Raw genomic sequence first — 288,358 nt, 5'->3', positions numbered from 1 at the left:
AGAGGCCTGAAGTTAATACAAGGATCTCTGATTGATGGAATTATTTGATGCTTCCATGAGCAAGTATAGATCTCTATGCTCTCCTGTTTCCTAGAAGGGGATTGGAGTGTACTTTTGTTGTAACTGTGTGTTATTTCCCAAATTGTATATTATCATTCCCTAGGATTCTGTAAATCCAAGAAAAATATGCCAGCATATGCAAAGAATAAACAACTGGATTTCCTTTTCTCAGGGGCATAGTCATAATCTAGCTATATATAAGGACTGAATGAACTCCGAATGCCTTTAACTTTATTCATCTTAAGTCCAAGAAAGAAAATGGGGAAAAATGTGCTTGTATTACTAAACTGCTTTCCATTTTAGCTAGCCAGAATATTGAGATATGCCATTCACAAAAGCTATAATAATGGCTTATATTTTAATGTGTACCTGGATAATTTAGAAGAAAAGGAAGAAAGGAAAAAAGAAAATCCTACTATACACCAGCACTATTCAATTGAACATCCTGGGATGTTGGAAAGTTTCTAAATCTGGACTTTCCAATATGGTAGCCACTACCCAAAGGCAGCTGTTGAACATATGAAATATATAGCTATATAGTATGACTAAGGAACACTTTAATTTTTTTAAATTATAAAAATTTATATTTGAATAGCCATATATGACTAGCGGCTACCATCTTAGTACAGCTACGGACACAAAAACAGCAAAGCTCCATTTTGAAGTTGGGTTCAAAAGGGATACATATTTAAAAATACCAAGAATTTCCAAGTTTGACTATTTTCTAATACCTAGTGGAGAAATAATCCTTATGTTGCAATTTTAGTACCATCATTCAATTTATTCTAGTTAATGATTAATGTACCTAGACTGTACTTCCTTAACAGATTGTAAAAGCTACCAAAGAGAACTAATATTCCTAAAATGTACCTCTAATGTACTGTAACCCACTTTAGACATTTAAATATTTATTACAACAATTTGCTTGGGAAGAGTATAGTGTATGCCTTAAACAGATAAAGATAATTTAGACCAGCAAAATGTCTAAATGTGCATATTATAAAAATAAGGAAATGATCTATAGCAAACTGCATATTCTTTATGAAGTCCTTGTGTCTGTGTGTGTCTGTGTGTGTCTTTGTGGTGTGTGTGTGTGTGTGTGTGGTTATTAACTGTGTAAATCTAAAGCAGCAGATAATTTCTTTCCAGAATACCTGGGATTTTTGTTTTTTTGTTTAGCTTTGGCAAAGCTGTATGACTGTATTTATGCTTAAAGTGATCACTTAAAAAAAAAAAAAAAAGAAGCAGCAGTTTTATAGTGGCCTTAGACTTCAGAAGTAATCTTGAACAAATCAGTAGTTAATAAAATAATAGTAGTCAGAAAGTCTATTTATTATAGTTCAAATTACAGCTTGTGACCTCTTCTATTAAGGTTCATCTTTCTATGATATAGCTGACAGTAAAAAAATGTATGTTTCATATACTTCTTGAGTTAAACCAAGTAACAATTGCTTCTCCACACGGCCTTTTGTTCCTTGCCTCTCTGAGCACTGCCTGGGGTCACCACTCACTTTATCATAATTACCCCCCAGTGCTCGCTTCGGCAGCACATATACTATCATAATTACCCCCCAAAACACCAGTGCCACTATCCCTCTATTATCATGTTGCAGTTGTCATATAAGGAAAGTCCCATTTCTCTTTAGTGCCCTCTCCCATAATTTCTTGTAACTCCACCAAGAACAACAGGTTACAGACTCAGTGAAGACTTCATGACAACCAATAAGGGGAAACTGTAGTCTAGAATAATGGTATGAGGGTGGACAGGAAACCTAAGACTGGATGTGATGTTCAAGAAAGAGCTATATAACCTCTAAAAGATCCTGCATGGGCTGACTGTCCTCTTAGTCTTATTTCCATCTGGAGTACAATCTCATGTCATCCTCTCAGAGAGTGGTTCCTTGAAAGCTTCACCCCTAACCTCAAGGTTAGAACCTGCCTCAGGTTCTAAAATCTGTTTTCTTCCCAAAATAGACAACCCTCGGGCCCCAATCATCCACAAGGTCACATTTGTTTCCTTATTATCCAAGATACTCAGAATAGCCCAGGATGGCTTTTTCAGGCTTAAGTAAAGTCCTTCTGTGATTCTATCTCCAGTGTGACTGATCATCTTTGGGGTGGATCCAGTTCTTTCCACTGGATTTTGTCCTCCCACTTCTTTCTCAAGTGAAAATGAAAAAAGCAAATCTCTGTATTTGACAATATTTTTCTGATAGTTCTATGGCTTAGTTTTCTGAAATCTCCTGATAATTCTTAAATCCATTCAGATTTACAACTGGAGAATAGAAAAAAAGCCATAGGATAAGAAGAAACTGAAAATCTGACCGCAATAACAAATGACTGGTCATAAAAGAAAACGACATAGCTGAAATGGAGCAACATAAATGTCTGGCAGAATTTTTGGTAAAAAGAGAAAGATATGCCTTACACATAGGATTATGTCAAGCATGGGGGAGGGATAAAAGAAATGGCTCCATACTGTAGTCCACAACTGATATAAATTAATTGCCCTGGGTCATCAAGTAAAAGCTTAATTACAGTTAACATATTATCTTTATTTAGGCAAGGAAGGATATAATGAACTTTATGAGGAAACACACACACAAAATATTCTTGTACCTAAGTTCTGCATAATTTGGTTGTTTTAACATTAATTTATGTGATTATGTGATTATAATATTAGCTGAATAGCTTCTGAACTAGTTAAAGTGGTTTTTTTTCCCTCACTGTGACTCATGCTGACATTTAATTGTGGTGTGTAACAAATTACCCTTTTAAGCTGTAAGATTCACTTATTTTTCTTGAAATATGTTTGTTACATTACTATTCAGTAATTACTAAACATTTACTTAATTACTAAATTGCTATTAGTAACTTGTAAATTTTTGGTAGTTTAATATATTTCTATCAAGTTGGTTTTACTTACTGTAGTTGAAACTTCAGTAAGTCCAGAAATATTCTATTACTTGTCATTCTCTCAGCATGCTCTAAGTTAGATACTTAATTGAAACGGAAAGCAGCTATTGGCCGTAAAGTATTCTGGTGTGTCAAGAAGCGAACTCCTAGCTACATCTTAATCTTGTCACTAATTACCTGACATGGAAATTATTTAGTTTCCCTGTGTCTCTGTGTCCATTCAACTGGAAAAAATAGGAACATTTTCTCTCTTAATTTCAATGTTGATGTGAAAATGCATATGAAAGAACTGTATTTGAAACTGACAAAAAAACAGATGATCATTTAAAAAAATTATTTTAAGGGGTCAGAGGAATATAGCTCTTACCTAATGAAAACAGAAGTTTTCTCCATCCTTTTCCTATCCAATTTTTTCTTACAATAGAAGTGGTGCAAAATATGGTCAGAATCCCAATTGGTAACTTTCATAGCAATACTGTAGTAACAGATAATGGCAGTATATTATCAGGATTTCTAATCCACTTGAACTTCTAATGGAAAAGAATTGCCCGCCTACATTGCAGAGTGAATTTTCCATGATTCTGCCTTTTTTATGTATGCTTAAAGTGGGGCATAGTAACACTCTTGAAGGACAGGGAATTACTATTTGATAATTCTGCCACTTATATAATAACAAATTCAACAATTTCTATTGAGAGCCAGATCCTGCTAAATGCTGTAAAGCATACTATTATGAGTGAAGAAAGACATATGAATGTAAAACTAACAATAAAAATATGTAAAATGGGATGTTATTAATTTTATCTGAGGGCATTGAAGAAAACTTTGTATCTGAGGCAGTAAGAGATCTGAGTCCTGAAGACTGATTTTGGATTTTAAAGGAAGAGTGAACAGAGGGTTTCTACTTCTATATTACAGAAGTATATAGAACTACACAGAATACAGATTATATATTCTAGTTACATATATATGCAATATAGTGTATATTATATGGAATATGTTCTATATTGTATGTTGTAGTTATATATGTGTGTATGTATGCATATGATTGGAAATTAATAACATGTTTGTGGAATCATTAGAGATTTAGTGGGTCTGAAAATTCAGCAGGCTTATGAAGAAAAGCTGTGGGAGGGGCGCCTGGGTGGCTCAGTGGATTAAAGCCTCTGCCTTCGGCTCAGGTCATGATCTCAAGGTCCTGGGATCGAGCCCCGCATCAGGTTCTCTGCTCAGCAGGGAGCCTGCTTCCTCCTCTCTCCCTCTGCCTACTTGTGATCTCGGTCAAATTAACAAATAAAAAATCTTAAAAAAAAAAAAAAAAGAAAAGCTGTGGGAGACAGACTGGAAAGGTGGATTAAAGAAGATGAGATTGTAGGAGTATCCTTCTGAATGTCATATTTATTTTGGACTTTATTTTGAGTAATGGATAACTATTGGCACTTCTTGATTATGAAAGCAAGATTTTTGTGTTCAAAGCAATTTATATTTTAGGAATTCAGTCAATGCCTGACTGGATGAGGCTGGAGGGAGCTATAATCATCTGCAAAAAGTTAGAGACTAACCTGATTGCTCCTGGTTTATAGGGTAAGGAGGAGATATGACTAAAGGAAATGATCAGGAAAATGATCAGTAGAACTTCTTGGCATATTGGACATAAGGTAAAAGAGAAAAAATAATAAAAAATGATGGATGCAACTTTTGTAGCAACATGGACGGGACTGGAAGAGATTATGCTGAGTGAAATCAGTCAAGCAGAGAGAGTCAATTATCATATGGTTTCACTCATTTGTGAAGCATAACCAATAGCATGGAGGACAAGGGGCGTTAGAGAGGAGTAGGGAATTTGGGTAAATTGGAAGGGGAGGTGAACCATGAGAGACTATGGACTCTGAAAAACAGTCTGAGGGGTTTGAAGTGGCGGGGGGGTGGGAGGTTGGGGTACCAGGTGGTGGGTATTATAGAGGGCACGGCTTGCATGGAGCACTGGGTGTGGTGAAAAAATAATGAATACTGTTTATTCTATTTGTGTACTGCATTTCCAAATAAATTCACCCCAAGGGGAAAAAAAAAAAATGACGGATGCCTGATAGATTAGATAGCTGAGGTAAATGATGATATCATTTAGTGAGATTAAAAATCCAGAAAGAGGAAATTGGCAGGTGTGGTTGTGTTGTATTCACGTGTATCCACCTAGCATGAAATTTGACCCTTTAAAAGTGAAAAAATCTATATCGTGGTTCTGTGATTGGGATTTTGAAGAATTATAGTAATAGAGGTTTTAGAAGAAAGAAGTTTGGGGTGTCAGATGCATCATAAATATTGAGTTCATCAATTTATTGATAAGGTGATAGCAGGAGATAGGCTGGAAACTTTATCCTAGGTGATGATTTTTGAAATTTCTACTTTTCAGTCACATCCTCTAAGTTCATATTTCTCATATCATGGCCACTAGGACAGCAAGCACTAGGTGATTTAGAAGTTGTTCAAGATACAACATCTTAGACCCTACCTATTACTACTAAATGCTGGACATTTAGAGGCTAGAATCTGTTTTAAGAATCACACCATGTACAGCTGGCGAATTATTGAACTCTACATCTGAAACTAATGATGTGTACTGCATGTTGGCTAATTGAGTTTAAATTAAAAAAAAAAAAATCCCACTACATGATTCTTATTCACACTGAAGGATTTCAACCTTGATTGCACATTGGGATCACCTGGGGAATCTTTAAAATATACTAATGCCTGGACTACCTTTTCTGACTCTGAGATAGTCAGGTATAAGGCCTGGTCTTATGGACTTATGGACTAGGGATTTTGAAAGTCTCCCGGGTGATTCTAATGTGCAGCTGTTGGGCTGAGAACTATTGTTTTGAAGAATAACAATAAGGAAATACCAATGTTTCTTAAAATTCAAAAGTGCAAACCAGTCATCTTAAAAATGCAGATTCTAGTAGAATAAGTTTGAGTGCAGCCTTTGAGTGCATTTCTAGTCCTCTCTTCTGTAAACTTGACCACAGACCACACTTCAAAGAGCAAAGCTCTAGGGAATAGTCATCATGCATGTATGATACGTCACTCAGAGATATGAAAAGACAAGGGATTATTAGCTGGGGATGATTTGGCTGGCATGGGAATCAGTAGCACAGGAAAAGAGATGAGAGTAGGAGCCAATCAAATTTATAAAAATACTAATTTTTACAATAGTTTTAGATCAAGTTTTCTAAACCCACAAGTGCTTCTTAAAAAGACTAATTCTTAAAATTAAAATACTGGAACAAGCTAACCTGAAGGGCTCAAAATTAAATTTTTTGTAGGTAGGCTCCAAGAGAATCATTGGATTATCTTATGTCTTCCATGTTTTTCTGGAAAGGACATGAGTACATATTTCTGATATAACTTTGACAGTCTTATTAATTATTATTCTGGAAGGATTAACCTACAGGGGCTCATTTCAGTACACTCACAAACCAATGGAAAGTACTTTCTATTTGTGTGTCCTTTCCTGTTAGTACAACCTTTAATTTTGGAATATTAGAACCATGGGGAAAGAGATCCCCAAAAGGAATATGTAGACTTCCCTTTGTTGTTCCATTTTTTTAAGATATCTGCCTTTATGGATCACATGAAAATTCATTTTAAATGTGTTTGCCGGAAATCAATTGAGCCTGTCCCCTTTTACCAATGATAGTAGTCAAATCATTACTTGTCTAATTGGGCTAAACAGTGTCCTAATTAGCAAAGGGTTGATCTGAGCCTGACGTGACAGCATACTCTTTGGCTCTTGAATTCTGGCTGCTTCTTCATTAATCAAAAGAAAAAAAATAATCACATATGTTAGAATGATTAAATAATACCTCTGTCTTTCTACTGAACCTTTAGTGTTTAGTGAACCTTCTGGTGTTAGGAGAGATGGACATTATTTTTTTTCTTGCAAATTGCATTCTGGTTTTCTTCACTGATTAATGAATGAGTGAACTGATCTTGGGTGGGAAAGGTATGAGAGATTAATAGTAGTTAGTCAATATTAAAGGGAAATGGGTCAAATTGAGTCAGGTACCATATAGCCCTACTATGAGTTAACCCCTATATTCCATTTACAAGAAGATTCAAAAGGAGTTTTTTTTAAACTCGCTCTACTATATTAACATTTAATTATATATATAAAATGGTTAAATATCAGCTTTTAATATTTAAATTGTTAAATAAGTTATGAAATGTATTCAAAATCAAAAGTTATATAATTAACAAGGTGCCTGGGTGGCTCAGTGGGTTAAAACCTCTGCCTTCGGCTCAGGTCATGATCCCAGGGTCCTGAGATCGAGCCCCGCATCGGGCTCTCTGCTCAGCGGGGAGCCTGCTTCCTCCTCTCTCTCTGCCTGCCTCTCTGCCTACTTGTGATCTGTCAAATAAATAAATTTTTAAAAAAATCTAAAAAAAAAAAAACCAAAAAAGTTATATAATTACCTTATTAATATAGAAATATGTTTTTTCACATTTCTCAAAAATATTTTAGCCAAGTTCTCCATACACATCTTCTTTTTTTTTAATTAACATATAATGTATTATTAGCCCCAGCGGTACAGGTCTGTGACTCACCAGGTTTACACACTTCACAGCACTCACCATAGCACATACCTTCCCCAATGTCCATAACCCAACCACGCTCTCACTACCCACCACCCCCTGGCAACCCTCAGTTTGTTTTGTGAGATTATGAGTCTCTTATGCTTTGTCTCCCTCCTGATCCCATTTTGTTTCCTTCATTCCTTTCCTAACCCCCCAAGCCTCCATGTTGCCTCTCAACTTCCTCGTATCAAGGAGATCATATAACTGTCTTTCCCTGATTGACTTATTTTGCTAAGCGTAATACCCTCTAGTTGCATCCACATTGTTGCAAATGGCAAGATTTCATTTCTTTTGATGGCTGCATTGTATTCCATTGTTCCATATGCATCTTCTAAAATAGTCTCATCATCATTAGAGCCGCTTGTTGTATCCTCTAATGCTTTTGTCGAAAGCACATTTTATTGGTCTACATTTTTTTTTAGATAAAACCATTTTGGATCTGTATATTATATTCTCATTGGAAAATCTATCCTAACTCTACACACCTATACAACCAAGAAACATGAGTACATTTTTTTTATATTGTCCTATGTATATGCATTTGTGATCTCCCCAACACAAGCACTTTTTGCTTTGCTTTTTAGGCAAATTTTAAAAGGCCTATTTATAATCAAACACTTGTAATTGTGAAGTCATGCTCACTAGAGTAATAAAGAAATCTGTATCAAATTTTTTTTGGGGGGTGTCTGGGAGCTAAGTCAGTTAAGCGGCTGTCTTCAGCTCAGATCATGGGGATCGAACCCCACATAGGGCTCCCTGCTTAGCAGGGAATCTGCTTCTCCCTCTCCCCCTCCCTGCCACTCCCCCTCTTTGTTCTCTTGCTCTCTGTCAAACAAATAAGTCAAATCTTAAAAAAAAAAATTTTCTTGCTTTGTCACCAACTAATGAATCACTTAATACTAGGAGTGACATATGTAGTTTCAGGAGTGTATTTTTTTCCCTAAACAGAACTTGATTAGTCAAATTTAGTAAACAGAGAGAGGACCTGCAATAAGTAGACTTTGTAAGACCTGGATATAAAGTAACTATATCCTGTTATCTGCGGGTTAGTATTTTAGGAGAAAAAAAACTGTTTGCCTTATATTTGAACATGCCCAACAATAATAATTTTTAGTTCACAGAAATTGTTTTAAAACAAATTCATACTAATTATCAGTGCTTCTGAATTCTGAATTCAATTTTATTTTTATTTGTATCTAAAACTGATTATGATTGAGAAAAAATTATAAATACAATTTAGGAAATTCTCAAAAGGTTTCCTATATTATATAAAAAGTGAAAGATATGCTATATACTCTCTTACAAGATTGAGGCCCCTGTGGACTCTATTTCTTTTGCTAAAATATATTTCTGTAAGGAGAAGCAAATTACTAGGGATGGTGTCTGGAAGTAAGATTAATTCAGTCTTAATTTAATCTTAAGGATTTTCCAAATTTAATAACTTCTAAATTTAAGCCCACTTTAAAAAGTTGTTCTTATCTGTATATTAGCCAACTTTGTAAATGGCGGCAACAAAATTGCAGCCACTTTCACATTGCACGGTTTTTATTGTTGTGGGCATAATTTGGAGGCTGTTCTCTGCTGGACTCCACTGGGTTCAGCCCTGATCCATGAGTCCTGTCGCTCCTGAATCCCTTCTAAAGGAGGAGCCACCATCTGTGATACAATGTTCTCATGGCACAGGACAGCTGCTCAGGTGGGACAGAGCCAACCCAGGCAACACATTTAAAACTTCTACTTGAACAAATGTATACCACATCCACTCTCACTCCAGCGACCAAAGCAAGTCATATGACTAAACCAGTGTTAGTGGGCAAGAGATTGTTCCCTGCAGATTAAGAATCATGGCAAGGATGGGGAGGAGACAAGTAATTGTGAACAAATAATACAACCCACCACTGAGAATCACTTTACTGACCATCTTGTAATTTGTAACACTTGTTTAATCGTCATTAGAACTAGAATTAATGTCAGCAAGTGTGAAGGACACATACTGCTTTTAGGTACCTACAATGGCCATGAAATTGGATGCAGATCAAGCATGTAAAAGTTAAGAAAAGCTATTCAATATGTTTTCTAAAGTAATTTTAGTTTCTGTTGATACTATTATTAATACTTCCTTTATGCTTTTTAAACTTCTCAGAATAATTTTTATTTATAAGTCCTTTTTCAGAGTTTCTCCTTTCTCTACCATTTCTGTCAGTGTAGCATCCAAGTCTGGTTCTCCTCCAGCTCTCCCAGAGAGTCAGGAGATTTTTAATTTCCCTTAGTATTTCTGCTAACTAGCTAGACTAAACTCTTTTCTATATATATCCTATGGAGTTGATATGTATCTTTAAGAAGCTAATATATAAGAAGGTACCTAGCATATGGTATGCATTTTAAAAAGTCACATCACTTTTTAATCCTATAATTTCATTTTGAAAATGTTGATATATTTGTTTCTTTAAAAAATAATTTATTGGTTTTTTTTATCATGATACTCTAAAAATTCTTAAGAATTGCTTACCTTAATTTTTCTCATTTTTTCTGAAAGCTTGGGGATGGTAATGGACCTAAGTTGACAAGCAGTTTTTCAAAAAAAATAAATAAAAACCAGTTTTTCCACCACTTTTTGAAGATGTTTCTAAACCAATCATATATCCCAGATTATCCAAAACAATTCCAAGTTAAAATAAGCTGCTTCACTGTACCCATAAGTGTACTTTTATATATGACATCCGTGTTTCATGTTCTGGTTCACAAAAATACTTTATCCTGGGAACTTCTGGGTTGGTGAACATGTAGAGTTTCAGGAAGTAGCATACTAGGAAAAAGTATGGAAACTCTGGGCCCTTTTCCCCTCCTATGCCCTGTGCATCTCTTTAATCTGGCTTAGTAATTTCTAAGTTACATCCTTTTAAAATCTAATAATCTAGTTTTAAGTTCTGCTTCCAGGTGGTGTTTCTTTTTAGGCAACTCAACAGAAGAATTATAAAAGAATCCAGAAAGCAGTTTATGATGATTACAAATTTGTCACTAAGACAGACCTTGAAAATTTAGGGCTCATCCATCTCATTTTCACCACGAATGTATGCATGAATTTTCCTGGATGTTAGACTCTGTCACAGGTGAAACTGACAGTAAAGTGATTTGCATATGAAGAATATAAGAAAAATAAGATCTGATAGAAGACAGATGTTGTGCACAGAGTCCAGTTAAAGGGTTGCCAGAATTTAACAAAAAGCTGGCACTTAAATTAATTGAAGAGAAAGAGAAGCAAAAATCTACTTGGAAAAAGAAAATTAAGAGCCTTTATAATATTCTTACCAATGATTGGTTTAGAGTTGTTCGAGAACACGGACTTCAAAGTAGAGAAAGAAAGTAAAGAATTTAAGCTTTTGAATCCAGTTGTTTAAAAAGTTAGTGAAGAAAGACGACTCTTAGAGTAACAAATACTTTATGAAAAAAAGAAAAGAAGAAAAGACTAAAAGGAAAACTGTGTGATGCAGAAAGTTCTAAGAATTCAGATGACGAAAAAGACTAAGTTGAAGAGGAAAGAATGACTGAGGGAGAACCAGCAGACAGTCCTCAAGCCCCCATTTTATGTTGTCAAAGCAGGAGAAATCAGAAGTTTCAAAGATTCTGCCACAAAGCAGAAGCTGATGAATAAAACCCTTGAAGATCATTTGCAACTTGAAGCAAAAAAATGGAACATTGAGTGTTTCAGAAGCCATGGTTGTCAGCAAACAATTAGCATTCATGTTAAAAAGTTCAGAACAGCAGAAGCAACAGGAGGTTGAAAAACTAAACCAGGAGAAGGAAACATTTTGTCATTCAGCAGTCACTGGAAGTCAAGACACAAAAGAAGACTGCTGTTTCATTGAATTTAGAAACAATCCTACTCCTTATTTGGAAGGAGCACTTCTATTCCAAATTGGTCAATATCATGATCAAATGCATTATTAAGACACATTAGAGTATCTTTTTTTTAAATTTTATTTATTTAGTTGTCAGAAAGCACAAGCAAGCAGAGAGGCAGGCAGAGGCAGAGAAAGAAGCAGGCTCCCTGCTGGACAAGGGTCCTGAATCGGGACTCGATTCCAGGACCCTGGGATCATGACCTGAGCCAAAGGCAGCAGCCCAACTGACTGAGCCACCCAGGCGTCCCTAAGATACATTAGCGTATCTTAAACACAGATAAGGAAATGCACATTTTAAAAGTTCCACTGGGTGTGGTGCATAAACAATGAATTTTGGAACACTGAAAAAAAATTTTTTAATTTAATTTAAATAAATAAATAAAAGTTCCATGTAAATTCTTGATATATCTACACAGGTAAATATTTGACAACTTGTCCCTGTGCCTTATGGGTAGGACTTTGAAACTGGTCCCCTACCAGCTGGTCAATGCATGACCCCTGGCTGCTTTCCATAACATTGTTCTTTTCCCCCTGATTTTAATCAGGTATTATGAAATGAATTTTAATCAGGTATTATGAAATGAATATACATTGTGAAATGTATACTATGAAATGAAATGTTCTCCTGTGCTAAAAATGAAGATTGATCATATTCTAGGGAATATTTTTCTTATAACACCTGCTGCCATTCATGATTAAACCTTTCAGAAATATCATTTCTGTCTTACATGATGTGTATATATTGCCATGTTTGTGTTTATAGGTATATGTTACTTATGTGTGCTTGAGATATTTTTAAATATGTTTTATTCCAAGAGAATATAATTTACTGATAATAACAACTTGAGACCAGAAGTGGAAGCTACTGGTTATTCTTCTAACTTTTCAAAAGGTTACGGATTTTTTATTTGTTACTCAAGTTTAATTAAAGACAAATTGGCTGGAGAAGACATTTATTAAAAGCCTTCATTTGAACAACAAATATACTATCTTTAAATATAACTCTTTCAGTTGAATATGAGGAAAATCTAACTTCAAAATCTGTCAACCTGTTAATATTCTGGATAGATTTGGCATTTGGTTTATCTGATTGATACTATTTATGCCATTCCTGAAGCAGAATGTTGAAGGGGACCATGGACACAAATACTGAAGAATTGTTATGCAGCCAAGTTGTCTGTTCTCCCTGTGAGAGCCTCCAGACTAAGTGGGTTGTGTTAATTCAGTGGCCCAGGCTGGTTATGTGGGAGGGAAGGTAAGTAAAGAAAAATGACAGGAGAATGGGATCTATAACGACTGTGGTCCTCAGGTATTCTCTTTAGAGTGCAAGTAATAGGCATTTATTTTTACAATTAAAAACTCATTCATTTTATATAAGATGTTCCATATTTCAGATGTACTTTTTTTAATTTAAAAAGAAAGATCGGTGCCTGGGTGGTATAGACAGTTGAGTCTATAGCTCAGGTCATGATCTCAGGGTCATGATATCAAGCCCCCACAACCAGCTCTACAGTGAGCCCAGAGTCAGCTTAAGATTCTCTTTCCTTCTTCCTCTGCCCCTCTTGCTCATGCTCTCCCACTCTCCCCACCACCCCCACACTCTCTCCCTCTCTAAAATAAATAAATAAATCTTAAAAAAAGAAAAGAAAGGTCACTACAGAAAATCTTATTAGCATTTTGGGTTATGTATTTTGAGATCTTTCTCTGTTAATGCATGTTTATTTTCTTTAAAAATGATTTCATACTGTATATATTAGTTATTAACTTGCTTTTGTTGGGGCACCTGGGTGGCTCAGTGGGTTAATAAAGCCTCTGCCTTCAGCTCAGGTCATGATCCCAGGGTCCTGGGATCGAGCCCCACATCAAGCCCCACATCAGGCTCTGTGCTCAGCAGGGAGCCTGCTTCCCTTCCTCCCTCTGCCTGCTTCTCTGTCTACTTGAAATCTCTGTCTGTCAAAATAAATAAATAAAATTTAAAAAAAAAAAAAAAAAAAAAACTTGCCTTTGTTACCTAACGCTCTAACTTGGATATATTTCCCTACAATATATTCTATTACATCATTTTGATGATTGCATAAAGTATTTTACCACATGCAGATTACACAATTTTTTAAACCAGCTTATTTGCTTATTTTTCTTTCATATATAATTTTTCAGCATAAATATTTTGAGACAAGAGTTTTATAGCTAAATCTTGGGAAAATGCCTATTTATTTCTTAGGATAAATTTCTAAAAGTGTAAATCCTAGATAAAAGATCATACATATTTTTCAATTTTAAGAACAGATTATGGAATCTTTCTCTTGAAAATTGACATTAATTTACATTCAATTCAGCAGTATTCATGAGGGGATCTGTTTTTCACTCCTTCACTGATTATCATTCTTTGTAACCTTGACCAACATGAAAGCCAGTTAATAATGAGCTGAATTTTCTTTTTTAAGAAACTATTTTCCAGGGGCACTTGGGTGGCGCAGTCGGTTAAGAGTCCCTTCTGCTCAGGTTATGATCTCAGGGTCCTAGGATCTAGCTCCATATTGGGCTCCCAGCTCAGTGAGGGTTCTGCTTCTCCCTCTCCCCTCCCCCTGCTCTCATTCTCTCTCTCTTGCTCACTCTCTTTCTCAAATAAATAAATAAATAAATAAAATCTTTAAAAAAAAAATACTTTCCATTACCCCTATTTCCATTTTCTGTCTTAGAGTCTATGGAAGAAGAGGTTAAAGTCTCAGTGGCTCTTCCTATTCATTCAGTGGCCTGAGCAGTAGGACTTGCAGACCAGTCTTCCATGACAGGCTGAGCACTCTAATCTTCGGTAAGAAACTACTGGATGGGCACAAAGGGAACCTCTGTACCTTTAGACCAGCCTGAGATTTCAGGTTGAGTTAGCAGGAAATTTAGGGAGCTGGAGCAGTCCACTCACCCTGAAATTCCTTCTTGGTCACAGGCTTTTCAGCAGCAGCCTGTTCTCTTTACTCTCTCCAGGATATCTGTTAAGTAGAGATCATGCATTACCTCCCATGGATGTCCAAGGGAGATCCTGCCATGCATGCGCAGAGCTCCCTGGGCCATCATTTACCATATCAGATTTGCAGAATGAATTCCCTTCTTGCATGGAATGGCAATGTCCACATAGTGCAGAGCAAAGTCTGTGTTACGGAGAGCAGCAGTAGGCAGATTAACACAACACACCTCTGTGATAGGCTACCGGTGAGCCCCAGGATCAGTAACTCCTACAAGTCACAGCTCCCAAAGGCTGGATCTGGTTGGCAAAGTTTCTAGGAGTGACCAGCAATAGGAGTGACTTCAGTGGTGCAGCAAACTTCAGTGCATCTCACCAGTCAGTATTCCTAGAGGATATGGCACTGGTATCAGCTACATTTTCAATAGTACAAACTGCCAGCAGAATCTTCTCCCAGGTTCTCTTCAGATTTATCATATAGATGCTCTCTTTTCCCTTGTAGATGTACTATTCCATTTGGAAGTCAAGTCTGGCACATGTCCTGCTACAAGAGATTTGAGGACATTGTCCTCCTTTATTTGTGGGATATCAAAGGTTCTAGATATTGTAAAAAATTTACCTTTAATTATAATGGGAACCCAGAATATCATATGTACCCCTTTCTGGGTAGCATAGAAAGGTGTGAGTTGTATTTTAATTTACATTTCCATTATTATCAACTTAGAATTTTTTTTTCATGTGCATTGTCTGTTTATATTTCTTCATTTGTGAATTACCACTTGTGATATTTTCCCATTTTTCTTTGGAGCCTTTTGCTTATAAGTCGCAAGCATCCCTTTTGTAGTAACAAGTTTAAAAAGTAATAATGCAAATATATTGCAAATAAACTTGCTATTTAGGTCCTTCTTTTTAAACCTGTTTAAGGGTGTTTAACGAGCAGCTTTCTATTTATGTTTTTTGTAATTTGGGGTCAAAACTGAACTGTTAAAAATATATTTTAAGGAAAACTAATCTGGCAGTGGTAGGCAGCTTCTTTAGACAGGGAAAACTCAATTAGGACATTAATTTATAATCAAAAACTGAAATAGGTCTGCAGTCAGAAGCCAGCAATAGAAACAAAGCAGAATGAATCAATTTTTAAGGGAAAAAATGGTAAGGATTGGTTGAATGTAGGGTCTGTACCAGTGCTAGAAATATAAACATTGGAATGCTCTATCTTTGAGTCTCAATGTTTGTTTTAATTTCAAGTAAATTGAGTTTAAGATAACAATCTACAAAATGAACACAAAATTTCTTACAGTTTTTTTTTCTACTACATCTTTGATGAGTGTTTTGAAATAAGCACTTACGTTTTTTTTCTGTTTCATTATTTAACCAATAGCTATGTTGTCAGCTAGTAGCCACTTAGGTAAAGAGGATTTTCTCAGATTTCCAACTTCCTACTATGGTATATTAATGTTCCTGCCCCGTGATGGTCAGGGTTAGGGGTGAATGGTTGCAATTAAATAATTGCATCTCTGTCATCAGACTCTGGTATCCAGTCTGCTTCTGTCCCTTTCCCTATGTTTCTGAGTCACCCAGTACTGTATCTAAACTACAAGTACATATGTGGGATCATGGGCAATGGCAAATGGTTTGACTGCTCAAGGGCCTGTAAAGAAAAGATTAAAAGGTCTTGAGGGAGTTTGAAGGATGTCTGGGGTAGAGACATGTTGTTAGACAAATGAGAATGGGCATGAACTGTGAAGAATAAAAAGCACTGATACATTGCTCCCTCTGGACATAGGAATGTGATATCCTGTTTATGAAAGGTTGTCATAGGAATCTCATAGAAGGATTTCTCTGCCTAACAACACCTTATCCATAATTCCAAAAATACAAAGATCTCTGAAATTCAACAGTTATTTTTCTTCTTACATAGTTCTCATTGTATAATTTTAATTGAGACAAAATTGACATATAACATTATATTATTTTCAGATGAACTAGGTAATCATTTTAATATTTGTACATATTGCAAACTGATCACCACAGTAAGTGTAGTTAACCTCATCACCACACATAATTACAATGTTAAGGAGCTTACTGCCTATGTTTTCTCCTAGGACTTTTATGGCTTCAGATTTTAAGTTCAAATCTTTAATCCATCTTGAGTTCATTTTTTAATATGGCATAAGATAGTGATCCAGTTTCATTTCTTTGCATGTGGCTGTAAGGTTTTTTCAATACCTTTATTGAAGGAACTGCCCTTCCCCATTGTATGTTCTTGATTCCTTTGTCATAAATCAATTGACCGTATGTGCATGGGTTAACTTTAGGATCTCTATTCTGTTCTGGTTTTAACTATTATTAATAAAGCCAATAAATTAAAGATCCCAAAGATACATCATTTTCCAACACAGTAAGGATGACATTAGTGAGAGTAGCACCAACATTACTAAGAATTTAGGTGATGGCTCTCTTCTATGGGAAGGGGAGGACAGGGGGACTGAACTCACTACTAACAATAGAAAATGAATAAGATCCCCAAACAACAGAGGTCAGTGGCATTGGTTAACCATCAGAAACCTGGTACATGCAATTGCTCATAACGACCCTCAAGTCATCTGTCACTGTTGTACCAGTGCCTCTTTTTCTGCTCACACCTGTGGCTGCAACAGAGATGCCTTATAACCAGTGATGGAAAGGTTTGCGTTCTTAAATGGGTCCACTTAGTATGTGGACATAGATGAGAACTATATATGCATAACAACTGCATGAAACCCTCATTCAGGGTAAGATAGTAGTGATGGCATAAGATATTTAGGAATTAGCCTAACTAGAGAGATTAAAGATCTATACTCTGAAGAATATAGAATACTTATGAAAGAAATTGAGGAAGATACCAAAAAATGGAAAAACAGTCTATGCTCATAGATTGGAAGAACAAATAATTTTTAAAATGTCTACATTACACACAAATCAATCTACACATTCAATGCAATACTTATCAAAACACCACCAGCATTTTTCACAGAGATGGAACAAACAATTCTAAAATTTGTGAGGAACCAGAAAAGATCCCTACTAGCCAAAAGAATGTTGAAAAAGAAAACCAAAGCTGGAGGCATCACAATTCTGGACTTCAAGCTGTATTACAAAGCTGTAATCATCAAGACAGTATGGTACTGGCAAAAAAACAGACACACAGATCAACAGTATAGAACAGTATAGAATAGAAAAACCAGAAAAGCAGGAAAGAATACCCAATCGAAGAAGTCTCTTCAACAAATGGTGTTGGGGAAACTGTACAGCCATATGCAGAAGAATGAAACTGGACCATTTCTTTACACCATACACAAAAACAAATTCAAAGTCAAATTCAAAATGGATGAAAGACCTCAGTGTGAGACAGGAATCCATCAAAATCCTAGAGGAGAACACGGGCAGCAACCTCCTTAACTTTGTCCATCAATTTCTTGCTAGACTCGTCTCCAAAGGCAAGGGAAACAAAACCAAAATGAACACTTGAAACTTCATCAGGATAAAAAGCTTTTGCACAGCAAAGGAAACAATCAATAAAACTAAAAGGCAACCTATAGAATGGAAGAAGATATTCACAAATGACATCAGATTAAAGGGCTAATATTCAAAATCTGTAAAAAAAAAAAACCAAACAAACAAACAAAAAAAACACTTAGCAAACTCAACACTCAAAAAATATTTCTCCAAAGAAGACATACAAATGGCTAACAGACACATGAAAAAATGCTCAACATCACTTGACGTCAGAGAAATACAAATCAAAACCACAATGAGATACCACCTCACACTGGTCAGAATGGCTAAAATTAGCAACTCAGGAAACAACAGATGTTGGCAAGGAGGCAGAGAAAGGGGAACCCTCTTACACTATTGGTGAGAATGCAAACTGGTGCAGCCACTCTGGAAAACCGTATGAAGCTTCCTCAAAAAGTTGAAAGTAGAGCTACCCTATGACCCAGCAATTGCACTACTAGGTATTTATTTAAAGGGTACAAAAATAGTGATTCAAAAGAGTATATACACCCCAACGTTTATAGCAGGAATGTCCACAACAACCAAAATATAGAAAGAGCTCTGATGTCCTTTGACAGATGAATGGATAACGAAGAGGTAATATACATACATATATATGTATATATATATGCATATGTATGTATATGTATATATATAATATATTCCATTATATATGTATTAGTAATATACATAGAATATTACTCAGCTAACAAAAAATGAACTCTTGCCATTTGCAATGATGTGGTTAGAAGTAGAGGGTATTATGCCAAGAAAAATAAGTCAGACAAAAACCATATGATTTCACTCATATGTGGAATTTAAGAAACAAAACAGAGAACATAGAGGAAGAGAAGGAAAAATAAGATAAAAACAGAGAGGGAGGCAAACCATAAGAGACTCTTAACTATAAAAAACAAACTGAAAGTTGCTGGATGGGAGGTCGTGGGGTGGAGGGAGATGAGGTAATTTGGAAATGGGCATTAAGGTGGGCACTTAATATAATGAGCAGTGGGTATTATATGCAACTGATAAAACACTAAATTCTACCCCTGAAACTAGTAATACATTGTATATTAACTAAACTGAATTTAAATAAAAAAATTTTTACAAAAATAAGAAAACAACACATAAAAGAAAATAATAATGGTGATGGAAAATCGTCCCATTGAGCAGAGGTTCAGATAGTTCCCTGGTAATCTACTTTATGTAAACAGAAACGTGGCCGAAGCTTAGTGTATGTATGGAATAATGGGCAATGATAAATGGCTTGACTGATCAGGGGCCTAGAAAGAGAAATGAAATGAAAGATCAGTTTCCAGGAGTTCTGGGTAGAGGCCTGTACATGGACATATGAAAATAGTCATGTACGTGGGGATCTTCGTATCACACCATACTGGGCACCAGCAGTCCAACAACATGGAAGAGCCAATAAACACCCTGATCAACAAAACTGAATGGGCTAATTGAAATGAGCCAGCCTCTGGTCAGCAACCATCCCCATGGTGACACAATGGAGACCTAAGAGAAGTATCCATGAGAACAGAGATGCAGGTTATGCATGGGCCAATAATATGGGCTGCTACTTTCCAAAGCCTTAGACTGTCCAACCTGTCAGCAAGAGAGACCAGAGCTGAGCCTTCTTTCTATGTGGCATCAACTAGCTACTTGGTGGTCAGCTGAATAAACTGGATCTCTTCCACCTTGAAAATAATAATAATTCATTTTGAGAAGAATCAATACATATTATGGCTATGGAGTTGTATTTCCTAGGGATGGAGCCCTAGGAAAGGAGACCTAGGAGACCACTGTCCCAGGGTCTATAAAACATCATCTCTCGGGGCACCTGGGTGGCTCAGTGGGTTAAGCCTCTGCCTTTGGTCCAGGTCGTGATCCCAGGGGATCGAGCCCTGCATCAGGCTCTCTGCTCAGCAGGGAGCCTGCTTCCCCTCCCTACCCACTGCCTGCTGCTCTGCCTACTTGTGATCTCTTTCCTTCTGTCAAATAAATAAATAAAATCTTTTAAAAAATCATCTCTCACCATATAATATTGGGTTGAGTCAAAGGACCCACTTGATAGAACAGGGGGTTTGCAGCTGATCCGTAACACATGGTCCACCAGCCATCTTATATGTCATGTCATTTGAAAGATGCTGGCCAGATAGAGCAATGAAATAGCCTGCTAGAGGCAAAGAGTTAGTTTATCACTTTACAGTGATACCATTTTCTCCAGGACAGTATCCCTTTAATTCAAAGACCTTTTTATGATGTTGTGCCTCAATAAGAAAAATATGTTGGTCCAGGAACCAAAGTGTAGAAGCAGGATTAATTCCATTTACTATCATCCTCAGTGACTCACTTGGCAAATTTGTGCTTCTCATCCCTGTCATTCCAGGTGCTTTTCTCTCAAAAGGGGAATCTTTCCATCAAGACACACAGCAAGACCCCTGTTTAACTATAAGCTAATAATTGCCTCATAAATATTCCATGCTTCTCTTGCAAGTGACCAGAATGCAAGTGGTAGCATATCGGTAAGGGTAATTGACATTTTTCACTAGTAGAAGTAATCAAAGGGGACAGGAAACAATATTTTTAATATGCAGATAATCATTTTGATACCTCTTGGTACCCCCTCGCCAAGTTTTGATGTCTGATGGAAGAATTCAGTAACCTTTTTCTGAAAAGTGCTTGGTGACCTAAGTCTCAGGAACCTTGGTGAGGGTGGTCTGAGCAATGCCACTGGAATGAAGGATTTCTTCTCTCAGCTGCTGGAAAGTTTGCCAGAAGAAGGCCTCCCAAGTGTCAGCCCTTTTTGATCACAAAAAGATAACAGCACCTAAAATCCTTTTTTCCAACAGCAGCCTCTATTCAATGACTGGTCAAAATGGAGGGTATGAAAACTCATCCTCCTCACTCAAATTGAGACGACTCTAAAGGACTGCACCAAGTCAAGAACTTCCCATGTGGTTTCCTCAAGCTCTTGTTGGAACATTCCCCTCTGCTCAATCCTGTCTCCTTCAATTCTCTTCACCGGGTTTTGGTCCCAAGAGTATATCCAAATAACATCCTTCCCTATACCTGTCACAGAGTCTGATTCTTATAGCAAGTAGCCCGAGACAACATATTTATTTAAGGGCACTACCTTAGACATTGCTGAAAATGTTATGTTCTATATGATATAACTGCCATATTTGGGGTTTTTTTAATCTGAAAAATTTTGAATTCTAAAACACAGTTGGCTCCAAAGTTTTAGATAAGGGATAAGGGACCTGTGTTTACCAAACATAATAGTTTGTTGTTGTTGTTTTAAGATTTTATTTATTTATTTGACAGAGAGAGAGAGAGATCACAAATAGGCAGAGAGGCAGGCAGAGAGAGAGGGGGAAGCAGGCTCCTCGCTGAGCAGAGAGCCCAATGCGGGGCTCGATCCCAGGACTCTGGGATCATGACCTGAGCCCAAGGCAGAGGCTCAACCCACTGAGCCACCCGGGTGCGCCAAACACAATAGTTTTAATAAGGAATAGAGACTATGAATCTTTTATGTCTGCCTGTGACCAACACTTTCACCCTTTGAATCTTCCTTCATCTTTGAAAAAAAAAAATTCGTTTTCTTCTACTACTGCTGGGCTCAAGAATCTTTCATAACCTTTGCTCTCCAAGAAGGTTCACATTTCCTTCTCATAATATTAAACAATCGATATTTAGAAGATTTAATATTCATCTTTACATTTTATTACATTATATCTTTCCCAGCACAAGTAAGTATTTTCTAGGGAATAACCTTTCTTAAATTTTCTAGATTATTAAAATAAAAATTACCAAATTTTCCTCCCCTAACAGTTCGGGATTATTATATATAGTTTTCTCTTTGACATGTTATAGAAATTGCTTGATGACAGGAGAAGGTAATCGCTAGAATGATCCCAACCAAGACTTCGAATGATACGTTTTATTCACATCTCTCATAAAGATCGCTTCCTTGTAAACATGGTGGTTTTTGAAGTGTTCTCTGGCATTCTGGCTCCATCAAGTGGTAAAATTGACACGAAGCTTTCAGTTTCATTTCCATGCTAGAATTTCTATAAAGGCTCTATCTGTAATAATATGTCTTTGTTTCAAAGCACAGACATTTTTAACTTGGAAATTCTAATGATTTTTTTTTTATGAACAGAGAAATGGATTTTTTAAAAACTGTTGGTATAGAAATTAAAGAATCCCATTTTTCCTACTACTTGTAATTTGATTCTTTGAATATCTTTAAACTACCATTTGCTACTCCAAAAGGGTGTTGTTAGAGCTCGGGTCCTCACTGACTTTTGGCCAGAGACAGTTCCTTACCACAGGGGTCTCTTCATATGACGGCTCACAACATGGCATCTGGCTTTTCTCTTTGAGCAATGGATCCAAGAGAGAAGGAGTAAGAAAGGAAAAAAGAGTAAAAAGGAAGTCACAGCCTTTTTGTGGCCTAATCTCAGAAGGGAAATCCTATCACTTTTACATTTATTTTTCCTCATTAGAAATGAATCACTAGGTCCAACCCACATTCAAGGGGCGAGGGTTACACTATAGCCTGAACACCAGGAAGCAGGATCATTGGTCACTATCTTAGAGGCTGCCTACTACAAGTGCTTTCCTGAAATAAATGTACAACCTCTAAAATGCTCATACTGTACAAAAGTTGAAATGCATTATCATTCACTTGCGGAAATTACTAATTTTATTATTAATAATAGGGTTTACTATGTTCATATATCATATATTTACCCATTGTTACAACCCCATATTTACTCACTAATTGTTACAATCCTAGAGGCTCCTGTGTGATTCAGTGGATTGAGCATCTAGCTCTTGAATTTGGCTCAGGTCATGGTCTTAGGGTGGTGGGACCTAGACCAATATCAGGCTCCACACTGAGCATGGAACCTGCTTAGGATTTTCTCTCTCTCCCTCTCCCTCTGCCTCCCTCCCCATGCAAGCATGCACGTACTCTCTCCCTCTCTCTTAAAAAAAAAAAAAAGTTACAACTCTGTAAGGTAAGTACTATTGTATTCCCATCTACCAGATAAGAAAACTGAGATGCAGAATAATTAAGTAATTTGGCAGGATTTGAAATTCTGCCATCTGTCTCTAAAGGAGAATATAAAGTTTGACACAATTTTTAATTGTTACAAACAGAAATTGTAAATGGAAGATGAGAAAGTCCACTGAGAATAGAAATACAGAATTTTAGGAATAAGTCTCAGGTTTCCATTACTCCAGCTGATACATTTTTGTAATATAAATATCATGATCTACTGCTGCTTTGCTTTTGATAGCCCTCATTTATACTGATATGATTGTTACCAATAATTCTTCACCCTCGAAAGTGTCCAGGTTTGGGTGATAAATCATTAATCTTAAATATAAGGCTATCAAAGTGTTTCAACATATTGGAAGAATATTTAACATTTCATTATTAGAAAAAATTTAATCTTCCCACCATACCTCCAAGTGATTCTGACATGGTCCTAATACTAGGCTGATAACCACTGTTCAAGATGGAAAATATAAGGAACAGTAATGGGAAAATAGTATCATAGTACAGTTTATCTCAGTTAGTGAGCAGCACAAATCATTTAACTAATTCCCACACACATGTAGAGTCAGAAACTCAAACATATTGAAAAAATAAATTTTAACAATACCAAGCTGTTTTAGAACTTCTCTATGACTTTGTCCTTTATGAGTGCAATGTCAAATGTGAATCTGGAAAAAAAAATGTGAATCTGGTAAATTGATTAATTTTTTTAAAGATTTTATTTATTTGTTTGACAGACAGAGATCACAAGTAGGCAGAGAGGTAGGCAGAAAGAGGAAGGGAAGCAGGCTCCCTGCTGAGCATAGAGCCCCGATGTGGGGCTCGATCCCAGGACCCTGTCATCATGACCTGAATTGAAAGCAGAGGCTTTAACCCAGTGAGACACCCAGACACCCCAAAATTGATTAATTTTATCAGTAAAAATATCCCAACTAGATAGATTATGCTCCAAGATTAAAATTTAAAAAAAAAAAGAAAAAAAGCTGCTTATGTTTGTTAAACTAAGTTAGGCAGGTGAATGCCTATATCATCAATAAAACATATTCATTTTTAGAATTAATAAGGAATAAATATATTTAAAATTGTTGAAAGATGCACTACAACGTAAATATATAGAAAAGAACTAAGAACATGTAAATTTCCAGATAATGCTGTAGTAGGGAGAAAGGGTGTGCATTGATCTTTAGCCAGGAGAGGGCGTTACATGACTGCCATATGATGGTGTGTTCCCACATTTTTAAAAATCTGGAAGACTAAATCTGTGAAAAAAAGTGATGAATCATAGTATCCAAACACTATACACTGAAATCATTTAATGAAGATATTTTCCAAATTATATTGTTTAAAGTATTCAGCTTTCTTTCTGAGAATTTAATAAGCTTTATTTCAATATACATATGATTTATTAGAGTCAAGGGTTTAAGATGGAGGAGGACAATTCAATTGTTAAAACTTAAAGGACAGTAAAAGCCCCTACTCTAAGCTCTTCATTCTACCAATGATACGACTAAATTTCCAGAGATGATATGTGGTATGCCTGCGATCCAAGGCAGGCACTGTCATCTGAAACTGAGTCTCCTCTAACTACCCGTCTCAGACTGGCCTCCATAGTCTTCAGCTCACGTCACATCAGGGCATCACTCTGGACCCTGACATAGGCTCTTATCTCAGAACCTGAGGGAGCACTGACAGCACCAGAAGTGCCAATTCACTCCTAAATACTGAAGTTAGTGCAGTTGGAATATAAACATTTTTATCATGCTTATACTTAAGAAATAAGTAGAATAAAACATAAATTCCCCTTTCCTGAAATGAAATCAAAATGCTCCCCAGTGAAAGGGGGACCGCACAAGAAAAGAGAGCAAAACCCTATATCAGTCTTCTACTGGCCCAAATAATGTTGGTCTCTGGTCGTAGAATGGTATCATTACAGAACTAAAAAATTAGCAATCAGATTGTGTCTCTTATTTATAAATATTTTATACATAAAGAATCTAAGGCCCTTGGAGGTTAAATGGTTGGCTCGAGAACACAAACCTGGCAAGTGCCAGAGTAATAGATCACTTAAGATCTGTGGAAGGCAGAATTCTATGATGACCTTCTCTGCTTGTGTTGCTTAAATAATTAAATTACCTTATAGGGCAAAAGGAGTTTTGCAGTGCAATTAATGTTACTAATTATTGACCTTAAAATGGAGAGTATCCCTGGGCACCTAGGTAGCCCAGTTGTTTGAACATTTGAGTCTTGATTTAGGCTCAGGTCATAATCTCAGAGTCATGCGATGGGGCCCTGTGTGGGCTCCGTGCTCAATGGGGAGTCTTCTTCTCTCCCTTTCCCTATGCCCCTCCCCCACTCATTCTCTCCTTGCCCCCCCCAAAATAAATGAATCTTTTTCTAAAATTAAAAAAATAAAACAGAGATTATCCAGGTGGGCTTAACTTAATCACATAAACCCTTTCAAGGAGGATATCAGAGATGTTTAAAGCACGAGAGAGATTGGACATGAGGAACAAATGATGTCCATTGCTGAGATGGAGGATCTGGGTGATGTGAAAAGCAGAGACTGAGAGCAGTCCCCAGCTGACAGCTGGCAAAAAAATGAAGACCTGTAACTGTAACTGAATTCTGCCAACAAGGTGAATTTGGAAGCAGATTCTCCCCCAGTGCATCCAGTTAAGAATACAGCCTCAGCGGGCACCTTGCTTTCAGCCTTGTGAGACCCTAAATGGGAAATCAGGTTGAAGCCACATGGAATTTACCTGTAATTATGAGATAATAAATGAATGTTCTTTTGATCTGTTAAATTTGAATAATTTGGTCTATAACAACAGAAAACTAATCTCAAATGCTTTCTCCTTTCAGGTCTAACCTGGAAGCAGAAAGCATTTGAGATTTTAAGAAAAAGGAACTTTCAGCAAAAGCATTTTGTTACACAAAGGATAAATGAGGAAGGAAGCTAAACGGAAGACAGGAGATAACTCTGAGTGTCAACTGCAGAAATCACCCCCAAATCAGAGGGGTGATGGGAAGTGTGCTACCAGAGTTCCAGGAGTGAAGTCACACAGCTGAAGTTGGAGCCACAACAGCCTGTCCAGTGAGCACTGAGCCATTGCATGAGCTGTGGAAGCTTCTAGACACCTAGCCTGAAGCACAGAAATGTGTGCATCTTCTTTCTTGTCACCTTCCAGTCTTCCACTAAGGTCTCCCATTGGCCAGACTCTGCTAAATACTGGCGGATACAGGAGCCTGAGAAAGATAGCCTGCAGAGTCAGCCTTCTGTCACACACAGCAGAACAAGGAAATGACAAGAAATGAATCTTAAGGCAAATAGGCTTAAGACAGGCACAGATGGCATCAAAACCTTCAAGAAGCCAAGGCAGTTGGAGTTCAGGCACTGTGCCAGATTATTTATTTACGTTCTCTCTCTTAGTTCATAGATGGTATTAATTTTCTTCTTCTTCTCCTTCTCCTTCTTCTTCTTCTTCTTCATCTTCTTCTTCTTCCTCTTCATCATCATCATCATCATCATCATCTTTTTTATATTCCTGTTTTACTGACTAGGAAATTGAGGTCCAGAGAGGTTAAAAAATGTTCCCAAATTGTGTTGCCTTAAATAATAGGCCTGGTTTTAAACACAGGTTTACGTAACTCTCACTAGCCAACTTGCAGGCGTAACTATGAGCACTACAGATGCTTACCATTTGAAATAGTTGGAAAATATGAACAAGGCAGAAAAATTACATGCAGTTTTATAGTTTACTTTCTTAAATAAAGGACTTTCATTTGACTGAAAAAGAAAATATATTTTAGATTGTTACTTTCAATAGTTCAACACTTCAATACATAACATTTTGTGTTCACCTTTTGGGGTTAAGTTTGTGATTTCCTCAGTCATGATATGTTTCCTCTTACGATGACAGAATTAAATCTGCATGAATCCTCACAAGATTAATTTGTACACACATTCTCAAAGTTACTTTCTCAGATTTACATTCTGAAGATTTACGTTGCAGTAATCTAGTGTGAAGGTACTACGTGCTTCTTTTTAGCATTAATTATAAAATATATTAACAATAAAATATGCCACAATAGAAATACAAGGATAGAAGAAATATTTATTGTATAGCAGGCATGCCACATATCTCTGAAACTCAGTTGTATCATTGGTAGAATGAAGATCGTACAGTAGGAGACTCTTAGTGTCCTTTAAGTTTTAATAATTGAATTATCCTCCTCCATCTTAAACAGTTGACTACAATAAAACATAGCAACCATATGTATCTTGAAATAAGGTTTATTAAATTATCAGAAAGGTCATCAGGTATAAACAACTTTGACAGTAGTGGGGGAAAATATTCGTACTTCTACTTATGTTTTTTTTCTAAAATGAGAAAGTATACTCTTGAATATATGGATTGATGCTGGCTCCTTCATCTCTGCTCTGCAAGGTCAGATCCTTGCATAGCTACCACAATCCTTAAAACATCCAGGGCATCCTGACATTTTGAAAGCAACATTCTTACTTTTTGGTCTTTTAATACAAGCTCGTCAAGTATTAAAACCTTTCTGTCCCCATTAAATGTTTATAGAAACATTATATCATATAAACTGCACTAATCCTAAAAAATTAGACAAGTAGCTTAAAAAGTTCCTTCAGTAAAATTGTTGTTTATATATAGCTCTGATAATGCAAGTATAAAGAGAAAAGTAGTAAGAAAATGATTGACCTGATACTTCTAATATTAGCTCTTTTTTAGACATAAGGAAATAAAATTCATGATGATTTAATTAAATATACCAGGTCAATCACATCATTCTCACAGAACTATATTCTTACTAATCATAGTTTTATTGAAAGGAAAAATGATTATCATTACAAATAAACACAAATCATTTGACGTATCATATTTTATATATTTTTTCTTTATCACCTGTTTTTGTATTTCTATTTTCCATGTGTTTTACAATATGACAATACATGAGTACCGTTGCTACTGGATACAAAAGAAACTAAACTGGGTATAAATATTAGGGTGCATACTCAAAATATGTTGGGAGAACCTTGTTTAGAGAATCTTAAGAATACAGAAATACCAAAGAATAATCTGTAGTTTTTACTTTTATTAGCTAATGGTTAATTCGTTAGTGTGACTTAGAAGTGTTATCTAATAGCATATCTTTTATTTTTCAGATAAGCCTTTTATGTAGAGAACCTGTGAGTTAGAAATGACTTCCTTTCTTCATACATATGAAATGTTTTACACTATATAATATATATAATGTACTAATTTATTCATTTATTTTCACACATTCATGAAGTACTTACTGAATAATGCCTACGTCCCAAGCAGTGTTCTAAGTGAGACAAGATAACAGTAATCAAAATAAAGCGTCTAGTCTTATGTAACTTTCTAATACTTTCTAATATCAGACACTATTTTAGTACAGTCAAGCTGCTAATGGACTGAGTAGCTTAAACAACAAATATTTTTTTCTCACAGTTCGGAAGGCTTGGGAAGTCCAAGGTCAAAGTACCAGCAGATTTACTGTCTGGTGGGAGCTCACTTCCTGGTCCATGGGTGGCCATCTTCTCATTGTGTCATCACAAGGCTGGGGTAGGTAGTGGGGGGGCGGGGATAAGGAGAGGGCTCTCTGGAGGTCTGTTTTATAAAGACACTAATCCCATTTACAAGGGTTGTGCCCTTAGAATCTAAACACCTCTCAAAGGCCTCATCTTTTTTTTTTCCCCCAAAGACTTCATCTTCTAATACTGTTGCATTGGGGTTTGGGACTTCAGCATAAAAATTTTGGAGGGGTGCAAATATCCAGTCTATAACAGACACCAGCACTTTCTAACCTCATTTTGCCTTATAGTTACAATTTTCACACCATCTTTAAATTTATTTAATTAATTAATTAATTAACTTAGTGCTGAAATTTTTTTTATTCAAAACCTTATAATCAATCATAATAGATTAAGAAGAAAATTCTGATTAAAGAAGGGTCTTTAAGTCTCATTTAGTTTGATAGTCATTTGCCAGAGAAAGTGGCTGCTGAGGTAGAGTTGCAAGGAATTCAATTTGAATACCACTGCTCTAAATTATAGTTTTCTTTTATAATTCAAGTGATTATGCTGTTGCCTACAGAATATTTGCTTTTTAATAGATTCAAATCTCTTACACCAGATTTGTTTTTGGTTTTTTTTTTTTTCTTTAATAAGGTGTGAAGGGTGTGAGATTAGGGGAGGACTAGTTGTTAGAAATTTCCTTTGAGTGATTTCTGAGTACCTTAACTTCTAACCTGAGCATAAAAATAACCAGAGAAAAATGACCAGTCTTTTTCTGTGTGAACTTTATATTGCTGTCCACAGCAGCTTTCCTTCTAAATTAAGTGTTCTCTTTTGACTCTGACCTTAAAAGCTCAATCTAAATGTCATAAAAAAAAAAATAGTGGCTTCAAGTGCTGGAATCTGTGCACTCTGTTGGATCTTCACTGTCTTTTAGGTCTAAGACTAAGAGTATTTTATAGCTTTATGCTCAGCTGGCCACAGCTCTGACTAACACAAAATTGGATTATTGTGCCATATAATGAAGATAGCAAGGAAGGGATATCTGTGAATTGCTCTTATAGATTTGTTGACAGCCAGCATTTGAGAAAAACTTCTAGTCTTAGAATCACAGAATTTTCAAGGCAAGAAGTTTTAAAATCATTTATTCCCTAGAGGTAGTAAGTGATGTACTGACATAGCCAGGAAGTATACAAATTGTGATTGCCTTAGGTCTTATTTTACTACTCTTTCTTCCATCCAAATGATCCTTAACTTTTGTTATTGTTGTTTTTGTTTTTGGACTCCCTTGTGAATATAAGGAAAATCACAAACCCGACCCCTGGATAAAATATATATGTACAAACATATACCAGAGTTTACACAAATCACCTAGCTGAGAATCTCCATTAACTTGTCCATAGATCTAGTTTGAAGATGAGAGAAGGCTTCCTTTCTTCAAAGTGCCAGTGAAAGAGCAGAATATTGTAAGTTCAGTCTATTTTTAGTGAGATATATGGTGCTAAGATATCAAGGACACCTAATTTTTCTTCATTTGAGAAAACTAATATATATTCTTGTTGACGAAGAGCTCATGTGGCTACAGGAATTAGGGAAGCAGTGTTGCAAACAAGGTAAGCAGTTCAGGAATGTGATAATAGAGTTAGTTAATTGTATTGTAACCAAATTTAACATTTACCTAGATATGTTATCTTAAAATTCTAACAACCAAAATACTCTAAGGAAAAAGGAAAGAAGAAAGAAAGATGAAAAGTACGGCCTAACTTCAGCAAATGAGTTTTAAAAAGTAATTACAAAGCAGTTGAACCCTAGATTATAATATTATAAACTAAATTTGATTGTCTTTTAATAAATTGATTGTGACTGTGAAGGAAATCATCACATCAAAAGTACAGCAAGTCTCGTTAAAGATGTCCAGGCAACAGTGAGTGATGATCACAGTATATTAGGAAGAAAAAAGGCAAAATCATGGAAAATGTAAAGAAAAATTAAATTTGAACAGTATTTAAACCCATAATTCAAGAAAACTTCCCTGAATTAAAAGACAACTTTATCTATAAATTGAAAAGGCACACCTTGTATCCAGGAATATTTACCCAAAATTCTTAACACTGAAATATACTCTAGTAAAGTCATTGGACTTCAGATAAGGGAAGAATTTTTTGAACATTTGGGTGAACATAAGTCACTTGTAAAGGAAAATAAATCAGATTGGGGTTATACTTCTCCCTAGCAACAGACAGTTGCAGACAGTGAAACAGGTAACATCTACAGGATATTTAAGAGAAGAGAGAAGAATCAATGATTTTTATATCCAGACAAGTTTTTGCTACATATAAGCACGACACACCATTTTAAATAGGAGAGAATTCAGGAATTATTTCTCATAGGAGACTTTTCCAAGAAAACTGGAGGACAAGTTCTTTCAACACTTTAAGTATTTCACTCAACTCTCTCCGTACTTATATGGTTTCTAAAGATATATTTGATGTAATTCTTAACCTTGCTCCTATTTCATTCCTTCTGGTTTTTTAAAAGATTTTTGTTGTTTTCTGTTTCCTGCAGTGTGAATATATTTCTAGGTAAAGATTTTTGTTATTTATATTGCTTAGTTTTTGCTAAATTTCCTGAATCTGTGGCTTGGTGTCTATCATTAACTTTAGAAATTTTTCACTTATTATTGCTTTCAACATTTACTCTATTCCTTTAAATATGTTGAGTCATATTTGCATCCCAGGCATAAATCCAAAATGATCAATTTTTGCTTCTGAATTTGGTTTCCTATTATTTTATCAAAAATGTTTCCATCTTTATTTATCAGGGATATTGGCCTGTAGTTTTCTTTTTTAGTAGTGTTCTTTTCTGTTTGGGGTACCAGGATAACGCTAGCCTTATAAAATGAGTTTGACAGTATTCCTTCTTTGATTTGTTGGGAAGAGTTTGAGAAGGATAGGTACTAATTTTTCCTTAAATGCTTGGTAAAAATCACCTATAAAGCTATCAGGTGCTGGGGCTCCTGTTTGGCTCAGTGGTTTAAGCCTCTGCCTTCAGCTCAGGTCATCATCTCAGGGTCCTGGGATTGAGCCCCACATCAGGCTCTCTGCCCATCAGGGAACCTGCTTCCCCCCATTTCTCTTCCTGCTGTTCTGCCTACTTGTGATCTCTCTCTCTCTCTGTCAAATAAATAAATAAATATATTTAAAAGCTATCAGGTGCTGTGCTTTTCTTGGTTGGGAGGTTTTTTTTTTTTTTTTTTTTCAGTGTTCCAGAATTCATTATTCATGCACCCAGTGCTCCATGCAATATGTGTCCTCCATAATACCCACCACCGGGCTCCCCCAAACTCCCACTCCCATCCCCTCCAAAATCCTCAGTTTGTTTCTCAGAGCCCACAGTCTCTCATGGTTGGTCTCCCCCTCCAGTTTCCCCCAACTCACTTCTCTTCTCCATCTCCCTATGTCCTCTATGTTATTCCTTATGCTCCACAAATAAGTGAAACCGTATGATAATTGACTTTCTCTGTTTGACTTACTCCACTCAGCATAATCTCTTCCAGTCCCATCTATGTTGGATACAAAAGTTGGGTATTCATCCTTTCTGATGGAGGCATAACACTCCATAGTATACATGGACCATATCTTCTTTATCCATTCGTCCACTGAGGGCATCTTGGTTCTTTCCACAGTTTGGCCACTGTGGCCATTGCCGCTATGAACACTGGGGTACAGATGGCCCTTCTTTTCACTACGTCTGTATCTTTGGGGTAAATACCCAGTCGTGCGATCACAGGGTCGTGCAATTACAGGGTCATAGAGTGGCTCTATTTTTAATTTCTTGACGAATCTCCACACTGTTTTCCAAATTGACTGCACCAACTTGCATTCCCACCAACAGTGTAAGAGGGTTCCCCTTTCTCCACATCCTCTCCAACACATGTTGTAAATATTTATGCCCCCAATATGGGAGCAGCCAACTACATAAGATAACTGTTAATAAAGATAAAGAGTCATATTGATATGAATACATTAATAGTAGGGGATCTTAACACACCACTCTCAGTAATATACAGATCATCCAAGAAGAATATCAATAAAGAAACAAGAGCATTGAATGACACATTGGACCAGATGGACTTCATAGATATATACAGAACATTCCACCCTAAAACAACAGAATACCCATTCTCGAGTGCACATGGAACTTTCTCCAGAATAGACCACATACTGGGTCACAAATCAGGACTCAACCAATACCAATAGACTGAGATTATTTCCTGCATATTCTCAGACCACAATGCTTTGAAACTGGAGCTCAACCACAAGAAAAAGTTTGGAAGGGATTTAAACACCTGGAAGCTAAAGACCATCGTGCTTAAAAGAATGCTTGGATCAACCAGGAAAGCAAAGAACTTAAACAATTCATGGAAACCAATAAGAATGAAGACACTTTGGCCCAAAACCTATGGGATACAGCAAAGGCGGTCCTTAGGGGGGAAATACATAGCCATCCAATTCTCCCTCAAAAAATTGAAAAATCCAGAATACACCAGCTCTCTTGACACCTTAAAGAACTCGAGAATCAACAACAAATTAAGCCAACCCCACACACAAGAAGGGAAATAATCAAGATTAGAGCAGAGATCAATGAGATAGAAACTAGAGATACAGTAGAATGCATCAATGAAACTAGAAGCTGGTTTTTGAAAGAATCAATAAATTCAATAAACCATTGTCCAAACTAATCCAAAAGAATTAATAATTAATAAAATTATGAATGAAAAGGGAGAGATCACAACTAACACCAGGAGATAGAAACAATTATCAGAAATTATTATCAATAGTTATATGCCAAAATGTTAAGCAACCTAGACGAAATGGATGCATTCCTGGAAACCTATAAACTTCCAAAACTGAATCAGGAAGAAATTGACAACTGGAATAGACCAATATCTAATAATGAGATTGAAGTAGTGATCAAAAACCTCCCAAAAAACAAGAGCCCAGGACCTGACGAATTCCCTGGGGAATTCTATCAAACATTCAAAGAAGAAATAATACCTATTCTCCTGAAGCTGTTTCAAAAAAATTGAAGGTTGGGAGATTTTTTAATACTGATTTAGTCTCCTTACTAGTAGTTGGTCTATTCAGATTTTCTCTTTCTTCCTGATTCAGTCTTGGTAAGCTGTATGTTTCTGAGAATTTTCCCATTTCTACTCATTGTTCAACATGTTAGCATATAGTTGTTCATAGTAGTTTCTTTGAATTTCTGTAGGAACCATTGTAATGTGTCCCTTTTCATTTACAATTTTGTTAATTTGAGTGCTGTCTTTTTCCTTGGTTATTCTAGCTAACAGTTTGTTAATTTAGCTTTTCAGAGAACCAATTCTTAGTTTGGTTAATTTTTTCTATCGTTTCTCTCTCCTCTATTTCATTCACTTCTGCTCTAATTTTTATCATTTCCTTTTATCTGCTAACTTTGGGTTTAGTTTGCTTTTCTTTTTTAAATTCATTAAAGCACAGATAGGTTGTTTATATGGAATCTTTCTTGTTTCTTAATATATGTATTTATTGCTGTGAATTTCTGTCTTGGAATAACTTTTGATGCATTTCACAAGTTCTGGTGTGTGTGTTTCCATTTTCATTTGTCTCAATAAACCTTTTTTATTTCGTTTTTAATTTATTTTTTGATCTATTGGTTGTCTGGGAAGAGTTGTTTAATTACTGTGTTCATGAATTTTCTGGTTTTCCTCATTATTGATTTCTAGTTTCATGCCATTGTGGTTAAAGAAGATACTTGATATGATTGCAGTCTTCTTGAACTTGCTAAGACTTGTTTTATGGCCTAACATATGATCTTTCCTAGAAAACATTAAATGTACACTTAAGAAGAATGTGCATTCCATTGTTATTGAATATACTGTTCTGTATCTGTGTGTTAGGTCCATTTGGTCTGGAGTGTTGTTCAAGTGCACCATTTCCTTATTGAGTCTCTGCATGATTTATTCACTTTGAGAGACAGTCTTTAATTATTATTGTATTACTGTTTATATGTTTTTTTAGCTTTGTTAGTTTTTGCTTTGTATAGTCAGGTGCCTCAATATTGGGTACAAATTTACAATTGTTCTATCTTCTTGATATATTGACCCCTTTACCATTATATAATGACTTTCTTTTCCTCTTTTTAAACCATTTTAAACATCTATTTTGTCTGATGCATATATAACTACCTTTGCCTTTTTTGGTTACCATTTGATTGAAATGTCTTTTTCCATTGCTTTACTCTCAGTCTATGTATGTCTTTAAAGCTAAAATTACTCTCTTGTACACAGCATATTGTTGGATCTTATTTGTTAATCCATTCAACATTTCTGTGTTTTTAATTAGAGAATTTAATCCATTTACATTTAAAGTAAATACTCATTGGTAAGAAGATAGATAGCAGATAGGTCTATGAATTTTTTCCTTTCCTGGCAGAGCAGCAAGACTCAGTGTGTGTATAGCCCATTGCTTAGAGACCTTAATCAGGCCAGAGTGTATACTGAATGCTGTGGTCAGGGGAGGCTACCACTTTTGCTCTGCAGACCAAATAAACATGGGCTGCGTTCCCTGTTTGGGTGCCACTGTACATAGGGCTATTGAATCAGCTGTGCAACTTTCTATGTCCTCTGGTTAGGTACTTTCATCAGACAGGCTGAAGGTTGCAAAAACAATGAGTGGAGTTATGAGTTAGATTTCCTGCTTTGGTACAGTGAGAGAAATAGCTCTAAAGCTGGTAAAACTTTTTGTTGTCTTAACTCAAACTGGCCATCTTCCAAACAGGGCCATGAACAAACAGGGCCAAACAAAACAGTTCTGTGTTTTAAAGAAATTTGGAGGAAAACAGGGTTTATATTTTGCCAAACCACTTCTGATTCTCTTTATTTCTTTCCAAAGATATGTATTATTTATATATGATTTTTCAGCTTGAAAAACATCCTTCAGTAGTTCAGGTTGTATGAGTAGGATGGTGATCAGTTCTCAGTTTTCTGTGTCAAAATGTGGTTTTATTTTATTTTCATTCTTGAAGAAAATTTTAGCTAGATAAAAATTCTGGATTAATTTTATTTTTTCCTTATTTCAGCATTTTTGTCACTGATTTCTTGCCTCTCTAGTTTCTGACCAGGAAATTGTGGTCATTTGAATTTTTGTTTCTCTTTATGTAATGAGTTACATTTTGTTTTGTTGTCATTCTAGTTATTTGCTGGTTTTTCTTGTATGTTTGTTTTTCAGTAATTTGACTCTTATGTGTCTGAATGGGTTTTTTTTCTTCTTTGTAATATTTGTTCTTAGAATTTACTCCTTTGTTGAATCTATAAATTTATGTCTTTCACAAATCTGAGGATATTTTTGTCATTGTATCTTCTAATATTTTTCTACTTTACTGGGACTCCAATAAATATATGTCATCAAATTATGTAGGTTTTTAATCATTATTTTCTCATATATTGTTATCTGCCTTTTTCTTTTTGGTTCTCTCTTTTGTGACTCCAGTTACACATGTTATACCTTTTGATATTGTTCCACTTGTTTCTGAGGCTCGGTTTTTTGTTTTTCCGTTCAAATCTTTTTCTCTTTTCTTTGAACCAAATGACTTGAATTGATCTATTTTCAAATTCACTATTTCTTGTGTCAATTCCATTTTCCTGTTAAGGCTTTTTGGTGAACTTTTAATTTCAGATATGGTACTTTTGTTTCTAGAATTTCTATTGGTTATTTTTTATAGTTTATATTTCTCTCTTTAGAGTTCTTATGACTTCATTTGTTTTAAACATATATTCCTTTATACCATATTCCTTTATACCATTGACCAAGCATAAATATAATATCCTTCAAAATTCATTTCTGTTAATTACATCTCCCTCATCTATGCCATTATAGGGTTATTAAACCTTGATAATCATTTCTTTTGAGAATAAGTCATATTTCTTTGATTCTCCATGTTGAGTGATTTTAGATTTTATTCTGGACATTGTAAATGTTATGTGTGGGGAATCTATGTTGTGTTATATTATCTGAAGACTTTCATTATTATTGTCATTGTTGGTTGGTTGGTTTTACTTCTTTAAAATTGAATTGTTGGCTGATTACTTTAATAGACTATTAAATTGGTTAGACCATATTTCTTGGGTGGCAGGTAAAACCTCAGCACAGTTTAGCTGGACTCCCTAGACTCTACTTTCATGTGGTAGCTCCACTTTCACCCAAATACTGGGGAAGTTAATAAACAGAATTGGGGGTACCTCTTCCCTACTTCTTTCTTGCGGTCTCCCCACACTTTTCAGCAGTTTTGTTTTTCCCAATTCTGTTGTCTTGTTCTTCAAACCAGAAAGAGTAAAGGAAGTCTATAGAAAATTTACCCATGCCACATGATTAAGACTCTGTGTGCCCTCATGCTAGGTGCCATGACAACAGGAAATTTATCCAGTACTGTTTCATACTTCCAAATGTGTCAACTCTGTGTCAAGGAAGACAAAAGGAAGAGGACCTGCTTTTGTCACTCTCTAGTGCCTAAAAGCAGGGTGTTTTTTGTACATCATCTCAAGTTTTTATCTGCTAGAGGGCAAAATGATAATTTACTTAGCTATTACTGAGGACAAAAATTCTGCATGCATGTTCAAAAGATACCTTTTTTAATTATAGAATTATAGTTTGGCAGTTATTTACTGACAACATATTAAAGATATCATTATCTTCATTCTGGTTTTTATTGAGAAGACTGCTGTCAAGTTATCTTTTTTCTCTGTTCTTAGGACTTTTTCTTGTTTTTGATATTCTAGAAATCTACTTCAATGTATAAAGGTGTCAGTTTCTTTGTATTTATCCTGCTTTCTAAATATTTGACTTTATGGGCTTGTGTTGGGGTTAATGTACAGCATGAAATCATCCATAATACCTGGCTTGGTAAAATGTGACATGTGAAGGGGTTTAGTTTTCAGAGAAGGGCTTAGGTCTTTGGAATACCAAGGCCCTTGTAACCACTTGGCCATAGGAATGCCGTAGGGAGTTGCCTTCCCCAAAGCTTTCCTAGCCCAAACACCTGCCCTGTGATCTAAGAGACATATGCATTGTCCCCTAGGCTATGTTTGGCAGAGTTTAGATCACAGAGATTAGCATATTATATCATTCCTGTAAATACATCCTCCTAGTTCCAGTAAGACCCTTTGACACACATCACGTGCTTGAGAAACAGTGATAAAGTTTTGTGTTTATCCTGAAGGACCGATAAAAGCAGAAGCAAAGAAGGGCAAAGGGTCTTGTCTCTGAGCCTTGACTCCCACCCCCCCACACACCTTCTTTCTTTCACAGCAAAGTTTAGAGTAACCTTACATCCATTGGTACAGGGATTGCTGTCCATTCTTGGCGGGTTTGAGGATTTCTGATTTTTACCAGTTTTGAAAATTTCTCTTCTTTATCTTTTCAAATAATACTGTTCCTTTACTCTCTTATCTTTTTTCTTTTGGGGACTCCAGTGAAACCTTGATTACAACTTGTATTTTCTCTTCCTTGACAATTTACTTTTCTGTTTTCTTTCTCTCTCAACTGCTTGCAAGATAATTTTACTAGAAATATTTTCTCTTTTACTAACTTGCTATCAAGTTTTGTCTATTTGATTATTTAATGAAAACATGTAAGGTTTTCTAAGTAATATTTTTAGAATATGAGTACCCAAAACTCACCACTTGAAACAAAAGCCAGGAAACTGAGAGCAATCCTCATCCAAAAATGTGGGCACCCCATCCTGTTGCCATACATTCTACTTCTTGAGGTAAACCATTACAGTCACTTAATTTCCATTCTGTATGGTGTTGTTGAATTTGTCTGTATTTCTAATAACTATATATTATAATTCTAACATAATTTTATAAAACAGATAATCACTATATCTATCTATCTATATATCTATTTGGGGAGACTACTTCTAAAATAAATATATTGCCATCCATTTATTTTTTAATTACATGTTGAATATTTAACATACTGATTTTTAAATTTCTATACAGTAAAATTCACACTTTTTTTACAATTTTGTGAGATATGACAAATAGAAAGAGTCATGTAACTATCACCACAATCAGAATATAGAACAGATTCCTCATCTTCAAAAATTCCTTTACGAAAAAAAAAAAAATTCCTTTACATTACTTAATTTTCTGAAAAGATTTTACCTATTTATTTCAGAGAGAGAGAGAGAGCTAGTGTGAGTGGAGGGAGGGACAAAGGGAGAAGAGAGAGAATCTCAGAGTCCACACTATGCACAGAGCCAGATGCAGGACTCCATGTCACCACCCATGAGATCATGAACATTGGCCAAAATCTGGAGTCTGATACTTAACTAACTGAACCACCCAAGCACCCCTATGCTACTTAATTTTTTATCAAATGCACCCCCCCAACCCTAGTATCTGGCAACCACCTATATCTTCTCCAACTTCATAGTTTTAGTTTTTACAGAATTTCATATTAGTGGAATCATTTAGTAAGGGACTTTTTGACTCTGGTTACTTTCACTTGGCATAATACACTTAAGAGACATCTAAGTTATATTTTTATCACTGAGTTGTATTCTATTACATGAATGTACCACTTGTTTATCCACTAATTCACTGAAGAACATTTTGTTATTTTGAGTTTGAGGCCATTATGAATATAATTGCTATAAACACGGGCATTTTGTGTGATTATAAATTTTCATTCTTTGCAGTTAACACATAACAGTGAGATTGGTGAATCTAATGGTGAGTGTATACTTAAATTTTTAAGAAACTATCAAACTGTGTCCCAGAAAGGCTCTATAATTTTGCATTCCCATCAGAAATATATGAATGATGTAGTCTTGAACTTTTTTATTCTTAATATAATATTACAAACTAAACTGTAATGATTAGTCTTCTTGCCTACCTAATCTACATCAGTCATTTTGCATGCAGAAAGAATAGAGAACTGCACCATTCTAATAAAGAATAAATCAATTGTGGTGATACAACCACATTCTGCTTTTGATTTTAACTTTGTCATTACAAGGGTGCTATGTTGCCCAGCTTTATATGGTACCACTCACATCCTAGTCTATAAAGTTTTCCCCTAATCATTGCTTTTAGGTTTTTAATAAATGCATACAATAACTAGAACCATCATGTAGATGCATTTTTAATTTAGATAGTATACTCTATTGAAACAGATAAAACCATCAAAAACAGCTTCTAAAACAAATTTTAGAGGCCTTAAAACATATACATAATACAAATGTGCACAACAACATAGTTTTTACAACAAAGTTTTTACTAAAAATCAGTGTTACAAGATGTTAATATGTTTAATTTGAAGTGTGTAGCATAAGAGGGAATCTTTGGTTACATAAGTTTGGAAAAACATCATTAAACAAATATTTTTTTAATTCTTTTAGTATTCAGAGAATTTAATATTTTATTTTAAAAAGAGAACTAGCCAATAGATGATTTTCCAAACTTACTCTATCAAGGGACCCATCTTAGGAATCTCATAAAAATTTTGAACTTGCAATGTAAGGAAATTAGAGAGAACCATCAGAGGAAAATCCTAATAGTGTTCCAGGTAATCAATTATTATCTGGCTCAATTTAGTGTAGACCATCTGAGAATGATATTACAAATTGAATGTAAAATATGAAGTACCTGCAGGAATAAAGTGGACTGGTTATAAAGCGGGGGCATTAGTAGATAGCACCAATGCATAAAAAGCATAGCCAAGTGTCAAAAACAATTTACAGAATAGTTTGCAGCTTATAAGCTCTGGTTTTAGATGACATTTCTATTGACACTTTCTATTTTCGAAAACATTTCTGTGGGCTGACAGAAGATAACTCTTACTTAGAAAGGCAAGGATTTCTGCCCCCTGAAGTGTCTAAGGTGTTAAGCCCATTATATCCAATTCAAGAGTTAGATTTTAAAAAGTACTTCAGAGGGTAAATTTGGGAGGCATTCACTCCACTCTTAAGGTAAAGCCTAAAGGTTCTGTTGTCAAAGAGAGAAATGAAAGAAACATTTTAGATGTCTCCATAGATAATGTAGTACTTTTAATTGTGTATTTCTTTTTAGGTGCTCTGGGCATGAAGAAAGGCAGAAATGTTTTTATAGGGTTTTGTTTATTTTTTCTAAATGAAGATTTGAGGGCACCTGGGTGGCTCAGTGGGTTAAAGCCTCTGCCTTCAGCTCAGGTCATGATCTCAGGGTCCTGGGATTGAGGCCAGCATCAGGCTCTCTGTTCAGTGGGGAGCCTGCTTCCCTTCTCTCTCTCTCTGCCTACCTCTTTGCCTACTTGTGACCTCTCTCTCTGTCAAATAAATAAATAAAATCTTTTAAAAATAAATAAATAAATGAAGATTTGGTAATACTTGCACCTACAGGTATTTATGACTTTGTGTCATTTATTAGACTTACGACTGCATGTGATTTAATAGTTTCTGCTTTTCAGAACCTTGGATTTTATGTATGTATGTATGTATCTTTTATTTCTGGTCTTTTATTATCAACACAATCTCTGATATTAGAAAAGAAAAACAAGGCCATGTATTGTTAAACATTTTACATAAATTTCTGTCTATATGTCTCTGTCTCTTTCACACACACGCACACACACACACACACAGACTTTTTATTTAATTAATGCTGCTCTTGGACTGTCAGATTTATTTTGTAAGGCTTACATGATGAAATACTCAATTGTGAAATTGATCAATTTTGACATAATTTGTGTTAAAACTCTATCCACTGAAAGTAAGTGATATAACATGTATTTGAAAATGAAGTTTGGAGAAATGGATAAAAGATCTCAATGCAAGGCAGGAATCTATCAAAATCCTAGAGGAGAACACAGGCAGTGACCTCTTCTACATCGGCCACAACAACTTCTTTCAAGACATGTCTCCAAGGACAAAGGAAACAAAAGCGAAAATGAATTTTTGGGACTTCATCAAGATCAAAAGCTTCAGCACAGCAATGGAAACAGTCAAAAAAAATAAAGAGGTAACCCATGGAATGGGAGAAGATATTCGCAAATGACACTACAGACAAAGGGCTGATATCCAAGATATATAAAGAACTCCTCAAACTCAACACACACAAAACAGATAATCACATCAAAAAATGGGCAGAAGACATGAACAGACACTTCTCCAAAGAAGACATACAAATGGCTAACAGACACATGAAAAAATATTCATCATCACTAGCCATCAGGGAGATTCAAATCAAAACCACATTGAGATACCACCTTACACCAGTTAGAATGGCCAAAATTAACAAGACAACAAGTAAACAACAAGTGTTGGAGAGGATGTGGAGAAAGGGGAACCCTCTTACACTGTTGGTGGGAATGTAAGTTGTTGCAGCCACTTTGGAAAACAGTACAGAGATTCCTTAAGAAATTAAAAATAGAGCTAACCTATGACCATGCAATTGAACTACTGGGTATTTACCCCAAAGATAGACATAGTGAAAAGAGGGGCCATCTGTACCCCAGTGTTCATAGCAGCAATGGCCATAGTCATCAAACTGTGGAAAGAGCCAAAATGCCCTTCAACAGATGAACAGATAAAGAATATATGATCTATATATACAATGGAATATTATGCCTCCATCAGAAAGGATGAACACTTGACTTTTTATCAACATGGATGGGACTGGAGGATATTATGCTGAGTGAAATAAGTCAAGCAGAGAGAGTCAATTATCATATGGTTTCAGTTACTTATGGAGCATAAAGAATAATATGGAGGACATTGGGAGATGGAGAAGAGAAGTGAGTTGGGGGAAATTAGATGGGGAGACAAATGATGAGAATTGTGGACTCTGAGAAACAAACTGGAGGTTTTGGAGGGGAGGAGGGTAGAGGTTTGGGAGGCCATGCTGGAGGAGGGCACAGATTGCATGGAGCACTAGGTGTGGTGCTTAAAAAATGAATCTTGGAACACTGAAAAAATAAAATTAAATTTAAAAAAAGGAAAAGGGGCTTGGGGTTAAACTCATAAATTTTCTCTTTAAAGGTGAGTGAAAATTGAGATACAACATGTAGTTTTAGTAATAGTCTCACAAGTCAAAACCAGTTTATATTATCAATTTGCTCTCTGCGGTGTTTCTACAGTAACATCAAACCCAATAACTTGATTATGATCCTTTTATTTTCTCCTTTATTTAACACTTAGGCTTTTGTAAAAATTGATACGAATGCTGAGAAGAAAGAGAAAAATTAGAAGAAGGAGTGGGAGGAGAAACAGCATTTATAGAAAGCTAAATATTTACACCTTTCACAATAGCTATCAGTTTTACTTTTTCTTTTCTCTCTCTGAAAAACATTCATAATTTAACAGTATTTAATATTATTCAAAATTTACTTAAAATTTAATATAAATATTAACCATTAATGTATTAACAATTGCTAACAATAGATTTATAATTAAAATTATAATTAATAAGTTAAGTTAGAGATGGAGGCAGCAAATTTACCATTAGCCTCTAATATTTTTCTTATGTTGAATTCTGAAGCATGAAGAATATATTTCTTTCCAACACCAGTTCTTTTTTTTTTTTTAATGTTTTTTTTAACATTTAATGTATTATTAGTCCCAGGGGTACAGGTCTGTGAATCGCCAGGTTTACACACTTCACAGCACTCACCATAGCACTTACCCTCCCCAATGTCCATAACTCCACCATCCTCTCCCGATCCTCCATCCCGCCTCCAGCAACCCTCAGTCTGTTTTGTGAGATTAAGAGTATCTTACAGTTTGTCTCCCTCCCGATCCCATCTTTTTTCATTTACTCTTTTCCTACCCCCCAAACCTCCCATGTTGCTTCTCGACTTCCTCATATCAGGGAGATCATATGATAGTTGTCTTTCTTAACACCAGTTCTTTAAAAAGACTACTAAAATAGGTAAACTGATGGGAAAACTATTTAAGGAATAAGAGAAAAGAAGGCACACTTTATGGTGCTAAACTTGCAAACAGACAAAATGACAATTTTCTGAAAAGAAAAAAAAAATCTGTAGGAAGTGGCCAAAGAAGAAATATGAAACTAAGTAAACTTGAGAATAACGTAAAGAAGTCAACAAAATACTATCCTAAAATCTTTATTTCAAAGCAACAGCATTCAGATAATAATGGCCATGTGATTCTTTCCTTCTTAATAAAATATAATAAGTTTGCTGATTTATATGTTCTATTGGTTTGGACAAATGTATAACATGTTTCAGCCATTATAGTGTCAGACAGAACAGATTCCTCTATACTTCAACTGTTCAATTCTTCCTCCTCCCTAACCCTTAACAGCTGATTTTTTACTGTCTCCAAAGTTTTGCCTTTTTCATAATGTCATATAGTTGGAATCATACAGTATGTAGCCTTCTAATAGGCTTTTTATTTTTAATTTAATTTTTTCAGTGTTCCAAGATTCATTGTTTATGCACCACACCTAGTGCTCCATGCAATCCATGCCCTCCTTAATACCCACCACCAGGCTCACCTAACCTCCCACTGCCCTCCCCTACAAAACCCTCAGTTTGTTTCTCAGAGTCCACGGTCTCTCATCATTCATCTCCCCTTCTGATCTCCCCCAAATCACTTTTCCTTTCCTTCTCCTAATGTCCTCCATGTTATTCCTTATGCTCTACAATTAAGTGAAACCATATGATAATTGACTCTCTCTGCTTGACTTATTTCACTCAGCATAATCTCCTCCAGTCCTGTTCATGTTCATAAAAAGTTGGGTATTCATCCTTTCCGATGGAGGCATAATATTCCATTGTATATATGGGCCATATATATTTTCTTGATCTGTTGAAGGGCATCTTGGCTCTTTCTACAGTTTGGCAGTTGTGGCCATTGCTGCTATGAACATTGGGGTACATATGGCTCTTGTTTTCACTACATCTGTATCTTTGGGGTAAATACCCAGTAGTGCAATTGCAGATAGGCTTCTTTCATTTAGTAATATAATTGTTTCCTCCAAGTCGTTTTAAGACTTGACAACTAATTTCTTTGTAGTATTGAATAATATTTCATTGTTTGGATATACCACAGTTTGTTTATACATTTACCAGCAGAAGAACATCTTGATTGCTTCCAAGTTTTCACAGTTATGAATAAGCTGCTACAAATATCCATGTGCATGTTTTTATATGAATATAGTTTTCAACTCCTTTGGATAAATATCAAGAAGTGCAACCAAAACAAAGATAATAATAAAAAATAAATAAAAGCCCATAAATAAGCTTAACCAAGGAGGCAAAAGGGCTATACTCTGAAAACCATAAAAGAGTGGTGAAAGAAATTGAAGATGACACAAACTCATGGATTGGAAGAACCATTATTATTAAAATATTCATACTACCCAAGGCAATCTACAGATTTAGGGTAATCCTTATCAGAATACCAGCAACAGTTTTCACAGAACTAGACCAAATAATTTTAAAATTTGTATGAAACCACAAAAGACCCTGAATTGCCAAAGCAATCTTGAAAAAAGAACAAAGCTGGAGCTATCATAATCTCAGATTTCAAAATATACTGCAAACCTATAATAATCAAAATAGTACAATACTGAAACAAAAACAGACACATAAATTAATGTAACAGAAAGAATAGAGAGCCTAGAAATAAACCCACATTTCTCTGGTCAATTAAAATATGAAAAGGGAGGCAAGATTATACAATAGGAAAAAGTTTCTTCAAGAAATGGTGTTGGGAGGGACGCCTGGGTGGCTCAGTTGGTTAAGCGGCTGCCTTTGGCTCAGGTCATGATCCCAGCATCCTGGGATTGATCCCACATTGGGCTCCTTGCTTGGCGGGGAGCCTGCTTCTCCCTCTGCCTCTGCCTGCCACTCTGTCTGCCTGTGCTTGCTCTCGCTTCTCTCTCTATGACAAATAAATAAATAAATAATCTTTAAAAAAAAGAAAGAAAGAAAGAAATGGTGTTGGGAAAACTGGGCTGCTACATGTAAAACAATAAAACTAGGCCACTTTATTACACCATACACACACACATACACACACCCTCAAAATGGATTAAAGTCTTAAATGTGAGACCTGAACTCCTAAAATTCCTAGAAGAAAACATGGGCAATAATCACTTTGACATTAGCCATAAAAACATTTCTCTACAGTCACATTGGCAAGAGAAACAAAAACAAAATTAAACTATTAAGACTACACCAAAATAAAAAGCTTTAGCATAGCAAAGGAAACCGTCAACAAAATAAGAAGACAACCTACCAAATGGGAAAAGATATTTGCAATTGATATAGCCAATAAAAGGTTAATATCCAAAATATATAAAGAACTTACACAAGTCAATACCAAAAAATCCAAATAATCCAATTAAAAATGGGCAAAGGACATGAATACACTCTTTTTTTTTCCAAAGAAGACATACAGATGGCCGACAAACCCATGAAAAGATGCTTAAAATCATTAATCCTCAGGGAAATGTAAATCAAAACCACAATGTTATATCACCTTGAATCTTTCAGAATTGTAAAAACAAAAACAAAAACAAAAAAACAAAACTAGAAACAATAAATGTAGAGAGGGGTGTGGAGAAAAAAAGCTCTTGTGCATTGTTGGGAATGCAAGCTGATGCAGCCATTGTGGAAAACGGTGTGGAGGTTCCTCAAAAAGTTAAAAAACAGAATTATTATATGATCTAGTAATTCCACTATTGGGTATTTACCCAAAGAATGTGAAAATACCAATTTGATAAGATCTAAAAATTTTTTTAAAGATTTTATTTCTTTATTGGAGAGAGAGGGAGAGCTCTGAGGGAGAGTGAAATGAAGAAGCAGACTCCCTGTTGAGCAGGGAGCCTGATGTGGGACTGGATCCCAAGACCCCAAGATCATGACCTAAGCCAAAGGCAGACACTTAACCAACTAAGCCACCCAGGCACCCTCTGGGCTTTTTTTTTTTTTTTTTTTTTTAAAGATTTATTTATTTATTTATTTGAGAAAGAGACAGTATTGGGGGAGAGGGAGAGAATCTTCAAGGAGACTCCCCACTGAACATGGAGCCAGGGCTTGATGCAGGGCTCAATCTCACAAGCTATGAGATCACAACCTGAATCAAAACCAAGAGTCAGGGACTCCTGGGTGGCGCAGTTGGTTGGACGACTGCCTTCGGCTCAGGGCGTGATCCTGGAGTCCCGGGATCGAGTCCCACATCAGGCTCCCAGCTCCATGGGGAGTCTGCTTCGCTCTCTGACCTTCTCCTCGCTCATGCTCTCTCTCACTGTCTCTCTCAAATAAATAAATAAAATCTTTAAAAAAAAAAAAAAAAAAAAAAAAACAAGAGTCAGATGCTTAACCAAATATACCACCCAGGCACCCCAGATATCCTCAGTTTTTATTTGTCTGAAAATGCCTTTATTTCCTTTACTTTTGATGAATACTTTTGAAGGGTACAGAATTCTAGGTTGGTGAGTTTTTCCTCTCAACACTTTAAATATTTCAATCCATTCTTCTCTTGTTCTCATGGTTTCTGAGATGTTGGATATACTTTGTGCAGTTTTAGAATTTATAATTTTTTATAGTTTCCATTTCTCTGCATTGATTCCCTATTCATTCACTATTAATTTCCCTTATTCATTCCCTTAATTCCCTTTAATTCATTGAACATGGATCCATTTCATTCATTGATTATATTTGCATTAGTTACTTTAAAGCTTCTTCAGCTAAATCCAACATTTAGGGCACTTCAGAGTTGTTTTCTGGTGACTGGTTTTCACCTTGACTATGAGTAACACTTTCCCCTTTCCTTGAATGTTCTGTAATATTTTATTACATGCTGAGGATTTTGGATATGTTAAGGCTTTAGACTGTATTATCTTCTTCTGAAGAATGTTTAGTTTTATATTAGCATGAGATTCAGTAATTGGCTGATCACCTGAACTTGTTTACATTTGAATTTTCACCTTTTTAGGGCTAATCTGCAGAAAGGTAGTTGTGCTGCCCAAACCCTACTTGGCGTAGAATCATAGCAAGTGGTAGCAGTCTTACCTTTTTTCTGTAGAGACAAATGTTGTAGTTGGAAGCATCTAAAGAAATTGAGAATTGAGGCAAAGAATCCCAAAGAGGAGGAAACTACTTGGGAAATGAGGTACTGAATTTGTAACCTCCTCCTAAGTACAACTCTAAAGCTGCAAGCCCAGGGTGTAATTATAGTAATCCCAGCAGAAGACACCATCCAGGAAGCCAAAGAGCTGAGCCAACATTGTAACAGGCCTTCAGGAAGGAGAGAAAGAGGCTGAAGCTCAAATCCTTTGGACATAAGCATCTCAACCTTGCCTTGGAGGGCCAGAAAGACCTAAAATAAAGTAGCCTGAAAAACAAAAACAAAAACAAAAAAACTAAAAGGACATCAGCAAGATTAAGGTGATTTGCTTGCTTGCTACCTGTCAGAAGAACAGGAGGAAGATAACATTTTCCTATATCTTTTAATCTACAACGTCTAACATCTGTGGAGAGTCCAAGATGCTGGCATAGGAAGAGGCTGAAGTCACGTTTTCCTGTGTACACAACAAATATGCAGATATATATGGAACAATCCCCTTTCAAAAGAACCTGAGACCTAGATGAACAATTGCTTTGCAACAAAAGATAGAAAGACTTCACTTCAATGAGTAGGAGGGGCAGAGACATACTCTAACCAAAAATCATACCCATGTTGCTGTAACCCACAATTGGGAGTGATCTCAAACAAACGAACGAACCCCAGAGCTTTTCTCTAACGAGCAAGGGATTTGTACGTGCCAGCAGGCATCCCAACTCTTGGGTCCTACACCAAAAGGATGAGCCCTCACTATGTCTGGCTTTGAAAACCAGCAGGGATTACAGTTAGGGGAAACCTAGAGCTGTAGGGAATGAAGATTTCACAGCCTCTTAAAGTTAATAAGATTTAGGTTCCATAAAAGCTAGATCTGTCCCTTTCCTATGTCATTGGATTCCTATGTGTGTGTGTGTGTGTGTGTGTGTGTGTGTGTGTGTGTGTATGGTAAAGACAACACATATGAGACTCTGCTTCAGATTCTGGGATCCAAGATAAACAGTCTTTTCAAAAGAAAATTTTAAATGGCTAATACAAAAATAAGGAGAGGGATATGAGAGACAGTTCCTAAATTTAGGCTTCATAAGCTTCATGGGAAAACTGCCTCTACTATAAATATTCTTTTTCTCTTTTAGTACAATTTATATCTTTTTCCATTTTGCTTTGTCATTTAATTCTCATGCATCATAATTTATTTTAGTTTTTAAAATGTGTTGTTATTTTTTCTTGCAATCTAAAGAACAAAAACTAAACGGTTTTTCTAATACTAAAAGTCATACAAATTTTGGATAAAATGGATTAATTACATTTTCAGAGGTGATATCTCTAATCAAAGAACTAAATTCCTACATCCAAATTTAATGTCATCTTTTCATAGATACCGTGTACTTTTCTACATGAGATATCTGTATTTAAAAATATTTCCTTTCTTAAGACCACATGATGGCAATATAACTCCAGTGACTTAGTTTCATTTTTAGGTCCCTACATCCACAGTGATGCTGGAAGGAGTTATGATTTCCATTTTTTCAGATATCAAGAGTTTCCTATCAAATAATTTGCCAGCATTTTGCCCTAGGGTTTGGTGTTATTTATTTATTTATCTATTATTATTTTTTTTACTTTACCACAGTTTGTAACATATCCGGGTATTTTTAAAAGTTAAAGTTTTTGTTTTTGTTTTTTTAATTTTTTTTGTGAATATTGCGTTGTCTTTGGGCAAACTTGCTCAGGGTAAACCAGTCTGGTGTCAAGGGCCTTTATTAAGATAAAGGATTTTCACTGGAACATGTGACTATGGAAACACAAAGATGGCAAGAATCATTCTTATTTAGTCTCCCTTTTAACTCCATATACAGTTTCTTCAGTCATTTTCTGGAGTGTATCTTGAACAATTAGGAAGAAAGAACCACCTGATATGGTGAGCCAGAGAAACATTTGCCACAAAAAGAAATGTAAATTTGAAAGTGACAAGTGCGGTGAAGGAAAGTACAAGATTTTGACATCATATGAAGGATCTAGGAAGGTTAGTCAGACGTCAGTTGCTTAAAGCAATGCTGATTGTCCTAAAATTGGAAGGATCAGGTAGAGCTAACCAGCTGAAGTTCAATGTGGAGAAAGGAGAAAAAGTAGAATAGAACATAAAGAGTTCTGAAATTAGGCTATGCCCACATTGATACAGGGTTTAGGAAACCACAGTCTGTGGCATATTTAGACACCCCTTCAAAATAAGGGATAAGTTACCATAATTTGTAACTTCTAGTACTAAGAAAAAAGTATACAATGTTTTTTAGGCCTCCTTGGATTTTGGAAGGAACATATTGTAAAACTGGGAACTCTGATAAAGCTAACTTTGAATGCATCTCAGAGCAAGAAAATTTTCTCAGCATTTCCAAGCTGTGGTTCAGGCAACATGCCTCTTTGGCCATTTCATCTGGCAGATTCCATGATGCAAAAGGTATCTATGGTAAAGCTATCATTTTGAGCCCTAATATTGAAAGTTTTAGCACAGATTATTTGAGTTTGGGGCAACATCATGCCATCTGCAACAAAGTAACATTTTTAGCATTATATTCGACCCTAGTAGAGACAGAGTGTCTGACCCTTATACATGAAATGACTATGTGGTCAGAATATCCAATTATGAGCATGTGCTATTAGATCCCCCAAGTCAGGTAGGCTTGGCTTCATCTCAGAGTAATATGGAAGTAGCACATATGTTCATGTTCAAAAATGTCCAAGGGCAAAGGTTAGCTGAATGAGTACATGCCATGTCCCTCATGACACATAGTTCTATTGCATCAATGCATCAATACCTCTCCTTTGGCACAATTCATCTATGGCCTCATGGGGGTTTCTTATTGACTATTTGATTGAGGAGAAAAAAGTTCAAGCTTGGTATACAAATTGATTGACCTGTCATGTAGCATCAAGGAGAAAATTGCACTGTGATGCCACTGCTACCATGGGGACTTTTTAGAATATACATGATATACACTCCAAGTAAGATCTTCCCTGTGGATAGAGTTTTGTGGAGTGTTTCCAATCTTCTCATTTGTGTACAGAGAGGGGTGACACAATATAAGAATTCACATAGACTCATGAGTACTGGAAATGTCTTAACAGGTCAGAAACCCAGGATGAGCAAGATTGGAAGATGAAGTGTAAGAATATTTGAGGAAGAGGCATGCGTATGGACCTGTGGGAACTGGGACAAGCATGTGAATTGCCAATCAAAGGACATCTGGAGAGGTACTGAACAACCATATAGATAGGATAACTTTACCTGTAATGCCAGCTCTCTTCTGACCTCAGCCATCCCAGCCCAAACTAGGCTCATGAATGAAAGAAACACAGTAGCAGAAATGGAGCCTATGCCAGCAAGATGGAATCCCTCCCACCCTTACTTCTTCCTCCTGCTCAATCTGATCTAGCTATATCTGCTGCTGAATATCTGACCTGCCAGCTAAATATATCAATGCTGAGCCTCCAGAATACCACAATTCCTCAAGAAGTTCTGCCAGACACAAAGCAGGAGGTTGATTACATCATATCCTTCAATTCTAGAAAGAGCATTAATTCATACTGGCTGGAATTGTCTTATATTCCACATATGAATTATTTTTTTTCTTGCACCCAATTCTTCAGTCAGTGATACTACCTAAAGACTGACAGAATATCCAACCTGCCATAGAGGGATCTAGCATAACATTCCCTCTGACCAAAGGATTCATGTTTAAACAAGAGTTATGGCAGTGCACCATGAAAATAGGATCCTGGTCCTGAACATGCCAGATGCTAATTCTGCCACTTATCATACCTACCATAACCTGCCAGACTTACAGGGTAATGAAACTGTTTTCTGAAAATGTTGCTGAGATGCCAACTTGGAGATGACATCCTGTGTGGATGGATGGTGTACTGTATTTGGCACCTGCCTTCAGCCAATGACAATTACATGGTATTATCTCAAGTAGTACAACATACTAGTTCTGAAAAACAGATGAAGTCAGTAATGGCCCTATCATATTATTCACAATTTTTGCTTGGTATTCCAGAATTTTAGGGTTTGTAATTCTATGGTTCTGGGGGACTGGCTCCACCAAGAAACATACCTAAGTCATTTCAGAGTCATTATTTTAGACCAGTGGGCAGAAAATGAAAGCACTGTTCTGACAGGGCTAATTGAGTTTGATCATTATGCAGCAGTAAGGTAGAGGCAGGGAGGACTATCTTTGGAATTCACATTATCCACTTGAGTGTCTCTTCATATTCCTGTGTTTAACTGTAAATGGACAAATACCGCAATTATATTCTGCTAAGGGTGTGGAAATGAGAAACTCAGAACCTTTAGGGGTGAGACTCAGTTCAGTCCACCAGCCAAGTCATTGTAGGGAAGGACAAATAATTTTCCCTCACCTTTCCAGATTCTTGGCTGAGCCACACCTCTCCACCCCTAATAAAAGACAGATTAACAGGAGAGGGGAAAATTACATATGTATTTACCTGCAAGAGCACCACAAAAATAGAAGATTCAGAAGGCAGCCAGATAATTGATGATGCTTAAATACCATCCTGAGCTAAGGAAAGAGATGGGGCTCTAGGGCTTCAAAGAGGGGAAGACAACTCATGGTAAAGTGAGAAGAGGAAATATTTGGTAAACAAAAGTTGTCCTACAATGTTGATAAGTGTTTGTTAAAAAATTATCTCTGGTAATTGGTCTTCATTGGGTGTAGGCCCCCTTTTAATGTAAATTTCCTTTATAAATGTAGATTACTCTTTCAAATAGGCCACTTCTATTCTGTTTTCAGAGTTTCTCCTGTATTTCTAGTTTCTTAAAAAGCAGCTCAAAATAATCTTTATACCAAGAAGAATATTTTGGGGTAGCATAGGCTGCTACTCTTCATGACCCAAACCAGCAGAACTGCCAGCCAAAGGGTAGGGAAATTCTACAGGTGTGACCATAAAGTATGGAATCACAGCAAATCTAAATGATTTTATTGTTATTATGTTATAATACATGGTATGTTGAATATTATATGGTATGCTTTGTGAGTTTTCACTTGTTAACTATGTAAAATTTTCGTCAGTCCCTGTACTTGTAACTATGATGTGTTACTTCACTGATTTTCGTTAAAAGAAAAAAATTGCCCCTTTAGCATACCACAGATATTAAAAAGGTGATTTGGTCTGTTAAAGGAGAGACATAGAGATTCCTTATGTTACAAGGTTTTATGGCCACCATGTGGCATGAATGGTAGAGATAGGAGATAATTATTATCAGTGATAGCCTCAGAACTAGATGCAGCTGTTGGTGCTATAGTTTGGCTGACTAACCTCTTCTTGTAGATTTCCTCAGAAATTATGACCAAGCAGGTTGCTGCAGAAACTGTGCCTAAATGGAATGTACTTAATATAAGAAGCAAAAAGTCTAGGTGATACAAAGGATAGCCTGTGGCAGACACTATTGAATTCCCACTTAGATACCCTTTATTAGTAGGTGCACCCATTCTCCAAGTGCCTTGGGTGTGGACTAATAATACTTCACAGCTGCCTCTTTCTCTAGAGAATTCTACTCAGTTAAAGCCAACTCATTCATCAAGCGCCCCATCTCTACTTATTCATGAGGAGGCAGACCTCAGCCAATGACTAACTGACACAGGATATGAAAGGCTGGCTTCTTTCCCTCGAACGGGAATTAATTAGGTGTAATTTTTGCTTGAGAAATTTGCCTGTGGAATTTCCCTGTGGAATCAAGCTGAAAATATTCTTTGTTCCAACCACATACTTGTTTAGTTTTTAATCCTTACTACTCTCCTGCCTCCTTCATTCCTCTTATCTGAGACACTCCCTTCTATTAAATTACTTATATTTCTCTGTCTCTACCTAAGGAAACCTAAGACAACTGGTTAGTTTAGTGCATTTTATGTACTGATATAAAGGGTTATGTTTGTTCCTAGTTCTGTCATATTTTATTTATGCTTTCTTGTTTTATAGCTGTTGTTTTTATGTATTTCATTACATAGACTACTTTACTTTGATATGTGTGTTAGTTTCTGTTATGGCAGATAACCAGTGTAAATTTATACACTCAATCCTCCACTTTGTTAAGTAGAATCTATAAGCAGTGTCAAAATCTGAGTATTTCCTTTTCCCTGTCTTCTTTCAATTTTCTTCTCCCATAGTCTTTTTGTGAAAGCAAACAAACAAGATTTGTGAAAACATAAGATGTTCTCATGTGTACATACATACATATAAATGCAGATGTATAAATGTGTGTTTAGGTATTCCTTCTATCTGAACTCTCATTTGAAGTTAGTTAAAAATGGGCTTAGATAAATGTTTGAAAAAAATGCTATCTTAATTCAGGAACAGAATGCCATCAAATATCAATAATTGTATAATGCCATCAAATATCAATAATTGTATAAATATACTTTCTCATATAAAACTACTTTTGTTTCATTATTTTGGGGGGATACTGAATTATAAATATTATTTGTCTTCCATATCTACTATTTTTTTCTCTATAACTCTCAACTTTGTGTAATTTTTCTTTTTTTTTTTTTAAAGATTTTATTTATTTATTTGACAGAGAGAAATCACAAGTAGATGGAGAGGCAGGCAGAGAGAGAGAGGGAAGCAGGCTCCCCGCTGAGCAGAGAGCCCGATGTGGGACTCGATCCCAGGACCCTGAGATCATGACCTGAGCTGAAGGGAGCGGCTTAACCCACTGAGCCACCCAGGCGCCCCAACTTTGTGTAATTTTTCTCACATTTTTTAGTTCTAATCAATTAACCCTTACTGTGTTTAGTGGAGTTTCCTCCCCTTTGTGTTGCTTCTGATATGTACCTTCATTTACATAATTTTATTATTTTCCTCTCCTACTTCTTTCCTAAACCCTAAAGTATGCATTTCATCTCCTTCTGTTATCAAAAAATCTCTTCCCTGAGTTCTGTTTTCTTTGCTTTGAGTTCTTGTTTTATAATAAATATTTCATTATTTCTCCTACTTATTTCAGATTTATTTTTCTGTATTTTTTTAAGATTTTATTTATTTATTTGACAGACAGAGATCACAAGGCAGGCAGAGAGAGAGAGGAGGAAACAGTCTCCCTGCTGAGCAGAGAGCCCCATGTGGGTCTTTTTAAAATGGAACCTTAGGTCACTAATTTTAGACCTTTTTTATTTTAACAAAAGCACTTAAAGTGTTTATTTTTCTCTAAGCACTGCTTTAGCTGTATTTTACACATTTCAATATATTGTATAGGTATCATCCTATTTGAAATATATTCTGATTTCAATTGTAATTTTTGTATGCTTCATGGGTTACTTAGAGTATGTCACATAATTCCCAATTGGGGTGGCTTATTCCTCGATATCTGCTATTCTAATTTATAAGTCCATTGTTTCTAGTACACATACTCCGAGTGGTTTTGATTCTTATTATTGAAATAAGAATCGGCCATTTTTATGGCCCAGCATATAGACTATCTTGATGAATTTAGTATGTGCATTTAAAAATCATGCTCTGGGGGCACCTGGGTGGCTCAGTGGGTTAAAGCCTCTGCCTTCGGCTCAGGTCACAATCCCAGGATCCTGGGACCGGGCCCCACGTCGAGCTCTCTGCTCAGCGGGGAGCCTGCTTCCTCCTCTGTCTCTCTGCCTGCCTCTCTGCCTACTTGTGATCTCTCTCTCTGTGTCAAATAAATAAATAAAATCTTTAAAAAAATAAAAATAAAAATCATGCTCTGTAGTTGTTGGGTATAGCATCCTATAATTATCTACTAGATTGTGTTACATAGAATAATGGTTTCCAAAGATGTAAACATCCACATCTTTGAAAACTGTAACTCCGTTACCATTTGTGACAAAGGGGAACTGAAGATCTGATTAAGTTAAGGATTTTTTGATGAGGATATTTTCCTGGATTATTTGCCAGGACCCAAAGAAATCACAAGGGTCCTAATGAGAGGGAAGGAACTAGTTAAGGAAAAAAGGCAGCCTAATAACAAAGGCAGAGAAGTGTGTAAACGTATTAAGCTGCTGGCTTTGAAGGGGCCAAGCACTAAGGAATGCAAGGAGCCTCTAGAAGCTGAAAAAGGTAATAGAACTCTTAGAGCCTCAAGAGGAGGTTCAGCCTAGATAACAGCTGAATTTTTTGTTGTTGTTTACATAGTAAAATCTATTTTGGACTTTTTATTCCCAGAACTGTCAGATAAAAATTTTATTGTTTTAAGCCATTGTGGTTTTTTTTGTTTGTTTGTTTGTTTTGGGGGGGGGTTTGTTTGTTTGTTCATTTGTTTTTAACAAGAGAAGGAGTGTGTGTGCACTCTAGTAGGCAGGGGAAGGATGGGGGGAGGAGCAGTGGGAAAGGGAAAAAGAATCTTAAGCAGGCTCCAAGCACAGCATGGAACTGATGTGGGGCTCAATCTCAGGATCCTGAGATCAGGTCCTGAGCTAAAATCAAGAGTCAGAGGCTCACCTGACTGAGCCACTCAGGTGCCCTGATTTTTTTTTTTTAATAATTTGCTACAGAAGTAATAATTTATATATAAGTCAAGGGGCTTATTATTAGTGTTCAGATGAACTTTATTTTACCAAGTTTGCCTAGTTGTTCTTTCAGTTTCTCAGAGAAGAATGTTAAAATCCTTATGGCTGTCGAATTGTCTTTTTGTTCCTTTAATTCTGACACTTTTTATTTTATGTAAATTGAAGCTCTATTATTAGATACATAGATATTTATGGTTGGATTTCCACTACAAATTCTGTCTTGAGCAGCAAGTCATATCTCAACTTAGCTATCTTATATTTAACTGAGGTCGTTTCCATTTCTGCATGTTTCTGAGGTTAGCCAGAAATTACCAACAGAATTTAGAGTTTGTCTGTTTGACTGTCTCCTATGCAGGATTCCCATCTCTGTTTCCAAAGTGTGGCTGCCCTGAGTGCTATCTTGTTTTTCACCACACAGACTAGAACCCTTGTATAAAAGTTTTAATTGCCCCATTCACCTGTGCTGCCTTCTGCCTGACCTCAACTAATGCCATTAAAATGGGTACTTAGCCCATATAATTCCTTTTTGCAAATATTGATTCCCCTCCAGAATCTGTTAATGTAACCTAATCATAGGAATGATAACTTTTCATATTTACAGTTATCATCCACACCCAAGGGGAGGATTATATCAGGCATGTACACTGGAGGGGGGAGAATATTGGGGGACTACTTAGAATTCTATCTGCCAATAATTGCTATGCAAAAAGTAAAGTCAACCCTTCGAATTTTTACACAAATCCCACGCCATGATTAAGAACCCGTCACAAGTTTCATTTCCTTTCTCCATCATGTTATCAACTTGTAAGATAATAAGATATTTAGATGCATTTATACTCTAAAGAATAAAAAATAATGCTGTTATTATATTTATTTCCTCATATTTAGGAAATAAATTTAGGGGATTAGGGCATTTTTTTCTTTTGAGTTCTATTCTCTATTTTTACTTCTTTATCTTCACTGCTTCATCCCTGACCACACATCAACTACCCTTTTTAAATTGTACTTTCCTTTTGTTTTCTTTCCTTGTGAATAATGCTTATATATTGTAATACTTACACCTGTAAGTACACTATAGTATACTTAAGGCAAGTTGACTGTTTAGTGTTATGTGTGTGTGTGTGTTTTTAATGTATTTACTTGAGAGAGAGGGAGAGAGAGAGAACATAAACAGAGGCCTGGGGGGAATGGAGCCAGTAGGGCAGGTAAGGTGAGTGCAGAGGGAGAGGGAAAGAGGTAAATCTCAAGCAAACTGCCTGCTGAGGGACGCCTGGGTGGCTCAGTTGGTTGGGCAGCTGCCTTCGGCTCAGGTCATGATCCCAGCGTCCTGGGATTGAGTCCCACATCGGGCTCCTTGCTCGGCAGGGAGCCTGCTTCTCCCTCTGAAAAAAAAAAGAAAAAAGAAAAAAAAAAAAACTGCCTGCTGAGTGCAAAGCCTAATACAGGGCTCAATCGCAGGACCCTGAAGTCATGACTTGAGCCAAAATCAAGAGGCAGACACTCAACTGACTGAGCCACCTTGTTTAGTATTTTTAAAACCAAATTGAGTTCATTTTCTAAAATTGCAAGTGTAAATTGATTCCATGGATTTATAAGTTATTTGAAAAAAAATTACTGTGATATGTAAACTAGAAGCATTCTAAAAGTATTAAAAACAGTTTCCAATAATTATTCTTTAGATCTGAGAAAGCTGTGTACAATTTACACTATTCTTCTTAGGAATGTTATTGAAAAGACAGTACACTGTAGCTTTCATGTAGCTTTGGGGGTGTTTACAATGCTGTATTATTGCTCAGGGATCAGCTTTGTTCTACCCAAGAACACAAGATACACATCCTTTTAAGACAGTTTCCTTATCTATTTGAACCCTTAAAGCTACTGTTTTAAACTAATTCCATAACACTTTTTAAAAGATTTTATTTATTTATTTGAGAGAGAGAGAAGGTGCAAGCTGGAGGTGGGGCAGAGGGACAAGCAGACTCCCAGCTGAGTGCAGAGCATTTGGGCGGCTTGATCCCAGGACCCTGAGATCCTGACCTGAGGTGAAGTCAGATGCTTAACCAACTGAAGCCACCCAGGTGCCCCTAATTCCATAATATTAAAAAACCTGATAAGTTCTTAAACTTGAGCCAGTTGATAGGGCTCAATGTCCAGGAATAAGATCAATTTTAAGTACTTCATTTATTTTAACATAATAATTCTTGTCCTACATCTACTAAGATACTTGGTAATGAAAAACAATCCAAATTAATGAAGTAGTGAAAATTCTGACTTTCACACCTATGAACATTGCTTTTTATGTTTGTTTTAAGATTTTATTTATTTACTTGGGGGAGAAGGAGAATGCGCACAGGTTGGAGAGAGTTCAAGCAGTGGGGAGGGGCAGAGAGAGGGGGAGAAGCAGACTCCCCACTGAGCAGAGAGCCTGATGTGGAGCTCAATCCTGGGAACCTGGGATCAGGACCTGAACCAAAGACAGATGTTTAACCAAGTGAGCCACCCAGGTGCCCCTGAACATTGCTTTTGTCAAATTACAAAACTAAAACAATTAAAAAAGAGTTGATGTCCTTTATTCAAGGGAAAACAATCCATGTAGTAGGGAAGTACAGTGCTTCACAAGCAGTAGTGCACTCTTCTAGAGGGAATTTGGATAAGAGTTTTATAGAGGCATGCAGAAACATGGCATGATTGGCTAGGAGTTCAGGTTTGTTTTTGTTGTTGTTATTTGTTTGTATTAAATAAGGCTACAGGTCCTATTTTCTAGGGTAGGGTAAGCTAGCTAAAGCTGAGCTGGAGGTTTGTTGATTGGTATGTGTTAGGTTTTCTTGATGTTTTCCAGAAGTGCATGCTGATTTAGGTTTAGATTTGCAATGTAGGCCAGGCCACTGATGCAGCCATTGGATTGGGGGTCCTGATATTTGCATTAACTTAATTACTTTTGTAGTAGCTGCATAAACTTGTATCATTTCAGTGGTACAAGTGACTTAATTTTTCAGATGAGAAAAGTGAGGCTGTGAAACAATCAAACTAGAGGATTACAGAGTCAGATTAAGCAGTTTCAATAGATCTTTACTCCCAGTTCATCCTCTTTCCACCATTGTTCAAAACATATCTATAAGGCTATACATAACTTTTATAAATTGACCCACTAAGAATTTAAAACCATTCTTGGTAAAATGAATAAGACTCCCTAATTCAAAGTTAGCTTTGATAAAAGTCTAACAAACCTACCTACTACTAGGATTCCTCAGATGTTTCAATTTCGAAAATACTAGTTGCAATGGAAAAGTGAACAAACGTGCTTAACTTTTTTTTTTTAAAGATTTTATTTATTTATTTGACAGAGAGAGATCACAAGTAGGCAGAGAGAGAGAGGAGGAAGCAGGCTCCCCACTGAGCAGAGAGCCCGATGCGGGACTCGATCCCAGGACCCCGAGATCATGACCTGAGCCGAAGGCAGTGGCCCAACCCACTGTGCCACCCAGGCGCCCCCGTGCTTAACTTCTTTTGCCGTTTGCTTTAGCTATAACCCTTTCTTCTCTCAAAGGTCTTTCCCACTACCAGGCCCTTTAACCTACTGACACAGTTAGCCTTTCTCAGAAATTGGTTGATCTATACTTTTCCTGGCAAGGTGCAGAGACAGTCGATATTTAATTGAATTCTGAATTGGGATTATGTATATTACTTAAACCTGAACTTTTTAATGAGGAAGGTGAGGTGGGGAGGCAGCAGGGTTGATATACTAAACTCCCAAATAGGTCTCTTTTTTTTTCTTCTTTCTCTCTTTGCCTATTTATCTGGGAAATACACCCTGGAGTAGCCTTTTTTTTTTTTTTTTAAAGATTTTATTTATTTATTTGACAGAGAGACTGCAAGAGAAGGAACACAAGTAGGTGAGTGGGACAGAGAGAAGCAGGTTCCTGCAGAGTAGGGAGGACATGAGGTTTGATCTCAGGACCCTGGGATCATGGCCTACGCAGAAGGCAGATGCTCCACCCAGGTGCCCTAGTCTTAGAAGTCTGTAAAATGGTGGCAGAATATCTAAGAAATGAACAAATGTTTGAATATTTTAAAAAATGTATTTAATCTGTACAGACTAAATTTGTTTTCTTTCTAATATTTAGTAAACACTCCAAACATGTATTAAAAATTATTTATATGAATGTAGTTGAATGACTTTGCCTATAAAATTTAATTTAGAGGATGAGATATCTTGGATAAAAGAAAATGCATGGACTCAGAATAATTGATTATGTTCCTTGACTCCTTATAATCTCAGTGTGTCCTTGGACAAATTAATTACTCTCACTTTGCAGTTTTCTCTGAAGTGCAAAAGGATACTCAAATATAATTACCTAATTTGGTTGTATTAAACAAGGAAAGTATATGTAGAATATTTAGAAGTTTTTTTTAACTTTAGATATTTTTATTAACAGAGTTCCCTTTTGGGCCTCATGTCCTAATGTTTTTTAACTCCTAGATTAATGGTTCTATGAATTTAAGTCACATAATTTATTCTCTTGTAGACTGATAGATGACAAACCAATTTCTAATCATGAACAGTAGTCATCCACTTGCCTTTAAATGGGGGTACATATATTTGAAAATAGTTTTATGTGTCTGTAGTACAATATGTGTTTGTCCAACTTTTAAGTTAAGATTTTATTATTGTTATCATAATTTAATTCTTACTGTCTAGTCTTCCCAATATCTACCAATACCTTATATCTGAAAGAGTGAAATATTTAAAGAATGAATGTCCTAAAGACAATCAGATACTTGACAAAGATACAATGATCAAAGAATCATTAACCTCTTTCAATTTCATACAAACATTTATATTCCATAAAAGGAGAGTTTCTTTGCTTAGAGTTAGTTTAGATACAATTAAAAATTTTAATAATTATTTTATATTATGTTAAAATCCCCTACAACCTCTTTCTTAAAACTTTTTTTTTTTTTAAGTCTACTTGTATGACTAGAAACCAACATCTGAAAAAGACACATTTGAAATTGGTCATCTTAGTCAGAGAAAATAATTAGTTGGATACTGTTAGTTACTTAGTTCTATGTTAAATGCTGGGAGAGACACTGAATAAAATTATATAATTTAAGTGAATAAATGAATAATATTTATGTTAAAAATGCACAAAAATGTGGAATTGTTTATAAATAAAATACTCTGCTAGAAATTCAGTATTTTAGGCATACAGAAAAAAGGAACTAAGCAATTAAGTGAAGAAGTTGGGGGAGGGAGAGTCCATGGAGGCCTTCAGGTTCTCAGGTCTGAATGTGAGAAGTGTTGGAGAGGGAATTTGTTTTTTCTTTTAGCTCAAGATATATGGTATTGTGACAGAAATGTGGTATCCACTGGAGTAAATGCAGGAGACCAGGATGAAGGGTTGAAGTTTAGTGAGAATTTTAACTGAGGAGTGAGACCCTCCCAGTCATTAACATTGAGTTTGAAAGATGAATGTAAATGTAGTTTCAATAAAAATAAGTTGAATAAACATAAATTTTTTTAAATGGTTATGATCCTAAACTATTTTTCTTAAATTTTTATTTTTATTTTTGAATGAAAACTAGATCAAACCACAGTGATACGTTGTTTTAGTCTTCTCTGGCTGCTATAACAAATTACCATACTAGATAGGGTGACTTAACAGATTACTGTTTTTCATAGTTTTTCATTACTGAAAAATTACTGTTTTTCATAGGAGGCTGGGAAAACCAAGGTACTAGCAGAGTTGGTTCAGAGCGAGAACCTTATTTTGGGCTTGTAAACGGCCACTATCTCTATGTGTCCTCAAATGGCAGAGAGGGAGAGCAAGAACATGGAAGCAAGCTCTGGTCTCTTCCTCTTCTTTTTTTTTTTTTTTTAGGATACATCTATAATTTTATTACAAAATCATTCTTTTGGCATTAGTTGGTTACAGTGATAGCAAGATACTGTGAGTGTGACATAGCAGCTCTAATGTAACATTGCATTCCCTGCTTCCTGAACCCAAATTTAAGTTATCTTATATCCATTACATACAAGTTACCTGCGTTCATTAATGGTGCAAATCCTGATGCATAGTTCCTTTAGGGAGGAGCTGATGCTAAGGGATTAGAGTAAATGTTGGTAAGTCTACAAAAGTTCCTTCATGAGACTTTCTGTTTCTTCTCCCTCCCCCCAAATTACTTTGCTTTAGAATCAAATTACTAGTCTGAATAGCAGCAGCACCCAAGGAGCATCACACTTAGTTCTTGTTAAAAAGCAATTACCTGTGCAATTACACGTTTTACACCACAGGCAAAGGGAATGACTGCTTTAGTTTTAAACTCCTGCATTAGAGTCTCTTAAAAAAATAAAAGCATTCCATTGAGTTCTTCCAGATGGTGTTATTGCTGTACATTTGTTGGTGGGTCACTCTCTGTGCTGTGTTTACTTTGAAGGGATCTTCCAATATATCTCCAATATTCCTTTCTTATAGTGTCCTTTTCTTTAGCTAGAATTTCACACAACTCTAATGCTTTATTAAGAATGTCCTCCTTGTTGTCACATTGGTTTTCTAGCATGTCTTCATAGATATCCACGAGAAAGGCAATTAGGTAAGGGGAACTGTGACTTGGTTGTAAATCAAGTAACTGATTTAACAGATTCGGATATTTGGAAAGACCACGATCCTGTAAAATCCCTTTCAAATAGTTCCATGCACTTTCATTATGTGGTACTAGTTTGATCATTTCCAGAGTGTACTGGACTTCTCTCTCCAATATAGCACGATCATTATAGCCAGTGGTGTTAGAAATTACAAAGTATCTTTGGTTCCAGACAGAGTTATTTCTCACATCCTCTTTAAGAAGTTGGTCTACATACTGCAGCTCATTATCCCAAAGTTTAAATTCCTGAATAACCCATTGTCGATGTTGCCAGGCATGATAATTCTTTGCATCCTGATTAAGAATATCAGCAATAAACTCAAGCTCCTGAGATGGATCTTTTAGCCATTCCACTAAAACTCGCCTATGGTGCCAAACTTGATAGTTTTTGGGCTGTTCCTCAATTATTGCAGTGATGTAGTTCATTTCCTCATGTAGATCCTTTTGCAGTGACTTTAAGAGAACTCTCCGAAAATGCCAAACTGTATAATTGGCTGCATTTAACTCAATAGCATCTCTGGTTAGTTTAAAAGCTCGTTCACTTCTTTCATCACGCTGCAGAACAGCCCGGAAATAATCATAAACATCTCTAAATTTTTCACTGTAAATGATCTGGACCACTGGATTGGGGCCATCATTCTGCGGTACTGGATCTATATCAGCCCATTCTGCTCTGTCCCTGTACAGGACATAGGTGGGCGAGTCCAGGCTCAGGAACCCGTCGTCCATAGGGGACGCCACTGCTTCTCCGGGCTCAGCCGCCATAGCTTCTTCCTGCTGCTGCTGGGGCGGCGGAGGGTGTGGCTGGGGCGGTGGCGGCTCCGGCTGACCAGACTCGCTGCCCTGCGCAGCCTCCCCAACCCCCTCCGTGGCGGCCATCTCGCCTGGTCTCTTCCTCTTCTAATGATACTAATCTCATCATGGAACCCTACCCAGATGACCTCATCTAAAATTAGTTACCTCCCATAGGCCCCTCTTCTAACTGCCGTCATCACTTGGAAAGTTAGGGCTTTGAAAGTTGAGGGTAGTGCAAATATTCAGTCCATAATGTGCGTTGAAGGATAATGTACTCAATATCTGTGTAACCTGACAGGTTCCACAATTATGTAAACAATGTAATATTTGTGCATGGTTATACAAGGATGAACAAGAATCAAAATCTTTTAGGATAAGAGATAATTTGTGCCTAAAATCATAGCTAAAAATATCTCAAGTATAAGTTGCAGATTCCATAACTCTTATTGTAAGGGAACTTCAATATTATCCCCCACCCAATAGATTTTTTTATATAAAACAGAATATCTCAGGAAGTAAAGGAGACAATAACTTAATACAAGTGTGAGGTTATTCTGATAAATGCTGAGGAACAACGGGTCAGCAGGAGCCTATTCCCTGGTGCAAGTAAAGGCAACTCCCCAACTGCACTCTATCAAGTAGACAGAATAAGGACTTAAATGGTCCTTCCCTTGTCAGTGGCCTGGTTCAGGGAGGAAGGGGGAAGGGGTTTACTGGAAAACTATACAAATTTCCAAGTCAGGATATACAGACTGCAAATATGTAATAGATATAACCCTGATTTTATTCATTTCTTTCATGGGATTAAATAAATTTTCAGTTTTAATAATCCCATTTAAATTCTATAATCATGAAAAGGAGAAGATTAAAAATTTAAATATGAAAGTTGTAGCTTTGAAATGGTTCCTGTTTTTGAATAATTTTAATCACAAAGAATTTCTTCTAATGTGATGCACATAATTTCATAAAAATAATGGAATATCTGTCAGACTGAAAAATTTTTTTCTTGGATGGAATTTAGTGTAGGGTGCAGTGCCCTTTACATTTCCACCAAGAAAAATATATTAAAATATTTTTTTAAACATTGAGGTTGACAGAATATTTTTTTGTAATTAAATAATCTTCCTAGAATATGGTAAAACTCAGTGTATGCTAGAAAGTAGATTTTGTGAAGTATGCAATTTATTTTGTGGTAGTATACACTATTTTATAAATCTCAGCCATTTACTTAGGCAATGTTATGAATGCTCTCTAATGTGGGTGTCTGAAGAATGTACTGTGTTAGATGCCAGATAACCTCGTTTTGATTCCATTTAAGTTATTCTTGGGATTACCCTAAAATCAGTAGGTGAACAAAGAATTGTAAGGAAAGTCTTAGGAATATTTAATAATACTGACTGTGAGAAATATGTATCCTCAACTATATGAAGAAATTTTGCACTATCTTAGCAATGTGAGACAAAACAGTATAGGATGAAGCCTGTGTAATATTTGTATTATGTGCTGTGCACTGCTCCTATGTCTACATTTTCTAGAAGTACTCCTTAGACTAGGCTATCTTACATTAAGTGAGCTAAATTACATTAAGAAGTTTGCCCAGTAATTGATATATAGTTGGCAAATCAAATGTCATTTCCCTTTTCCCACACTTAAATAACTTGGTAACTCAGCCTTTGTTTAAATATGTAGTATAAGCATATTTGTATCACATTGAAGACATTTAAAAATAAATTTTATTTAAAGTAACAAATTTGGAGGGGGCGCCTGAATGGCTCAGTCATTGAGGGTCTGCCCTTGGCTCAGATTGTGAGGTCCTGGGATCAAGCCCTGCATGGGGCTCCCTGCTTGGCAGGGAGCCGCCTTCTTCCTCTCCCACCCCCCCTGCTTGTGTTCCTTCTCTCTGTCAAATAAATAAATAAAATCTTTTTTTTTTTTTAAGAGAGATCACAAGTAGACAGAGAGGCAGGCAGAGAGAGTGGGGGTGAAGCAGGCTCCCTGCCTGGCAGAGAACCTGATGCAGGGCTCAACCCCAAGACCCTGAGATCATGACCTGGGTTGAAGGCAGAGGCTTAACCCACTGAGCCACCTAGGCGCCCCAATAAATAAAATCTTAAAAAGAAAATAAAATAGCAAATGTTTTTCTTCTAAATTTTTATTTTAATTCTAGTTAGTTAACAAATAGTGTAACAATTGGTCTCAGGAGTAGAATTTAGTGATTCATCACTTTCATATAACAGCCAGTACTCATCATAACGAATGCCCTCCTTAATCCCCATCACTTATTTATCCCTTTTCCCATCCACCTCCCTACATCAACTCTCAGTTTGTTCTCTATTGTTAAGAATCTTTTTTCTCCTTCCTACATATTCAACTGTTTTGTTTCCAAATGTCCACAAATGAGTGAAATCATATAATATTTGTCTTCCTCTGATGGCTTATTTCACTTGACATAATACTCTCTAGATCCATCCATGTCTCTGCAAATCTTTTTAATGCCTGAGTAATATTCCATTATATTTATACACCACCTCTTCTTTATCCATTCGTCAGTTGATGGACACTTGGGCTCTTTCCATAGTTGGCAATGTTGATAATGCTGCTATGAACATCACAGTGAGGTGCCTGGGTGGCTCAGGTAGTTAAGCTACTGCTCTTCCCTCAAGTCATGATGGCAGGATCCTGGGATCAAGTTCTACATCCGGCTTCCCCTGCTCTGCAGGAAGCCTGCTTCTCCCTCTCCCTCTGCCGGCTACTCCCCCTGCTTGTGCTCTCTCTCTGTCAAATAAATAAATAAAATATTAAAAAATAAAAATAAACATAAGGGTGCATGTACTCTTTCGAATCTGTATTTTTGTAAACTTTGGGTAAATGCCTAGTAGTCAGTTGCTGGATTGTATTATCGTTCTATTTTTGACTTTTTTAAGAGCTTCCATACTTTGCCAGAGTGGCTGCACCAGTCTGCGTTCCCCCCAACAGTGTAAGATTCTTCCCCTTTCTCTGCATCTTCACCAACATCTGCTGTTTCCTATGTTGTTGATTTTAGTCATTCTGATGGTTGTGAGGTGGTATCTCTTTGTGGTTTTGATTTGTATTTCCCTGATGATGCGTTATGTAAAATAATGATTTTTTTAATGTACTTTATTTTTTTTCTCCAATTTATTTATTTTCAGAAAAACAGTATTCATTATTTTTTCACCACACCCAGTGCTCCATGCAAGCCGTGCCCTCTATAATACCCACCACCTGGTACCCCCAAAATAATGATTTTTAACAACCAACAGTAAGCAACTGAGTGAGAGCAACCATTAAAATCTAAGGCCTCGAAAATGAAGCTGTCAACATTAATATAAAAAACCAACAGCAGGTGGGGTGCCTGGGTGGCTCAGTGGGTTAAACCTCTGCCTTTGGCTCAGGTCATGATCTCAGGGTCATGGGATCGAGCCCCGCATCTGGCTTTCTGCTCAGTGGGGAGCCTGCTTACCCCTCTCTCTCTGCCTGCCTCTCTGCCTGCTTATGATCTCTCTCTCTCTCTATCGAATAAAATCTTTTTTAAAAAATCAACAGCAATTAGGTTTATGAGAATATTCTTTTTTTTTTTTTTTTTTTTTAGAATTTATTTATTTTTAACAGAGAGAAATCACAAGTAGGCAGAGAGGCAGGCCGAGAGAGGAGGGAAGCCTGCTCACTGAGCAGAGAGCCCAACCTGGGGCTCAATCCCAGGACCCTGAGACCATGACCCGAGCCGAAGGCAGAGGCTTCAACCCACTGAGACACCCAGGTGCCCCGAGAATATTCTTTAAAATAGTCAAACAACAAGGCCCTATAGCTCAGAGGTTAGAGCACTGGTCTTATAAAATAGTCAAACAATGAAAATTCCCAACAAAAAATTAATGTGGTTTTAAAAAACTGTTCATCTTGGGCCCAGAGTTCTCTCATATAAAGGGAAAGCTATTCAGATGACCTATGTGATTAGGTTCAAATTTTTTGCTGGAATCTGATTCCTAATACAATAAGGTTCTTAGAAGGTCTTATGAAAATAGAGACAAAACCATTTTTCAAACAAGCCCGAAACCACAAGGACGGCTAACAGAGAACAAGATACAGACATCTTCTTGCTTACATTTGTCCTGTGCACATTTTAAGTTACTCATGCAAGACAGCAATGTAGGCTATTTTCGTTTCTTCCTGTTGCCTATGCCTCTCGCAACAATATCTGAGACGTAAGCTCAGTTTATCTACCTGTACACATTGTCTTCTCACTACTTAAAGACAAATGTCACAACTCACACTTGAAATTTATGAAATAGTATCAACCATTTTGCCTGTTAATGCAATAAAAAGTCATTTTTGGTATGTAGTGCTTCCATAAACAACTTAGAACAACCTTTAAAAACGGGATTCAGGGACGCCTGGGTGGCTCAGTTGGTTAAGCAGCTGCCTTCGGCTCAGGTCATGATCCCAGCGTCCTGGGATCGAGTCCCGTATCGGGCTCCTTGCTCGGCAGGGAGCCTGCTTCTCCCTCTGCCTCTGCCTGCCTCTCTGTCTGCCTGTGCTCGCTCTCTCTCCCTCTCTCTCTGACAAATAAATAAATAAAATCTTTAAAAAAAAAAAAAAACGGGATTCAAACTTATCATTTTATGAAATTGTGTATCCTGCATAACTCCACGTCTTCATCCATTTCCTAAAAGACCCCAAAGTGATACAGAAGGAAATAGACACTTCAGGGTAAAACAAAATGTATCCATCACAGTTCTCTTCTGTGGACAGCAGGAGAGGCTGGGAGCCTACGGGTTTCCCTTGCCATGGCTATTGCTCTTCCCTTAGAAGGGGATTTTTGCAGCAGCTCAGGTGTCCCACACATTTTGCCAAATAAAGGTTCTTGTTCTTCACAACAAAAGACATTAAGATACTTAGGGTGGATTCTGCGTAGCTATAAATTGTCTGGGATTCCTTTAATAGTTTTTTCCCCTGACAAGAAGACATTATCTACAGATTCCATCTCTAGACGGATATGGGGTCTTTTTGGTAATTAAGCTCAGTAATTCAGCTCCTAAGTATTACTTTTGTCTCTAGGATGTTAACCTTAAGTTATCTGCCTCTGAGTAACTTGGGGTATTGAAGTTCTGTCCTAAGACAGAAAGTGTGGGTATGGAAAGCAGGGTCCTTGGTGTAATTTTCTCTAACAAGTTACAGCACAAATGAGATCAATTTTCTTTTTTTTCTTTTTTCAAAGATTTTATTTATTTATTTGAGAGAGTGAGCACAGGCAGGGTAAGGGGCAGAGGGAGATACAGACTCTCCACTGAATAGGAAGCCAAATGTGGGGCTCAGTCCTGGGACTGCAGGATCATGACCTGAGCTGAAGGCAGACACTTAACTGACTAAGCCACCCAGGCATCCCAAGATCAGTTTTCAATAAATTGTATATCATATGTTTATATTCAACAGATTTTATAAAATAGATAGTTATTCATGAATAAGCTTTTGGTTTGATAAAAGCTAGTAATGGCACATTAAAAGACAGCTTTCTTGTTAAGGAATATGAGCTATGTAAGTTGTGATTAGATAACATAAAAGTATGATGGGGAAAGTTTGTACATAATGAATGGATCACAAATATTTCATAGTAACTGTACCAAAAAAAATGGTGATATTTGTCAAGGGAACTTATGGTTTCCCCTTTGACATGTAAACTGCTTGCAAATATTCCAAATATTCCCCACAATTAAAAATAAAAGGCCGAATGCTCTATAAATTAACAACTTAGATCTGTCAGAATTGACGTCACAGGTCAAATCACTGCCCTAAAGATTGTAAAGGCTGGCAAATTCAGAAAATATAGATCAGCTTATCTGAAGTAGAAGCTGCTGGAGCCAGTAATGGGTAGAAACATTAAATGATAGATAGCTCAGTGCATTGCCTAGGGCTAAGTGTGGGGTCGCTCAAGAGTGAAAAGAAGGGCCATCTGTACCCCAATGTTTATAGCAGCAATGGCCACAGTCACCAAACTATGGAAAGAACCAAGATGCCCTTCAACGGATGAATGGATAAGGAAGATGTGGTCCATATACACTATGGAGTATTATGCCTCCATCAGAAAGGAGGAATATCCAACTTTTGTAGCAACATGGACGGGACTGGAAGAGATTATGCTGAGTGAAATCAGTCAAGCAGAGAGAGTCAATTATCATATGGTTTCACTCATTTGTGGAGCATAACCAATAGCATGGAGGACAAGGGGCGTTAGAGAGTAGTAGGGAATTTGGGTAAATTGGAAGGGGAGGTGAACCATGAGAGACTATGGACTCTGAAAAACAGTCTGAGGGGTTGGAAGTGGCGGGACAGTGGGAGGTTGGGGTACCAGGTGGTGGGTATTATAGAGGGCACAGCTTGCATGGAGCACTGGGTGTGGTGAAAAAATAATGAATACTGTTTTTCTGAAAATAAATAAATTGGGAAAAAAAAAAAAAACAAAACTCATGGCAACACAGTGTCACAGTCTAAGGGGCTATTTTCACACTTTGATGAGTTTAACATCCAGGAGCCCTACCAGGTTCTCCTGGTAAAGACAGGAAAACAAAAATAACAAAACCCCTGTGTTTGGCCACATAAAGGGTAATGTAACATTTTGGAAGTGTGGAGGCTTTCCCACAAGGGCCTACCTAACACAGGGGAAGATTTTATCAGAATCTTACTGGATTTGGGAGAAGTGCTGGAAACCCAACTTCAATCCCCTCTAGCCTTTCTGTCACCCCCTAAGAAGGGAGATAAAAAGCTGAAAAGGACATGTGAAGGTCACAGCCCAGGGAGATAGACTTTGAAAAGTGGATGATGAATTAGAACTTGTACATGTCTCTTTTTAAGCACCCATAAGATATCAAAGGGTAACTATGCAGTGACTCTATATGCACAGACAGCTTAGGAGAGCAATCTGGGTAGATACATTCAGTTTGGGAATAATCAGGATAAAAGTAGTATTTGAACCCATGCAAAAAGTATGGCCACACAAGGCAAGGTAAGGGTGAGAAGCTAAGGCATCCAAGAGTTGAGCCTGAGGTAATACCAGCTCTTAAGGAATTGTGGAGGAGAGCCAAATGGAGAAAAATAGAACATTAAGATATATCAGATAAGAAACTAAAGAAAAAGGCCTCTTGAGAACTGAGGTAAGTATTGGAATATTCATTGCAGGTGTGGTGATGGACTAGTGGCACATGAACTGAGGGCATAGTTAAGAGATTAATGCGATGGGCCAAAGAGTTTTAGATAATGTAGGGAAGGACATAAATGCAAGACTGGAGAAACATGAAGTCAAGCGACAAAGAAACGTTGTGGCTAGACAATGTGGTGTGTGAGTTTGAAGTTTCAGTTCTTATCATAGAGAATGGCTGCTGCCAATGAAGATCTTTACTAGAACAGAGAAAAAGGTAATTGGAATTGAGAGAAGTAAGGAACTACAAGCCAATCGTGGACCAGTCCTCTGACACTGACAGTGACGTCACTGAGGGAAAAGGAAGGAAGAATGTGATACAAGGACAACTGACGTAGTGACTGAGGTACTTTGATTTGGCAATAATAAAAGATAACAGTGAAAGTTTCTTCCTCGTTTCTCTACCTTTCCAGCTTGAAATCATGCCTTTTAAGTAAGATCATTTGATCTCTTTAGATTAACAAGAGTATCAGATCTTGGGACGCCTGGGTGGCTCAGTTGGTTGGACGACTGCCTCCGGCTCAGGGCGTGATCCTGGAGTCCCGGGATCGAGTCCCACATCAGGCTCCCAGCTCCATGGGGAGTCTGCTTTGCTCTCTGACCTTCTCCTTGCTCATGCTCTCTCTCACTGTCTCTCTCTCTCAAATAAATAAATAAAATCTTTAAAAAAAAAAACAAAACAAAAAAAAAAAAAACAAGAGTATCAGATCTAAATTCAATGTATAGGTTTGTTTTTTGTTTTAGCTAATATATTTTTAAAAACCAGATTATCTGTTTTTAAGTACTTTTATGAATTTAAAGATGAAAAGCATACAGATGATCTTACTTAAAAGGCATATTTTATACTCTAAAATATCTTCTCTGTAATTCAATTGATAAATATTTTGAGCTTTAAGGAAAAGAACATGAACTCTGGTATTAAAGTAGAACTTGTAAATTAAAATTAATCTATGTCTTCAAGAGTGAAACTCTGATTTAGGCAATTTGAAAATATAAAATATAAAAACAGTTATAATTTTCATGATTCTTATTTAATTAGTAATCTACATTGTTTTCATTCCATAGTTTGTTCAGTATACTGTGAAATTGAGTATATATACAGCTAAGTCTCATTATTCACAGTAGTTATGTTTTAAATATTGCCACAAACACTGACTTAGCAAACCATTCCTCCTAGGGGAAATACAGGGCTAGGTTCCTACAAACCTCTGGTCACAACATTTATCAACTAATCAATACGTAAACTTTTTAATGTGTGATTCTGTTTAAAAGACATTTCCTTTAATATATATTTTTTGATTAATTAACTTTGAACTCATGGCCAACAGCACTTTCAACTCATATTTCAGTGAAGATTAGCTAACATATATTTTCTCCATAGGCATATTATAGCCTTCTTACATACACAAATGCTGCATGCATTTTACCACTTTACTTGGGACATTTTCAACTTCAAAATTACCAACAAAAGGCACAAAAATGCAAAAATACATGGCACTATACAAACTGTGAGTAGGACACTTAAGCTGAAATAGGAAGACCATCCTTGTTTGACTCAGTTGGGAACACACTTTTTGGACGTCTCAAATTTTTGGCTGGTCTGTACATGTCCCTGAATATGTGAGAAAATGCCATGAGTATTGATTTTGATGTTAGAAACAAATTTTAGTGATCAAGCTAAACTACAAATATGAAATCCATGAATAATGAGGATTGACTTTTTGTGGGTATGTGTATGGTATATATACATAAGTATAATGTTTCATAGGATCTGTTTACAACATTCCATGGTTTAGCAAGTCCTTTTGTCTCCCCCCACACACCAAATATATATATATATAGGAAGGGCCTTTAAGTCTACTCAAGCTAGTAAGAAGGAATAATCCTTGACTTTATCCATAGCATGGAATGTAATTTATTGTCAAGTGTTTGTTGGGATACTTTTGGTTGTATATGGCAAAATCAACATGAATTATTTTAAATATGGAGAGTAACTTTTATAAACATCTCCAATGCAACTCAAGACAAGAATCAATTGGGTTTCCATGTTGAACTGTAATGAAGGTCTTCAGTATCTTCAGGTTCTTTCTGTCCTTTTCATGTTTCTACTTCTGTCTACACCTTTTTTCTTTTTAATGATTTTATTTATTTATTTGAGAGAGAGAGAACATGAGCAAGAGAGAGAATCTCAAGCAGACTCCACACTGAGCATGAAGCCTGATGCGAGGCTCAGTCTCACAACCCTGACATCATGACCTAAACAGAAACCAAGAGTTTAATACTTAAACTACTGTGCCACCCAGAAAAGGTCAAACTTATAAGTAAGCTTTCTGGAACTTAGTCAAACAAGATAAATTTTTATTCTATGAATATTGCAAGAATAGTTTTTCATTGCTAACTGTAGACTTCTCATTTCTACCCAACTGTTGTCCTGAAAGAACATGGGGCAGTCATACCAGGCAGTTTTTTAAAAGTGCTTTAACTTTCAGGGTGCCTGGGTGGCTCAGTGGGTTAAGCCTCTGCCTTCAGTTCAATTCATGATCTCAGGATCCTGGGATCAAACCCCACATTGGGGATCTTTGTTCAGTAGGGAACCTGCTTCCCCATCTCTCTCTGCCTGCCTCTCTGCCTATTTGTGATCTCTGTCTGTCAAATAAATAAATCTTAAAAAAAAAAAAGTGCTTCAACATATTGGCATACTTCTGCTTTACATAATTATCACACTGTTACTTACGTATCTACCCATCACATCCTAGTTTTTCAAATTACAAGATATGTTACTTGAAATCTGAAATTAAAACAAAGACAACCACGAAATCTTATTAGCTCATGAGATTTTTAACTGAGATTTTACTGATTTAGAATATATTTTTGTTTCTCTAATATAAACTGGATAGTCAAAAAATATAATTTTTTAAGCTTTTTACTTCAAGAAGGATCATCATCATTAAAATCACCTTAAATTCAATGTATTTTCATTTGGGAACAAAAGCCTATAATAGCATATGGTAAAATTCTGAGATTAAAATAGTACACTTTAGGTATAATCCTTATAGCATTGTTATTAATATTATATTAAAAATTAGAGCAAAAAATTAGAATTAATTCTTTATTATAAAGCACATTGCATATGAATAGATGAAATTATGTACTTTTTCTCAAATTTAGTTGCCTCTTGATAAACCATGTATGTATATAATTCAGTTTGTGCATTACTTGTGTCTTGTGTCTATTTTTTTTTTTTTTTTTTGGATGTATACCTATCCCAAGGTGGCTTCTGTTTCTCAGGATTTCCGCTTATAGATTATGCTCCCAAACCACAGTAAGTGTCTATTAAGGGAAATAAACTAATGAAAACATTAACATATGAGTATATTTTCATAAACATATAAACAAAAAGTGCCACTTAATTTAGGAATAACCATATAACTACCACTTATTCTGTCCATTAACACGGATAAACTAGTTGCTTATAAAAAGATGTTCAAATCAAAAGTTTTACATTTGTAAAACTTACGATAACCCCCTTCTCCCATTCCTAGCTATTTGTCTTAATTCCCAAGATTTAGTAATTATAATTGAGGTCGTTAACAGCTAACCTTTTGCTACAATCCATAAAAACAAACAAAACTCAGAATTTATACAGTTTTTTTTTCTAATAATTAAGAAATTCTGAGGTCTTCACACCAACATTTATGCTGTAGGGTTACAGTTTGTTTTGAAATTAATCACTGAATTCACTCCAGTTGAACTTTGATAGTGTTTTAGGAAGGGATTTCTACCAAATGAGAACCTAAGCACCATTTACACCACCAGAGATTTTTGTGCTTTCCCAGGAATATCTCTGTTGTGACTTGAAAGTCTGCAGCCAAAAACTAGATTGCAAATGCAGGGAAAACTAGATAAGAGAGAGGAAGGGCAAATAAGTTTCCCTGACAAGCACTTAATTAGCATCTTAATGGGTTATCTACACTCCCAAGAAGAAGTTGTGCTGATGCATGCTCCATCTTCTAAGAGCAGGGAATCTAGAGTTTCTTTTTTCCTTTTGTAGGAAGCTCTAGGTTCTTTTTCTATAGTAACAACTGAATGTAGAAATAGTATTTAGATAACTTCCTTAAAGATGAATCCCTTTGCTGCTCAAAATCACTGGAATCATTAGCAATAATTGTCAGGGTAGGTAGAGAATTAAGGGAAGTAAACTTACTGGGAAGGTTTTTAATGTTACTGAGTGTTAGATCTATATTTTCCTTGTCCTTTCACTTGTGCATTATCCTATATGAATAACAACTTCACTGAGCAGTCGAAAGAAATTGACAGTCTCCCACCATGGTAATTACCTACATACCTGTGTCAGTGTCCCTAAACTTGAACTGCTTTCCTGTTTTTAAGAAAGAACGCTTCCTACATTAGGTTTTTTTTTTTTTTCTAACACATCATACCATGAGCATACAAACATATTGTATTTCTCCCATCCTAAGACAAAAACAAAATGACTGCTCCAAACTGTCTTTTATCTCCATCTCCCAGCTCCTATACCACTTTAGAGCAAAACTCCTTGAAAAAATTCTCCATGCTGACTGCATCTCCTCATATTGTCTCTTGAATGTACTCAATTGATTTTTTTTTATGAACCCACTGATACATCAAGACTCAGTCTTAGTGAGGTAATGATAACCTTTCCTACACTCATTGTAGTTCTCAGTTGAGGCTCCATAATAAAAGACAGATTAACAAGAGAAATGTTTACTAACATATGTATATGACACATGTAACACATGGGAATATGCAGATATGAGTAACTCAAAGACATGGCTTAGAATCCTGGCTTATACTGCAGCTTCAACAAAGACAGTAAATTTAGAGGAATTACAGGACAAAGTAGTTTTAAGCTTCCAAGAGCAGCAAACTGGTGAGGTAAATATATGGGAAACTAGTAGATCAAGGCTGGTCAGTGACGTTTGTTATGTAGATTCCTCCAGGGCAGTAAGTCTGATAATGATCTAATATGGTCTAGGGTGACTAACTTTCCTTCTTCCTGGTAGGGAGGGGAGAGGAAAGGACATCTCTGAAAATGTATGCCCTGTTTTTAGATAAATGAGGGCAGGGAATGGTGCTTTTCTTCTCAATTGCCTTCAGCTCAAAATAATCCTTATGCCAAAGTGGCACATTGTGGGGTGATATATTCTGGTTTTCTTCAGCCTCCACATTGCTAAATCTTATACTCATTCCCAATGCTCAACTTTCTTGACTTGTCAATAGCAATTGACATAATTCGATTTCTCTCTCCTTTTGACACTTGCTTCAGTTGGCTGCCAGGATACCACATTCACCTGCTTTGACCTTTTTAGTCCTTTTGCTGTCTTTTCTTTTTCTCTCAGACATGTTAATGTTGAGAGTCTCTTTATTCTGTTATCCCTCATCCCCCTTGTGATCTCATCCAGTCTCAGGGTTTAAAAAACTGTGTATATGCTGATGACTCCCAGATTAATATCTCCACCTTAAACCTCTCCGCCTGAATTTCAGGTCATCCGCCTGTTTGATATTTCCATTTGAACGTTCAATAAGCATCTCAAACTTGCCATGTGTTCCCATGTGTTCGTACTTAGTTCCTAATATTTCCCCCAAAACCTGTTCTTCTATAGGTTTCCTCATCACAATTTCTGGTAACCATATACCTGTAGTTGTAAAGATCAATAACCTTGGTATTCTCTTAGAGTCTTCTCTATCCTTTCACCCCAAATTTGAGGCAAGTTCTGTTGACTATACTGTCAAAATATATCCATAAGTCACCTACTTCTCCCTACTATCCTCTCTTACCACTACCATGATTTTATAACCGAACCAAAAGAGAATTCATCTGCCCAATGTGCAGCAAGCTAATTGACATCGCATTTTAGTAGTGAAGAAAAATAGCCTATTTATTAGTGTGATGCCATCCAGGAGAAAGGGGAGTTATTGTTCAATGTCCTAAACTCCTTGATGGCTTATCAGTGAGGATTTTTAAGGGCAAAAATCAAGAGTAAGGAGGTCAGTGTTTGTGGTTCTGATTGGTTAGGGATTGAGTAAACTTCAAGATTGATTGTCTTTCTGGCACTGGTCTTACTGGTGTCATCAAGATTGTGGTTGGGTGGTCGTTCCCTTCTCTGGTCTGTGTCAAAACTTCTCAGCAATGTGTGTCAGTGATGCTATCTTTGTTAGCAAAAGCAGAGGCCATATGCCTTGTGACTATAATGACTGTGCAGGCTATTTCATTTCTTGTTCCCTTGGGCTACATTTTCATATCTTAAGCCAAGTAGCCTGGTATTCTTTCCAATAACTACAAGCTACATGCATTTCTGCAGACTTAATTCTGTTGGCAATCTCAGTTTAACCACACATTTCTCATCTGAATTATTACAATAACCTCCTAACTGATAGATTTCTACTTTTGACTCCAACCCACCATAAGCTGAGCAGAGTGAAATAATAGAAGAGGTAATATGGAAAGGGGAGAGGCAAAGAGGGTCTTGCAGGTGTATTAAAGACTTTGGCACTTACCACAAGTAAAATGACAAACCATTATTGACTTCTTGGTATTGGATGACATGATTGAACTTCTTTCTCTCTGTCTCTCTCTTCCTTACTTCCTTCCTCTCTCTCTCTCTCAATACTCTTTTTGCCTACAGTTCCCTTCACTGAAATATCCACGTATTTCAGATCTCTTATTTCATTCACATTTCTGCTTTAGAGTTGCCTGCTGAAGAAAACCTTGACTGGTCACTCTGTCTAAGCTAGTAATAATATTCCTCAAGTCCATCTTCCATATTCTTTATTCTCTCTGCTCTACTTTTCAGTATTTGCCATTGCATTTTTATCTTTTTTTTTTTTTTGTCTGACCTCTCCACTAGGATGTAATAGAGGAGAGAAATTTTTCTAATATTTCCTATAATATCTGGCATATTGTATTAAATATTTTTTGAATAGGACAGTAATGAATAACTAATTATTGCTGCTATTTATTGGATTTGTGCACATAATCGAGAATGACAGCTGGGTCCATAAGTAATGCAATGTTTATAATTGGGTAGGTTTGCTTGCTCACAAAATCTAATTAAAACCCCTGGATTCACATAAATAAAAATATTGTTGCATTCTGGTAGCATTTTTTTTTAAAGATTTTATTTATTATATCAGAGAGAGAGCACACTCCGGGGAAACAGCAGGCAGAGGGAGAAGCAGGCTTCCCATGGAGCAAGGACTCAATCCCAGGGTCCTGGAATCATGACCTGAGCCAAAGGCAGATGCTTAACTGACTGAGCCACCCAGTGATCCCATATTCTGGTAGCAATGTTAAGAAATGAAGCAAATGGCTGCAATTGATAATAGCCTTGTTACATACAGGTAGAATAACTTGCCACCAAAATCAAACTGGCTACATTATCAGAAATTTTTACATGTAAACACATGAATGTACTAATGATAAATGTCATGATAATGGTTCAGTTAGCCTGTGTGGGGGAGAAAAAATAATTTTCCCCTTACCTTTCTAGGTTCTGTGCTGAGATAGCCCTCCTCCACCCCAAAATAAAAGACAGATTAACAAGACAAAGACAAAATTAACATATGTATCTCGCATATACATGGGCGAAAACCAAGAAAAATTAGTAAGTTCCTTGAAATGTCTTAAACCATCAGTTTAAATGCAGTCTTCAGCTAAAGAGGAAAAATAGATGACGGGGGGAGGGGCAAGGCCAGGTCAGTTAAGGGAGGTTGCCATCAAAAGCACAGTAAAGAAAAAGCACAGTAGAGGGTATAATGATTATGTAGATTTAAGTCAGATGCCTTATTCCTTGATAAGAATTTCCTATGACTTAGTCGTCTTTCTCCTTTTTATAGAGAGGGAGATGCCTTACAAATGGAAATTTTTCTTAAATGTAATTTTCCCTTACAAAAGGATAACTTCTATAATACCCACCACCAGGCTCAACCAACCTCCCACTCCCCTCTCCTCCAAAACCCTCAGTTTGCTTCTCAGAGTCCACAGTCTCTCATGGTTCCTCTCCCAGTCCAGTTTCCAGCTCAGGGCATGTATTGCATGGAGCACTGGGTGTGGTGCACAAACAGTGAATTCTGGAACACTGAAAAGAAATTAAAAAAAAAAAATTAAAATTAAAAAAAAAAAACAAAACCCAAAAGGAAAACTTTTGCCATTTTCAGAGATTTCTCCTGTATCTGCTTTTTCTCAAGTAACCAGATCTAAGTATTCTTTATGCCAAAGAAGCATATTCTGGGGTGGCATATTCTGCTATCTTTCATTGACCAAAAAATAAACAAATAAAATAAACAAATATAATTCAATTCAAATAACTTTATAAAGAATGATTTCACAGAAAGAAAGAGAGGGAAACAAGTTGTAAGACTTTTTTTTTTTTTTTTTAAGATTTTATTTACTTATTTGAGAGAGAGAAAGAAAGAGCACAAGCAGGATGAAGGGCAGAAGGAGAAGCAGCCTCCCTGCTGAACCGGGAGCCCGATATGGAACTAGATCCCAGGACTCCAGGATCATGACCTGAGCCAAGGCAGATGCTTAAGGAGCTGAGCCACCCAGTCACCCCCGCTGTAAGAGACTCTTAATGATAAAGAACAAACTGAGGGTTGATGAAGGAAGGTAGGGAGGGATAGATGGTTGATGGGTATTAAGGAGGGCACTTGTGATGAGCACTGGGTGTTGTATGTAAGTTATATGTAAGTAATGAATTACTGAATTCTAAGCCTGAAACCAATATTGCAGTGCATGTTAACTACTAGAATTTAAATTAAAAAAAAGAAAAGTAAAGAAAAAATCATAAGGAAATGTAAAAAAAATAAAGAGTGGTTTCAATAAAAAATAGAAACTTCTCAATTCTCTCAAAGCATTGTAATGCTGTTATTTCATAGGATACATTTGATGAATACTGCTTATGATTTACTGTGTTTAACTTTTTGAATCTGGATCCAATGTGGCCCTGCTACCTGCCTATCACCATATTTTCTGTCTCCTCTCTTCTACCCACATTAAAGCCTACAGAGAGGGAAATGTAGTAAAGAGCCCTTTCCTAGCTCATCTAGGCTTCAGTTTATCTGCCAGAGTAGACAGTGGCCTCTTTGGTTTTCACATTGTATACGCTTTTTGTGCTAGTAACCATACCTCCTCATAATCCTAATATTATATGGTATGAACACCTATTGTGTTCAACATTTTCTTTGTAGATTAAAATTTAAGTATTGTCTTCCAAATAAAAAGAATTTGATTGTTTGCTGAGCTTGCTGAGTGTTTGACAATGCATGCCCTTGCCAAACAATAACCAATGAGAATAATTACAGTAATTATAACTTTAATTACAATACTTATTTATTTGTTTCTTTGTTTAAGATTTTATTTATTTATTCGACAGAGAACGAGATCACAAGTAGGCAGAGAGGCATGCCGAGAGAGGTGGGTAAGCAGGCTCCCTGCCGAACAGAGAGCTCCATATGGGGCTCGATCCCAGGACCCTGAGATCATGACCCGAGCCGAAGGCAAAGGCTTAATCCACTAAGACACCCAGAACCCTAATTACAACATTTAACGTTAAATCTTTTAGGCTATAAGTCAAAGTAGGCAACTGAAACTGATATTAGCTAATACAAGCAAATATATAAAGTACATGAAGTAAAACTTCAAATACAGATATTTTAAACAATTTCAGCAAGTATTAAAATATAGTAATCTAAGTTTTAATTTATAAACCCAGCTTATAAAGAAAAACTATGCAGTTCTCACCTCACCGTGCTGGCTTTCTTAGTTTTAAAAGACAATATAAAAATCCAGCGTTGTATTAGTTTCTTATCACTGTTGTAACAAATTACCAAAAACACAAGAACTTGAAACAAAACAAATTTATTATCTTACAGTGCTGTAGGTCAAACATCTGACACAGATCTCACTGGGCTAAAATCAAGGTGTCAGCACAACAGTGTTCCCTTCTGGTGGCTCTAGGGGAGAATCTGTTTCCTTGCATTTTCTAGCTTCCAGAGGTTACCAGTATTTTTTCTCCTTATGGACCCCTTCCTCCTCCTTCGAACTTAGCCATGCAAGTCAAGTCCTCTTCACATCACATCACTCTAACCTTGCTTCCATTATCAAATTTGTTTCTTTGACTCTCTTTTTTTTGCCTCCTTCCACTTTTAATAACCCTTATGATTATATTGGCTCTACTTGGATAATCCAAAATAATCTCCCTATCTAAAGGTTATTGATTACCAACCTTCATTCCTCTTCTCCATGTAACTTAACATATTCACAGATTCTAGAGGTTAGGGTTTGGGCATCTCTAATAAGATATCATTTTGCCTACTGCAAATATTATCTTTACTAAATTCATTTTGAATCAGTAGATACTCAAAATAAATACAGGATCTAGAAAGGAAACTTGCATAAAATTATTAAACAGGTAACATTATATGCATTTTCCAAGTAAGGCACTGCAGTTTCCAAAAGAAAATGTTGCCATTTGTCCAATCATTTGAACTCATTTAAACTCACATCTGTCCTAATCTGTAGTATGTATTCCTTCCACTAATTACATTACATTGTATAGCGTTTGTTTCTATAGAATGTGTTCTGGAAATGTATTAGTTAACTTCTTGGTTACTTAAAACTGTCCTTAAGCATTCATGACTTCATATATCAGTGGCAATAAATGTCTTCTCCATAGTCAGTCTCAGTGAGGTCAGTGGATTTGTTTAAGAAGCTTTTTGTTGAAAAACAGAGATTCAATCTTTCAGTGTTTTATCATGGTATAGTTAAAACATTAATTCTGTCGCATTTATAATGGGAACTTTGTATGAAAGAATACAAAACACTCCTTGACTTCTCTCTTGCAGGGAGAGTTAGTGTGCTCTCTTGTTTGTCCGGGGTTAACTTTAATCAGCAACTTAACAGAGTCATTTTGGAGATCTCACTTGCTGATACATAAGAAGCAGGCACTTATTTGCATAATGCATCCTGCCAAGTTCAAGTGAATACAATAGCATAATTGAACACACTTTAGTGAAATAAGAGAATAGAGAAATCCAAAAGAACAAATTTGTCAAGAACAAACTTTTTCAGTATTCAAAAGAAACGATATTTTTTATATGTAGTTCTCAGAATTGTTTGTGGTAATTAAAAATACATATATCATAGAAGTATTCTGTAATGGGCCTCTACAATTTTATAAATAACTGGCATGTCACATCTATAAACTGAAATTTTGTATCTGAAATCAATTTAATCCTAATGTCTTAGTAGAAATCTAGCACACTGCTTTGTGTATTAGAGGTACTCTATAATAGTTGAAAATTAATACTTAAGCTCAAAATATAAACCTAAGAAAGAAGATATTTATATTAACAAGGCTAATATTTACAAAAGAAATTCAACTAATGGGTCAAATGAGAAATGAAAGAGAAAGTAAAAAATACCTTGAGATGAATGAAAATGGAAAAGTAACATACCAAAATTTTTGGAATGCAGTAAAAGTAGTTCTAAGGGAGATGTTTATAGAAATAAATACCTACCTCAAGAAACAAGAACTGCGCTGGGTGTTATATGCAACTAATGAATTTTTTAACACTACATCAAAAACTAATGATGTACTACATGTAAGCTAGTTGAACATAATTTAAAAAAAGAATGAGGATTGAAAATGATAAAAAAGAAAAAAAGAAAAAAGAAAAGTCTTAACTTTACACCTTAAGGAACTAGAAGAAGAAAAACAAAAAAAGCTCAAGGTTAAAAGGAAGGAAACAACAAAGATTAGAGTAGGAATAAGTGAAATAGAGACTTAAAAGACATTAGAAAAGATCAGTGAAACTAAGATCTGGTTCTTTGAAAAGATAAACAAACTTGGCAAACCTTTAGCTAGAATCACCAAGAAAAAAAAAGAGAGGGCTCAAATAAATAAAATCAGAAATGAAAGAGATATTACAACTAATACTACAGAAATACAAAGGATCATAAAATAACTGAACAATTATATGCCATCAAACTGGACACTTGGAAGAAATGAATAAATTCTTAGAAACATACAACCTACCAAGATGGAATCAAGATGAAATAGAAAACCTGAACAGCTTGATTGCTGATTTGATCTCTTCACTAGTAATCAGAAACTTCCCGACAAACCGAAGTCCAGGACCCAGAGAACTTTACTGGTGAATTCTAATGCTTAAAGAGGAATTAATACCAAAGCATCTCAAACACTTGCAAAACATGGAAGATGAGGGAAGTTCTCTAAACTTCTTTTACGAGGCCAGGATTACCCTGGTACCAAAGTCAGATGAAAATATTATAAGAAAAGAAAATTATAGGCCAACATCCTGATAAACATTGTTGCCAAAATCTTCAACAAGACATTAGCAAACTGAATTTAAAAATACATTAGAAGATTTATACAGTATGATCAAGTGGGATTTATTCCAAGAATGCAAAAATGGCTCAATATCCATAAATTACACAATGTGAAATACCAAATTAACAAGATGAAGTATAAAAATCATATCACCTTAATAGATGCAAAAAAGGTACTTGACAAGATTCAACATACATTTATGATAAAAACTCTTGGCAAAGCAAGTATAAAGGGAACATACCTCAAAATCATAAAGACCGTATATGTCAAGCTCACAGCTAACATCATATTGAATGGTAAAGAGCTGAAAGTTTTTTCTCTAAGATCAGGAATAAGACAAGGATGCTCACTTTTATCTCTTTCAATCAACATAGTATTGGAAGTCCTAGCAAGAGCCATTACACAAGGAAAAGAAGTAAACAACACACAATTGGAAAGGAAAAAGTGAAACTGTCACTATTAGCAGATGATATATCATATATAGAAACGCTGAAGACTTTATCAAAAAACTGTTAAAACTAATAAATGGATTCAGTAGAGTTGCAGGATATAAAATCAATACACAAAAATCTGTTGTAATTCTGTACACTAATAAACTATCAGAAAAAAATCAAGAAGAAAATCCCATTTATAATTGCACCATAAAAGGGAAAAAAAATCCTAGAAATAAATTTAACCAAGGAGGTAAAAGACCTATATATTGAAAATCACAAGACTTTAATGAAAGAAATTGAAGAAGACACAAATAAAGAGAAAGATATAATGTGCTTATGGATTGAAGGTATTAATATTGTTAAAATGTCCATTCTGCCCAAAGCAATATAAAGATTCAATGCAATCCCTATCAAAGTCCCAAGGGCACTTTTCACAGAAACAGAATAAAAATCCTGAAATTTGAATGGAACCATGAGAGATTCCAAATAGCTAAAGCAGTGTTGCGAAAGAACAAAGCAGGAGGCACACACCCTTTGATTCCAAACTATATTACAAAACTGTAGTATGAAAACAGTATATTTTCATAAAAACAGACATAAATCAATGGAACAGGATGAAGAGCCCAGAATTTAACCTAGATATATATGATCAATTAATTTTTGAGAAGGGAGTCATGAATATACAATGGAAAACATCGCCTCTTCAATAAATGGTTTTAAGAAAATTGGGCAACCACAAGCAAAAGAATCAAACCAGAGCACTATCTTATTCTTCCACAAAAATTGAGTTAAAACAGATTAAAGACTTGAACATGAGACCTAAAACCATAAAACTCTTAGAAGAATATAGAGAGAGTGTAAGCTCCTTTGGCATAGGTCTTGGGAATGATTTTTTTTTTAAATCTGACACCAAAAGCAAAAGCAACAAAAGCAAAAATTAATAAGTGAGATTACATCCAACTGAAAAGCTTCTGCATACTAAAGGAAACCAAGAAAGGAAAAGACAACTTACAGAGTGGGAGAAAATACTTGCAGTCATATATCTGATAAGGAGTTAATATTCAAAACATATAAAGAACTCAAACAACTGAATAACAAAAAAAAACACTTAAAAATGGGCAGAGGATAGATATTTTTCTTTCCTTGTTTTTTTTTTTTTTTAAGATTTTATTTATTTATTTATTTGACAGAGATCACAAGTAGGCAGAGAGGCAGGCAGAGAGAGAGAGAGAGAAGAGGAGGAAGCAGGCTCCCTGCTGAGCAGAAAGCCTGATACGGGGCTCAATCCAGGACCCGGGGATCATGACCTGAGCCGAAGGCAGAGGCTTTAACCCACTGAGCCACCCAGGCAACCCGAAGATAGACATTTTTCTAAAGAAGACATACAGATGGCCAACAGGTACATGGAAAGTTGCACTGCATCATTAGTCATCAGGGAAATGTAAACAATACTACAATGAGATGTCATCTCATACTTACTAGAATGACAGATATCTATATCTCCGAGAAATAACAATGTTGGCAAGGATGTGGAGGAAAGGGAACCCTTGTGCACTGTGGTGGGAATGTAAACTGGTACTACCACCATGGAAAGCAGGATGAAGGAACCTAAAAAAATTAAAAATAGAAATACCACATGATCCAGTAATTCCATAGCTCGGTATTTATCTGAAGAAAACCAAAAACTAACTCAAAGATATATGCACTACCGCCATGTTCATTGCAGCATTCTACAATATCCAAGAAAAGGAAACAAACCAGTATCTATTGATGGATAAATGGAAAAGAAGATGATGTGGTGTGTATGTACAGTGGGGTATTATTCACCATAAGGAGAAGAAAATCTTGCCATTTGTGATATGGATGGACCTCAAGGGTATTACACTAAGTAAAATAAATCTGACACAGACAAATACCGTATGATCTCTCTTATATGTAGAATTTTTAAAACAAACAAGCTCAAAACTAAGCTCGTTGATACAGAGAACAGGTTGGTGGTTGCCAGAAGCAGGGGTTGGGGGGTATAAGAAATAGGTGAACTGTTCTGTTGTTGTTGTTTAAATAAATTTAATAAACAAGCTTAAATAAATTGAACAAAAAATAAAAATGAATGATACTGATACTCTTTATGAAGTTAAATGTTTATGTGTTAGAGAAAATTGGAGAATATTTTTATAGCTTAGTTGTGAGGAAAATATCTAGTAGCTGAATTTCTCTGCATTATTCTGAGCACATGAAATCATCAACTGCCAAAGGCCTCACATTACAACTGAGGAATCTATTAGGACTTTCACTGGTAAAGACATTGACTTTTAGATTTTTGAAGCTGTTTAGGGAAGTTTTCAAAAGTTTACTATTGCAGCACAGTTAGACTTCACTTTGAATCATGTCAGCTGTGAGCACTAACACACAAAATAGCTGTAAGTATAAGAGATAAGAGAGAAATACAGGTGTCCACTGTGAGACTGGATGACAGGTATCTACTTACGTAAGATCCAAAAAAAAGGGACAGTTCTCTGATTGAATGTTTTTTTTTTCCACTGAAGTAAGAATTAATGAATTATCCCATAATATAAAAAGAAATGGAAATTTCTTATAAGATGGCTGTCCACTTCAAATAGGGAGGAAATGCCTTGTTTCATAGTAATTTAATTATTTAAAGAGAAAATACCAAGTTTTATGGATAGGGAGCTGGGAAACTTCACTTTGGTCTTTTTTATTTTTCAAAGGAAACAAAAAGAAAACTTGACAAGACATCATACTCTGTCTTGGATATTATGGTCATTCCACAAGGATGCATGGATTACCTAAATATGACAGGCCGTAGTCTTCATTAAGAGCCTGCTGTTTGCTAAGCTGTGCACTTGATGCAGAAGATACAATGAACACCACCAGTCTCTTACCCCAAGGAGCTTATAATATACAGATGCCTACTTGGGCAGAAGATACAGAGATAAGCATGTACACTTGCACTTCCTTTTCTTAAGAAATCACCTTGAAAGGATACCAGAAAGCTTTCAAAATGGCTTTCTTTGGAACTTGAAGCACATATTGTAGTATTCCAAATGGAAGCATATGACAAATTTTCTCTTTATTTCTCCTCTGTGCCTCAACTGAAACCTGGCTGACCTCCAAATACCTGACTTCACTGTATTCCTTTTAAGAACAAGCTTGTATATTCTCCCACATACCAAATTCCTAAAGAAATTTCAGCATTCTCCTAAGTTTCTCTTCACCAGTTCTAGCTCACTATTCTATATTCATGCAAGAAAAACCCCTTCACCCTTTATAGTTTATGGCATCCAAATTTGCTATCCTCTAAACTGATTCCTTTCAGTCCCTTTTCTGACAAATGAGTCCTTCTCTGTATTCATTGAGGGTTTTAGCCATCTCCTTTTTCTCTATTTTTCTGAAAGATTTCCATATGTAAGCAGATATCCTGCCGCCCAGTCACACGAATTTATTTGATCTTCAGATCTGATCACTTTGATCTCTATTGATTATCAGTAGACATTCCCAGGGCAACACACTGCACGTTACCATCTGAAAGTTTCCCAATCCAGGAGCTTTAATATCCCAAGACCCTTCATACATCTAAGGTCATTCCCTTCTACCTTCCCAAGTCTCTTTCTAAGTATTCTTGGTCTTTGACTGAGTTGATGCTTTGGTCACTCTACCTTTCCCCTGTTCTGCTTCTTTCTCTACACTTTGGAGATTCTGAGGTTCCTAACTTCCCATACTTTCTCTGAGGCTCTTATAAATCCTCCCCCTATGTATCTCTTCTTTGCTGACCTGCTGATGTCTAAACCATCAGTGTTCCTCTCACCTCATCAGCTCTCCTCACCTTGCTGCTGAGCAATGCTAGAGAAAATGTCACAACTACACGGTTGTTGGTCCCCAAAGAACATGCTCTGTAATCTCAGCTGACCTTTCAATTCAAATAAAAAATAAGCACCGTAGGTCAGCCACTTCTTCCATTTCTTCCCTCTCTCTTCCAGTTCCCACAGGTACCAAGGCACTCTTCTAATAACTCTCCTCTTAATCCTGCCTGACCAGGCTTTCTGTTAGTTAGCTACTCTGCTTTATATTGGGGGTCAAGTCTCTACTCCTTATTATCTTATTTTCCCTTTTAGGGAAAAAAAAAAAGTGGCCAATAATCTGGATCCAATGCATCTCCTCTCCAAAGTTGTTTTGCTGTATTATTTATCTCTTTATCTGTTAGATTCTTTCTTAGCGTGTGTAAATATGTTTATCTCTTCCTTAGACAGAGGAGGGGTGTGTCTGTCCTTAACAGCCATCCTTATAGCACAAAAGTTTTTGTTCTTTGGTTTTTGTTTTCATTTGCTTAATGAGATTTCTTCAGGCATAATTACATACGGTCACTGTATTCCCTCATAAATCACTCACTTTTCATTTTCTAAGAAAGTGTCTCTATACCCAAAATACCCCCAATTTTTCTCTGGGGCCTTTGCTGTGATTGGAATGCTTCTTGGGCATCTCTTTTCCATATGACTCTATATGAAGAAGCACTTACTGTACTACATTGTAATTTCCTGTTTGCCTGTATCACTTAACAAACATGCAGGAACCATGTTTTAGTCAAAATTGTAGTCTGTCTGATGGCACAGTGCCGTATATCACAGCAGGTGCTGGAATCATACTAGAATGAGTGAGTACACAACCACAGAAAATGAGCCTAATGTGCATTATTCCTATGAATGCATAAAAAAATCTCTCATTTAAAGTGTGTTATGATCATTTAAGCTAAGTTTCCAATTTTCTAAGAAACCCTACAAGCCTTATCTCTGCTAATTACATAGTAGTAACCTTATAAAGTCATTTCATTTCATTGCCTTACAGGTAAAATCAAAAGACTGGAAGAGACTATAGTCCCAAACTGTTTTGAAATGGCCTTGTTTCACATATAATTTTCAAACACAACCATGTGCCACTTGTGTAAGTGAACGTTAGTCTACTTGCCTGAGGCAAGGTCAAGCTGTGGTCATTTAATTAGACTCCTTGATTCCTATCTTTGGAGTTCTTTAGAGCAGTTGCCAATGAATCAATGGTAGTTGCTAGATTTGCTGCCAATTCAGAAGTTCTAATTTTTTCTACCTCATTTCATATTGTGCGTTGCAAATAGAGAGATAAGAAAAAATTTTTTTCTTTTTTTTTTTTTTTTTCTGAGAGAGAGAGAGAGAGAGGAGGAGGAAGCAGGTTCCCTGCTGAGCAGAGAGCCCGATGTGGGGCTCAATCCCAGGACCCTGGGACCATGACCTGAGCCGAAGGCAGAGGCTTTAACCCACTAAGCCACCCAGGCGCCCCGATAAGAGAAATTTTTAAACCTTTTGTAATTTTGTGAGAATGAGAGTGATGAGAGGAATAAGATATCATAATCAAAATATTGCAATAAAATGATTTTGTTCCAAAGGAGTTTTAATTTTATACAAATAAACTAGGAAATACAAGAAAAATAGATAAAGAATTTTAAAAATGTATTGCACTATCTTAGTTTAAAATCTAATTTTCTTTGTCTCTGCAGATTGGACCCTGTTCTATTTTTACTGCTCAGGCTATCACTTTCCTAAAGCAGTTGAATAAGCCCCAGAGGACAAAGGTATCACTCTGAAGGGCGTGAGCTATGCAGCAGGGAAGCTATTGGAATTCTATTCTGTTGACTCAGTGTCTCCTCAGATCAGATGAGTGAGAGAAGCTGAGACTGTCAGCAGATTTTTGCCCATTGCACACACCCATACCAGTCAAACAGGGCAAGAGTATCCCCAGAAGTCCCAGTTTATGGACAATATCTCCAACTTGAATGGTAGCCCCATTCAGTGATCTGCAACAATTCTCCCTTTTAATATGGATTTTTATGGAAGAATGTATGTGGCTTAAAGCAATGATGGAATAGTAATAAGATTGATGTTCCATAAGATGGAACACAAAATATCTAACCCCATTATTTAAATAGAATCATACCCAAATGCACATTGTCTAAAAATACAGGACTTTAAATTTAGGATTAATAAACTCGATGTACTGCAAGTTCCCGAAGCTTCAGTGAAAATGAGATTATATTCAAGTGCTATATTCTGTGAAATATAAATTGCTCCAGTAAGTTTTAGAAAAAGTTTCAACAATGATAAAGGGTGACCTAACCTTCCATAATGTAGATTTTTCTACTTAACCCTTAGCTAACCAAACAACTAAGTTGACACCATATTTTCCGAGCTTTCAAATTATATACAATTTTATTGTACTTTTCAAGTTCAATAGTAGTGGATCTGAGACTCAGTGTGGAAAGGATCAATAGAACAAAGAACATAAAGTTGATTGTGCCTGCACCAATTAAGTTCGCACCTTACAAGGTAGGGTCATTCTTCACCCTTCAGACAGAATTCATTTAAATGGGCAGAAAAGTAGAATTATATACTTACTAACTATTTCTATGGGAGAAGAAACCAAGAATCCCCATTGTTATCATTGATAAATGATAACTCTGTCTGAAAGCCTCAATTATCAGGAAAATTCTGTATTTTTCAGTGGAGTAGAATGACTCATGAACAGTAAATACACTTGATACCTTAAAAAATAATTTCCTGTTATCCTCACTCTTTCACCCTTCAAAGGTCCCAACTCCCATAATTTTTTGTTGATACGTAATTGATATATATTAGTTTCAGGTGTGCAATATTCAATATTTATATATAGTGTGAAATGATCACCACAATAAATCTAGTTAACATCCATCACTACACAATTATAGATCTTTTTCTTGTGATGAGAACATTAAGTTCTACTTTCTTAGCTTTCAAATATATAATAAAGTATTATTAATTATAGTCCCCATGCTGTGTATCACCAGGACTTCTCTGTTTTAGAACTGCAACTTCAAACCTTTGACAAGTTTCACACAATGGGTGTTTCTCAGTCATTTTCTTCACTTATAAGATTAAAAAGTCACAACCAGAGATGTCAGCCCAGCTATTTTCCATTCATCTCCTCTGTCCCATAATTATTTATTATATATACTGTATTTCTTGTTATTGTTTTTCCCCTAAGTGGAATACTTGTATTTTATAGATACGGTTTCTTTTCCAATTTGTTCTTTAGTTTACTAAGGTGATTCGGAGTTTTAAAATGCTAACCACATCATAGAACAGAATGAGACTCACGTCATAAAAATAGTGCCAAAAGCATCATGAGGATTCAAAGAATGGAGATGTCATTTCTATCTGTGTAGATCAGAGCAGGCTTCACAGAATAAAATCTGAGCCAGAGGAGATAAGATTTGTCAGGCAACAAAGACACAGGGCAGAAAACATTATAGTAAGAATGTAGGCAAGTACAAAGGTATGAGAATGCTGGGTGTTTAGAAGAAAGATTAAGTTATTCAGTTTGCCGTTAATATAAAATGAATAGGTTAAGGAGGTTCAGTGGAAGATTATTGATTTTTTATCAAAAATATAAAAATATAATGATGTATTTCCTTCATTGCTCATATGAAAGAAGAAAATACATAAAATGCAATTTCTGGTTACGTTTCTGAGATGAGCCCTCAAGAAAATTGTATTCATTTTGAGATAATAAGTTCTGATTACTTGGAATAAGGCAAATATTTTGACACTTTCTTTTAGAGTATAAGGAAAAGTATATAGAATTCTTCAGTGACACTTAGGAAAGCAATAAAATATTTAGCAATCCACTTGTGTTTGGGTACCTACAGTATTCATATAATTTGCATCTCTTGCTGATAGTGGTTTATTCAGTTTAGGTATCTAGTTTAAGGATCAGAAGACAATTAACAATTAATAACAAGCTCAAATAGCTTACCTGATATCCTCCTATGGTATTAGCTGCTTGTTTCAGCCACTTTACATCAATACTGCTAAATCAAAACAAAGGTTACTAAACAAGTAAAGTACAAGGATACTTTTAAAAATCTGCAATATCTGGGGTTTTTCCTTGTTGTGTAATTCTTTTTAAGGTTACAGAATGAGTAATTCTTAAATACTCCAGTTCCATAAATGATGTGAATATCACTTGGATTAAGTTATTTTTAATAATTGGAAAGGGAGGGGCGCCTGGGTGGCTCAGTGGGTTAAGCCACTGCCTTCGGCTCAGGTCATGGTCTCAGGGTCCTGGGATCGAGTCCGGCATCGGGCTCTCTGCTCAGCAGGGAGCCTGCTTCCTGCTCTCTCTCTCTCTGCCTGCCTCTCTGCCTGCTTGTGATCTCTCTCTGTCAAATAAATAAATAAAATCTTTAAAAAAAAATAATTGGAAAGGGAAATGTTTATCAAGACATACTGAAATTAGTGCTTTACTATTACTATTTTAAAATTACTATCTTAATTTTGTCATTTTTTTGCTTGTTTTGACATATTTAGAAACACTGTGATAAATGATGGAGATGGTATCATTATGTTTAATATATCCTAGGACTTCCTTATCTACTTCCCCAAATGATTAATCATCTGGACTTAAATATATGTTCATTAATGTTTTTTCTTCCATTTTCCTATGCAAAATTTATTGCAAACAAACAAACAGAACTTGCTTTCACTGGGTTTTAAATTCCAAAAGAAGCAAAACACATGCTAATTCACAAATGAAAATGTGCTCATATTAAGATAATGTGTGCCAAACAATCGAGTAAAAAACCTCTAAAACAAAAAATGTCTTCAAGTTCTGTTTCTGTTATTCTTTTTTAGAGATGATGCAAGAAGAGCATGTGCCAGCTATACTGTATATAAGAGCTTTCTTACAGAACACCATTGCAGGGGCCCCTGAGTGGCTCAGTCAGTTGAGCGTCTGCCTTCGGCTCAGCTCATGACCCCAGGGTTCTGAGATCAAGCCCCATGTCAGGCTGCCTGCTCGGTGTGGGGCCTGCTTCTCATTCTCCCTCTGCAGCTTCCCCCTGCTTGTGCTTGCCCCCTCTCTTTCTGTCGAATTGGTAGATAGATGAGAGATAGAGAAGAATACCATTACATTTGGGTTGATACCATCTTGACATTTCAAGAAGTAAAAGACACACTTTACTTCAGTATCTGAATTTTGAGTATAACATGAATTAGAGATAATTTTGGCTTAAAGAGACCTGGCCATAAGAATATTTTAGTTTGGAATATTGCTATTGTTTTCACTTATGTAATATAAAAAAAATGAGCCGGGCGCCTGGGTGGCTCAGTGGGTTAAGCCGCTGCCTTCGGCTCAGGTCATGATCTCAGGGTCCTGGGATCGAGTCCCGCATTGGGCTCTCTGCTCAGCAGGGAGCCTGCTTCCCTCTCTCTCTCTCTCTCTGCCTGCCTCTCTGTCTACTTGTGATCTCTGTCTGTCAAATAAACAAATAAAATCTTTAAAAAAAAAAATGAGCCAACAATAATTAAGCAGCTGCCTTTCTGAATGAATCTTAGTAATAAATGTTCTACTGAAAAGGAAGTGCCCAGTTATGATGCAACAAACTTTAGGTATTTTTATGGAAATGAGAAAATAATGAAAACAAAAGATCTGAACCATTCATTCATTTACCTCAAAATATTAAGCATCTACTATGTGCCTAGCATTGTGCTAGGTGACAAGCTGTAAATTTAAGACCATGCTGACTTTGGGGGCTCTTGGGTGGCTCAGTTCATTAAGCATCTGCCTCTTGGTTTCAGCTCTGGTCATGCTCTCACAGGTTGTGGGATGGAGCTCCCTGGTCATGCTCCTTGCTCAGAGAGGAATGTGCTTCAAAGATTCTCTCCCCCTGCCTCTCTGCCCCTCACCAGCTCATGCGTGCCTCTAAAAAAATAAATAAATTTTGAAAAAAAAGAGAACATGCCAACTTTGTTTTATGAAACAGTAACTATTGTTATCTTTTTACTTATAGGATGGAATACTTAAGAAAAATAGCCTGTAAGTAAAAATGGTTGATCTATAATCAAATTTCTCTTAGGCACTTAAATTCATTAACTTAATTTAGTTACAATCAAAATCATCACTTTGGTCTACATGTTTGATCATTTCAAAGAGCAAAAAACGGTTGTTTCATGTCAGAGATATATTTGTTAAAAAAAAGTTATCATTAATAAAATGCTGTCAATTGAATAATGCCTAAAATCTTAACATTTCAGCAAATAGATCATAAGTACCCTAAAAATAAAGTAGTTACAGATAAATATGTTTAAAATAAATAGTTGCTCAGAGTTCACCTTCCTCTGCATACTCAAGCATTGTTTAAAGTAAAATAGGTGTTTGTCTATACAGATGAGATGTCACCTCTAATTTGTGACAAGTAAGACTGAGAGCCATATTAATTTTTAAAGCCAAATTAAAAGAACAAATATGGGCCACCTAATCAAACCAAATCAAATCAAATAGGAAATTTCTTTATAAAAGAATTGATTACCTATGAAACAAGTTAAATAGCTTTTTGTATAAATAAATGCTAATAAATGTAGATTAATAACTAAATATGATTTTGAAGAATGAGTTAAGAGATTGGACTTTTAGACAGTTTTGGCGCATATTCTTATGCTTCCACTTAATTCCTGTATGTCCTCAGGTACATTATTTACCCTCTTGTGCCTTAGTTTTATCAACACCCCAGCAGCCTAGATTCAAGCATTCTGAAGGACGAAATGGCACTTACATTCATACTGGTTGCTGGCTTAGGACCTATATTGCATCCTGTAGGAGCATATCTCAACTTTATAGAGAATATTCCTCCACATATATTTAACAGAGCCTTCCTTGTTACCAATATTATATTATTCTTTCCATTTTCCTGTCTCCCAGCTGGGTGAAATTGCTGAACATAAGTAGGCCATTCTGTCTAATCCAGTAAGTTAACACTAGGTATGGGAAATATAGTAAGTCTACCAAATTCTATGGATATGAGCCCATTGCTACATTTTGCTGTAAAAGGTTGGTTTAGCTCTATCTGATGTTGAGACACCATGGCAAATGGATGAGGCTTACTGTAAGCAGATGGTGTTGTTGGCAGAAGGTCTATGGATAGAGATTGCCTATTAAAGCTAGAATCCATGCCTGTCTCAGTAAAGGCAATTTTATGTCCCTTCTGTATTAGAAAAGATCCCATAAAATCAATCTGCCACCAGAGGTCTAGCTGGTTCCCATGGGAAATGGTGATATTCAAAGCTCTCAGGGGTAGTCTCTGCTGTTGGCAGGCTGTGCATTTAGCCCCAACTGTAGTCACATCAACTTTGGAAAAGGAGAGTCCACATTCTTGAGCCCATGAACAGCATCCGTCTCTGTAACAATAAGCACTTCTTCCCTAATGTTAGAGCTCATTAGGCAAGTAACAGGGTGGTTGGAGGAAGAGATTGACAAACATCCAAGATAGATCATTGAGATCTTCAGGCCCATGCATTTTTCAGAATTCAACTTAAGACTTAATGGGGTTCCTCAGCAGGTCTCTATAGCTCTCTCTCTGCCACTTCCTACTCTCCTGTCTCCTTCTAAGTGAATTCTAGACTTCTTGCCTCCTCTCCTGCCTGATTCCCAGCTTCTTCAACTCAGAGAGGTTTCCAGGAGTCTCCTCCTGGCTTCACATTGTCTCTTCTGTGGTCTGGAAATTCTCTCTAAGCAGTCATCTAGAGTGATCAACTACTTGCCACTGAAAGAAGGAAAGAAGGAAGGAAGGAAGGAAGGAAGGAAGAAAGGAAGGAAGGAAGGATTTATTTAATTCTTGGATCAAAGAGAAAATTATAAAAGTCACAAACTATGAAAAAATAATAATTAAAATATTGTGTATCCAAACAATAATGTGATCTAAGCTCTAGTTAGAGGTAAACTATTAGCTCTAAATTGCTTTTCTATCAATGATGAAAAAATAAAATGAATAAATCTTATGTTTAATATAAGAAATCAGAAAGGAAATAATAATAAAACCTAATAGAGAAAAAATATAAATAATGATTAAAATACAAATGAAATAAATAAATACAGTTCTTAAATTAAAAAAATACAACTCAGGATTTAAAAACCATGCATTAACAAAATGAAAAATAATTACTAAAAAAATTTTTTTTGGGGGATGCCTGGGTGGCTCAGTTGGTTGGACGACTGCCTTCGGCTCAGGGCGTGATCCTGGAGTCCCGCATCGGGCTCCCAGCTCCATGGGGAGTCTGCTTCGCTCTCTGACCTTCTCCTCGCTCGTGCTCTCTCTCACTGTCTCTCTCTCTCTCAAATAAATAAATAAAATCTTTAAAAAATAAAAAAATTAAAAAAATTAAAAAAAATTTTTTTTTGGCTAGTGGCCTGGCATTTTACTAATTTCCCATATTTTGTAGTTCTGTCTTTTCATAGTAAGTTCACAAATATAATCAACTACTTTTTCGTAGTGAACTTTTTCATCTGTCCCTGTTATTAATTTCTAAATATTTATTTTTTTAACCTTGAATATTTATTATAGTCCATTTCTATAACAGAGACCATGTCATTTTTAATCCCACCAATATGTTATTTTTTGTTCTCCATTTGACTTTTTGCTTTACAAGTCAAGTCTCCATCTTGAAGTCAGACTTTGAAGTAGACTGGTTAGAGTATGTGCTTTAGTGTGACTGATCTTAGCTAGGACTTTAGTTCTGACAATCATTGCCAACTTGAGCAAGACCCTTCATATTTTTGAGACTTAGTTTTCTGACAGTTTAAGTAGAAGTGCTAATACTTATCAACCAACCTTGTAATTCTGTCTAAATAAAACAGGCTCTACCAAAGAGCCTGACTCACAGTAAATTGTGATTAAATATTAGTTTCTTTTTTCTTTACCTTTATTTACCTTGATGATTTTTTTTTTGATGCCACTACTTTGAGTCCTTATTTATACTTTTTCTCCGTATGAAACAGGTACTTGTACTATTAATCCCTCTCTTCTGAACAAGCTGACCTCATATCCCAACTAACTAATGCATCCTTTTTACCTAGCTTTCCTCCCTCCACCCATTATGGTTATCCCTCTTTAAAATAGCACTTAGATTTTCTCACTTTCTAAACCAGACCATAGATCAGTATGCAGAATTAATGCAATATGTAATCAAGCATGATTATGCATTTTTAAATAAAAATATATCCAGTGTTCACTTTTCTTGTTAAAGATTAGAGTCATTGGATGACAAATTACATTCGGAGATGCAATGATCAGAGAAATAAAGAAAACAAGATTTGCAGTCAAGTAGATTTTGATTTTAATATAAGCATAACCAAACCATCTTTTGCTGCATTATACCGATTATTTTACCTCTGTGATCCTCAGGCTTTTCTTTTAGAAGAAAAGGAAATAACACTTATCTTTTGAAGTTATTGGGAGGACTAAATAAGTTAATGCATGAGGAACATGATTATAATTCCTATAACAAAGACAAGATACCTTGATCCCCTTTATATTTATTTGAACAGGAAAGCCAGGTTCAGGAGTTATTTATTCTTTCCTCACTCTTCCAACCAAGAATTTACTTGGAACTACCATGTGCCAGGCCTTGTAATGAAGCTCTTAGAATTCAGTTGTGAGTAATTTCTGTTTCAAAGAGCTTGCAGTGCAGTGGTGGGAGGAAGGAGGCAAGAAACTAGTCATTTACAATTTAAAAATACTCTAAGAATCTGTTGCCTGCCTATTTAAGCAACTATCTTTTTTTTTTTTTCCCCAAAGATTTCATTCATGGAGTGCCTGGGTGGCTCAGTCAAGCATCTGCCTTCAGCTCGGGTCATATCCTAGGGTCCTGGGATGGAGCCCTACATTAGGCTCCCTGATCAGCGGGAAGCCTGCTTGTGTTCCCTCTCTCCCTGTCTCTCTCTCTCTCTCTGTCAAATAAATAAATAATCTTAAAAAAAGAGATCTGATTCATTCATTTGTCAGAGAGAGAGAGCACAAGCAGGGAGAGCAGCAGGCAGAGGGAGACCTAAGACAGACGCTTAAAGGACTGAGCCAGCCAGGTGTCCCTATGCATCTAAATTAATAGAAATATTAAGTAAGCCACATATAATTTCAGCTTTTCTATTAGCCGTTTTGAAAAAATAAAGAAAAAAATTGATTAAGTGTATTTGATTAAACCAAATAATCATTTGAGGTGTAATCAATATAAAAATCATTAATAAAATATTTTACATTTTTCTTTTACTACTAGGTCTATATTTATTTTATATTTACATCACATATTAATTCTTGCAGCTACATTTCAAGTGCCCAGTAATCACATATAGCCAGAGGCTACAGTATTAGCACAGTTCTAGAAAATACCAAGATATATGAGATATGCTTCTGGCCTTCAATAAGTTTACTATGTTATAGGAAAAAATTAAGAGATCTACTTAAGTAGCTATAATACCATGTATGTAATATATTATATCAATGGTACAAATCAAATCAATTTATTATTTGTATATGTCAATAATTTCTGGAGATGATAATAATGATAATTATTTACCACTTATATGCCAGGAACTGTGTTACATATAATACTCTTATCCTCATAAAACCCCTATGATATGTACTAATTTTACAGAAGAGAGAACTGAGGTCCACAGAGGGTAGGTATCTTTTTTTTTTTTTATTTGACAGAGAGAGATCACAAGTACGTAGAGAGGCAGGCAGAGAGAGAGAGAGGGAAGCAGGCTCCCTGCTGAGCAGAGAGCCTGATGTGGGACTCGATCCCAGGACCCTGAGATCATGACCTGAGCTGAAGGCAGCGGCTTAACCCACTGAGCCACCCAGGCTCCCCGAGGGTAGGTATCTTGACAAAGCCACAGAGCTTTCAGTGGAAGAGCCAAGAATTTAACTTCAACATTCTGATTCCAAAGTTAATGTGCTTATTTGAGACAGTCAGCCTTCAAGTTGTATACCTGAAACTAACTTAACACCGTACATTAATTATACTAGAATTAAAACAAAAACAAAAAAAACACAAGCCCAATTAGGAAATACAACCCAACTACCTTACACTACTCAAAGAATTTGAGTTTAATTGTTGTACTTTTTAAAATGGCTTGTAAACCCTACCATATCACATAGAGTTGTATCTACAAGGACTGAGTTCAGTTCAGAGTAACTGAAACTCCACTCAAAGAATGGTTTAAACCAATAATAAGATTATTTTTAATGTAACAAAAAAATCCAGAGAAAAGCAGGGCTAGAGCTGATAAAGTGGCCTAGAAATGTCCATAGAAATCTAGGCTCCTTGTATATTTCTTCCTGGTTAACCTGAATTTGTGGTGTTTATCCTGTGGTCTGAAGATGACTCTTGTATCTCAAAGCATGCTTCTGTGTTCTTCATGTGCAGAGAGAACAGCAGAGTGAAATGACACAAGAATTAGGCCAAGAGAATTGGCTCATTGAACAGCTTTCCCTGAAGTTCCATAGTATGAATTCTGCTTATATTTCTACCTAGAAATCTGTCACAATGGACACTTGTAGTTTTAAGGAAAACAGGAAAGTGTGTGTGTGTGTGTGTGTGTGTTTTCTACTAGGTACAATACTTCTTTGTCCAAGTGGGGAAGAAGGAAAGAAAACCCTAGTAATATCTCTACACAGTGATCCTGTATTCAGCAAACTTACCCTTATTAAATTTTATCAACATTTGTGAGAGTGTGTGGTTATCTGTACTAGTTGTTTTATTATCCCTTTTTTAATTGTGATCCATAGTAAATAGTGCATTTTATTTTGCAACAGTTTTTATTTCATTTTCAAAGACTGATGTCATGGATTTAATTAATTGAGATGGTGTGACTGAAGAGAAAATGTAGGTCTTAAACACTCTAAACCTTGACTGGGCTTAGATTATCCTATTGGCAGCTAAACACTAGGATAGAAATAAGAAAAATCTGTGTTTAGCAAGTTAACAATTTAACATTTGATCTGAAACCTTTGCACAAAAGAAGTAATAATAATCACTAAAGTCAAACTAACAAGAGTTAGTTTATCTGTCACTCATTTCCCATCTGTCCACATTAAATCACTTTTCCTGAAATTATACTTCAGGTCCACCTGCTTTTAATACTTGACACCCAGTTTTTTGCCAGGCTTTATATCTCTCTGCCCAACATAGGAATTAATGCAGTGATGAGATTCACTTTAACATCATGAAACTAGCCATGTTTTATGATTCCATTTTCATGAAGCTTGTATTGATAAAGTAGAAGTCCTTGCATGTGATAGACTAAGGAAACTAGTTCTTATAGCTAGAGATAGATAGTTGTTACAGGTAAACACAGACATATTGATAATTGGGCCCCCATTTTTACCTAACCTTTCAATCTTATCAGAGAAAGCAAGGTATTTAAAACATTTACTCCAGCTATAAGACTATTATTAACTAATAATATGTATCAAATAATTATTGACTAGTACTGATCTAGTTTGGAGGGCCTTTTTTCCCATTACTTTGAAAAGAAGTTTATGCATTATTTTTTTTAAGATTTTATTTTTATTTATTTGTCAGAGAGAGAGCACACAGGCAGGCAGAGTGGCAGGCAGAGGCAGAGGGAGAAGCAGGCTCCCTGCAATGCAGGGAGCCTGATGTGGGACTCGATCCCAGGACATTGGGATCATGACTGGAGCTGAAGGCAGCCGCTTAACTGACTGAGCCACCCAGGCATCCCAAGTTTATGCATTATTGTACAATGATAGAGTAGAAGCAGAAGGTAAAATTTTTGTTAGTTGGGTCTTGTCAGGATTCTCAGTTAACATGAATTAATTGCTGCTTCCTCAAGATCAACACTACCAGAATAAAAAGACTGTCAGAAACCTATGGAATAAAGAAGAAAAGAGTAACTGCAGAGGAGAGAGTGCTTCTTAGAATGATGTGTGTAGGAAAAGCGTGTAGAAAGCGTGATAGGAACTTTGGCCTGGAAAATAAGGAGGCTGTAGCTGGTAATGGAAAGATAATTTAGGAAAAAAGCAGTTTCCAGCTTTGACTATTCACCAGGCCTTCCCACTATCCTTGTGGTACCTTGACAGTAAAAAATGCGTAACCCTCACCTCAAGAATTAGAGCCAGAGGCTCAATCATTTGGTACTTCCTTCTGGGTAAAATCTGGCCAATGATCCAGACCCCATTGGGGAGGGGTGTGGCAGTGAAAAGTGATGAGGCCAGAGCATTCACAATCTGTCCCATCTCTCTTCATCCAACTACCCAGTGGTGCTTTTTCACAATTAAGAGAATGCCTTTGTTAGCGTTGCTTTTCCCAGAGAGAGGCTGGGAGTGGCCCAAGAGTCAGTGGTAGGAAGGACTGATCAGCTGTGGTTTCCTGGTGCCTGGGCTCTCCACCCTAAATCTTTCCCCCATCTTTTCTTCAGCACATCTGGATTATAATAGATTTAGGTCTTTCATCTTTTCCAAATATATATTGCTGGACAGAGTAGCCAGTATACCCAGCGGAATATGAGTTGACCATTTAAAACAAAGAGATGTGTAAGGAGTATATATATATAAAAAAAATAAAATAGGGACACCTGGATAGTTCAGTTGGTTAAGCATCTGACTCTTGGTTTCAGCTCAGGTCATGATCTCAGGATTGTGGGATTGAGCCCCATGTCAGGCTCTGAGCTCAGTGGGGAGTCTGCTGAAGATTCTCTCCCTCTCTCCCTCTGCCTCTGCCCCTCCCCCACTTTTGCTCGCTTGCTTTCTCTCTCTCTCTCTCAAATAAATCAATCTTAAAAAAATAAAATAATTTTTTACAGATAACAACAGAAACAGGTGCTTTTAAATACACAAAATTTAAAAGAGGCATAATAAACACTTAAGAGATATAGGCAGTAATGATATGAAACGAGAATAAACTCTAAGAACATCAAGTAGAAATATTAGATATGAAAGTATTAGATGGGCAATATTAGATATTAAAAATAAAAAAGAGAATATTTAAAAAATAGAATAGTTGTAGAAAAGAAGTAAGAAAGCTAGGAGATCAGGTTGAATAATTTTCCTAGAAGAAAGCAGGCAAGGATAAAGAAATGTTAACAAATATAGATCCTATATAAAGAAATATCAATAACCATTTAATAAGGATCACAGAAAGGAGAAAGTAAATAAAAGCAGAGAAGATATTTTTTAAAATTTCTTTAAAAAGAAATATCTCAGCACTAAAGAAAAATAAAAGATCTTGGATAAAAAAAGGACTGTTGTTTACCAAAAGGAAACATAAAGAAAAATCATATTTAGACATAGTGAAAATTAAAAATATTGAAAAAGTTTAAAATTCTCTGTAGTGAAAGAACAGATAACATATAAAGGAAAAGAAGTAGATGTCATATAGTAATAAAGAAAACAATAGAATAATACCTTTAGAGTACTGAAAGAAGCTTTCAACCTCAAATTTACATCTACTGTCATTTGAAAGTGACAGCATTTGTCAAAACCTTAAGTATAGGGACACCTGAGTGTCTTAGTTGGTTAAGCAGCTGCCTTCAGCTCCGGGCATGATCCCAGTGTACTGTGATCGAGTCCCACATTGTGCTCCCTGGGAGCCTGCTTCTCCCTCTCCCTCTGCCTGCTGCTCCCTCTGCTTGAGCTCTCTCTCTCTCTCACTCTCTGTCAAGTAAATAAATAAATAAAAATCTAAGGAAAAATAAACCTTAAGTATACAAGGACTAAGAAGCTTTGCTTCACAAAAATCCCCATTAAAACCCTTTTGGAAAAAGTACCCAATAGAAAGTAAAGGAAAGTCCCAGGAATACTCTGAGAAGTACGTGACTGAATTGACTAAATAACTAGATAAAATTCATAATTTTAAAAAAATAGTTAAGACCAAAAGAAAAAATCAAAATTCTGGGCAATGATGAGCATTGGGAAGTGAGAGAACAAAGGACATAGAGAATATTCTTATATTTTTAGAGAGGGAATTTAGATGTGTAATACAAACAAAGCAGTAAGAGTTTAAAAAGAAACATAAAAAGTGAGACAAATTAAATTATAAACACAGATTAGCAAATCCAATCTGAATATTTCAAAAATCAAAATACATGTTATTTAAGTAAGCTTGCAAGTTAAAAAAAAAAAAGTAGTTTTCAACAATGGGGAAAATTAATGCAGCTCTATGCAGGGTGTTAGGCTGCCTTGTGGCCTGCCATACCAAAGTCAAGTCCAAATCTCAGTGGTTTAATATAATAAAAATGTACTGCTGCCTCGTGTTAAAATCCAGAGTTGGTCTTAACAGAGTGGAGGGAGGGATGTGAGGGGAAAGGAGGAAGTGGAGCAGGAGGGAAATCGGGCTTCATACAGTTTATTCTGGGCTCAGGCTCCATTGAGTTGTGTGGAATTCTCCATTAATTCTTCTGGGTGTGGCCAGCAAGCTCGAGAAGGCTAAAAGCAGGGAGGATATCAAAGGAGATTTTAGAGGAGTTTGCAGAGGTTCCCATCCTACCTGCTTACATTTCCGTTGTTCAGAATTCATTTCTGTAGGCCTCTAACTTCAGAGGAAATTGAAGCATGGTGAATTTTTATGTTAAGGAGTAAAGGACGCCTGGGTGGCTCAGTTGGTTGGACGACTGCCTTCGGCTCTGGGAATCTCGGAGTTCCCAGATCGAGTCCCGCATCGGGCTCCCAGCTCCACGGGGAGTCTGCTTCTCTCTCTGCCCTTCTCCTCACTCATGCTCTCTCTCCCTGTCTCTCTCTCAAATAAATAAATAAAATCTTTAAAAAAAAAAAAAAAAGAAAAAGAAAATGTTTAAACAACCTGTTTTCTCTTCCTGATCTCTTCTGGCCACAAATAATGTGTTTCTCTTTTCCTTCTACACAGAGAACACCCTTCAGCCAAAACAGAGAATCCTATGTTGTTCCCAGTCACTGCATCTGTCCTAAAGCTGGGATATCAGAATGATGAACAGTTTTCTCCCTCAGATGCATCTGTAGCTTTTCTGGGTCCAGAAGTTATGAACTACAAAACACAGGGGAGAAGAATGGGCAGAAAGTCACAGTAAAATTCTCATTTGACAAGTGGAAAATGTGTCAAACAAATATCCTGAAAAAGTAGATATGGCTATAGTAATATCAGCCCAACCGGACCATGAGGGATGGTTACTATAATTACTACATTAATACACAATGGTCAGTTTGCTAATGTGGTGTAATATCACCAAACAGATATACAGCTAATAAAATAGTCTCAGAACATATAAGGAAAGAGGAAGCCATTGCAAATCCATTTTCATATTGGAAGATTTCAGATACCTCTCAATTATTGATAGGTTAAGTAGATAAGACATTATCAAAGATACAGAATATCTCAACAAAACTACACAATAAGAAACTTGATCTAATGGATAGATATCAAAACCTATATCTAGCATTGAAAGAATATACGTCCTTCTCAAGCACACATGAAATTTAAAAAAAAATCATATTCTCAGACCAAAAAAACCATAAAATCAGCAAATTTCAATGAATATATAACATGCAATAAAGGTAGAATTTAATGACTGGATAAATTAAAATTCTGTACATTTAGAAGCTTAATAACACTTGCAAATAGACTAAATCTATCATTCTAGAAAATAACAGCGAGAACAGAATAATAAAATACTCAAAAGCAAAGTCGTGGAGTGCAACAAAAGCAGTGTATTGAAGAAAATTTATTGGTTTGAATTAAAGGAAAAAGGCAAAAAGTCCAATTTAAGATATTATGAAAGAATAAAGGAAGAAAACCAAAGTAGGTGAGCCAGATATGCTTATCCTAATATATCTATGAATTCTTTAGCTAGACTATGGAAGTGTGAGAAAGCCGGGCAATGCCTTTCAAGAGGTATTACAGTGTAGCTAATTAACTTTAACACATTATAGTTGAGTTATTTACCTTGTGAATTACAAGGTCAAACAGTCCTCCTAGAATTGCAGGAGAAAAACCTAAAGGGAAAGATTTCTTTTGTTATGCTGTCATGTGGGAATAAACTGGTACAGAAATGTAAGAGAAAAGGGATTTTTTTTTCCTACCAGATTTTCCTTGCACAGCCAAATAAAAGCAAAATTTGAAAATAACCATTATAAAATTCAACTAATGTACTTAACTATTTTCTTATGTGTTTAGCACATAGCAAGTGGTCAAACCTACTACAGTCCTATTACCTGGCTTCACTTTATGCAAACTCAATGTAGAATGGTTGTAGAGCTTCTCAAAACACCTTTACACAAGCATGATTTGGTTATTACATTGCACTGTAAGAGTTTGTGCATCTCACGTATTGGCTGAAAGCTACTGAAAAAAAGTAATTGTCCTATTCATCCCATTAAAAAAAAAAGAAACTTGTGTTTATCCTAGTGCTTATATATTAAGAAAATAATAAGCACATAAATATGAGTTATGAGTGCATGACCTCTATCTACATAAATTTCAATTAGCAATAATCGCACCTCGGATAAACCTCATTGGCTACGATACTGCCACTGCGCAAAGCTGACTACATAAATTTGAATGAACAACTTTTGCTTGTTAAAATCATTCTGAAATTACAACATTCTCATTTTACTGAAATTAAAATAATATACCATGATTGTATCAATTCGATTAAATTTAGTTTAAATACTTCTTTCTTCAGTAAATTCTGAAAGTTAAAGATCATTTTAAGCCCAGCTGAATTCATTTTATAGAAGGTAAGGAAAAGAAGAAGTAAATAATTTGCAAATAATTATGTATCTGGACTGCCATACCTAGTGGCTGGCTTTAATTAAGAGATGATAAAAAAAATCTTACATGATTTATTCTCATTCTTTAAATATTAATAAATTTGGCCTATCTCATAGTAAAGTAAAATTTCAATTTCTAAGTTCTTGCTAGGAGTTAAGAAGGAGATGTTTCTGGGTTTTAACAACTAGATGCTCCCTACTAGTTGTGGTATGAACCAGGAAATCTCTTAGACTGATCTAAAGAAGGGAGTAAAACTCATCTAGATAGTAATGTAAATTCTATCTTCATTGTGGTTAGGGAAAATCCCTAAAAGTAGTATTACCTGCGAAAGATATTTATCTTCCTTTTTGAACTTCATGGCTGTACCATCTCTGAAAATTAAATTAATGCTTATGGGAGAGAGATGTATATATGTTTGTGTGCTATGTTTGCTTATAGCATTGTAAACACCACAAACCCACCAATTCGTGGTGTTGATACCATACCTGGGCTTTTCTGCTACTATGGACTACTGGAGGTTATCCTAGTGAGATCTGAAACCATGTATGTCAGTACGACTTAGCCGTTTTGTTTGAGGGGGAGACTTTGCTCAGGAAAAGGTAAGACTAAACCAATAAATAATTTTACTATTGGCTTTAAGAAACTCCGACAAATGATTTTATCAGAGATAACAGCCTACTGACCTGAGTAAAGAGATAATTTATCAAACAATTATTTATCACTTCAAAACCCTCAACTCCCTGTATCCACCAACCCTAAATTGTGTCAGTAATAATGCCCAATCTTAATCATTTCCTTGCCTTGAACCATTCACACCTAGAGCCTATAAATGTCTTACTCCTGAGATACCACTAAGACTGTTTCCCTTACTACGGTGAATAAACTCCATTTGTCTTTATTACCAGGGTATTTGATGATACTTTGGAGAATTCAACATCAGGTATCTTGCCAAAGCCCTAGCTAATGTCATTTTATTTTCACCTAATCCTATGTACTGCTCTAATAAAGACAAGAAATAAAAGGCCCAAGGTAGATATCATTTATGTGGGTAATGGTGGTTACTTTCCTAAAATAATAAGAAAATTTATTCTCTGAAAATGAATTATCTGAAATCTCTGATAAAAGAGGATCTTTTCTTCAGTGGCAGAACAGGGTGAACTTAAGATGGAGAAGGCTATGAATTGGCTTGCATCTACAGGTGGAAACATCATGATGCAGTTAGCCTTTTTTTTTTTTTAAAGATTTTATTGATTTATTTGACAGAGATCACAGTTAGGCAGAGAGGCAGGCAGAGAGAGAGAGAGTGAAGCAGGCTCCCTGCTGAGCAGAGAGTCCAATGCGGGGCTTGATCTCAGGACCCCGAGATCATGACCTGAGCGGAAGGCAGAGGCTTAACGCACTGAGCCACCCAGGTGCCCCTGAGGATGTCAGTTTCCTTTGTATGATGATTTTCAAGTCCCTGTCAGCTCATACTCCTGCCCAAATACCATTTTATCTTTAGTCACTCCCTCCAGCAAACATTCCCCAGTGCCCAGGTGCTTGGTTTTTATTTTTATTTTATTTTATTTATTTATTTTTAAAGATTTTATTTATTTATTTGACAGAAGGAGATCACAAGTAGGCAGAAAAGCGGGGGTAGGGGGGAGCAGGCTCCCCAATGAGCAGAGAGCCCGATGCAAGGCTCGATCCCAGGACCCTGGGACCCTGACCTGAGCCAAAGGCAGAGGCTTTAACCCACTGAGCCACCTTTTTAAAAAATATTTTATTTATTTATTTGATGGCAGTGGTCGGGAGAGAACATGAGCCAGGGGTAGGGGCAGAAGCAGAGTCCTCGATGAGTGGGGAGACTGCTGTCTGTGGGACTTCACATCCTGAGTCGAAGGTAGATGTTTAACTGACTGAGCCACCCAGGTGCCCCTGCAGTTACCCTTTTGCTTGGAATCTGGCAATAGTCATATTTTGTATACAGTTTTAAGTGGGGTTTCCTACCATATCCTAATCTTTTCAATTATGACCCTACCCTCAGGTCACAGCCACACCTTGGCTTAGTGGTATTGTGAGGAATCCAGGGGACAGAGAGTAGGGGTAGTGTTTTCTCCCCTGTATACTGGCTGCTGAAGCCAAGGCGGCAATAACATCATAGCTTCCAAGGAGCTGGTGTCCAGGAATGCAGCGATCAGAGGTCCCGGGGCGAGCAGGGTTTGGGGGGGTGATGGGGAAGCAGCTGCCACAGTGTAGACAGGCTCTGAAAAGGACAACAGATGACTCCTTCCCCTTTCTTAAATATAATTGGGACAGGCTTTTCACCAAAGAAGAAACAGATATTTGGATTAGAGTTAGAAAGAGATAATTACAGATATTTCTTTTTCCCGTATCCAAAGAAGAAACAAAATGAGTGCAATCCCTGCTCTCAACCTCTTGAGTCCCCACAGGTCTGTAGATGCCTGTAGGAGACCCATCAGCCACTCCCCTGCAAAGACAGAAGGAGGTTAATGATCTTGGAAAGGATATGGAAAGGCTGCTGGATGGCTCTAGAGTTTTAGCTACTAATAATAATTCATTAATTCCTCAGCCAGGGACAGATGGGCAGCTGCTATTTTGGTCAAACAGTTATTTATTCTGATAACCGTGGAGCATGTGTGAAACATCTCAGCCCCAGAACTTATTTATTTTCTTCATTTCATAGCAAGATGATACATTATTCCAGAGAATTGTTCTCATTTGCTTTTAAGTGTAGATGTGTATATAAAGACGTGTGAAATGCAATACTGTATTTTATTTATTTAGTTTTTAGTTTTTCATTTTATTTATGTATTTGACAGGGAGAGATCACAGTAGGCAAGCAGAGAGAGAGGGGCGAAGCAGACACCCTGCTGAGCAGACTCCTTACGCAGGGCTTGATCCCAGGATCCTGAGATTATGACGTGAGCTGAAGGCAGAGGCTTTAACCCACTGAGCCACCCAGGTGCCCTAGTACGGTAGTTTATTAATGCAACTCTGCCTGGCCAGAAATAACACTAATTAGACAAGATACACATAATTTTTGCTGCCAAATTAATTATTCATTATGATAATCCTCGTTTCAGTAGTAATCTAAATGTTGATATCCTACATAGTGTCTTTTGTGACTGACATATTAGAAATGCAAGAGCTCTCAGGAGAAGTTGTATCCCCTTATCTTCAATTACAAGATTATTTATATATTTTGAATGGGAGAAATGCATATGATACAATGAAGAAAGTGCCAGTCAGTGAGGGAAGGAATCAAAGTCCCTGCCTTTGCTTAGCTATAAAGTCTAATGACTTTGGGAAAATCATTTAATTTCTGTGAACAATTATTCCCATTTTGAAGCACTCAAGCATCTGATCTAGATCAAGGACTGGCAGACGTTTTCCAAAATAATATTTCTGGCTTTACAGGTCATTTGGTCTCTGTTGCAACTTCTCAACTCCGCTACTATAGTGCAAAATGTATCAATGGGCACAAGATTCCAATAAAACTTTATTTATGGACACTGAAATCTGAATTTCATATAACTTTCATATGTCATGAATTATTTTCTTCAGATTTTTTCAACCTTTTTAAAAATGTAAAAATCATTCCTAGCTTGTGTGCAAACAAAAACAGGCTACAAACTGGATTTGACCCATGTGTCGTGGTTTACTGCCCCGATCTAAATTCTTTTTAAGAACAAGATTCCCTTGGGCTTTCTTGAGATTGGTATGGAAAAGGGACAGGTCAATCCTGAGGTTAAGAATTAAGGTGAGAATAAAGAAGCTTTTGGAGAAGTTACAGAAGACAGTGTGATGAAGTATTATTTTTGCAAAGATGTAGCAAGCAGTTGGTTGAAGGGAGAGGAGACAGAGAAATATTTGACAGAGAAAAGGGATAATCCAAAATAGTTAACTTGCCTGACTGGTGACCAGGATAACTAAGTATTATATCTCTGGCCTAAACTGAAACAGGAGTAAAACTAGAAAAAAAATTAGTGGTAAATAGAAATGACAGTAGATAGTACATTATATTTGTATGCATGCATATTTGCATGTGTTAGCAGCCATGAATACACAGAGCTATATAAAAAACATTATGAGTGAGTTGGGAAAATGAAACATGCCTAATATGTACCCGTAAAGAGGCAAGGACATGAACATAAGATGAATAAAAGTAGAAACGTTCTAAGTGAGCTTGTAAAGGAGTTGCCTTATTGTACTGTGATTTCACTGGCTTAAGAAATGTTACGTGGCAATAAAGAGTGTGGCAAGAGTAGACTGGCCTATTGTATAATGATTTCTGCATATGTCAACAGGAGGTAAAAAATAATAATAATATAGGGCACCTGGGTGGCTCAGTTGGTTAAGTATCCAACTCTTAACTGCAGCATTTCAGCTCAGGTCATGATCTCATGGTCATGAGACTGAGCCCCACATCAGGCTCTGTACTGGGCATGGAGCCTACTTAAGATTCTATCCCTCTCCCCCTGCCCCATCCCACTGATCTCTGTCCTCCATCCTTCAAAAAAAGAAAGAAAATAAAAAATAATATTATTTATATGCATAACACCAAAGCAGACATTGATTTCATCTACTGGTTATAAAGGAGTCAACTCCTATTACCACTATCTGGTCAAGGTATTACAGTATGCTTTTAACACAGTATGAATTTTTTTTTTTTTAATAAACTTACTGGAATGGCATGAGTCTGTGACTTGGTGTATTCATCCTGGCCAATGACTTCAAGGGCATCAGCCTGATCAGTGTGGATACAGATACTTATTTATCTAGTAGCAATCTGATGACATTCCAAATAGATGTCTTGCTTTGGCCACATACAAAAATAAATTATTTCACAAAGAACTGAAATAGTTCTAGCTAATTTTTTTTTTTAAAGATTTTATTTATTTATTTGACAGAGAGAAATCACAAGTAGATGGAGAGGCAGGCAGAGAGAGAGAGAGGGAAGCAGGCTCCCTGCTGAGCAGAGAGCCCGATGCGGGACTCGATCCCAGGACCCTGAGATCATGACCTGAGCCGAAGGCAGCGGCTTAACCCACTGAGCCACCCAGGCGCCCCAATAGTTCTAGCTAATTTAACAAAACTATGTTCACTATGACATTATTTTAAGGATGAAGGAAACATAAACATGTTAGAAAGATTTTTATAAACGTGTTTCATAAATGGAGGTAATAAAGAGCATTGGAATGTGTACCCTGAAGGGAGTTGTTTAAAGTAATAAATAAGTAGGGTTTAACCAAGTGCTGACTCAATGATGAAATATTAGCAATCTGCATGAGAGTCATAAAATTAATTCAACTCTCTCTTTACTCATCAAATATACTCAAATGTGTAATAAGAATTAATAAGATGCCATTAAGAAAAAATAAATTTTTACAACTTCACGAGGAGAATTGCTGACATTAGGTTTGTCTTAATGTAGAATTCTAAAAACGGTCTCTTTAAAGTATTCATCAAGGAGAAAAGTCACTGACTAGACAATAACAGGTACTGTATTCAGTAAGGGCGTTTTCCCATTTTACAACTCGGCTAATAAGATTTAGTGGTACGATACACTGGGTGTCTGGCTTTTGTTCTTATCTCAGCCTCATCTGGATTTAAAATGTATGGAAGCTCAATTATGGGAATGCTTGCCAAGGCACACCTTGTTCTTTAGCTTACACTGAGTAAAGGAGCACCTATTAAGCTGTCGAGACATTAATGCTACAGTGTATACTGAAATCATTAAGTTCCTGCCTGTGGTTTGTGTTACAACAATGGATGCTCCTAGAATTCTTGCTACCCTGTAATATAATGTTAATTATGTCTGGTCAGCAGACAGAAACTTGGTTTGTTGTTGTTGTTGTTGTCATTGTTGTTGTTGTTGTTAAAGATTTTCTTTATTTATTTGATGGAAAGAGACACAGCGAGAGAGGGAATGAGAGAGGGAAGCAGGGGGAGTGGGAGATGGAGAAGTAGGCTTCCCGCTGAGCAGGACCCTGAGGGCATGACCAGAGCAGAGCCAAAGGCAGAGGCTTAACAACTGAGCTACCCAGGCACCCCAGACAGAAACTTGTATTTAAGTTTGTTTTCCCTCTTCTCATCTCTTAGGAATACCTATGGCAGGTATTGATGATTCCTGTGATATTTGATGAAAAACTATGTCACGTTAGAGGAGAATGATTTAGAACATCTCAGTCCTTAGAACATTTCTCAAAAGTGATCATACACTATATTTAATGTTAACTAACTTGAATTTAAATAAAACAAACAAGGGGCACCTGGGTGGCTCAGTGGGATAAGCTTCTGCCTTCCAGTCAGGTCAGGTCCTGGGATTGAGCCCAACATCACATCCAGCTCTCCGCTCAGCAAGGGGCCTGCTTACCTCTCTCTGCCTGCCTCTCTGCCTACTAGTGATCTCTCTGTCAAATAAATAAATAAAATGTGCAAATAGATAGATAGATAGATAGATAGATAAAACAAAAAAGCAAAGCAGTGTGATACTGCAGCTTCTTCATTTTACAGGTAACCAAGTTGGTCTATAATATCTCTGTCACATTTTAGTATCAGGGTTATGCCATATCTTTGTTAAAAAAAAAAAAAAAATTGCAGGATGCCAGGGTGGCTCAGTCAGTTAAGCAGCTGCCTTCAGCTCAGGTCATGATCCCAGGGTCATGAGATCAAGTCCCATATCGGGCTCCTTGTTCAGCATGGAGCCTGCTTCTCTCTCTCGCTCTGCCTGCCACTCGGCCTGCTTGTGGTCTCTCTCCCTCTCTCTCTCTGTTTCTGTCAAATAAATCAATAAAATCTTAAAAAAAAATTCGCAATATGCTATCTCCACCTCTATTTTCTGAAAACGATTAATTAGCCACTATTTCTTCTTTAAATGATTTACAGATTTCAGCAATGAAGCCATATGAGTTAGTATTTTCTTTGTGGGAAAGTTTCTGTAATGGATTCATTTCCTTTAAAAGATACAGAACTATTCATATTTTCTATTTCTTCTTTTGTTGGGTTTGGTAATTTGTATTTGTGAAGGAACTTCTTTATTCCAACTAAATTACCAAATTTGTTGGCTAAAGTTCTTTATAATATTCCCCTATCTTCTTAATATCTCTGAGCTCTGTAATAGTGTCACCTCTTTCATTCCTATATAGGTAATTTGTTCTTATTTCCTTTATTTCTTGATCAGTCCCTATAGGACTTTATTAATTTTATTAATTACTCAAAGAAATGTTGTGACTTTGTTCACTTACTCTGCTATTGGTTAGTTTTCTATTTCTATTTGTATAACTTCTTCATATAAAGATGTGTTCCATTGATATTTTAAACTTTTTTTTTGTTGAGGTGAAATTCCTATAACAAAAAATGAATGATTCTGAAGTGTGTAGTTCGGTGGCATTTAGGGTATTATCAGTGTTGTGTGATCGCCACCTTTCTCAAATTGAAGAATAGTTTCTTCACTCCAAAAGAAGCCCCTGTATCTGTAAAGCAGTCGCTTTCCCGTTTCCTCTTCTCTCAAAGGCTCTGGCTACCACCATTCTGCTTTCTGTCTCTGTGGTTTTGCCTATTCTGGATATTTCATATAAATAAAATCATATACCTTTTGTGTCAGGCTTTTTATTTAGCATACAATTTTCAAGCTTCATCTACTTTTTGATCACATATTAATATTTTATTCCTTTTAATGGCTGAATAATATTCTATTATATATATATATATATACATATTATATATATATAATAACTTATTCATCCATTTGCCCACTGACAGACATTTGGGTTGTTTCCACCCAGTAGCTATTGTGAATAATGCTGTTGTGGATAAATGTCTTTCAGTTCTTTGGGGTATATACTTAGGAGTAGAATTGCTGGGTCATATGGTAATTCATGTTTATCTTTTTGAGGAACTACTACATCGTTTTCTACACTGACTGCATCCTTTGTATTCCTGCCAATAATACATAAAGATTCCAATTTCTCTACACCCTTACAACATTTCCTGTTCTCTGTTTTGTTGAGTAATAGTCATTCTAATGAGTGTCAAGTAGTATCTCTTTGTGGTTTTGATTTGCACTTACCTAATGACTAATGATGTTGGGCATCTTTTCATGTGTTGCTTAGCCATTTGTGTTTCCTCTTGGGAGAAATGTTTATTGAGATCCTTTGCCCATTTTTATTTTTATTTTTTTTAATTGTTTTTATTTTTTTTTTAAAGATTTTATTTATTTATCAGAGAGAGAGAGGGAGAGAGTGAGCACAGGCAGACAGAATGGCAGGCAGAGGCAGAGGGAGAAGCAGGCTCCCTGCTGAGCAAGGAGCCAATGTGGGACTCGATCCCAGGACGCTGTGATTATGACCTGAGCCGAAGGCAGCTGCTTAACCAACTGAGCCACCCAGGCGTCCCCCTTTGCCCATTTTTAAATTGAACTGTCTTTTGTTGTTGAGTTGTAAGAGTTCTTTATTTTGGATACTAAACCCTTGTTAGATATATGATTTACAAGTTTTTTTTTTCCACTCTGTAGGTCATCTTTTTACTATACTGTTAATATTCTTTGAGGTGCAAAAATTTATATTTTTGAAGTACAATTTTTCTATATTTTTTGTTTCTTTTGTTGTTATATCCAAAATTCTACTGGCAAATCATGGGTCATGAAGATATACCCTTGTATCTAACTTTGAGAGTTTTATAACTTTAGTTCTTCTATTTATGCGACTGATAAATTTTGGGTTGATTTTTGTGTGCTGTCAGGTAGCTGTCCAACTTAAATCTTTTTCAAGTGTATATCCAGTTGTCCCAGCAGCTGGAACAACTACTTGTTGAAGATACTATTAGTTCCCCATTTACACACATGTCAAAAATCAGTTTGCTATAGTTATATGACAATTTCTGGGCTCTCAGTTCTATTCCACTTGTCTATGCCTACTCTTATGTTGAGTATCACACTGTTTTAATCACTGTAGCTTTGTAGTAAGTTTTGAAATCAGAAGTGTGACCCCCTCTAACTTTGTTCTTCTTTTCAAGAGGTTTTGGCTATATAAGATCCCTTGCAATTCTTTAGGAATTTGAGAATCAACTTTTCCATTACTGGGAAAAAAGAAAAAAGCCATTGGAATTTTAACAGGGATTATATTGAATCTGTAGGTTGTTTAGGAAATATTACCATATTAACAATATTGAGTTTTACAATCCATGAACACAGGAAGTCCATCTATTTATTTATTTATTATCCATGTCTTTAATTTCTTTCAGCAATATTTTGTATTTTTCAGTATACAAGACTTGCTTGGTGAAATTTATCCCCTAGGTATTCTATTCTTTTTTATGCTATTGTAAATGGAATTGTCTTTATCATTTCTTTTGGATTATTCATTGTTAGTTTATAGAAATGCAAACGACTTTTGGGACAACTTTAGTAAGTTCATTTATAAGCTCTAACAATTTTTGAGTTTATGTATATATGTGGATTCTTTACAATATCCTATGTATAAGATTATGTTATCTGTGAATACGGATATTTATACCAATTTGGATACCTTTTATCTCTTTTTCTTACATAATTAGTGTGGTTAGAACTTCCAGTACAATTCTGAAGAGAAGTGGTAAAAGCCGACATACTTGTCTTATTCCTGACCTTAGTGGGACGACTCTTAGTCTTTCACTATTAAGTATGATATTAGTGGGGCGCCTGGGTGGCTCAGTGGGTTAAAGCCTCTGCCTTCAGCTCAGATCAGGGTCCCAGGGTCCTGGAATCAAGCCCCGCATCAGGCTCTCTGCTCAGCGGGGAGCCTGCTTCCTCCTCTCTCTGCCTGCCTCTCTACCTACTTATGGTCTTTGTCTGTCAAATAAATAAAAATAAAATCTTTAAAAAAAACAAAACAAAACAGAGCTCTCCCTTAAAAAAAAAAAAGTATGATATTAGCTGTGTTTTTTTCACATGTTAACCTTTTTCACATGCTTAACATTTTACATGTTAAGGAAGTTCCCTTTTACTCATGTATAAGTGTGTTTTAATTTGAAAGGATTGTTGGATTCTGTCAAATCCTTTTTCTGCATCAAGAAGATCATGGAGCTTTTTTCTTCATTATTTTTAATGATGTTTACATTGGTTGATTTTTCATGTTGAACTACCCTTGCTTTCCTGAGATAAAATCCTACTTGGTCATATTACATAATCTTCTTAATAATGCTATTGTATTCAATTTGCTCAGTTTGGTAGTATTTTGTTAAGAATAGCTTTTTGTTATGAATATTCATAAGAAGTATTTATAGTTTTTCTTTCCTTGTGGTATCTTTGTCTGGCTTTTTAGTATCAGGGTAGTGCTGTCCTCATAAAATGAGTTAGGACATATTCTGTTTTTAGAAGACTTTGGGTAGGATTGTTATTAATTTTTTTAAATGATTGGTAGCTTCACTAGTAAACTATCTCGTTCTGGACTTGTTTTGTTGGAAAGTGTTTTGTTCTCTGATTCACTCTTGTTATTTGTTTTAGAATATTTAGAGTTCTATTTATTGTATTAGTTTTTGTGGGTTTGCAAAAATCCGTCCACTTCTTCAGGGCTATCTCATTTGTTGTCATATAAATGTTCATAATATTCTCTCATAATTCTTTTTACTCCTATATGGTCAGGGGCAATATCCCCACTTTCATTTCTGATTTTAATAATTTGAGTCTTCTCTCTTTGTCAATCTAGCTTAGATATTTATCAAATTTGTTAACTTAAAAAAAACTTGATTTTGTTGGTTCTTTTTGCTTTTTTTCTATTCTCTATTTCATTCATCTGTTAATCTTACAAAGAATTGTTATTTATGATGAGCTGTTTTACCTGCTGGTTTCAAATTTTTTTCCTTCACCTTGATCTTTTGACATTTTGGTTACAGTTTATCTCAGTGCAGAGCTCTGTATTTATCTGTCTTAGAGTTTGTTGAGTTTCTTGGATGTATAGTTATATTTCTTTTATCAAATTTGAGAACTTTTCAGCCACTATTTCTTCAAATATTCTTTCTGATCTTTTCTCTATTTCCTCTCCTCTGGCTCTCCCATTATTTGTATGTTGGTAAGCCCAATGTTGTCACATAGTTCTCTTAGACTGTGGGCATTTTTCTTCATTCTTTTCTCTTTTCTTTCTATTTCGCAGATTGAATAATTTTAGTCAGTTTATCTTTAAGTTCACTGATTTTCTTTTCCTCTTCATATTCAAATCTGCTATTGATGAATTTTTATTTTAGTGGTTGCACTGTAAGCTCCAAGATTTGTTCATTTTATGATTTCTATCTTTATTGAAATTCTTTTATTTAAGGGCACTGGGGTGGTGCTATTGGTTAAGTGTCAGACTCTTGGTTTTGGCCTAGGTCATCATCTCAAGGTTATGAAATTGCACCTCAGGGTGGACTCTGCTTGAGATTCTCTCTCCCTCTGCCCCTCTGGCTTGTTATCTCTCTCAAAATAAATAAATATAATTTTTTTGAAGACTGTTGATTTAAAGTACTTTCAAGTAATTTTAATTCTGTGCTTCCTCAGGGACAGTTTTTCTTAATTTCCCGTAGGGATGATTTATATTTCCTGTTTCTGTGAATGCTTCACAATTTTGTTGGTTGTTGATAGCTGAACATTTGAGTATTATAATTAAATCTAAAAGTCATATTTTTCATCATCCTTAGGGTTTATTTTTATTGCTTGCTATGGGTTGTAGTTGTTTACTTAGTGAGTTTTCTGAACTGTTTTTGTAAACTAGTTTTGTTTTGTATGGTAAACTATTTTTTGGTTCCATATAGTCTCCAAAGCTTCTGTTCCTTAAGCTTCTGGTCAGCTAGTGTTTTGACAGAAATGTCCTTGAATGCCTGGATCCCCACTGCCACAAAAGAAGGAGGTGGAGGACAAGGAGAAAGGAAAAGGGAAAGGGGGGAAGGGAAGAGAAAGAAAGGAAAGGGAAGGGGGGGGGGAAGGAAAAAGAAAGGAAAGAAAGAAAGAAAGAAAGAAAAAAAAAAAACTCTACCAGTACCAGCAAATTGGCTCTATGCTGTGGCACTCCTTCAAATATTTTCCAGGCCATTTATAACTCTGCCTTAGCCTTCATTTCTTGCTGTGCTAAGCATAAACATCTTTCAAAGGTAAAAGCTTAGGGTCTTCTCAGATGTCTTCTGAGTATCTTACCCTGGACCTGTGTATGGCTTTCTAAATTACTTGTATGTATTTTGGGGTGCCCTAATTTCCCAAAGAAGTTCTCTTCCCACCTTTTCTTCCATGCATATCAGCAATTAGTCCCAGCTATAATTTTTTGTGCCCCATACAGCACTGGTAAGTTTTTCATTTACTTCACGATGTTTTTTAGGAAGGTCTTCTATAAAGATACTTTACTGCATTGAGAAAATTCCCAGTTTGGCAAAACAAAGCAAATGCCTTGCATCATCCTTCAGGGAGACCAAGGCTGGAAGGATTTTGCAATAAGGTCTGCTCTCATCACTCTGGAACCAGGGGTAAAGGTCCCAAACTGGAAATGTGTGCTGCTATCTTCAAGACTGCTATTGATCTGGGGAAGGAGTGGAGCAGGATCAAGCAAAAATGCTACAAAGCTTTCCTGCCATTTTAAAGCTGCCTTTTCCTGATCAACATTTGCTTTGTTGCTATAAATCCTTTGACTATTTCTCAAAGTTTGTCCTGTTGATTCTGGCAGTTTTTGCTCTATTACTCAATCCTTTTGTAGAGGGACAGGCCTTGGAGCCACCTCCTCTGCCCTGTTTGCTGGCATCATTCTGTCTTCACTGATTTTTAAATTTTCTGCCTCATAATAATTTAATACTACAAATTTCCCTTTTAGCATTTTTTTCACTATTCCCAACAAAATTTGTTGCACTGTATTTTCTTTGTTAATCAATTAGAAATATTTTCTAATTTTTCTTGTGACTTACTGGTTGATTCTTGGGTTATTTAGAAGTATGTGGTAAATTTTCTAAATATTAGATGTTTTCCTAGAAATATTCTTACTGCTGATTTTTCATTTAATTCCTTGGGGTGGGGTTGATACAGGAATATATTCTCTAGGATTTCAATCTTTTGCAGGGTTTTTTTTTTGAGACTTATTTTATTGGCTAAGCTACTGTCTATTTCAGTAAACATTCCACATATAAGCCAAAACCAGTGTGCATTCTGCAGTTGTTGTGCTGTGATCTAATTGAATGTTAATTAAATCAAATGGTTGCTAATGTTGATCAAATTTATGTCCTTACTTGTAATTTGTTTGTTTGATCTGTTACTGAGAGAAGGGAGCTAAAAAGTTCCCCTAGGTTTATGGGTTTGTATAAGTCTCCTTTTACTTCTGTCACTTTTGTTTCATGTGTTTAAAGATCTGGTATAGTGGTTATGTCTTTCTAATTAGATGGCCGTTTTATCATTATGAAATATTCTGCTTTATCTCTGATGTCACTCTGGGTTCTGCAGCCTACTATTTTTTATGTCAGTATGTCTCTACCATCTTCTTTATGAATAGTGTTTACATTGGTATATCTTTTCCAACCTTTCAGCTGTGTTTTCATGGGTACAATGTGTCTCTTGCAGATAGCATGGAGTGGGATCAGGCTTTTCTTCTAGCTTCTCAATATTTGCCTTATAATTGGAGATTTAAATTATTTGCCCTACTGCATTTGTTGATGAGGTAAGGAGACCATCCTGCTGGGTTGATAAAGCTCAGTCCTGCTTGGAGAGCCCAGTCCTGCTTCCTCCCTTTATTTGCAGGTGTTGAACCCTTTGAATATTTTGTAGCTCCAACTCTATCTCAGGACATGCCAGATAAAACTTTCTAGTATTGTTTCAATGCCTCCTTCATCACTGTATCTACGGTGACTAAAAGTGAGGTTACATGTTTTTCTTCTTTAAAATATGAATTAAAACAAAGCAAGCTATAGTGAAATGAAACTAGTATTTCTTGGGTATCTAGTAATATAGTTGGATTCGTTCCTTATAACAGCTGTCTTTGAACTTTACTTGAACCGCTTTTTATTTTTTATTTTTTTTTAAAGATTTTATTTGTTTATTTGACAGACAGAGATCACAAGTAGACAGAGAGGCAGGCAGAGAGAGAGAGAGAGGGAAGCAGGCTCCCTGCTGAGCAGAGAGCCTGATGCGGGACTCGATCCCATGACCTTGAGATCATAACCTGAGCCGAAGGCAGCGGCTTAACCCACTGAGCCACCCAGGTGCCCCTTGAACCGCTTTTTAGATCACATATTGGAAAACATATAAAACAAAAAGTAAGTTTGAGTAAACATTTGAGGTTATGCATTATAATATACAAGCTTATTTTAAATGCAGATGTTGTTTAATGGAGTTCAAAACCTGCCACCTTCAGATATGACATCTTGGCATATTGAATATTTTAAGCAGAATGAATTTGAGAAAAAGTCTGAAGCAAGAAGGTCTCTCTGACCTTGAGGTTCTTTTACCCTGAAGTATGCAGGGTGAGAGAGTTGTACTCCTTATACCCAGAGGAAAGGAGCCAACTTATCTCCAAGACAGAGGGACACCAAGAAGAATCTAAATTAACAGGTCTTGCTAAGTTTCCCCCAGTTTACTACACTTAGCTCATATTCTTTGCCTTATCATACCTTTCCACAGCTTTGCACTTTTCATCAAACCTTGCATAGAAACATTTGGGTTTAGTTGTTACTTTGAGTTTTCATTTCCTTATCAGAATTTCCATGTCACATAAAACGTATATTAAATCAATCTGTGTGCTTTCTCCTGTTCATCTGTCTTTTCACTTTGATGTTCAGACCCAGTCAAGGACCCTAAGAGGTTCAAGGAAAAATTTTGTCTCCCCTACAGCTTATTAGTGGATACTTGATATAATAGAAAGAACATGTGAGATCTATTTTCACCTAGGCATTTATCTTTTTTGATCTTCAAGTTTTTCACCCATAAAGGAGACAAGATTAAAGAGTGATACTGTCTATCTAACTCTATAGAATTATTATTCCATTTTGATAAGATAACATTTGTGAGTGTTTTTGCAAAGTTCAAACACCATGGAAATGGGTATAATTTCTAATGATTCTTTATCTAAAATGAGAAAGAAAACTAAGGGAAATTGTATTTCTTTTTTTTAAGGATTTATTTGTTTATTTTAAACAAAAAAAAAGAGAGCACGTGGAGGGGGAGGGACAGAGGGAGACAGAGAATCCCTGCAGACTCCCTGCTGAGCACAGAGCCCAACATGGATCTTGATCTCATGACCCTGAGATCATGACCTGGGCCAAAATCGAGTCAGATGCTTAACTGGCTGAGCCACCCAGGTACCCTAAGAGAGATTGTATTTCTACTGATCCCCAGGTTATGAGTTCCTTGAGGAAAAATACTACATTTTTTTCTTTTTCTTTATTCTAACAATGTGGAGGATTACATTTATTAATTTTGAATGTTAACATTGCATTTTAGAAATAAGCTGGTAATAAGGACATAGTATTCTCCTTTTGTATGACTTGATTCAGTTTTCTAATATTTTGTAAAATATTTTACACCAATATTTACAACTGACACTTGTCTGCAAATTTCCTTTTTTTTTTTTCTACATTTTAAAATCTTTATACTTCTAGTACCTAGTAGAGTGCCTTACATTTAGTAAACACGAATTATATATTCTGAGTATTCAGGGAAAAATTATCTCATCCATTTAGAATTATTTGTTTCATAAATGAGATAACATATGAAACAAACCTTAAACACTGGACAGAACTTTTTTGATAGGTAAAGTTGTTAGGCAGGTCTCTCCAGAGTTAAGGAATAGCATCACAGAAGTAGGAAAGGAAAGACTAGGTGGATATGAAAGCTTAATGAAGAATTTACCATGATGCTCTGAGGCATTTCTTAACCATTTATTTCTTCATTATTAGAGTCAGTATAAGTGGGTATAGAGTTGTTTAGAAATCTTCATTACAAATCTCCACAGAGCATTTAACTTTTACCCCATTGAGGTCTCTTTTTTTTTTTTTTAAAGATTTTATTTATTATTTATTTGACAGAGAGAGATCACAGTAGACAGGGAGGCAGGCAGAGAGAGAGGAAGGGAAGCAGGCCCCCTGCTGAGCAGAGAGCCTGATGCGGGACTCGATCCCAGGACCCTGAGATCATGACTTGAGCTGAAGGCAGCGGCTTAACCCACTGAACCACCCAGGCGCCCCATTGAGGTCTCTTTATTGAGGACTCAGTTCTCTTGATTTATCTTTTCTTAGAATGTAGAGCATACAAAAAGTCAAGGGTGTTGAAAAAGTTTCACCTTTCCAGCTAATGAAACAAATACGAAATAAAACAAGAGTTCTATTTTTTTGAGGGGGAAAGCTATCATATTGGCAAAGATTTTAAAGAATTATAATACATGAAACCTAAAGTTGATGAAGGCATTGAGAAATGGATATTTGAAAGTATCGCGAGTGAGAGCAATGTTGCAGTCTTTTAAAAAGATTTTTTTCATCTTGGCAGTATTTATCCAGAGCTTTTTAATTTTGCATACATCTAGGAAATTATCCTAAAGGAATACCTATGCAAATCTAAAAATAGTGATCACAGAATTATGTGTAACAGTGGAAATTTGGAAGCAACCTAAATGCTCCAAAAAAGGAGACTGATCAAATAAATTGCGACATTCATAAAATATAATACTATGCAGATATTAGTGAATTATGAAAAAATTCTAATTAATACAGAAAGAAAAATATTCATTATAAATCATTAAAATGGTTTAAAAAATTAAAATAGTTTTGGGCGCCTGGGTGGCTCAGTGGGTTAAGCCGCTGCCTTCGGCTCAGGTCATGATCTCAGGGTCCTGGGATCGAGTCCCACATCGGGCTCTCTGCTCAGCAGGGGGCCTGCTTCCCTTCCTCTCTATCTGCCTGCTTGTCTGCCTACCTGTGATCTCTGTCTGTCAAATAAATAAATAAAATCTTTAAAAAAAAAAAAATTAAAATCGTTTAGTTGTCACATTTCTTTATGCGGACTTGGGAAGTATAACCAAAATCTTAACAGTGATATTCTCTGGGTAGTGGGGATATTTGTATCTCTGAAATTTCCTATAATAAATAGTTATTATTATATAGTAAAGTTATATAATAAGTTATTATATAATAAAATATAATTTTTAAAACTACATTGCATAATCATGTAGGTGACAAAGATCTTTTGCTTGGCCAAACTTTAGTCAGGTTCCTGAACCTTCTCCTAGGGCCATCTGTACACTTACTTATAAAATCTAATTTTAGCAAAAAACCTACTCAGTCATTTTAATCAGGACCCCTTGATATCACCCTCAATATGTGACCAGATTCCTCCTCCTCTACCACCATCCAGGTGATGTCTCATCATCCTGGCCTGTCTTTAGCAAGAATTCTGTTAATTAGGTTTCTATAGAATTCCCCTTATCCATGATGTTTCCTCTCAGTAATTTTCCATGACCCCCATCCTGCAAGGTGGTTATAAATTCCCACTTGCCCATTCTACCTTTGGAGTTGAACCCAGTCTTCTCTCTTCCCTATACCTATTGTAAGGGTCCTCAATAAAGTCTGCCTTACCAACCTAATAAGTGTCACTGAATGTTTTTTTTCTTAGATGCCCCTATCTTCTTTTCCCAGTCTCTAATTTATGTCTTCTTTATTTATAAGCAAGGCTGAGAAGTTGAGAGATCACAGTTTTGCTAAAGAATGAGACTCTCGGGGAAGATCAATGGTGATAAAGGTGGAAAAGTAGGTGGAGTATAAAAAAATAAGCTGGCAGGTTAGAGTTGACTGGCTATATTGATGGGTAAGTGAGAAATTGTTGTTCTCAAATAAAATGGGTACATTTTATCCTAAGAGCCAGGGAACGAAGTTGAGAGCACTTTCTGCATTGTAATGCCTTCTCACATATTTCCTCTGTTTGGCTTTACAGAGAACAAGCAGTAGAATACAGCAAGGTCTCTCCAGATGGGATCCTGTTAGCACTCAGCTACCATGCACCAGAGTTGGATAAAATAGTAAGTCAGTCACACAATGGCAAAGTATGCTAGTCTATGAGGAACATAAAAACAACAAGAAGGTGGTAGCAACAGTGTAGTTAGAGCTTTGCCAAGAACTCTAGCTGTAACATGGAAACATGTAATTCAATTCTTCATCTGCCAAACTTGAAATGGCTATAATATTTATTAGTATTATGGTTTGATTTATAAAATCTTTTAGGTACCAACTGTCTCCTTATTAAATTAACATGAAAGAAGCACTTACATATTATTAATTTAAAATGATGCCAAATTATTTTTCTGCCTAAGGGCAATGATAGGTTATAGTCTATTCTTTTAACCGATTATAGATCATAAAAGGGGATTTGACATGCTTCTAACTGGAAGAGAGTAAGGAAGTTCAATGAACAACTCATGATTCTGTTAGAAAATACCAGGTCTAAAAATGAGAAAACAACCAAAATGCTTTGACTTATTATCAATTTTTACAGAGCAATGGGACACCTGGGTGGCTCAGTCAGCTGAGTGTCTTCCTTGGGCTCAGGTCAAGATCCCAGCATCCTGGGATGGGGCCTCTCATTGGCCTCGCTGATCAGCAGGGAGCCCGCTTCTCTCTCTGCCTGCTCTCCCCCTGCTTGTGCTCGCTCTCTCTCACACACAAATAAATAAATAAAATCTAAAAAACAACAACAACAACAATTTTTATAGAGCAAGACAAAGGGAATAGCATATTTCACTTAAGCAATGCAGACTTCTTAAATGACCTATCGGAGAAACCAAAATAAATTTTTAGAAACCATTTGGCAATTTTTTTAAAAAAGCATGCTCTCTGTAAAAGATGGGTAGGAAGTTAAAAAAAAAAAAAAAGAATATGAGACCCAAAGGGACTCTGTTTGGTAAAGAATAATTATAGAATTGTTAAATATGTAATTTTAATAAGAGTAATTAAAACTATATTGGATATAAAAAAGAGGAAAATTAATAATTCATAGAAAAGAAACAATAAACATGATCAACCATTCCGCAACTGTAGGAAAAAAGTTAAGTAGTACAAAACATGAAAGCTATCAAAGAGAATATGGTTAGCTATGAGAAAAAGTAAAGAGAAATATGTTTCATGATTTATAGGTATTTCTGAAGAAGAATCAAGTCAGAAAATACAAATAGAAACAATAATCAAGTATGTAATTTAAGAAAACTTCTTTCTTGAAAAGAATGCATTGATTGAAAGAGAATTCACAGAATAATGTAAAGGAAACCTACTTTCTAATTAAATATTTAAATGACAAGGATTTCAAATAAAAATCAAGGAGATTTTTATGTATTTATCTGTCAGAGAGAAAGAGAGAGACAGGCAGGGAGAGCAGCAGGCAGAGCAGGCAGAGGGAAAAGCAGGCTCCCTGCTGAGCAAAGGAGCCCAACGTGGGGCTCAATCCCAGGACCCTAGGATCATGAGCTGAACAGAAGACGCTCAACTGACTGAGCTACCCAGGTTCCCCTCAAGGGGTAGACACAAAGGAATACATTCAGACCTTTCTCAGTTTTATTTGGATATTAAAAACCAGGAGAATTTTTGTACACTTTAATAGAGTTACAACCCTGAGAGACCTGTTTGTTCTCTTTACTTCTGTAGCCTTGGAAACTGGGATAGAGTCTGGCACATAGTAGACACTCAATAACTATTTTAATGAGTGATGGATGAATGAATAAATAAAGGTTAGCTAGTTGTCCATCATGTTTATGAAGGCAAAGAATAGTTAAAAATTTAATTTACAACCATACATCCTCCTTGGACAACAAAAGAGACTTTTAGCATTGTATTTTAGTAGATGAAAATATGTAGTGTGATTAATACTTCAAGAATTGAAAAGTCATAGTATCAAGTAAACTGGCAGTGCAGATGTTACAACAGGGTTGGACAAAATCACCGCTGTTGATAGCTACTCTAGTGAGACCAGAAGCTGGTGCAGAGGTTGCTTCCTTCTAGTTGAAATATCAAAAGAAATAATCTAATTATGAGTTTCTTTCACTCATTATAAGCCTAAACTGTAATTGTCACATACACACAAATTCTGTAAAACTGACTCTGACTTCTTCTAGGAGTCAATTCCGCTCTTCCTAGAGAAGCACCGCCTCCTTTATCCCCAACACACAGAATGAGAACACACTAAATTGTGGTTCTCTTGCATCTAAAATGTTTGGGGTGAATTATTTATATTTTTTGTCTGTGATTTTTACTTTTATTTTATCAGGTATTTATATTGAATTTTTTTTTCAAAAATGAATACCAAATTATCATAGTGGTAATTTCTAGTTGTTGGTCCCTAGTGGTTAAACATTGATGGAATGTGTAAAGGAAAATAAGAATTCCGTTTTTGTACTGTTGAAAGATAGTAGATACTTCACCTGAGAGTCCAGTAAATTACTGAGGAGACAAACCTCTTCTCTTTTGTATATATTACGTTTGATTTTTTTTTAAGATTTTATTTATTTATTTGAGAGAGAGAACACAAGTAGGCAGAGAGAAAGAAGAGGAAGCAGGCTCCCCACTGAGCAGAGAGCCTGAGGCGGGGCTCCATCCCAGGAGCCTGAGATCATGACCTGAGCGGAAGGCAGAGGCTTAACCCACAGAGCCACCCAGGCACCCCTGTGTTATGTTTGATTTTGACAACTTTTGAATCATACAACAGCTCTGAACAAATTTTCTCTAAAGTTGGCTCTTAAAGTCCTCATTGTATCTTTCTGACTAAATGAACAATTCAAATTAGATCTTGATTCTTCATATAAGCTCCTGTTTCTTCTCCATGCCTCAAAAAGCCATCACTGACTTTCACAATGCAGGACACTTTTTAGAGTCTTAACTTGATTCAGCAGATTTGCCTGAAGGTGAATGAAGCGTGGAGATTTAGATGGAACTGTCTAATATAAGAGCATGTTATTCTATCATTAGTAAGAAGAATTAAACCATTGGTTCTGCTGTTCCCCAGGTTTCAAAGCCAATTTTCTTTCCCCCCACCCCCAGGTAACTTGCAAAAGTGAGGAGTCAAATTATTAATTCAGAACAGGAGACACCATATTGTTACACAATCAACTCTCTGTCTTCTAAATGATGGACTCAATGAGGATGGACCAAGAGAGATCACCTTCAGATATATTATTATAATGAAAATTACTGGCCTGGAATTAGTGGAACAAGATTATGCCAGAGACCCCTTTCTTTTTGAAATATGACTTTTTAAATACGACAAAAACTACAAAATAAGATAAATGTTTTTCAGTAGAGGAAAGTAGATTCTTCTGATCCACTATTTTGGGCTGTTTATCCCTGCTTCCTTAGACAGAGTTTTAACTCCGTATAACCAATGGAAAGCCTGAGAGGGCTGTAGGATATTATTGTAACTAAGTAGTTACTATATGGGACAAGAAATAATTCTTTCTCTAGCAGCAATAATTAGCCACTCAAGTTTGCATTCAGGCAACTAAGTTACCTGAAAATTTGGTCTGGTACAGAAAACAGCTAAGAGAATACAAACAACACCCATAAAGACGGCTAGCTATTATGGGAATAACATTGCAAGCTAAAAATAATTTGGATAGAAGATAAAATGGTTTCCGAAGTGGTTCATCAATATCAATGCAAATTTTGCACATAGGAGAGTGCACTGTGAATCCATCAGACTCCAACAGTGCCTTTCGCTAGACTTCGCTTCACCTTGTCAAGGAAATAGTTAAAAAACATGTAAGCCCTCAACTAGGATGCCAGGCTATTAAAGCCATTAAAAAAATTGTCAAGTTTGCATTGCACAAGAATCAGAGTGAGTGGTAACGGGTCCTTGATGAACCATATTTCAGTCTTGAATAGTAAAATTCAGTGCTGTATCCTAATAACACATTTTTAAAATTTAGTAACTTGATATGATCATTAAGCAAATGAATACATGCTTTTCTAGTTTAGAAATTAGAGAAATTTCAGAAATTTTAGTTTACAAAGTAGAGTCCTCCACTTTGTTGATAATATGGTTCATCTATTTTTTTAAAATATATTTGAGTACCTATTAAATGCATTGTAAAGTTACCTAGGCAGACTGTGACATTTACTTGGAGTCAGATATTTAAATCAAATGTTTATTTTGCTACTCAACAATTTTATTAAATGTTATTATCTCTAGTAATTTGTTCATAAGCTATTTTGGGTTTTCTATGCAAAAAAAAAATAAAATGTGTACATAATGACAATTTCATTTATTTTCAATCATTTATTTTACTACTATTCGTTGTTTCATTTTACTATAATTTATTTGCAAAAATTGGCAGAAATGTCTTTGGCATCAATTTATTTCTTCATTTCCTTTTTGTCATTTTTGATTTGTTTTTATTTTTTAAAGATTTTATTTATTTATTCAACAGAGAGAGATCACAAGTAGGCAGAGAGGCAGGTAAAGAGAGAGAGAGGAGGAAGCAGGCTCCCCACCAAGCAGAGAGCCCAATGCGGGACTCCATCCCAGGACCCCGAGACCATGACCCGAGCCAAAGGCAGAGGCCCAACCCACTGAGCCACCTAGGCACCCCTCATTTTTTATATTTTTAATGAAGTATAGAAACATATAAAAGTGCATGGAACTACATGTATAACTCAAATTACCACAAAGAAAATATCTGTGTAGCCATCATCGTGGTCAAGAAGTAGAACATTACAAGAACACTGGAAGCTCCCAATAGGTCTCCTCTCAATTTTGACCTCTTCATTTCCTGAGATTTATTCTTCCATTTCATCCAATTTATTCTGTTTCATTTTACTGTTCTCTAGTCTATGGATATAACATAATTGTTTTTCTGTTGATGGGCATTTGGATTGTTTCCAATTTTTACTTATACAAGAAAGATAGCTACATACATGATCATATGCGTTTTTTTGGTGCACATGTGCAAGTATATATATTTTAGCATATACCTGTAAGTGAAATGGCTGGCATTCACAGATACTGATACTCCATTTTCCAAAATGGCTGTACCAATTTACAGTTCATCAGCAATGTAAAAGAATTCCTACTTCTTCATATTCATACCAGAATTTAGTATCATCAGTCTTTTTAGTTTTTGCCATTTTGGTGGTTAGATAGTTGTATCTAATTATTTTAAAAAGTCATTTTCCTGAATACTAATGAGGTTTGTCCTCTTTTCATATCTTTTTATGTCAGCTGAGTATCTTAAAGCTCTATTTTACCTTTCACATTTCAGTCTGCAATCAACCTGTAATAGATTTTTATATATAATGTCAAGTAGAGGCAGGATTCTAATTATTTCAGCACTACATTCTTCAGTTCTACCTTTATATAAACCAAGTATGTCAGTGACTGGGTTAATATCTAGATTCTATTATGGTTCATGGTCTTTTTTTCTGTTCTTCTACCAGTATCCATATTGTATTCATTATATAGATTTACAAATAAGAATTGATACCATTAAATTCCTCCTACTATGTTCTGAAGTTTTTACATTTCTGTTTAAGTTTCATAGTCATATGATAATTTTAAAAAATGTCTTACTGAGTTCTTGAGATTGTGTTGAATCTCTAGGTCAGTTTGCAGTGAATTGATAACTTTAAGTTTGATTCTTCCAATCCATGAATATAGTATATTTTTTCTATTTACTTAATTTTTCTGTTGTTTCTCTGAACATTTTATTATTTTCTACTGTATTTTTGTATTTTCTATATATTTTCTTACACATCATTTTTTCCCAGTCTGTTCTTAAGTACCTAATGGCTTTATGATATTATTAATTTTTAAAATTGTTTTCTGCATATGGAATGTAAGAATTGATTTTTGTGTATTCATTGACCTTTATCCAGCAATCTTGCCAGGCTATTAATTTAACAGTTTTCTCTATACATTTTCTAAACTTCTAATTATATCATTTGCAAGTAATGGCAATTTTCTTTTTTCCAATGTTTTTATTTACAGAAGTAGTTAGTTCCTTATTATATAATTAGGATCTCCAGTGCAATGTTGAAAAGCAAGGTGTTAGAAATTTTCATCTCTTCAAATGTTGCTTCCACCCATTCCCTCTTTCTACTCCTTTTGGAATTCCAATTTACCTGTAGAACTTCTCTATAATCTATTTATCTTACCTTCTCTTTTGTGTTTTTCTAAACTTTTGTCACTTTCTGATTCATTTTTAATGTTTTATTTTAACTTATATTAGAAGTCCATAACTTTCTCTCCAGTTGTGTCTGACTATTAACCCACCCATTGAGTTTTTAATTTTAATTATTACATTTTTTAGTTCCAAAATTTGTCCCTAGTTCTTTCTTTTATAATTCTAGCTCTTTGCCAAAATTATCCACTTACATTTTTATCTGAGAACATATTAAGAATTATTTAAAAGTATGTATTTGAAAGTAACTGAAATTAGCACCCTGATCCTTGGAGTCTAACTCTTTTGGTATTTACTAAAACCTGTGAATTTAGTAGCACAATTCTCCCACTGGCAGGATCTGAACATCAATTTTTTGGCCTCAGTCCCTTGGGGATGTTGATTTCTTGAGTTTCTCATCCTCTCAGTTTTCTCTCCCAGGATTTGCAAATCCCCTCAGGGAAAAATTGGCCACATTTACTTTGCTGCATTTCCTTCTTTCTCCTATACCTTATTTCCACAGTTTCTCATTGTTTCTTGATTGTCATTATTGTTGTTTCAGTGTTTTCTTTTTTTTTTTTTGCATCTTTTTTTGTTGTTGTTGTTTTTATTTGTTCTTTTAGCTCTCCCAATGGCTTCAAACCTGTTTCTTGTGTTAGTCTACTTTGTCCAGTTCTTTTCAGTTCAAGGGTGGAGCCTAATTATTTAATAGTCCTCTGCTGAAATTTAAAATTCCTTTATTTTTCATTTCTATTCTAACTGTGAAAGAAAATTTTGAGAAACTTTCAACCAAAGAGAACATATAGGAACATCTACTGAATATCTATTATGTACCCCACTATCAGTTTGTATTTTCATTAATCATCCCAAAATTCTACGAAATCATCACTTTTTATCTCTTTTCAAAGTTAAAAAAACAAACAAAACACAATAACCCTAAGAAACAGTGGCTAGAAGATTTCCCCCATGAATGCTCATATATTAATGGGATTCAGGTTAAATGAAGAAGTTAATTCAGGTGGCATGGGCAGACATTGAACCAATTGAGCCACCTAGACACCACATGTATAACTTTTGACTCCCCAAAATTTAACTACTAGTAACCTACTATTGACTGTAACCTTACTGATAACATAAACAGTCAATTAGTACATTTGTTATGTTATATATATTATATACCTCAATACCCATTCTTACAATAATCTCTAACTTTTTCTTAATTTTTTTTTTTGTATTTCTAGGGTAGGCACTTTATTTGCAAGTGTTTTTTCAAATTGTCAAAAATCTCAAAAAAATTTTTCCAACATATTTATTGAAAAATACCCACATAAATGTGGACCTGTGTAGTTCAAACTGTGTTTTTCAAACTGTGTTGTTCCAGGGTCAACTGTATTTGCTTGCAGTCATATTCTAACTAAGTTCCCTTATTCCTCATTTTAAAATCATCATTTTGAATTTTCTCATTCCTTAATCTCATTTCTTGCTTCCTGATGTTCATCCAGACTCTTAATCTGCTTCCTTCCCTGCCACACTCCCATTTTTTTTTTCAAAATTTTCATCAGCTGGAATGATTGCAGCCTTAAGTATAACTTAGTCAATAGTTTTTTAGCTTCATGCTTTCCAGCTTTCAGTTTTCAACTTCTGTCTTTCTCTTCATTTTTTTAAAAGATTCATTTATGTATTTTAGAGAGAGAAAGTAAGTGTGAGTGAGGGGAGGAGAGGCGGAAGGAGAGAGAATCTCATGCTGATTCCATGCTGGATGTGAAGCCCGATGCAGACTGAGGGGGTGCCAGTCTCAGGACTCTGAGATCAGGACCGGAGCTGAAATCAAGTGTCAGATGCCTGACCAACTGAGCCACCGAGGCACCCCTTTCTCTTTATTATTAATTGTTGTCCAATAAATGGGGATTGTGTATTAGCATTGAAAACACAAATGAGGAAGAGCAGTCAGTCTTTCTGAGAAAAGAAACCAAAAAAAGAAATTCTAAACAGTATTTCCCAAAGTGAAGTTTAGAAACTTCTGTGCCCCATCTAGATAGGCTCATGGAAAAAGGGGGAATATCGAAATAGCTGTACCTAAGATAGAGAAAGACTAAGGAGAATGACACAGAGAGTAGAAGAAAAGGGGTACTAGATACTTATGTTAGGGAAGAGTCACTGTATGGGGCTTGTGACAAGGGAAATTATATTACCATCACCTCTAGATTAAGCACAATTTCTTAGTCTTTTTTCTGTCCTACCCTTCCTAACTAAACACATTTTAAAAATATATAAATGTTTATTTGAGTTATATAATAATAAATGAACAGGAAGAAAATTATATCAGTAGGAAAATACAACTTCATTTGATCTCATAGCAAATGCTTTCCATGTGCATTATCTAATCTTCTCTTCATTTAGCATTAAAAGTAATGGGAAGGTCAGTCTCCTGGGGGAAGGTAAGATTGTGTTATTATTATTTAATATTAAGAATGCGCATCATTTTATTTTGCATAAATTTTAGTTTGAATGTTGACTGAATATTTAGGTGATTGTTAAATTCGATGCTAACTTACAGGGCTTTGACCATTCCAAGACTTCTAAGATTTGTCTGGTGGTTTCTGAAACAAAAGAACAGCTGGACTTACAAGTTACCATTGAGTTTACTTGAGAATCTTATCAAAGAACACAGTTTTATTAATAAAATTTCCAGCCCACTCAGTTAAAAACACCAGATGGCACGGCTAAAGAGAGTGTGGGAAGACTGAGAGCATAAGTGTGTTAAGGATAAAAAGGATAAAAGGTTTAAACCTTTACTTCAATCTGTGTCTTTGGGTAATCCTTTCTACTAGAAAAATCTAGAGCTCAGTAAAATATTACCTGACAAGTTATATATTAGCAACAGGCTCAATTTTTACTTTAAAAGCAGTTAATTTTAAAAAGGTTACTTTATTTTTATTGTATTTTCTGAATTCATATTACTTATATCTGTGCAACTATGAATAGTAGAGTGAGCTTAAATATTTTAATTGCCTTATTTTGATTAAGAAATAATGTGAATGGTGTTGGGGGGAATGCCTGAATGGCTCAGTTTGTTAAGCGACTGACTCTTTTTTTTTTTTTTAATATTATTTATTTATTTACTTGGCAGAGAGAGATCACAAATAGGCAGAGAGGCAGGCAGAGAGAGAGAGGAGGAAGCAGGCTCCCCGCTGAGCAGGGAGCCCGATGTGGGACTTGATCCCAAGACCCTGAGATCATGACCTGAGCCGAAGGCAGCGGCTTAACCCACTGAGCCACCCAGGCGCCCCCAGCGACTGACTCTTGATTTCAGTCATGCTCTCAGGGTGGGGGGATCAAGCCCCAGATCAGCTCCATGCTCCATGGGGAGACTCCGGGGGATTCTTTCTCTCTCCCTCCCCCTCTAGCCCTCCCCCTGCTTTCTCTCTTTTCAATAAATGTATTGTGTCTTTTTTTTTTTTTAAGATTTTATTTATTTATTTGTCAGAGAGACAGAGAGAGAGAGAAAGAGAGAGTACAGGCAGAGGGAGAAGCACGCTCCCCACTGAGCAGGAAACCCAATGCAGGACTTGATCCTGGGACCCTGGGATCATGACCTGACAGACACTTAACTGACTGAGCCACCCAGGCGTCCCTCAAATAAATTTATTTGAAATAAATAAGTCCTAAGAAAGAAAGGGAGGGAGGGAGGAAGGAAGGAAAAAACAAAAGAAAGGAAAGGAAAAAGAAAAGGAAAGGACAGGAAGATGTGAGAGAAGTATTAAAGAAAGCAACTTAGGAGACAAGAAGCCAAATACAAATTTAAATATATAGTCACTGACTCATTTCTGACTCTAATCTTCATTAAAGTTAATTTTCGTTGTCTTCTGAATGACGTTGCAACTTTTTTTTAAAAAAGATTTTATTTATTTATTTGACAGAGAGATCACAAGTAGGCAGAGAGGCAGGCAGAGAGAGAGGGGAGCAGGCTCCCCACTAGCAGAGAGCCCGATGCGGGGCTTGATCCCAGGACACTGAGATCACAACCTGAGCTGAAGGCAGAGGCGTAACCCACTGAGCCACCCAGGTGCCCCAACATTCCAACTTTTCTAATAGGCTGGACTTCTCATTTTTTAAACATTCTCAAATATGGATTCTGATGGCTACTTCTGATTTAGAAAAGCATTAAGAGTAGTCATTCGTTTCCAGTGGTCATAAGTAGCTCATGATAACAAGAGGTTTATTCATTAATTAACTGGAAAATGTAGCTATAACTACATCTTAAAAAGGCAATATATATCAAATGTGTATATAATACAATATATATAAATAATAGGATAAGATATATATGATAATGAATAAATTATAGAGTAATAAAATGTAAAGCCTTTCCAGCTAAGCAAAATAAATAAACATAAATAGTGGCTTTATAGCCATCTTGATTAAAAAAGTATTGCTACTACTGGCCCACCCCAACTCTAAGTTTACCTATCTTCTAGCCAGCTGTGTTTAAATGCATTTAAAGAGATTCAAGTGAGAATGTGTTTGGTATAGCAAAGCCATTCCAATGATAGGAAAAACTAGCCAAATAAGCATCCTAGTGATGGCGTGTTGTCAAAAACCTAGTAAGTTAGGAAATCCAGCTGCTCAGTGGCAGTTGTAGAAGCATCATAGACAAGGCCCAGCATTCAGAAGCAGTATGTTTTATTAGTAGGGAAATACCAGGAAATTACATGTTGCTGACTCTAAAAAGAGGAAGTGAGTTGGTAAAGACAGAAATAAGTCTATCTTCCTCTTCTCTGTGTTTTTCTCTCCTTCCCTCTTTAGACCAGAGGATGAATAAAAATTAGACAGCAATTGGACTAATTGCAGAAAGAGATGGAGGTAAGCCCCCAAACTCGCTGACTTTCAGACCTCTCCAGAAAGCTCCCATTCATTTTCAGAGTGCAAGAGCTGCTAATTTGGCAAATCAGATGAATCGCCCAGTTTTTGACTGTCCCTCAGCCTTTTAGTCTCTCGCCAACTTTTCCTTTGTGCCTTTACCTCCCTCTCTTCTTTCTCTTCCAGATGGCTGAGGATCTAAAACCACAAAGACTGCATTTTACCTGTTAAATTCCCTTTTTTCCCAGCAAGCAAAATCACAACAAATTGTGGACACAGGGGTTATCAGTAAGGCCAAATTGATGAAAATTCACTGTAGGGTGTGATGGTCCGTTTCTGCATCCTACAGCTATATTATTTCTACTCATCTCATTCTATTTCTTCCTACATACCTAGTTAACAAGAGACAAAATCACCGTCTAAAACAAATAATTTCATTGCCTGTTTTTCTCACTCTTGATAGTTGCAGAAGACTCTAAAAGCAATATGTGGTGGTGGTGGTGGTGGTATTATTACAAAGACTGGGCACAATAAACTGGGAAATTTGAAATTTTGGAATTTATGACAAGGTGGTTAAATGTGAATAGGGATTTTACCCTGCCAAGTTGAGCAATTGTGAATTCTGTTTTATAGCCATTTACTCTAAGCAATGGATAAAACCAAAAAATATGTCCGAGACATTGCATAAATGAAGGACCCCATTGTATTAAAGACATCTCACTATATTAAAGGGACCTCACTTTAATAAAGCACAGAGTGACTCTTATTCAAGATGCAAAAATAAAATTCTCCTATTTAAAGAAAGTAACAGACAGGTCTTGGGGTATCCATATTTTATATGGTATCGAGGTATCGATAATAAAAGCTATCCAAAAGGAATTTCACAAAGAATTAATTTACATTTCATTTTTCTTCAATATGTAAAACAATGAAGAAATTTTCAGGACATCAAAATAGAAGCCCCTTTATTTCCTAATTTGCTTGTTTATTCATTGGAACATGATATTTATGAGTCCTATTATGTTATTGGTAGCACCTGGTAGTTTAAATAGCCTGAGGGCTCATCTGAAGCTACCTCCTCACCCATTCACTGTGGAAACTAGATTTCTCTATGCAAATCAACATAATATGGGAATATATAAACTAATGTCAAAGAGAAAAGCTCTTCCTCAGGCTTGTTACATTTTTGTTGAAAGTTTAACAAATTTAAAGATATGGCGTGCCTATCAAAGGACAGCTGGTTTTAAGTCATGGCATTATAGAAGGACATGGTCATGAAGGGAAACATTAGTCATTTACATCCAAAAACTGTCCAATAAAATGGGTTCATGGTCTGAGGACTTGAGTTATCCAGTCTAGTAGTAGTAGATCTATCTTCTGTGGAAAAAGATGCACTGGCCCAATGCTTTTAAGCATTCATTTCAAATAACCAATTTCCCCAAATTTCAAATAACCAATATTCCCAATCACAAAGAACAATTTGTGATTTTTCTTTCAACATGCAGAAATTCTGTTTGTAATGTCACTATTTCCATAATTTGCTTACAGGGATGAAATCCACTGGTTGTTGAACTTGATTTTTGGCTTTTAGACTTATCATGGTACATTAATAAAATTGACATTCTGATTTCTCTGTATTTGTCTCATAGACTTACTTCAGTTATTCAGACTATTTAAGTCTGATCAAGTCTGGAACACCTAACGTGCCATTTTTAGACTGCCTTGGGGAACACACCTGTCCCAAGAATTGTAAAGAGGTATTTCTAAAATTTATATTCCATCCTCAAATACATTTGGAACTGGATTCATATTCACAGTTTACTTACTCACTAGCTATATGACCTGCTTCAAATTCTTAAACCTTTTATAACAAGAAAAGAAATCCTTATTTTATATATTATATATATAGATAGATAGATATATATTATATATCTATATATATATTTTATATGAATTGTAAAACTATATTTTAAAAAAGGAAAGTACTGAGCCAGTGCATAGCACTTAGTAAGTGTTTAGTAGGTGGTAAATAGTGAGCATAGCAGCAGTTACAGAAAAGAGTCCTTAAATTTCTGTACTATTTATGTCATTATGTCATTATATCAGAAGTCAATGAAATTATCATCACATCAGCTTATGTAACATTTTATTCATTTGTACTTACAGTTCCTTATGTAAGCTGGAAACTAATATTAAACTAATTTCTAGAAAATTCTTCTAACAAGAGGTTTAAATTCACCATCAAAAGACAGACCTTCAGACAAAAAAAAAAAAAAAAAAAGACCTTCAGGCAATTCATCAGAGATATGAATGATGGTGAATGTGATCTTACAAAGCATATTAATAAATATGTGAAAGAAACATGACTCATCGAGAAGAGTAAACATAGCTCTATTGACTAAATTATAACAATCAACCAGATGATAATAAAACATTATGTGAAGTAATATAATGCTTTTATTGGGCAACTGTACATTTAACCAGTGATGATAAAAGCAAAATATTTACAGAAAATATCGGCTATAGCAAGGATTATAGTTTCTTTTTTTCTTTCTTTCTTTTTTTGAGAGTGAGGAGAGAGCACAAATGGGCAGGGCAGAGGGAGACTCTGAAGCAGACTCTTCACTGAGAACAGAACTCAGCATGGGGGTCAATCTCCCAACTCTAAGGTCAAGATTCCAAGATTATGACCTGAGCCCAAAACCAAGAGCTGGTTGCACTTAGCCAATTGGGCCACCCAGGTGCTCCAAATTATAGATTCTATAAATTAGAGAAGTTCTAAAACATCCAATCAAAACATTTATTTTTTTTTAATAATTTTTTTATTTTTTATAAACATATATTTTTATCCCCAGGGGTACAGGTCTGTGAATCGCCAGGTTTACACACTTCACAGCACTCACCAAAGCACATACCCTCCCCAAAACATTTATTTTAAATTAAAATTCCCTAATAAAGAGCCCGTTTGGGTCCAAACGATGACTGATCACTCAAGATGTATCAATAGGTCCTATGACTTTTTACATGAATCATAAATACAGTTACACAGTTTAAACAAGAATGTTCAGCACAGAAGAAACTTCCTCACACCTCATGAGATTACCACTCATCTTATTTTTTTAATACCCTCCATTTTTTCACATCAATACATATAAAGGTAGAGTGTAATGTGTTGAATTAATCTAAATTTTTAACTTTTGTAACTAAAGTTTAAAAACAACAATAAAATGTAACTTTACTTTAAACAAACTCTATAAAAAAAGCTTTCTTTATCTTGATCTGTATATTCTACAAGTTAGTTAGAAACCATCAAAACCACCATTTAGTTACAAATGACTGAAGTACCTGAACAAACAATTGCCACATGAAGAAATAAAATTAGCAATCAGGAAAAATTGACAACTGTGTTCAATATCAAAAGAACTGAAAATAGGGGAGGCTGGGTGGCTCACTCAGTAAGTGTCTGCCTTCAGTTTGGGTCATGATCCCCAGATCCTGGGACTGAGCCCGGCATCAGGCTCCCTGCTCAGTGGGAAGCCCGCTTCTCCCTCTCCAACCCTCCCCGCTTGTGTTCCCTTTCTTGCTGTTTCTCTCTCTGTCAAATAAATAAATAAAATCTTTAAAAAAAAAAAAACTGAAAATAATAGAAACTCCTAGGGTAATAATACTCAATGCTGGTGAGGTAGACTAAAAAGAATATTGACTTTGGTGTCTGCCAGTTTGAATCCTAGATCGCTGGATCTTTCTATTGCTATGTGATCTTTAATACATTTTTTGCCTGTCTGAGCTTCTTTTTTCTTATCTTCAAACGTGGGGATAGAAATATTTTCTTCCTAGAATTGTGGTAAGAAATTAAGAAGGATGATTTCTGTTCTTTTTCTCACGAGTGAATATCAATAGTATGTGCATATAATTGACACTCATTTGATATTTATTAAATGAGTAATTGGATAAACAAGCAAAGAAATAGGAATAGAAGCTATAAGAGCAATAGGCAAAGAGATATCCTATAATTGTTTATTCCTTTTTTTTTTTTTGAAGATGTTTTAACAAAGCTTTTTATAATGCTGATGTCAACATAAACTGATTCAGTGCTTTTGGAAATTAACATGGAAACTTGTTATAAATGACATACAATTTTTCAAATGCAACCATTTTTTTCTGGCAATTCATGCTTCACATTTTTCCTAAATAAGATAAATGCTTTATGAAAAATATCTTCAAAATAGTGCTAGGTGTAATAGTGAAAAAATTTAAGCAACTTACAAGTTCATCAAATAAGAACTTGTTGACTAAAAGCTAAAACACACAATCACCCAAATATTTTATAGATCATTTAAAAGATATATGTGAAGATCCTATACCAAAATAGAGAATATATTTTATTGAGTTCTGTTTTCTTTTACCCTGGTAGCACCTTCATCATCTTTCTTCTAAGATTAATCCCTTTCAGGATCCTAACATGGCTAACAGTTACAACTGAAGATACTTGGATATTTGTTCACAGCAAATGTAAAAGAGAGAGAGTACCTTCCAGAACAGTGAAGAGGAAGTTTCCCCCAAACTCCTTGCCAATCACTGTTAGCATCTCAATATCGTGAATGTTGCCAATGCCTATCTCTGGGCCAAAAACTAAAAATGGAAGTGTGACTAATAACAGAACTGCCAGGCCCACTCTTAGAGCTTTCTAGGAGGCACTTAAGCTACAAGGCCGAGATGTAGTTAACTAAATAGTGGAAGTCACTTTGGAAGGAGATAGGAGATAATGGATTCTGACTCGTGAATAGCATGTCCACTATAACATCCTCAAAGGGAAAACATTTATATATTTTTAATGTCAGTGCACATATAAGAGAAAAAAGTATTAGCCAAAGAATACTTTCCAGTAACAATTTGTTTTCTGAAGTCATTGCTGCGGGATAGATAGGACTCAAGAAGTTCTAAGATATGCTTGTAAATGGGAATTTTTCTGCCTGGCACATCTCAGGGAGACCATCAGGACCTCATTAGCTGTCCTTCAAGCTGTGCTTTCTTTGCCCTCCTGTTCTGTAAGAGGCGGATCCATTTTCTCTGAGCAGAGTTCTCTCTCTGATGGCATGGCCTGGACACTCTCAAGCTTTTAAGGGATGGAGTCTTTGAGCAGAAAGCATGATGATATTCTTACTAGATGATGTTCTTAAATTGAATTTGCTCCACCAAAAAATGTTCCCTGGCCTCATGTAGCAGCAGTACTGTGTGTTCTTCAAATTTTCAACACTCACCAAGCACTCAAGAGACAAGAACTTTCTCCAGCCTCCCATACATTCTGGCCATAATTAAGTGGACATTAGTTTCCAGGTCATTCAATAATTTTCATAAATCTATTTTAACTTTTTCATTAGTCTGTTCTATAATGTAATAGTTAAAAAACTAAGATCCCCCATTTTATCTAAAATTAAGTTAAAAACAATTGTTTTAATAGGCAGAAAGGGTGTTAAGGTCTAGAGAATCTAAGAATAAAGTTTTTTGCCCTATATGTATTTCAGTTTTAGAGAAGTTTTATTCCTAGAATATAGGTATAAAGTTTAAATATCATTGATCAAGTCCAATTCAATTATAGTGCTTATTACATATATCACTCTAAAATATTTTTACATTAAAGCAGAAAGTCCTCAAGTTACATAACTGTATTGTCTATACAACATTTTTTTCATGCTGATACAATGTCTTGTCCTAATCTGTAATTCTGGATCTTGTTTATTCATAACCAATAGAATTAGCATAAACTAATAAATAAGTACATGAAGTATAGGGCTCCCCCAACTTAATCACTTGAATGATATTCATTTCTAGTGATATAAAATGTCCTACTCTAGGGGTGCCTTGGTGGCTCAGTCATTGGGCTCTGCCTTCGGCTTGGGTCATGATATCAGGTTCCTGGGATTGAGCCCTACATGGAGCTCCCTACTCAGAGGGAGGCTTGTTTCTCTCCCACTTCCCCTGCTTGTGCTCTCCCTTTCTGGCGGTCTCTCCCTCTCTGTCAAATAAATAAATAAAATCTTTAAAAAAATAAAATGAAAAAATAAAATGTCCTACTCTAGGGGGAAAAAATGCCTCAAATGGATTTATACTAGGTTGCTATTTGTATCAGTTTATGGTGAAGACTATAGCAAAGTGGTAAAAAAAAAAAATTCAATAGCTCAGAGATAAAAGTTTCCCTCTCACGGGTAGAAGTCCCAGGAGGGTCATTGGATTTGACCGCCTGACCTCACCCCGGAGACCCTGACAAGTGGGACTGCTCTCCTACCCTCCAGGGTATTGTTCTCATCTGCCGTAAGTCTGGTTATCACCACAGTTTCCCCCAGGGGAAGGAGGAAGAGCAGAAAGGCCACCCAGGTAGTATGATAAGGTATGGCCTGGAGGTGGCACAGGGGCTTTCTTTTTGCATTTCATCACGAGCTTTGAGTCACATGTTTACTCATGCTACTTGAGCCAGAGAGAAAGAGAAACTCTGCCTGAGGGATCTACTATGCTTTTAGTTCGTTGTTCCTTTGAGACACGGATTCCGGATTCCAGAGGACAATAGTAGCTGATACTATTTGTAAGTATTGGTATTTCACATTCATTTTGTTATATATCTGAATATGAGGAATCAACCCAACTTGAACTTTGTAAGTCTAAAAGAAAAAAAAAAATGAACACTGGATTATTGTTTATTAATTTATTGATCTTTTTCTTAGCTGTGAGAGTGTTCTTTGAAGAATAAAACTGAGTTCTGAGGAAGGAAAATAAAATTATTTATTAAGAAATAATTCAAAATTTCTTTAAGTTTAAAAAAGGAATCCCCTGAGTTTCGTGTGTGTGTGTATGTGTGTGTGTGTGTGTGTGTATGTTTTAAGATTTTATTTATTTATTTGACAGATCATAAGTAGGCAAAGAGAAAGGCAGAGAGGTGGGGGAAGTAGACTCCCTGCCGAACAGAAAGTCCAAAGCGGGGCTTAATCTCTCTGAGATCATGACCCAAGCCAAAGGTAGGGGCTTAACACACTGAACCAGCCAGGCGCCTCAAATAAACGCCCGGGAGTTGTAAGCAGAGCTGAATGAGTAAGTTGTTGTATCGCTCAGATACCCACCACTACTCCTATGGGGAGTGTGGATCCAGTCAGGTGCCCTGATAGCTTCAAGGCAAATACTTTGGACTCACAAAGCATTTCAGTTTTCCTGTTTCTCCCAACTCACTGCTTTATAAGTCCCCGTTCCTCAAATATAATTTAGTTGAGAAATTTAAATTACTGTGTCTGTGAGAAACACATTTTATTGAATTTATAATTCAACGTGAACTCTATCAGATGCTTTTGCTCCACTAAAAGGCAAAACAGAAGGAATAAAAAAAAGAAAATATATTGAATGGAAAATTATGAAGAAAAATTTCATTTGATTTTAAATTTGGTTGGGAAAGGGGATACATGCGTGCAGGAGAGTATTAGTAGAATCAGGGAGGGTGACAACCACACCTCTGCAAGGTGAATAAGAATATCCTTTTTTTTCATTTTGAAGATTTTATTTCTTTATTTGAGAGAGAGAGTGAGTGATCGTGCAGGCACGGGCTGGGAGAGGGGCAGAGCGAGAAACAGATTTCCCGCGGAGCCTGGAGCCCTACCTGAGCTGGAGCCCAGGACCCTGAAATCATGACCTGAGCCCAAGGCAGATGCTTAATTAACTGAGCCACCCAGGCACCCTGAAGAATTATCTTTTTAAGCAATAGCAAACCGAGATTCAAATACCACTATAGTTAGCTGAAACCTTTTTAAACTTAGAGGAAAACTATATGTAAATTTAGGGGGAAGATTGATTAATCAGGACTCTCTTGGCATAGATTTTCCAGCTATGTAGATACAGAGATTATCTAAAGGTGTATTGGACCTCTATCAGCAATTCTATCCTTTTTTAATGTAGCTTAAAAGTGTGGAAAAACTAAACACACACATGGGTATACTATATTTTATTTCCATAGTCCTTCACCTCATTAAGCTTTGCTAACATCATTTCATTGACAAAATATGTTGTTTTATTACAAAATACTAGGAAACAATTCTTACTTTTGTAGTTCAGAAGGTCAATCAGGATCAAAAATTAAAGTTAGTGAACTACCCTTCCAGAGGAAAATTACTGTCCTTCTTGTAAGTCATAAACATTATCAAATCATGAGGAAAGGAAGCTGTAGTCATTCTCTGCCACTAGTGAAATGTTACATTTCACACAGTTCCTATACTGTGAATCTATTTCTCTGTAACTACAATGTAGATAATGATTTGCTGCTGGCTTTTATGTTTATGATATCATCTAGTCACCGAGCTAGTTACTAAGCCACCCAGCTTTCTTTAAGCTGATCAACCACCTTTCACTGTATGATGCTTTTATTGTCCAATTCATTTGGGTGCATTTGTGGCCATACATACAAGCTGGGGAAAGTATATAAGAACCCACAGTATCTTTTTTTTTTTTTTTAAAGATTTTATTTATTTATTTGACAGACAGAGATCACAAGTAGGCAGAGAGGCAGGCAGAGAGAGAGAGGAGGAAGCAGGCTCCCTGCTGAGCAGAGAGCCCGCTGCGGGCCTCCATCCCAGGACCCTGGGCTCTATCCCAGGACCCTGGGATCATGACCTGAGCCGAAGGCAGAGGCTTTAACCCACTGAGCCACCCAGGCGCCCCAAGAACCCACAGTATCTTAACTGACCTTCAAAGAGTACGTATTATTTAACGATCTATTTGGAAAAAGGTACGGTGCAGTGCATTTCCTTTTCCATGGCAAAGGAAAAAGAGGGAAGTTGTTCCCAGTCTGGAATGGCTTCTGAGAATCCAGGGTCTTCCTGACTGGAGGCCACATCATGTGTGTAAGGCCAACTGTCAAGTTCTGCTCAGAACCCCCATATCTTGATTGTGCTCCAAGCTGTTCCCCTGGGAAACACAGATAGTCCTAAGCAAAGTTTCAAAGTAAAATTGGTATGGCATTTTTTTTTTATTTGTCACTTCTCTCATTCTGTCTTTCATAATATTTTATACCCCAGAAACTAAAAGGAGTAACAAACAAAGGCAGCTAATTTTGATGACTGTGTCATTCACTAGGACATTCTAAAGGCAACTGTGATGAACACAAATTTATTGGTTAGCTCAAAGTAATCAAATTTAGAGGCTAGATTTTAGACAGAAGTACAAGCAGGTAAGGAAACATCCCAGAGAAGGAGTCCTTTTCCTGATCTCTCAAATCCAGCCAGACGAACAGACCCTGACTTCAGGTAGGCGTGCATTTGACCTTGTTGGGAGAGTTCCTGACTGACTTAAGGTGTGCCTGCTACCTCATCTCATTGCTCTGTTATCTAATTTAAGCAAGCTGCTGGGGCAGAGAAACTCCATTAATCTCTGGAACATCTTCCTGAAGCGGTAGTCAGGGAAAGGATCCTGTTCTCCAAGAGAATTCTTTTGGTAAGTCTATGAAAATATTGACTTAGGGTCATGTTGAAATAGGCAATGGCCAAGGTGGCCAAAGCAATTGCCTGTTTATGGCTTTTATAATTAAGACATGTATTTAAGCAAGGGCTTGAATCTAAGGTGCACGTTTAGGCACTGCGTACTTAACATCATTCCAAGATCATCACTTCTAAAAATACTATTGATTAATAGAGCTCTTTTGGATCTTTTAAAGATAATGTTTATCAGTGTAGTAGAGCTTAATGAGTAAGAGCTCAACTCTGATTTGGAGTCAGACTGCCTGAACTCCAAGTTCACGTTCCCATTTACTTTGAGCAAGTTATTTCACTTTTCTGTGTCTGTTTCCTAATTGGAGAAATGCTGATAAAAGTAATATGGACCTTGTAGGATGGTGGGATAAAAGGGAGTACTTCCCAAGTGTCTATCAATAGAATAATATTTATTAATCATGGTTGCTATTATACTTTATGTAAAACCAACTTTTTGTTAGATTTCTGTAACTTAAACCCCGGGTCCCTGAGGTAATATGTTTATAAAATATGAACTATACCAGCATTCCTTTTTTTTTCTCTTAAATTTCCTTCCTTTATAGTCATAGTTAGTTCAGATGTACTATTTCAGAAATCTTTCAAGATTCTAATTGCTCTAGGGGCCATTCACCTTTGTGCTTGTCACTCAGTTTTCTGAAATTTTCCACTTTCTCTCTCTCACCAGCATTCTGCAAAGTTGTGAGATGGGTGAAGTCAATAGACATCAACTCTAACCCCATTATCTCATACTCCAGCGGTAAGTGGTTCTCCTTGATGCCTTTGTTCTCTATTAAAGTATCCCACCCAGAACCTTCTGGTTTTGTGTGGACTTCTCATTTTATTCTTTCAGTTATTATAAACATGTAGCTGGTAAGTATTTCTTAGAACCTGGAGCTGTCATGTTCAAAATTTCAACCCCTTTATATTCCAGAGGACCAGTTAAAGCTCCCAAAGAATTGAGACTCTCTCTTAAATTCTCAAATATTTTCTTGCTAGTACTATAATGAAATTAAACTTCAGATTCTGTGGTTTTGTTTCTCTTTTTAATGCACAACCTGTCTTTTGTTCCTGTCCTTGCAAAGAGTTCTTAGTGGCATTAACAAGTGAGAGCTGACAGCATTCCACTGTTATCTCTCCTAATAGATACAATATTAGCCTAAAAGAATGCACATTGATTTCAACATCATGGTAGGCAAGGAAATGACAGGTTTGCACGCTAGAAGCATTTCAGGAGCATATATATTATTATATATAGGCACGACTTTTTCTGTCAATGTTGCTAAGCAAATTACTTACAAAGATAAAACATGCTCTTTTAGGTTAATTCTACCTGGCATGATATTTTACACACACTTGACAAAGACTCTGCTAAGACAGACTAGTTTTAACCTGCCATATTTTTTCGCTGTAATTAACTCTTATGAATGATGTTGCTAACAAATACTGTATGTTGATAATAAATCATTTTATCATTTTAGAGTCACGTCACTTTTACATAAGCTTCTATAAAGACATAGTACCTAGATTCTTATTTCTCTTCACCTAACTTCGTGGCAACAGTAAACAATTACCTGAAAGGGGCAAAAAAATGGAATGAGAAATATAATCACTTCTCCATTCTTCAGAAAGAACAAGGATTTCAATAAGCATGTATTGAGTGCCTATTTTTCTCTAACACCTGTGGGTAGAATTAGTAATACACATTTTAATAAACATTGATAAATTTCTCCTTATTTTGAAGCAGTTTGTAACCTATTAAGAGAAACAGAAAAATCAAAAAGTACACATAGCCATATGTGGAAAGTACTTTTGTAATCATATAAGAATAGAAGTACATCCAAGGTATCATAAGAATTCAAATGAGGGGTGTTTAATTCAGACCCTAGGTGCTAGAGAAGTTTTCGAGAATGGGTGACTTTCACTAAATTTTTGTGTATGTGTGTTAAAAATTAGCTAGGCAGGAAAAGTGGGATCTCATTCTGGGAGCAGGAAAACAGAACATGAGTAATTGTCCAAGGGGGGTGGGGAAGGGTCCAGTGATTCTAATATCCTTTAGATGCTCTGCGATGGGTTGGGAAATGGAGACGGTAGAATGGGGACCAAAGATTCATCAGGCTTTTGTAGATCCATGGGTTGACTATATAATAGTGTTTTCACCCATTGCACAAGATGAGCTGAACTGTGGGTCCTTTACTCCATAATCTGCTCCCACTTCTGCCTTACTAACCTCCGTATCCATGAGCCTGAGTCTCTCCACAGCTCTTCACTTCTAAAATGCCATCTTTCCTAAAATGTCCTCCTTTAGCCCTATCAGTGGCATTTTGGAATTATCTCAAGCTATGAAACAAACCATAATCAACTTAAAGGTGAGGTAAATCCCCAAGATTTTTTTTTTTAAACGATTTTATTTATTTGTTAGAGAGAGAGAGAGAGTAAGCACAAGCAGACAGAGGCTAGAGGCAGAGGGAGAAGCAGGCTCCCTGCCGAGCAAGGAGCCCGATGTGGGACTCGATCCTAGGATGCTGGGATCATGACCTGAGCCGAAGGCAGCTGCTTAACCAACTGAGCCACCCAGGCGTCCCAGTCCCCAAGATTTTTATCGTGTTTCTATTCTTTGCGCTGTGTGTATCTTTATAAATAACACTGTTCTTTCTTGTCATGTTGGAAATGTGAGCCCACTGTGACTAAGGTCATATTTACTACAGACCCCATATTTCGTTGGCTCTCCCTAGATGTTAAATATTAATGGAAGGAGATGAAGCAGTACAAGAACAAGAAAGTAATTCAAATAGATCCCAGCTGGTTCTAGCTGTGTTAGAACCATAAGGGAGAAAAGTGAAGACTTCTTTTCAAAATACAAAACTGAAAATATTTCTAGGAGAGCATGGGCTATTTAAAATCATCAGATAGTGGGACGCGTGGGTGGCTCAGTGGGTTAAAGCCTCTGCCTTCAGCTCAGGTCATGTTCTCAGGGTCCTGGGATAGAGCCCAACATCTGGCTCTCTGCTCAGCAGGGAGCCTGCTTCCTGGTCTTGCTCTGCCTGCCTCTCTGTCTACTTGCGATCTCCGTCTGTCAAATAAATGAATAAAATCGTAAAAAAAAAAAAAAGAAAAGAAACTCTCCCTCTCTGCTTGCCTCTCTGCTTACTTGTGATCTGTGTCTGTCAAATAAGTAAAATCTTTAAAAATAATAATAATAAAATAAAATCATCAGATCGTGGGACGCCTGGGTGGCTCAGTTATTAAGCTTGTGCCTTAGGCTCGGGTCATGATCCCAGGGTCCTGGGATGCAGTCCCACATCCCGCTCCTTGCTCAGCAGAGAGCCTGCATCTTCCTCTGCCTGCTCTTCTCCCTCCTTGTGCTCCCTCTCTTGTTCTCTCTCTCTGACAAATAAATAAAATCTCGAAAAAAAATGAAATTAAAAAAAATCATCAGATAGTTTTGAACGGAAGTTCCTTTAAAAATACACAACAAAAAAGTGGTTTCCAGATGTCCTTACATTCATAATGAAAATGTAAAATATGTTTACCATGTAATTTGGATTTTTAAACATTTCTTTATGATCACATTAAAATATGAAGTTTCACTCATTGTTTTAGATAATCATTTAGTCAGGTAATGAATATCATGGTACAGGAAAAAAATATATATATATACATTTTAATTTTAGCTTTTCTGAAGCCCCATTGTTCACTTTAGGCTGCCTTACTGAGAGTCCTTGCACTAAACGCCTCTGGTTGCATTCCGTACGAGACAAAGGCATATTTTAGGGATGTACCTCTTACAAAGAGGTATTGATGGACCAGGAATCAGAGTTTGGACAAATGAACATTTCATTATAACACAGCCTAATTGTTAAAGCTCTTCTTATTGAAAAGAATAAAAATTTCATTAGTCATCACAGTAGCTCAGCACAAACTCCTCCTCCTTTTCCCCACAATGCACAGAAAGAATGGCAAGTTCTAAGCTTAAACCTTTGGAACCTTTGGCGCTTCCTTACTTTTGCTCCAAATGTACTAAGGATTTCAGTAACAGTGATGAAATAACTTGGTGATACTTGAAGCCAAATTTTATAGATGGAATTGTTTAAACAAGAAAGAAAGAAAGAAAAAGAAAAAGAAAGAAAGAGGAAATCTCAGTGATCTCACACAAATGCAGTTCAAGTTAAGAGCTGCCTGGAGGGCCTGCTCTCCCATCTTAGGGCCCTAGGATGATTTTATGGGATTATGAAGAATCCTGAGGCTTAAATAAGATAAAGATAAAAATGCCTTACAAATTAAAATTTGTAGATACAAGGAAATAAATTTGCATTGGTAATCCTCATCTCCATACAGCTTTTGAGTTTAGTGTCTTTTCAGCTTCTCCAGGAGAGAGATGTATTGATTATTGTCCTAAATGTAAAACTGACACAAGAAAGGACCAAGACACAATGAAGACTCACTAATCTAGGAATCAGAAGTCCTGCCATTACTTAGACAGTAGTGTTGGATGTGAAGATGTGAAGGCTAGACTAGATGAGGACCACAAGTGCCTGACACCATTAGCCCCACATTTGAGCAGAAATTGCCAATTAATGATAGAAGGGTTTCTGGCTCAGAGTCTTTGCCAACATAGCCCCTCAGTTGAAGTTGGTTCTTTGAGTTTAAGCCTGTGTGGCCTGGGGGGACTAGATAATCTTTTATTTTTTCCTTCTAGGTCTAAGAAGCTATAGTTGTCATCTGTGACTGTAGATAAATCAGATTCTCTGCTCAAAGTTTTCCAGTGACTCAAATTTTCATTAAGAGTAAAAGCTAAAGTGCTTAAATGAATTACTATTCAATCTCAACCTTTATTGTTTCTCTTCCCTCCTTCCCACCTCTCTTTCTCTCTCTCACCCAGTCAGCTTCAGTACACTGGTTTACTGCTCCTTCCTCCAATATACCAGGCATTCCCGTCCCTCAGAAATTTTGCAATGACTGTTCCCTCTGCCTCCAGTACTCTCCTCCTACCTGTCTGTGTGCTTACTCCCTTATATCTTCCCCAAGTCTTTACTAATTTCAACCTTTTACTTGCTTACACAGGAGTTGGCAAACTACAACACACGGGCCAGATCTGGACTCGGGCTGTGTTTGCACAGTCTACAAGGTAAGAATGGAACTTACAGTTTTGGTTGAAAAATATATAAATTAAATTAAAAATTATACTCTGTGACACATGAAAATCATATGAAATTCAAATTTTGATGTTCATAAATAGTTCTATTGAAATGCAGGCGCTTTTGTAATAAAATGGCAGAGTTAGTTATAGTAGGGACTTTATGGTCCACAAAGGCTAAAATATTTACCAGTTGGCCTTATACACAAAAAGTTTGCTGGCTCCTAAGAAAGACATCAGTTTGTTAAAAATTTCTAGAAACGCTTGTAATCCTGTTTCTCTCTCTTACGCTCAACTTTTTTTATTTTTTAAGGTTTTATTCATTTATATGACAGACCGAGGTCACAAGTAGGCAGAGGCAGGCAGAGAGAGACCAGGAAGCAGGCTCCCTGTGGAGCAGAGAGCCCCACGCGGTACTAGATGCCAGGACCCTGAGATCATGACCTGAGCCGAAGGCAGAGGCTTTAACCCACTGAGCCACCCAGGCACCCCTCTCTTAACTTTTTTAAAAGTAACATTTATTGGGGTGCCTGGGCGGCTCAGTGGGTTAAAGCCTCTGCCTTCGGCTCAGGTCATGATCTCAGGGTCCTAGGATCAAGCCCCGCATCGGGCTCTCTGCTCAGCAGGGAGCCTGCTTCCTCCTCTCTGCCTACCTGTGATCTCTGTCAAATAAATAAAATCTTAAAAAAAAAAAGTAACACTTATCACATGATATCATAGTATGCAAATTCTTTGTATATTATGTCTATCCAGGAGAGCAGAAATTCCATAAAGTCCAAGAATTTTGTTCACTTTATTTCTTGATATATTCTCAGTACCCTGAAGAGTGTCTGTACATAGTAGGTATTCAATAAATATATTTTCAGGGGCGCCTGGGTGGCTCAGTGGGTTAAGCCGCTGCCTTCGGCTCAGGTCATGATCTCAGGGTCCTGGGATCGAGTCCCGCATCGGGCTCTCTGCTCAGCAGGGAGCCTGCTTCCTCCTCTCTCTCTCTCTCTCTGCCTGCCTCTCTGCCTACTTGTGATCTCTCTCTGTCAAATAAATAAAATAAAATATTAAAAAAAATAAATATATTTTCAGAATGAATGAATTCTATGGAAGATACCTGCCTAAAGTAGAAATAAATTAGATGGGGCGATCAGAGAAAACTTCAGGGCAAGATAATATTTGAGTGTTAATGGGTACTGTGTACTTAGAACAGAGAACAGTTTTTCCTAGAAATGGTACTAAACAAAGAAAATTTGTGTAGTCAATGTATTGTAGAGCCCATGAAGTAGAGAAAGTGGGTTGAGCCCATGTTGCAGATGACCTGGAATTCTGATAAAGACACGTGAGTTTAATCCTATAAAAGTTGTATATTTTAGAAAGATTTGTCTGACCATGATATAGCATACAGTATGGGGTAGAGGGGTAACATATATATAAGAAATGCAGTATCCAAGGTTCAGATTTCTAAAGGTTTAGCATGATCCCATGACCTTGAGATCATGACCTTAGCCTAAATCAAGAGTCCACACTTAACCAACTGAGCCACTCAGGAGCCCCTGTCATTCCCATTTTAAAGATGAAGCAAGCAGCAAGTGATTATTTGGCATTGGATGCAGATACCATTCCCAAAGCCATCGCTGTAATCTAACCGGTCGCATTACCTGTTCTTATTGGACTAAAACAATTTTAAATGTACCTAACAGCTCATTTGAATACCATTATCTCCAGCTTTGTTAAATAATTACTAATTCTTCTCACAACAAATAACTAGTATGTAGCATGAATCCATTCTTAATATCAAAACAAATCAAGTTTTGCTGTACACTTAACCTACTATAATTTTTCTTACACTTTAATATGATGTAAAATAGCTTCATAGCTTTTGTGAGTATAAAAAATAGACATTGAAAAAATAAAATACCCAAAATATGGAGAGGAAAGCACAGCTTAAAATCACATCTTAAATACTTGTAAAATTTTACATAAATGAAATCAAATTATGTATGATTTTTTTCTTTTATTAGACTTAAAGTTATTTTGCCATGATTACAAAAAATTAGGCACTGTCATATATCATTGAGTTTATTATCTCTGTTCAATGTAAAAAATAAATAAGAAATTTTAAAAACATGTAAAAGTATAACAAATTACTTGAAAAATCTAACTGAGTTCTGGGGCGCCTGGGTGGCTCAGTTGGTTGAGCATCCCATTCTTGGGTTTGGCTCAGGTCCTGATCTCATGGGTGGTGAAATTGAGCCCGGCATCAGGCTTCACGTTCAGCATGGAGTCTGCTTAAAATGCCCACCTTCTTCCCCTCCCACTACTCATAAACACTCTCACTCTCTTAAATAAATAAATATAATGGTAATCCTTTTCAAAGAATTATTTAATGGCGTTAATATGATAAAATTAAGTACCTTTCTAGTGAGTAGCTATTCTATGAATGATAGCTGTTATTGTTGAGAATAAATGGATAAATGCTAAGATAAAGAATCAAAGTTGGAGAATCAAGCTACACATACTTAATCCTTCACTTACTTTGTTCCACGTAAAGCTATGAACTGTGCTAGGTGCCTGGAAATACATGTATTGTCCAGGTCCTTCCCTGTTCTTATGGAGTTGCCAGTATGCTTCATCAGGTGTCATAGATGGCATGGCTGAAGTTCCTACAAGGCAGAGAATTTAAACCACGCCACTTCCTTGGTGACAGTTCAGCAAATAAAACCTTGTGCTTTTGGATACCCCGATGCTTCTCACTAAAAATATATGTAAAAGCAGCTATATTTGGAATTCATTCATTCATCCATTCATTCATTCCTTCATTCCTTCATTCGACAGTTACCTCTTGAGTATTTTCAAATGTTCTTCTTGGAGCTCGCTGTATGATGGCAAAAACAAACAAGACTTCTTCTCCCATAGATGTTCAGTATCTTGAAGGGAGGAAAAGAAACCAAGAAACAAATAAATGGGCAATACAAATACATTTAGTAATAGGTACTAGAAATAAAATCAAATACAGTGTTATAAATGACTGGGATGCTTGAACTTAGGCAGTTAAGTAAGGCTTCTCTGGCAAGGGGTATCTGACCCAGAACCTGAATGATGAAACGCCAGCCATGTAGAGAGAGAAAATTCTAGGCTCGGGGAATAGCTACTACAAATCATCCAAGGCAGGAACAAACTTAGCCGGTTCAATAACTACAGCTGTTTAATTGTATGGGGGGAGAAATGGGACTAACGGGACAGCTGTGGTCAGAGAAATATTCACAACTAGAAGCTTGAATATGAGCTCCTTAGTGCAACAGAAAGTTACAAAGAATGCTGACATTCCCAAATGCACAGGTTTAACTCAAAGTTCTAGAAAACTTGACGTCATCTACTCTACCAAATCATGTAGTTTAATATTTATTCAGTCAACAGATTTTTGAAAACACCTACCAAGTACAAAGCCTTCAAGAAGTGTAACTCATGGGAAAGCTCAGATGTATATATTTAGTGTCAGCAGTTAAGCTCTAATCAGACAGGGAGAGATCACTTTTAGCTGGGCAAATCTGAGATTTCATGGATTGGCATTTGAGTTAGGATAGTAGCTAGAATTAAGATACATAAAACATGACACTGAAGGCGTTCTAGGAAATAGCATGAATAAAGGCATAGAGATAAGTTGTTCAGGCAGTAAAGAATACAGCATTTGGAGTTGGTATTATGTAACATCTTTGAATTCAAAGCTGAACTTGACCTTGTCATATTTTCTTATTTAAAGATTTTTTTTTTATAATTTTTATTTGAGAGAGAGAGAGTGTGAGCTGGGGGAGAGGAAATAAAGAGGGAAAGAATCTCAAGGAGAATCTGAGCTGAGCTAGAACCCTGGTGCAGGGCTCCAACCCACGACCATAAGATCATGACCTGAACCAAAACTGAAGTGGATGCTTAATGGACTGAGCCACCCAAACACCCCCACTTTATCACACATTTTTTTTTTCTCACAATTCCCTTAGCAAGAAATTATATGCATTATCAGAACTCTGAGCTCCATCACAGGTCTTCTATAGATTGAGCAGTAGGGAGAGATGAAATGGCGGGTCATTCTTCCTAACCTCATCATATAGCTGAGCTGGATCTTCTGCTCAGGAGAAAAAGCTGGAAGAGTGAGGGTCAGCAGCTACATTGTTCCACAGTGGTCTGGGAGATTTCCAAGGCTACAGATCACCAGGCAACCCAGTGGCCACCAAGCCCAGTAAACCAAGAATTGATGTTAAGGGCATGAAAACTGGCTGATTTGTATGAATTTGTTTAATCTGTTCTCAATAGGTAACCTGATTTACATCAGGTGATCTATTTAAGACACACCTGGATTCAGAAATGAAGTCACTAGGTTATGAACTTTATCTATTTTTCAAAGACTCAACCTCACCCATTAGCCCATTTATGATGTAGACTTCCTAAATATTACCACCTGTCTGTATTATGCCTCCTCAACAGTTTACAAATGATGTTTTGCAAAGTTGCCTTGTGTTTCCTGCCTAATATGTCAGGCTGTAGTGGATTTTTATTGGAACATTTCAGGTTGGTTAATGGGAGCTCAAGCAACTGATGAGGACAAACTGCTGATCCCTGATGGATCGGGTGAGGTTGAAGATAGCTGCCAGGAGATGAAAAGACCTGAAGACAGAACAAGACTCTACTTAAAATAGAGTTACAGTTCCCAAGTACAAACTCCTTCAGATGCATCTATTTAGGAGACTTGTAGTCTCCTACCCACTTGAACTTGTCGGGCACCATATGTCAAATAACTAATACAAATGGGATTGATCTTTGGGTAAATTGGACAACAGAAATATTACAAGATTTAATCTTTGGGTGGCAGTAGTAATGGGCAGAATGTTTCATGAGCATTAGTTCCCTAGAATTTTCTTTGATTCTGTCAGTGGCAGCAGTGTTCTTCCATTTATTGATACAAGGAATATTTGTTGAAGACCCACTCTAATAGTCACTGTGCTCTAGAAGTTACGGATCCAAAGTGAACAAAGCAGAGTCCCTGTATCACTGAACTAGGAAAGCTGTACAACTATGATACAAATGATAAGAAAACTGCAGAGGACAGAGAAATACCAAACGCAGGCTTTGGGTCTCGGAGCCGGCTTCTTGGAGGACGTGCTCTATATGCTGAGATATAGATTAGTAGGTGGCACTGAATGAGCTGGTGGAGAAGGAAGAGTCCCACATGTGTGGAACCAGCTTTTTTTTAGGAAAGCTATGGCTGGAGTATCAAGACTGGAGTCCCTGTAACCAATCTAAACGATGTCACTTTCTAATACCCTGTCAGGATGTCCTCTGCTTTTCTTACATAGGACTTAATAGAGTGTGTAATTCTATATTTATATGATTAAAAAATGTTCTATCTTTCCATTGCCCATTTTGTTCACCCAACTTTTGGGCATATATTAGGCAGTCAGTCAATATTTCTTTAATCAAAAAATATCTGGGGCTGAAGGAAGGAATAGCAGAAAAGACAGTAGATAGGTAGCCAGGAATCAAACTAAGCAAGACTTTCTTGACCATATATTTTTTAAAGATTTTATTTATTTATTTGACAGAAAGAGTGAGAGAGCACAAGCAAAGGGAGCAGTGGAGGAAAAGGGAGAAGCTCCCTGCTGAGCAGGGACCACCCCTCCCACCCCATGTGGGGCTCAATCCCAGGATCCTGGGATCATGACCTGAGCCAAAGGCAGAAACTTAACTGAGCCACCCAGGCGCCCCTTTCTTGACCATATTAAGGAGTTCTAAAATAGTACAAGACAGAGAAAAGTGCTTTAAGCCTCAGTTTGCATTTTAGAAAGCTTGTTTTAACTACAGTGTAAAGAATAGACTGGAAGGGCACCCTGGGTGGCTCAGGTCATGATCCCAGGGTCCTTGGATTGAGCTTCATGTGGGGCTTCTTGCTTGGTGGGGAGCCTGCGTGCTTCTCCCTTTGCACCTCCATCCTCACTTGTTCTCCTCTCTCTCTGCTCTCTCTCTCTCAATAAATAAATAAATAAACAAATCTTTTTTAAAAGAATAGAATAGAAAAGAGTAGAAGTCAGTCTCTGGGTTATCTGAGCAAACTGGAATTACGCCATTGGGGGTGGGCTTGAGGGATAGTTGGGGAGATAGATTGATAAGACTTGGCCTTTGGTTAGATAAGGAGCAGAAGAATAATGGAGTTCTCCAAGATGACTCATCGGTTCTGCATTGGACAGCTAAGTGGAATGTGAAGAAAAGCAGTGTTTTTTCTTTGTTTTGGTGATGAAGGGGTAAGTGGTGGGTTCACTTCTGAGCATATGAAGTTTAAGATACCTGTGGTGTCATCTAGTAGTTCTCTGGGAGGAAGTTGGATATATGTATCTCTGATGCTCAGCAGAGAAATCTTGGTTGGATATAGGGACTTGTGAGCCATCAAAACATAGGTTATTAAAGTTGTCTTTTGTTGATGTGGCTGAAAGAACTCTATAAAACCTGCTTCCAGTGACAAGCTCTGAAAGGTCTCTCTTCAAAGCTGACTCCAAGCAGTCCATAAATTGGTAAATAAATCATGGAAGAAGGTTTATAACTTTGGGGAAAAATCACATGGTCTCGTCAGCTTTGTAAAGGCCAGTATGATGGGAGAGCCAACAAAGAGACAGCCGTAGGTCTCTACACCCCAGTTCCAGCAAAGTTCACCCTGTCAGCTCCTTGTTGGGTAACAATTCTGAGTTACTAATTTATTTTGAGCTTTTTTGAGTAAGAGACACATGCAGCAGAGAATGGTCTAGGTACTGTTCTCCTAAAATACTGAATTAATCTCATTACACTGTTTATCCATATAATTGCCTTCCACCTGCAATTTACATTGCTTTTCTTATTTGCTGCTTCTCAGTGCTGACCTGTCATTTCAGTTGTGCTGTGAACCCAGGTAGCAGAAGAGGATGATAGGTGCTTCCAACATATTTTGTGTGATTCTTGTGTTATACCAGCAATGTTTTTAAAGGTGGTTTAATGAGTAGGTGTTAGACTTGGTTACAGCACAGCACCTGAGCGTGCATCAGCTTTCATCCTACCTATTTGTGGCATTTATATCAAATGTACACCCTCCGCAGGTATTTGGTTAGTAACCCTTACTTACCTTACTGCATTAACATCAACAACAAATCCACTATTTCTCCAATAGTGGAGAAAAAGATGAACTAATGTGTGTTGGGCATAGGAAGGAGGGCTATTTTACAAAAACCTTTCTGAAGAAGTTTAAAAAAAAATGGATTTGCTGTTTTACTAGGAATACTTGACAGAGGGAATCTGCCAATCAAAAACAAAACACAGGGGTGCCTGGGTGGCTCAATGGGTTAAGCCTCTGCCTTCGGCTCAGGTCATGGTCTCGGGTCCTGGGATTGAGCCCTGCATCATCTGGCTCTCTGCTCAGCAGGGAGCCTGCTTCCCCCTTCTCTCTTTGCCTGCCTCTCTGCCTACTTGTGATCTCTCTTTCTGTGTCAAATAAATAAAAAAATCTTTTCTAAAAAAAGCAAACCACAATAAAAAAAACCACAAAGGAAAACATGAATGAATGTTATCACGGAGGTATGCAGGCGGCAGATACATACAGATGGTATGTAATATTTGCAGGCAGCAATGGATCTCAAATGCCATGGTAAGGGTTTTGGAATTACCTTAGACAGTGGGGAGTTAGGAAAGTGTTTGACACAGAGAAGTATGATCCAGCTTTCATTTAAAAAAGAACACCTTGACAGCATTACTGATCATGGATTCGAGGTAAAGAACTGCTATGCCATTTTTCATGGCATTCATGTCTACAGAAATTCAGAACCCACGATACTGCTGAAGTCCTGATTTCTGAAATCTAAATACTTTGTTCTCTTAAGTCTCCCAGTAAACACAACCCTCATTATTTTTCAGGACAATAGCCCCTTAATCTTTCTTCTTTGCCCAAGCCTATTCTTCCTTCTTGGCGTCACTCCTATATCCCTATTCAGCTTGCAGTGCATGGATCAACATTTCAGTTGCACACTCACAAACACCTCAGATTCCCTTTGCCCTTGACCTTGAGCCCAGCCTTTCTGCCAATCCTTAGTTGAAGATATTCAACCAAATGCACTTGTCCTTTGGCTATGAATAATCTTTATGAAAGTTATGTGATTAGGTTATCTTCATGCTGAGTCTTCACTGTTATCTTCCAGTCCTTCTATTCCCAGTTAACTCCCTGTTTTCTAGTTGCTTATACTTGGAAGATTATAAAAAGTTTAGAACCCCAACCCAGATAAGAGACACAGAATCGCCAAGGAAATATTTTAAAACAATATTCTAGTGATTCTTATCTGATAAATTTAAGAAACAGTGCATAATTAAATAGCATAATTAAATAACTCCATAATTAAATAGCAACTCCTCTGAATTTATTTCATAACCTTAAAGCTGTAGCTGAACCCTCCTGACCAATTTGCTTAAGTTAAACACCAAAGAATAAAACAACTTCATTATTCTATATTCTCTAACCTTCCTTTACTCATTTTCCCTTCCTGTCCATGTTTCTTTCAAAACCTCACTGATCTGTTACACTCCAGTGTTGAAGCGTCTCTTCCCCACACTCCAGTGTTGAAGCCTAACCTCCCAATTTGACTGTATTTGGAGACAGGGCCTTTACAGAATAATTAAGGTTAAATGAAGTCTTTTACAAGTAAAGATAACAGAGCTGTCTCTCTTTCTCTCCTCCTCTCCCTCCTCTTTTTCTGTGACCTGATGTACTTTTCCCAACCCTGTCTCACATAGGAAAGAAACTTTCTGACCTACAAGACCAATCTGATAAATCACCCTTTGTGAGGAGCCTTATCTGTAACTCCCATAGCTCATTTCCTCTTGAGTCCCCCAAACACTGGGAATAAATGTAGTGATACATGTATATGGTTGGTAGACAAGCAGTACTCCTGTTTTTAAATTCCCGATGTGGGAGCCTGGGTGACTCAGTTGATCAAGCATATGCTTTCAGCTTGGCTCATGATCTCAAGGTTGGGCTCCCTGCTCAGTGGGAAGTCTGCTTCTTCCTCTCCCTCTTCCCCTCTTCCTTCTATCCCTCTCCCTTGGTCCCTCCCCCTGCTCATTTTCTCTCTTTTGCTCTGTCAAATAAATAAATAAAATCTTAAAAATCCCAATGCTAGGTACTTACTTAATATTCATTAAATATGTATAAATAAATGAATGAAAACAAACTACCTTTTCGATTCTGTCTTGTACTACATAATCCTGTGTCCCATTCAAATCAAACTAGCATGAACATTTGTTTCTTAATCCTTCTCTTCATGCTCATTCCTCAACCTGAATCATATTGACCATCTCTAGCCTATCTCCAAAGGTGACACCTTCTTTACTCTTTAAATTAAATCAAATACAGATATCTTTGCCCTGAAAGATAATGAAAAGATAATGTTTTAATTAACCTAAATCACTAGTGTTGGCTTTATGGTAGAAATGATAGAAAGTAGAGTATGTGCTATGGTGAGTGTTGTGAATATTGTGTAAGACTGATGAATCACAGGGGGCGCCTGGGTGGCTCAGTGGGTTAAGCCGCTGTCTTCGGCTCAGGTCATGATCTCAGGGTCCTGGGATCGAGTCCTGCATCGGGCTCTCTGCTCAGCAGGGAGCCTGCTTCCCTCTCTCTCTCTGCCTGCCTCTCTGCCTACTTGTGATTTCTCTCTGTCAAATAAATAAATAAATAAAATCTTTAAAAAAAAAAAAAAAAGACTGATGAATCACAGACCTGTACCCCTGGACACAAATAATACATTATATGTTAATTTAAAAAAAAAAGAAATGGTAGAAAGATGTAAAATCAGTTTTAAATGTGTTGATACTTTAATACTACTACCACCACCACATTTTTTGAGCATTAATATGCACCAAACACTATTCTAAGTGTTTTTCATGTGTCAGTAATTTAATCTGCGCAGCAACCCTATGAAGTAGACATTTTGTTACCATCATTTTACAGATCAGGAAGTTAAGAGCTACATGGTCGATAACTTGTCTGGTAAAATGATCCAGACTCTGGAGAACTAAGATTTAGATCGAGGAATCCTAATTCTAGAGCTGGGTCTGTATAATTCTGTCTCATACCCAATCAAACTGACCTCAAGCGATATACAGATGATAACTGAATGAGATATCATTTGATAACTTTATAGGACTCTTATTCATTTAAAGATAAGTATCATGACAATTATGAAATCTATTGGAATAAAGTATCTTATCCAATGACTGACGGAAAAGGGAACAAAAAATTACTTTTTGGTCTTTTTACTACTTTACTTATAGGTGAAGTAATTCTGCAAGACGATTGCATAACGTGATAGAGGAAAATTTTAGGTAAGATTTCTTGAAATGAACGATTGTGCTAATAATTACACTATTTTAAATTGTTCTGCACAAAGAAGTAGATCAAAACAACATAATACCCAATTTTAGTGAAAATGCAATCTGACTGCCATGGACTCTGTCCTGCCATGTGTTCTACAATGAATCACGTACCTCTGTTTTTCTTATTTGAACTACTTCAAAACTTTTCTTGCTGTGTTGTTATTTGGCCTTAAATTCATGAGAACACACCTATGAACACAGCCATGAATGTTGGTACTAGGATAAAAGTTTGTCTTGCAAAAGATACAGAATGCACTAAAATTAATTTTAATTTCCCATAGAGAATTCTAGGATACCAAAGAATACGTACCAGTTGGAATATTCTTGGCTAGATTGAAAAACAGGCCATTCTCACAAACACGAACTCTGTTCACGAGGTCCATATGTCAGAGAGGCTACGGTGGAAGTCAGATTAGCAGGAATAAGGAAACAGGGTCCAAAAGAAAGGAAAATGACTTTTTTTTAAAAAAATTTAATTCTAGTGTAGTTATCATAGAGTGGTATGTGAAATCTCTTTATTAAAGGCTAGAACACAGCTTAATAAGTTGCTCATTTATTTTTCTTTCTGAATCAGGCCCTGCCTTTACCACTAAAAGACTCAAGGGAATGGAAAGATAGAAATGCTCTTCAAAGGACAAAAAAGGAGGACTTTAAATTTTATTTTTTCAGCATAAGGAAGACTTTTTAAACTCTGCTGAATCACGACAAAAGCCTCATCCACTTAGCCCAGTATTATGTCTGAGTTTTTACTTCTCAGAGGTGAATGAGGAAGGATGTCAGATCCCCCTAAACTACTACAGTTCAGAGTCTTCAAAACAAGTAGCCTAAAGATGAATAGGGTGGAAGAGAAAACCGCCACTGTGGGGGGTTTAAGAGTCCTGGGCTGAGAGTCCAGAAATCAGGGATTAACTCCCTGTGAGTCTTGAGGCAAATCAGTGCATTTATTTGTTTGTTAGTTGCCTTTTCTTTCAAACAGGAGAGTTGGGCTAGGACAGAGGTCTCTGCTATTCAGTTCAGCTGTAAGGTCTTAAGATTCATTGAGGTGATTGCAGAACATGATGGAGGCACTGGTAGGTAATTTCCTGGAATCGAGCAACAGTGCTGTACTGGTGTCTGCATTGTAGGATATCACTGAAATATTTTAGCAAGTAATGGTCCGCCCTCTTGGATGGGGTTTAAGACACAACCTCTCAGTTCTGCTGTGCTCAGTGGAACATACAATGTGTTCCTGTTTATGGAAGGTGGGGTGGAACGTTTTCTCCTTGAGAACAAGTTACTCTGCTTTGACTTTTAAAGGTCTTGATGAAGATGAATAGGAAATTTAAATCAGGGAAAGTAATTTTAACACCACACCCTAAAAATCACCCATCAGGGAAGTAATATTTATGAGACTGACTCAGGACAGGGAAGTAATATTTAATTACATTAGTGAAGTAGCAGTAAATCTTCTTTAAAGTAATGACCAGTCATCTGTGTGTTTAGTCCTTGTTTCACAATATAAGAGTAGAAATTTAGAGTGTATGTGTATGTGTGTGTATGTGTATGTGTGTGTATGTTCACTGTAGTTGTTGGTGACACAAGTAAGCAGTCTGAGCTAAAAAAACAGGAATCATCAGTTCCAAATAAAGAGAAACCAACCTTTCATCACTGGTTGGTCAAATGTGGATAGTTCTTTTTTAAACAACTCCAGATAGCTCCTTGTAGATCAAATTTAATAACTTCCAAACTTTGTGTTTATAAGAATTACCTGGAGTTGTTGCTAAAAATTCTGATTCTTGGGGGCGCCTGGGTGGCTCAGTGGATTAAAAAGCCTCTGCCTTTGGCTCAGGTCATGATCCCAGGGTCCTGGGATCCAGCCCCGCAATGGGCTCTCTGCTTGGCCAGGAGCTCGCTTCCATTCCTCTCTCTCTTTCTCTCTCTCTGCCTGTCTCTCTGCTTACTTGTGATCTCTGTCTGTCAAATAAATAAGTAAAATTAAAAAATAAAAAATTCTGATTCTTGGTCACCCAGAATCAGTCTCTAGCATAGTCACTCAAACATTGGTTATATGCTGAAATCACAGGGGAGTTTTAAAAAAAGACTTATGGCCATGAACTAAGTCAGACAGAAAAAAATATATATATATATGTGTATATATATATATACACCTTCATAAACATGTAGAATCTAAAAAATGAAACAAAACAACAACTCCCCAAAACAAAAAACATAGAATGGATTGGTGGTTGTCAGAAGGGTGTGGGGGAGGGTGGAAGAGATAGGTAGGAGGTGGTGGGCAATATGAGTGAAGGTAGTCAAAAGTTCTTCCTGTTATAAAGTAAATATGTCATGGGGAGGTATTGTGATGTATGATATGATGACTGTAGTTAATAACTCTGCACTGTGTATTTCAGAGTTGCTAAGCAAATAAATCTTAAAAGTTTTTGGGGTGCCTGGATGGCTCAGTCAGTTGAGCATCTGCCTTCAACTCAGGTCAGGATCCTAGGGTCCTGAGTGAGATTGAGCCCTGCATCAGTCTCCCTGCTCAATGGGGATGCTGATTCTCCCTCTCCCCACCCTCCCCATGGTGCTCTCTCTCTCTTTCTCAAATACATAGATCAATCTTTAAAACAGTTTCTATCACAAGAAAAAAAAATTGTACCTATGTACGGATATGAATGTTAACGAGACATTGTGCTGATTATTTTGCAATATATACAAGTATTGAATCATGCTGTAAACTTGAGGCTAATAGAATATTATGTATCAATTATATCTCAAGAAAAAATTAAAACATACTCATGCCTCACTTGAGTCCTAGAGATTTTGATTCAGTCTGTGGTAGGGCCTGGATATCTGAATTTTTCGATGTTCCCTAGGTGATTTTTTGGGGCAGATGAATTTGGGGACCACTAATCTGGGAGACAAAGCCAGGGATGAACTGCTTTACAAAGGTCCCCCAGAGGATTCCAATCACCAGGCAAGTTCAAACAGTGATCAGATGATCATCTCCAGTGACAATGTTCACCTTTTCAAGATATCTTCAAATCTCTATGGACTTAATTTACATTGTTTTAGATCTGACCCCATATCACACCTATCTTCTGATTCACTCTCTCTCTGGAGCACCTAGCTAATCTTCAAAGCAAGGATTCTGTTGCATTAGAGTTTCTCAACCAAATTGAAAAACAAATTCTTTTTTTTTTAAAAGATTTTATTTTATTTATTTGTCATAGAAAGAGAAGCGAGAGCAAGCATAGGCAGATAGAGTGGCAGGCAGAGGCAGAGGGAGAAGCAGGCTCCCTGCCAAGCAAGGAGCCCGATGTGGGACTCGATCCCAGGACGCTGGGATCATGACCTGAGCTGAAGGCAGCCACTTAACCAACTGAGCCACCCAGGCGTCCTGAAAACCAAATTCTTGAGCCACACCCTAGACCTGAAGGTGGAGTTCAGAAATGTGTCATTCTAACAAGCTTTTCTGAGGGATTCCTGGGACTGTAGAGTTGCAGTCTGTGGTATTAAAACTTGCCTGGAATGAAGTACAAGAGAGGACAATAAATGGTAGGTGCTCAAGAGCAGCTATTAATCCTGCTCTCATTTCCTCCCAGTTACAGCACCTTTCACAGGGTGGGATTAAGCCATTCTGTAGTAATACTGAAGAAAGCTTTTGAAAGTACTTAATTTGTGGATTGAGAGACCTGTACTTAGGAAAGTTGGATATGACTTACGAGTCAGTGAACACTGTGTTACTCCAAAAATACAGCTGGTGATGTATTGACATTTAGATTTGGGAGCATAGCCTACAATCAGGGAAAGTGAGGTTATCAGTGCATAAATCTCTGTAGCTCTCAATCTTGCTGAGTTTTCCATGTAATTCATCAATTTGAGATAATAAATTCATTTTTTAAAAATTCTCAAAATTTTGATTACTAGTTGTATATTAAAGATATCTTATCTTCTTTTCTTTTTTTTTTTTTTTAAAGATTTTATTTATTTATTTGACAGAGATCACAAGTAGGCAGAGAGGCAGGCAGAGAGAGAGGAGGAAGCAGGCTCCCTGCTGAGTAGAGAGCCCAATGTGGGATTCGATCCCAGGACCCTGAGATCATGACCTGAGCCGAAGGCAGTGGCTTAACCCACTGAGCCACCCAGGCACCCCATTATCTTATCTTATTTTCATCAGGACTCCCCAAACAACTCAGGAACAAATGGCCTAAAATTAAATATATAATACTTTTTATGAAATACCCATTTGTTTCACATATATTTAACCTGCTAGATTATGGGGCAGTGCTGGAACTGCGTAGTCTGTCTTGTTAGCTGGTGTGTGTGTGTGTGTGTGTGTGTGTGTGTGTGTGTGTGTGTGTTTCTAAGATTTTACTTATTTATTTGACAGGGATAGACACAGCGAGAGAGGGAGCATAGGAAGAGAGGCACGCAGAGGGACAGAAGCAGGCTTCCTGCCAAGCAGGGAGCCTGATGCAGGGCTCCATCCCAGGACCCCAGGATCATGACCTGAGCTGAAGGCAGATGCTAAATGGCTAATCACCCAGGCACCCACAGTTAGCCACTGTATAACTAGAACTTAATTCTGTACCTAGCATATAGGGGATTAAAATATTTTATGATCAAATTAAGGCCATATATATTGTTAAGTATTTTCCAAATATGAGAACTTGAAAAAAAATTTACTTAAACTTAGAGTTAGAATCATGTGGAGAACAGTAACAGCAGCATCGGCAACAGTATGGTAACTTCAAACATGGATATATCAGATATACTCAAAGCTTTCCCTACGGCATTTATCCTGTATAGGAAAAATACAGACAGTCTGATTCTCCATTTTAGATGTGACAAGTCATGATTCTTGACACTGTCAAATACCTGAAAGCTCAAATCAGGAGCTGGACTAGTAGTTAGTGTTTTCTAGCTTTATGTTAGCTATGTAATTAAGATTAGCTATATAACACAGCTCTCTAGATGGATAGATGGTAATCCAGCTAGCAGAATACATACCTATCTATGATATAATTAGAAGAAAAGATTATTTAAAGAAGTCCCTGTGATTGCATGACTAATAGATTCCAATTTGACAGTTTGTAAGCTTTGAACTTAATTTGTTTGTTTGTTGTTAATCTGTTTCTTTGCTCTTCTTTCATTATTATTATTTAGAAAATGCTGACAAGTCAATAAATTTCATTTGGCTAGCATGGTGCTAAGAGGAGTATTTCACAGTAGGGAAGAGCAGTGGCTGGTAGATTGGCCCAACTCTAGTTCTTGATTATCATGTAATAGCTATATGTATTATAGCTGTTATAAGGGTTAAGATTCAGTCAGAAGAGAGAACACCAGTAGCTTGAATGTTACCAAAGTATAAAGTTGTTCTTCAGGTCCAAGAAGGAGAATTCTTGTTTTCTCAGAGGTTGCAAGTGCAGGAAGCAGCCATCATCTCCAGTACTGGGGGAACAGAGATACAGTTACTGAAATTTAGAAGGGGAAGGGCCCCGTGGACAGGGACCTAAACACCCTGAGGAGAGGAGTTTAATGAAGCTGGTTCTGCAAGTGTTGGACTACTGCAAACTTGATTCTCCCGCATCTAGAGAAAGGACTTCTGCGGCCGGAGTGAGGAAGCAGGCAAGGCTAATGCCCATGGCACACATAAGTAGAGGAGAAGCCTCCTGGGAGCTCGCAGGAAGCAGCCGGAAAGAGCCTCCCTCCCCATTTTTCTACCTCCAGCCCTGTCGTGCCCTGTCTTGGCAAAACCTAATGTAGGTCCAGCTGGAGAAACTGAAATGTAGCTTCTCAGCTTCAGAATCACAAATCATTGGAAAGAAAGACTGAAGCTTGGAGATAAGGTAATACCTTGGGCAGGTAGCATAGTCATTAAGTATTCTATGGTGGGTAAGACCTGGGCCTGTAGATTGCCCTAATTTAGTTCCTGACCCCATCACTTACCAGCTATGTGATCTTTGGTTACTTATCCTTGATAAAATTAATTTGCTGTAGGTAAAATGGGAACAGTGTTGACATCTTGGACTTGTGGGTAGTAAATTCAATATGAAGTAAACTTCACATATAACCTCAGATAAATGCATGAACAAATGTTAGGTATTAAATTTTTAATTTGTATTATATAGGAAGATAGTACCCTGATTTCTTTTCAGTAAAATTTCTGACTATGTTATAGATCAGTGGTTTTCAACTTATTTGCTTCCAGTACAGGGAAAGACTTGTGCTTATAGTTACATAACTGTAATTTAATAGGCGCATTTCAAGCAACAGAATTCTGAAAGTCTGTCTACTGTTATTCATTAACTCACAGTTTTCCCATTATGTGGGAAATGACATGTCTATAATGACGTGTCCCTGTCATTATAGAACTTACAGTTTATCAGAGGATAGAGATAACTAAATAATTACAGTATAGTAGTATAAAGACCAGGATAGGGGACATGTAGGAAGGTAATAGTGAGGGGCAACTAAACTCAACAAGATCTCAGAGGATATTTTCCAAGAAATAGAAACCTGACACCTGAGTAGGCTAGCCAGGCCAAGTTTGCAGGGAAGATAGGCACTCAACACACTTTATAAAATTAAAATTAAAAAAATTATAAGCAGGGGCACCTGGGTGGCTCAGTTGGTTAAACATCTGACTCTTGATTTCGGCTCAGGTCATGATGTCAGAATCCTGGGTTCAAGCCACATGTAGGGCTCCCCACTAAGCAAGGAGTCTGCTTGAGGATTCTCTCTTCCCCTCTGCCCCTCCCTCCACTCACTCGGACTCTTTCTTTCTCTCTCAAATAAGTAAATCTTGAAAAACATTTACAAGCAAAAGGTTTGGCACCTTTTTAGTGACAATGTAAAGCTAGCATTCAAAGAACATATTAAAGATCTTCAGAGCCCACAGTGAGAATGTTTAGTCCTATTTCTTGAAAGGGTTAAGAGAATGTCTTCTGTGGTTTTTGTTGTTGTTTTCAGTCCTGGAGAACTTGGAGTGCTGAGTAGGTCATCAAAGCTCCATATATACTTGTTGGAAAGTACAATTATACAGTTTTATACTATTATAGCTCAGGGTATATCTGAGTAAGGTTAGTATCTATCATATATTGAAGCCTTGAAAAATCAGCTGAGCAACATGACATACGGAACAGAGATTACAAACAGAGATTGGGAAAGGAAAGGAAATGAAATATATCAATCCAGTTTAATAATAATCAAGTTATATTAAATACCTGTATGTCTATACATATTTGTACTGTCAGAATCCGTATATGAATAGCTGTGCGCTCCAGCACACAGAAGTTATGGGGTGATGTTTTAAAAGCTTTTGCATCATATGTTTTTTCCTTCTTGGTCCTTGGTTTTGACTGCTAGAGAGATCAAAGAACTATTGCTATGAATGTTTTGACAGAGTTATTGATGTAGTGTGAAATGACTCTAAACATTCCTGACTTCTTTTTCCATTTGAGATAACAATTATAAAATATAGATTTCATTTGTGTATGTAGTTTTCACACATGGTATTATCTGTTGTGCAAAGTATCATTGGCCAGGATACCTAGATCTCTTAGTTCAATTCCAGATCTGTTTTTAATGATCTCTTATTCTTTGACCTATTAAATCCTACTTTGTCCTAGACCATTATTACTTTATAAAATAACGTGCTTTTAACAACCACAAAACAACTGACAAAATGGCCATAAATACATATTTATCAGTAATTACTTGGAATGTAAATGAACTAAGTGTTCCAATCACAGGACACAGGATGACAGAATAAAAAAATAAGACCCACCTATATGCTGCCTACAAGAGACTCACTTTAGATCTAAAGACATCTGCAGATTGAGAGTGAAGAGATGGAGAAATATTTATCAGGTAAAATGGATGTCAAAAGAAAACTGAAGTAGCAATACTTACGTTGGACAAAACAGACTTCAAACAAGGACTGTAACAAGAGACAAAGAAGGATATTACATAATAAAAAATAAAAAAGGGAACAATCTAAGAAGAAGATACAAAAATTATAACTATTTATGCCCACAAAAGGGGAGGACCTAAATAAATAACAGTTAATAACAAACATAAAAGAAATAATCGATAGTAATACAATAATATTAGGGGATTTTTATCATCCCACTTACATCAACAGATAGGTTGTCCACACAGAAAACTAATAAGGAGCAGCAACTTTGAATGACACGCCAGACCAGATGGGTTTGATAGATTCAGAATGTTCATCCTAAAACAGCAGAATACACTTTTCTTTTCAAGTGCACACAGAACATTCTTCAGAATAGATCACAAGTTAGGCCACAAAACAAATCCCAACAAATTCAAAAAGTTGAAGTCATACCAGGCATTTTTTCTGATCACAATACTTTGAAACTAGAAATTAACAAGAAAAAAATCTAGAAAGAACACAAATACATGGAGGTTAAATACCGTGTTCCTGAACAATGAATGGGTGGACCAAGAAATCACAGAAGAGATCAAACAGTACATGGAAACAAATGAAGATGAAAACACAATGATTCAAGAACTTTGAGACGTAGCAAAAGCAGTTCCCAAGGGGTAAGTTCATAGCATCACATGCCTACCTCAAGAAGCAAGAAAAATCTCAAATAAACAAGCTAAGCTTCCCCCGAAGGATGGGAACAAGACAAGAGTGTCTGTTTTTACTACTTTTAATCAGCATAGTACTGGACGTCCTAGCCAGAGCAATCAACATCCAACTTGGTAAGGAAGAAGTAAACCTTCACTATTTGCAAATGACATTATACTCTGTAGAAAACCTGAAGGACTTCACCAAAAAACTACTAGAACTAATAGATGAATTTAGTTAAGTTGCAGGATACAAAATCAACCTACAGAAATTTGCTGCATTTCTATACACTAATCTTAAACTGCAGAAAGAGAAACTAAGAAAACAATCCTACTTCCAATTGCACAAAAATAATACAATACCTAGGAATAAACCTAATCAAAGAGGTGAAAGACCTATTCTCTGGAAACTGTAAAGCACTGATGAAAGAAATTGAAGGGATTCCTGGGTGGCTCAGTCAGTTAAGAATCTGCTTTCGTCTCAGGTCATGATCCCAAGATCCTGGGATCCAGCCCTGCCTCGGGATCCAGCCCTGCCTCGGGCTCCAGCCCTGCCTCGGGCTCCAGCCCTGCCTCGGGCTCCAGGGAGCTTGCTTCTCCTCCTCCCTCTGCCTGCCACTGCCTCTGCTTGTGCTCTTTCTCTGTCAAATAAACAAATAAAATCTTTAAAAAGAAGGAGAAGAAAAGAAAAATTGAAGATAACACAAAGAAATAGAAAGACGTTCTATGCTCATGGATTAGAAAAAAATTTTTGTTAAAATGTCCGTACTAAAGGCAATCTACAGATTTAGTGCATTCTCTATCAAAATACCATGAGAGACTATGGACTCTGAAAAACAGTCTGAGGGGTTTGAAGTGGCGGGGGGGTGGGAGGTTGGGGTACCAGGTGGTGGGTATTATAGAGGGCACGGCTTGCATGGAGCACTGGGTGTGGTGAAAAAATAATGAATACTGTTTTTCTGAAAATAAATAAATTGGAATAAATAAATAAATTAATTAATTAATTAAAAAAAATACCAATTGCATTTTTCACAGAACTAGAACAGACAATCCTAAAGTTTGTATGGAACCACAGAAGACCCCAAATAGCCAAAGCAATCTTGAAAAAGAAAAGCAAAACTTGGCATATCACTTCAATATATATTAAAGAACGGTGGTAATCAAAATGGTATGGTACTGACATGAAAGTAGATAAACATATCAATGGAACAGAATGGAAAATCTAGAACTAAACCCACAATTTTATGCTCGATTAATCTTTCACAAACCAGGAAAGGATATCCGGTGGGAAAGAGTCTCTTCAACAAATGGTGTTGGGAAAACTAGACAGCTACATGCAAAAGAGTGAAACTAGACCACTTTCTAACACAATATACAAAAGTAAAATCAAAATGGATTAAAGACCTACATGCAAGACCTGAAACCATAAAAATCCTAGAAAAGAACATAAGAAGTAATGACTCTGACCTCAGCTGTTGCAATATTTTTCTAGATAGGCCTCCTGAGACCAGGGAAATAAAAGCAAAAATAAACTATTGGGAACACCTCAAAATAAAAAGCCTCTGCACAGCAAAGAAAACAATAAAACTAAATGGTAACCTACAGAATGGGAGACAATATTTGCAAATTACATACCTCCTAAAGGGTTAGTCTCTAAAATACATGAAGAACTTGTACAGTCCCACACCCAGCAAACAAATTATGAGATTAAAAATGGGCAGAACACATGAACAGATATGTCTCCAAAAAAGACATAAAGATGGCCAAGACACAGGAAATGATGCCCAGTATCACTTATCATCAGGGAAATGCAAATCAAAGCTACAGTGAGATGGCATCTCACACCTGTCAGAATGGCTAAAATCCAAAACACAAGAAACATGTGTTGGCAAGGATGTAAAGAAAAAGGAATTGTCTTACACTCTCATGGGAATATAAACTGGTACACCCACTGTAGAAAATAGTATGGAGTTTCCTCAAAAATTATGAATAGAACTACCTGATGATCCGGTAATTGCACTATTACCAAAGTGTATGAAAACACTGATTTGAAAGGATATTTGTACCTCTGTGTTTATTGTAGCATTATTTACATAAACCAAATGATGGAAGCAACCAAAGTGTCACCAATAGATGGATGGATAAAGATATCTGTATCTATCTATAAATCTATAGCTACACCTGTATCTATATAATAGAACATAGATAATATTTATAAAATCATATATTTAATATATATAAAATATTTAATAGAATATTATTCACCCACAAAAAAGAAAAAAATCTTATCATTTGCCATGACATAGATGGAGCTGGAGAGTATAATGCTAAGCAAAATAAGTCAGTCAGAGAAAGACAAATACTGTATGATTTCACTCATACATATGTATCTCCATACATTATTTCACTACATTTTTAAAATTTTTTAACAAGTTTACTGAAGCACGATGCAATTTTTATCTAATACTGTACAATGTTGTTGTGCACTATATACAAGCATGTCCATCAGGGAGTTTGCTGAGAGCTAAAGATTAGTTTTTTAAGGCTTTATGACACAGAAATCCTTGACAGATACTAAATGGATTTTTAAGCATTTGAGTAATTGGTTCAGGTTTTTAGATAAGGTGGAATTTAAGAAGAAAAAAAAAGTGAGCAAAGAAAAAAAAAATAAAAAGGAGAGAGACAAACCAAGACACAGACTCTTAACTATAGAGAATGAACTGATGGTTGCCAGAGGGGAGGTGGGTTGGGGGACGGGTCAAACAGGTGATGGGGATTAAGGAGGGCCCTTGTCACGATGAGCACTGGGTGATGTATGAAAGTAGTGAATCGCTAGATTGTATGTTACAGTTATCTATATGCTATAGTTATCTATGTTAAATATAGTGGAATTAAAATAAAAATAATACAGGTAGTCTTTATCACCAGGCTACCTCCTAGGATTCTACACATGATTAGGGAGGCAATGATTTCAAAGCTGCCTGGTGTACTCTGGGGAACAATACATTGCATAAGATTAGCATAAAATTAATTAGCATTAAATAAATGCATTCATATACAAATAAATATGAACAATAATATTTTACACTTTGTGCAGTCTTAAACTTCATTAAGAAGGCAACAGAGGAGTTTTAAAATATTCTCTGTCAAGGGGGGCCTGGGTGGCTCAGTGGGTTAAGCCGCTGCCTTCGGCTCAGGTCATGATCTCAGGGTCCTGGGATCGAGTCCCACATCAGGCTCTCTGCTCGGGGGAGCCTGCTTCCCTTCCTCTCTCTCTGCCTGCCTCTCTGTCTACTTGTGATCTCTCTCTGTCAAATAAATAAATAAAAATCTTTAAAAAAAATTCTCTGTCAAAAGGGAAAGGATGATGAAATATAAATGTCTATATATGTGTGTATGTTTGTTCTGACCAGAAACTGGCATTGGAGTGAATAACTAGAAACACAGATATTCTTGATACCTCAATTTCAGCAGACAGGATACACATGTAAAATGGGACTAAACACAGCATAGGCAGAATAACTATAAATTGTTCAGTAATCAAATGAGGAAAAAGATTCAGAACGGAAATGTGATTTTTCCAAAGTCACACAAATAAAGAGATGGTGAAAAGAGGATACTTATCTCTCACTCCAGATTAAATCAACCAATAAGAAGTATTTGCTAAACATCTTCTTTGGGAAATTAGGGGTAAAGCACAGTTCTTTAGGAATATACAATCTAGTATAGTTTCCAGCTCCTTATGTATTTATACTGTATTAGGGAAACAATTTGAAGAAAGTATGAACTGAGAGTCGTTGTGACAAAAATACCTCATTTCGAGGGGCACCTGGGTAGTTTAGTTGGTTAAGTGTCCCAATTCTTGGTTTTGGCTCAGGTTGTGATCTCAAGGTCCTGCATGGGGCTTTGCACTTGGCGTGGAGTCTGCTACAGGTTCTCTCCCTCTCTCCCTTCCCCCTGTCTGTTCCCCAGCTTGCTCTTGCTTGCTCTCAAATAAATAAGATCTTAAAAAAATTACATCATTCTGAGATGCCCAGAGGGGATGTGTTATTATATACACACACACACACACACACACAGAGACAGATATATATATATATATATGTATATGTATATATATGTATTTGTGTTGTATGACTATGTAAATGAAAAAGTTTAAATAATTCTTTGGAAAAACCAAGTAAGGAAATGCAACAGGTTAAAGGAAAACAAAATTGACACCAATACAATGTCAGTTATATTTTCAAAACACCTGATCATCTTTAACTGTTTGATATATTTTTCTGTTCTTAATCATGTACTGAGTTAAAGATAGGAACAGCTCTGCATCTAGAAGGCACTCTCAGATACACTGATTTATCTCTGTCTTTGGTAACTGACTTCCCTTCTTACAGGTGCAGTTCAAATTAAACCCATCCAGTCTTTTTGGTAAACTACACTGCTGCTATCTCAGGTTAATTTCCATGAATAGTACTGGTCAGACATAATTAGACACCTGAAGTTCTAAATGACTTAGTGGTTTTCTGATTGTTTAACTCAGTAATTAAGCCATTTACAGGGGAGGGCTGTGCCAACTATCTTGATTACTTACTTTGTAATCGTTTAGTTGTTGAGACCACTTTGCAGACAAAATCAATCCTGAGATTTGCAATCCTGGATCTACGTAATCTTATTTTATCTTCTAAAAGCCTAGGCAATTACTCTATATTAAGAAGCTTCTCTCACAGAAAAATAGCTTTGACCATGACAGTAGTAGGTAGAGAAGAAAATAAAGGTTCTGTTATGATATACTTAAGTAGGCTACTTCTCTATAAGCCGAGTTTCCAAATACTCCATGTTAATAGGACTACATTTACTACCAAATAATAATCATAAAATTATAATTTAAAGATTTTATTTATTTATTTATTTTTCAAAGAGAGAGAGAGAGAGCGCACAAGCAGGCAGAGTGGCAGGCAGAGACAGAGAAGCAGGCTCCCTCTGAGCAAGGCTGATGTGGGACTCAGTCCCAGGATCCTGGGATCGTGACCTGAGCCGAAGGCAGAGGCTTAACCGACTGAGCCACCCATGCGTCCTGGATTATAATTTAGAAGTTACCATTTCCAAATGAGTATTCTTCATCCTATTATTTATTTGAGATTGACTGAATCACTCAGCTCTCCAACAGCATGCATGCCTATTATGTCCTAAGCACTTAGGATAAATGTCTTTAATAATTGAGAATCTCACTTCTAAGATATATTTTCAAGAATATACATTTTATATTGAGCCATATGTTTGAGGTTAATATTATTAAAATTGGTTTGATTTCAAGATGACTATACATATACTAACTGATTTTTAAAATATTTTCAAAAGTAACTACCTGAAAAATGTCATTTTACTATGTTTGTGGATGTACTTCAATCAACTCTTCCCATTTCTCAGAGTAGATTTGGAATGTCCCATTTGGAATTGTTTCTAGAGCATGTTAACAAGACACATAAAACATATCAGATGTTTCTTAGTCATATTATTTTTTGACCAAGAGAGATGACTATTCCAGTTCACCCAGACGTGGCTCAGAATGGCATTTACTTCCAACAAGCAAATTCATTCACAAAAGACAAGGATTCCTTATTATGGAAAATACTCCTAAGAATTGTGTCACAGGATCTAATAGCAACTCTGCAAGATTAGCTCTAGCATTCTTTGACCAGTAGCTACTTTAGAAATGTACAAAGTACTTTGTAAGAAAACATTCATTTTTTATGTCTTAGTTCTGGTATTTTTGTTAAGGTGATCTCTTTTTAACTTATGTTACTTGATTAGGTGTCACAAATTAAAATATGATTCTCTTTCCTATTTAAAGTTATTTACAGAACCTGTAAATTAACATGGTTCTACTGCCACTTCACCCAAGTTTTTGAAAAGATCAGTTGAAACTAAATACTAAAGCAGTACAGATTTTTCAGGTATTTTTTATCAGTTAATAAAATAAATTAATAAAAACCAAGGCTAGCAGATTTCTGGTATGACACAAAAATTGTAGGGGCTATCTTGTGTTGTTACAAACACTGGTGGCTTCCTTTTCAGGAATTATTGGTCTTCAGTCTTGGTAAACAGAATCCCGATTTGGCTAAAGCAGTGATGCACCTGTTCTACTGGGTGATTATTAACCCATGTAAGCACATCGTAGTAACACCTCTCTTCTTTGTCCATGATTGATCTTGGCCAACTGAAAAGGGAAATATGCCGAGAAACGTCTTCTAAGAAAGATACTCCTTATAAAAGAGGGGTACTCAAGGAGAAAGCCTTTGTTTCTGTCAGCTCTTTGCTTTCTTCCTTGGATGTGCAGCTCTGGCCTCCGTATTGCAACCATGAAAGCAGAAAGATTGAAAGAGCCCAAATCCTGTTGGCACCATTGAGTCACTGCACCAAACTTGGGACCACCAACCTCCAGACTTCTTATAGGAGATAAAGATCATATTGTTTAGGCCACTCCAGATGTGATGCCCTGTTGCTAGATGAAAGCATTTTAACTGATACAAGGGATGAAGAACTTCTCTTGGATGATCATTAAAAGGCATTTTGATGATGTATAAATGCTACTGATTCCAAGCTTTCAGAAACAGAAAATATCTGACATAAACTTCCTAATTTTGATAAAATATATGTCTACCAGTATCAGAGAGTATTCTTAATATGATTTTTACATGACAAATTTTTGATTCATTTTCTACTTATTTTCCATAGTTGTTTTTTGCCATCTGTGAAGCTTGTATCAGGATTTTCTTTTATTTTCGAAAATTTCAAGTACCACTGACTTTTGAACAAGACAGGTTTGAACTGCATAGGTCCACTTAGGAGGAAGTTTCCATAAGTACAGTATAATACTATAAATGTATTTTCTCTTATTATTTTCTTAATATTTTTTCTCTAGATTACTTTGTATATTGTATAAGAATATAGTATGTAATACATCTACAAAATATGTGATAGTTGTCCCTTTATGTTATTGGTAACTCTTCTAGTCAGCAGTAGGCAATTTGTGTTTGGGGTTTCAATGTTTCTAACCCCTGCCCTCTTCATGGGTCAGCTGTAATAGGTCGGGTTATAGTTTTCTTTCAGCACTCACCAAAGGTTTATGTTTATTTGTGTATGTAAGGGGAAGTTAGAAAATGTGGGGTCAGATACAAGAATGAAAAGATTATAGTTTATGTGCACAAGGATCTCACATTCTAATAGGAATTTGACAGGTATGTAAAAAATTACAGACCCTATTGTCAAGGTAGAAATCTGACCAAAGAGCTATTGGTATTTGAAAGAAGGAGAGATGATTTCAAGAATGCTTCACAATGGGGTTTAAATTTCATGATTGTGAAGAATTTTTAAAAGTGGAAGTGGGGAAGAGTGTGTTCCATAACTCTCTATATTTCTAATATAATTTCTCCCACACAGCGCATGTCCATTGTTGGGGACTGGTGTTGCTGGAGTGATGATTTTATAATGTGATGTAGTCGGTTTGGGCTGTATCTTAAAGGGATAATTGAACATCTGCAGTCAGCTTCCTCTTTATGCTGTTTCTGTTCAGTTGATTCAAGAAGTAGTTTTGTGTGGGTTTTTATCATATCATATATCTTTTGTTGAATTTTGGTCAGCCCAACAGACCATGTAAATGTATGTGTTTATTGGGGGGGGTGGGAATTTTAGCAGAAGAAGAAGGCCTATTTTTCTCTTTCTTAACTTCGGACTATTTCTTGGAAGTTTGTTCTTATTATCAAAGCCTTTCTGTTACATAAAATTATTCACGCCCTCCCTGGAAACTTGAAATCCAAGACTGGAGTCACATATTTAATCAGTTTGACTCTCGCTGTATTTGAAATGATGTGAACACCAGTGGTATCAGGAGCTGTCATATATTTCGGTTCAGTTCAGCTGTCGAGGGAGTAAATATTTTCATGCAAGGAATTCTTTGCTATGCAGCCATTCATTCATTCATTTAACACAAGAGTTTCAGCACACCTGAACCAGGTGGTGTTCTAGGCCCTGATGATGTAACAGTGAATATTTAAAAAAAAAAAAAAAGACTCTCTTCTCATGGAGATTAAATTCTAATGATAGCTGTCATTAGCCTGACGGTAAACTAGCTATCAAATTCTGCTCAAATGTCATTTTCTCAAGAGAGCCTTCTCAGACATTTTTCAGGCTGTGTTCCCACATTACTCTGTTGGTTCGATTGTTTTTTTCCTCCCTCTGTAGCAGTGAGTTGCTCCCCTTGTTGTCTGTCCCTACTCCTCCCCAATCCCCTGAGTAAGCTGTGAGCTAGAGGGCAAAGATCTATATTTTATCATCTTTGTATTAAAAGAGAATATATTGGGTAGATCTTTATAAATGAATGAGTGAATGTAGCTAAATATTTCATAACCACTATGTGTGTGAAAACTTCAGGGGCCTCCTCACCAAGATTTCTCTCAGTGTGTCACAAAAACTCAGTGTGTATGGATTTCTAAGCGTATGAACCAAATTTGATATTCGTAACAGCATCGAGGTTGGATGGTCCATGTTTAATGGACAATCAGCAGTTTAAAAAATACCTTATCTTGAACTTCTGACTATAAAACATGCATCTTTGAAATACCATTGTAGGGAAATAGCCAGATGTTTCAGAAGCCCAGCTCACTAAGCCGAGAATTTCCAGAACTTGATGTTAACACAGTAGGGTAATGCCCTGCATTAGCTAACGGCAGCACCTGTGCGACAACAAAATACTCCTTCATTCCACTTCGAGAGTCTGCAGAAGTGCATACAAGGATGTTGTTTCCCAGAAATGACAGTAAAATTGAGTTTGTAAAGAAGAGTGGTTGTTGAGCAGTCTATTCACTTCCATCGTGCCTAAGTAACTGTTTGAATTTCAGTAGCAACAGCCTAGAAGGCCAGTACCGGCTTCAGTTAGAGTCGGCCAGATCCGAGTTCACCGTCAAGGGTTATTAGCCAGTCTAGGAAAAATGGATGGAAATGGATGTTTCCCCCTATGTAGTGTAGCTAGGACTTTCTTAGGAAGTGGGAAGTTTTCCCAAAGATCTGATGACTTACAAAGTGCCAGAGACTTCAAAAAGTTTCTCTTATATATTATCTCGTTTACTCTTTACAGCTCTGAAAAGTAGGTCTTTTATTGACACTTTCCAAGTTGGGAAATGAGGCATTGATAAGTTATGCGATATACTTCAGTTCACACGCCCCTAGAAGTGGCAGTACCAGAGTGAAATTCCAAAGTTCTAAGGTTGCTGCATGAGCCTGTTCACATAAAGGGAGGCATGTTAGCAGGCAGAGCAAATAGCAAAATCAGTTCTGACCACACACTATGCTGATACAAGAGCCAGTGGAAGATTGTAGCTTTCCTGTGCAGAGGGGAGTTTCCTCTGTGAAACTACCAGAAAGTGGGTGTGAAGACAGGTGGAATGCTTCAACGAAATAACTTGAGAGGAGGGGATTAATGAGAAAAGAGGAAGCAAGAAAGAATTTTCTATTCTTTGAGGAGTGTAAGCCTCTCATTAACTTTATATACACTGTGTTAGTGCTGACATGGTGCAGAAAAAATACTTCAGCAACACATTTTTAAAAAATTTTATTTATTTATTTTTGACACACAGAGCAAGCACAAGATTGGGGAGCTGTAGGTAGAGGGAGAAGGAGAAGCAGGCCCCTGCCAAGCGGAGAGCCTGATGTAGGGCTTGATCCCAAGACCCTGGAATTGTGACCTGAGCTGAAGGCAGCCACTTAACCAACTGAACCACCTGCTGACCCCTGAGCAATAAATTTTAATATTATCTAATATTCATGGGGGCAATCCACTCCGTATCTCATTACCATTTCAAGGGTCTTAAAAATAAACATTTGTTGTAATTAAGCTACAATTATTACATTCCTATTGTTCAGTTATAAGGACAGAATTCAAGTCAGGATTAATTCTAATATTTTAAAATTTTAGTTATTTATATATGTATGTATTTATTTATTTATGAGAGAGTGTGATCTCATGCCCAGGAGCTGAGCAGGGGAGAGGTAGAGGGGGAAGGGGAGGGAGAGATTCCCAAGCAGACTTAGCCCTGAGTGGGCAGCCCACCTGGGGCTCGATCCCACAACCCTTGAGATCAAGACCTGATCCGAAACCAAGAGTCTGACGCTCAACCAACAGAGCCATTCAGGCCCCCCTAATTCTAAGATATTTTACAGAAACGCGTATTCACAATTTACAGCAACCATAATTTAATAAGTTATTTCTATTTTCTCTAAAAATGATCACAACTGGACAAATGCTTACAACCGAAGTGCCTCAGTTTTTTCATCTATAATATAAGGGAGTGAAAAATAATTCTGAAATCTGGCTGATGAAAATAAATTGGGAGCTTTTATTTTTAGTAAGAAAAAATTTTGACTAGTTTTAGATTTACAGAAAACTTGATAATATAGTACAGTAAGGCCCCACATTCATTTCTGCTTACTAACATCTCACATTAATATGGTGCATTTGTTATAATTAATGAACCAATACTAATATATGATTATTAGCTATCCATATTTTATTCAGGTTTTCTTACTTTTTATAAAATATTCTTTTTCTCTCCAGAATCCCACTCAGAATACATCGTATTTGGTCATCATGTCCTTAGGCTCTTTTCTCCTGTCATAAGATTTTTAGACTTTATCTTTCATGACTTTCAAGTTTAGCTTCAAGAACTAGTGGCCGGATATTTTGTAATGTCCCCCTACTGGAGGTTATTAGCTGATGCTTTTTTCATAATTAGACTGGAGTTATGAGTTTAGGGGAGAAAGACGGGGGGTTTTCTAAAATATACATTTTTGTATTTGTTTTTAATTTGGTAGATATGGGGTGGGACCTGAGAATTTAAAATTTTACAAAATCTCAGGGTTCAGTCATTGATTACATTGTCTCTTCTGATGGTGCTATTTGCTTTGTCTACTAACAACCTGACAATGAGTTAAGGATTAAGATTTGAGGATCTAGTCTTAAATCTGGAAATTTCTTACTTATTATTTCTTGTTTCTTTGATATTCCCTCCTTCTCTTCGGAAACTCCAGTTACATGTACTATTGAGTAAATACATTCTTCAGATCTCTTAACTTTAGTGAGAGAGAGAGAGAGAGAGAGAGAGAGTGTGTGTGTGTGTGTGTGTGTGTATGTGTTTCTCTCCTAAATCCTGAGGTGATTTCTTAGAACAATCTTAAGATTTACTAAAATATGTATTTATTCCATAGAATGGATTTTTAAGGTTTCCATTTTCTTCATGTTTCAATTTTTCTTGATAGGTTTTTGCTTTACTAATTCGAGGGAATTTTTTATTTTGACTTCAATAGATTTATGCCTTCATTAAGTACATTTTAAGCCTTTGTCAAATAATTCCATAAGATTAATTTTATTTACAAAGAATTCAGGGTTGGAGCCCTATGATTTTTGTTTGTTTGCTTTCCTTAACATTAGAGTTCTTCATGTGTCTGAACTTTAGTATACACTTTAACTGGAAAGGGATTTTTTCTGTTGGTCTGCCTCTTTTGCCTAAATTTCGGTGTCTGTAATTGCTTTCACCTGGCACTCTTGGGCCACCAATCCAGAACCAAGTTTAAAAACAGCATTTTCTTCCATTATAATGAATACTGTTTTTCTGAAAATAAATAAATTGGGAAAAAAAAAAAAACAACCCAGCATTTCAAGCTCCTGTGGTGGGTAGATACTGGGGATATCAAAGGTCCAGCCACTACTGTCAGCTAGCAACTTGATTTGATTCCTAGTTTTGAGTTTTCAAACATCCATATAGCCACTGTTTTCTGTATAGCAAGGTTTACAGCCTTTTTATTCAGACTGTGTTGACATGTGTGGGAGTGTGGGAGTCTTGGCCCAGCCCGTGGTTTCAAGGCATGAACCGGGCTTTATCGTCTTCCTGTACAGAGTACTGAATTAGTTACCTATTGCTGTATAACACATTGTCACAAACTTGGTAGGTTAAAACAACACACTCTTATCTCACCGTTTTGGGGGTAAGAAATCGGAGCAGGAGTTGGCTGGGTTCTGTGACTAGGGGTTTCTCAAAGCTACAGTCAAGGTGTTGGTCCCGCTGTCCTCGGACTGGCAAGAACATACTTTAAAGCTCATTCAGTTGCTGGCAGAATTCATTTCCCTGCAGCTATATGACTGAGGTCCTCAAATCCTGGAGGGCTTTTGGTTTGAAGCCACTCTAGGTCCTAGAAGGAGCCCATAGTTCTTTGCCATGAGCACTTCCCCATCATGGCTGCTTATCTATCTCATCAAGCCTGCAAGGAGAGGCTCTCTCTTTAGGAAGGGTCCAGTTCTGTTTTAAGGGCTTGCACACGATACTTTTAAAAGAGTCATACCTATCCAGGATAATCTCCCTTTTGATTAACTCAACATCATCAGATTTGGGGCCTTCACATAGGAAATATCCCTTTATCTTTGCCATATTTTATTGGCTAGAAGCGAGACAAAGTCTTAACCCCACACAAAGGGAGGGAATTATAGAAAGCATGAAGCCAGGAGGTGAGACTCTTGGGGTTACCTTGGGATCTGTCTGCTTCAAGCACTTTTAATCCCAAGACCACCATCTGTGTCCGGTCCCAGAAGTGACAGCCCTTACCCCAGCTTGGCAGCCTGCTTTGCGTTTCTGTTCTCTTTCTAGTTCAGGAGGATGATTATCTTGTTTCTTAATTCCATATTTTATGAGGCATTAATTTTTATTTGAAATTGAGAGGTTATGTAAAAGCATAAACTTAAAAAAGCCATTTTACTCTGTCCATGTTTTATAAAAATTTCTACTTGATCAGGGTCAGAACAGGTATCTGAAGTTCTAGATAACGTTTTCATGGTAAGGAAGAATTTAACCAAATGGTTTTGTGAAGAAGCTCTGATAGGATTATTTATGGTAGGAAAAGAAAGGGAATTCATAAATATAACTAGGTGTACCTAGTCATCACATTTTAAAAACAAAAAAGTAGTTTGTGTCTGTTTTACAGTAAGAACCTTAACTTCTAGTGATACCCCGGAAAGAGCCACACAATCTTGATTATCTTCACATTATAGAAATATGCTCGCACTGAAGTAGGATTTTTCCCTACCGGGGTGCCCTTTTTATGGGATATTCCTTCAGAGAGTTTATTTACTACAGCATAGTTCTTTGATACCCAAAGGGAAGGGAAGCAATGAATGGAAAACAAGACAGGAATAGAGATACTCAAAATGGAATTCCAACTATAAAGTAAAACACACACAGGTAACATAAGTCTGAACACTAGGACCAAAGTCCTTGTATTTACTGTTTCACGTTGATACAGAAATCTACTTTCTTGGCAGACCTCGGGACAGTCAGGCTTAGAACTAGCACTTATGGACAAGCATATATACTTAACAGTGTTATCTGCCAGCTGGTGTGTGGCCTGAGAAAGTGAGTTTTGAAGTACTATGATTCCAAGATAACCACATGAAATGAGTCATACATAACTGCTTACACCAGTCTGCCAAAGCAAGTCCCTTATTTCTTGTTTGAAAACAATACAATTCGTTCTTGATGTTAAAAGGCAGAGGGTTTAGTTCTAAAAAAATATAAAAAAATACAGTTTCTGGGTGTCCTCTTTAACCTTCCCAGTAAATGCAAATTGACAATGCAGATAATTCATGTTTACTTTGGGAAGCACATAGACCGTGATACCAGGGTGATGTAATATTAGTTAGGAAGTTTTGATATTTTAGAATTATATTCAATGGCTCTGAGTACTGCTATAGAAGAGTGGTAATAAAAAGATATGGATGTAGATTAGCATCTATAAAAGTGTAAAGCAGATATGGTAAACATGACCACATTCACCTAGTGCTAGAATTATTAGAACTGGTTGGTACTGCTTGGAGCTTGCAGTGTATTTAGGTCAAATAAATTATGGTGCTATAATTGCAATATATAATAAAACTCTTCATTACAAGGAAGCATTACAGACTAAATATAGAAAGGCTGCAATAAGAAACACCTGCAAAATGGGTGGGAAAGGAAGTGGTCATGGACACAGCCTTAATTACCTTCAATGTTATGTAGGACCACCTTCCTCTCCTTTAAAATCTTGGCTGGTGTCACTGAAACTCAATATAGAGCTACATAGGAATCCAGTATAGCAAACTTTCCAATTCTGAAAGGCTAAAGGCCATAAGATTGCTACTCCCATAAGTTTCCTACAACTAACTCAGAACAGGGTTCATCATGAAGTTTTGGAAATTATTTTAAAAGATTTAACTAGGGGCGCCTGGGTGGCTTAGTGGGTTAAGCCTCTGCCTTCGGCTCGGGTCATGATCTCAGGGTCCTGGGATCGAGCCCTGCATTGGGCTCTCTGCTCAGCAGGGAGCCTGCTTTCCCCTCTCTCTCTGCCTGCCTCTCTGCCTACTTGTGATCTCTGTCAAATAAATAAAATCTTTAAAAAAAAATAAAAGATTTAACTAATAGGGTACTAGATTAGAGAGCAAAGTTTCATTGAGGACATTATCTAAGCATGAAAATAAATATTGCTTTAAAGGAACATATAGAATAAGCTAGTATCTACTGTCATATAATCAAAATTATTAAGAGTATAAGCTTTTTTGGCTTGCCTTTTATATGAGATCTTCTTTTATACAGTTACAGAAAATCTTTTGATGAGAATCTGGAAGTTGTCAGGTGCTCTAGCTATCTCCATCATTTTCACAGTTCCAGAAATCCCTCTTCATTCCTCTGATCCTTCTTTTCTGTTACAGTTGGATCCATAGATTAATTTTCTAGCATTGTCTATGATGCATAGTAAAACTGAATTAGGAAAAAATTACTTTGCACATTTTAAAAATTAAGAAAAAAATGAAATATATCTGTGCATATAAAAACATGGGGTATGGCACATTTGTATATAGTGTATAATTGAAACTGAATGCAAGATGTTTGGAAGATAATAAGAGATGAAGAAAAAGGAAAAAGGAAGGAACAAAAAGGGAAAGGTGAAGATGCGACGGTGTGACTGTTTTTATCTTAGGGACTTTGTGCATGATCTTCATATTGTTTTTTTTTTTTTTTTTTAAAGATTTTATTTATTTGTCAGAGAGAGAGAGAGCGAGAGCGAGCACAGGCAGACAGAATGGCAGGCAGAGGCGGATGTGGGACTCAATCCCAGGACCTGGGATCATGACCTGAGCCGAAGGCAGCCGCTTAACCAACTGAGCCACCCAGGTGTCCCAGATCTTCATACTGTTTGCTCTCGGGTTTAGTGTTCTTATAAATACAGCAAATCAGAGTCCACAGGAAACAGGAATTAAAATAATGGCAAAGATTTAAGAATTGGATACACAGAAAATTACACCCCTTTTATCATGAAGCATCTTTGTCCTATGGCATGCATATTGAGCAGTTGTTTTGGGGTATAAGACGAGACAGAGCAAGATAGGCTGGGTTCATTATGTGCTTCTTGAATTTTGAGAGTTGTCCAAACGGCCAGGTTGCATTTATGTACTTCAACTTTTTCTCTGACCAAAATTTATACTGTACTAGGAGATTTAATCTGAATAGTCTAGTAATTTAGGGCATCATCTTTGACTCAAACAGACTTCACTTCCCAGTTTTGTTACTTTCCACCTTGATCTTGAATAAGTTTCATTCTCCAACTCTCTGCTACTTCACCTTCAAAAGGGAAAATAATAATAGTACCTACCTCCAGATTTTTTATGAGGACTAAATGAGATCATTCTTGTTAACTACTTAGCACTGTACCTGGAATACACTTTAAAAACTCAAGTAGAAGGAATAAAAATCATTATTGTTATTATGGGGGGGGCAGCATCAAATTAGAGCTAATGAGTCTTTGTATATACACAGCTCCAAAAAAACCACAATCCTATTTCAAGGCGTCTTAGCAGAATTCAAAGTCTTGTTTGTGAAGTCAGTGATGTTTTAAGTCATATGGTACTCCACTGGCATATATTAGAATATTTGGGAATGTTAGCAAAGGGGTGTTAGAATGTACACCCACCCATATTTCTTCCATGATTGAATCTAAATCCATTCTGCTGTACTTTATATTATACGGTCTACATTACAGGATCAACTGATAACAAAATCGTGTCATTTATAACTGATTGAAGTTGAACTCTAGAAAGTTTGGTACCAGAGCTTATGGTTAATAATAACCAGGCTAAGCTAGTATCTCTCATAGGTTACTATTTATTAAAAAAAAAAAAAATCATATAGGCCCAACTGGCTAAACATCCAGAACAAGCTTTTTTTAAAAAATTAACAGTTGAGTATACTGATCCACATGCTTATAGAAAAAATGAGGAATTTTACTATCATACTTCACATTGGCTAGAAGTTCCTTACTATAGATAATGCTGTCCAATTCAGCATTTTATATACAAAAATGATAGGGAGAGCTTTGTGTGTATCTGAATGGAAACTTGGAGGATGAATTAAATACGGGAAATACGCGTTAAAGAGAAGTAGCAAGTACTTTCATTATTTATCTGTTCATTCAGCCAATAATATTAAGTGCCACGTGCAGGTAGATTTTTTTAAAAAGGAGATTCTCACCAATTTTTTTTTTATAATTATAAGCTCCAAAAATGCAATTCAAGTATTTATACAATGATTGAATTAACTTGTTTTAAGCTATAGAATGTCCTGTGAGTGCAGACCTGTGAGAAATTCAATAATCATTAGATAAAGACTATAGAAGGCACTACAGAGACCCCAAAAACAATACACAGGGACGTATCCACATACAGTATAATAATACATTTTCCTTCCAAAAGTCTGACAAAAATACCACATTATGGTCAGTTCATATATTTTTATTAAGCAAAGGAATGTGACACAAATTTTAAAAAGGTTTTTCATAAAGAGTAAAGTTTCTGCTTTTTTTTTTTTTAAGATTTTATTTACTTATTTGACAGGGGGAGAGAGATCACAAGAAGGCAGAGAGGGAGGTGGGGGGGGGGAGCAGGCTCCCTGCTGAGCAGAGAGCCCTATGTGGGGCTTGATCCCAGGACCCTGAGATCATGACCTGAGCCAAAGGCAGATGCTTAACCCACTGAGCCATGGAGGCCCCCCTCTGCTTAATTTCTAATGATTTTTTTTTTAACCAAGAGTTTACATGTATTATCAAAACAGTAGCTTGCAATTGCAAGAACAGTTGCTTGAAGCTTGACCCTTGAGAGAAAAGAATTTTTAAGTTCTCTTGGGTCAGATCATTCATTATCTGTTATGTTTAATGTTTATTATCTTTACATTTTCTTTTAATGCAAGTTAAATGAAAAGTAAATACACGGGATGGTAATCTTTTGCCAGGTACAAAGACCGAGAATATACTCCTAGTGTTTTTTCACAGTATTTCAAATTTCTAATCTGCAAAGAAGGAAAGTGTGTTCCTTTTTGAATTCGGCATTTGAAACTCACTACATCAGTGAACATTCTTTAGCACGTGGACTTTAGATCCTGGACTTACTAAATATAGGAGCATTAATGAGAACAATGGTGTACATTAGTGTTTTTTTCCATTTATCATTAAGTTATAACATATACAAGAAAACATAATTTCCAGTTTCTTATCTAAGTGCAGTGCCCCAACCCATTCCCGAAATTCAGTTCGGAGCAATTAAAGAATGGCCTGACTTGGCATTTTTTTTTTTTTTTTTTTTGATTTCCAGTGTTTCAGCGTATAACGTTTGTGCGCACTGGAAACATTTTAGCTTCTGGAGTTTTATGTCCCACAAGATTTCGCTCTTCTGAAAGTCGTAACAAACAATTCTGGTCACCTCATCTATGCATTTATTGAATACAGTGCCTATGGGGCTTAGAGAAAATCCAAACAACACTATTAGGTTTTCCTGGTTCCCAGGAAGCTCACAATCTACCCTCAGACTCTTAAAGGCGCTTGGCCTCTCAGGTCGGAGGCGCCACAAGAAGGCTGCTCCAGCAGGCCTGGGTACGCAAAGTTGCTTCCTGGCCGGAACGCCAACTTGGCAAGGATCTGCTGCTGGCAGACACAGATTAGTAAGGATAAAGTCGCCACAGACTCAACCAGGCAAAGCATAAATGGCCCTTTCAGCATGAGCCTGCGAGAAGGGATGTTACGGAGCCCAGCAACCCAAATTACTTTTTCTGGGATCACCAAACTCGAGTTTTTTGTGGTTGTTTGTTTTGTTTTAACGCTTTCGGATTCATGAGGCAGGTGCCTCACCACCTAAGCCTCCCACCTCGCTTTTTTTCACGTTAACTCCTCTACCTCCTTGCCCAAGTTCAACTTTTTAATGGGCTTTAGAGGAGCGCGTAAGGCGGTGAGGCTGGGAAGGTGAGAGAAAGCGCGCTACCACCACATCGATTTCCACTGCAATAGCGTGATGGCGGTGGGGGGGGGGAGGCGGGCACGGGGACCAAAGGGGTGGTGGCAGAAAGGGCACAGGGCACGCCTCGCAGGGGGAACAGGGGGCGGGGCCACGTGCCAGTCCCAGGGTTCCCAGCTCGGGTGCGACCTGCGGGCTCCTGAGCGTCCCAGCCTGCCAGCCGACCGCCGCTCGCCGGGCGAGCATCCTTGTCCCAGGACCTGCCCCCTCGACCAGCCCGCGAGCGCGTCGCACGAAGGCGCGTCCGCATCCATGCCCCAGACTGGGGAGCAGAAGGCGTTCACAGACCCGGGCGTGTGATGTGAGGCTGAGCGCGTGGCATCCGCGTCTTGCCCGGCTGAGCCGGACGCGGGAGGAGAGGGGCGCGCTCCAGCTTTTCTAGCGGTGCGCTGGGCGGGGCGCGGCTTGGGGGGGCCCGGCCACCCGCGGGAAGCAGCGGACGAGCAGGCGCGCTGCGGACCCGAGGGAGGGCACCGTTAAAGCTTTGCCATCAATTGTGAGCCCAGTGAGTCCGTCCTAAGCTAACACACTAACTCTACAGCTTCCCTCACGCCCCCAAGCCACCGAAGGCGGCGACACCTGATCCAGCGCACAAGCACGGGTCCCTTCTGTCCCCGGATTCAATTACGCGGCAGAGACACATTCAAACTCACGCGCAGCAGCCCAGAGCTGAGGTAAGTAGAGGGACCGCGCCGTTCCAGTGGGCGGAAGGGGGGCGGGCTGGGAGGAGGAGATGGGCGTTGTTTGCTCCCGAAGGTGAGCGCTGGGCGAATGGCTGCGATCCAGGGGCGGGGGGCTGGGATCGGAAAGGACAGATGGGGTTGGGCTGAGAGCGACAGAGGGAGTGGGGGTGGGGGTTAAGGAGAAAGGTTAATAAGGTTGAGGGGCCGTGAAGGAGGTCTTTAGCTCCCGTACTTCCTTCTCCCATATGGCACCCTTTTGAGGGTCTACTTGAGTTCATGCGGGTTGAACTCGAGAGGGGAGGGGATAACCTGGCGCGGATCTGGCGGAGGGCCTTGCACTTGACCCTGGAGGGATGGGCATCAGGGAGCTCCAAGGCCGGTGCCGGCTGCCTGCAGGGATGGGGGACCAGGAAGTTTCGGACCTCTCTTAACAGTCTTCTACTTCGTCCTCTCTCTAAAGGGGAACTGGGTGTGTTGGGGGTGGGGAATGTCTCGGGGTTGCGCGCGCGCGCCTGCACACACACACACACACACACACACACGCACACTCTGTCTCTGTCTCTCTCTTGCACTCTCTTGGGACCCTTGTTTCACTCTCTTGGGACCCTTGAGCATCTGCCGGAGCCCATATGCCCGCGTGACCCCCCCCCCCGGAATGTATAGTGGTGGCGGGGTCGCTCGCGGGTTCACACGCGGTTGAGAGAATCATGCGGCGTGCCCTTGCGTTAGAGAAGCTCCTACGGGCTGCCGAGGTTAGAGAGGAGTTGCGAGAAGGACGTGCTGCAGGAAGTAGGGCGCCTTCCACGGGTTGGAGGAGCGGCGAGGGAGCCTGGGATGCGTGATTTGGGGTTGTAGGAGGCGAACCGCATCGGAAGGCGCAAGTATGTGCAGTGCGACGGGGCAAAAGAACAGGCAGAGGTGGGGAGGGGGGTACCCAAACGTACGTGGAAGATCGCTGGTTCAATTTTGCGTTGATAAAGTTGAGTGCGGTGAATGTACTACTCTGCAGCGCTTCCTTAGGGAAGGAACCGCTTCTGTACCTGTACTGCTGGTTGCCGTCACCTTAAAGCATCACGGGGCGCTGGGGTGGGGAAGAAGGTGGGCCAACTTCTGAGAGTTCCGCAGACTAACTCACTGGAACGCTAGATCGTGTTAGTAGCGATTCTTAAGGAGAGGGCGTATCACTAGAGGACGGGTGGTGGGCGGTGTTCTCAAGCAGGAGTGACCCGGAGTCACTCCTATTATGAGTCAGTGTCAGTAATAGAGATAGCCTTTTATTCCAGGTGGGTTCCACGCAGAAACAAACAAAGGAACAGACACACACACACACACACACACACTACTCTAGAAACAATCCCCTCAGGCTGTCACCTTGGATATTGAGTTTTTCAAGATTAATAGCCTAAAGGTGTGGTTCTTTGGCTATATATGCCAGGTGTGCTGCGGGTTCTTCTGATAATTTCATGTTTCAAAAAAGTTCTCCACTCAGAATTTCTGTGCTTTTATATCTCTAGGGGGAAGAAATGACTGCCGTTTGAAGGAAGGATAGAAAGTCCTTTTTAATTGGTATTCTGCTCATACTAGGATTAATCACACTTTATTCTCTGGAGATTCTTAAATTAATTGAAGAGTTATGCACTCCAGTGTTATATGATAAGGGATTCCAGAATTTGTTAACTAAGCTAAATCATAAATCACTATTTTTTTTTTTTTCAGTGCCAGAGGGTGAAACTGTGGATTTAGTTTTCGTCTGTAAAAACTATCTCTTGATGGTTAGTTTGAGGTTTTGCTTTAGGAATGTAACTCGGTTCATCAAATATTCTAGATAATTCCAAAGGGAAATACTCTAGTATTATTTGATTTGCTTGCCACCCAGAAGATGAAGGTGACAACTAGTGTGTGATTTAGTGAGGTAGGACTGTTCTAAAACTACAGTGAAGCATGATGCCTTGACATTTGGTAAAAGCTTAATAGCGTTTTAGTAGCTGGGCATAACTTAGGAGAAACAATACTTCTGATTTTTTCTGGGTAATACTACTATAGAGATTCAAACTCTTTAAATTTCCAGAACTTTGTGCATGTTGTATTAATACTTGGTGCACTTATTAGGATAAATAAACCAGTAAAATAGATAAAGATATTTATAACAAAATCTATTTCTTATAAAATCTTTTTGTAGAAAGAGTTTGACAGTTAACATTTAATTTAAATTACTTAAAACATTCATGATACCTTATCAGCTTAATTACCACTTCAATATGGATGACAAAGGAAGAAAATAACCACATTCCAGATTTGCAGACTCCTTTTCAAAGTCATTTATATATTTATTTATCAAATAATACTGAGTTGGTGCTGTTTAATTCAACTAGATTTTCAGAATATACCCGGAGAATAAGAACTCTTGATTGTTTTTGTGATATGTATTAATACTACACCTACTGATACTGATAATCTCTGGGTTGTTGCTTATTTACATAAGTGCATTTTCTCCTTAGCTGACCCCTCCTATGATCAACTAATTATTGAAACTTAAAAATTAAGCTATTAAATAATTTCTAAATCTTACACTCTTACTTGCTCCCCTGGATCTAAATTAAATTTTTTTATTGGTTTGTCTTTATGAGCATGAATTCATAAAGAATTGAATAGTGCTATTTGTTGAGGTGTATAGAGCTGTTTTTGTTTATAGTAAATGGTCTCAGTCTGCCCTGTTGAAATACTAGATTGGAGACAGAGTACTATTCTTTTTATGGTTTTTCTGGGTCCTCTTTTTGTTATCAGCTATCTCTGCTGCTGTCAGGCTGTGAGCGAGTCCTGCTGCTATGTTACCTGTTGTCTTTTCTTTCTGTGAAATGATGTGGGCAATTGCTCGAGTTTAAAGCCTGTGGGCTTTGTGTCAGGTACTTGGTGTTCTCATGCTTTATTTCTGGGCTGGATTGTAAGCTGTATGGCTGAGGTTCCCAATGGGACTAGTAGGATGGCCTCTGTATGTATGGTTTTAATGCCATTGTTTTATAGAATATTTTACAGAATATGACATTATTACAGAATAATCTGATATTACAGATTAATAATTACAGAATAATATTAATATTACAGAATATGAGATCTTTAGAAGGGTGTCTTAATTTCAGACAGTTCAGTCTTATGAAAAATCTTTGCTTTTCTGAGAAATTGCAGTAGCCCTTTAAAAAAAGTTTACTTTTCTTAGAGTAGGCCCAGATTGTCTTTGTTTAGGAATATGTGTCCAGTGATGTTTTCTATACCACTTTCAGCCTTTGAAACTAGCTAGCTAGATGGAATGTTGGTTAACATTTTCCTACTCTGGTGTAAAAGGTGTGATTTGATAATCTCGATCACCTATTGAAGTGAGGTCAATCATTTCAATACTATTTTGCAAACTCCCTGTGGAGGAGTTACATAATCAAATTAGTTTGAATAAATTAGTTTAATTTAGTTTTGGAGGACAGTAGTAGTAATCAACATCTTCCTAAACTAAAACATTTCACAAGCATTCCTTCTTTTATTCAGCAAATATTTATTAAAAGCATACTATGTTCTTGTGCTTTGGGGATGTACAGACACAGAAGACTGTGGAAGGGCTCTGGGTTTAAGAGGTTAGATAGATTGAAAACACACTAGTTTCAGTAAGTGCACTCACAGAACCTACAACATTATATTGCACTTACTGAAACTAGTGTATTTTCAATCTATCTAACCTCTTAAACCCGGAGCCTCATAGTGCATATAGGCACGGGCAGCGTCATGGGGGACTGTTTGACATCATAAGGAATATGGACCATTTTCTGTTCAGGTTTGTCTCAAAAAAGGAATGATAGGATGCAAAGATAGCTCTTAAAGCCATCTAGAAGGATGGATCTGAGGAATGTGAGACAGGAACGGCAGTTTACAAGGTACCAGAGTGATCTCATTGAGGACTTTGTACCGTAGTGGTAGCAGTGAGGAGAAAAGGTTTTGGTCACAGATGTTAAGGTAGGGGAATCTATAGGATCAGTGGTGTGACATACAAGGAGAGGCAGGTCAGAGGAGCAAGGGTGTTTCAGTTCAGTTGTGAAAGAGTATGAATTATCTACAGAATGTCCAACTGGAGAGGAGTGTCCAATGGATCATTGCACAGAAGTTCTGAGTAGAGGAGTCTTGGCTGGATAAATAAGGTAGATAAATGGACAGACGGATAGGTAGGTAGAAAAGTGGATGGTTAGATGGAAGTGGATGGATAGATGGATTGGATGGATTGACAGCAGTTTTCAGTACATGGGTGGTTGGGGGTGGGGAAAAGAAGATATGCCTTCCAGGGCAAGTACAACGAGTAAGAGAGAAATAGAAGCCTAGGGAAATCCTAAAATCCTAACAATCCTGAAAATCCTAACAGTTTGGTGAGAAATAGGGAACAGTAAAGAATGGGAAGTACAGAATAAAAGGTGGCAGGAGAATGAGGATAGAAGAGCTTTTGAGTAGCCGAAGAAGGAAAGAAGTTCAAGAAGTAAGGTCAAGTACTAAAATGAGGGGTATCAGACAGTCCTGATTCTGCTCTTGCATAAACTCTGTGACCTTGAACTTAGGGTACTGTTGTCATCTACAAAGAGGATCAAAGTTCCTACACCAAGTGGCTACTTTGAGGATCAAGTGAGATCAAGTCTGGCATGCTCTGTGCCTGGAAGGTCATTGGTTTGTGCTCTGTAAACGCTAGCTGTCTTTTGTGAAAAGCAGAACTTCGATTTGGTGATTAGTTGGTCTGTGGAGACTATTGCTTTTGGCAGTACTTGCTGTCAGGATTCAAGGAGGGTGATTAAAGTTATATTTAATATGAAAACTTGATCAGATTTATAGCCTTTGGGGAGGAAGCCAGTAGAAGAGAGGCAACTGGAAAATTTGAAGGGAGCAGAGAGAGCATTGGAAGGCATTCCTTGAGGAGAGGGTGGAAATTGCAAGAGCTCTGGGGCTTTGTTGGGATCCTCAGGACAAGCCTCACTTTTCTACCAGCCTGGAGGGTTCTTATTCTTACTCCTTATTCTAAAGCAGGGAGGTTGTATTTTAAAAGCATTGATAATCAAATCAAATCATAGATGTTTTAAATGTTAAACCGTTTCTGGTATTGTAAGTGAGTTCTAGTTTCTTAGATAATCTAATAAGGGCATAGGTTAATCATTTTAAAAGAGTTGGAACACAAACAGCAAAAAGCAAGACAAACAATATTAAAACTGAACAAAATATTTAATAATTGATGATTCAGAAGGCACCTCCATATCATATGGGGTCTTAAAAGTCAACACTGTGGGAAGCAATTATTAACTTGTGTAATAAGAGAAGGACTGATTCATTAAGTGTTTTTAAAAAATTAAGTGTACCGTGGCATAATTTAAAAATACCTACCTTTTTTCCTTAGGATTTTCTCTATTTGGAGGAGGTAATGCTTTATATTAGAGATAAACATCTAAAATTAGATTTCTATTTTAATACGTATTTACATTTCTCACCCTATAATTCATGAGCATTTTGAAAAAAATGTTTGCATGTAGGAACTGGTTTGGGAACCAATCAATAGTTGAACATAATGCGTATTATTTACTAATTGGTTACAAGCCATATTAATGATTAATTGGTTATAAATGATACCGATTTTTCTTTTTTAGTGCAAATTAGTATGGATCTTTCAATACATACCTTTATTTGCCACATGTCATTTGTTTATACAGCACTTAGAGTATATGTAGTTTTAAAGTTTTTTTTTTTTTTTTTTTTTTTAATTTATTTGACAGAGAGAGGGATCACAAGTAGGCAGAGAGGCAGGCAGAGAGAGAGAGGAGGAAGCAGGCTCCCTGCTGAGCAGAGAGCCCCATGCGGGACTCGATCCCAGGATCCTGAGATCATGACCTGAGCCGGAGGCAGCAGCTTAACCCACTGAGCCACCCAGGCACCCCAGTTTTTAGAATTTCTAATAAACTTTTTTTGAAATAAAACGAAATTAAATGCTCATATTTTTAAGGTGAATCATTATATCTGTAGTTTTTATGTGTTCAGTGTGCATGGTTTTTCATCTCTGTGTTGATGTTCTTTTTTTTTTTTTTTTTTTTTTTAAGATTGTATTTATTTATCTGAGAGAGAGAGACAGTGAGAGAGAGCATGAGAGGGGAGAAGGTCAGAGAGCAAAGCAGACTCCCCATGGAGCTGGGAGCCTGATGTGGGACTCGATCCCTGGACTCCAGGATCACGCCCTGTGTTGATGTTCTTTATTTGAACTTCTCTAGACACACTTTTTGTTACTAGGACCTCTCTATTTTGAGCTTGAATTTTGGTACTTTTTGTCCACTTGGCGCTAATTCCCTCCCAGTAGTGTCTCATCTCATTCTTGCAAAGTGGGGTGGTCTGTGCATTTCCATATTGTATATTCACCAACTTGGTTTTAGACTAGATACTGTCCTGCTCAGCACTGCCTATGGAGATGACAAATGCCAAGTTGAAATTGACTTGGATGTGTGTGCCATCCTTAGGTCAGCATTTGGGGGTGTGGAGCCAAACAAAAACGGAACATTTGGATTTATGAATGGTGGTGCATCTAGGACAGCATAGGTCAGTTCCTACTTCTTGGCTGGAAATTTTACATAAGTATTAAAGCATTTGGAAAGAACGTGTGATTAGGAACATTTCGGAGAGACTGTGTATTTTGCTCTTAGTTTTGTGCTGTTTATCTGTATTGTTAATAATCAAAATAATCACTGTATTGATTATATTTGCCCTGGCTTGGTTGAGATAACAGAAGCACATCTGTAGGTATTGCCGTTCATTAAAAAAATTTACATTATAACCAATTTGGTAAATATTTGCTTGATTTTGGAATATTATTAATACAAACTTTGTGTGAAATTACTTTGAACTTTCCAATTCTGTTTTTTTAATTAATCCTCGAAATATTTTCAAGACAATGAGTCATATCTTTTTAGCTATAACATTGGCTATAACTAACTTTATTAAATAATAACTGTGGTGCTGATTTTCTTTCAGGTGAGACATTTCAGTTTAATACTATGTCTCCATGAATTAAAAAAAAAATTAAAAGGAAGTAGGATCAAGTGTTATAAATATGCTCTATTCTTTGTATGTTCCTGAAAAGTTGTATAAAATATCAGGTTTTATAAATCAGATAATATTTATAGAATGTAAATAAAGGTGATGGGTATACAGATGTTTGTTAATCTTTATAATACTTTTTCTGTATGTTTGAAATATTTTACAGTAAAAAAATATGGACAACTGTTCTAAACACACTACACCTATCAGTGTACCCAGAGACTTTGCTATTTAAAGCAATATCAAAGTAAATCTTTCCATAAAAAAATCCCCTTTCGATTAATCTGTTGGACAAATTCAAATTTTCCTAATCTACTTAAGTAAATACATGCCACCCCCACACCAGCCACAAACTTTGGCACACCTCTGTACCATATTTTGAACGTAGTTGCAGCCACCAGAATTTCCTAAACTTCTGAATTTAAGATAAAGGTTTAATGTGAGCCTCATCATAATATTCCTTATTCTAAAGAGGAGGCATCCAAAGAAGGACTTGTGTTTCTGTTTTCTGGTTTTGAACCAGGAGTGGAGTGAATGGTTCCAGAGCGTTGCTTTTCAGCTTTGAGAATGTTGCTCTAAGACTGAAGGGTCAGGGCGCGACCTGCAGGCCCTTGCCTGTGGGCTCTTGGGAAGAAAGGCCATTGTGCTTTTACATAGCTTTTGCATTTGTGCTTCTGTACCTGGTGTTCATTTGTACTCACCAGCCAATCAGGAAGAGCGGGGCTTAGAGGAAAACTAGTCAGACAGGTTTGCCCGTCTATTTTAATGGAGGGGGGGAGCACAGTGAAATTTGTGGATAAGGTCAAGGGTGAAACTATTTTAAGGAATATTAATGCTGATCACTAACTCTTATTTTCTCCAGGGTTTTGAAAATACTCTGGGGGCATTTGTGAGAATATATCTTCATGGAGCTTAGAGTGAGAGTAAAAGGAACTGAAAGAAGTGAATAAAACATAGGGAATTAGAACAACATGAACAGAGGGTAAGGAAAAACAATAGCGAGGGGGAGTAAAAATAAAAACAACAACAACAAAAAACGATAGGAAGAGGACCAGTGTTTCAGTGCCCCTTCTAGGCTTTGTGTAAGCTTTGGTCTGAGAATGAGTTTAATTAAAGCAAGTGAATACCTGTGGTCTTCAGTATCCAATATCGAGAATGCTCTACTGGGCCAGGGCTGAGGCTTCCAAGGAATATTCCTGGGAAGATGTTGTAGATAGCCATCTCTTAACACTGACTTTATCTTGGAAGTACATCGTTCCCTTGAACAACAAGAAAATGTTATATTCGTGCAGCCTTTTTGTGGCTTGTAAATCTCTCACTCATGCACTCTTATCGTGTGATTCTCATTCCACCCCTGCGCGCTGTCCAGTAGGGACTTCAGTAACTTCTGGAGGTCGCTAGCACGGTCTGTGAGGATTTGGTGTTGGAACACAGCCTTCTTTCCTAGACGGGGCCCTGGAGCTACAGCTCACCACCTGCTGAGACCTGGGCCTCCTTGAAATGACCATTGTTGAGTAAGTCTTTCTTCAGTTCTCACCAGAGAGGCTTTACCCACTCATTGAAGATTTTCTTCCCCTTGACCCTCTGGGCTGGTTAGCTATTTGTGCGCAGGCATTGAGGTTTTATTTATAAATAGATGATGCAGATTTGCAAGGCTAACTCTGGTCTTTCTCTCTTTGTAGAGTCTTAACCGATAATTACGTGTATTTAGTTTTTTATTTTGTATTTATATCTGAACAGAAGCACACCTCATGTCATAAAACAGCAGTTGGAGAAACAAACGATGACACACCTTAGGAAGATCTGACTTAGGAGGCATTTGAATTGCTCCCTTTCTCCTCACCCCCAGATAAGACATTTTACACCAGTTAATTCAAAGCACCAGTCAAAGGCAGAGCCCTTTTCTCCCTCCTCTGTGTTTAATTTCCTCCTTCGGTAGTTGGCAAAATTCTCTGGTTGCAAATGTCTCCTCTTCTGTCTCCTTCTGGGCAGGACAGTAGGAGTGGGCATAGGAGGAAGAGCGCATTTTGAGGAATCTCTCCAGCCAGACTGAAAAGAAAATAAGCAGTTTGGTAAGGCTATTTATAAGAAATGATGCCTGACTCTTCCCACTTGCCTGTTTAAATTTTTTTTTCTAATATTTTATTTATGTATTTGACACAGAGAGAGAGAGAGGTCACTGCTTGTGATTGGCAGAGAAGCAGGCAGAGGGGGAGGAGGGAGAAGGCTCCCTGCTGAGCAGAGAACCCCATGTGGGGCTTGATCCCAGGACCCCGGGATCATGACCCAAGCCTAAGGCAGAGGCTCAACCCACTGAGCCACCCAGGCGCCCTTAAATTTTTTTTTTTTTAAATTCTTGAGAGCACTGGGAGGTAACTATGTTATTTTGATCTGTTAGACTTTAGCATATGCTTAGGAATATCATTTTTGTTAAAATTTCATAACTGTGCAAAATACACAGACACGTTCCTCTGGCTGTCCTGCTCCTTCCTTTTGCTGGTCCACTCTCTTTCCTCCTACCTCTGGTGGCCTTTCTGAAGATCAAGTCCCTGCCTTTTGTGGGGAATTCAGGAGAGGGATCCTAGTGATTGGGTAAAATTGGTGGGAGGGATGCAGGGGAATGTGTAAGGGGGTGGTCCAGAGGGTATCACTAACAAACGAGCTGGTCATTTTATCCAAATGACCCTGCATAGTACTTGTTCAGCCTGTATAAGGACCTTAATTGCTTTATGCTTTCTCATCATTATTTTTACTAGTAAAAATACTTCAGCTTACAGTTTTGATACTCCTTAAATGCATTCCTCTTCCTACTTACACTTCTCTGCCCTAAAGTTCATGGCAGGGGAGACATTTTGAACCAGACATGTTGATTCCTGGAGTTCTGTATAGTGAGCATCTGTAACGTTACACGAATTAATTCAGCCATTCATTGAACAAGCAGCCTATTAAATGACAGAACTCTTCTGCCTTAGAGCCATAAATACATGGCGATTCTTAAAAGTCTAATAAAAAACGTACACGTTGCATGTATAAAGGTTTAAGAAGGTCATTTTTAAGGCTTTTCAGAAACTGCTTTTGATTTGCATATCTTAGAATTTAAGGAGTTGATCTGTTATCTGACACAGGGCAGTGGCCACTTTGGAGAGTCTATATGGTAGAGGTACGAGAGAAAGTAGATTGGGACCCAGGAAACCCAAGTGCTGTGTCCCACTCTGCCAGCAAGTAACTACAGACTTAGCCAGGTGATGCCAGGCAACAGCCCCCCTGGAAAGCTTGTACCTTTCTTTACAAATAAGAGGATTTGGACTCTGTCATCTCTAGTCTTGAAATTGGGCCTTTGACATTTTTTAAATTAAAAACATCTTTTAACAATATTTGGTATCGTTTCATAATAAATGTATTAAGTACCAGTATCAAGTATATTTATGTTTCCAAGACTAATAGCAATGGCAGTGCTATACAAAAGACTTCTCTGACTTGCTTCATTATGCTGAATACCATTTGTAATTCCAGATGAATTATATTTTCAGGTAAAATTATATTTTCACCTGTTAGTAGGGAAACATCAGAGCAATGCATTCAGTCTTTCTACGGGACCTACCAAAATCTTCCTTTTCTGGGGAAAATGTAACTTTGCTCCTTCATCTAATACCCCATAATAACCTTGTGTTAGTGGTTATGCAGGTATTTTAGAAGACAGCATTGGGAAAGTTTGTTGTTTGTTCATGTGAACAGGGAAACGTCCAGAAGTTTGTTTTTTGTTTTGATTTGTTTTTGGTTATGTTTACGCAGATGTCTTCTGTTCTAAAACGTGTTTAAGACCTCACTTGGCAATTTTTTTTTGTGTGTGTGACTCTTAATAATGTTAATGTAGATAATTGTTAAAAATCCATTTAAACTAAGGATAGTAACGAAAGGATTGTTTTATTAATACAAGAGAAGCAATCTTGTGATATTTTGGGGTCCTTGTACATTTCTGCAACCTTAAGAATGTCATGTAATGATATTTTGAAAAGCTGTTTCCTGGGGCATCCGTTTGGCCCCGTCTGTAGAACATGTGACTCTTGATCTCAGGGTTGTGAGTTCGAGCCCCACTTAGTGGATGTAGAGATTATTTCAAAAAATTATAATAAAACCTTAAAAAGAAAGCTGTTTCCCCACATGTGAATTCGTCTTGTTTTGGGAGAAGGTGAAAATTTGATCTGGATCTCCTCCACATTCACTGTGGTATTCCATGATTTAGAATCCCAATAAAAGGGACGCCTGGGTGGCTCAGTTGGTTGGACGACTGCCTTAGGCTCAGGGCGTGATCCTGGAGTCCCGGGATCGAGTCCCACATCGGGCTCCCAGCTCCATGGGGAGTCTGCTTCGCTCTCTGACCTTCTCCTCGCTCATGCTCTCTCTCACTGTCTCTCTCTCTCAAATAAATAAATAAAATTATAAAAAAAAAAAAAAGAATCCCAGTAAAAGAGAACTATAAAAAGTCCTCATGAAACATTTTAAAACATTAACTGAACATCAGTTTTCTTTTAAGAAAGCATATACCTATAAGACCTTAAAGTCTCAAGCAGTCTCATTTATGAAACTTTTTTCATTCACTTAAAGATGAGATCAGAATAAAAACAAAGAATTTCCTTATTGTTTGTTGAATGTGATCACATGATACAGTTGCATGGAGATAACTGTACCAGGCTGGTCTCGAGATGAAAAGAAACCCACACTTGGGGCTGCCTGGGTGCCTCAGTGGGTTAAGCCGCTGCCTTCGGCTCAGGTCATGATCTCAGAGTCCTGGGATCGAGTCCCGTATCGGGCTCTCTGCTCAGCAGGGAGCCTGCTTCCTCCTCTCTCTCTCTCTGCCTACTTGTGATCTCTCTCTCTGTCGAATAAATGGATAGAATCTTTAAAAAAAAAAAAGAAAAGAAAAGAAACCCACACTTATTCCTGTGTGATGTGATGATGTTTATGTATATATATATCATATGTATTTTAAAACTGGGTATGTGATAGGGGTGACTGGGTGGCTCAGTCAGTTAAGCATCTGCCGTGGACTCAGGTCCTGATCCCAGGGTCCTGGGATTGAGCCCCATATCCAGCTCAGTGGGGAGCCTGCTTCACCCTCTCCTCCCCTCCCCACTTATACTTTCAAATAAATAAACAAGTAAATAAAATCTTTTTAAAAAACCCTGGGTATGTGATAAAGATAATGCCACTGTTTTCTTTATTAAAAAAAAGACAATTGCATTTTTTAAAATTGCAAGCTTTTAGCTCAATGTGTGATTCTGGAAATGGGGCCTGAACCAGCAGCATCAGCATCACCTGGAAGTTTGTTAAAAATGAAGATATCGGGGCCCAGCCAGATCTCTAGAATTTGAAATTGGGAGGACACCGCTGAAAGTCTTCGTTTTAACTAGCTCTCTGGGTGGTTTTGATGCAGGCTGAAGTTGTAAAACCACTGATCTCTGATACTAAATGAAATCAGTTCAGTTTTTCCATGTGATGAAAGCATTTCTGATCATTTTAGGGACAAAGAAATATTAGGTTTCGATTTCAAAATGCTCTCCTGTTAATACTTTCCTACATACACACTCTGCTCCTTCATTTATTAAATGAAACATTTTGTTTAAATAATGGGTTGGATTAGTCGTTTACTTTTGTGTGTTTTGCTATGATTTTGTGTAAATGCAGCCCAGTGGTTCTCAGTACTGTAATTACTTGGAGGGCATTATAAAAAAGCAAAAGAAAAAAAGTGCTGAGACCAAAGTCTTATCCCCAGAAATTCTGATTTAATTGATAAGCTAGGGGCTGGTAGGTTTCTCAGGCTTCTCTGGTTCTTAGAAGCATCCAGGTAATTGATTATAAGGTATCATCAGAGTTGAGAGCCACTGGAATGTAGCCATATGTTCAAAGATCAGCTCACCTACCATGTAACAGTCCCTTAAAAAATGATATAAGTAAATTAGGTCCTTCCATTATTTTAAGCAAATTATCTTTTGTGTATGTGCAATTAGAAAATAATTTATTTTCCAGTAGGTTATGGTATTATTGACTGGGTGACCATGTTATTAAATAGATTTTATTTGTTCTTCATTCTATTTCTTGGCTTTACCCTGGATCCTCACTTACCAAAGGGCAGTCCGTGTCCCTGCCCTCTCCCGTTTCACCAGAGAGCTTAGAAGGAAATGATCCCGGGCCACACACTAGCTGTACTGAGTCAGAATTCGCATTTTAATAGTATCCCTATGAAATTTGCCTTCACATTAAAAATTCTTGATAACATAAAAATTGGTGAGTTTCCTTTTTCTCCATTTTTTTTCCCTTAGTGTCTATTTATCTGGTCTTGACTACTTTTATTAACCAAATCATATCAGTCTCATTAAACCTATTTTTAAGTCCACTTTTTTCAGTAAGTTTTTTAATTGTAAGGAATCTCTAAGATCATCTAATGTCATACCTTACCTGGCAGGAGAAGGAAATGAGGCACGGAAAAATTAAACGACTTGGCCCAAATTACAAAAGCTGTTGCTAGGGGAATCCATAGATGCATGCCATATATATTTTTATTTTTTCTTGCATTATTGAGACTTCATTATAGGGTCACTTAAAATGATACTATTTTCATAATGTAAACAACTTGAAATGTGAGCTTCCTGAAATGACAGACTTAGGTTAACCAAGTATGACCTATACCCTCAAAAAACAAAACTTTAAATACACAATGACATTTATTTAGATTACCTGTCTAATGTGACACTGGTTAATACTTGACTAATACACCTATATTTCAAATTACATTATAATTTGTGGGGTTAAGTGGTAATGAGAAGGTTGGATGTGTAATATACTGAAAATTGAAAGGTACCATCATGTCCTTATAAATCACTCAGACTGTACTCATGTGTTCCCAAGATCGTATAGGTACTTCATAACAGAATATTAAAAACATATACTTTGGGATTGCTTGCTTGTTTATTCTGAGTTGCTCCGGATCTTGAGTGGGTGTTACGCTTTCTGAGTACCCAGCACAACTGAGCTTTAATTCTGGTCTTTCTATTTCAGATGCACATGCCCTTTGAATCACTTGTGTTTCTCTTGATGCACATAGGATTGAATATTAGATCCTTGTCTTTCAGTCTGGTGGCTGAATTGCATCAGTATCTCCAGATGCTTATTAGAAATGCAGATTTTGGGGTTTTTCCCCCCAGACTTCCTAATAGCCTGTGTGATGAAGAAACCCCAGAATCCACATTTTTTAGTAAGCACCACAGGTGATTTTTCTGGACACGAATATTTGAGGACTATTTCATTAGATAATTAAATTTGTGTGTTTAATATACCATATTTAATCACTAGTATTGAGTAGTAATTTGATACCTATTCTATGCAAGGTACTGAGTGGCATTGTCTGTTGGTATCATCTGTTGTTCCTTCCTCTCTTTTGCTTGTTTGTATCTTCCCTTCCCACCTGATGATGCCGGAGAAGTGCCCAGGAGGGCCTGGGCCAGCTTCCACTGATAAGGGAATAGCATTGGGTTTCTCACGACAGCTTTACCATCTGTACTAGATGCCCGACAAGATACTGGTCGTGTAGAAAAGTGGTTAAGTGCAGCTAACTTGGAATGCTTTAAGAACAACAAAGGGCAGCAGAAACATTCTTTATAATCTCTCCTTCACAAGGAGGTTTTTCGTGTGCCCCTCGGCACACATCTAAGTCTCAAGTGCAGAATTAACATTTTTGAATGGTATTGCTACTGGTTTATTCCTTTCAGTGTTTCGTGTGTATAAAGAAAAATCTGCCTGTGTGGTACCTTTAGAAATTTATGTTGGTCTCATTTTTCTTTAAGGTGACATGGTGGTGTCAGGAATGTGGTATTAACAGTAGAATATTTTCTGTTGTGCCTTTTGATTTTGTTACTAGACACAAAAGCAATATTTAAAAAAAAAAGCAAAAATGACTGTGCTAAAAATTTTGACTGAAAGCTTTTGACAAGCTTTGGATGAATTTATTGACTAATTTTTTAAGTCTGTGAAATGGAACCCAGGTTTTTCCTTTGCATTTAGCATATAGTGGTTGTACTTCTGTAGTTACATCATACACTTCCATACAAATAGGTAGTTAACTGTGAGTTCCCGTGAGTGACCCAAAACCATGAATGTGGGGAAGTGGTTGACCTTGCCAGCCTCCCATCTCCAGTCAGGGTGTCCCATTTCATAACGTGATTTTAGGGGACTCCTTCCTCTCTGTAGTTCAGTTGCAAGAAGACAGCCGTGGTTAAATTCAGAGCATGAGCTATTGCCTGCCTATGAAACTATTGACCAATTCTCTAGCAATAAAGCAGAGTTTCCTCCCAGTTTATCCATAGTTACAACTTTTTTTTTTCAGCTTGGTTTTCTTCTTTGCGTTGTGGGATAAAAGTGGGTTATGTGGTTGAGGATGTGAACCTCTGCAGTATACAAATGCTGGTTCTCACTCAGGTTCTCAGTCTTCCTGTCTGTGAAATGGGAACAACTCTTTTTCCTTGGTGTAGGGTCTTTATAACATGAGGTCCTGCTCATTAAGCCTATAGGGCAGGGAAGGCACACAGTGCATAGTACAGCTCTTTTTAAGATCTGCTGTTTATTGATAGTTTTATGTGAGGATGCAAGGCCCCAGCTCGAGGGTGACCAGCTTGTTCCGGTTTGCCGAGATAAGAACCCTGGAAGGTCCACATCCTGGAAATCCCCTCAGGTCTGGGCAAGGCAGGATGGCGACTCACCCCAATGCTGGACACAGAGACTCAAGATAGCAGTGGCTTTGAAAAAAGTAGGAGAGTTGCTTCACGGAGAAGGGTCCTCATGGGTCTGAGCAAGGCAGGGCTGATACCGGCTTCTATCTTGTCACACCAGTATCTTTGTTGTTCCAACTTTATACTTCTGCCTGTGTGGTACAGGATGTTAATCATTACCATGTTCTTCTTCCAGCTGCCAGGAAGGTGGAAGGTAAAAAGTGAAACCTCTGAAGGCATAAATTAGAGATTGCCGGTACCGCTTCTGCTTCTGTTCCATGTCCATTCACTAGAACTTACTTAGGGGGCTCAAACTAGCTCTTAGCGAGGCTGGGAAGTGGCTTTGATCTTCCTGGCGGTGAGTCAAGGGAAAGCAGAGGATTCCCTTACTAGAAAAAAGGAGAAAAATATATGCCGCTGCTGTCTCTGCTGGGCCTATAATGGCATCCAACAAACTCCAGCTTCTTCTCCCATTCTTTTGTTATTTAATGTAATGGTCATTTATACAGCGAATGTGTAAGAAGTTAAAAATAAGATGCAGAAAGATCCCTAAATTTAGGAAGGGCTGAAATGCAGTCTATACTCTGCTACTTTTCTTCCTCCAACTGCAATACTCATTACCTTAGAAATTTTTTCTGTAACTGAGATGTGTAACTGACTTTAGCGCCTCAGGCAAAAGCTTTTGATTGAGAATTTTGTTGAGAAGTAAGGCAGTTGATAAAATTGCATTTCATTCATTGAAGATTAAAGAAAACAATGGGTCTGTTATGGTAATGCCTTTGGTCCAGCCACATATCCTGGTTCAAAATCACAGTTATAGTTAATTCATTCAGTAAATATTTATTGAGCACTTACTACAAGGTTAGCAAAGGGAATGAAATAGTTACCTACTTTGGCTAAAATCTCCAACCTTTTGGGACTTAAATTGTGCTAGAGGATACAGAAATTGGATTTTTTTGTTTTGTGTTTTCAAATGAAGTAAAATTAACATTCAGTGTGGTATTAGTTTTAGGTGTATAATAGTGATTGGATAATTCTACACATTACTCAGTGTGCGCAATGTTATTACGGTATTATTGACTATATTCCCTGTGTCCTACATTTCAGCTCCGTGACCTAGAAGTTTGTCCCTCTTAAACCCTTTTATCTATTTCATCCCCCCGCTTTGACCACCACCAGTTGTATTTAAAGTCTGTTTTTTGTTTGTTCATTTGTTTTGTTTTTTAGATTCCTTAAATAAGTGAAATTCTATGGTGTATGTCTTTCTCTGACTTGTTTCACTTAGCATAATTCCTCTAGGTCCATCCATGTTGTTGCAAATGGCAAGATCTCATTCCTTTCTATGGCTGAGTAGGACCTCATGCATATACAACACTTCTTCATCTGGTTGTCTATCGAGGGACACTTTGGTGGCTTCCATAACTTGGCTTTTGTAGATAATGCTGGCAGTAAACATAGGGGTGTACATGTCTTTTCAAATTTGTGTTTTCATTTTCTCTGGATAAATACCCGGTCATGAAATAATTGGATCCTATAATATTAATATTTTTAATTTTTTGAGGAATCTGTACTGTTTCCCACAGTGCATTGCACTGATTTACATTTCCATCAACAGGGCACAAGGTTCCCTTTTTCTCCAGATCCTCACCAACACTTGTTATCTTTTTGTCTTTTTGCTACTACATTCTTAATGGTGTGAGGGGATATCCTGCTGTGATTTTAATTTGCATTTCCTTGATGAGTCCTGATGTGGAGCATCTTTTTGTGGGTCTGTTGGTCATCTTTATATCTTTATATCTTATATCTTATATATCTTATATATATCTTATATCTTATATCTTTGGAAAAATGTCTATTCAGGTCCTTTGCCTATTTTTTAATCAGATTTTTTTGTTTTTTGTTTTTGTTTTTTTTTTGGTGTTGAGTTGTAGAAGTTCTTTGGCTCTTTTGGATACTAACCCCTTATTGGACATATCATTTGCAAATATCTTCTCAGATTCCCTGGGTTGCCTTCTCATTTTGTTGACGGTTTTCTTTGCTGTGCAAAAGCTTTTCACTTTCATGTAGTTCTGGTAGTTCATTTTTTGCTTTTGTTTCCCTTGCCTGAGGAGACCTGTCTAGAAAAATGTTGCTAAGGCTGATTTCCAAGGGATTACTGTCCATATTTTCTTTTAGGAGTTTTATGGTTTCAGATCTCACATTTGGGTCTTTAGTTCATTTTGAGTTTATTTTTGTGGTTGGTATAAGAAAGTGTTATGGAACCTGGACTGGATCCTGACGGAAGAACCAAGTGGCACTGGGAGACTTTGGAGGATTGGAGGTTTATTTAACATGGGTGGGCTCAGAGAAGGTTGTTCTGCAAAGGTCTGAGCCCCGAGCACAAGCAGGGAGGGGGATTTATACCCTTTTTCTTCTGCATACTTGGTACTTCTGTCACGTGCGGAAAACAGGGTAGGAAAGGGGAACCCGGGAGGGCTTCAAGACCGGGACTGGAATTCCCTTGCTGGTTTGGTCAGCCATCTTCGAGTACAGTTTTTTTCCCTATCATTCCCCTCTTTGATGCCCCTTTAAATACCTAGTTTAGAGGGCATCATTATCATCTATTATGATGGCCCTGAAAGGCTAGTATCTGGGGCGCAGCTCACGTGGTAACAGTGTTTTCTATGAACTTAGCAATCCATCTTAATGTTCCTAAGGCTGTCCAACAAGCAGTAATAATAACAAGTTTCTGGGAGAAAGTCCAGTCAGAAGGGGCAGTAGGGTTAAGTCCAACAACTGAGGTGAGGGATATTGTGCCGACAATAGTCTGGGACCATGGTGAACAGATGTCCATCAGTCGGTGGGGTCTCACTGAAGGTGGAGCTGGAACCGGTCCATAGGGTCTGGTTGGGCTTTCCACTGGTGTGATTCATCCAACTGGTGACAGCTGCCTTTACTCTAAAGCAGTGAATCCATTGGGTGACACCCAAGACCTTGAGAGCAGTAGGGGTGGTTAGAACAGCAGGGTTGGGGGGGCCCTGTCCACCATGGTTTGAGGGGGTCCTTTCTAATGCTTCTCAGGAGATGTGCCTTAGAGTTTTTCCCAGGGCTTGGAGATGTTGGGACACTTATAAGTTTCCAATCTGTTCGAGGTTTCCTCTAAGCCTACTTACTATGGGGGGTGGCCTGCCATAGAGCTTTTGAGGTGAATTATATCTGTGGCAATCCTTTAAATCCAGTTGACTAGAATAAACAGGATCAAGGACCTCCAACAGTTAAGTTCTACAAAAGTATGACATTCAGGTCCAGGCATAAGGATAGTTGGATTTAAAGTTTGACAGGTTTTAGGTATTATTTCAGGCATATCTACCAGTGTACCTGGTATTACATAAGTTGGCCTCCATCATCCATTGGTGGCATTTGGTTTCTAAGACACTCTGGACCTGATGTGAAGTCATTATAGTCAGGGACTGTTGTCCCTAGTGAGCTTTGAGGCTCACTAAGAGCATTTACCAAGAGCATTATTGTATGCTTAGCTAAAGCCTTTGTTTGCTATTGCACCTCAGTAGAGGTGGCTTCTAGGATAAATATAACTGGAAAATAACACTAAGAAGACCTCTTTGTTTGAGGTAAAGAGTTAACATACTAATTATAAAGGATCACTGGCAAGTGGGAGAAAACTTGTCTCAGGAGATGCCAAGTGAATAACCCAATCCAGTCATAAAGAAAGTGGTGTCATCCATTATCTCCACAAATCCATAGTCACTCCACATAGTCTGCCCTCTGGAGTGGGGTATGCTCTGGCTTTTAGGGAATGATTTCGTTATCCCAGCCACATAGGACTGGTCAAGGTGATAAGTTATACAATTGTTGGGGAATCAGTCCCATTTTCCAGTTGTTTAATCGTGTGCCATGGGGTCCTGTTATTATTAGCCCCACAGAATAAAAACAAGAAGATTGTCTAAACGAGCTATTGTGCAGCATCTCTGAAGTTTACTTTAAGTTGTCTAGCTTAGGTAAACAAAAAACACTTAAAGACAATCAAATCTAGAATTTACATCCACAAAGGTGGATTATTTAAACGTATTTTTTCTCTCTAAAGTAACCCTCATTTCCAGAGATAGTCAAATCAGGACTAACTTACTTGAGAAACAAGTCCAGTTCGAACAAACCTGCTAACTATTTACATAAACTCAGCAAGAACAGTGAGTGATCATAGAGATCTTTCAGAATCTGCTTTGCTGGAGCTTTATAAGGAATCTCTAGTTTGAACTTCTGGTAGCCTCTCCAGGGCAGAAGCCAAGCCATGCACTTGCTATCAGACATGCCTGCAAGACCTCTAAGATTCGGGCAGATTCCTCTTCATGAGGTGCCCAGAGTATCCTGAGGTTCCTGCCCCTGCCAAGGAGTGACATTCTTTACTCACCCGGTGAGGTTTCTGGGACCTCTATAAGTAAGGTATCAGGCCAACAGTTCCAAGGGTCTTTATGGCTCTAGGTTTCATAAAGTCAGCCTTAGCTCCTTAAAGCTGTCTGGTCATATCTGAGTCTATGCATGTCTTCCTCAAATAATGATATCCCAGTGAAACAAAGCCTTGATAAAATAACCAGTGTTTCCAATGGTGTCCTGTTACAAGGAGAACAGATTCTTACTGAACTTATACAAATGACTAGGATTGCCATAGAAGAAGGTATACTTAATGAGACCTTTTGAGTTTCAGAGGGTTCAGATAGAGAGAAAAGTTGAATGCTTTAATTTGCTTACAAATGATTTTTTTTTTAAAGATTTTATTTATTTATTTGACAGACAGAGATCACAAATAGGCAGAGAGAGAGAGGGAAGCAGGCTCCCTGCTGAGCAGAGAGCTTGATGCGGGGCTGGATCCCAGGACCCTGGGATCATGACCTGAGCTGAAGGCAGAGGCTTTAACCCACTGAGCCACCCAGGCGCCCCACAAATGATTATTTTATTATGTTTCTGTATGTGATAGAAATCTTAGTTTCCTTAATTAGGAAGAGTAAACATTAAGGAACCAGCAATGTTTTTCAAACAAGGATCACAAAGCTATAATCATTTTTTTAGTTCATTTAGTCCCATGTTACTGATTCTTGTTCAGTCTGAATGCAGCTTCTTAGTTCTGGAAGTTCTTACTCATTTCAGTTTTAGGCTTTTTAATATACTGAATATCTGTATCTGTCCTTTATATGAATCTCTTTGAAGAACTAAGTCACTTTACAAGAGAATTAGGACAATTATAAATGACCTCAGGATAGACGTGGTTACTGATCTGATGGGCGAGTTCACTATGATACGATTGATGAGGAAACTCAGTTATTCTGTGATACGTAACGCTTCAGTAGCCAGAACCAGATCGTTACAGACCAAACAAGCAAGCCTAATTAGTCAGCAAAAGTTTGTTCATGATTTAAATCTTGGGGAAGTTTGTTAAAATCTTAAAAAGTTTTAAAACACATGCCTACATAGGATTGGGGATGTTGAAGACCTGATAAAGGCAAGACATAGAAACTGTTTTTTTTAAGCAGACAGAGAGAAAACAACTATTTGCATTTTCTTATTAAGAGCAGACCAACAATTGAGAATACTGTCTTTTTGAACAGAGACAAAACCAACTTTCTATACCAGTGTCTTTTAAAAATTCATTTCAACCTTAGTCCATCCTGACCACACCTAAAATTTATTTCCAAAGATTTCCCATCAGAAACCTTCTACAACTTCCCTTTGCATTCAGGTTTTGTCCCAAGCCATTTCTTTCCAAACAACTGTCTCATTTAAGACAAAATTACCTTCTTTTACCTTCAGCAAAATGCATTGCCATTCTTTATCTTTCTTGCATATCTCCTACTTTTCCACATACAGAGTTGATTCCCTTATTTCTATCAGTTAAGAGTTAGCAGAATTTTGCACTCTTTAGAAACCTTAATCTCCAGTGACGACTAAGGAGTAGCCAATTGTGAACTGTTACAGCAGAATTCTTGAATGGCAAATTTGTGAAATCAAATTTGTGTTAAGCACAAAACATGTTTACCAACAGATTTAAATATTTAAATATTTAAATATTCTTAGTTCTTTGCAGTAAGTCAAAAGCACAGACCTGTGTCCTACAATCAGTGCTTTAGCACTTTATCCCATTTGGAAAGGACCTAGATGTCCAACAAATTTAATTCCATCTGTCATCTAACCAAAACTTTATAAAGTTTCAGGTTACCAAAGACTTTGAAAGCTACTTTAACAATTACCCATGAAAACTTTGATGAGATAATTAACCATTTTAGTCATCTTTTTACAAACAACTCAACAGAGATAACATGAGGTTATTTGACCTTTGGTAAACCTTGATAGAATAAGTTTCCTGTTTACCACCGATAACTTAAAAGACACATCTTTCTTAACTAAACCAACAAACTTAGTTTAAATGCTGAATTATGTTCCACCTGGATCTTCCCCATGGTCAGTTTTTACCTGAGACACATGGAGAAATCTGGAGTGGATGGTGGTTAGGTCCTTGTGGGTGCTTTTCTTGCTCCTTGACAGTGAAGAGAGGGACCATGGTGCCTGAGGCACTGAGGATGGTCCAGAAACCAGTAATGCAGGCCACACCCAAAATGCTGCAGAAACAGGAAAAGGGGGATGGGGAGACAGAGAGTGCTTCCAGAGGGCAGAGAAAAGGTTCCCGGTTTAGGAGATCATCATCAGCTCCAGACAAGCAGATGCCATGTTTTCCAGCCGACAAGCGGGGATAGGTAGTCCCTGTCAGGCCAGATAAGACAGGGAATTTCCCGGAAACAAAGGGCGTTTCAGTAGCTGCTTGGGAATATTCCTTAAAGTCCTTGCCCTGAAGGACACCGGGGATCATGACCTGAGCGGAAGGCAGACACTTAACCGACTGAGCCACCCATGCACCTCCCCCACTTTCTCTTAAAGGTAAATATGAGAGCTCTTGTTATTTTACATCCTGTTTCTGTTGGGATCAAGTTTCCCATGGGCTGTCAGAGCTGCTAAATTGAGTATCTCCCCACACATGCCACTTACAAGAAGCAGGAGCACTGTCTCCTGCAGCTCAGCTTTAGGCCCTGGGTCAGAGGACTGTGGTCCCCACACTTTCTGATAGGTTCATCCTTGTCTAGAGCTCATCTGCGTTGCCTCCCCTGATGCTCCCCAGGCAAGGCCTCCCTGACAGGCTTTGCTTCCTTAGCCTTTGGGCTCTTTTACTTCTGTTACAAATGTCCTATTTTGGTCCTTCCTATTAGCACAGAATCAGACCCATGGGGGCAGAGTTTGGGCTACCTGAAGGGAGGAATCAATATATGGGAATTGAATCAGGGTGTCTGGGAGTCCCGACTATAATTTTGTAAATGACCTGGACAGTGGGTAGGTCTTAGGGCCAGTCGACCCCAAAGGTGGCCCATTCCATTTCACATAATGTGCCTAATTTTCCAGATGTTTTGATCCCATTGTCTCCCGAGAATCTCTTCTTAAAATTTTGAGCATACAATCTAAAGACTGTAGGTTTCGTAAAATTTTGAGCATACAGTCTAAGGACTGTAGGAAGGTAAAGAGCTTCCTCCCATGAGGAGCAGGGGGGCTCTCTTGGCCAGGCTGTGTGTTCCCTCCCTGTGCCATTGGTGTAAAGACAAAGGGTGGTTGTCCCTCCAAAGGAGAGCCCAGTCAGATGCCCACCTATCCGCCCTCTGGAGGAGAACTGAGTGCCTCTTAGCCTTAGTGAGTTTGTATAAATCCCAGACTGGCACCCCAAAGACCCTATGAGGTCACCATGGAAGCAGGTTAGGGCCCGCTCAGACTCTGCAGGCTTCTGGGACACTAAGGGTGTCCACCCAGGGAGAACAGAATCAGTCCGCCTGACAAGCCAGGTCAAACAGCACATTCCCACTGAAGTTATTATAGTTCCTCCCCCCACCAACTCCAGGAGGCCCTGACCTGTAGAATTCCTTTAGGAAATTCCTTCCTGTCCCCTCTTCTGGGGGTTCCTGACCTGAGTGACCTCCTCCTCTCCCCTGGGGCCCTCTCCCCGTTTGAGACCTCTAAGAGGTCTCTGGGAAGTGATCAATTTCCCCTTCCACCCTCATGGGTGGACCTGACTGGGTCCTGGGGCCCCAGGCCTTACTGGAATCTGACAGTTGGGACCATGTTCTCACCTGCCAAGTCTCCTTTGAGTCTGGGACAGTGGGGTGGGCTGGCCTGAGGTGACCAGGTGGGAGACTGCCTAAAATTAGGCAGGGCGCGCCTTCTCCCTTAGGATCCCTCGTTCTGTCACTGCCCCACCATTGCCCCACATCGGTGGCAACAGTGGGTCAGCACGGTTGGGTTTCCCTCTCAGGGAACCAAATGTTACAGAACCTGGACTGGATCCTGACGGAAGAACCAAGTGGCACTGGGAGACTTTCCAGGATCGGAGGTTTATATAACACTGGTGGGCTCAGAGGAGGTTGTTCTCCAAAGGTCTGAGCACCCCCCTCCACCCTCCCCAACCCGTGCACAAGCAGGGAGGGTAATTTATACCCTTCTACTTCCGCATACTTGGTACAATTGGCACACGTGGGAAATGAGGTAGGAAAGAAGAACCCGGGAGGGCTTTGAGACAGGGACTGGAATCCCTTGCTGGTTTGGTTGGCCAGCTTAGAGTACAGTTGTCAAAAGATCTAGTTTTTCCCTGTGAAAAGGTCCAGTTTCATTCTTTTTCATGTGTCTGTTAAGTTTTCCCAATACCACTTATTTAAAGACTGTCTTTTTCCCATTGTGTGTTCTTGCCTCCTTTGTCTCAGGTTAATGGACCATGTAGGTGTAGCTAGCTTTATTTCCGGACTCTCTGTCCTGTTCTGTTGATCTATGTGTCTGTTTTTGTGCCGGTATCATAGTGTTTTGATCACTATGGCTTTGTAGTATATCTTGAAATCTGGATTGTGATACCTTCAGCTTTGTTCTTCTTTCTCAAGATTGCTTTGGCTATTTGGGTCTTTTGTGGTTCCATACAAATTTTAGGATTATTTGTTCTAGTTCTGTGAAAAATGCTGTTGGCATTTATTTAAAAGCACTAGTAATGATTCCTAATTAGTCTTTATTTCGATTAATTTGATTTTTTGTTTATTTTTCTTTTTACTGGATGGTATTTTCTTAGGCTTACTTATCAAAGGTGCTTTGAAGAGAGATGAAATTACAATAAACAGTATTTCATGTAGTACCAAGGCTGACCTCTGGTTGTCGTTATGATTGATATATTTTTTCATGTTGATACTCAATGCCAGGGAAACTTAAAAGTACTGAGCATTCTAGCTGTTCAGTTTACCAGACTACATAATCTGCTTTGATAACTAAATTATTCACTTCATTTTTCTAAATAGCTCAATTCACCACGTACAGACATGATTTTAAATTTCCCATTAGCCTTTATTTTATTTTTCCTTTAACGCAAAAACCCTTTGATCAATTCTTGTTTAAAATGATAGCCTTTTTTTTTTTTTTTAGTTTTTACTCAATACCAGTTAGTTAACATACAGTGTAATACTAGTTTCAGGTACACAATATAGTGATTCACCACTTCCATACATCACCCTGTGCTCATTGACAAATGCCCTCCTTAATCCCCATCCTCTAGGTCACCTCTCCTCCACTCACCCACCTCCCCTTAGGTAACCATCAGTTAGCTCTAGAGAGAACAGCTGAGTCTGTTTCTTGGTTGGTCTCCCTTAGCACCCCTGCCCCCACTTTGCTCCCGAATTGCTCAGCTGCTGGGCTGGTAGACTGTCAAAACTTACATTGTTTCCTGTAGTTTAGGCGCTTGCCATTTTTTGCTTATATAGTTCATCCTCACCTATGCTTCACAGCTCAGCATTATTCATGATCTAACCTCAAACAGCAAAAACCAGAGAAATGATTCTTTCATGTGGTGATTCTCTACTTTTTTTTTTTAATAAGTAGATGGAAATAGCATTTTAAAGTGAGGTTGCTAGAGGTCTAGTAAGGTAGGGGTTAGACTCTGGCATTTTAGACTCCTGTTTGAGAAAATGGGAAAATAAGGGGTTCATGAAATTTATTTTTTTATCTTTGAAAAATTATAGTATAGGGGCTCCTGGGTGGCTAAGTCTGGTAAGCTTTCCATCTCCTGCCTGTGGCTCATATTAAGCACAGAGTCTACTTAAGTCTTTCTCCTGCTCCCTCTGCCTCTCCCCCCCCAGCTTGCTCTTTCTCTCTCCCAAATAAATAAATAAATCTTAAAAAAAAAAATCTCAGTAGTATAGTGGGGTGTTCTGTTGTTGAATTTCAGCTGGAGTGAACCATTGAGGTTTAGGATCAGGAACAATATTACAGCTAATTTGTTTTTTTCTGGTATTGCAAGAGTTTGGCCTTAGAGGGATCACTTTTGCAAATGAGTGTTTTGGATAGGCAGCAGTCAAGTAAAATGCTGCTCTGATACCCTTGCTGAACTAATTTGCACTCAAATGTTGACTGGCTTCCTTGTGGTGAGAGGTGTGCACTCTTATTAAAATTGGCACTGTTTCTTGTCTTGCATGCAAGCAAAGAATTAGTTTTTTTTTTTTTAAATATTTTATTTATTTATTTGACAGACAGAGATCACAAGTAGGCAGAGAGGCAGGCAGAGAGAGAGAGGAGGAAGCAGGCTCCCCGCTGAGCAGAGAGCCTGATGGGGGCTCCATTCCAGAACCCTGGGATCATGACCTGAGCCGAAGGCAGAGGCTTTAACCCACTGAGCCACCCAGGCGCCCCGACAGTTTTTAATATAAAGAAGAAAGGGTGGGCTGATATGCAAAATGAAATTTTTTAAAAATATATTTTATTCATTCATCAGAGAGAGAGAGAGAGTGGAGGGAAGGGTAGAAGGAGAAGCATACTCCCTGCTGAGCAGGGAGCCTGAGGTGGGACACGATCCCAGGACCCCAGATCATCACCTGAGCCAAAGCAGATGCTTCAAGACTGTACCACCCAGGCACCCCCAAAGTGAAATTTGTTCAGAGTCTTTGAATTCTGAATTTTCTTCATTCTTTGGACGGTGGAATACAGTCAAGTAGCAGTAGCATCTCAACTAAGAGAGAATTTGGAGGAGAAAAGGGAACATTTGTGTATAGTGTTAGAAGTCCATTGAGATAAGTGTTGGGGAAAAGGGCATTTGTGTGACTATTATGAGGTATTTAGTGCTCTTAACAGTGAGTGTTTGGGCACAGTAGTGGTGGAAACAATGCCAGGCTGTAACCATTTGGGGAATAAGTGGATCCCAGCAAATAGCATTGGTATTTTAAGACATTTGACTCCAAGAAGAGAGCGGGAGTAAAGCTCCAGCTAAAGGAGCATGGGAATGGAATGAGTGTGTTATAAATATTAAATATTTTTGGTAGAAAACGTCAAAAACCTGGAAATACAAAAGTAGGAAGAGAAAACATACTTCTCAACTTGAAAATCCAAATGTATTACTGATAACAGTTTCTTACTTAGTTTGTGAGTCAATACAGTCCTTTTACGTATATAGGTTATATATATATAGACATATATATATAATTTTGTTTATGTTATGAGAATTTTTTCATGTTAAAAATGTTTAAAACATAGTTTTGATAGTTCTGTAATGCTCCATTGTAAAATACACCATGATGCAATTACTTTTTTTTTTTTTTTAAGATTTTATTTATTTATTTGACAGAGATCACAAGTAGGCAGAGAGGCAGGCAGAGAGAGAGGAGGAAGCAGGCTCCCTGCTGAGCAGAGAGCCCGATGCGGGACTCGATCCCAGGACCCTGAGACCATGACCCGAGCCGAAGGCAGCGGCCCAACCCACTGAGCCACCCAGGCGCCCCACCATGATGCAATTACTTAATCCTCTATTGCTGGATTCCTAGTGGTGTCCAGCTGTTTGCTGTTTGAAGCAAATACAGGAACATCTTTGTACGTGTGTGTTGGTATTTCTGATTTAGAGTAGTTAACATTTATACCAATTGACATTTTCACCGCCTGCCTAAAACTATTACCATTAAAAATGATGTCCCTGCTAATTTTATAAAAAAAAAAAAAAAATCGAGTTTGTTTTGCTCATTCAGCGAACTTAAGCTCCTTGCCTGTACCTTGGAGGTTGGGTTCTAACTGTGCGGACGAAGCCCCGCTTTCGCTAGGACGCACCCGGGAGGAGCTGGCATCACCTCCCGCAAGCCAGCATTAGGAGGCTTTTACTCCGCGAGTTCTCAGGTCCGATCACTCTACAGGCACCTCACCTCTTTCTCTAGAGACCTGATGTGCGTTTTTACTTTGGGGAGCGAATGCAACTGGGAGTGAAGGGAAGATCTAACAGATGGGGAATCTGCTCTGGCTCCTCCTTACCTTTGATTTCTTGCTCCCCGCACTACTCCTGCTTCCGGGGCTGGTCCACTTCAGCTCTCCGCCATTCGGGAGGCACTTTTCACCTCTGCTCCAGGAGCCTCTTTGTGTTTTGGGTCATGACTTCCTCCACTCACTTTTATTCCTCAATAAGCTATTCTTCGCATTTGTTTTCTAGAGATTTGTCAAAAATCCATTGCACTGACTCTAGTCCAGCCTGCACCTTGTTTTCCTCAATACCAATTCTCAGAGAGGTAAGGTGTTCCTTTTATTCTGCTTTTTTGTCATTTCTGAAGAAGCTTTAGGAAGAAAGGAGTAGAAACATTTGGGTTCAGTCAGTCATCTTGGACTGGAAACCTCTGCCCAGATGTTTTAAACATTCCAAAAATATTTTACGATTATGTAGTCTAATAGTATCTGTAATAAGGGTTTCTTTCTTTGCTTTATGCTCAGATTGTTTTTGTTTTGTTTTGTTTTTTTCTCTTTCCAGAGATCATTTAAAGTTCAACACTTTTTTTGGCTCTATTAAAAAAAAATTAACACTATTCTGATTTGCTTTGGGGAAAGTTTAAGGTAAAAAATTCAGAGGTTTTTGTTTCTCAGATATAAAGCTAGATTTTAACACTCCATTTCAAAGAAGTTATTCCTCCCTTATCTACTTGTGCTCCCTTCATCTCATGTTATGTTCCTATTTATTCAAGGAATTGTTGTAGGCTACCTACTCTTAACCATTTATCTGAAGTAGGGTTCTTGGGCTAAATCCATAGGGTTTTAATTATTTTTTAAAAATATGCTTTAATATTTACCTTGCTGTCCCAATGCTTTGCTGTTTCTTTTCTAAGTGTATTCCCTCTTCTTGCATATTCTAATAAGTGAACATGGATAGAATATAGTCAAATTCCAAATAAAACCAATTATCTAGTAGGATGTCGTGGGGAAATTTTTTCAGTCTATTTAAAATACGGAAAGGATTGACTTTTTTCAAATAACATCTTTCACTAAAATAATAGAGTATTTCTCTACACTTAGTATTATTTCTATGTATATGTCTTTAGGGAAAGCCTTGCCATGCCTAGTATAGTAAACAAACATCCTGTTTAGCCCATTTTAAAGGTATTTTATGTACTTTTTTGTTATTGTAAATGAGGTACTTTCATCACGTATCATTAAAAACAATACTTACTCTTTTTATTAAGAGAAGAGTAACGCATGCCCATTGTAGAAAATGTTAAATTAAAATCCCTTCTAATTTATACTACTATATGCATCTTATAAGTAATATGCATTTAATTTTCTTCCCTGTCTTTTAGTGGATTTGGTAGTTCATTTTCTTTTTAGCACTAATATTCCATTCCAGCTTATCTATCCATTTACCTCCTAGAGAACATGTTGGTTGCTTCTCAGTTTTGGCAGTTATGATAAAGCTGCTGTGCACATTCACCTGTGCTGTGTGTACAGGTTTTTGTGTGCACAGAAGTTTCAGCTCTTTGGGGTAAATACCAAGGAACACAATTGCTGGCTCATATGTTAAGAGTATATTTAGTTTTGTAAGAAACCGCCAACCTGTCTTCCAAAGTGGCTGTACCATTTTACATTCTCAACAGCAACGAATGAGAGTTCCCGTTGCTCCATATTCTCTCTAGCGTTTGACATTGTCAGTGTTCTGGATTTTGGCCATTCTGACAGGTGTATAGTGGTCTCTCATAGAGGTTTTAATTTGCATTTCCCTCATGACACATGATGTGAAGCATCTTCTCACGTGCTCATTTGCCATCTGTATATTTTCTTTATGAGTTGTTTATTAAAGTCTTTGGCCATTTTAAAAATCAGCTTGGTTACTTTCTTATTGTTTAATTTTAAGAGTTCTTTGTATATTTTGGATGACAGTCCTTTAGCAGATGTGTCTTTTCTAAATATTTTCTCCCAGTCTGCAGCTTGTCTTCTCATTCTCTTAACATTATCTTTCTCAGAGCAGAAGTTTTTAATATTCAGCTCCAGCTTGTCAGTAGACATACTCTGATAAGTCTGGACTAGCAAGAAGCTCACCGTTTGTTGGTAGTTGTGTTAGTCATTCTGTTTTCCACCACAGTGGTGTTTGTGAGATTAAAGTGCTATTGTAGTCCTTCATAATTAATTTTGAATTGAACAACAGAATAACACACTTGAACAAACGATGCTTCTTTATTGTTAATCACTGTTTTTTCATGAAGACCTAGTAGACATTCTTTTAAAAGATATTTTGTCACACAGATACTGGTATGTTTATATCGTTACTTTTAGAATCCATATATACAGAATGTATGCACTTTTTCTAACCTTATATTAGTATTGTATAGCCACTAGTACTAAATTAATTTAGCCATATGTTAAAATGTAAAATTCAGTTCCTCGATCACACTACACTTTAGCTGCTCAATGCTGGATGGTGGGGATCTAGAACATTTTCATATTTGCAGAAAGCTCTATTGAACAATGGTGTTCTTGAACACAAGTAGTTGTGCATTAAAAAAAATTCCTGTAGGGCGCCTGGGTGGCTCAGTGGGTTAAGCCGCTGCCTTCGGCTCAGGTCATGATCTCAGGGTCCTGGGATCGAGGCCCGCATCGGGCTCTCTGCTCAGCGGGGAGCCTGCTTCCTCCTCTCTCTCTCTGCCTGCCTCTCTGCCTGCTTGTGATATCTCTCTGTCAAATAAATAAATAAAATCTTTAAAAAAAAAATTCCTGTAAATTTTTTTACTTTGTAGTAATTACTGAATTAAAATATTAAAATGAAAAAGGAAGAATAGAATAAAAAGCTCAGTGAAAGGATTTGTTTCCCTACTGTTATTTTTGGTTTTGTGTCTTAGCCATTTATGATAGATAAAGCAATGGTTTTAACTGTAGCTGAATGAACTGTGTGTTCACTGCTCAGCCAGATGCAAAACCCAGTGGGAGGAGCAGTTCAACGAACCAGTCTGTCTTTGTGGACATGCAAACAGTGACAGGTAGTATTAATCACAGACCCAGACTCTAGCTTCTGCAATAACCATGTTTGCATAAATCTCATTCCTAGAACTAAGAACAAGTCTTCTGAGAATCCCTGATTTTTAATTCCTTGGGATTGGAAGGCTGCACCAGAGACACAATAGACACACAGTACAATAGAATAAAGGCCTGGAAAATTTCCTCCAAGAATGGCTATTTTTTCTTTACTGAACTTGTAATTATTGAATAAACTTACTTGATTGTTATAGGAATAGTGTTTTCTCCAAATTTATTTTTTAAAGCCCTCATTTAATTCAAGCAACATTTAGCATAGGCTCTTACATGCTTACAATGTGCTTTACTTATGTTTATTCTTATTGGTATAGTGTCAGCTCATCTAGAAATAGTTTGAAAATTTCCTTGGAGTGAGAGAGGTAAAAGGCACCTGGAAATAGAACATATTTCGTAGTTTAATCTTGATATTGGAAGAATCTATCATTTGCCTGCTATTGATGTCCTTTTTTGTTTTTTTAAGGTTGCTTGCAGTGTTTGAATGTTGGGAAGGTATAGTTGCTAAAGCTGCATTTAGATGGTGGGAATTTGTACTAGGAGGGTGGTTAATACATGATAATGAGTAACAGTAGATACTGGTTTGGTGATGTGCATATAAATCTATTTTAACTGTTCTTTTGAGTAAAAAGATCCAGTTTGCATAGGTAACTGTTGTTTAGATCTTTGCTGTTCTTGGAGGCTAATTTAGAGCGTAAGTAAAAACTATCCTGGGTTAGGTAGAGGGAGGTGGCACACTGTAGAGGCCCCATAGGTAGGACATGTATTTCTAAAAAATGACAGGGGATAACTAACTATTGTACCTAGTCTGCTATCATGAAAGGGTAGGAAAAGTGATGGGTGCCATCATCTGTCTTGCCCTCTGCACCTGAGTTAGAGATACAACACAAGGGAAGTGTGGTTCTGGGATACATTCGTCATCATCACTTCTTCCATAAGCATTTACAGAGATCCGGTTAAGGGTCTTGAATTTTTCTATTGAAAGTTTCTCATTTAATTCCCTGAAATGAATTGGCACATTAATAGAGGTTATGTAAATAAAAACTGCCAGGGTACATAAGCATATTTGGGTAAAGGGGAAATTCACATTAAAGATAATTTTTCCTGTAGAAAAAAGTCTTTTCTATAGGACTGTTACTTGAAAGGACTAATTTTTCAAACATAATCTTCCTTTGGTATGCTTTGGTGGTAATTGGGGATGTAACTTCTGTGGTAAGATGATTTAAAAAGAGATATACATGCTAATGCACCCAGATACCAAAAATCTTGTCTCTTCTGGAATTAACGGTTGACATTCAATTAAAAGATAAACAGATGTTTCATAGATAGAGGGATTATTCAAAGAAAAAAGATCTTTGGACATTCAATCTTAACAAATTTTTTTTCAGATATTCAAAACTGTAGTTCTCAAAAAAACAATCTAGTTCTCTGTTGTTGCTGCAGTGGTGTGCTCAGGAATGGATACGCTTTAAACGTATTTTGGTTTCTGCCAGCTTTGCTGTCAGTTCTCTACTTTAAAAAATTATCTTTCAAAAACAGGTAATTAGAACAAAATCAGGATGCTTTTACACAGACCAAGTATTGAATCATGAGCTACTTAAAAAAAAAGCCTCTGTGATTGTTTTGAATGGTAAGGATTATACCTTGTTTTAAGTCGTTTTCCGGTTTTCGTTTCAGCGATGAAGTCTTACACTCCGTATTTCATGCTCCTGTGGAGTGCTGTGGGGATAGCAAAGGCTGCCAAAATCATCATCGTGCCGCCAATTATGTTTGAAAGCCATATGTACATTTTCAAGACACTAGCCTCAGCCTTGCACGAGAGAGGACACCGCACAGTGTTTCTCCTCTCCGAAGGTAGAGACATCGCGCCATCTAATCATTACAGCCTCCAGCGATACCCAGGGATTTTTAACAGTACCACCTCGGATGCTTTCCTGCAGTCCAAAATGCGGAATATTTTCTCTGGGAGATTGACAGCAATCGAACTGTTTGACATACTGGATCACTATACCAAGAACTGTGATATGATGGTTGGCAACCGTGCCTTGATTCAGGGTCTGAAGAAGGAGAAGTTTGACCTGCTGCTGGTGGACCCCAATGACATGTGTGGGTTTGTGATAGCTCATCTTTTAGGGGTTAAATATGCTGTATTTTCAACTGGCCTTTGGTACCCAGCGGAAGTGGGTGCTCCCGCCCCATTAGCTTACGTCCCAGAGTTTAACTCACTCCTCACAGACCACATGAACTTGCTGCAAAGGATGAAAAATACCGGCGTTTACCTCATTTCCAGATTAGGGGTCAGCTTTCTGGTTCTTCCCAAATACGAAAGGATAATGCAGAAGTACAACCTGCTGCCGGAGAAGTCCATGTACGACTTGGTCCATGGGTCCAGTCTGTGGATGCTGTGTACAGATGTGGCGCTGGAGTTTCCAAGACCCACTCTGCCTAATGTTGTGTACGTAGGAGGAATCCTCACCAAACCGGCCAGCCCACTGCCAGAAGTAAGGTTTGCTGAACTCCTTGGTAATCTTTTCTAAACTGGAAGGTCAATTTGTTAGCTTTGATTTTTGGAGAGATGGGATTGGTTATCGTTGGCTAATAAGTATTGCTCCCAAAAGGAGCCAAAGTGGTGGCTAGAGCCTGTGGAGGTGGCTCCCTTGTGGATGCACCATGCCTGTGTGGCACGTTTCTGCTTTGGTGGAGCGTTTGTACAATGCTGAGAGGCCTTTCTGCCATATGGTCAATAGACGGGCTGGGAAATAGGCTTTTGATTAAGTACTAACTGTAGTATGTGAGGAGAATGAGTTAGATAGTTAGCTTTAATGAGCATAAGTGGTTTTGCTTTTAATTAAACACGGAGTTCACTCTCTTTATTCTCCCCCAGATAGCACAGTCTCCGGTCTCCGCGTCTAGATCAGGTTTGGTGAAGTCAAACAGAAGCCATGTGAAGAAAGGTTTCTTCTTTCAGAAGCCATAACCACTAGAAAGCTTATGTCCAACAATGAAAATGAGGCAGTCCCTTCTCTCAGACTCGGGAGCCAACTAATTTTTAGCAAACAGCTGTAACTATTTTAAAGAAATCCTGCCTCTTCGCGATTTCATTTCAAAGATGGAATTGACTGCCCTTTTTTTTTTTTTTAAAGATTTAATTTATTTATTTGACAGACAGAGATCACAAGCAGACAGAGGCAGGCAGAGAGAGAGAGAGGAAGGGAAGCAGTCTCCCCGCGGAGCAGAGATCCTGATGTGGGGCTCGATCCCAGGACCCCAGGATCATGACCTGAGCTGAAGGCAGAGGCCTTAACCCACTGAGCCACTCAGGTGCTCTGGAATTGACTGCCCTTTAACAAAACGCTGTCTCCTATCTAAGTCAAACCTAAATTCTTCTTCTGGTTGTGCTGTCAGTGAGTCTCTTGTATTCTCTTCTCCATCCTAGTTTGTTTTGTGTTAAGTAACTCAAACTCACAGGAGCCAAACTTGTGTATCTGTTGTTCTAGGGTTTTCTGACCTCAGGCTGTCTCTCTGGGTTTAATCTCAACATCTGATGGCATTTACCTGGAAGCAACAAGTTGTACTGTGATTTTGCTCATTATCGAAACTGTTTCTACTCTTGAAAATCTGAAAAGACAAAAAACACCTCCGCAAAATCTCTGGTCACTACATACCAAAAGATTTGTCAGGGCCTTGTTGAAGAGCAAATCCAGATTTTTTCATAGAGGCCTCAAATAAGGACAGTCACAGGGCAGAATGGAGAATTAATGTGATTGAAATATACAGCCTGTAGATTTTTCTCATCCTTTTGAAGTAAATTTAATAAAAAACACCTTTATTTTTTATTATAAAAAATACCTTTACATCACATGAGAAAAATAGAGCTTGCCGGATGTGGGGCTTTTTCCCCCGCCCCCTATCCCCAGCATTTCAAACTGCTGCAGTTAGTGGAGTCTGGGAGGGCTCCGCTCTCTGACGTCAACTGTAAAGGGTAGGAACTGATCTCAGCGTCTCTCAGCCATTCATGAATTTATCCAAGCCCATTTCAAATCCTTAACTGTTCTCTGCCAGAGTCACCATGTGATGTAGTAACTCCCCTTCCTAAAGTGAGCGAAAATCAGATTGAGAAGGAACTTCAACTCTAGCTGAACTTACTCTGAGTCATTCATAATGTTACACAGATCAGCCCTGTTCCCTCCAGGTCTTCCATTTTTTCCTCAACCAGCACCCTGCCCTTCTGTGTTGCTCCTTTTGGTTTCTTTTGGAGGCTGTCTCCCTTCTAGTGCTGGGATTGAAGAAGGAATGGATGATGAAAAGGAATGTTCTGACAAATTTTCAGTCCCTGTCCATTTGTCTTGAGGTTCAGTAACTTGACCTGCATAGCCTAAGTACAGAATAATACATTTTTTTGTATCCTCTAGCCTTCACTAAGATGCATAGCATGTGAGAATGCTTCTTTTTTTCCTATAACCCAACCTTATCTTTCCCCCGTAGATCCCTCTGCCAATTAGTTTCACTATTTTCTTTTACCCTTAAAGCATTTTTTTTTTTTTAAAGATTTTATTTTATTTATTAGAGAGAGAGAGTAAGAGAGAGGATGACAGAGGAGAAGGTCAGAAGGAGAAACAGACTCCCCACGGACCTGGGACCCCGATGTGAGACTACATTCCAGTACTCCAGGATCATGACCTGAGCGGAAGGCAGTTGCTTAACCAACTGAGCCACCCAGGTGTCCTTAAAATATCTTTTGAGTGGTTTTGGAGCCTTATGTAAGATTATTACTTAAAATGTTTTCTGAATTGTGTAATTCTAGTTTGATACTGACTTGACTTAACTTTTTGGGCTCCTTGTTCTTTTTTCCTCCGTGGGCTTTTTGTAATGATTCTCTTGAAAATGTGCTTTTTATTTACGGTGACCACTTTCGTTCTGCAGGTGAGGTCACACACACAGACACATACAAATATGGCATGTGCACGTGTTTGATGTGTAGATATAGATAAGTCTGTTGTTACCATTGAAAACATCTTAGGCCATAAATGTGAAGGACCATTTTCATTTCAGTATGCCATTTCCAAAGTTTTTCACCTTGGAATGTTTTGAAAGACAGGTGTCCTACCCTTTCAGATATTTCCTACTGTGCTGAGGCTTTATATGCTTAGGAACACATGTGTTCCTACTGGGATTTCTCTAGTAGTTTTGTCTGATACGATAAACTGTACCTCAGCATTATACAAGTTAATGAGTTTCTCAAATACCTGTATTATTTACAGGTCATGGTTGTGACACTAAAATAATAGGGCCTAGCAAGTGATGGTTGAGAACACATGAATCACTAATAACAGCTTAATTGTTAACTGCCTTGGTATCTTACACTGGGAATGGATTAGGTTTTCCAGATGTCTGGAAATGATTTCACAGTGGGATTTCATTTCAAAACCTGGGATGAAAGGGTACAGAAAATTTCTAAAAGACACTTTTTAGTAGCTTTCATAATGTTTGAGCCCAGAGAAACTCTAGAGAGCATCTAGTTCAGTTTCATTAATTTAGTTTACGCCCCCCAACATAAATAGTCCATTCATGTGTCACATAGGAGATTCAGAGACTTTGGATGTCTCATCCAAGGCCATTAAGCTAGTTTGTGACATAGCCAAGTAAAATGTGGATTATTTTGCTATGAATGGATATTTTGTCAAGATGCCTACATCTCTCATTACTCATATCACCCATTTACACGTTTATAGTGTATACAAAATTGTGCAGAAACAAATATTTTTCAGTTCTTTCTTTGATATCTCAAAGATTATGAGGACTTAATGTGAGAGTCAAATTTTAAATCATGCATATTCTCACTTATGCTTTAGAAAGTTAATAATAGCAATCACCAGAATCCAAATGCTTTTGATTACCAGGTATTGTCTTGTCATAAAGTGAAGCAGTTGTGTGCCTTAATAATACAGTCATTTTAAAATGCGTGTTAGCAGTGTGCCTAACGTATCATACTATTTACTACCTGAGTGCCTAGAGTGTGAGTCTTTAAAATGTGTCAGTGGAGAAGAGGTCTGGGTTGGATCATGAGTACTTCATCATTGCGGGGTGGCAGAGAACATGAAGACACATTTCTTTTGCGGGGCGCCTGGGTGGCTCAGTGGGTTAAGCCACTGCCTTCGGCTCAGGTCATGATCTCAGGGTCCTGGGATCGAGTCCCGCATCGGGCTCTCTGCTCGGCAGGGAGCCTGCTTCCTCCTCTCTCTCTCTGCCTGCCTCTCTGCCTACTTGTGATCTTTCTCTGTCAAATAAATAAAATCTTAAAAAAAAACCAAACAAAAACACTTTTGCCTCTGCCAGGAAGGAGGTCTGTAAACAGATCCTATTTGACTAGGTCCTTTAAATGTTAAATGTGAATGAAATAATATCTAATAGAGAGCCATTGTAGCTTTTAGCAGTTTTATTAGGGGGGGAATAATAACACAACTAAAGACTAGTACATTTACTTAAGGAGTCTATTAATTTTTAAGAATAATGTTTTCAGGTGATAATTTTTAAAATACTTCTCATTGACCAAAATGGCATAACCCTGCCAGGCAGCTGATCTCTCCCACTTCCTGCTTCTACAGCCCCAAATTATTTTTGCACTTAATAGATTGTACTTTAACTATCAGTTTTTCACATGGCTCTCTCCCTAACTAGAGTGTGGATGCCTCAAAGGGGATCCTCTACTTATTCATCTTGGTACCCTGAGTATCTGGAAAATGGTAGGAATTCAATGAATGTTTAAGATTAAATGAACTGCATCAAGTAGAAATAGTTGCCCAAAAAATAGGTTTCAGCTAGTACAGCAATGTTAATATTATGGCTATTATCTGCTTATTTCAAATTTATGTCCACATACCATCCCAGCCACTAAGCAATTAAACATTCCAGGCTAAGTTATTTTAATGAATTAGAATTGCTACATAATATTATTGATATTGGCAGAAGGTCATCATACATTACTCAGCTGGTGATCTAAATGGTCCCTTCTGTATTCCGGATGTGCATATACCAGGGTCAGTAGTATAAATTAGTCCGGCTGTTGCGTCTTGAAAGATGTTTTGGGGTGATGAGGTACTCATTTGGTACACCTACTTCCCAGGTGCTTTATTGCTGGGCTGGTAGTATAAAGGGCAACTTCATTTCATCTCCGGTGCAGACATTTTTAATTGAGGGAAAACAGTCTTGGGGAGGGAGACAGATAAGAGATAAACAGAGATAAGAAAGAGCACGAGGCCAAGGACGGGGTCATGAAATCTCACTGTTTCTCATTTTGTTATTGCCAAAACTCCCTCATAGAGAAAGGTTTTAGGGAGAATGAGACATTGAACAGCGGATTCATTAACTTATTGTGAGCGGATCAGGTTATGAGAAGAATAACACAGGGGAGCTAAACAATGGCTTTCTGTGTTCAGTTTTTATTGATTCGCCTGGAAGCCATTACTTACTGTTACATATGGTAGTGGAAAGCGGACTTCCCCAATAATGAATGAAGTGTCTAGGCTGAGAAATGGGACCAGAGTCGCAGGGGCTGACAGACTTGATCCAGGATTACAGCAGATGTGGAAAATTAAGGCCGTTTTAATATTGTGTAACATACAGATTTTGTTATCGTGAAATGTAAAGCTAGAGATAGGATTAAAACCATTGTAACGGATTGATTAAACTGTCCACTTTTAAATAAGTGTCACTTAATTAAAATATTTATCTTTCATATCTGGTTCCTTATTTTGAATACCATCACTCACAAAGAACTTCGTAAAATGTTTTCATCTATAGAGTACTGCTGTGCTGTTGGTAGCTATGTGGGAAATCAGAAAATTGATAACACTAATGTTTGGATGAGACTAATGATTTCATTCTCATGACTAATTCTGAGCTTAAATATTCACTACAGCGTGGTAGCTGGGCAGAGATGATTGATTCAGTGGGATTCAGTGGGAGCTCATTAATGTAAGATGTTGTTGCAGATATTTCTTGCAGAAGTTTTACAGGTTGATCATATATTTTGTCTTTATTTTCTGGTGAGAAACCAGATTACCCTGCTAAATGAATCTGTCCAGGAAGTAACTTGGACACTGTCAGAACCATTAGTAACTTACTGTTGAGCTCACTGATAGGATAATTTCCTGAGCAGCCCTGGAGTGTTAAGTAGCTTATCAGTTGCTTCTGTAAGCATTATGGGTTTACAGAGGTTCCCTGATATGATAGGAGACCGAATCATAATTGAAGTTGCAGAGTCTGATAGGATTTTTAAACACCTTCCTTCCTCCCTCTGCTCTTAGGTATTTAAGCTTTAGGGTACCCTATAGAATTGTTCATTTAGATATTAACTCAAACACTGGCCAGGTCAAGGGAAATATTTTTAACCGCTCACCTTTACAAATTATAATTTTCATCATTAAATGGCTGTTGGTACTTAGGTTTTTGGTATGATACTTACCGCGAATGCTCTCATTCTAAACTAAACAGTTCTGTTTTTGAAATTAAAATCTCCGCTGTCAATGGAGTTTGCCAGACCAACTCCTGAGTGCAGATTTTTTTTTTTTTTAAGATTTTATTTATTTATTTGACAGAGAGAAATCACAAGTAGATGGAGAGGCAGGCAGAGAGAGAGAGAAAGCAGGCTCCCAGCTGAGCAGAGAGCCCGATGCGGGACTCGATCCCAGGACCCTGAGATCATGACCTGAGCCGAAGGCAGCGGCTTAACCCACTGAGCCACCCAGGCGCCCCTGAGTGCAGATTTTGACAGAGAGCACGGAGCTTCTCAAGAGTCAGTGTCACTGGAGACAAACTACCTAATTCATAGTTTTGTTGATGGAATTTTTTAATACCAACTTTCCAGGAGCATGTGGCAGAAGTAGCAAAGTAGAAAAACATGGGCTTTTTCAGCCAAATGGTCTTGACCCTTAATCTTGGCCTTCATAGGACTCTGGGATGAGGGAGTCGGCCTCCTTAAAGGGAGGATGGCAGTGCTTACCTCGGAGGGGTTGGTAGAGGAGAGCGGAGAGCCGCGGCAGTAGTTGGTGGTGGTGCTTGTTGTTTTATTGTTCCAGTAACTCTTACCAGTTAAGATGAGCTCTCATTACTGAATCACTTTCTCGCTTGCTGTTTTCCACATGGCAAATAGCATGGTTTCAGGGGCGAGGGAGGGATGCGGAGGAAGTCTCTGTGGCTTTTCCTCTACTTATTTTACGGATTGGCACTGGGTCCTTCTACTTCCTCTCTTGGGGATGTTTATTTCTCTTTTCTTCATCCTCTCTCTCATCCTCTTTCCCACAGAAATAGAAGGATGATAACATGACCAGTGAGATGCGTAGACATTAGTCCATCTGACTTGGAACAAATTAGCAGAAGCAGACAGGTGTCTTTCTCAAGGGTGAGAGAATTTTGGGAATAGCTTCATGGTACTTGGAGAATACTGGCTTCTTCAGGCTTAGTGATACTGTCTCTGGTTTTTCAGTCTTTTACATGGAGGAGCTGGGACTCAAGCCCCTGTTCGGCCAGCTCTACCCCTGTCCGTTTTCCTATTTCTGAGCTTTCCATTCCTAAAGGTGCTTAGGGCAGATAAATAACTGCCTGCCTTCTAGCCAGAGACTCTCCTCACATTCTCCTCCACAGTCAGACCCTGTTAGATTAGATAACTTAGAAACCTACAAAAGTATATAAATAAATATTTTTTTTTAAAAAAAGATTTTATTTATTCGCTGGGCAGAGAGATCACAAGCAGGCAGAGAGGCAGGCAGAGAGAGAGAGGAGGAAGCAGGCTCCCCGCTGAGCAGAGAGCCCGATGTGGGACTCGATCCCAGGACCCCGAGACCATGACCCGAGCCGAAGGCAGCGGCCCAACCCACTGAGCCACCCAGGCGCCCCTATAAATAAATAAATTTAAGTTTTTTTCCCAAGATCTATAATGCAGACTCAGCAACCAACCCCAATCTTGATCTTGACTTCTTTCTATGTCTCTGTATCTTGCCCCACTTGTATTTACTCTTTTCAGGATTGTTCATATGAGAGTGCCATGACATTCTTGTTAAAACAGGGGTTGTAGGGCCAGTTAGTGGGTCTGGGGTAGGCATTCTAATTTATGACAAGTTCCCCAGTGATGCTGATGCTGCTGGTCTGGGGCCAACCATACTTTGTAGACAAGCTGTGTGATCTCTAGATTTTAATTATATTATGTAACGTGCTTTGCTTGAGAATCTTCTTGTTTTCTGATCATTATAGTTTTCTCTCTTCTAGACAATTATTTTCAGTGTAAATTGTGTATGCATGTGTATTTCAATAACTAGAAAATCCTGGATTCCAGTGTACATTTGGCGAGCATATTATTTTACCCCTCTGTGTTGTGAAATTACAGGCTGCTGTTGAATTATCAGTCACTGCTTTAAGATACAGTCCTAAATAGAATGTTTCTGTGCAGCCATGTTAATAATAGGTAAGGTTTTCAGAACTAATACCCTCAGCTCTTTTCCCTGTTTTCATTCATCTCCACTATTTTTTTTCTTTACAACATTCTAAAAATATTCTGTCTCAGTGATATACAGAATTTGACCAAAGCAGGTTGTGGTTTTGTTTTGTTTCGTTTTATTTTACTTATCTAATTTCTTTTTTTTTTTTTTAAAGATTTTATTTATTTATTTGACAGAGATCTCAAGTAGGCAGAGAGGCAGGCAGAGAGAGAGGAGGAAGCAGGCTCCCTGCTGAGCAGTGAGCCCTATGCAGGGTTTGATCCCAGGACCCTGGGATAATGACCTGAGCCGAAGGCAGAGACTTTAACCCACTGAGCCACCCAGGTGCCCCTTTATCTAATTTTTAATTAGGCTTTATGCTTAGTGTGAAGACCAGCATGGGGCTTGAACTCACAACCCTGATCAAGACAAGTTAAGAGCAAGAGTCAGATGTTCAACTGACTGAGCCACCAGGCCCCCTAAGCAAGATACGATTTTAAAGTCATAAGATATAAATGCCTGTTTTTAAAAGTTGAAGGAGTTATATGCCAAACTAATATTTTTTCTTACTTGTGATCTTATATCCAAAATTTAGTAGCCAGCAGAATGCCATGTACTCTATACAGCATTCTATAAATATTCACTACCCATTGTTGACATACTATAAATACAAAGTATGAGAAAGGATTTATTTTTTAGTGTCCAGTTTTTGTATCCGCTTGCTTACTCAGGAAATGTTTTTATGCTGTGAGACCCACTTTGTCTTTTTACTTTGAGGGCATCTCTCATAAATTACAAATCCTGAACATGTACTTACACAAAATACTGGTCCCTGTCTGATATGCCCAGAGTTGACCTGGGACAGAGAGCTGCTTTGTGATGGGTATTTTTGTAGCAAGAAAACAGGATTAACAGCCAAAGAGAAATAGGCACTGAAGTCATGGGATAGTTTTTCGGGCACTTCTTAATCCAGGGTGGGCTCTGATTCTGTCTGAAATCAAAGTGGTACAGGAAACTCCTCCTTACATAGTGCCAGTGAAAGATCACTTCACAAAGCACAGGGGAGCGGACTGCAGGGTGCTCATAATGCCTGCTCTCCCTCTGTCGTCTGTTCTCAGCCATGGAACTGGGCACCAAAATAAAAATGACGGAACTCTGCAGACCAGAACCCTGGGTATTTGTGGAAGAAGGCCTGTTTTGTTAAACCTTAGATGCAAAGCAGTGATAGCCCCTGAGACCCTCTGTACAGTCAGACACAATTGCACTACCAGAAAGGGATACACGTACCTCCACCATTTTTTCTTTTGGATTTCTGTCAAGGTGTATTTTTGTAAAGCAACATTATAGAGACCACTTTTAGTAGAAGGTGCAAGAATTCTGTCAGTATAAATATAATAGTCTGTTAATAGAGCGTGCATTCCCATGAGTGCATATGAGATGAAGGTTCTATGAGGAATGAAAGTGAGAGAAAAAGAAAGAGGAGCACACAGAGAGGCATGTCTTCCTTTTTCCTAAAAAGTTTACTTAAGAGAAGAGTACCTGTTCAAAGGGGCATTTACATATAATTAGATTTTTCATATGGTGGCTTTTTGACCGGGTAGCTTTTCAGGATGGTTACGGTTTTCAGATGCAGGAGGAGAAACTTTATGCCATTTTGAAGATATTACTTGTTTCCCCTTGATTTTCTTCTGCTTTTTTCCCTAAATATAAGATAGCGTAAAAATAAACTTAATCAAAGTAAGCTGACGTGATTTTATACTTCTTTGACTATAACAAGTATTTAATTAATGTCATTTGAATTGTTTTATACTTAATTAGAGCTAGAGGAGTTCTTTTAAAAGCAGTTGAAAATATTTATTTGCATAGATCTTTAAGAAGAACACTAGGTTCTAAAAAACCAAAAACCTTTCAGAAAGAGAAATGGAAGAAGCAAAATTTAAGAGCAGGGCTCCTAGTGCATCTTTTTTTTTTTTTGAGAAAGAGCATGTGTAAGAGAGCATTAGTTGCAGGGGGAGGAGAGAAAGAATCTCAGGCAGACATCCTGCTGAGCACACAGCCTGATGCAGGGCTCATCTCTGGGCTCGAACGTTCCCTGAGATCGTGACCTGAGCAGAAATCAAGAGTCAGATACTTAACTGACTGAGCCCCTCCAGGGGCATTTTTTTTTTTTAAGATTTTATTTATTTATTTGACAGAGAGCACAAGCAGGCAGAGTAGCAGGCAGAGGGAGAGAGAGAAGCAGGCTCCCTGCTGATCAAAGAGCTCGATGTGGGACTTGATTCCAGAACCCTGGGATCATGACTTGAGCCCAAGACAGCCACTTAACCGACTGAGCCACCCAGGCATCCCAGGTTCATCTTTTATATCCCACCCACTAACATAGCTAGTGCACAGCACTCCTCACGTATAGGCCTTAATACATGTATATAAAATGTATTTTTTTAAAATTAATGTAATTTCTAGTTGTAAAAGCCAGTGTATTTGCCCAATTTATTTTGCAAAAATTGTTCTTATCCTATAGAATCCCAGAGCTTTTATCAGTGAAAAACAGCTCAAGTGACCAGATAAATATTACTAAAACTTTGAGGCTAACCAAGTAACTTAACATTTTCAGGCCATCATGAGGGCAAAGCCAGCTTGACATTGTAGAACTTTTTCATGGGTGGGGCAGTGAGAAGCCTTTGCATATGGCAAAGGGATGGCCATTCATGAAAGGGATAGATAGCTATTTTGTTACACAGCCAGTGCATATTTCTTTTTTCTTTTTTTTTTTTAAGATTTTATTTACGTCTTTGACAGAGATCACAAGTAGGCAGAGAGAGTGAGAGGAGGAAGCAGGCTCCCCACCAAGCAGAGAGCCCGATGTAGGGCTCGATCCCAGGACCCTGAGATCATGACCTGAGCCGAAGGCAGATGCTTTAACCCACTGAGCCACCCAGGCGCCCCTGCGTATTTCTTGAGAGCCTAAAATGTACCAGGCACTGGGCTAGCGATATTAAGTGCAAGTCCCAGTTTCTCTGTTTGTGCTACTTAGACTGTAAGTGATTAAAAAGATGTAAATAAATGAATAAGATCCATAATTGCATCACTAACATGTTGTGAAGGAAACCCACCCTGAGATCATGCATTGATAGAGAATGCATTGATAGGGTGCATTGATAGAGAAGAAGGAGTCTTCTTAGGAGATTAAGTGGGGTCTTTTGAGACGTTGGAGCCAGCCATGAAAGGATAATATTTCTGACAGTGAACGCAGCATCCCAAGGTACCTTTTGAAACCCTAAGAAAGTTCCATGAGGCTGGGCTGAAGGCAAGGGACTAGGGCAGGGTGGCTCAGGGAAATACTGACCGTTGAGCAGAGACCATCTCACAGAAGGCCTTAGAGGCTCTAAGGGATTTGGGTTTTATTCAGTGAGTTTAACTATGACTGGATTTGCTTTTAGAAAGAATTGCTCTGGTTGCTTTGTGGAGAAATACTGTTAGAAGGGGAGAGAGAAGACAGGAAGACCAGTTGAGTGAATGTTGCATTCACTGGGGAGAGAGGTGGGCTGGTGAAAGGAGGGATGGTTCCAAGTATATTTGGGAGGTAAAATTAACTGGAGTGGAATTGGGTGAAGGAAATTTCAAGAGAACAGCAGGTTTCCTGCTTGAGTAACTGGTAGAAGGCATTTTCTTAATGGTGAAGACTGATGGATGAGTGGGGTTTTGAAAGAAAAGGCTCCATTCAGTTGGGACATACTGAATTTGAGAAACCGGGGATCTATGAGTACAAATACCAAATTTTTCAAATATGAGCACAGAGTTGATAGGAAAGGTCAGGGCTGGGTATTCAGATGTGGGGGTTATCTTCCAAGAGACTGATCTAAGACAGTGGGAACGAATGAAATTCCTTAGAGAGGTATGGAAAGAAAGGAGGACTTGAGTTCGAGCCAACCACACTCAACCATGTAGAGGCTTGTAAAGTAAGACAAGTCTTCAAGAGCTGTGGGAAGTGGAGTATCCAGGAAGAAGTGGTGTTTTAGAATCTAAGAAAAAAGTGTTTCAAGAAGGAGCAGCCCACTAGTTATCACTGTTGCTGAATTAGGTTTCCTTGGTGTTAGTTGGGAACATATACAGGTGGTCCTAGGTCACTGGACAATATTGGCGGTTTTCTGAGTAGATAAATAGCAACAGAACATTAGATTTAGGCTCTCCTTTAACATCCTCTTACATCTCCGTCAGTCCACTGGTTGAAAGAGTGCTCACTAGGAACCGGGAGAGTATATATAGCCAAGGTCTCCAGTGGGGTTCTTGGAAAGATCACTTTATCTTTCTGGGTCCCAGTTTCTTTATTAGTAATAAATTGTGGTCAGGTCAGTGGGTGGGGATTGGATTAGTTTTTTGTTTGTTTGTTTGTTTGTTTTCTTCCACTTCAGTGATGGTGTGAAATAGAACGTTTTGAGCACCATACATTAAAATACATACATTAAAACAGTTTATATTCTTAAAACATTTTTATTTCTGGTGTAGTTCTGTTGACAGAACCAAAGTCAAGCAGACCTCTCTGTGTAGGTGTGATCTTAGTATTGGCTTAATGAAGGTGGAGGCTCATAGAGGATGGACAGGGTTAGTTATAGAAAAGGATTTTTACAATTTATATGTAGTGAAACTTTGTTTTTCTAGTAAATCATAGCAATCATTAGAAATATTATTAAGATAAGTAGTTTTTGACTTATAAACAATTTATGATTAAAAACGCAAACCATCATTTGGTTTTATTTTATACAATACAGAAAGTATATTTTTTTCAGAGAATATAGTTAAAGTACCACTTTTATTGAACAGTTTTTTTTCTTGAACTGTAATCTTAAGGAGAATTTTAAGACACATCAAACCATATACATAATTTGGTTTCTTCTCACTTGAAAAATTCTTTCAGCTTTTTATGATAGATAGTCTGTGAGTACATTTTGCAAAATGTGTTTCTTCTGAAAGGCAAAAATTGAAATAGGAAATGCTTAAAGCCTTTGGAAATTGGATTTCATTTTGGTAAAGTTCATAGTTAGTTGAATTTTATATAGAGTAGTAAAAAAGAAGGGAACTCGCTCCCTGTGCTGCCAAAGCTCAGAGGTGTAAAACCTTGGCTTGGTTAGAAATACATAAGATTGAGGGGCGCCTGGGTGGCTCAGTGGGTTAAGCTGCTGCCTTCGGTTCAGGTCATGATCCCAGGGTCCTGGGATCAAGTCCCGCATCCGGCTCTCTGCTCAGCAGGGAGCCTGCTTCCCTCTCTCTCTCTCTGCCTGCCTCTCCGTCTACTTGTGATTTCTCTCTGTCAAATAAATAAATAAAATCTTTAAAAAAAAAAAAAAAAGAAATACATAAGATTGAGAATAACCAGTCATCTGAGACATGTAATACTAACCTGTCTATTACTGTGCCTACCAAACAATGCATTTTTTTGTTGTTTTTTTAAACTTAGAGTTATTTTGGTTAAGCCTTAGGTAATTTGCTTCATAAATAAAACTTTAAATGAGATCTACTTATACGATTTTTACCATTTAAAGGGTAGAAATTTATACTGACACATGTAATTTGGATCACTTTTCTATTATGAAGATAGAAAAATCTCCATCATTTTTAGCTATTTAGAAGTGTTAGGTGTTTTCAGGAAGAAAGCAAAGTAGAGAGGGAAATCATTTATATACTAGACAATGCACAACTTTTTTTCAGGTGAACGCAGAAAAGTTCATTTTTTTGTCAAAAAGTATATGGGTTTCTTAGAATAATGTTTGAATGCAGATAGTTAAGTTTATCTCTCTAGACTTGCTTAGTAATAAAGTTAAGATCTTTTTTTTAAAAATAAAGATGATTTAATGGAGCTCCGTACATAATACGTAATAATGTGAGGTCGACCAGTCGATGACTTAGGCTAGGCTTACATTCTTTTAGTCCAAAGAGCTTTTCAGCAGAATCGACGAATACTACATAGCTATTAGCTTTATTAACATGTTATGTATAATTGCTGTTTATATTGATAACTTTCCTTCTTTCAGCTGAATAGGGCCTCAAAAGTTTTTTATCCAGTATTTGAGTACTTTTGTTTTTCCTCTTTTAAAAAGTCAGTATTAGGCACTACTGGTTACTACCAGCTGAAGCCTCACACAGCTGTGTATTTAGCATTTAATCATGCTAAGAATTGCTAATTAGAACATCAAACTGGACAAAGCGTACCCAGTGGAGTTGATACAATACCATTTTTGTTCGAAAAACATAAATAAATAATCTTTACACATTACTGGTTTCATTAATAAGCATTTGTGTCGAGTATGTAAAGCAGGCAATCTTTAAGAAAATGTTTTAACCTGCTAGGAATAATTTAGCAATATCATCCTTTCATCAGGATACATAATCTCTCTAAAATAATGGCCAGCTTAGTAAAAAATGTCCAGTTTACATGTGGCCTTTCTATTTCTCTTTCTGTTCTTCCCTTTCCTCTTTCTGCTCCCGTTCAGCAACTGCCCCCAACCAGCCTGACTGCCCCCACCCCGCGAGCCCCCCAACACACAGAAACTTTGTTCTGCTCTTTTCCCCTCTGCTTTGTTTTATGCCTGATCTAAACCCTGGTGCCAGGAACCCTTCTTTTTTTTTTTAAGATTTTATTTGTTTATTTGACAGAGATCACAAGTAGACAGAGAAGCAGGCAGAGAGAGAGAGAGAGGGAAGCAGGCTCCCTGCTGAGCAGAGAGCCCAATGCGGGACTTGATCCCAGGACCCTGAGATCATGACCTGAGCCGAAGGCAGCGGCTTAACCCACTGAGCCACCCAGGGGCCCAACCACGAACCCTTCTGTAACACCTCAGTCCCTTACCGTGGCTCCGACTGCCTTATATTCCAAAAGCCCAAGCCCCATCTCCTTTTCTTTTATTAAACTACCTTGTTCCTAAATAATCAGATGCAGTGAGCTGAAGCAAAGGTCAGGTCTAAGAAATTTGTTTAGTGCTGTGTTAATGGCCGATAGCAACGTAACGTATTACCTTTCTAGGAGTAGTGAATATTTTATACTGAAATCGGAGGTCTAGTGACAGTACGACGTAAGTGAGAAGAATCAATACCAGTAGCGTAATTAGTCTGGTTAGTAAAAGGCAGAGGCGAACAGGCCCAGGGGATGGGGACCACACTCTGGGTATCTTTCCTATCAGCTCCTGTTGCTCACTCATACGGGGGATTATGCTCTGAAGGGTTCAGACTGTTTCCCGGAAGGAGAAAACGCAGCATTTTTCGTTTGCCACCTTTCGGTCTCACAGTCATTGTGAGTTCAGCGGTAACAGGACTGTTAGCAGGCCTGACATGGTGCTGGGATTAGGCATGCTTAACCTGACTTCCCCCTTCTCTGGTTTGGGGATTAAATAGGCCAGACGAGGAATAATACTACATTGAGAAGCTAAGGTGTGCAGAAAATCTTCAAATACTTTTTGAGTGTTTAAATGGCACAGATTTTGTTGAAAATGTTTCCCCATTTCATCCTTCTCCAACACGCGTTTGCGGAAGTACTGAGGTTGTGGTCACCTGAAATTCCACAAGCGCACCCTTCTGGTCGTGTTGCTGTTGTTCGTGACCTTCGTAGACTACCTCTGCTCCACTGACTCACGTGATCACACCTGTGTCCCTGCATAGCACGAGTGGCCTGGGATTCGAGAGACAGGAGTGTGAGTCCCATATCTGCCCCTTGCTAGCTTTGTCATCACGACGACTGCCCACAAGAATTTCTCAGGGGCTGTTTTCTTATTTGTAAAAGGAGAAGATCTTTGCTTATATAAAAAATGTTCACTAAAGATCAGTTTAAATAATATTTGTAAGGACCTGTGAATTACAGAGTGTTACATTAAAGTAGAGGATATTGAAGTATGTGGGGACTATATCTTATGAATTTTAAAAGATGTGTCGTTGACCTAAAGTGAGCTGCGTTTTTAAGAGAACATTTAGTGGAGATCGGAGTTTAGGTGCCGTTTTTTCTGCTAACTCCAGTTACAAACAGGCTTTTTTTCTGGCAGTCTCATTTATCTGGATGCCAACCAAGAGCTAGAAAAGCAAGTCAAAAAGACATTTGAGAAGCCAAAATAAATGACCAGATGTCCAGGAACTCAAGTTTGTATACTTGACTCACAGTAGATACCTTTAGGTTTTGTCCATCCCAAGTTCATTTACTCTAATTATGTACCTATGAAACAGCTTGGTTAAAGGTCACCAGTGTTCTGGCAAAGCTGGCGGCTGCCCAGCACGAGGCCAGGCTCCAGGATTCCTCTCCTCTTGGGCCACTTTTTTTTTTTTTTTTTTTTTTAATAAAATTAAGTTTACAAATTTTTTTTTTTCTTTGCAAAGTAATTTCAGAATGTTGAGAAATAACAAGCTCTGCTTACACATTTAAAATACAGTTTTTAAACTAATCTCTGTGACCAATGTGGGGCTTGAACTCACCACCCCAAGATCTAGAGTAGCAAGTTCTATCAACTGAATCAGTCAGATGCCCCTAGATTGATTTTTAATTCATGCTTTCAGTAAAAGTAACTTTGGAAAGCTCAGTACTAGCTTTTAAATGACAGATGTATAAATGATACAAAATCACACTATTTGGGAATGTTCTAGACCTTGGAAAATTTTGACCTGATGCCCTTATTTTATGAAATCGGGGGCTAAAGTGCATCTGCTGAAGATCTTAAAAGGCGAGAAACCAAGATGAAGAGTTGCCTGGGGGTGCCTGCCTGGCTCAGTCATGCGACTCTTGATGTCTTTCTGGGTTGTGGGTTCAAGCCCCATATTGGGTATAGAGATTACTAAAAAATGAACACATTAAAAAAAAAAGAAAAGAAACACCTTGGTTATTTTATTCTCAAGCCTGCTGAAGATTAAAAGAGCAAACAAATTTCTGAGATAGGCATGCTGAAAACAGTGAAAAGTGGCAGTTAATAACGTGACAGAAAAAGGAGACCCTTCTGAAATAGCCATAGGAAGAGTATAGCATAGCCCTCTGGGGCCGTTAGTGTAGACACTGAGGATGTCTCTCTGTAACAGTGACACAAAATATAATTGGAACCATGTGTTGTATATTCTTTGTGTAATCAAGGACAGAAACGCATAGAGCCTGTTATAACTAACAATAGGCCTTAGATACCATGTAAACCGAAGGACCCAGAACGATGCAGTTCCCAACAGGCTTCAGATGTATTTGTACTTAGGTTAAGGGATTCAGAAACACTTCATGGAGATAGGCCCAGTTTATTCATTTGCAAAATGAAGAGTGGACTAAAATAACTGCTGGAGTTACAGGCCCAAATATGTTAACTCATATACCCTTTCTATCAGGTTAATACTACATCTTAAAACTCTGTCAGATTTCTTAAAACCAATTTTCCAATAGAATACAAACAATATAGATCTAGAATGACATGTGGTACTTGCTTTATTCACTTAAAAACATCAAAAATGCTTTTGTCATTATGATCTGACCATAAAATTAGACTTAGAAATTTTTAGGTCATATTCATTTATTTAACAACTATGCGTTGAGTGCTTGCCTAAATCCAGAGACTGCATTAGCTCCTGGGAACACAGGATTTAGCAAAACAGTCTTGTGTCCTCAAGGAACTTTAAATCTGGTAGGAAAGACAGATACTAACTTCTAATCACATTGAATGACATTTGGAAGAACTGTGGAAATGACGGGTGCCTGGAGAGTTTGGCATTAGAATGTAGGGATAAGGAACAGGGTCCACTAAGAGCTTTTTCCCTGCGGGTCCTAAGAATGTTCCACTGTAGTTTTTCCTGGATCTGTGCTATGGAAATGCTTCCTGAGTAAGACCACTTTGCCTTTTATAGCAAGATCCTTTAGAGCAGCCAGAACTAAAACTCCTTGAAAGGAATAGTAAGGGAAAGGGCTAGGCAAATTTTCAGGGCCAGTTACCTGTTTTTCTCTCCCACCCTGCTGCCTTCCGTTGCTCTTTTCCTGTCTTTTGTTGTCATTTTCATAATTTATTGATGACCATCATGTATGAGGCAGTAGGCATTCTCCCATTTTAAAATTCATCTCTCTGGACAGGGAGCAAGAACCTCCTTCGGCTACCACAGAGGTTAACATTTTAGATCATTTGGATGTTTGGTTCATGTGAAATGTTCTTTACTTACTGGAACGTTATTCCCTCCCACAAGCTGCTTGCTTGAGTAATGAATTCTCTTTTTCAATTTGCAGTTTTACCCAGGTTCAACTGCCATTCTTAGATCGCTCTTACACCACAGAGGAGTTTTGTAGCTTGCGTCCAACAGGCACTGAGGATTTCTAGGTCTCTCAGATCTTTTCTAATCTGACGGGAATCTTGGCTGAGAACATTTATCCTTATAAAAGAAAATGCCCAGTCCTCTTCATACCGATATCTTTGATTCATTCATCCATCCATCCATCCATTCATTATCGAGTAATACCTGTTGAGTGCCTACTGTGTGCAAGGTACTCCATTAGGTGCTGGGAATGCAGAATAAAACCTCACAGTCCCTAAAACTCCAAAGGATCTTACATGCAGTCTGTGAAGTTCTATAGCCGCTGGGCATCTAGTGCTAGTTCCAGTTGCAGAAGAAAACCCCAAGTGGACATGAAGGATAGCAATCTCTGGAGCTCTGCGGCCCTCTTTATCAGACTCCCTTCACTCGTTTCATCCATCCATCAATTCTGTCACCAAATATTTATTGAGAGCTAGGTGTTGTTCTAAATGCCATTGTCAAATAGTATATTAACCATGCCTTCCATTCAAGGGACTAGAAGAGCTTACCATCCCGAAATCTGATGTTAGGGGCATTCTGGTTCCCTGGCTGTTTTGTTTAACAAGGGCTTTCATATCCCCGTTGGGCCTAGACACCCAGTTGAGGCCAAGAGTCAGAAAGTGGTGCGGGAAAAGCTGCCTTGTTGGTCTGTAGGTAATTTGTAACGATGAATCTGCACCCTCTGATGTTTCCCATTTCTTCCCTTTACCTTTTCTTCTTTTATGGTTTCTTGATTTTTACTTTTGGAAGCCATCTGTGTTGGAACTGAACTACGGAGGCCTCCTGGTACCAGACTGGGCAGAGACTTTAACACAAGGCAAACCTGTGTTTTAATTGTCATTTACTGGTTTTAGGTTATCGGGCAAGTTACTTAATTTCTCTGAACCTCAACTTCTTTATCCATGAAATAAGAAAGATAATTTTGTTGTAAAAATACACAAGGTAAATTGTAAGTACCTGGCACAGGTAGACTTAGTTTCCCTTGGTTGCCTAGTGTTGTCTCCCAGAAACGAACAGTTGGTGAGAGGAAAAGTGGATCCCGGGTAAACACTGAACTGGAATGGAGATAATGGATGCTTTATTGAAGGCATAAAACACAAATTGTTGACTTTCGTGTGACCTTTGGTGCATTTTCCCTTTCACTATTATGATCTCATAGATTGACAGTTTTCATTTAAAGAGATATTAGAAGAAAGAGGAGAAAAATTCCCAAGAATTTTTCTTAGAAGAGAAACATTCCTCAGGTTCCCACTTATGTAATATTTTTCAAGAATAAAGTTATAGTTGTTGGCTTCAGTAGATACTAGCTGCCATCCAAAGTAAATAGAATATTTTTAAAAATACTGTTCAAGTAAAATAAATGTATGGGTCATGTATTGCTAGATTATTTTTTAAGTAATCTCTAGCTCCAACATGGGGCTCAAGCTCCTGACTGGGAGATCAAGAGTCACATGCTCCATGGACTGAGCCAGACAGGGATGCCTGCATTGCTGGATTTTATTCAGTTCAAAGACCTATCCTAGAAAATACCACCGAAAAAGTGAAGCCTTGGTTTTGGGACACTTTAATTCCTGTTGTCAATCTTAGAGTAATTTCTGTGGGAAATTCTGCTAAGCTTTTGATGTTGCTATGTTGAAAAACCTGACAGGCAAAATCCAAATTTAATACCTAAAATTAATAGCCTTTTAAAAGGCTAAGGATGAAATTCAAATTCATAATTGTAATGAATCTTTGTCAACTGATAATTGCTATTGAAGAACCACATAGGGCCTACTTTGGTGGCATTGCTATTTTCAGAGATAATAATGTTACCTTAAAATACAGTTTCATTGTTAACTTATTCTTCCTCATTCCTCCAACCATCTGAGAGATCTGTCTCTTTCTTTGCTCAATCTCACTTTGTTTTTATTTCCACAAATAAAGCGCTACTTGAATTGGACTTTATTAAAATTTTGGTCTGGTAACTGGTCCTAGATGACATAATCCTAGGTTCTAATTCATATAAGTGGTGAGAAAATTATTTTAGTCATTTCTAAAATATTAGGTCTGTAAATATCCCATGATAATGTTAATTAGGAAGAGAAGAAAGAAAGAATGTTTGGTGTCTACAAATTCTGACCGTTGCTAGACAGAGGCTTGTTCATACGCCTTTGTATGAGTGGGGTTACAGTGAGATAAGACCCACATATATTGATAGTATTCACTGATTCATAAAATAAGGGATTACCATTGAGTAAACTGATAGAAAAATGAGAGAGGAGGACAGAGAAAAAAATTACTAAATTGTTTAATTTTTTCAAGCTGTTTTATATTCACTGCAAAATTGAGAAGGTACAGAGATTTCCCATAGATGCCCTCCCTGCACCTATGTTATATAACCTCTCCCCCTGTCAACATCCCCCACCAGACTGGTATGTTTGTTACAATTGATGAACCTGCATTGATACATTATAATTACACAAAATCTGTAATTTACAGAAGAGTTCATTCTTGGTGTTGCACCTTCTTTGGGTATGGACAAGTGTATTATGGTATGTATTCATCATAATAGTATCATGCAGAGCATTTCAGTGCCCTAAAAGTTCTGTGTGCTCCACCTGTTCGTCCCTCCTCACCCAACCTCTGGCAATGACTGAGCTGTTTGACCATCTATAGTTCTGTCTTTCCCAGAATGTCATCTAGTTGAAATCATACCGTATGTAGCCTTTTCAGACTGATGTCTTTGACTTAATATTATGCATTTAAAGTTCCTTTACATCTTTTTGTAGCTCAACAGCTCATTTCATTTTAGTGCCGAAAAATACTTCATTGTCTGTAGGTACCACAGTTTATGTACCTATTTACTTACTTATTGAAGGTCATCTTGATTGCTTCCAAGTTTAGCAATTATGAATAAAACCACAGTAAACATCCATATGCTGGTTTTTGTGTGGATGTAAGTTTTCATTCTCTTGGATAATTACTAAAGAGTGTGATTGCTGGATCATATGCTAAGAATATATTTAGTTTTATAAGAAACCATGAGGTTGTTTGAGTGCCTGTATAATTTTGCTCTCCCACCAGCACTGAATATGAGTTCCCTGTTGTTCCACATCCTTGCCAACATTTGATGTTGTCATTGTTCCAGATTTTGGCCATTCTGATAGGTGTATAGTAGTACATCCATGTTATTTTAATTTACGTTTCCCTGGTGACATATGATGTGGAACATTTTTTCATATGCTTATTTGTCATCTGTGTATCTTCAATGTTGAGGTGTTAGGTCAGGTCTTTGGCCCATTTTTAAGTCAGGTTATTTGTTTTCTTGTTGAGTTTTAAGAGTTCTTTGTATATTTTGGATAACAGTCCCTTATCAGATGTGTGTTTTGCAAATATTTTCTCCTACACTATAGCTTGGCTTTTCATTCTCTTGAAAGTATCTTCATGAACCTAATTTTTAATTAGGTTCAGTTTATCCATTCTTTCTTTCATGGATACTGTCATTGTCACTATATCTAAAAAGTCATCACCATACCCAAGGTCTTCTAGGTTTTCTCTTATATTATCTGCTAGAAGTTTAGTAGTTTTGTATTTTATGTTCAAATCTGTGATCCATTTTGAGTTAATTCTTCTGAATGAATGGTGTAATTCTGTGTCTCGATTGATTTTTTTTTTTTCTTGCATGTGGATGTCCAGCTGGTCCATTTGTTCAAAAACCATCTTTTCTCCATTGTATTGCTTTGCTACTTTGTCGAGAATTAATTGACTGTATATGGGTATATTTGGGGGGCTCTCTTTTCTGTTGCATTGACCTATTTGTCTGTTCTTTTGTCAGTACCAAACTGTCTTAATTACTATAGCTTTATAGTAAGTTTTGAAGCCAGGTAGCAACCTCCAACTTTGTTCTTCTTCAATATTATGTTGGCTATTCTGGGTCTTCTGATACTCCATATAAGCTTTAAAATCATTTGTTGACATCCGCAACTTGCTGGGATTTTGATTGGGATTACATTGATTCTATAGATAAAGATGGGAAGAACTGATATCTTGACAGTTTTGATTCTTCCTGCCCATGAACATGGAATATTATTTATTTAGTATCTCTTTGATTTTTTTTCATTGAGAGTTGTGTGGTTGTCCTTATATAGATCTTCCATGTGTTTTGTTAGGTTTATACCTAGGTACTTCAGTTTTGGTGATGCTCATTTAAATGGTACTGTGTTTTTAATTTCAAATTCCACTTGTTCATTGGTGGTATCTAGGAAAGTAATTGACTTTTGTGTATTAACCTCTTATCCTAAAACCTTGATATAATCACTTATTAGTTGTAGGAGTTATTTTGTTGGTTAATTATGTCATCTGTGAACAAAGGCAGTTTTATTTCTTCCTTCTAAATCTATATTTTTTAATTCACTTTTTTTTTTCTTTTTTGCCTTACTGCATTAGCTAGGACTTGCAGTTCGGTGTTGAAAAGGGTAGTGAGAGGGGACATCCTTGCCTTGTACCTGATTTAAGTTGGAAAGCTTCTAGTTTCTCACCATTAGGTTTGAGATAAGCTGGAGATTATTAAATTGAGGAAATATCTCTTTATTCCTAGTTTACTAAGAGTTTTTAATCATGAATGTGCTTAGATTTTGTCAGATATTTTTTCTGCATCTCTGATACGGTCATGTGATATTTCTATTTTAGCTTATTGATGTGATAGCTTATAATAATGTATTTTTGCATGTTAAACCAGCCTTTTGTGCCTGGGATTTTATTAGACCTTTTGAACCTAAAACAGATGCAGTTAAACTTGAAGGAATTATAGGGTCTAAAGTTCTCCATTGCCTGAATTAGTCTTCTCATCTTCATATGCAGTTTCACATAAAAGCAAAAATTAGTAATCATTATATTTCCCATTCACTGAAAGATATTGCTACATAACTGATAATTTAAAATTAATGATAATGAGAGGAAATTTCATAGTTTTTAAGTATATTGAAATTCCCGTTAAAGAAAAATAAATAAACATCAGTAAGAGGAGGAGGAAATGGGCTCATTATGCCTTGTAACATAGTGGCTCTGAGAGGTAGTGCTCTCTACATGCTAATAGTCTCCTCTTGCTAAAGTTGTGAACATGACCCTCACATATTTAATACAATTGTAATGTCAGATGCAGCAATGACTGGCAGAAAGATAATGAGGTTTTTCAACGTGCATTAACCTTAGTGTAGTTTTTGTTTGTTTGTTTGTTTGTTTCAGCCGTTTATATCTTTGAAATACTGGGGTTTTGAGCCTACAGTTTTGTCACCTATATATGGAAAACTTTCTACCTTGTAGTGGTGTTTTGCCGTCTAAATAGGACAGCAGAGTGAGTAAAGCACATTGTTTAATGCCAGGACGGGCTTATTCTAGATGCCCAGTAATTGGTAGCTATTAATTTATAGCAGGATGAACATTATGTTAGAGTTTTTTTAGTTAGAATTTTATTGCTGTGTTCTTTGCAGTATGAGATTCTTTAGCTATTCTTTTTACCAACTGGGAGGCTATGACTCCTTTGCTTCCCAAATTCCACTGCTGTGTTTTCACTTGAATGAGCTGCTGTATGATAAAACTCCCAGCCTAGACAGCTGGATAAGCTAACACTCAACAATTCAGTAAATAAAACTCCATTTTATTTATTCCACCTTTCTCTTTCATAGCTATTTTAGTTTGTAAGCAATGGGATTTAAGTTTGCTGTTTGACTTTAGGTTGGCTTAGGAGAAAAATGTTATTTATTAAAAAAAATAGGTTGTTTTAAAGGTCTGTGAAAGGATAAGTCATAGAGAAATTAATAGGGTGGAATTACCAGTTTAAAGACACTCTCCTCATGGACATAGAGAATTTTTTTTTTTTAATGCAGAATATGGTGCTTTTCTTTTGTGAATTATTGTCTATAAGCCTCTGAGGTATGTGGTGTCTGTTGAGTATCATACGTCAATCAGAACAAAATTAGAAACAGTTGTCCCTTTAAAGGCTTCTTTTTCTCCAAAATGGGCAATCACCCTTGGGGGTTTTGAAAGAAAAACAAAAAGACCTTTTTGGTTCTTGTTATTTTAATGGTGTTTTAGTTTGTATAATTTGGCTTAAGGTCCAGGGTAAAAACTGTGGAAGGGCAGGGCCCAGTACTTAAGATGCACGGTCACACTCTCTCTGATTGTTTTATTTATATTAAGTTCTAAAAACAAAGTCTGGACGCAGGATAATGGCAGTGACCTCAATTGCAGCTCTTAGCTGATTAGGCCCTCATGTTCAGAGAAAAATATTGTCGATGTAAATTTAAATTTTTTTAACAAGATTATTTATTTATTTATTTGTCAGAGAGGAGAGAGGGAGAGCTAGAGAGCACCAGCCAGGGAAGCAGCAGGCAGAGGGAGAAGGAGAAGCCTGCTGAGCAAGAAGCCTGATGCTGGGCTAGATTCCAGGACCCTGGGATCATGACCTGAGCCGAAGGTGGATGCCTAACCAACTGAGCCACCCAGGCACCCCAAATTTAATAGTTACATAGTATTGGTGAATGATAAAGCACCTAAGTAAGCCTCTTGAATTACATTTAGGACTGTTGGGTCCCCCCAAATTGGGTACCCCAATAATGAGTCCGTGATTAAAGGAGTGAGACTGATACAAAGCGAAGGTCAAGCAAAGCTTTATTTCAAGCCAAGCATCAGGAATCATACCGACCATCAAACAGACAGGTCCGGGCAGCCCCTCCAGAGAGGACGACCCCTCCCTGCTTTCCAGACTAACTTTTATAGAGCAAAGGCCACGTGGTTGGACCTGGCCCCACACAGGTGTCCAATGAGATTGTAACACACACAGGAAACTCCACAGTGATGCTAGGTGACCAACTGAATTACAATTTACTCTAGTAGACATTTGAACCAGCCTATCACACCTTGGTTAAGATTGGTGCCAAAAGCCTCCCAAAGGGCAAGGCCCATACTCCTTGGTAGCTAGGAGACAGTATCCGCCCCCACTGATTGAATTCCTCCACCTGGCCTGACCCACCCTTGTACTTGGACTTTGTTACCTGGGACTGGTTTCCCTGACTTGCTTTTTAAATAAGTTCCTCTGGAGGGGGGTGGCAAGGTCAATTTCAACTGGGGTTCAACCAGTTCAACCAGGGTGGGGCTGCTCTGGCTGAAGAGGTCCTTACAGGACAATTAGGAAAATCCTTGGAAAAAAAAGTAGTGGTAAGTCATATGGTATTAAGGAGAAGTACATGTGTTTTATGGTTTATAACATTTGGTGCTTGTGAAAAGGCACTTGAGGGGCTTAGGAAAAAATGTTTACGTATTTTCCTGAGTGAGTTAATAATACTTAGTCCTTAAATAGCTTCTTCAAGGCATTATTTTAGAGTCAGATTTCTATTATATTCTAGTCAGATTACTATTTCACAAATCAAAAAAAAAAAAAAGGTCAAGCTTTAATTTTTTTCTGGTGATGCTGAGCTTGTTATTTGGCATATATGCGTGGTAGGTACTCTGTGATCTCCGTGGGATGCATGAACACATTTATAATTTTTATATTAGTTTCTCAGATGGAAACTCAGCCTTCAAGCATAATACATAGCAGAGTTTAGAGAGGGAATCTCTTTGGTGAATGTAGGAATTCTTTCTTAATGTTGTACTGAAAACTCTTGGAAGCCGTGGAACATCAAAAATGAAATACATCTTTCTTAAACTCCTTCCATGTTTTTTTCTGGCTTCAGCAAATACTGGTGCTTCGTCCTTGGAAATGATGTCTGTCCTTTTCTGTTTTATTTTCTGTCCACTCCAGTTTTTGCAAATTACAATAACCTCACATATGAACCTGCTGACCTGCTTCCCCGGCTTCCCTCTGTAGGCGCGGTGCCCTTTTCCCTGATGCTAATCTACCCTAAAAACGACGACAGATTAATCTTCAGGTACTACAGCACTCTGCAGTTACTTCTCTAACGATAAATTCTCTTTCCCTTACATAAATGATCAAGGTCAAAAACCTGAAACTTGTAGTCAGGCCTACATGCTTACGTGTATCTATTGTTATTTCTCGCTGTTGACTCACGACCAGTCTTACCGATTTTAACTATCACTCCATTTGAAAGACTTTGTGGACCCTTTTTTGAATTATGTAATCGATTTCAGCACATCACTTTGAATTGTAATTATTTTCTCCTCTTCCCAGCCTCTTGAGGTAGGCACTTTATTTCATCTCTTAGATATCCCTGGACTTGTAATGTTGTAGGCTCTTGCAACTTATAATTGGTGGTCTATACATTTTTAAGTCTTTACCTGCCTAAAATGTCCTATCATTGTATTAAGGGACTTTATTTCCTCTTTTTTTTTTTTTTTTTTGGTTCAGTTAAAGTTTATTGAGTATTAAGTATCTACAAGACATGGTATTGGGTGCTTATATGTAGTGCTGAGTCTACTTCTCTGTGCAGTCTGTCCTTGTTCCTAACCTGGTTATTAGTTCATTAAAGTCATGTTCAGTTTCTGCTGTAATTAAATATGTGGAAAACACCCACTGCATATTCTGCCCAGAGACAGAGGTGTCCTAACCATCTTCAAGATGGAAAGTAAGGAAACTTTGTAGGAGGAATTCAGAGTCTATGACAGAGGAGAGAATTTAATGAGTGAATAAAGTAAAAAGTCTAGAAATTGGTCAAAAATTTTTGGGAAAGGCAATGTAGAATTTCTTGAATGATAATAAGCACTCAGAGGTCCTTGAAAATTAATATGAGTGGATGTTGTTTGGTGTGGACTCCCCGTGAAGAGGCATGGTGTTGAGTGCTTCCCAGGCATCCTTCCATTTCTTGTTCAGACTTGTTAATTGACGGAATGGCGGAAGACGTGTGAACACAAGCAGATGTTCTGGCCTCTGCATAATACGGTGTCCTTGCTTATTGTTAATGTACACCAGTTCAGTGTCTTTTGTTTGCCAGTTGGGGCGGTTTTCTACCCGGAAGACTCTCAAATCTAATGAATTCAGCCTTTTCTTCTAAAGAGCTTTGCCTATTCTTTACCTGGAGTATATAATGAAAGATTCCTTGTTTTGATTCGCTTTATTCATCTTCATTGTATAGGACAGAATGCCATGGCAGCATATTGAGCATAGTCTGAGCAGGTCACTGTGTGGCACCATTTGTGAGCGTTCCTAATAACTGAACAGTGTCTTAGCAAAAAAGAGTATGCACTTCTTGCCTGTGATGGTGAAGGAGGGTTAGGTCATGAATATGCTGAGTAGTCTCATTTATATGTAACCTCAGACAGATAGTCTGTTTTTTATTTTTTATTATTATTATTATTATTTTTTTAGTCAAATCCAGATACTTAATGACTGATACTAGGCTGTCTGTAACAGATTGGGAGAAAAGCATTATTATTATTATTATTTTAATCTTGGCCTATGATACAAGAACGAGGTTTGAGTTATATGTACTATTCATCCAATTTTGTCATGAATCATAATGAAATAAGAATATACTTCTAAGGAAGAAGCAGTCAGCAAATTTTTAAAAAATTCTATTAGCCGTGCTTTGGGTGGATTAATACCTGTATGCTAAAGCAAAAAAACAAAAACAAACAACAACAACAAAAAGGAATAAAAGGAAATAAAATAATTAAATAAGAAAAAAACCCCACAAAATATTTAGCAGTTTCAGAATTGGTTAAGATTTCTTTGTGCATGTCATTGTTTTTCTCTTCCTTCCAGTGAGCTGCAAAGAGAAAGGTAAAATGTAGTCTTTGAGGATGGAATAAAACATGGTATCTTTTCACTGACCAAGTTAAAAAAAAAAGAAAAAAATACTTTTTATGAACTGCTTGGATATTAATAACTTCAGTTTACATAACATGATCCTTCTGAGGAACTTAAAGTAATTTTTGCATTACCACCTGTCAGTTAATGTCTTGCTTCAGTTTCCTCAGCTGTGAAATAAATTAGGGGGATAACATGAATTTTAGCTTGTCTTCAGACGATGCTGGGATGATGGTGGATTTTCAGGGACAGCCTCTGGTCCCTGAGGTACTGGATTGATAATATAGTACAAGTACAGTATTCCAGTTTTAAAGCAACCCAAATGACCTAAAAATTAGTATTATATTCATACTTTGCAGTTACCGTACTTCTCAGACCTGCACGCCACACGATAAGGAATGCATTCCTTTTGTGATACTGGGAAGGCAGCATCCAGTCAAGCAGAAGTGAAGTCTCCTGTTTTGCATTTTTCATGATTTCATCATCTAGGATTTGGAATGCGAATAATAGAAAACACCTAAGGAGCCATACACAATGGCAGATATTTTTGTGTCACATAAAGAAGGTACTGAGGTGGGCTGTTCAAGGTAGTATGGCAGTTGTGACCAGTCAGCAGGGGCCTGCCCTCTGTCCTACTGTCCCAGACGGCTGTTATTATCCTCATGGTCAAGATGACTGCTGTGTTTCACCCATTGGAAGGCCCACTCCGCTTACGTGTCATTGTCCGGAATGTGGCCTAGTCACATGTTCATGCTCAGCTTCTTCAAAAGGCTGGAAAAATGTTCTTTAATTGGGTTGCAGTAATACCCAGTTAATGCTTGGGAAGTGGAACTCAGGAAGTAGAGGAAGTGGATTTTGCAGGGCAGCGAGTTTCTCCTCTACGATGATATACCTTTATTTATTATAAAAGAGGATTTAAATGCTATTTATGGGTGAAAATGAACATTCCAGGGTAATGTATTTATTTTATGGCTGTATGGTGTGTATTCCTCGTACGCTTGGGTGTTTTCTCCACCAAGAAATACAGACTTACGTGAGATTGCTTTAAATTTAGTAAACAACGGGGGCGCCTGGGTGGCTCAGTGGGTTAAGCAGCTGCCTTCGGCTCAGGTCATGATCTCAGAGTCCTGGGATCGAGCCCCACATCGGGCTCTTTACTCAGCAGGGAGCCTGCTTCCTCCTCTCTCTCTGCCTGCCTCTCTGCCTGCTTGTGATCTCACTCTGTCAAATAAATAAATAAAATCTTTAAAAAAATAAAAAAAAAATAAATTTAGTAAACAAGGATTTAAATGGTATGTGAGCTGTTGATTAAAAGCAACGTTTGGAACCAGCGTTTTTGTTTGTCTTTTGTTTTGTTTTGTTTTTACCAGCATTGGATTGGTATGCAGAGATTTTTCCTGATTGAGCTCACTTGGAGATTCTGCATTTGCCCTGAGGATCTGATATTTGCTAGGATCACTGAGTCCCCTCTCCCCAGGTGTTAAATTCTTTGCTGTGATTCCAGCCATTTGTTGCCCTCAGAGTTGTATTATTTCAGAATGACTGGCAATTGGCCAGGCCTGGAGCCCTGCTTACCTGTGTCTTCTCTTCCTGGAGCATATTACAGTATTACAAATAGCACATATTGGGTAATTTTCCCACATTCTCACATTCCTTTTCTGTATGAGCTATTTTTTAAAGGTTCGTAGGCTTTGATGCAGTATATATACTACTACTCCATACAATATATTAATTTGTCTGTTTTTACTTTAAAATGATACACATGCATTCCTACATTTTTATGAAATATTTAGTCCATGACCGTGGTTTCTAGTTCCATTAAAAGATTGATTTCTTGGTGGTGTTTATGATGCTTGATTGTTGGTTTTTAATCTGTTTTAAGTGTTAATTTATTGGAATTTGTTGGAATCATCTGCTAGGTAAGAGGAATCCAGGATGATCTCATAAACTCCGGAGTTTTTGTTAATCTGGGCTCTCTTTAACTGATCATGCTCATTTCTTTCTTCCCATAGAAATGATTTATTCTTCTGTAAATGCAGAAGTTCTCTCTCTATTCTACAACATCTTTTTGCTTTTTTCCCTTGAATATGACCTTGCCTTTGCCCAAAAAGTTCTTTTTCACTCTACCATTTCCTGTCTCTACTATAAACTTTTCTACCTGAAACTCAGTTCTTTAAAAACCCCTTACCTTTTTATTGTTCCTGACAAGTGTTCCTTCTCTACTTTTGTTCTCATTTTGCCAGGTCTTAGATTTTTGGGACTAGGTGAGATGCTTGAGATCTTTGCCAGCAAACATTTTAGTTACAACTGTTAAGGGGAGGGAGTGTTTTTTATCTAGTTTTCTTGTTTTTCATTCTAGTGGATGATTGTCATACAGATTTTCCTTTGGAGTCCTAGAATAAAATAAATCCCATGTATCAAGAAAATATGTCAACAATTTGACTTGGCAAGTCTTTCTTCTTTCCATTTTCCTCAACTGAGAATATTTGAAGAAGAATCTTCCTAGAGTATTAAGGTTTTTATCTTTATCTATGTCTCCTTGTTACGATATAAAATTCTCCATGTTTTAATTTTATGAGAAATTCAGGACAGTTTTAAGGTTTAAAACAAATACTGGTTGGTTTTCAGTATATGCGTCATTTTTGCTCACATTCTTTTTGTTTCGTTTTGTTTTGTTTCATTGCTCTCATTCTTACATGCTCTGATAGGGGTTTCCTTCAATGCTCTCTCTGCTACAAACATAGCTCAGTATCATAAGCTCATTAAGTGCTTACTACTAAACCTATAGAGCAGTGGTTTTTTGGAACACGCACAGCATGTCTGGCAGTCACTGGTGTTCAGGAATGAGAATAGAGAATATGAATTTGTTGTCTGAAAGTTTCCTTTGTAACAGTGTCATTATGCATCACAACTAGATTCTTAAGACGTCTTCCAGATGTCTCTTAAAGTAATAATTGATCTGTGAGATATACTGAAGTCCTAAAATACAACTTGAAATATCCTAAGTACCATGTAGAGTAATAACACTTGTGAAAATGTCTGTATATTTCAGAAAAAGATTTACAAATGAACCTTTGGAATGTAAATGGAACCATTTATATGTTGATGGGTGTTTGCCTGGGTTTGATTTAGCAAAACAATGAAAATTTCATGTAAGCTATCAGATATGTATTTAATGGATGTTTGAGTATACCTGATTTAGGGTCAGTACAATGTTTTGGGTGCTTTGATATTCAAGGAATTTATTGTCTGCTAAAGGAGATGACATATGTATACAAGTAATTTTATAATAAGTCCATATATGAAAAATATCATAAGAGAGATAACAAGTACTATCAAAAGAAAGACACAAATAATAATTTCTTAAAATTGGCAAACTCAAGGGTTGGTGTAGAAGGTGGCATTTGATCTGTCTTTGAAGTTCCTGTTCAGTATGGATAGATGAAAGTACATGATGCAGGGTAACCAGAGGGAACGAGTGTGGGTAGCGATGGGACAGGCTATGAGAATGTAGAATGATCTAAGGTGGTTCACTGTAGAAAGTGAGAAACAGGTTGGCCTTGGATTGTCCGTGAAAATCTGAAGATTTTTTTTTCACAGATTAAGTTTGAAATATGCAGTTAAGAACTTGAGCATTGGGGCGCCTGGGTGGCTCAGTGGGGTAAGCCTCTGCCGTCGGCTCAGGTCATGATCCCAGGGTCCTGGGATCGAGCCCCGCATCAGGCTCTCTGCCCAGTGGGGAGCCTGCTTCCCCCCCCCCCCGCCGCCTGCGTCTCTGCCTACTTGTGGTCTCTGTCTGTCAAATAAATAAAAAATTAAAAAAAAAAAAAGAACTTGAGCATTGAGTGGAGAATACTTGAATAAGACTTTTTTAGTATACTGGTTTGGATTATACAGCCAACTTTTATGAGAGGACTTAGGGTTTAGGATAGAAAGAACTTGTCGAGAAAGAAATTTTGGGCTGCTCATTCAGAGGTAGACTTCTACTACAGACTTCTTTGGGAGCATAGTGTGGTTAATTGTATTAATGGAAGGAAGTCATGATATTGGCAAATTAGAAGAGCAAATGAACCCAAATTTTAGTTCCACAGAGTTGACTTGAGAGTGTGAATAATTTGATGGAGGGCTCCCGTAAGAGAAGTACCAGGAGAGGGGACTGAGAGACGTGACAACCCCATGCAGCCTTATGGTGTTTGTCCTTCATTTATACAGCCTTTGCTGAGACCATCTAGGAGTTTTACCTTTTTCTGATCTTCCTGTTCTTTCTCCAAGCAGTGGTGAGATTTGTTTTGTAAATTGTCTTTATATAGGTTAGTCTGTGAAATATTACACCATCTTGCAGGCACTGTTCCCATGGCTCTGCTTATTTCTGCCCCAAGCAGAAGTGCTTTCCCTGAGATGACACAACTACTCATGGCAGGATCAGTGTACCATTGCCCAGACCCTTCTGGGTCATTGACTTTGTTGCATAGAAGGCGTTGCACTTCCTGAATAGTTGTGGAAATAGATTATCTAAAAGGGGAGTGAGGTTGAGGGTCAGGGGGAGATCGGTTCCTAGTTTTCTAGTCTGTATCATTACTCGCTCAAGCAACTATAGAAGTAAACCAAACACCTCTCTCCTGCCTTCTTCCTGTCCATGTGCAGTATTCGTGCTCAGCATGGAAAGACACTAGAGCTAATGGAAATATCTATGAGGTAATAGGGTGTGATCTTATCACACATTTGGTCTTTGTCTAGCTTCATAAACATTTTTTTAGATATTTGGGAGAAATTGACTCAGGTGCACTCTGATGCTATTATTGATGTGGAAGGATCTTATTGAGTGATTTACCCAGGAAATGTTAGGAATCTGACTGGTTTTAACCAATTTCTGCATTTACTATTCTTCTCTTTATAGGTTTATAATCTAGACTAAACACCAAACGCCAGTATTACAGTATCAGAAAAAAGATTTTCTTTGATTTATGAAGGGATTCTTTAGTTGTCAAAGAATTTTTGACATTTTATTTAATTGAACTATTAATGTGTTTCTAATTGGTTTTGGAACCATTTACATACAACTTTTAATTGCCGGTTGCCACACATTCCATTCCATTCTGAATTCACCTCTGAAATTAAGAGAAAACTGAAATACAATTTATAGAAACTTAATGTAAATGTGTTGTTTGAAATTATATTATTTATTTGCAGGGTGTCCATTTCCCCAGCACAGAGGGAAGAAATAGGACAAAGGTAGCATTCATGTGCTGCTGATAGTGAAGCCTGACCTGGACTCTGAACTTCTGGATGGGAAACCATAATCTTGCTCTTTTTTATTCCTGGTACCTAGTGCCTGGCACTTAGAAATTGACCAGTAAAAGTTTAACTGTTATTAAATTCTTGGATAAATGAATATGCCTGCAGGTTAACTAAGGGCAGTGCACTCAGTCCTTGGTAATACCAATATACTTGAAAAGGGAAAAGGCTATAAGAATTCTTTTGGAAAAATACCAGGTGGATATTCTATTTTTCTTTGTTGATCTTGATGTAGACCGTAGGTCTACTGCTCAGAATTAGGTTCTTTGGGCCTCAAGTTTGTTATCTTATTTTCTTAAATAAGCAGTTGAGATGGGTTTAAAGCACAAACTAGGCTCTCAGTGCCCACAGTTACTTCCCATTCTCTCAGTCTTTACTGAGAAAGAGATTCTACGACTTCATATTGGATCTCTTAGCATTTTTTAAAATTAACATATGATGTATTATTTGTTTCCAGGGGTACAGGTCTGTGATTCATCAGTCTTACACACACAATTTGCAGCACTCACCATAGCACATACCCTCCCCAGTGTCCATCACCCAGCCACCCCATCCGTCCCATCCCCACCTGCCTCCAGCAACCCCCAGTTTGTTTCCTGAGATTGAGTCTCTTACGGCTTGTCTCCTTCTCTGGTTCCATCCTGTTTCATTTTTCCCTCCATTTTATGATCCTCTGTCTTGTTTCTCAAGTTCCTTATATTAGTGACATCAGATGATAATTATCTTTCTCTGACTTCCTTTGCTTCACATAGTAGCCTCTAGTTCCATCCGTGTCATTGCAAATGGCAAGATTTCATCCTTTTTGATGGCTGCATAGTATTTGTGTGTGTGTGTGTGTGTGTGTGTGTGTGTGTGTGTGTACCACATCTTCTTTATCATTCATCTGCTGATGGACATCTAGGCTCTTTCCATTGTTTGTTAGCCTTGTTTTTAAGATCCATCTGTGACTCTTGAGAAAGTAACCAAGTAAAATCCTTTGAGATGTTTCGATTCCTAGAGCTGTAAGAGCAATCTTAGTGACATTTAAACAACCATTTTTAAAAAAAAAGATTTTAATTTATTTGACAGAGAGAGAGAGAGCACAAGCAGGAGGAGTGGCAGGTGGAGGGAGAGGGAGAAGCAGGCTCCCTGCTGAGCAAGGAGCTGATGCAGGACTCCATCCCAGGACCTTGGAATCATGACCTGAGCTGAAGGGGACGTTTAACAGACCGAGCCACCCAGGCACCCCTAAACAACTATTTTTTTAATTCCTGTAGAATCTGTAGGCAAGGGATTGAGGTAGGGCCCAGCAGGAATGAATGCCTATGCTTTACCTTCTCTACGGTTTCAACGGGAAGACTTGAGAAGGAGAAGCTGGAATCATCCCCAGGCTCATTCAGTCGGATGTTGGGCTGTTGAGGGTGGCTGTGGCTGTCCACTGCGACCTTAGTGGGGGCTCTTACCTAGAACTCCTATTTTCGGCTTCTCCACGTGGCCTGGATTTGCTTATAGCTCATATCATAGTGATTGGGCATCAAGAATGCCTGTTCCCAGAGAGAGAAGCAGGTGGCATCTGTATCCTTTCTGATGACCTAGCTTTTCATGTCACATAGCATTCCTTCTACCGTATTGATCAGAGCAGTCACAAGCCGGCCCAGCTTTGAGGGGTAGACACAGAGAGCTTCACTGGACTGGGGAATGGCCAGCTTCTGAAAGCACACATGGGGCTGCAGCCATTGTTTTATTGCTGGGAAAGTCCCAATCTACCACACGAGGTAACTCCCATGTGTCTTGCTAAAATGTTCACATATGATTAATAATTTATAGCCCCCTAGAGTGCTTTTACCAAATAGACTATTTACCAATTCCTTGTATCCATTTAAAAAACAACCTGCAGTTAAATGTCTTAAACAGATGCTGAAATTGATGGAGGGAAGTTTAAATTTAAAAGAAAAAATAGTAGCTTTATTTGTATTTCTCAGTGTGGTGATTACAGGTTTGTTAATATTTTGGAGAGCGAATTGTTAGAACTTCTAATAAAATGAGATTGTACAAGTAGTAAAATGACTGCATTTCTTCTCTGACAGAAGTAAATAATGAATACTCAGCTTCTAGGTAATTTTTTCCAGTTCTTTTTGCTATATACTATTTAACTTTTCCCATACCTTAATTTTAATCGAAGGCAACTTAGTTCAGACATATCATGAAGGCATACTTTATATAGTTCTAAGCTCTATTATGTGATTGAATAGGGAGTTACAGAGAGATTTTATACAGGAATTACCAAATTCTAAGAAATACCAAAATCGGTAAGATCCTCAGACTTCCTTTTTTAATTTGTTTTATTTGTTCTGTTTTGTTTTTTATTCTCTCCCTTTGGGCAAGTTGCTGACTTTGCTAGTCAGAAGTTCTTTTCTTTTCTGCCTGGCCACTTGTCTTCAGGGTGAAGGTGGTCTGGAGAGGCCCAGCAGGGGACTGCCATGACCAGATTAAGTTGGACTCATTCTGGAATGTGAGTCTTGCTCATTCTGAGACTGTGATCTGGTTTGGAGTCCTCCCAAAGGAACCGGATTGAGTAGAGGATGAAATTGATCTTTTGTGGGATGGCCTGGACAAGGACTGTAGGCACGTACCATCAACTCTTACGTTCTAACTTATTGAACTAGTGGACTGTGGTTTAAATAGTGCTGTGAACAGAAGTGTTACTAATTTATCTTGCTGGGTATTCTAGTCCCAGAGTCTCTTTTTCTCACTCTTCCTCAAGAATTGCAGTAATTTGGGGGCAGCTGGGTGGCTGGGTTGGTTAAGCGTCTGTTTTCAGCTCAGGTAATGATCTCAGGTAATGAGTCCTAGAATTGAGCCCCCTGTCCATGGGGGGGGGTGTCCCTGCTCAGTAGGGGGTCTACTTCTCCCTCTCCATCTGCCCTTCTTCTTCTTTCTTTGTCTCAAATAAATAAATGAAATAAAAAAATAATAATTACAGTAATTTCTTCATCATAGTCTCTTTGGCAGAAAGATATAATGAGGACTGGTCCTGTTGTCCATAACACTCATGTGTTTCCCCTTGAGGTACAAAGCTATATCCACAGCTGATTTTTTCCTCCCAAGTTTCAAATTTCCCACTCCTTTCTAGATAGTTCCACTTGGAACAGAAGTGGCACAGAAATCTCAAATTCATTATGTTCAGATGTAAGCGCATCTCCCCCCACCCCAACAGACCTGCTTTCCTTTTATGTTTCTTCCCTTGGTTAATTCCACAGCGATTCCAGACCGGAAACCTGAAAATCATGCTAACCCCACCTTCTCCTAAGCTCTTACTTAAGTCTTTGGTTCTAATACACACTCAGACACATTTATTCCTTACACTTCTCACCAGCCCAGCCCTGGTTTAGATCCTCATCTGGTCCTCCCCAACTCCCCATCTCTTCTAAACACCCCATGATAATCTCTTCTTGTATGCATTTCACTTTATTACAGCTGTTTCACTCATCTGCCTCCATCCTAGACATGGATTTTGCCCTGTTCATTCTGTCTCTGTGGCATAATAGTGTGATTATCACGAAAAAAGTTTTGGTTTTTTCTTGGAAGGAAAGCAGACAGACAGCTAGATTGGCTGGCATACCTCCCTTTATTTTCTCTAGGCAAGCCACATAATTTAGTAGCCAAAGTTGAATTTTAAAAAATGAGACCTTTCTTTAAAATGCTGAACATTCTCTTTGTTGACTCAAATTCTAGAGAAAAGATAATCTTGTTTATCTAACTGAAAGAAAAAAAAATAAAACAATGCATTTGTTCATCTGTTTAAGGATGTAGATTATTCTGAGCTTTCTTGATTTCTTAAGATAAGTAGTGAGCACCAAGAAGAGAGAAAGTCTTGTGTGTAAATTCACATACAAGCGAGGTGGAAAGTATCCAGGAGAGAGAACACCTCTTTCAAAGGAGACGAACAGAGAGGACATATCGTTTGTCAGGACTTGGGTCAATTACTGTGGTGTGAGGAGGAAATCTCAGGCACCAGAGGGCAGGCTGTATCTGGAGGAATGAAAAGCCGATAAGGTGTCCAAACCTGATGGGAGATAAGGATGGAAAATTAGGTTATGGCCATGTTGTTAAGAATGTAAACTCTGAGGATAGGAATTTTTGTTCATTTGCTCTTTGCTATGTCTCAAGTGCCTAAACTAAAAGAATGTCAGGTACGGTACATAGCAGGTGCTCAGTAGTATTGACTGAATTAATAAATGGACTTTGAAACCCTCCTAATTTATTGGAACAGTATTTGATAGCCATGACCTCCCCCCCCCCCCAGCAAAACTTAGAACACTTAGCTGACAGCAGATTGTGAAGGAGAGTGTTGGGGAACTCAGATCTGTACACTCTACACTCAGATGTACACAGAATACACTTGCCGCCTCTGTCTGCATCTTCATCCTTCCCCTTCATTCTTACTCTGTTGCAAACAAGCATATTCAAATATCTTTTCTTCTCCCGAAATTTCTGGATTTTTAACTTCCTTTTGTAACAAAGAAAGATTTAGATGTTTTTTTTGGGGGGGACTGATTTCTTTTTTTCTTTTTCTGGTGAGATTTTCATTATTATAAACCCAGTGACTACTTTCCATCATGCCTCAGTACCTGGCCATGATCGTAACCCTGGGACGTCCCAACTGTGTGCAATTTCTGGAGGTTCTTCAGAACCTTGAGAACTTGACTCTCTTCAAAGTCAAATCAATGTTTCAAATTTTGCCTACTTTTCATTGTAACTGTAATAGCAAAACTAAAAGCCTTATGAGAAAGAAAGAAGATACTACAGAATCCCAGTGCAAAGGAACACACGCTTTTAGGTACTTAATGTCATTCTCCTGAATGCTTAGTGTGTTAATTAAAATATCATCTTCTGAGATTTTTAAAAAGTAGAACCATCACCTTGACATTCATCACTATATTGCTTCTTTAGATTAGTTGTGGCTTAAGCCTTTTGGATGATCTTGGAAATCCTTGAATGTTCTGAAAAAACGAACAACTAGATTTGATCCTATGTGTAAAACGTTTTTTTTTTTTCGGGTACTACTTCTCATTTGTTTGAACGAGATTTTTTCAGAAGAATCTCAACTGTGGTGAACTGAGAGAAAATATCTTGGTGCAGAATGACTTTTTTCGCCCCTATTGTCAATGTGGCTATCATTTCAGTGTCTGTTCAGTTTGTTGCTTATCAGACATCCTGTCTAGGGAAAAATAACAGGGTAATTTTTACTTAGACATGGCACTTTTATATATTTGGTCTCATTTGATCTTCGCAATGACCTTGTGCATATCATCAGCACTTTTAATGATGAGAAATCTGGGCTTGAGAGAGAATAGACTTGAGTAAGATCACACAGCAAATGGTGGAACTGAGGTTTGAACAAAATCCTTTTCTAATCTGATCAGTGCAAATGATGGTTGGTACATTTCATTTTGAATGGTAACTTTCATATTTATATCTTCAATGGCATTTTTTGTTGTTGTTTAATAAGTCTTGGTTAACTGTCTTAGCAGTAGCCAAAGATAAGTTTGTTGTCCCCTGGTATTTTTAAATAAATTTATATCAAGATGTTCATTATTATCTTACCTGTCGAGTTTTGCAGATGAATATTCCAATTCTCTGCAGCCCACCTGACCAAAGTGGAACGTTCTTTATGTCGGGCACTTTAAAATGGGAAAAGAGGCCTATTGATGTGGGTGTTGGAAACAAGAAAAAAGGTCCCTCTTCTCCCATCGTCATCTCTGTGTAGGATTCTCTCACAGTCCAGGCATCTTCGTCTCGGAATGGACGCAGTTGACAAAGGAAGCAGTGTTGCTGCTTTCTCAACTGTGCTGGTCTCTGCTCAAGGCTCCTATTTTGTGGGGAGAGAAGAGAGTAGGTTTGGGTCACAGGCTGCCATCAGGACAGATTTGATAGTAACTAACTGAGGCGACCCAGTCTGGCCCCAGGTCTCAGGGAGCAGTGAAAGATCTCTCTAGGGAATCTCTCCAGATTTCCTCAGCCCTCAGAGTGAAGCCTCGACAGGCCAGAGCTGGGCCTCTACACCAGCCAACTTTTAATTAGTTCTTCTTTCATGGGTTCTGAAGTGATTATATTTTTAAAATTGTTTTTACATTTCTGGGCTTGGGAGGTTTTCACATTGACCACAGCTAACAGGAGGCTTCTGTTTGTTTTTGGACAGGTGTATAAAAAGGTATATAAAAACTAGGTATCTAAAAAGGAGTTACCAATGATTGTCTTCTATAAGTTTCTCAAAATCTTGCTTTCTCCTCCTCTTTTTTTTTTTTTTTTTTAAATTTTGTTCACTTGAGAGAGAGAGAGAGAGACCTACAGAGAGAGAGAGCAAGCAAAGTGGGGGGCAGAGGGAGAGGAAGAAACATGCTCCGTGCTGAGCAGGGAGCCCAATGTGGGACTCTATCCCGGATCTCCAGGATCACGATCTGAGCCAAAGGCAGATGCTTAACTGACTGAGCCATCCAGGCATCCCTCTACTCCTTTTAATATTTTTCACATTCTTCATTTCTTGATATCCATCATGTCAAAACATGATGTAAAATTATTAAAAATTTTACGCTTTGGGAGTGACTTGCTCCCTGCCATTTAACTCTGTGCATCTTTTGGCTCCTGTTCCAGCCCTTGTCCCGCCCCTCACAGAGCCTAGTTACTTCCCCCTGGCTTGTCCTGAACTGCTCTCCATGTTAGGAACAGGGTAGAGTGCCTTATTCTCTATTTGGTGAAAAGAAATCTGGCAGTACTAGAAACCAAATCATTGCATATCCAGGTCATGATTATAACGAGTCAAGAAAGCAAATACATTAACATACAATAGTAATTATGATAATTATGTTATCCACATGTCCTTATTCTTCTTCCTTCCATTAAGGACCAAGACAACTTAACTGTGCAAGAAGATAAAGTGATAATTTTTATTGCGAGGTTCTCTGTTCAAAAGCCTTATTTTTTATATATATATCTACATATATATGTAGATATATCAATATAAGCTGTATTTTATATATATAGATAGATAGATTGATATTGATATATATATAATACAGCTTTTGAAAAGAGACCTCAGTAAAAATAATCATATCTATAAAATTATAGAATTACATTTTTATAATTATGTTAAATTATAAAATAAAAATTATCTGTATATCTATATCCTACATAAGTATCTAAGTCAATTATTTTAATTGTATAAGAATGGAAATTTTCATAGTAATATAGTGAAGGAAGCACCTGCCTACTGCTGATTTCCTTCTTACTATTTGATTCATTATTGTGATAACTTCGGTCTCCTTTGGATTTGGAAAATGACCGAGTTCTTCCCCTCCACAAGGAGCCCGAAATACCATAGAGATAGGCTCTGGGTCTGCACCGGTCCTGACGGTCAGAAGCCCTGGGAGCGGCCGCAGACGCCAGACGCTCGTGCTCCGTGCTTGCTGCGCCATCTAGTGGAGGAGCGTGCCGCACGTGCCCCCGCCCGTTGAGCAGAAAGGACTGAGTGCGCTGTTTTAAGGGTATGGTGTGTGAAATGAAGTGTTTGTCCATGTATGCGCAAGTCCTCCTACCCTGTGTAAGGAGTGGTACACAGTGCTGGAAAATGGCGGTTGGGGAATTCAAAAAGAAGATGTGGGGCTTGTCGGTTGTCTGCTTCCACAAATGCAGTTACTTGTAACCTTGAAGCTATTTTTGAGCTCACTCAACACAGCAGAGAGCAGATAGGAGTAGAATGATCGATGTCGAGTTCATATTAAATTCCTTGTGTTCGCCAAGTTTCCCCTTGATATTTATAAATTTCACAAACTTAGCAATGATAAAATAATCAAAGTCATTAATATAATACTACAGTATTTACTACTTTGGGGGCTGTAGTAATGTGTCCCTCTATGTATTTAGCAACTGTAACCAAAGCTCTTGTGATTTTTAAAACTTAACATAATGCACTGTTTTCTAATTAAAGAAAGAAAAAAGGAGTTCTTAAAGAAGATGCTAAATACAGAAATAACTAATAAAATCCCCAGAATGAAAATTGAGAGAAATCTAACACTGCAAATATTAAAATGTGTTGTAACAGTCAGTAAAAGTCTCTGGCCCAGGCACAGGAATAACCGGATACATAGATCAATGGAACAGAATGGAACTCAGAAATCCACTGTGAGGGCAGAATTTTGCATTAATGAGGACAAGAGGAAATACTCAATAGTGTTGAGAAGATTATCCATAGGGTTAAAAATAAGAATGGATCCCAGACTCATTCTTTCCCCCCAAAAGAGATTCTGGATGATGAAAGGATTAAAAAAAAAAAAAATGAAACTATACAATTACTGGAGGAAACTATGGATATTTGAAAGATAATCTTAATGTAGGGAAAGTGCTAAGTCAATAGACCCAGAAGCCATTTAGGAAAAGACATTTTATCCTTATAGCAAGACAAAAAAGTTGGTAGAAAATTACAAAGCATTAATACTTAAGGGTAAATTCTGCATTCTTTTTTTTTTTTTTTAAAGTTAAAATGGATTAAATTTTATGTTGACACCACTAACAGAGGACTGTAGAGACTACAGAGAATAAGAGATGAAAACAGTTTAAATTTGTGTTTCTCTGGCTAGTGTGTGAAGCTAAGCATCTTTCCATGTGAATGCCATTCGCTTTCTGTCTGTGAAATGGGTATTTCCTGAGGTTGTGAAAATTCTTTTCTCATTATTTTGTTTTGGATATAAATCTTTTACTATGCATATTGAAAATATTTCTGCATCTATTATTACTATTATTATTATTATTTTCCTTTTAAAAATTATCTTTTATACTCTAGAAGTTTTATTGTTTTGTAGTCAGATCTCTCTGTTTTCTTTATGACTTCTGGAATTTGTGACTGGACCATGAAGGCCTTCCACACCCAGAAACAGTAAAAGCACCTTTTGGGGAGTTTCTTCAAATACTTCATATATTCTACTAATGCTCCTGCAACTCTTATATTAATGGGGGGATCTAGCCTCCTTTTTTTTGCATCGGTGGTGGGTGACTTGTGCCCACTGTTGTAAATGCTCAGTTCCTGTGTAGACAGCAATCTAGCTTACTGGCCCCTTCCTTGCAGTCTCTTCTAAAACTGAACGTTTCATAGAGAGGACTCTAAATTCTGGAGTGCATTCTGATATCTAGAAGGAAAACTCTCTTTCCCTGTACTTTTTCAAAATCTTCCTAGCCTTTCTTGTGTATTTTCTTTCCCAGATGAATTTTAGACTCTGCTCTAGATCCGTAGCAGTCCTCTTGGAATGTAGGTGGGGAATGCATTGAACTTAATTTTATTAAAAAACAAAAACAAAAACAAAAACAAAAAAAACCCATCTTCAGGACATTGATGTTTCTTCCTTCCTGTCACATGTTACATCTCTCCACTTACTTAGTTTTTCTTTTTTGTCCTTCAGTAAATTTTTCTTCATGTACATCTTGTGTATTTTGTTAGGCTTACTTCTACTCTTAGATATATGTGGTTTTTGTTGATATTATAAATGAGGTTTTTTGTTTTTTTTTTTAAACACTCTATATTTTTACCTGGTGTTTGTCAGGGAGCAAGGACACTCTAAAATACCTTTGACAGTGTTAAATATCCAGGATTGGGTTGTTTTTGTTTTGTTTTACATTGAACACATTTATTATGAAGGTTATTTTTTTTTAAGAGTGGTTATTAAATCAGTTTCACTTTATAATTGCAGAATCTTAAATTCCAGAAAATACTGCCTGTGTATATCGAGACGAAATGCCACCTGGGGCCTCTCTGCTCTTTGGAGAGCCAGGCATACGTTTCATGAAGTTCCGGTTCCCAAATCCTCACCATGAGTTCAGCAAATTCGGGATCCCTTCAGCCTCTGCCTGGGGCCGTTGTTCTGCTGCCTGTCTCCCTTGTCAGCCAGACCCCAAACCCAGCTCATCTGTGTTTCCATAAAACATCAGTCACACCAAAAATTTTGTGAATTTAGGCTGAAGATGAGAGATAATGGGGAAGGGTTTCCGTCCAAGACCCCAGTCAGGCTCACTGTTTTTTTCTCTGACCTTTCGCATCCCCTCTTTCTCCAGCCCAGGGAATAACAGTTTGGAAATCACCTTGCTCATTCTAAGCCAATTGGAGTGTTATCTTCTAAAAATGCTGAGTGCTTTTCCTGAAGGGAGGTATAATGAGTAAGATTTTCTCTACTCCCTTTCATATGAATAAAGGCTACATAGTTGAATATATTCTTGTAAATGGTCAATGGGTATGGCTGGAAAAGATCTAGAAAAATAGGTTAATGGATTTTATTTTGTTTCATGCAGAACAAAGAACAAACAACTTTTAAGTATTTATTGCATAGATTCAGTTCAAACTCAAAGACCTTTTAAGTCCTTGGGAAGCAAATTTAAATAACATTATGACTGTAAGGGGTGGTATATCTGAATGTAAGCTTTTTAAAGATGGCATTGACCCTGAAATTTTAATCTTGAGAGAACTGGACAGTAGGTGATAAATTACTTGAAGACAAACCGTAGGGATAAAACATTGTATTACAGTCATTCTAATGTGCAGCGTTCATATTGTTTTAAGTACATCTGGCTTAGGACCTTCTCAAAAATGAAAATTTTAAATCCGTTTGCTCTTGTTTCTTATTTTGAATCCACAGAGAACACTGTTATATTTTCAGTACATGGGATATTGTTGGTCAGTGCAGTAGAATGTAAATTGAGAGCTTTATTAATAATCACAACCTGTTTTACCTACTCAGTAGCCAGAAGGGTGTACCTCCTTCCATCAACATCCCAGTCATCCAGTGACACTACTTACTAACTCATTTTGGAGATAAAATGTGGCCCCCTCTTTCCTGCTAAGAATGAGTACAATAGAGTTGTTAATACAGATCTCATTAAGGGATAAAAGAAAAGGGGAAATACAAAAGAAAGGAAGCCGTCAGTGGGGTGGGGGCTAATATTCATATAAATACTTGGTATGGAGCTAGGTGGTGATGCCCTTGTGATAACTGCTTACTGTGCAGTTACCATCCCCCTCCCCGGGCAATAAATCAGGGTGTGTCAGAAAGGGGTGTGAAATGCAAAGAACACGGTGACACCATAGACGCTCCTTCTTCTTGAAAGACAGACCCGCAGGGTCTGTGAGACAGCTCATGCTTCACGTCGTGAATACAGAGTGAGCCTGTCCCCGTTTTTCGTGCCTACATTACGATAAAGGTGTTGTCCACAGATAGCACATTTGTTTTTCTTGCAGTGCAATTCTGTGTTCCTCCAAGTGCTGTGGCTCTGTTAGTTTTCATATGGGAACCTGAAGCTCAGTGTCTTTGACAAAAGACTTATTCAAGGGGATAATGCAAGTTTGTGCCTACAGAATAAAACAAAGCAAGGATAGTATCCCTTAAAACTAACTGCTTTCATTTTCAGTATAAGTCAACCACGCTGGCAAAAATCTGTGAATGTGTCTTCCTCCAAAAGGGGAGTGATTCCTGCAGTGTTAAGAGTTGTCCCTCCTTAACCTCGGATCTGCTGTGGGCCGGCATCTGTTGGCTATCTAAGGACGGGTTTGGAATTTAGCATTTTCCCGCACTGTGATGGAGAGGAACCACTCACAGATTTCCAGAAACCCTGGATGCCTCACTATAGAGCATGTGTGCTTTGTGTTCTCCGTGAGTCGGAGGAATATTTAGAGAAAGAGTACAACTCACTAGGCCTATGGATTTGTGGACCTGTTAGCTAACTCCTTCTCTTTATTACCGTATAACACAGTAGGACTCTTAGAGATGAAAATGATGGAGCTTAGACCGAGATAAAGCCAGCCCACTCCTAAAAACAAAAATCTTCCTGGGTAGGAGTGAGGGTGAGAGTTCATGTTTTTCATGTTTTTCAGTCCACATCTTTTGCTTGTATCCTCATACAGTTTTTTAAAAATGATTTTATTTATTTATTTGAGAGAGAGAGAGAGAGAGAAAGTACACACAAGCAAGGGAGGGTGGCAGGCAGGGGCAGAGGGTCAAGTAGACTCCCTGCTGAGCAAGGAGCCCAGTGGGGACTCGGGACTGGATCCAGTCTTGACCTGAGCCAAATGAAAGCAGACACCCCACTGACTGAGCCACCCCAGTGCCCTCATACAAATTCATCCCTGACCGTGTTTTAAACATCAGTTTCAGTTTTCTGACTGTGATCTTAGGCCATTAGACACTGATTTTTTTGTTGCTACTTGTTGATCTTACCAAGTTAGCCATTCCCCCTCCTTATTTCAGTTAGTGTTGTCAGATGAACTGTTTTAAACAGAAGCAGGTGTTTAGAGAAAAATTTTATATCCGCTACTCCCTAATTGTTTAAGAAAATTACCTGAATACTTTTTAAAAACTGGGCTCTTGATGACGCTGATTATGAACTGTGTTGGCTTTTCATAAAATTAATTGCCGCATTTTGATTGATAGGATCTCCAGAGGTGGGTAAATGGTGCTAACGAACATGGCTTTGTCCTGGTATCTTTCGGAGCTGGTGTCAAGTACCTGTCCGAAGACATTGCTAACAAGCTGGCTGGAGCTCTGGGGAGACTGCCCCAGAAAGTGATCTGGAGGTAAGGTAATCATGCCGGTGGTTTCTTCACTGCTGATTTTTGGGATCTCCTTGCTTAGCCGCCAGGTCCCACTCCACACAGCGCACTGGCTCCCTGGCAAGATGAGCAGGATGCCCCCGACTTCTCATTCTGTTTCTTAGCCTGTTGAAATCTAGGGATGAATTTATGAGATTCTGTGATGGATAAAGAGAGAGATACCAAGCCTATATAGCCTGCAAAGAAAATAGGATGCAGAGTGATTTATCCTGGTCTCGGGTGCATTTTTATGTTACCTTCAGCTTTATATCCTGTTTCTCCTTCCCTTAGTTATTGTCATTAAAAAAAATTATTGTGATTACAAGCATTTCTAGATAACCTTCTGTATACCTTCACATCAGTGTTGGAATGAGGTAAAGAATGATGGGTGAATGAATAAATAGTTAAAATATTTCATGGAACTGTTCATCCTTTATACATGCTTTTTTATTTCATTTATCCAAGAGACTGGGTTTTTAAAAATGCATTAACTTGCTAGTTAATGCTGGTTAAGCCGATCCATAGATTGCCCCAGCTTCCTTTGGGAGACCCTGCCAACAAGTGTCTGTCTCCGGACTTCCCAGACCACCATGGAAACATCAGAACTGAACACCATGTACCATTGATCTCTTTAGTCCCTGCCACTGCCCTTGGGCTCTAGGGATCCTGCAGTGATCCACATCGGCCCCAGAGGTTCAAGCCATTACTAGTAGGATCTGAATACTACAGGTTTTTCCTTTATAACAATTGTGTAAAGACTAGGTCCCGCTTTTCCTGTGTGAGCTATGAAATGGACACATATTTTTATCCCCACCGTTTAGGACTTCTTCTCTGGATGCCAGTTTTATTGCGATTTCTCTATTAGGAAAACCAGAAAGCACCCTTCTGCTTTGTTGAGGATAGGTTGTGTCTGCTCAGTTCAGACCCTTGCCACTCCCTCCTCAGTCATTAAGCATGTTCATGGTTTATCTCGGAAAGATCTTGATCTTTAAGAAACCACTGAATTGTATCCTTTGCCCCACAGAACTCCTGTCTCTGGGGCCAAGCTAGAGGAGGTACCTCCTGCTTTCTTCCAATTCTCACACCTTTCCTTAGACTCTATCCACTGCCCAGTGGGGCCTCCCTGCTTCTTCGCGTTTCTCCTTGTGGGTCCTGCTGGAGAGTGACTTTCTAGAACAGGTTAATTTGAATCCTTCCCACCCCACCCCCTCACCCACTGTAATCGGGTGAGAACTGAAGGAAAATCTCAATATAAGCCAAGGGCCTTTGTTCATTTGTTTTTAATCTCAATCAGTGAAAATGTGAAAAAGAATATCAAAATATTCTTGTTGCTAAAGCATGGTTTCCTTCTTAAAATATCAACAAAAGATCATGTAACGTTTATTTTAATCTGATAATTTAACCACAGAGTCTGTACCAGGAGTTTAGTTGGATTTTTGAAAGATTCATTGTCTGATGATGTACATTTTAGGTTTTCTGGAACCAAACCAAAGAATCTAGGAAACAACACTAAGCTCATAGAATGGTTACCACAAAATGACCTGCTTGGTAAGTCAGCTGCATGGAGGTACTTACTTGGCTTTTGGATCTGAATTGTATAAATGTGATTTTTGCAGGTGAACATCTTCTCTAATACGTGTGTAGTTTATGAAAGAGTCGCCGTGTCATCCAGTGTCTCATCTTAGATTTCAAGCCAACAAGTCAAATCTATCTTTATTGGAAAATAATCTATCAAGTATAATCCTTTGGTCTATAAATTAAAATTTTTTGGCCAGTCACTAGTTTTAATTTTCTGGAAAGTATACTTAATAAGCTATATAAACTGGCAGTGAATAAAGTTCTACCTGATTAGACTAATCAGCTAAAGGTAGTAAAATTAAAACAATGAAAATACAGATTTGTGTTAGAGTTTTATTACAGACTTACCTGAGAACTCAGAAAAATTCAAAGTTATTCATTTATTTGAAACCAAAGAGAAGCATAAGGCCAAAGAAACATCTTTAGGCCAATAAACATCTTATCTGTGCTTGGCTCATCTCTTTAGATTTCCCCTTAAGTCACCAGATGTTTTTGAAACATTTTATTAAATAAACACATGATTTATTTATTTATTAAGATTCTGACCCTCAGATGAAAACTAAAATAACAATTATGTGCATTTATTTTAAGATATTTGAAATATATAATTTAACTGTTGAATAAGTTGTAGATAGTAAAACTGTAATTTCATTAAATTTCTAGGAAAACATGATGCCATATTATTCTTTAAGATATTAAGAAAGTTATAAAATGGTACTGAGTTTTGGCAGTATTGGCCATTATCTGTTCAATAATACTAAAATATAGGAGATTATGTAAGTGTCTTTAAACAGTATTCTTAAAAATAAGCTTTTGAAAAGTATTTTTTAGAAGCTACAATGACCTGTCCTAAAAACCAGCAAATCGAATTTTGTAACTGAAAAAGTGAGGTATGTAAGTGACTCTATATAATACTCTTAAAAATAAGCTTCTGAAAAGCATTTTTTAGATGTAATAAAGTGACCCATCCTAAAAACCAGCAAATCGAATTTTATAACTGAAAAACAGCAAGGAATTTTCCTTATATAATTTTTTCATCTAGTTCATTATATTATTCTGTAAATGACAAAATTGAAGAAGAAACAGGGTAATTTACTTTTCTTAACACTTGTATTTCATTTTCATTTTTTAAAAAATGTCTTTACTATTACGACTTCAGATTCCATAGAAGGTAGAAGGAAGCAAGAAATTTAAGTCAGAGAATCTTGACTGCCTGTTCTTTCAGTGCCACAGTGTGATACCATGATCTGAGAACATCTGAGCTGTTCTCACGGGTTTTTTCAGAGAGGCTGTACAGCGAGGTCTAGCTACACAGTCGTTCACATCCAGTGGCCCTCCTCAAATTCATAGCTCTTCTGGGTTCCTTAGAATCGTAGTTCTCTACCTTTGCCAAGATTAGTGTCCTTTTCATCACCCGGTATGACTTTATGGGTCCTCTTTTGGCTCCTCACCATGATAAGAAGATTCCTCCAGGATGAGAAGTTGGACCCGAACCACTGACTTTCCCCTTCTTCCTTCCATACTCCTCCCTGCCCTCCACCCACCAGCACTGTCTCATTTGTCACTTCAGGACTTGGTAGTAAGGTTTTGTTCAAAGAGAAGTTTTTGCTGCTAAAAAGAAAGTTTGAAATGCACTGAGAGGGCAGGTCCATTAGATGGGCTGAGTTGAGAAGCCATCTGTAGGCAGAGGTGACACTGAGTGACTAACCCTGCTAGCTACAGGGTGGGAGTGTCCCAGTGCCCAGCTGAGATGGAGGTTCAACTGAGTCCGTACTGTACCTGGTGTGTGAATATTTAAAAGATTGGTTTCTGTGAGCTTTAGTTCCTTTCTGACCGTGGCACGCACTAAATGCAGTGTTTCTTTGTCCTACACTTCTTACACAAGGCTTTTGGTCCCTTTTTTGAAATATAGGCTGCTCAGGAGGAGATCTAGGTTTGGAAATACCTCATTAATTTTGATAAATTATCTTCTTTTATCCCCGTGACAACTAGATGTTACATGATGTTCCATCGCTTACAACTAATTTTTATATGTGTCAGCCCCTACTTGCTTATATCCCCAGACTGTGAAATTGGACCCTAAAATTGTGAAGCACAGAAGCTGACATGACTTGAATATTGTAAATACTTTGTACTGCAGTTTTCCTCCTTGGATAAGCACATAAACTCTTCATGGTCTTTAGGAGTCCAGCCCCACATCGTAACTTTTTTTTTTTTTTAAACAAAGTGTGTTCTGCTGTTAATACAGATAAATGCCAAGGCACCTGGGTGGCTCAGTTGGTTAAGCGTCTGCCTTCAGCTCAGGTCATGATCTCAGGGTCCTGGGATGGAGCCCCACATCGGGATCCCTGCTCAGTGAGGAGTCTGCTTCTCTCTCTCTCTTTGCTGCTCCCCCTGCTGGTGCTCTCTTGCACACTCTCTCTCGCTCAGATAAATAAAATCTTTAAAAAAATATATAAAGAGAGGGATAAATGCTTGGGTATCCAGAGGTGGCTGTCTGCTTTTAGTAGAATGTGTTTGCACCCTGGTATTCTTGGCATTTCTTGCTTTCATTGACTTCCTATTTATTATTGGCCACTTAAATAGTTGTGGCTAGTCAGTTGATAACTTGCTTTTGAGGGAACGTTAAAGCCATAATTTTTAGCTATTTAAAAATGGCTTTTAACTAATACACACAAATCAGTTCATTATTTTTTTATAAGCATTTTAATTGATGTAGAAGAGGAATCAGTGAAATTATGCCTTTAAAATCTATATCTAAAATGTATATTTATTATAGGGTGGATTTTTAAGAGATTCCTGGAAGATCTCTTAGAATAATATACAGTACTGTAAGTTGTTTTCTTTTTTAATCCTTCTTTAGGGCATTCAAATATTAAAGCCTTCCTGAGCCATGGTGGTTTGAATAGTATTTTTGAAACTATGTATCACGGTGTACCTGTAGTGGGAATCCCACTCTTTGGAGACCACTATGATACTATGACTCGGGTCCAGGCAAAAGGCATGGGGATATTGCTAGAATGGAAGACTGTTACTGAAGGAGAGCTGTATGAAGCATTGGTGAAAGTTATCAATAATCCCAGGTAAGTTTTCAGTTAATATGAAAGCAAATGAAAGATAAATAGCACAGCATATTGTCAGTAACCAGTTATTACCAAGAAGTTGTCAATAAACCGGTTACAGAAATGCCCTTTAGATTCCTGTGTCTGATGCTTTCTGTACATCTTTTGTAATTTGAAAAAAAAAGACAGCAATCATATGGCCAGCCAGGTATGACCTTGAATAATATTCTACCAGGATTTGCCAAATTGAGGGAGAAATTCCAGTGGGAACAACCATCGGGTTCCTAAAAATGTGTCAAATTTTGTGTTCTCTGTCTCATTTTAATACTCGTAATATCTGTATACCACTGTTTTCATTAATAACATTATAAAGATGAGGCACTTGAAACTCAGAGAGCTTAAGTAATTTGCCCATAGTTGCACAGCTATTAGAGTAGAAATTTGAACCAGGACTGTCTGATTCCAAAGTTGGTGCCCTTTGTATTGACTGGTGCTGGGTTTCCCTAGGACGAGTATCACCAAGACACAGAGATTTATTGACTCAGGTGCATGACTAATCAGAATATTTATTTATTTGATGTGGTTAAATATTTGATTTCTTGTGTTAACCCAGTTAACCACTGAGTCTCAAAGGGTCTGGAGGGATGACTCATGTAGTTTTAAAACAACGCACAGTATTCCCCATTTTTATATGGCATTCAGTTAATCTTGCATTTCATATGACAGTAGAATTTTTCTGTTTATACCTGCATGGTATGGGTAAACACTGGATTGAAAAACATTGTCATAGTCTAAGAAACAACTGACAATAAGAAAAATTCTTTCTTGGAAAATGATGCAGCTTCCATCTAAAAGGCTGTATTCAGGTCCACTGAGGTTCATTATGCTGCCTTAAGTGGGCTCAGAGGCAGCCTTCCTGCTCTGACCTCTTAAAGGATCCAGTGTCTTAATCCCAGCTCTGGCACTGGGAGCACTGGGGTGCCTTAGTTTGGGGGATCCCTCTGTGTTCTGTAGCTCTTCTTTCAAAGTCGAGTGCTTTTCAAGACATGATTTTATGAAAAAATGATAAGTATTTTACAGGCTTTTTAAGAAAGGTTTGTAAAATATAGCCCCAAAGTGAAGTTTGTTGGGTGTGGGGCAAGATACTTGCAGAGCTTCAGGGATTGGATTTGGTCTACAGAAAAAAGCAAAAGGTTGGATTATCCACATACAGTCCCTCTGTCAGTGTTCTTTGAGATATAAACAGGGCCTGATCAGAGACCACGCTATAGTCATACATCACACTGCAATTAAACCCCAGTTGTGCAGTCTTCAAGTATACAGAGGTACTCGAGTTTCGATTAACCATTTAAGAGGGTATTTTCACTACATATATACATATATGCATATATAGGTATATATATGAAATATATGTATATATTTTACTTATTTTATATATTTAATATATTAAACGATATATTTATTAATTATATTAATATATTTAATATATTTTTGTATTATATATGTATATATTTTATTTATATTATATGTATAAAATTGAAAAACTATATATATGTATATATATATGCACCGTATGACAGTTATCTGTGGATGGCTTCATAGTGGTGTTTCTCAACTCCTTTTCCTCTGTTGAAAAGTATAAAAACCTCACACCTTCACTTTATGTTATTTTAAATCAGAGCAAAGTTAAATTTCATTGCTTAAAAAAGGTGTTGGGACAAAATTCTGTATTTTTCCTCATCTCCACCTTTCAGAATCTAATAAATACACACCTCTTCTGGTTGAGACTCATTGGCTAATAGTATTTGAAAGCATAGGGAGAGAAGGAGTATGTATGGGTAAGAGGTATGGTATAGCAAAAACAAACCAAAGAAAACTGGGGTTTAGAGTCAGAAACACTTGAATCTGAATCTCAACTTTGTAATCCTAATCAGGTCACTCAGTCTCTCTGAGTTTGTTTTCCTCACTTGTTTAAAATTTATTGTCTTAACACAAGATACTGTGTTAAAAGCATTAACAGAAATTAACATTTCTCATTTTTAGAATGAGAAAGTCCTAATACTGAACCTTACAGCGACATGATATTCTGTGTTCTGCCTCTCTGCTCCGTAGCTACCGTCAGAGGGCCCAGAAGCTTTCAGAAATCCACAAGGATCAGCCTGGTCACCCTGTCAATCGGACTGTCTATTGGATAGATTACATTCTTCGTCACAACGGAGCCCATCACCTACGTGCCGCTGTCCATAAAATCTCTTTCTGTCAGTATTTTTTACTGGATATAGCCTTTGTGCTTTTGCTTGGTGCTGCCTTGTTTTACTTTTTTTTGTCCTGGGTGACAAAATTTATCTACAGAAAAATCAAAAGTTTGTGGTCTAGAAATAAGCATAGCACAGTTAATGGACATTACCATAATGGAATCCTCAATGGCAAGTACAAAAGAAATGGCCATATTAAACATGAAAAGAAGGTGAAATGAGCCAGCAGCCCACAGGATAGTAACAAATCTGTTCAGTCATTCACCTTTTATCACTATAATTTAGTCTAACAACTACTAAAAGTTAAATGTCAGTAAACAATTCTAACACTCCGTTACCTGATCTTACTAACAAAATTCTGTGGAATTAAGATGGCTGTAAAAAGCACAAACCTAAAATGCAAAAATGTATCTTATTCGAATACTGATACAGAGAGTTTTGGCACTGAACCTTTTAGAAGCCTTAATTATTTAAATCAATTAAGTGACCATGTCAGACCTTAGTTTTGAATCTTGATACGTGTGTGTCCCAGATGAGGAATGGTTTCTTTTCTTTGAAGAAGATTTGTTTGTTTGTGTGTATGTGTGTATGTATGTGTGTTTCCTAATTAAGAGAATTTTTAGGTGGCTGCTTGGCATATTTGTTGAAGGTACAACACATTCAAGAATGAATTTGAAAGGCTCCAAATGTTTCTTTTCTAGAATTTAATATATGTGAACTCAGAACACTTGACCATGAAAGAACACTATTCCCTCAAAACTGAATGCAGTGGAAGAAAATGAAAAGATACATGGCACCATTTTTATACTTTTTTGGGTTTTTTTGTTTGTGTTAGTTTTTTTGTTTTGTTTTGCCTTTTTGTTTTTGTTTCTTTTTCTTACAGGCTGTGGACCCTTCTGGGGGAAAAATACATGCAATTAAGTAAATTTATAAATCGGCTGTCATATTTTACTTTTGTTTTCCCCCTACCAATAATTTGCCTCTGAAAGAATTTTGTAGGTTTTTTTTTCTATTTCATTTTAATGAATAACTTTGTGTTCAATGCGTAATTAAGACAAAGCTACAAAACTCTAACTTGCGTTCAAAGTACTGAAGATTATTGCTTATGTGGCATCTTTAAACAGGGCCGTTATTTGAATGTTTTTGTAACCGATGGATTTTTTATAATGTAATTTTTGAATGTTCAGGTGTTATCTTTCCAAAGTTTTACCTTTAAAAAAACATGTTCTTCATCCTTTTTTGTTGTCTGGGCCACACAATCCATATTACGTAGGTGCCAACATTTAATTAAATGGGACATTTACAGTTCTCCCTATTGGTACCACCTTTGAGAGGTTTGAGATTCTGTTAACAGATAGACTTTACCAGTTTCACAGAAGTGACAGAGAAATTGTATCTCTTGCTTGTGAAAATGAGTTTCTACTTCCCTCTTCACGCCCCACCTCAGTAGAATTTTCAAGTCACTGTGGCTGACATGGAACAGTGACAGTGTTCACTGGAGAAGAAGGACGCACGTCACGGACATCATAAAATCAGGACCTCCCGGCTGAACCATTCACTAGTTGGCAACTATGAGTTTATTCCATGTCATTCTGTTTACTTAGCGTTTGCACTACACGTGTTGAGTGTATGCTTATTTATTCGTAGTTGGAGATCCCATGTCTGACAGCTGAGAGTAGAAACATACATTCACCTAAGGACATTCACTAACATGGGAAGAGTTGTGAAAATTCTAGAATGCTGTAAATCCTTGTCATACACTATGACATACAACTTCATTACACTCCCACCAGGAGCCACTCTCCTCTACTTAGAAATAATGTCACAAGTAGTTTTCTAATGTACAATGCAGACAGATGTACTGCTCTCTGAATACTTGAAGAAATGGTATTATACATATAAGTCTATTAGTTATACCTTTTCACAATCTTATTGTTATGTTGCCGTTAAAAGGGAAAAAAGGCACAGGCAATGAATGGTGGGATGGGAACAGGCTTAGAGTGTATGAATGAGTTGACTTTACTTTTTTGGAATTGGATGAAGCTGACAGTAGGCACTCAATGGATGATTAAGCATAAATTAATCTCCACTGTGATAAAAACTTAAACAATAAACATGATTTAAAATAGAGAAATGTTGTTGGAATAAAATTTTTACTCAGATTATATTTCACAATAGTATGTATATCCATTATAAACATGTTTCTGAGACATGTTTCCCAACTTTTATATGTGTATATGAGTGTAAAAAACAAAATGTTATGTGGGAATTTTTTTATTACTATTAAATAGAGGGATGTACCTTACAAGTACATCAACATGGATCTTAAAATTATCCCAGAAGAATGTTAAGTGTAGGCATTTACTGATCATTGTTGTTCTCTCTCTCTGTCTTTTTTCTTTTTTCCTAGCAAGCTTATTGTTAGCCAGTTTTGGTAAATAGAGTGATTTTAAATTTTCCACATTTGGGCTAGATTGTCTAATAAAGTAAAGTTTTCAAGAAGGTATTTATTCATTTTATTTTTAAAAAGAGCTTCTGCAAATACTTTCATAGCTGGTCATCATCATATCAAATGCAAATGAGAATTAAGACATCAAACCATTTTTCTTTAAGAACCATAACTTTTAATATCCCTCCACATAGATGTAGGGGCAGAATTTGGATGTTCAGGATTGAAGGAAAGTAGTATTTGGATGAAAGTCATGGTTAGTGATTGAAGTTGAACGTTAAGAGATTCTTCTTGAGACCATAAAACTTTGTATTAAAATGTGAAGACAATCTCAGACTGGCAGGTACTACATTGATCATTTTCTGATAAGGTCTTCGGAGGCTCGGGGATACTGTCCTCAAGAACCACCGGTGTGCGTTACCCGACCATATGTTTACCACCCACCTCTACGCTGTGATACACAGCACCCCCTCCATCTGGGCGAGAATCCACCACGGATCCTCAAAGGACTGTCCTACTCTGTGATCGGCCATCTGCCCCTGCCTGTCTCCTTCCCTGATAGGGACTGGTAGTGGTGAGACACTCCAGCGTCAAGATGTAGCATCCTGGTTTTTATCCCCCACACATTTCCTGCTTCGGCCAAGATTATAAGAATATCCATGCTCAAGTGGTCTGATAGATTCTGATATCCCACCTCAGTGGCCTGCTTCCAGCTTTTCGCCCTAATTAAGAATATTAGACATTGTAATTGGATGTTACGGGGTGTAATACATGCACGGAAATTGACGGAAGTTCATTCTATTGGGAGAACATTTTGTGGACTGTTACTATTTATAAATGGTAAGCACCTTCTTTGAAATACACAACTGAAGTGAATTCAATAAAAAAATACCTATTTATCCTAGAATTTAGGAACTGCCAGGGCAGAGTGGCCTCCTTTCAACATTCAGGGGATGCCTGTCACACACCAGACAGTATGTCAGATACCAGGGGATCTTAAAAATGACAAGGTCCATCTCTCTTTCAAGGAGCTCATGATCTGGGAGATACGGACACGTAAGTAATTATAATGTAAAGTGCTGATGGCTATAGCAGATATACATGGGGGTGTTGTAGAAGCACTGAGTAGCCAACAAGACCCATCACAGTGAACCCCACACTCATACCTACTCGCTTGGTGGTGGTTGGTAATACAACTCCGGTGGCATGTCTTGCTTAATCAGGAACATCCTCATCATTTTTTTTTTTTTTTTCCCAGAGAATTGTCTATTGAACCCAAGTTCTGGTTGTCCGAGGGTCCTGATGTTGGAAGCTAACTCCCAACAGTTAATAATCTTCAACTTTTGTAATTCTGATTTGGCTAGTGATAATTACTTCATGGACTTACCATGAATACACACTCACACATGCTTTCTCTGTACTGGCTACCATACTAAATGTTTTAAACACACTGTGCCTGTGTGTGTGTGTGTGTGTGTGTGTGTCTATTTAGCATAATGGCCAGCGTGAAATGAGCACTCAAATCTGTGGTGGTTAGTCCTGAATCGACGAACCTCTGTCACAGTGTTGCACTTTGAGTTTTTGAAAGATGGTGTTTGAAAATACATGTTTTATTCATTGATTCAGCAACCCTTTCCTGAGTCGTCTTTTCACCCCCGTGGTGTCCGAGGTGCTAGTGGCTCACTAGTCTGTCATAGTTGTCCTGTCTTCTCTCTTCACAGCCAAGTCCTCACCAAAGCCCGAAATGCTACTAAAATTGAGTGACTCCACTATGAAAAGAAAAGGTTTAAAAATGAGAGACCCAAAACAAGGTGACAAAACCATTTCAAGAAATAGTTCATAATCTGTTTTATTATTGAAAGTGTAATTCATTTTCATTTTTGCTTCTAAGTAATTCAGCTGGATTCTAAATATTAAATCACAGTAGAGAATGCTAATTTATAACGGGTATAATCAAAAACATTTGAAAGAGAAAAATTTTAAATCTTACATGACAAAATATAAGAATTATATGGATTCTATTAGTGAAAATTCTCTAAAATGTGCAGTAAAGGGCTTCTCATTCTCCTTATCTCTGGAAGAGTAAGATTTTCAGCCAGCATTGAAAATCTATGTTTCATGCAAAAATGTTAGTGAAATTTTTGGAAGACAACAAAAACATTTTTCTAACAAATTTTAGTTATTAAGTGTCTTAGGAAGCCACACAATTAAAATCTTCATATTGTCACTTTTCTACAAACTGCACAATGTTTCAGGTTCCCTATCATAGACTTGGATGTTTGGGTTAAGTTGGAGCTAGGGGAAGAAGAGCATGGCTACTCTTACTTGTCAAAGTATGGAAACTGAAAGGCACACGATAGTTACAAAATGGACATTCTTTACTTTTGGGTAAATAAGACATAATTTAAGAAAGAATTCATGTAGTCCACAAGATTACTGACAATTTGTTTTGTGTAATAAAACCAGCAGATTTTTTTTTCAACAGCAATATGTAATCCCAGTGGACTGAAAAATAAGAATTACATGTAAAATTATGTTATTCACATAAACCAATTATAATAGTGTAAATCTATACAAAGAAGTCTAACACCAATAGTAACAATCTCAGGTATTACAAAGCATTTTCATTTATTCACTAATAAAACCTGAAGTTCTCACTGAATTTTATATGACAAAATATTTTATGCTATGTTGATTTCTATCTACAATTAGTTTTTACTCTTTCAGTAACCTGTTTTGTGGAGTAAGCGATCATTCCTTATTACAAAGAGAATTAGTTTGAATTCAATATAGTATTCCTACTTTTAAAAGGTAATTTCTACTAAGCCATGGATCCTTAGTTCTAATATTAAGATCAATTTTCCATTTAGGTCAAAAATAAGTAAAAGACAGTGTAACCAAGAATAAATTGCTATTGAGATCTTAGATACAAACATAATTTTGCTATTGAAGGGACCTACTACTCTGTTACTTACCATAGCACTGCATTGGGATGTCAGACTAATATGTTTAAAAGGAAATTGTTAAAATTTATGCTAAGTTTGCTTTAGTTACCCTTATGAAATTTTGGGTGAAGATTATAAGTATTACTTTTACCAGAAAATTTGGAAGTTTTGAGTATAAATATCTTAGTTAAATTGCATGTAATGTTGAATTTCATGTTGATGATACTCTGTGGTATTATATTTCTGGGTGAATGCATTTTGTTCACAAATCAAAGGAACTGGTGGTTAGAGACCAGGTATCTAGAAAAGTCCAAGGCTGTGATACAATGAAAATGTTTAGTTCTGCTTCTGATCCTGATTCTGTCCTCTGGATATAACAAGCATTTCAACTTAGTGTGAACAAAATCAGTGAAGCCTTGGCCAATCGGAAAAAAAAAATACTAATGATGTATATATCAAAGTGTTAAAAATACATTAATATATAATGTCAATACTAACTGTGCATGTGTGTGCATGTGTGTAGTTAGCATTTAATTATACCAAACAATTCTTTAGAAACTAGATTGTAAAAAATTAACTCAAACCAAAAATTTCTTCTCTATTTTTTAAGACCAGTATATGCACTTAAAGTTTATTTCAAGAAATAAAAATGTCTTTGAAACTGAAAAGAGTTCAAAAGAACTAGCAAGTTTTAACAACTAGGTTAGATGTAGTCCGTAACATTTCTTGCTAAAATGTTGGGAAGATAGGGTGAAATTGTTATAAAGACACTCCACTGTTCTGAATATCTTCTTTCAGGAATGTCCCATCTTCTATTCTAGAAGAAAAATATTCTGAGAAAAATATTTGAGATTTATATTCAGCTGATACATGGCAGTTTCCCATTGGGGGTTGTGTCTCAAGAAGAAGAAAGCAAGGAAGAAACTTACTCAGGTATTTCATGGATCCAAGAGAATGGATGGGTCGATTTTGGCATATGTGAAAACAGTTAACTTTGAGTATGTCAGCCTCCAGTTCCAGATTTCAAACTATGTACTTCACGACCTGATTTCCTCCCTTACTAGGTCTCCCCCTTCCCCCTCCACCCTCGCCCCACTTCTCTCCTCTAAGCTTTTAGTTTCTTCTCCCGGGTTTTCCACTGTTCAGTGTTTTCTGTGTTGCCCTACCATTCCCAGGTGCATGGTGCACAGATCATGCTTACATACCTAATGACGTTTCTGTTTTGTTTTTAACAGACTATGGAAACACATGTAGAAGTTTAAGAAACCCAAATCTACAGAAGGCTAAATTGAGAAAATGTCCGGCTATGTTGAAAACAACAACAACAACAACAACAACAACAACTCTTGTATGCTCTAGCTGAATGCCTTTAGGGTGTAAGGTCCATCCAAAACAATAAATACTTAGGCAGTGCTTCCTTACAGGTGTGGGGAGGAAGGCCATGGCTGAGTGAATACCTCATTCCCTCGGGGCTCTGCTCAGCACTTTCGGCTGTGGGACCCCATGACCTGGTTCTGGGCATAGCTCAGTGATCTCGAAACTGTTAAGCCTCACATATCCCTTCTTAATCCCCACTTTATCAGTAAAAATTCTCGTACACGTGGGTTGCATGAAGAGAGACCTTAACCTTTCTCCAGGGGAAGCCTGCCTGTTACGTTCATTATTGGTGCTCCTAGAAAGATCTGCACCAGGATGCATTCTCTTGACCTCTCCCTTATTTAGTGTCACCCGTAACTCTGATATTAACTGATATTAACAGAAGATGCTATAACTACAGCCAGCTCTCTGGTAGAGCCAAAGAAAGGCCCACGACTCCTTAATGGTGTCACTTAAAGGTGGCAGGCATTAAAAAACGTAGCTCAACCAAGGGTCGCAGCAGGTTTCTCTCCCTTGTAGCAATAAACAAAGTAGTGGGTAGAAAGCAAGGGCCACCCGGGAAGGAAGCAGCAGTTTCAGATAGGAAACTGCCTCAGAATGCCTTGTCTGCTTTTCATGATATATTTTCATCCACTTGGTATATTTCAGTGATATTCCAGAGAGGCTTATCTGAATTGGATGGATGGTTTCTCCAGCCATGCAATTTGCATTTTGGAATGGCAATCCATCTTCTTTAAAATTTTACTTATTTATTTATTCCACCAGAGAGAAGGTGGAAAGGAGCAAAAGCAAGCAAGATTCTGAATCCTGAATATAGAACCCAGAGAAATCTATGGGATTTGGCAAATGCAAGACTTCAGTAATATCCAGCAATCTACAAGCATGTGGGCTCTATTGTGTTGTAGGTAATCTAGCTGTGCAGCTTCCACATAAACTGATACGATCCCTGAGAATGAAGCTTTACTATGAAGGGAAATAGGTAGGGCCAGGTGGTGTTTGTGCACACCAAGATGGGAAGGGGCAAACCTATCTCTGCTGGCTATCGCTCATTTTCTCAAATAAGAGGGAAATGACTGCAGTTCAATAATTTATTAGTCTTCAGTTGTCAAAGAGATTGAATTAGCATTTGATTACATGGAATTTTAATTTTATGGCCAAGCTTATTCTATTGATCTACCAGTTTCAGATGTCAGCTCCAGTATGTCTACAAAAGAATTAAGAGCTAAAAACAAAAAAAAAAAAAAAAAAAAAAACAACCACTTCCTTTATTCTTTAATTTAAATTCAGCTCTGTTCCCTTATTTTTTATGTCAAAAGTTTTTGAGTTTACCAAACACCTTCATAGACACTATATTTCTGTCTACTTTTCCCCACATCATTGGTTAAGAAAGTACTAAATATTTATGGTAAATGTTTTCAAAATCCTTCCATTATTGATTCTTTGAAAACGAACTGGAAAATAAACAGATGGGGGGAGGCAGTACAACTTTACAAGATGCTTTAGATTCCCTATGATTTAATGCCATCTACATTTTTATTCTATTAAATGAATGGTAGCCTTCTAGTTTCTTCTACAGCATCACTTTCTACTACTCAGGCTTTAAAAAAGTTTCATCTTAAGAGTGCCATCCTCAAATCCTTTAAATAAGTACAGAGGAAAATTTTAATGCTTTTTCTTAACTTCCAGATGACTTAAACTCTTCATTCAGTCAAGCTGAATGATCTGTTACTCCATTTATCATCGTGTATGGCATGGGATGCTGTGTTTTTTTGTTAGTTTTGAGGTTTTCTAATAGTCTTTCCTTTTAGATTCCAATTCATAAATTAAAAATCGTAAGCCATGGGTAGCTTGCTAGTTTTGGGTTATAATATCCAAAGCTGTCTGTTCCCTGAACCTCACTGGCATTTCCGCCTTGGAAGGCCCTTACCGGTCAGTCCAAACGCTCTCATTAGTTAAGGTAGGAGAACATCTTGTTATTGTCAGCATCAAATAGCTCAAGTTGCTTTTCTTCTGGTGTCTCTTCTCCTAGAAGACTCTGTATTTCATTATAAGTTAAATATCCATTTGCATTGTTGTCAGCACCATAGAAAAACACTTGAAGATCTATGAAAATTAAAGCCTTTGCTTATTTCAACTCAGATTTTGAATGTCAACCCAAATACCTCTCGCCCTTCAGAACAGCACTGTGTCCTCATTGTGGTTGTTTTATTTTATTTTTTTCCATTTCTCTCACATACTTCGGTCATCATTAGTTTCCATTTTGCCTTTTGCTGTATATCTCTTCAACAAATCAACTCTTCCTTTCCTTTGCCGGTTTGTCCTCTCTCTCTATTCTGAATTATCTGATTATTCACTTTAATAATTATCCTTCTGTTATTTGTATTCTTATAGTGCTCTTGTAGTTAACTATAAACTCAGTGTCTTGTTTTATACTTGTTTCATTTATTATTTAAACATTTTAATGGAATATTCTCCTTCATGTATATTACAGTTTTTGATACCTGTTGGATCTTAGTTCCCCCTAAAATGTTACTGAAAACATCCATTTGACTAATTGTAATGTTCTTTTTATTCTAAGTACTTGACTTACCTTGCTTACTACATTCATTTCCTACGTCCTATTTGTCTAACATTTCTTAATATTACATCAGAAGATGCCTGCTCTTCTTGCTATCAGCTTTGAACTTACCAAATCTCTTACGCTAGATTGGATATCATCTCTTAAGTTTATTTTAGTTTACATATTATCAAATGTTGTTTCTTCATTTATAATGCTACTAAATAACATGCCTTTGTTGGAATTCTTATTATCTTCTCGAGTTCACTGTTATAAACACTGCCTTTATTAAAACACAATCAAACATTGTTTTCTGTGTTTCTAAAGTGCCAGGCACTGTATGGGATCCTCGGTATGCAAGGATAAAGAAGCCATAGTCCCTGATTTCAAGGAGACAAAACCAGCAAGTAAGCAGTTTCAGTAAGCGATGGAATGCACCCTGAAATGCAGGTGTAGACATGTGGCATTGAAGCATACCGTATGAGGGAAAGTTCCACCCGGGGGTGGTTTTAGTTGAATTGTAAAGAATGAAGAGAAGTTCCCCAGGTGGAGGAGTGGATGGAGGTAGTTTTTGGAAGGTGTGATGTGTGGTCACAGGCATTGAGTTATGGTTAAAGTGTGGCTCAGCAGGAACCTGCAGGCGGTTTGGTCTGACAGGAGTGTCTCTGGTAAAGATCACATAACCATCATGCTGAGGAAAACTATTTCTAACTGACCTGTCTTCCCTTTGGGTCTCCATTTTATAATTGTCAGACAAGATGTGCATTGCATTAACTATTACAATAACTTTCCCCAGGATGCCTGTTTTTATACCTGAGTGCTGGACATCGGGTCATAGGGCACAGCTTTCAAAACTGTTAGGATCAAGCTTCCTGCATTGCAGATTATTTAACATAAGCTCTGCTATCAAACTAAATTGTAGAGAAAGGCCAAAGCATAACACTTTCAAATTTACTCGTGCTTGGCTTCGGGAACCCGCGAAATACCTGCAATATGTCCACCTTCTTCTTAGCTAGTTTGAAGTAAAAGAAAGAATTTTTTTTTTTTTTTCATTTTAAAATATGAGAGAGTAGGTTCTGGTAATGAATGGATTCAGCAAAGGCAATAATTTATACATTTTTTTAACCTAACATGGTAAAATTAAATGCCTAGGAATACTGACTGACAGCGTGCCCAAGAATAATAGTGGCAGAATAAGGATTATGATTATCTTGGTGGTCATGAATTAAATGGGAATACAGAGATTACAGTGGAATGTTGTCTATGGCAAGAAGAGAGAAATTACTATAGTAACAATAATACATGGGAAATACAGTAACTGAATATTATATAACTTTTAAGAGATTTTAAATCTACCCATGCATACTATCCAGTTAACACTTGCTCTTCTTAAAGGTTTTTTGGGGTTTGCTTTAGCAGTTATTACTTTCCATGTCACAAAAACATCATTTCAAACACCAACCAGGGTCCCCAAATCAGATCACCTGGGTTCTAAATTTGCCAAAAGCGTGGAGGGAAAAGGATAGGCAAGCCGAACTTCAGGATGGCTAAAGGAACCAAGTGTGGTAACAAAGTGGGGTCAGTGACGCACTCAGGACATCCAACTATCAATTGAATAGTTAGCTCTCCTCCCAGATTCAATGACTTCTTTCTGCGTGTAGGTGAAGAAGTGAGTCCTAACCAAGTCTTAGGAGAAGTTCCAGGTTTGTGCCTGGAGCCCTTGCATCTGTCTTCTGACCCCTTTTACTACTCAGATTTAATGAGGTTGTTCTAGCTCAATGGGCCCATTATATCCTTGGAGCTGGCAGTAAGCAACACTTTTCCTTCTTGGGGATGAAGGGAAGTAAAACTTTTCTTTGATCTTGATTCATTTTTGGAAAGAAAGTGGGGAAATTCAGCAGACTTGAGTGTCTTCCTACTCAAGGCTAATAATGGTGTGATCCTCTAACAGATTTATAACTCATAAGTCTAAATACTGATACTTGGAGTTATGTTTGGTTGCATATTAAGTCCAGGACTACATTCATAATGAGGGTTAAAAAAGTAAGATTTAGTTGTCTGATATACTGCCAAACCTGGGAGCTGGCATCAGTAGCTGGTGGGGAGGGGTTGGGGTGAGGTGGGGTGAGGCGGTGGGACTGAGATCGATTTCATGCCTCTTCAATGAAAAGGAATTTAAATGTCAACTCTTAAGAGAACTTTGATTACAACTTCCATCACTCCTTTCTCTAGAGGTTTCACTCAAGTGATCCACTGAGAAGGAATCCAGAGTTCCTTCTCTCCAAATCCTGTCAACTATTTTCTGAAAAGAAAAAAAAAAAAAAAGAAGAAGAAAGAAAAAAAAAGTAAAAAATACAAATGACACAAAAAAGTCATTAAATAAAATACAAAAGTATCACTGACTACTTTTACATTCACTTTAGAGAATAGGAGTTAAATAATTCCTAGAGGAGGTTCTATCATAAGTTGTGATTTTGTGCTTAGGAAGACAGCTACTTGGTCAAGATTTATGGAAGGTTACACCATAAGTTTCTCTATAAGGAAGTTGGATTAGTAGCTCTTAACCAAATATTGGGTGGACCATCTGACAAATGAATATCATATTTCCTTCATGTTGTCAAAGCCACTGACCTTTTCTTTCTCTTCAGTCACCATCTCCAACTCCAAGCAAATACTTTTTTTTTTTTTTTTTTTTTTTAAATCTCCCAGACTCCACTTCTGAAACATTCTACCCAAATATCCTACTCTCTGGCTAGTCTCCTATCAATCCAGTACCTTTCCCACTACATTTGATCATAATTTTGTTCCATAACTGTTTCATCTTTTCATCTCAATCTAAAAGTTTCTTTCTGAAACATTTTCTTTGATAATAAGCCTGAGCCTTTGAACCTTAATTTAAAAATCCATGATCTGAACTCACAAAACACTTGTTTCTACTTTCCTGTGGTACCCATGTAATGAAAGTCCAATCCTGGATCAACCCGACCACCTGCATTCTTCGTTTCCCATGCCTGGATTGGTACATTATCCTGGCAAAGATCAAACAGCTCCATGGACTGATGCTACTAAAGAACCACCATCTTTATCTTAGTGGGACTGTCAAAGCTGCACACTCATCATTTCATTTGCTCCATTTTGGCTTTCTCACTCCTCATAACTATTTCAGACTTCAACTGTTTTCCCCTCAGGTCTTCTAATTTGCTAGTTTACCTCCATTCATTTCAATGAATTGATTTTGTTATTATTGAAAATAAAAAATAGAGTCTATAAGCAAGTGTTCTTCATCATTTTGCCACTTCTAATTTATTTGTATCTACACCACACCTACCTTCTTCTTTCTATAGTTTCAGTGAAAAAACCATGATCTAAAAAAATAATGACAAGGGCGCCTGGGTGGCTCAGTGGGTTAAGCCATTGCCCTCGGCTCAGTTCATGATCTCGGGGTCCTGGGATCGAGTCCTGCATCGGGCTCTCTGCTCAGCGGGCAGCCTGCTTCCCTCTCTCTCTGTCTGCCTGCCTCTCTGCCTACTTGTGATCTCTCTCTGTCAAATAAATAAATAAAATATTTTAAAAAAATAATGACAAAATTCATACACTCTTCCTTTTAGATCTAATTTCATTATATAGTTTCCACTTTGCAATTCTGAGTTTTTGTGATGCTATCAAAATATGCAAACAAAAATATCTAGGAGCACCTGGGTGGCTCAGTGGGTTAAGCCTCTGCCTTCGGCTCAGGTCATGATCTCAGGGTCCTGGGATCAAACCCCGCATTAGGCTCTCTGCTCAGCGGGGAGCCTGCTTCCCCCTCGGCCTACTTGTGATCTCCCTCTCTCTGTCAAATAAATAAAATCTTCAAAAATACCTAGGAAACATTCAAATATACAGATATGGAACTTAAGAAATAAGGTCTGGCTGGAGATACATATTTGGGTTTTAGTCGCAAATAAAGGTTAAATTGTGGCAGAAAAGTTTCTGGCATGTAGAACACACTCAGTAATATAGGTTGTTCCTTGTCCTCATTTCCCCAAGCTCTTCTTTATTCTCATATCTTCTAATTAATGACACTAGCATTAATACAATACACACGCCATAAACTCTAGGACCATCTCAGACCTCTTCCTTACCACCTCTGTCCACTAATGAGATTTGCTAATTCTACCTCCCTAGTGTCCCTTGGGTCTCTACTCCTTTGGCATTGCCTTAGTTTATAAGGCCATCTTCCAGACTCATTGACACACTTCTCTAATTGTTCTTCCAGCTCCAGATTTCCTTCTCTACAAACTATTTTCTTTCAACTTCAGGAAAGATCTGTCAAAACCTGTAAATCTGATCATATTACTTCTTATCATCTAAGTCTTTAAGTAGCTTCCTGTTCACAATAAGATAAAACTTAGACTAGCATACATGGCCTATCAGTATTTGGTGCTTGACAATATCCCCAGACTGACTTGTTGCCATTTACTACACTTTCTCTCTAGCCACACCAAGCAAATTGCATTTTCTCTATGTGTTATGCTTTTTAATAAATACATGCTTGCTTGCTTTTTTGCTTTCTTCCATTTTTTCTTTTTGTCTTTCCTATCCCCCCCCATTCCCACTAACTTCTTTTTCCTCACCTCCCCCCAGTTCTGTCCTCACCCTTTTCTTGGCCAACACTTTGTCAATGGTAATGGTACCTCTAAGATGAAAACTTCTCAGTCTGAGTTATGCATCCTGCCCCCAATTTCTCTCTTACCTTTTTTTTTTTTTTTTTGTGCTTGTGGCCACTGATCATACCTATTCACATATTATTTTCTCAACTAAATACACTGTCTTAATTACTTTCTACAATTGTTTTCTTAGTACTTAGCATAGACCTGAGAGAAGGAAACACACAAAATGTTTGTTGAATGAATGAAAAAACATTCATTTTTTTTTTTTTTTTGCCTTACCGCTTCCATATCAGCATATTCGGATGTGGGATGAGAATTTGGAAGTGGGAATAGGGCTAAACTTACGAATGATGAGACAAATACATTTGATTTTGTCTATTGATCTCTCTGTCTCAAGTCAGTCCCCCTTTCTAGCTTTCTCTTAGCACTAAGTACATCCTTATTGTCCGCTGTTATCTGCTGGGCGTTCAGTTCCTCCAGTGTGGCAACCATGTCTGTCCTGTTCATTGACGTATAGTCAGTGTCTGGCACAGGCTGGGTTCTCAATAGCGGCTGTGGAATTCACTAATTAATTCCTTTTCAGGGGGCAAGTCTAGGGGAAGAGTGAGAGATGCTCTGTTTCTTAAGTTTACATTGTTCCTTTTTTTTTTCTTCAAAGATTTTATTTATTTATTTGAGAGAGAGAAAGAGACAGAGCACTAGCAGGGAGGAGGCAAAGGGAGATGGAGAAGCAGGCACTACACTGAACAGGGAGCCTGAAGTCAGGCTAGTTC

The 288,358-nt window shown here is 37.4% G+C and overlaps 2 protein-coding genes, 1 long non-coding RNA gene and 1 pseudogene across 9 annotated transcripts; 2 read left to right on the top strand and 2 right to left on the bottom strand.

The window, feature by feature from the left end:
- Positions 1–62,166: 62,166 nt before the first annotated feature.
- LOC122889230 (protein farnesyltransferase/geranylgeranyltransferase type-1 subunit alpha) lies at positions 62,167–63,829 on the bottom strand. Its single transcript, XM_044224154.1, has one exon. It carries the CDS (start codon positions 63,827–63,829, stop codon positions 62,690–62,692), a length of 1,140 nt encoding a protein of 379 aa, XP_044080089.1. The 3' UTR covers positions 62,167–62,689.
- Positions 63,830–105,004: 41,175 nt separating this feature from the next.
- LOC122890608 lies at positions 105,005–105,160 on the bottom strand (annotated as a pseudogene).
- A 35,646-nt stretch (positions 105,161–140,806) lies between these two features.
- On the top strand, positions 140,807–274,054 carry UGT8 (UDP glycosyltransferase 8). 7 transcript variants are annotated; one of them, XM_044224146.1, is made up of 12 exons: positions 140,807–140,936; positions 143,726–143,821; positions 144,542–144,613; positions 148,918–148,981; positions 159,314–159,364; positions 186,952–187,084; positions 215,462–215,537; positions 219,991–220,814; positions 266,553–266,695; positions 268,182–268,258; positions 271,152–271,371; positions 273,463–274,054. In XM_044224146.1, the coding sequence occupies exons 8-12, from the start codon at positions 219,993–219,995 to the stop codon at positions 273,824–273,826; spliced, it is 1,626 nt and encodes a 541-aa protein (XP_044080081.1). In that variant the 5' UTR covers positions 140,807–140,936; positions 143,726–143,821; positions 144,542–144,613; positions 148,918–148,981; positions 159,314–159,364; positions 186,952–187,084; positions 215,462–215,537; positions 219,991–219,992; the 3' UTR covers positions 273,827–274,054. The 7 variants fall into 7 exon arrangements, with proteins under 7 accessions (XP_044080081.1, XP_044080085.1, XP_044080083.1 ...); XM_044224149.1 differs by lacking the exon at positions 140,807–140,936 and adding an exon at positions 143,568–143,634; XM_044224150.1 differs by lacking the exon at positions 159,314–159,364 and having other exon boundaries at positions 186,971–187,084.
- Positions 274,055–279,581: 5,527 nt separating this feature from the next.
- On the top strand, positions 279,582–283,242 carry LOC122889231. The gene is made up of 2 exons (XR_006380856.1): positions 279,582–279,932; positions 280,235–283,242. It is a non-coding gene; the product is annotated as an uncharacterized LOC122889231 (long non-coding RNA).
- The last annotated feature ends 5,116 nt before the right edge of the window (positions 283,243–288,358 follow it).

The sequence above is a fragment of the Neovison vison genome, chromosome 11 (assembly GCF_020171115.1).
Source record: "Neovison vison isolate M4711 chromosome 11, ASM_NN_V1, whole genome shotgun sequence".
In the NCBI taxonomy this organism is placed as follows: Eukaryota; Metazoa; Chordata; class Mammalia; order Carnivora; family Mustelidae; genus Neogale; species Neogale vison.
The sequence above is the reverse complement of the archived record's forward strand: the minus strand, read 5'-3'. Positions and strand labels throughout refer to the sequence as shown.

Excerpts from the sequence above, each read along its gene's own strand:
- LOC122889230 (XM_044224154.1), bottom strand. The coding sequence starts at position 63,829 with ATGGCCGCCACGGAGGGGGTTGGGGAGGCTGCGCAGGGCAGCGAGTCT.
- UGT8 (XM_044224153.1), top strand. The coding sequence starts at position 219,993 with ATGAAGTCTTACACTCCGTATTTCATGCTCCTGTGGAGTGCTGTGGGG. Across the intron at positions 266,696-268,181 it reads CCCCAGAAAGTGATCTGGAG|GTTTTCTGGAACCAAACCAA; the intron begins GTAAGGTAATCA and ends TGTACATTTTAG. Across the intron at positions 268,259-271,151 it reads ACCACAAAATGACCTGCTTG|GGCATTCAAATATTAAAGCC; the intron begins GTAAGTCAGCTG and ends ATCCTTCTTTAG.